The 288358-nt window shown below is 45.2% G+C and overlaps 2 protein-coding genes and 2 long non-coding RNA genes across 4 annotated transcripts; 2 read left to right on the top strand and 2 right to left on the bottom strand.

The window, feature by feature from the left end:
• The first annotated feature begins 117238 nt into the window (after nt 1-117238).
• Nucleotides 117239-255850, top strand: LOC136581620 (DNA topoisomerase I, mitochondrial-like). Its single transcript, XM_066582216.1, has 19 exons — nt 117239-117373; nt 143163-143397; nt 147058-147101; nt 147697-147807; nt 150005-150077; nt 157522-157649; nt 166665-166780; nt 175042-175163; nt 200416-200538; nt 205401-205588; nt 229860-230004; nt 235120-235263; nt 235708-235893; nt 238861-238929; nt 245076-245190; nt 247021-247148; nt 249997-250091; nt 254295-254444; nt 255634-255850. The coding sequence occupies exons 2-19, from the start codon at nt 143167-143169 to the stop codon at nt 255734-255736; spliced, it is 2271 nt and encodes a 756-aa protein (XP_066438313.1). The 5' UTR covers nt 117239-117373; nt 143163-143166; the 3' UTR covers nt 255737-255850.
• A 7060-nt stretch (nt 255851-262910) lies between these two features.
• Nucleotides 262911-278616, bottom strand: GPI (glucose-6-phosphate isomerase). Its single transcript, XM_066583481.1, has 18 exons — nt 278439-278616; nt 274554-274644; nt 273698-273766; nt 272587-272706; nt 272425-272508; nt 272199-272345; nt 270864-270935; nt 270166-270210; nt 269954-270007; nt 269420-269480; nt 268365-268408; nt 267502-267654; nt 267297-267426; nt 266891-266967; nt 265163-265291; nt 264577-264652; nt 264420-264486; nt 262911-263325 (listed from the first exon to the last, which is right to left on the bottom strand). Exons 1-18 carry the CDS (start codon nt 278555-278557, stop codon nt 263202-263204), a joined length of 1662 nt encoding a protein of 553 aa, XP_066439578.1. The 5' UTR covers nt 278558-278616; the 3' UTR covers nt 262911-263201.
• A 241-nt stretch (nt 278617-278857) lies between these two features.
• On the top strand, nt 278858-280503 carry LOC136581877 (uncharacterized). Its single transcript, XR_010787096.1, has 3 exons — nt 278858-279103; nt 279855-280000; nt 280227-280503. It is a non-coding gene; the product is annotated as an uncharacterized lncRNA (long non-coding RNA).
• Nucleotides 280504-284290: 3787 nt separating this feature from the next.
• LOC136581817 (uncharacterized) lies at nt 284291-287855 on the bottom strand. The gene is made up of 4 exons (XR_010787085.1): nt 287587-287855; nt 284953-285098; nt 284625-284723; nt 284291-284530 (listed from the first exon to the last, which is right to left on the bottom strand). It is a non-coding gene; the product is annotated as an uncharacterized lncRNA (long non-coding RNA).
• Nucleotides 287856-288358: the final 503 nt, after the last annotated feature.

The following is a 288358-nucleotide window of genomic DNA, read 5'->3' as shown; positions in this document are numbered from 1 at the left end:
ATTTACGCAACCGAAGTTCTTCTGAACATACTCTGAGGTCAGACCAGACACTCCACAGACATGTCCTATACACTGATGATCACTGCATTAGGATAACGCTCTGTGAGATCGAGCGCCAATCACTAGGGAGTGGGTGGAGGAAAGTGACGATGAATTCTCCGCAGTGCCTTGGCCCCAAAGCTCACCAGCCTGTAACCCCGCAGAACATGTTAGGAAAGGGCTGTTAAATCTGCTCTAACTTATCCGCAACATGGTCACCAACTGATGGAGCTGCTGTAGCGGGCATGGGGCGAATGGAATATTGGGGATGTTTGACAGCTTGTGGAATCGGTTCCCCGATGTCTGAAAGCTGTGATTGCTCAAAAAGGGGGACCAACTCATTATTGAGCAGGTATTCCTTATCAGTGATCATTCAGTGTAGTGATGACATAAGATGGCAAAAGACTCACTGGTATTAATACTGGGCGACGTGCATAGAGAGCTATTGGCACTTAATTGTTTTAGTCCATTGAGGGGATATGTGAATCCATGAGATGTGTCAGATCAGGTCATCAGTGTGGGTCTATGGACTGAGACCAGCAGCAATCATTAGAAAACAGTGACCTTAGGATGGGGTCACACGGGACAGAATTTCACGAAAATACCGCTGGAACAGCACAGCTTCCAATCCCGGAATGGAATTCCGCACCGCACGTCAGTATTCATGCTGCTTGGCCGCAGTGTGCGGACGAGATTTTTGCAAAATCCCGGGATTAGGAGCTGCGGTTGGAATTGCCATGCGGACTTTGTGCACGGAATTTAATCGGCAATTCAGTCCCATGTGAACCCAGCCTTATTCCTCATTCGGCTTCCCTAGGCTTCCCCTACAACTGTGTTATTTCTGAGCTCCCACTGACTTCTACGTGAATATCATCTGCTTTACGTGGGCCTATCTGAGGAAGCCGGAAGGGCTGTGCAGTATTAGCCAATGAGCATAATATCTATGATGCCATTACTAGTGGCTTTTCTTCTTTTCCAGACTACGGAATGCTAGATGACATCACAGAGAAGAAAGGGAAAGGAGACAAGTTTGTGGAATGTGAAAATCTCCAACCTGAGGCACAACACAGTAGAAGACATGGTGTCTGTAGTTTTCCCCCACTGCCCGGTAATCACTATGATTTGGTAGTCTGAGACACTTCACACCACTTTCGTATTGGCAAGCACTGCTCATGTATCAAGAGCAGCTTGTAGTGTCTTGGTCTACTGATGGATGACCAAAGCACAGTATGCATCGGGTAGTCAGAAAAGTGCTGCAGCCACCTTCAAAGCCTGAAGAGAGATCCCAGCAACCAGCACATCGGTGGCAAGTAATATCAGCCTCCTTTTACCCCGGTGGGTTGCTTTCCTTGCCCGATGCTCCCGGCCGTCTCTTCTGTTTTGGGCTGATCTTGTTTGTACTTTATCCCGGGGAATCCTGGGGGTAAGAAGGAGCTGGAGAACTGTGTTTTTCAGTGCAAAAAAACTGGGATCATGGTGAAGAAATCTGCTGAACTGCAGATGATGTACTGCGACTTGTATGGAGCAAAGGTAAAGGGAGGATGATGATGGTGATGGCCGTGTATTGTACTGTTATACTGTATATTGCTACCAGATGGCATTGGACATTTAACGGTTAATTTCTTTGTGACATAGTAAATGGTTAACAAACGTGTAAGGTGTAGAATCCAGCAGCACACACTTATGTTTCAAATCCCTATCAGGGTTAGGTGGGAAGATGCAGAGCTGTATATGGGACCATGAACCAAAAGTCCCCAGCAGAATCCAATATTTTACCAATAAACGGCAGCATAAACGGTAAATAAAAGCATCAAAAAGCTTTATTGTTCCATATTAATAAACATAGACAAACAACGTTTCAACCTTAATAGTCTTTCTTAAGCCTTGGCTTGAGAAAGTCCATTAAGGTCGAAACGATAAAGCTTTTTTGACGCTTTTTATTTACCGTTTATGTTGCCGTTTATTGGTAAAATAGTAAATGGTTGGATCTGTTCCTGCTGTATGATCATTCACCATGACCTCCTTTTGATCCAGGGCGCTGGGGTGGAGATCTATTCTGGAAGTAACTGCAGCCTGATTGACAACGGCATCCACCACTGCAGAGACGGAATCATTATCACGGTATTGTGACTTCGCACATGGAATCTGCTCACCGTATGCGGTTGGTCAGGACATCCCATCTTCACAATGATGCTGCTTTGGTAATTACTTCTGGTGGTATTCCAGGACTTTTACCCATTGTTCTGTTGGTGATCTATCCTGAGGATAGGTTCATCAAGTTAATTGGTGGAGTTCCACCAGTCAGGACCCCTGCTGATCAGCTAATCTCAGCCATCAAACTCATGGTAGCCAAGCCAGATGCTGAAGTGTAATAGAAGGCACAGCATGCATTGAAATCGGTGGCTCTGCTGCAATGAGTGCAGGGGCTGATATCAGCTGATCGACTGGGGTCCTGAGCAGTGGGAGCCCAGACGATCGATTATAGATTACCTATTTTCCTGGAAATAAACGAATGGGCCCTTTTTTGACCTTTTGTCTGCGAATGTGGTGGTGCATGGTCATCCTTTCAGGTGAATGAGTGCTCGTGTAATACTTGGTCACATGAGGGGAGTATGTTTAGTTTTTTACTACATTCAGCTAGAATCCTCTTGTTTTTCAGGACTTCATTGATGGAGGGGCACGATCTCCCCAAAATATCTGTTGGGATGAATGTCATCTATAACAACGAGAGCTATGCTGTAGTGCTGGTGAAGCCGGAGAATGAAGAGGATGAGGTGAGGCCAGAGACAAAGTAGGAAGGTGAGTTCTAGGCTAGGATTTGAGTGGTCCATTCTGCCGTTTTCCTGTATGATGACCCTTCTACCACACGGATGACATACTGCGGTGTATTTTATACTGCGGCACGTCTTACTGGTTGTGGATGAGCCATTACTGAACCATAGGGCTAAATATCAGCGTTTGTGCCATCCTGATTACACATTATCTGTAGGACCCTACTAAAGAGGGTGCATGGGACACATAGGCTTACATGGGTGGCAGATGGGCTTAAGCACTCGAGCTCTGGGCTCGGATTTGGAGTTTGCATGTTTTGCCTTGTTCACAGATGTGTTCTCTGTTTTATTCCTCTTATAATGCAACTCGCGGTCTATGAAACTGTCAGTGTGTGAGACCTTGAAGCTATTCTCTGGTTTTATGTAAACTAAGCTTAAAGGGTTGTCGGGGACTCTTACTAGTGATGACCTGTCCTCAGGATCGGTAATCAACAGTTGATTGGTGGGGGTTTGCAGTTTCGGGTCCCCACTGGACCTGCTGTCAATGCAGAGAGTGCTGGAAGCAGATAGCGCTACGCCCCAGTTTGGTACTACTGGCACAGTTCACAATTTAATGTATTACCAAACCAGACTGATGCAATACAGACAGCGCTACCTGCTTCTTGTAGTGTCCACACTGACTGCAGGCCTGGTGATCAGTTGATTGTCAGGCCTGCTGTCAGTGCAACTTTATCACTGGAAATATTGCGCTGTCAATATTGCAGTGGCCTGGTTTGGTACTACAGTCACAGCTCCCAATGGATTCAATGGGTGTTGTGCCTGTAACACTAAACCGGGCAGCTACAGTATGAAGAGGGCTATCTGCTTCCAGTGATATCAGCACGATTGGTGGACCTGATGGTCATCTGAAGGGTGGACCCCTACGATTATCTGTTGATAACCAATCCTCAGGATGGGTGATCAATGGAAAAGTCCTGAACAACTATTTTTAATTCTTGTACACATGACAAGTTCTTCAATTTTCTAATAGACTTTGTACCAAATCTTCACCATTTAAGATATTGCTTGCTGTCATTGAATGAGAACACCTTTTCCAATCACAGGCAGTAAACCTGTATATAGCTAGTCCTACTCTCAGCTGAGAAGTAGATACAATTGTATCTAGTGTAGACAATGCTCTGTGAGCTAAACAGCTCAGATCCCAGACTGATACATTGTAGCAAACTACCAATCAGTCTGGAGTACAGGCTGTTTAGCTCACAGAGCATTGTCTACACTGGATACAACTGTATGCACTTCTTAGATATGAGTAGGACTGTATTTTGCTCTCTACAGCTGTGTGTCCACTTCCATAGAGAGCAATATGTATTTTTGTGCACAGCAGAAAGTCAATTACCTGTGGCCTTACTGTTGGAACTACAACCCCCAGCATGATGTGAGAGTCATTGCAATACTGTTTATGGAAGCTAAGTGTGCAGATCCCATAGGAAACTAAAATGTTACTCTGATTACAGCAGATAAATGTTTGCAGGTCACTGACACACAAGGTCAGTAAATATCTTAAAACGCGGTCTTAAACAATCATTAGTGAAATAATCCCCCTAAACTGGATCGACATGTGTCTTTTTTCAGCCTACTATACTATGTTATGTTACTAATATACCCGCCACCTCTCTTCCTCTTATTTTAACCCTTTCTTGTACCATTTCCACGGTATGTGGGAGGATTGAAGACAAATTCTCTATAGATGTTAACATATATTTATTATTAATGCATGAAGATGTTATCATACATTGGATAGAAAGGAGCAGATGATGGTGATTCCGCTCTTCAAGCCTTGGCTTACTGTAGTGGTGTTTCTGGAGATGCAGGTGCAGATCACACATAGGTGACACTTCCCTGGATTCCTACAATCCATGTTCAGCCTTTGGGCCTTCTATTTGTCAAGTCCGGTGGGTGAAGCATACATTGGATAGAAAGGAGCAGATGATGGTGATTCCGCTCTTCAGGCCTTGGCTTACTGTAGTGGTGTTTTTGGAGATGCAGGTGCAGATCACACATAGGTGACAATTCCCTGGATTCCTACAATCCACGTTCAGCCTTTGGGCCTTCTATTTGTCAAGTCCAATGGGTGAAGCATACATTGGATAGAAAGGAGCAGATGATGGTGATTCCGCTCTTCAAGCCTTGGCTTACTGTAGTGGTGTTTTTGGAGATGCAGGTGCAGATCACACATAGGTGACAATTCCCTGGATTCCTACAATCCACGTTCAGCCTTTGGGCCTTCTATTTGTCAAGTCCGGTGGGTGAAGGAGCTACTTCCAATGTTAGTAGCTTCCTTCTGTCAAATCCAATAAATGAAGGAGCTGCTTTCTTCTTTAGCAGCTTCCTTTTGTCATCATCACCACATTGTAGATGAGATGTCCAGATGGTTACATAGCAAGTAAGGTTGAAAGAAGTCTTTCAATTTCAACCTGTAATACTTGCTATGTTGACCCAGAGGGAGGCGAAAAACCCCTGAGGACTTAATGTTGGTTTGTCCTCCTAAAGGGAAAAAATTCCTCCCTGATCCCAAATATGGCGATCGGAACAAATCCCTGGGTCGTTGAAGCTCAAATCTACATGGATGTTAAGTGGTGGATGTTTGGTGGGGTTGTCAAATCTGGTAAATATGGAAGTCCAGTTGATCGTATCATTCAGTTCTTTCTGATGTCTAGTAGGTAGTAGAAAGTTATAGATGGTGCATATGGATGAATTTCATTAGCTATGCTGTTTTGAGCTTCATCCACCAACTCAAAACAGTTTTCTTGAATGACCTGGTTTGGTCATTTAATATTCGATCTCGATGGCAGGATGATAGTGTTCAGACCACTCTGAACACACAAAGCTGAATCTTTCGAAGAGCTTCTGCTCTTCAGCTCTTATTCTATTTGGCTTTTCAGCATAGGGCAGAGGGTCGTTAAAACTCAGGTCAACAGACATTGTTGTCATGATTGCTGGTGGTGCCATTCTCCTGGCTTTCACATCTTCCCAATTTATGTTACGAAAATATAGATGTCTTTTGATGTCTGACACTATTCCATACCGCCGGCTCGGATTTTTACACAGCAGCCCTTCCATGACGTTCACCATGCCATAAGACAGGGTGTCTGGGTAGCATGGATCACGATGAAGGACAGCCTGCTCAATTTCTCTGCAATTTTGTCCAGGAAAGGGCCTCGAATATGTGGACAGTTCATACATAATCACGCCAATAGAAAAATAATCTACCGCTTTGCCATGGTTTTCACCCATCACCATTTCTGGGGCTGTGTATCCTGGTGTACCTCTACAGTAGCTTCTGGTCCACGGGAAAACAAGCGTTATAGCAAGGCCGAAGTCTGCTATTTTGATGTGTCCCTCTGTTGTCAGAAGGATGTTTGCTGGCTTAAGGTCCCGGTGTAGAATACCTCTTCTATGCAGGAACTCTGTGCCACAGATAATTTCTGCGATGATAAATGTTATTGTGTCAACGCAAAGAGGAAAGTTTGTGGGCTTGTACATAAAATCCCTGAGGGTGCCTCTGGTGGACAATTCCATCACTTGGTAGACACAGTTTGGGGTGTGGAAGGCGGCCAGGCCCTGAATCAGGTAAGGGCTCTTGTAAGATTGTTTTAGGATTTGGCGCTCTGTGAAACGGTATTTTCTTTCCACGAAATTCCGTTTGCCTGATACTTTAATGGCTACGCATTCATTGCGGATGAAATCTTTAGCCAAGTAGACTGTTCCAAAGGCTCCTTTTCCTAGTTTCTGATAGAAAGTAAAGCACTCTAGTGTTAGGGGAACTGTGCCAGATATTTCCTGGTTGGCTTCCTCAAAACACAAATCTTCAGTGCTGTGTTCCTCATCATGGCAGCTGTCACTCTGAAAGGTTTTGGTAGACTTGTAGAGTTCCTGTGGTGTCTCCTCTTCAAAAGAGGAGAAATCAGACGTGTCGTCACTACTGCCGCTATGAAAGCTTTTCATAGTGACGTAGATCTCCTCTGGTGTCTCTTCTAGAGAGGAGCTACTACTGCTGGACTCCTTAGAGCTGCAGTCTTTAATTTCTTCAGTTGTGTTAACTGCTGTCTTGTATTCCACTCCTTTAGATGAAACAAAATGATTGTGTTACTATATATATACAGTATCTAGATAAATATTGTTACCATTTTGTGCCTGCAGCTCTTGTGCAGAGCTATGGGTTTCTACGGTTACAGACTATCTCTGTTTAATGTAAAAAATTTTGGATGAACACTTCCAGTTACTTTCCAATTTCTTACCTCCGCTGCTGATGTGACTTGGCCCTGGGATTTCGCAAGAGGTTCTTTGGATATCTTTGGCGCTCTCTGCGTTCTCCAGTCCGTCCTCTCCTAAATCCCTGGTGTTTACATTTTTATTGTATACTGCTTTATTGTCCACTTTTTCATTGCATGGGACATACAGATCTTCTAAACTCTGGATCAGGCTGTGCATACGATCGTACGTTGCCAGTATTTCTTGGTGACTGGCATGGTACTCGATGCACAGTTCTTCCAGGCTGAGGGTCACGTTGTGTAGTTGTTGATATTCTGCTTGTATTTCTTCCACAACGCTGTCTATCTCCAGTTCTGGTTCTTGGTCGTCGGCCTTGAAGTTTTTGTTTTTTTCCAGAGTATCCGCCTCCTTTTCTTTCTCTAAAGATGACTCATTGACTGTAAAGAAAAAAAATGTATAGATATATCAATTTAGAACAAGAAGTCGCATCAGGAAACCTGAATGCTGTTTCATACATAACGAAGGAGAATGGAGATCTAACTAAGGAATGACGGGCCTAACCCAAGGACTTGTATTTCAAGGGGCTGCCTCATGAAAACAATCCCTGTCATTATGTACTATTAAGGCACATGGACATCATAGAGGGCAGTCACCCACAATAAGAACAGTTCATGCCCCAGCAGACCCAAATGTCCAAGAATTAGGTGGCTGGCCATAAGTTACATTTAAGTTTTGCAGTTTTTGTCAACAAAACCCGTAGTGACCCAATCTGAATGGAGTCATACTACTGGTGATGATTTACTGACTGAACAGCTAAATTGGTGACAGGTTATAAATTTTCATGGGAAATAAGCTGTATTGTGTATTCTGCACCCCCTACATTAACATCGCTTTCGAAGAAAACCATGCATCTGCATATTGGGGCTGTTATTATATAGCAAGGTCTATTAGTTTAGAACTCCCTGTCTGGTATTCCACATTCCATATTTACTATGATGTCACAGTTGAGATTAAGTAATGTTGGAAACTGCTACAAAGGAAGAATGGAGCAGTTCCCCATAGCAACCAATCAGATCACACTTATTGCTGAGATAAAAGCTGAAATCTTGTTGATTGCTCTGGGCAGGTCGTCAACTTTTCCTTTGCAGTAGCATATTGTACATTATAATATGAAGGTTAAAGACTTTAGCTTTCATGATGACTTGCAGAGAGTCCCAAGCACTTTTCTTACTGCACTTTCCAGCCCCAGATACCTCTATCAGTTAGTTCCTATATCTTTGAGATCATTTTGGCAGTTACATGGGGTGCTATAACTATAACCATAATCTTGCAGTTTATAGGATGTTTCTGGATGCCCTACCTTTTCTGTCCGCCATGTTGCTCTCACTTGGCTTTGGGAGTTTCTGCTCCATGCTAATGCCACTGGGCTCTAGGAGTTCCTCCTCCATGTTGATGATGCCACTGGGCTCTAGGAGCTCCTCTTCCCTGTGGACAATAACAATGCGCTCTAGGCGTTCCTCCTCCTTGTGGATGATGACACTGGGCTCTTGGAGTTCCTCCTCTATGTTAATGCCACTGGGCTCTTTAAATTCCTCCTCAATGTTGATCCAAGTGGGTTCTGGGAATTCTTCAGAACTCTCCTCATCCTGGATGGAGGTGCAGCACCTCATACATCCAGTAATTCTCTTCCAGGCTTTGCGCAGGCGCGCTAAGAACCCTTTCTTTTTGGGTTTCTTAGGCTCACTGCGCTTCCGCCGGATGATCTTCACTTCTTCTGATAGCTCCTCGATCTTATTTGCCTCCTCCTCTAAATATTTTCTCATCTCTTTTGCCTTCATTTTATCGCAAAGGTAAAAAGATATAGAAATTCGCGGTTGTAGCTCTCACTCGTACTCTGCTAGCTGCAGCAAGTGAATGCAATGGTTATTAGCCGTGCAAGAGAATATAAAGGCACCTGCCATTATGATGTCATAAGGCACATTGTGATGTCACAATTGCCATTGTGATGTCATCAACTGTCTTAAGGAACATGCCCCAACATGTCCAAATATGCAACATGCTCCAACATATACAGATGTTCTGGAATGTTCCTTAAGGCAGTTGATGACATCACAATGGTAGTACTTGAGGATCTTTTCACTATATTTTAGCTACAATATACAGGATTGCAATGGCTCTCACAGCATGCTGGGAGTTGTAGTTCCAGCAGCAGGGCTACAGGTAAATTGACTTTTGCCATATGGGATGCCCAAGGAAGCTTTCCATATTATATAGTCTTGTATTTCACATCTCTCACATGGAGTTATAATAAAGGCTGTATACAAGTTTATCCTCCAATTACATTCATAGACCTTTTTTTCTCATTAGAGTTTATTAATTTACAATTTTACTTAGTACAATAATAACTGAACAATAAGGGGAAAAATACATTAATAACATTGTATATCCATGCAAAATGCAGTGTAGGAAGGAAATATAAACAATTGATAAGTGCTTATTGAGCTTCATAACAGATAAGCAGATATATTTCTATTGTGTTTTATGTCTCTGACTCCATTATGCGGTTACCCATCAAATAATGGCCTGGTCAGGGCCCAGCTTGTAACTAATAATGGGATTAGGGAATGAAGGAAATAGAAGGGGGGGGTATGTCCCCTGAAGTCACGATGTAGAACACAAAGTGTTGTAAGTTTTTCAGTGCGGTAATTTTTAGGGACATGAATGATCTCTTTTGTGAAGGAAACCTATAATTTACCCATGATGTCCAGACTCTCAAATGCCGTGTGGCGGTTAAGAATTGTTGAAGTCAATTTTTCTCTTATTAAATACTAATTTAATTGCCCTTTCACTTCTGAAAACTTCTCTTCCTCCAAGACTTGGCGATTGTTTAGTAAGTGGGAAAAAAATCTGATTAGTCTTCGTGATTCCATAGAGATATTTGCATAAATTTAATAGGGGCTCCCATCTGACTTTTCAGATATTACAACCGGTAACCAAAACAATTGGGTATACCCCTATCCATAGTCATTTTACTTGGGACAGGACCACCTAATGTGTAACATGTTTCCAGGAGATTGACAAAAGCAACAAAAGCAATTCAAGTGGTATCCTGGTATAGCATGAGCATTTAGGTATGGACTAGATGCCATTAGAATAGTATGTTACATCTACCTGCAATTCCACATTAAACTCCGCAGCTGGAGCTGGCGGGATAATTCCACCCGTGTGATAGGTCCCTATGAGTATTACTGGCGGTAAACCAGGAATGGAACCTACAGAGCAAATATATAAGGGCTTAAGCAGACGGGCGAATATGATAATATACTCGCCGCTATGGAGCGTATTTGTGCATGAATCAGTTATTTTTATTTCTTCTTTGGCTATTAAAACTTCGCTGAAGTTTGAAAACAAGAAGCTAAGACTAACTTCACACGGGCCGTGATTCATGGCCCAATATCATGTTCGCCAACATGCGAATGTCTCGTGCATTTTTATGTCAAGACTGCCTCGCATCACAAGATAGGGTAGGACCTTTCTTCCTGTTTTGTTTTATTTACTGGCTCACAATAGTTCAAAATTTGAATAAGTTTAAAAAATAATAATTTTTTACCTGGTTTATGCTCTAATATGCTGCGTAGCGGCGAGCGCATTGGTGCATTTGGCTGTTTAAGTCCTAATGGAAACTATTGAAATTTTTCAGTATTTTTGACTTACAGCAAACGCTGATGCAAGAAAATAGCCGTACAATACTGCCGTATGGCCCAGTCATCCCGGATTTTGGGGGTTGTCTAGCATCCCGGTAAGTATGCCCGATCTCCCATTTAAGGGGGTTCTGTCAAAATCAACTTTTATCACATAACCATATCACACGGAGCAGCGCTCCATTCAACCTCTACATTACTACAGTCAGGAGAAGAGGGGGAGATGTTCTCGGGATTGGTGGGGGTCTCGGTGGAGATAACCAAAGGATAGGTAATAAAAAGTCAATTTAGGAAAACCCCATTTAAAGGGGTCACCCAGACATCACTCACCAGGATACTCCGGGTTTGGAGTGGAAGCGCCGCTCTGACCCCTGTATAGTGGCCAGCTCTTGTAATTGGAGACGCAGCTCTCACTGAAATCTATGGGACTTCAGACTGCAATTACAAGTGCAGCTCCTATTGATTTCAGTGAGGGCTGCGCTTAAAATTATGAGCGCCGGCCGCTGCATAAGAGCCACAGCAGTACTTCTGCTCTGACCCTGGTGTATCCTGGCCGACGCGGCCTGAATAACCCTTTTAACTCTGTCCAGCAGCAGCAGTAAAAGTAAAAGCGTCTTTATCATCTCACACTACAGATCCCTCCTTGAACCAGAATATAGTCGTGTGAGCGAGTCCTAAGGCCTCATGTCCACGGGCATGCACGGACTCCAAGTGCAGAAATCTGCAGCGGAATGCACCCGTGCCCGCAGCCATGGAAATAAAAAGGCAGTTTCTTACCCCTCTGGATCCAGCGTGGGTCTCCTCTGTGCTGACCGGATCTTCTTTCTTCAGCCTGGTGGTTGCGTCTGGCGCATGTGCAGTGCATTTTCTTTAATAAATCTCCTGCTTTCCCGCAGATCCATTGACTTTAACGGAAGCCATCCCTGCAGAAAAATGGAGCATGCCGCGTTTTTTCCTGCACGTGCAATATGGACACCAGGAAAAAAATTTTAATATCTGTGAATGCCCAATGATAGTCTATAGGCATATTGAACTGCAGATCCTCTGCGCAGGTGACCCACGTGGATTCCACAATTCAATTATGCCCGTGGACATGAGGCCTAAGGCTGGTTTTACGCATGTGATATAGGCTTCCAGCACACTTGTTTTTTTTTCATCCATGTGGGGTCCAATTAACAAAACAGAATCCACAAAGACAGAATACGGACCCATATTATTCAGGGCTTATTCGGACTACTGTATATATCGGCTGGGTTTTTACGCCTGGGGGAGGAGGCTGGAAGAGCCGAGAGGAGGCTGGAAGAGCTGGGAGCAGTGCACTGAGCTCCCACCCTCCGCCCCACGGCACTATTTGCAATGGGAGGGGTGAGATGGAGGCGGAGCTAAGTTCCTGGTCTTAGCTCCACCCCCTCCAATTGCAAATAGTGGCGAGGGGGGGGCAGTAACTCACTGCACTGCTCCCGACTCTTCCAGTCTCCTCCCCCTGCTGTGAAAACCCATCCGATATACAGTCGTCTGAAGCCCCCCTCAAAGTGACAACACGCACCACAGAGTATTTTCACACACACATGGACTGTGGCAAAACAATCACGCACACTATTCTAATCCCTTTAACAGGCGAAACTCACCCATTCAAGTCTATGGGGATGGAAAAAAATGGACAGTACTCAAATACCATCCATTATTTTTTAAGAAATTCAGAAAATAAGGAGCAAGCCTGGTACATTCTTTTTTGTTAATTGATAAAACTAATTAGGCTGAACGGCCTACTCATTGGAATGTCCCGCCTGTTCAAACAGATGTGAATAGGGCTGGCAAAAGGCAAAGAAAAGTAAAACGCATGGATCTGCTCGCCAGAGGACGGGATCGCGCTCCATTCAGTGCGCAATCACTTCCTCCTCTGGCGAGCGTGATGTCATGCCCATGTAAAGGAGGCCTAAGTAAATGGGATCACATAAATATTATATATGTGTATTCGCTGCGTATTCAAGCATGAAGACTGGAAAAATCAGTGGGATCTTTCTGTGTTTTTTTTGCGTGCGAAAACACAGCAAAAGCGCTATACACAAGCCGTAAATGCACTGCGTATTTACGCAACCGAAGTTCTTCTGAACATACTCTGAGGTCAGACCAGACACTCCACAGACATGTCCTATACACTGATGATCACTGCATTAGGATAACGCTCTGTGAGATCGAGCGCCAATCACTAGGGAGTGGGTGGAGGAAAGTGACGATGAATTCTCCGCACTGCCTTGGCCCCAAAGCTCACCAGCCTGTAACCCCGCAGAACATGTTAGGAAAGGGCTGTTAAATCTGCTCTAACTTATCCGCAACATGGTCACCAACTGATGGAGCTGCTGTAGCGGGCATGGGGCGAATGGAATATTGGGGATGTTTGACAGCTTGTGGAATCGGTTCCCCGATGTCTGAAAGCTGTGATTGCTCAAAAAGGGGGACCAACTCATTATTGAGCAGGTATTCCTTATCAGTGATCATTCAGTGTAGTGATGACATAAGATGGCAAAAGACTCACTGGTATTAATACTGGGCGACGTGCATAGAGAGCTATTGGCACTTAATTGTTTTAGTCCATTGAGGGGATATGTGAATCCATGAGATGTGTCAGATCAGGTCATCAGTGTGGGTCTATGGACTGAGACCAGCAGCAATCATTAGAAAACAGTGACCTTAGGATGGGGTCACACGGGACAGAATTTCACGAAAATACCGCTGGAACAGCACAGCTTCCAATCCCGGAATGGAATTCCGCACCGCACGTCAGTATTCATGCTGCTTGGCCGCAGTGTGCGGACGAGATTTTTGCAAAATCCCGGGATTAGGAGCTGCGGTTGGAATTGCCATGCGGACTTTGTGCACGGAATTTAATCGGCAATTCAGTCCCATGTGAACCCAGCCTTATTCCTCATTCGGCTTCCCTAGGCTTCCCCTACAACTGTGTTATTTCTGAGCTCCCACTGACTTCTACGTGAATATCATCTGCTTTACGTGGGCCTATCTGAGGAAGCCGGAAGGGCTGTGCAGTATTAGCCAATGAGCATAATATCTATGATGCCATTACTAGTGGCTTTTCTTCTTTTCCAGACTATGGAATGCTAGATGACATCACAGAGAAGAAAGGGAAAGGAGACAAGTTTGTGGAATGTGAAAATCTCCAACCTGAGGCACAACACAGTAGAAGACATGGTGTCTGTAGTTTTCCCCCACTGCCCGGTAATCACTATGATTTGGTAGTCTGAGACACTTCACACCACTTTCGTATTGGCAAGCACTGCTCATGTATCAAGAGCAGCTTGTAGTGTCTTGGTCTACTGATGGATGACCAAAGCACAGTATGCATCGGGTAGTCAGAAAAGTGCTGCAGCCACCTTCAAAGCCTGAAGAGAGATCCCAGCAACCAGCACATCGGTGGCAAGTAATATCAGCCTCCTTTTACCCCGGTGGGTTGCTTTCCTTGCCCGATGCTCCCGGCCGTCTCTTCTGTTTTGGGCTGATCTTGTTTGTACTTTATCCCGGGGAATCCTGGGGGTAAGAAGGAGCTGGAGAACTGTGTTTTTCAGTGCAAAAAAACTGGGATCATGGTGAAGAAATCTGCTGAACTGCAGATGATGTACTGCGACTTGTATGGAGCAAAGGTAAAGGGAGGATGATGATGGTGATGGCCGTGTATTGTACTGTTATACTGTATATTGCTACCAGATGGCATTGGACATTTAACGGTTAATTTCTTTGTGACATAGTAAATGGTTAACAAACGTGTAAGGTGTAGAATCCAGCAGCACACACTTATGTTTCAAATCCCTATCAGGGTTAGGTGGGAAGATGCAGAGCTGTATATGGGACCATGAACCAAAAGTCCCCAGCAGAATCCAATATTTTACCAATAAACGGCAGCATAAACGGTAAATAAAAGCATCAAAAAGCTTTATTGTTCCATATTAATAAACATAGACAAACAACGTTTCAACCTTAATAGTCTTTCTTAAGCCTTGGCTTGAGAAAGTCCATTAAGGTCGAAACGATAAAGCTTTTTTGACGCTTTTTATTTACCGTTTATGTTGCCGTTTATTGGTAAAATAGTAAATGGTTGGATCTGTTCCTGCTGTATGATCATTCACCATGACCTCCTTTTGATCCAGGGCGCTGGGGTGGAGATCTATTCTGGAAGTAACTGCAGCCTGATTGACAACGGCATCCACCACTGCAGAGACGGAATCATTATCACGGTATTGTGACTTCGCACATGGAATCTGCTCACCGTATGCGGTTGGTCAGGACATCCCATCTTCACAATGATGCTGCTTTGGTAATTACTTCTGGTGGTATTCCAGGACTTTTACCCATTGTTCTGTTGGTGATCTATCCTGAGGATAGGTTCATCAAGTTAATTGGTGGAGTTCCACCAGTCAGGACCCCTGCTGATCAGCTAATCTCAGCCATCAAACTCATGGTAGCCAAGCCAGATGCTGAAGTGTAATAGAAGGCACAGCATGCATTGAAATCGGTGGCTCTGCTGCAATGAGTGCAGGGGCTGATATCAGCTGATCGACTGGGGTCCTGAGCAGTGGGAGCCCAGACGATCGATTATAGATTACCTATTTTCCTGGAAATAAACGAATGGGCCCTTTTTTGACCTTTTGTCTGCGAATGTGGTGGTGCATGGTCATCCTTTCAGGTGAATGAGTGCTCGTGTAATACTTGGTCACATGAGGGGACTATGTTTAGTTTTTTACTACATTCAGCTAGAATCCTCTTGTTTTTCAGGACTTCATTGATGGAGGGGCACGATCTCCCCAAAATATCTGTTGGGATGAATGTCATCTATAACAACGAGAGCTATGCTGTAGTGCTGGTGAAGCCGGAGAATGAAGAGGATGAGGTGAGGCCAGAGACAAAGTAGGAAGGTGAGTTCTAGGCTAGGATTTGAGTGGTCCATTCTGCCGTTTTCCTGTATGATGACCCTTCTACCACACGGATGACATACTGCGGTGTATTTTATACTGCGGCACGTCTTACTGGTTGTGGCTGAGCCATTACTGAACCATAGGGCTAAATATCAGCGTTTGTGCCATCCTGATTACACATTATCTGTAGGACCCTACTAAAGAGGGTGCATGGGACACATAGGCTTACATGGGTGGCAGACGGGCTTAAGCACTCGAGCTCTGGGCTCGGATTTGGAGTTTGCATGTTTTGCCTTGTTCACAGATGTGTTCTCTGTTTTATTCCTCTTATAATGCAACTCGCGGTCTATGAAACTGTCAGTGTGTGAGACCTTGAAGCTATTCTCTGGTTTTATGTAAACTAAGCTTAAAGGGTTGTCGGGGACTCTTACTAGTGATGACCTGTCCTCAGGATCGGTAATCAACAGTTGATTGGTGGGGGTTTGCAGTTTCGGGTCCCCACTGGACCTGCTGTCAATGCAGAGAGTGCTGGAAGCAGATAGCGCTACGCCCCAGTTTGGTACTACTGGCACAGTTCACAATTTAATGTATTACCAAACCAGACTGATGCAATACAGACAGCGCTACCTGCTTCTTGTAGTGTCCACACTGACTGCAGGCCTGGTGATCAGTTGATTGTCAGGCCTGCTGTCAGTGCAACTTTATCACTGGAAATATTGCGCTGTCAATATTGCAGTGGCCTGGTTTGGTACTACAGTCACAGCTCCCAATGGATTCAATGGGTGTTGTGCCTGTAACACTAAACCGGGCAGCTACAGTATGAAGAGGGCTATCTGCTTCCAGTGATATCAGCACGATTGGTGGACCTGATGGTCATCTGAAGGGTGGACCCCTACGATTATCTGTTGATAACCAATCCTCAGGATGGGTGATCAATGGAAAAGTCCTGAACAACTATTTTTAATTCTTGTACACATGACAAGTTCTTCAATTTTCTAATAGACTTTGTACCAAATCTTCACCATTTAAGATATTGCTTGCTGTCATTGAATGAGAACACCTTTTCCAATCACAGGCAGTAAACCTGTATATAGCTAGTCCTACTCTCAGCTGAGAAGTAGATACAATTGTATCTAGTGTAGACAATGCTCTGTGAGCTAAACAGCTCAGATCCCAGACTGATACATTGTAGCAAACTACCAATCAGTCTGGAGTACAGGCTGTTTAGCTCACAGAGCATTGTCTACACTGGATACAACTGTATGCACTTCTTAGATATGAGTAGGACTGTATTTTGCTCTCTACAGCTGTGTGTCCACTTCCATAGAGAGCAATATGTATTTTTGTGCACAGCAGAAAGTCAATTACCTGTGGCCTTACTGTTGGAACTACAACCCCCAGCATGATGTGAGAGTCATTGCAATACTGTTTATGGAAGCTAAGTGTGCAGATCCCATAGGAAACTAAAATGTTACTCTGATTACAGCAGATAAATGTTTGCAGGTCACTGACACACAAGGTCAGTAAATATCTTAAAACGCGGTCTTAAACAATCATTAGTGAAATAATCCCCCTAAACTGGATCGACATGTGTCTTTTTTCAGCCTACTATACTATGTTATGTTACTAATATACCCGCCACCTCTCTTCCTCTTATTTTAACCCTTTCTTGTACCATTTCCACGGTATGTGGGAGGATTGAAGACAAATTCTCTATAGATGTTAACATATATTTATTATTAATGCATGAAGATGTTATCATACATTGGATAGAAAGGAGCGGATGATGGTGATTCCGCTCTTCAAGCCTTGGCTTACTGTAGTGGTGTTTCTGGAGATGCAGGTGCAGATCACACATAGGTGACACTTCCCTGGATTCCTACAATCCATGTTCAGCCTTTGGGCCTTCTATTTGTCAAGTCCGGTGGGTGAAGCATACATTGGATAGAAAGGAGCAGATGATGGTGATTCCGCTCTTCAGGCCTTGGCTTACTGTAGTGGTGTTTTTGGAGATGCAGGTGCAGATCACACATAGGTGACAATTCCCTGGATTCCTACAATCCACGTTCAGCCTTTGGACCTTCTATTTGTCAAGTCCAATGGGTGAAGCATACATTGGATAGAAAGGAGCAGATGATGGTGATTCCGCTCTTCAAGCCTTGGCTTACTGTAGTGGTGTTTTTGGAGATGCAGGTGCAGATCACACATAGGTGACAATTCCCTGGATTCCTACAATCCACGTTCAGCCTTTGGGCCTTCTATTTGTCAAGTCCGGTGGGTGAAGGAGCTACTTCCAATGTTAGTAGCTTCCTTCTGTCAAATCCAATAAATGAAGGAGCTGCTTTCTTCTTTAGCAGCTTCCTTTTGTCATCATCACCACATTGTAGATGAGATGTCCAGATGGTTACATAGCAAGTAAGGTTGAAAGAAGTCTTTCAATTTCAACCTGTAATACTTGCTATGTTGACCCAGAGGGAGGCGAAAAACCCCTGAGGACTTAATGTTGGTTTGTCCTCCTAAAGGGAAAAAATTCCTCCCTGATCCCAAATATGGCGATCGGAACAAATCCCTGGGTCGTTGAAGCTCAAATCTACATGGATGTTAAGTGGTGGATGTTTGGTGGGGTTGTCAAATCTGGTAAATATGGAAGTCCAGTTGATCGTATCATTCAGTTCTTTCTGATGTCTAGTAGGTAGTAGAAAGTTATAGATGGTGCATATGGATGAATTTCATTAGCTATGCTGTTTTGAGCTTCATCCACCAACTCAAAACAGTTTTCTTGAATGACCTGGTTTGGTCATTTAATATTCGATCTCGATGGCAGGATGATAGTGTTCAGACCACTCTGAACACACAAAGCTGAATCTTTCGAAGAGCTTCTGCTCTTCAGCTCTTATTCTATTTGGCTTTTCAGCATAGGGCAGAGGGTCGTTAAAACTCAGGTCAACAGACATTGTTGTCATGATTGCTGGTGGTGCCATTCTCCTGGCTTTCACATCTTCCCAATTTATGTTACGAAAATATAGATGTCTTTTGATGTCTGACACTATTCCATACCGCCGGCTCGGATTTTTACACAGCAGCCCTTCCATGACGTTCACCATACCATAAGACAGGGTGTCTGGGTAGCATGGATCACGATGAAGGACAGCCTGCTCAATTTGTGGGCATGCTTGATAAAGGCGTATATTGCGCCGAAACGCGTCGCATGTATTAGGATCCCGCAAGTATATTTTTTTATATATCAAACTGAGGAGGTTGTTACCTCATTTCTTTTACTCGTATAAAATAAAAAGTGTTTTGTTTGTCTCTTTTGGAAACATTGATTATTGAGACATGCACAATTGTTGTGTAGTTGTTGATATTCTGCTTGTATTTCTTCCACAACGCTGTCTATCTCCAGTTCTGGTTCTTGGTCGTCGGCCTTGAAGTTTTTGTTTTTTTCCAGAGTATCCGCCTCCTTTTCTTTCTCTAAAGATGACTCATTGACTGTAAAGAAAAAAAATGTATAGATATATCAATTTAGAACAAGAAGTCGCATCAGGAAACCTGAATGCTGTTTCATACATAACGAAGGAGAATGGAGATCTAACTAAGGAATGACGGGCCTAACCCAAGGACTTGTATTTCAAGGGGCTGCCTCATGAAAACAATCCCTGTCATTATGTACTATTAAGGCACATGGACATCATAGAGGGCAGTCACCCACAATAAGAACAGTTCATGCCCCAGCAGACCCAAATGTCCAAGAATTAGGTGGCTGGCCATAAGTTACATTTAAGTTTTGCAGTTTTTGTCAACAAAACCCGTAGTGACCCAATCTGAATGGAGTCATACTACTGGTGATGATTTACTGACTGAACAGCTAAATTGGTGACAGGTTATAAATTTTCATGGGAAATAAGCTGTATTGTGTATTCTGCACCCCCTACATTAACATCGCTTTCGAAGAAAACCATGCATCTGCATATTGGGGCTGTTATTATATAGCAAGGTCTATTAGTTTAGAACTCCCTGTCTGGTATTCCACATTCCATATTTACTATGATGTCACAGTTGAGATTAAGTAATGTTGGAAACTGCTACAAAGGAAGAATGGAGCAGTTCCCCATAGCAACCAATCAGATCACACTTATTGCTGAGATAAAAGCTGAAATCTTGTTGATTGCTCTGGGCAGGTCGTCAACTTTTCCTTTGCAGTAGCATATTGTACATTATAATATGAAGGTTAAAGACTTTAGCTTTCATGATGACTTGCAGAGAGTCCCAAGCACTTTTCTTACTGCACTTTCCAGCCCCAGATACCTCTATCAGTTAGTTCCTATATCTTTGAGATCATTTTGGCAGTTACATGGGGTGCTATAACTATAACCATAATCTTGCAGTTTATAGGATGTTTCTGGATGCCCTACCTTTTCTGTCCGCCATGTTGCTCTCACTTGGCTTTGGGAGTTTCTGCTCCATGCTAATGCCACTGGGCTCTAGGAGTTCCTCCTCCATGTTGATGATGCCACTGGGCTCTAGGAGCTCCTCTTCCCTGTGGACAATAACAATGTGCTCTAGGCGTTCCTCCTCCTTGTGGATGATGACACTGGGCTCTTGGAGTTCCTCCTCTATGTTAATGCCACTGGGCTCTTTAAATTCCTCCTCAATGTTGATCCAAGTGGGTTCTGGGAATTCTTCAGAACTCTCCTCATCCTGGATGGAGGTGCAGCACCTCATACATCCAGTAATTCTCTTCCAGGCTTTGCGCAGGCGCGCTAAGAACCCTTTCTTTTTGGGTTTCTTAGGCTCACTGCGCTTCCGCCGGATGATCTTCACTTCTTCTGATAGCTCCTCGATCTTATTTGCCTCCTCCTCTAAATATTTTCTCATCTCTTTTGCCTTCATTTTATCGCAAAGGTAAAAAGATATAGAAATTCGCGGTTGTAGCTCTCACTCGTACTCTGCTAGCTGCAGCAAGTGAATGCAATGGTTATTAGCCGTGCAAGAGAATATAAAGGCACCTGCCATTATGATGTCATAAGGCACATTGTGATGTCACAATTGCCATTGTGATGTCATCAACTGTCTTAAGGAACATGCCCCAACATGTCCAAATATGCAACATGCTCCAACATATACAGATGTTCTGGAATGTTCCTTAAGGCAGTTGATGACATCACAATGGTAGTACTTGAGGATCTTTTCACTATATTTTAGCTACAATATACAGGATTGCAATGGCTCTCACAGCATGCTGGGAGTTGTAGTTCCAGCAGCAGGGCTACAGGTAAATTGACTTTTGCCATATGGGATGCCCAAGGAAGCTTTCCATATTATATAGTCTTGTATTTCACATCTCTCACATGGAGTTATAATAAAGGCTGTATACAAGTTTATCCTCCAATTACATTCATAGACCTTTTTTTCTCATTAGAGTTTATTAATTTACAATTTTACTTAGTACAATAATAACTGAACAATAAGGGGAAAAATACATTAATAACATTGTATATCCATGCAAAATGCAGTGTAGGAAGGAAATATAAACAATTGATAAGTGCTTATTGAGCTTCATAACAGATAAGCAGATATATTTCTATTGTGTTTTATGTCTCTGACTCCATTATGCGGTTACCCATCAAATAATGGCCTGGTCAGGGCCCAGCTTGTAACTAATAATGGGATTAGGGAATGAAGGAAATAGAAGGGGGGGGTATGTCCCCTGAAGTCACGATGTAGAACACAAAGTGTTGTAAGTTTTTCAGTGCGGTAATTTTTAGGGACATGAATGATCTCTTTTGTGAAGGAAACCTATAATTTACCCATGATGTCCAGACTCTCAAATGCCGTGTGGCGGTTAAGAATTGTTGAAGTCAATTTTTCTCTTATTAAATACTAATTTAATTGCCCTTTCACTTCTGAAAACTTCTCTTCCTCCAAGACTTGGCGATTGTTTAGTAAGTGGGAAAAAAATCTGATTAGTCTTCGTGATTCCATAGAGATATTTGCATAAATTTAATAGGGGCTCCCATCTGACTTTTCAGATATTACAACCGGTAACCAAAACAATTGGGTATACCCCTATCCATAGTCATTTTACTTGGGACAGGACCACCTAATGTGTAACATGTTTCCAGGAGATTGACAAAAGCAACAAAAGCAATTCAAGTGGTATCCTGGTATAGCATGAGCATTTAGGTATGGACTAGATGCCATTAGAATAGTATGTTACATCTACCTGCAATTCCACATTAAACTCCGCAGCTGGAGCTGGCGGGATAATTCCACCCGTGTGATAGGTCCCTATGAGTATTACTGGCGGTAAACCAGGAATGGAACCTACAGAGCAAATATATAAGGGCTTAAGCAGACGGGCGAATATGATAATATACTCGCCGCTATGGAGCGTATTTGTGCATGAATCAGTTATTTTTATTTCTTCTTTGGCTATTAAAACTTCGCTGAAGTTTGAAAACAAGAAGCTAAGACTAACTTCACACGGGCCGTGATTCATGGCCCAATATCATGTTCGCCAACATGCGAATGTCTCGTGCATTTTTATGTCAAGACTGCCTCGCATCACAAGATAGGGTAGGACCTTTCTTCCTGTTTTGTTTTATTTACTGGCTCACAATAGTTCAAAATTTGAATAAGTTTAAAAAATAATAATTTTTTACCTGGTTTATGCTCTAATATGCTGCGTAGCGGCGAGCGCATTGGTGCATTTGGCTGTTTAAGTCCTAATGGAAACTATTGAAATTTTTCAGTATTTTTGACTTACAGCAAACGCTGATGCAAGAAAATAGCCGTACAATACTGCCGTATGGCCCAGTCATCCCGGATTTTGGGGGTTGTCTAGCATCCCGGTAAGTATGCCCGATCTCCCATTTAAGGGGGTTCTGTCAAAATCAACTTTTATCACATAACCATATCACACGGAGCAGCGCTCCATTCAACCTCTACATTACTACAGTCAGGAGAAGAGGGGGAGATGTTCTCGGGATTGGTGGGGGTCTCGGTGGAGATAACCAAAGGATAGGTAATAAAAAGTCAATTTAGGAAAACCCCATTTAAAGGGGTCACCCAGACATCACTCACCGGGATACTCCGGGTTTGGAGTGGAAGCGCCGCTCTGACCCCTGTATAGTGGCCAGCTCTTGTAATTGGAGACGCAGCTCTCACTGAAATCTATGGGACTTCAGACTGCAATTACAAGTGCAGCTCCTATTGATTTCAGTGAGGGCTGCGCTTAAAATTATGAGCGCCGGCCGCTGCATAAGAGCCACAGCAGTACTTCTGCTCTGACCCTGGTGTATCCTGGCCGACGCGGCCTGAATAACCCTTTTAACTCTGTCCAGCAGCAGCAGTAAAAGTAAAAGCGTCTTTATCATCTCACACTACAGATCCCTCCTTGAACCAGAATATAGTCGTGTGAGCGAGTCCTAAGGCCTCATGTCCACGGGCATGCACGGACTCCAAGTGCAGAAATCTGCAGCGGAATGCACCCGTGCCCGCAGCCATGGAAATAAAAAGGCAGTTTCTTACCCCTCTGGATCCAGCGTGGGTCTCCTCTGTGCTGACCGGATCTTCTTTCTTCAGCCTGGTGGTTGCGTCTGGCGCATGTGCAGTGCATTTTCTTTAATAAATCTCCTGCTTTCCCGCAGATCCATTGACTTTAACGGAAGCCATCCCTGCAGAAAAATGGAGCATGCCGCGTTTTTTCCTGCACGTGCAATATGGACACCAGGAAAAAAATTTTAATATCTGTGAATGCCCAATGATAGTCTATAGGCATATTGAACTGCAGATCCTCTGCGCAGGTGACCCACGTGGATTCCACAATTCAATTATGCCCGTGGACATGAGGCCTAAGGCTGGTTTTACGCATGTGATATAGGCTTCCAGCACACTTGTTTTTTTTTCATCCATGTGGGGTCCAATTAACAAAACAGAATCCACAAAGACAGAATACGGACCCATATTATTCAGGGCTTATTCGGACTACTGTATATATCGGCTGGGTTTTTACGCCTGGGGGAGGAGGCTGGAAGAGCCGAGAGGAGGCTGGAAGAGCTGGGAGCAGTGCACTGAGCTCCCACCCTCCGCCCCACGGCACTATTTGCAATGGGAGGGGTGAGATGGAGGCGGAGCTAAGTTCCTGGTCTTAGCTCCACCCCCTCCAATTGCAAATAGTGGCGAGGGGGGGGCAGTAACTCACTGCACTGCTCCCGACTCTTCCAGTCTCCTCCCCCTGCTGTGAAAACCCATCCGATATACAGTCGTCTGAAGCCCCCCTCAAAGTGACAACACGCACCACAGAGTATTTTCACACACACATGGACTGTGGCAAAACAATCACGCACACTATTCTAATCCCTTTAACAGGCGAAACTCACCCATTCAAGTCTATGGGGATGGAAAAAAATGGACAGTACTCAAATACCATCCATTATTTTTTAAGAAATTCAGAAAATAAGGAGCAAGCCTGGTACATTCTTTTTTGTTAATTGATAAAACTAATTAGGCTGAACGGCCTACTCATTGGAATGTCCCGCCTGTTCAAACAGATGTGAATAGGGCTGGCAAAAGGCAAAGAAAAGTAAAACGCATGGATCTGCTCGCCAGAGGACGGGATCGCGCTCCATTCAGTGCGCAATCACTTCCTCCTCTGGCGAGCGTGATGTCATGCCCATGTAAAGGAGGCCTAAGTAAATGGGATCACATAAATATTATATATGTGTATTCGCTGCGTATTCAAGCATGAAGACTGGAAAAATCAGTGGGATCTTTCTGTGTTTTTTTTGCGTGCGAAAACACAGCAAAAGCGCTATACACAAGCCGTAAATGCACTGCGTATTTACGCAACCGAAGTTCTTCTGAACATACTCTGAGGTCAGACCAGACACTCCACAGACATGTCCTATACACTGATGATCACTGCATTAGGATAACGCTCTGTGAGATCGAGCGCCAATCACTAGGGAGTGGGTGGAGGAAAGTGACGATGAATTCTCCGCACTGCCTTGGCCCCAAAGCTCACCAGCCTGTAACCCCGCAGAACATGTTAGGAAAGGGCTGTTAAATCTGCTCTAACTTATCCGCAACATGGTCACCAACTGATGGAGCTGCTGTAGCGGGCATGGGGCGAATGGAATATTGGGGATGTTTGACAGCTTGTGGAATCGGTTCCCCGATGTCTGAAAGCTGTGATTGCTCAAAAAGGGGGACCAACTCATTATTGAGCAGGTATTCCTTATCAGTGATCATTCAGTGTAGTGATGACATAAGATGGCAAAAGACTCACTGGTATTAATACTGGGCGACGTGCATAGAGAGCTATTGGCACTTAATTGTTTTAGTCCATTGAGGGGATATGTGAATCCATGAGATGTGTCAGATCAGGTCATCAGTGTGGGTCTATGGACTGAGACCAGCAGCAATCATTAGAAAACAGTGACCTTAGGATGGGGTCACACGGGACAGAATTTCACGAAAATACCGCTGGAACAGCACAGCTTCCAATCCCGGAATGGAATTCCGCACCGCACGTCAGTATTCATGCTGCTTGGCCGCAGTGTGCGGACGAGATTTTTGCAAAATCCCGGGATTAGGAGCTGCGGTTGGAATTGCCATGCGGACTTTGTGCACGGAATTTAATCGGCAATTCAGCCCCATGTGAACCCAGCCTTATTCCTCATTCGGCTTCCCTAGGCTTCCCCTACAACTGTGTTATTTCTGAGCTCCCACTGACTTCTACGTGAATATCATCTGCTTTACGTGGGCCTATCTGAGGAAGCCGGAAGGGCTGTGCAGTATTAGCCAATGAGCATAATATCTATGATGCCATTACTAGTGGCTTTTCTTCTTTTCCAGACTACGGAATGCTAGATGACATCACAGAGAAGAAAGGGAAAGGAGACAAGTTTGTGGAATGTGAAAATCTCCAACCTGAGGCACAACACAGTAAAAGACATGGTGTCTGTAGTTTTCCCCCACTGCCCGGTAATCACTATGATTTGGTAGTCTGAGACACTTCACACCACTTTCGTATTGGCAAGCACTGCTCATGTATCAAGAGCAGCTTGTAGTGTCTTGGTCTACTGATGGATGACCAAAGCACAGTATGCATCGGGTAGTCAGAAAAGTGCTGCAGCCACCTTCAAAGCCTGAAGAGAGATCCCAGCAACCAGCACATCGGTGGCAAGTAATATCAGCCTCCTTTTACCCCGGTGGGTTGCTTTCCTTGCCCGATGCTCCCGGCCGTCTCTTCTGTTTTGGGCTGATCTTGTTTGTACTTTATCCCGGGGAATCCTGGGGGTAAGAAGGAGCTGGAGAGCTGTGTTTTTCAGTGCAAAAAAACTGGGATCATGGTGAAGAAATCTGCTGAACTGCAGATGATGTACTGCGACTTGTATGGAGCAAAGGTAAAGGGAGGATGATGATGGTGATGGCCGTGTATTGTACTGTTATACTGTATATTGCTACCAGATGGCATTGGACATTTAACGGTTAATTTCTTTGTGACATAGTAAATGGTTAACAAACGTGTAAGGTGTAGAATCCAGCAGCACACACTTATGTTTCAAATCCCTATCAGGGTTAGGTGGGAAGATGCAGAGCTGTATATGGGACCATGAACCAAAAGTCCCCAGCAGAATCCAATATTTTACCAATAAACGGCAGCATAAACGGTAAATAAAAGCATCAAAAAGCTTTATTGTTCCATATTAATAAACATAGACAAACAATGTTTCAACCTTAATAGTCTTTCTTAAGCCTTGGCTTGAGAAAGTCCATTAAGGTCGAAACGATAAAGCTTTTTTGACGCTTTTTATTTACCGTTTATGTTGCCGTTTATTGGTAAAATAGTAAATGGTTGGATCTGTTCCTGCTGTATGATCATTCACCATGACCTCCTTTTGATCCAGGGCGCTGGGGTGGAGATCTATTCTGGAAGTAACTGCAGCCTGATTGACAACGGCATCCACCACTGCAGAGACGGAATCATTATCACGGTATTGTGACTTCGCACATGGAATCTGCTCACCGTATGCGGTTGGTCAGGACATCCCATCTTCACAATGATGCTGCTTTGGTAATTACTTCTGGTGGTATTCCAGGACTTTTACCCATTGTTCTGTTGGTGATCTATCCTGAGGATAGGTTCATCAAGTTAATTGGTGGAGTTCCACCAGTCAGGACCCCTGCTGATCAGCTAATCTCAGCCATCAAACTCATGGTAGCCAAGCCAGATGCTGAAGTGTAATAGAAAGCACAGCATGCATTGAAATCGGTGGCTCTGCTGCAATGAGTGCAGGGGCTGATATCAGCTGATCGACTGGGGTCCTGAGCAGTGGGAGCCCAGACGATCGATTATAGATTACCTATTTTCCTGGAAATAAACGAATGGGCCCTTTTTTGACCTTTTGTCTGCGAATGTGGTGGTGCATGGTCATCCTTTCAGGTGAATGAGTGCTCGTGTAATACTTGGTCACATGAGGGGACTATGTTTAGTTTTTTACTACATTCAGCTAGAATCCTCTTGTTTTTCAGGACTTCATTGATGGAGGGGCACGATCTCCCCAAAATATCTGTTGGGATGAATGTCATCTATAACAACGAGAGCTATGCTGTAGTGCTGGTGAAGCCGGAGAATGAAGAGGATGAGGTGAGGCCAGAGACAAAGTAGGAAGGTGAGTTCTAGGCTAGGATTTGAGTGGTCCATTCTGCCGTTTTCCTGTATGATGACCCTTCTACCACACGGATGACATACTGCGGTGTATTTTATACTGCGGCACGTCTTACTGGTTGTGGATGAGCCATTACTGAACCATAGGGCTAAATATCAGCGTTTGTGCCATCCTGATTACACATTATCTGTAGGACCCTACTAAAGAGGGTGCATGGGACACATAGGCTTACATGGGTGGCAGACGGGCTTAAGCACTCGAGCTCTGGGCTCGGATTTGGAGTTTGCATGTTTTGCCTTGTTCACAGATGTGTTCTCTGTTTTATTCCTCTTATAATGCAACTCGCGGTCTATGAAACTGTCAGTGTGTGAGACCTTGAAGCTATTCTCTGGTTTTATGTAAACTAAGCTTAAAGGGTTGTCGGGGACTCTTACTAGTGATGACCTGTCCTCAGGATCGGTAATCAACAGTTGATTGGTGGGGGTTTGCAGTTTCGGGTCCCCACTGGACCTGCTGTCAATGCAGAGAGTGCTGGAAGCAGATAGCGCTACGCCCCAGTTTGGTACTACTGGCACAGTTCACAATTTAATGTATTACCAAACCAGACTGATGCAATACAGACAGCGCTACCTGCTTCTTGTAGTGTCCACACTGACTGCAGGCCTGGTGATCAGTTGATTGTCAGGCCTGCTGTCAGTGCAACTTTATCACTGGAAATATTGCGCTGTCAATATTGCAGTGGCCTGGTTTGGTACTACAGTCACAGCTCCCAATGGATTCAATGGGTGTTGTGCCTGTAACACTAAACCGGGCAGCTACAGTATGAAGAGGGCTATCTGCTTCCAGTGATATCAGCACGATTGGTGGACCTGATGGTCATCTGAAGGGTGGACCCCTACGATTATCTGTTGATAACCAATCCTCAGGATGGGTGATCAATGGAAAAGTCCTGAACAACTATTTTTAATTCTTGTACACATGACAAGTTCTTCAATTTTCTAATAGACTTTGTACCAAATCTTCACCATTTAAGATATTGCTTGCTGTCATTGAATGAGAACACCTTTTCCAATCACAGGCAGTAAACCTGTATATAGCTAGTCCTACTCTCAGCTGAGAAGTAGATACAATTGTATCTAGTGTAGACAATGCTCTGTGAGCTAAACAGCTCAGATCCCAGACTGATACATTGTAGCAAACTACCAATCAGTCTGGAGTACAGGCTGTTTAGCTCACAGAGCATTGTCTACACTGGATACAACTGTATGCACTTCTTAGATATGAGTAGGACTGTATTTTGCTCTCTACAGCTGTGTGTCCACTTCCATAGAGAGCAATATGTATTTTTGTGCACAGCAGAAAGTCAATTACCTGTGGCCTTACTGTTGGAACTACAACCCCCAGCATGATGTGAGAGTCATTGCAATACTGTTTATGGAAGCTAAGTGTGCAGATCCCATAGGAAACTAAAATGTTACTCTGATTACAGCAGATAAATGTTTGCAGGTCACTGACACACAAGGTCAGTAAATATCTTAAAACGCGGTCTTAAACAATCATTAGTGAAATAATCCCCCTAAACTGGATCGACATGTGTCTTTTTTCAGCCTACTATACTATGTTATGTTACTAATATACCCGCCACCTCTCTTCCTCTTATTTTAACCCTTTCTTGTACCATTTCCACGGTATGTGGGAGGATTGAAGACAAATTCTCTATAGATGTTAACATATATTTATTATTAATGCATGAAGATGTTATCATACATTGGATAGAAAGGAGCAGATGATGGTGATTCCGCTCTTCAAGCCTTGGCTTACTGTAGTGGTGTTTCTGGAGATGCAGGTGCAGATCACACATAGGTGACACTTCCCTGGATTCCTACAATCCATGTTCAGCCTTTGGGCCTTCTATTTGTCAAGTCCGGTGGGTGAAGCATACATTGGATAGAAAGGAGCAGATGATGGTGATTCCGCTCTTCAGGCCTTGGCTTACTGTAGTGGTGTTTTTGGAGATGCAGGTGCAGATCACACATAGGTGACAATTCCCTGGATTCCTACAATCCACGTTCAGCCTTTGGGCCTTCTATTTGTCAAGTCCAATGGGTGAAGCATACATTGGATAGAAAGGAGCAGATGATGGTGATTCCGCTCTTCAAGCCTTGGCTTACTGTAGTGGTGTTTTTGGAGATGCAGGTGCAGATCACACATAGGTGACAATTCCCTGGATTCCTACAATCCACGTTCAGCCTTTGGGCCTTCTATTTGTCAAGTCCGGTGGGTGAAGGAGCTACTTCCAATGTTAGTAGCTTCCTTCTGTCAAATCCAATAAATGAAGGAGCTGCTTTCTTCTTTAGCAGCTTCCTTTTGTCATCATCACCACATTGTAGATGAGATGTCCAGATGGTTACATAGCAAGTAAGGTTGAAAGAAGTCTTTCAATTTCAACCTGTAATACTTGCTATGTTGACCCAGAGGGAGGCGAAAAACCCCTGAGGACTTAATGTTGGTTTGTCCTCCTAAAGGGAAAAAATTCCTCCCTGATCCCAAATATGGCGATCGGAACAAATCCCTGGGTCGTTGAAGCTCAAATCTACATGGATGTTAAGTGGTGGATGTTTGGTGGGGTTGTCAAATCTGGTAAATATGGAAGTCCAGTTGATCGTATCATTCAGTTCTTTCTGATGTCTAGTAGGTAGTAGAAAGTTATAGATGGTGCATATGGATGAATTTCATTAGCTATGCTGTTTTGAGCTTCATCCACCAACTCAAAACAGTTTTCTTGAATGACCTGGTTTGGTCATTTAATATTCGATCTCGATGGCAGGATGATAGTGTTCAGACCACTCTGAACACACAAAGCTGAATCTTTCGAAGAGCTTCTGCTCTTCAGCTCTTATTCTATTTGGCTTTTCAGCATAGGGCAGAGGGTCGTTAAAACTCAGGTCAACAGACATTGTTGTCATGATTGCTGGTGGTGCCATTCTCCTGGCTTTCACATCTTCCCAATTTATGTTACGAAAATATAGATGTCTTTTGATGTCTGACACTATTCCATACCGCCGGCTCGGATTTTTACACAGCAGCCCTTCCATGACGTTCACCATGCCATAAGACAGGGTGTCTGGGTAGCATGGATCACGATGAAGGACAGCCTGCTCAATTTCTCTGCAATTTTGTCCAGGAAAGGGCCTCGAATATGTGGACAGTTCATACATAATCACGCCAATAGAAAAATAATCTACCGCTTTGCCATGGTTTTCACCCATCACCATTTCTGGGGCTGTGTATCCTGGTGTACCTCTACAGTAGCTTCTGGTCCACGGGAAAACAAGCGTTATAGCAAGGCCGAAGTCTGCTATTTTGATGTGTCCCTCTGTTGTCAGAAGGATGTTTGCTGGCTTAAGGTCCCGGTGTAGAATACCTCTTCTATGCAGGAACTCTGTGCCACAGATAATTTCTGCGATGATAAATGTTATTGTGTCAACGCAAAGAGGAAAGTTTGTGGGCTTGTACATAAAATCCCTGAGGGTGCCTCTGGTGGACAATTCCATCACTTGGTAGACACAGTTTGGGGTGTGGAAGGCGGCCAGGCCCTGAATCAGGTAAGGGCTCTTGTAAGATTGTTTTAGGATTTGGCGCTCTGTGAAACGGTATTTTCTTTCCACGAAATTCCGTTTGCCTGATACTTTAATGGCTACGCATTCATTGCGGATGAAATCTTTAGCCAAGTAGACTGTTCCAAAGGCTCCTTTTCCTAGTTTCTGATAGAAAGTAAAGCACTCTAGTGTTAGGGGAACTGTGCCAGATATTTCCTGGTTGGCTTCCTCAAAACACAAATCTTCAGTGCTGTGTTCCTCATCATGGCAGCTGTCACTCTGAAAGGTTTTGGTAGACTTGTAGAGTTCCTGTGGTGTCTCCTCTTCAAAAGAGGAGAAATCAGACGTGTCGTCACTACTGCCGCTATGAAAGCTTTTCATAGTGACGTAGATCTCCTCTGGTGTCTCTTCTAGAGAGGAGCTACTACTGCTGGACTCCTTAGAGCTGCAGTCTTTAATTTCTTCAGTTGTGTTAACTGCTGTCTTGTATTCCACTCCTTTAGATGAAACAAAATGATTGTGTTACTATATATATACAGTATCTAGATAAATATTGTTACCATTTTGTGCCTGCAGCTCTTGTGCAGAGCTATGGGTTTCTACGGTTACAGACTATCTCTGTTTAATGTAAAAAACTTTGGATGAACACTTCCAGTTACTTTCCAATTTCTTACCTCCGCTGCTGATGTGACTTGGCCCTGGGATTTCGCAAGAGGTTCTTTGGATATCTTTGGCGCTCTCTGCGTTCTCCAGTCCGTCCTCTCCTAAATCCCTGGTGTTTACATTTTTATTGTATACTGCTTTATTGTCCACTTTTTCATTGCATGGGACATACAGATCTTCTAAACTCTGGATCAGGCTGTGCATACGATCGTACGTTGCCAGTATTTCTTGGTGACTGGCATGGTACTCGATGCACAGTTCTTCCAGGCTGAGGGTCACGTTGTGTAGTTGTTGATATTCTGCTTGTATTTCTTCCACAACGCTGTCTATCTCCAGTTCTGGTTCTTGGTCGTCGGCCTTGAAGTTTTTGTTTTTTTCCAGAGTATCCGCCTCCTTTTCTTTCTCTAAAGATGACTCATTGACTGTAAAGAAAAAAAATGTATAGATATATCAATTTAGAACAAGAAGTCGCATCAGGAAACCTGAATGCTGTTTCATACATAACGAAGGAGAATGGAGATCTAACTAAGGAATGGCGGGCCTAACCCAAGGACTTGTATTTCAAGGGGCTGCCTCATGAAAACAATCCCTGTCATTATGTACTATTAAGGCACATGGACATCATAGAGGGCAGTCACCCACAATAAGAACAGTTCATGCCCCAGCAGACCCAAATGTCCAAGAATTAGGTGGCTGGCCATAAGTTACATTTAAGTTTTGCAGTTTTTGTCAACAAAACCCGTAGTGACCCAATCTGAATGGAGTCATACTACTGGTGATGATTTACTGACTGAACAGCTAAATTGGTGACAGGTTATAAATTTTCATGGGAAATAAGCTGTATTGTGTATTCTGCACCCCCTACATTAACATCGCTTTCGAAGAAAACCATGCATCTGCATATTGGGGCTGTTATTATATAGCAAGGTCTATTAGTTTAGAACTCCCTGTCTGGTATTCCACATTCCATATTTACTATGATGTCACAGTTGAGATTAAGTAATGTTGGAAACTGCTACAAAGGAAGAATGGAGCAGTTCCCCATAGCAACCAATCAGATCACACTTATTGCTGAGATAAAAGCTGAAATCTTGTTGATTGCTCTGGGCAGGTCGTCAACTTTTCCTTTGCAGTAGCATATTGTACATTATAATATGAAGGTTAAAGACTTTAGCTTTCATGATGACTTGCAGAGAGTCCCAAGCACTTTTCTTACTGCACTTTCCAGCCCCAGATACCTCTATCAGTTAGTTCCTATATCTTTGAGATCATTTTGGCAGTTACATGGGGTGCTATAACTATAACCATAATCTTGCAGTTTATAGGATGTTTCTGGATGCCCTACCTTTTCTGTCCGCCATGTTGCTCTCACTTGGCTTTGGGAGTTTCTGCTCCATGCTAATGCCACTGGGCTCTAGGAGTTCCTCCTCCATGTTGATGATGCCACTGGGCTCTAGGAGCTCCTCTTCCCTGTGGACAATAACAATGTGCTCTAGGCGTTCCTCCTCCTTGTGGATGATGACACTGGGCTCTTGGAGTTCCTCCTCTATGTTAATGCCACTGGGCTCTTTAAATTCCTCCTCAATGTTGATCCAAGTGGGTTCTGGGAATTCTTCAGAACTCTCCTCATCCTGGATGGAGGTGCAGCACCTCATACATCCAGTAATTCTCTTCCAGGCTTTGCGCAGGCGCGCTAAGAACCCTTTCTTTTTGGGTTTCTTAGGCTCACTGCGCTTCCGCCGGATGATCTTCACTTCTTCTGATAGCTCCTCGATCTTATTTGCCTCCTCCTCTAAATATTTTCTCATCTCTTTTGCCTTCATTTTATCGCAAAGGTAAAAAGATATAGAAATTCGCGGTTGTAGCTCTCACTCGTACTCTGCTAGCTGCAGCAAGTGAATGCAATGGTTATTAGCCGTGCAAGAGAATATAAAGGCACCTGCCATTATGATGTCATAAGGCACATTGTGATGTCACAATTGCCATTGTGATGTCATCAACTGTCTTAAGGAACATGCCCCAACATGTCCAAATATGCAACATGCTCCAACATATACAGATGTTCTGGAATGTTCCTTAAGGCAGTTGATGACATCACAATGGTAGTACTTGAGGATCTTTTCACTATATTTTAGCTACAATATACAGGATTGCAATGGCTCTCACAGCATGCTGGGAGTTGTAGTTCCAGCAGCAGGGCTACAGGTAAATTGACTTTTGCCATATGGGATGCCCAAGGAAGCTTTCCATATTATATAGTCTTGTATTTCACATCTCTCACATGGAGTTATAATAAAGGCTGTATACAAGTTTATCCTCCAATTACATTAATAGACCTTTTTTTCTCATTAGAGTTTATTAATTTACAATTTTACTTAGTACAATAATAACTGAACAATAAGGGGAAAAATACATTAATAACATTGTATATCCATGCAAAATGCAGTGTAGGAAGGAAATATAAACAATTGATAAGTGCTTATTGAGCTTCATAACAGATAAGCAGATATATTTCTATTGTGTTTTATGTCTCTGACTCCATTATGCGGTTACCCATCAAATAATGGCCTGGTCAGGGCCCAGCTTGTAACTAATAATGGGATTAGGGAATGAAGGAAATAGAAGGGGGGGGTATGTCCCCTGAAGTCACGATGTAGAACACAAAGTGTTGTAAGTTTTTCAGTGCGGTAATTTTTAGGGACATGAATGATCTCTTTTGTGAAGGAAACCTATAATTTACCCATGATGTCCAGACTCTCAAATGCCGTGTGGCGGTTAAGAATTGTTGAAGTCAATTTTTCTCTTATTAAATACTAATTTAATTGCCCTTTCACTTCTGAAAACTTCTCTTCCTCCAAGACTTGGCGATTGTTTAGTAAGTGGGAAAAAAATCTGATTAGTCTTCGTGATTCCATAGAGATATTTGCATAAATTTAATAGGGGCTCCCATCTGACTTTTCAGATATTACAACCGGTAACCAAAACAATTGGGTATACCCCTATCCATAGTCATTTTACTTGGGACAGGACCACCTAATGTGTAACATGTTTCCAGGAGATTGACAAAAGCAACAAAAGCAATTCAAGTGGTATCCTGGTATAGCATGAGCATTTAGGTATGGACTAGATGCCATTAGAATAGTATGTTACATCTACCTGCAATTCCACATTAAACTCCGCAGCTGGAGCTGGCGGGATAATTCCACCCGTGTGATAGGTCCCTATGAGTATTACTGGCGGTAAACCAGGAATGGAACCTACAGAGCAAATATATAAGGGCTTAAGCAGACGGGCGAATATGATAATATACTCGCCGCTATGGAGCGTATTTGTGCATGAATCAGTTATTTTTATTTCTTCTTTGGCTATTAAAACTTCGCTGAAGTTTGAAAACAAGAAGCTAAGACTAACTTCACACGGGCCGTGATTCATGGCCCAATATCATGTTCGCCAACATGCGAATGTCTCGTGCATTTTTATGTCAAGACTGCCTCGCATCACAAGATAGGGTAGGACCTTTCTTCCTGTTTTGTTTTATTTACTGGCTCACAATAGTTCAAAATTTGAATAAGTTTAAAAAATAATAATTTTTTACCTGGTTTATGCTCTAATATGCTGCGTAGCGGCGAGCGCATTGGTGCATTTGGCTGTTTAAGTCCTAATGGAAACTATTGAAATTTTTCAGTATTTTTGACTTACAGCAAACGCTGATGCAAGAAAATAGCCGTACAATACTGCCGTATGGCCCAGTCATCCCGGATTTTGGGGGTTGTCTAGCATCCCGGTAAGTATGCCCGATCTCCCATTTAAGGGGGTTCTGTCAAAATCAACTTTTATCACATAACCATATCACACGGAGCAGCGCTCCATTCAACCTCTACATTACTACAGTCAGGAGAAGAGGGGGAGATGTTCTCGGGATTGGTGGGGGTCTCGGTGGAGATAACCAAAGGATAGGTAATAAAAAGTCAATTTAGGAAAACCCCATTTAAAGGGGTCACCCAGACATCACTCACCGGGATACTCCGGGTTTGGAGTGGAAGCGCCGCTCTGACCCCTGTATAGTGGCCAGCTCTTGTAATTGGAGACGCAGCTCTCACTGAAATCTATGGGACTTCAGACTGCAATTACAAGTGCAGCTCCTATTGATTTCAGTGAGGGCTGCGCTTAAAATTATGAGCGCCGGCCGCTGCATAAGAGCCACAGCAGTACTTCTGCTCTGACCCTGGTGTATCCTGGCCGACGCGGCCTGAATAACCCTTTTAACTCTGTCCAGCAGCAGCAGTAAAAGTAAAAGCGTCTTTATCATCTCACACTACAGATCCCTCCTTGAACCAGAATATAGTCGTGTGAGCGAGTCCTAAGGCCTCATGTCCACGGGCATGCACGGACTCCAAGTGCAGAAATCTGCAGCGGAATGCACCCGTGCCCGCAGCCATGGAAATAAAAAGGCAGTTTCTTACCCCTCTGGATCCAGCGTGGGTCTCCTCTGTGCTGACCGGATCTTCTTTCTTCAGCCTGGTGGTTGCGTCTGGCGCATGTGCAGTGCATTTTCTTTAATAAATCTCCTGCTTTCCCGCAGATCCATTGACTTTAACGGAAGCCATCCCTGCAGAAAAATGGAGCATGCCGCGTTTTTTCCTGCACGTGCAATATGGACACCAGGAAAAAAATTTTAATATCTGTGAATGCCCAATGATAGTCTATAGGCATATTGAACTGCAGATCCTCTGCGCAGGTGACCCACGTGGATTCCACAATTCAATTATGCCCGTGGACATGAGGCCTAAGGCTGGTTTTACGCATGTGATATAGGCTTCCAGCACACTTGTTTTTTTTTCATCCATGTGGGGTCCAATTAACAAAACAGAATCCACAAAGACAGAATACGGACCCATATTATTCAGGGCTTATTCGGACTACTGTATATATCGGCTGGGTTTTTACGCCTGGGGGAGGAGGCTGGAAGAGCCGAGAGGAGGCTGGAAGAGCTGGGAGCAGTGCACTGAGCTCCCACCCTCCGCCCCACGGCACTATTTGCAATGGGAGGGGTGAGATGGAGGCGGAGCTAAGTTCCTGGTCTTAGCTCCACCCCCTCCAATTGCAAATAGTGGCGAGGGGGGGGCAGTAACTCACTGCACTGCTCCCGACTCTTCCAGTCTCCTCCCCCTGCTGTGAAAACCCATCCGATATACAGTCGTCTGAAGCCCCCCTCAAAGTGACAACACGCACCACAGAGTATTTTCACACACACATGGACTGTGGCAAAACAATCACGCACACTATTCTAATCCCTTTAACAGGCGAAATTCACCCATTCAAGTCTATGGGGATGGAAAAAAATGGACAGTACTCAAATACCATCCATTATTTTTTAAGAAATTCAGAAAATAAGGAGCAAGCCTGGTACATTCTTTTTTGTTAATTGATAAAACTAATTAGGCTGAACGGCCTACTCATTGGAATGTCCCGCCTGTTCAAACAGATGTGAATAGGGCTGGCAAAAGGCAAAGAAAAGTAAAACGCATGGATCTGCTCGCCAGAGGACGGGATCGCGCTCCATTCAGTGCGCAATCACTTCCTCCTCTGGCGAGCGTGATGTCATGCCCATGTAAAGGAGGCCTAAGTAAATGGGATCACATAAATATTATATATGTGTATTCGCTGCGTATTCAAGCATGAAGACTGGAAAAATCAGTGGGATCTTTCTGTGTTTTTTTTGCGTGCGAAAACACAGCAAAAGCGCTATACACAAGCCGTAAATGCACTGCGTATTTACGCAACCGAAGTTCTTCTGAACATACTCTGAGGTCAGACCAGACACTCCACAGACATGTCCTATACACTGATGATCACTGCATTAGGATAACGCTCTGTGAGATCGAGCGCCAATCACTAGGGAGTGGGTGGAGGAAAGTGACGATGAATTCTCCGCACTGCCTTGGCCCCAAAGCTCACCAGCCTGTAACCCCGCAGAACATGTTAGGAAAGGGCTGTTAAATCTGCTCTAACTTATCCGCAACATGGTCACCAACTGATGGAGCTGCTGTAGCGGGCATGGGGCGAATGGAATATTGGGGATGTTTGACAGCTTGTGGAATCGGTTCCCCGATGTCTGAAAGCTGTGATTGCTCAAAAAGGGGGACCAACTCATTATTGAGCAGGTATTCCTTATCAGTGATCATTCAGTGTAGTGATGACATAAGATGGCAAAAGACTCACTGGTATTAATACTGGGCGACGTGCATAGAGAGCTATTGGCACTTAATTGTTTTAGTCCATTGAGGGGATATGTGAATCCATGAGATGTGTCAGATCAGGTCATCAGTGTGGGTCTATGGACTGAGACCAGCAGCAATCATTAGAAAACAGTGACCTTAGGATGGGGTCACACGGGACAGAATTTCACGAAAATACCGCTGGAACAGCACAGCTTCCAATCCCGGAATGGAATTCCGCACCGCACGTCAGTATTCATGCTGCTTGGCCGCAGTGTGCGGACGAGATTTTTGCAAAATCCCGGGATTAGGAGCTGCGGTTGGAATTGCCATGCGGACTTTGTGCACGGAATTTAATCGGCAATTCAGCCCCATGTGAACCCAGCCTTATTCCTCATTCGGCTTCCCTAGGCTTCCCCTACAACTGTGTTATTTCTGAGCTCCCACTGACTTCTACGTGAATATCATCTGCTTTACGTGGGCCTATCTGAGGAAGCCGGAAGGGCTGTGCAGTATTAGCCAATGAGCATAATATCTATGATGCCATTACTAGTGGCTTTTCTTCTTTTCCAGACTACGGAATGCTAGATGACATCACAGAGAAGAAAGGGAAAGGAGACAAGTTTGTGGAATGTGAAAATCTCCAACCTGAGGCACAACACAGTAAAAGACATGGTGTCTGTAGTTTTCCCCCACTGCCCGGTAATCACTATGATTTGGTAGTCTGAGACACTTCACACCACTTTCGTATTGGCAAGCACTGCTCATGTATCAAGAGCAGCTTGTAGTGTCTTGGTCTACTGATGGATGACCAAAGCACAGTATGCATCGGGTAGTCAGAAAAGTGCTGCAGCCACCTTCAAAGCCTGAAGAGAGATCCCAGCAACCAGCACATCGGTGGCAAGTAATATCAGCCTCCTTTTACCCCGGTGGGTTGCTTTCCTTGCCCGATGCTCCCGGCCGTCTCTTCTGTTTTGGGCTGATCTTGTTTGTACTTTATCCCGGGGAATCCTGGGGGTAAGAAGGAGCTGGAGAACTGTGTTTTTCAGTGCAAAAAAACTGGGATCATGGTGAAGAAATCTGCTGAACTGCAGATGATGTACTGCGACTTGTATGGAGCAAAGGTAAAGGGAGGATGATGATGGTGATGGCCGTGTATTGTACTGTTATACTGTATATTGCTACCAGATGGCATTGGACATTTAACGGTTAATTTCTTTGTGACATAGTAAATGGTTAACAAACGTGTAAGGTGTAGAATCCAGCAGCACACACTTATGTTTCAAATCCCTATCAGGGTTAGGTGGGAAGATGCAGAGCTGTATATGGGACCATGAACCAAAAGTCCCCAGCAGAATCCAATATTTTACCAATAAACGGCAGCATAAACGGTAAATAAAAGCATCAAAAAGCTTTATTGTTCCATATTAATAAACATAGACAAACAATGTTTCAACCTTAATAGTCTTTCTTAAGCCTTGGCTTGAGAAAGTCCATTAAGGTCGAAACGATAAAGCTTTTTTGACGCTTTTTATTTACCGTTTATGTTGCCGTTTATTGGTAAAATAGTAAATGGTTGGATCTGTTCCTGCTGTATGATCATTCACCATGACCTCCTTTTGATCCAGGGCGCTGGGGTGGAGATCTATTCTGGAAGTAACTGCAGCCTGATTGACAACGGCATCCACCACTGCAGAGACGGAATCATTATCACGGTATTGTGACTTCGCACATGGAATCTGCTCACCGTATGCGGTTGGTCAGGACATCCCATCTTCACAATGATGCTGCTTTGGTAATTACTTCTGGTGGTATTCCAGGACTTTTACCCATTGTTCTGTTGGTGATCTATCCTGAGGATAGGTTCATCAAGTTAATTGGTGGAGTTCCACCAGTCAGGACCCCTGCTGATCAGCTAATCTCAGCCATCAAACTCATGGTAGCCAAGCCAGATGCTGAAGTGTAATAGAAAGCACAGCATGCATTGAAATCGGTGGCTCTGCTGCAATGAGTGCAGGGGCTGATATCAGCTGATCGACTGGGGTCCTGAGCAGTGGGAGCCCAGACGATCGATTATAGATTACCTATTTTCCTGGAAATAAACGAATGGGCCCTTTTTTGACCTTTTGTCTGCGAATGTGGTGGTGCATGGTCATCCTTTCAGGTGAATGAGTGCTCGTGTAATACTTGGTCACATGAGGGGACTATGTTTAGTTTTTTACTACATTCAGCTAGAATCCTCTTGTTTTTCAGGACTTCATTGATGGAGGGGCACGATCTCCCCAAAATATCTGTTGGGATGAATGTCATCTATAACAACGAGAGCTATGCTGTAGTGCTGGTGAAGCCGGAGAATGAAGAGGATGAGGTGAGGCCAGAGACAAAGTAGGAAGGTGAGTTCTAGGCTAGGATTTGAGTGGTCCATTCTGCCGTTTTCCTGTATGATGACCCTTCTACCACACGGATGACATACTGCGGTGTATTTTATACTGCGGCACATCTTACTGGTTGTGGATGAGCCATTACTGAACCATAGGGCTAAATATCAGCGTTTGTGCCATCCTGATTACACATTATCTGTAGGACCCTACTAAAGAGGGTGCATGGGACACATAGGCTTACATGGGTGGCAGACGGGCTTAAGCACTCGAGCTCTGGGCTCGGATTTGGAGTTTGCATGTTTTGCCTTGTTCACAGATGTGTTCTCTGTTTTATTCCTCTTATAATGCAACTCGCGGTCTATGAAACTGTCAGTGTGTGAGACCTTGAAGCTATTCTCTGGTTTTATGTAAACTAAGCTTAAAGGGTTGTCGGGGACTCTTACTAGTGATGACCTGTCCTCAGGATCGGTAATCAACAGTTGATTGGTGGGGGTTTGCAGTTTCGGGTCCCCACTGGACCTGCTGTCAATGCAGAGAGTGCTGGAAGCAGATAGCGCTACGCCCCAGTTTGGTACTACTGGCACAGTTCACAATTTAATGTATTACCAAACCAGACTGATGCAATACAGACAGCGCTACCTGCTTCTTGTAGTGTCCACACTGACTGCAGGCCTGGTGATCAGTTGATTGTCAGGCCTGCTGTCAGTGCAACTTTATCACTGGAAATATTGCGCTGTCAATATTGCAGTGGCCTGGTTTGGTACTACAGTCACAGCTCCCAATGGATTCAATGGGTGTTGTGCCTGTAACACTAAACCGGGCAGCTACAGTATGAAGAGGGCTATCTGCTTCCAGTGATATCAGCACGATTGGTGGACCTGATGGTCATCTGAAGGGTGGACCCCTACGATTATCTGTTGATAACCAATCCTCAGGATGGGTGATCAATGGAAAAGTCCTGAACAACTATTTTTAATTCTTGTACACATGACAAGTTCTTCAATTTTCTAATAGACTTTGTACCAAATCTTCACCATTTAAGATATTGCTTGCTGTCATTGAATGAGAACACCTTTTCCAATCACAGGCAGTAAACCTGTATATAGCTAGTCCTACTCTCAGCTGAGAAGTAGATACAATTGTATCTAGTGTAGACAATGCTCTGTGAGCTAAACAGCTCAGATCCCAGACTGATACATTGTAGCAAACTACCAATCAGTCTGGAGTACAGGCTGTTTAGCTCACAGAGCATTGTCTACACTGGATACAACTGTATGCACTTCTTAGATATGAGTAGGACTGTATTTTGCTCTCTACAGCTGTGTGTCCACTTCCATAGAGAGCAATATGTATTTTTGTGCACAGCAGAAAGTCAATTACCTGTGGCCTTACTGTTGGAACTACAACCCCCAGCATGATGTGAGAGTCATTGCAATACTGTTTATGGAAGCTAAGTGTGCAGATCCCATAGGAAACTAAAATGTTACTCTGATTACAGCAGATAAATGTTTGCAGGTCACTGACACACAAGGTCAGTAAATATCTTAAAACGCGGTCTTAAACAATCATTAGTGAAATAATCCCCCTAAACTGGATCGACATGTGTCTTTTTTCAGCCTACTATACTATGTTATGTTACTAATATACCCGCCACCTCTCTTCCTCTTATTTTAACCCTTTCTTGTACCATTTCCACGGTATGTGGGAGGATTGAAGACAAATTCTCTATAGATGTTAACATATATTTATTATTAATGCATGAAGATGTTATCATACATTGGATAGAAAGGAGCAGATGATGGTGATTCCGCTCTTCAAGCCTTGGCTTACTGTAGTGGTGTTTCTGGAGATGCAGGTGCAGATCACACATAGGTGACACTTCCCTGGATTCCTACAATCCATGTTCAGCCTTTGGGCCTTCTATTTGTCAAGTCCGGTGGGTGAAGCATACATTGGATAGAAAGGAGCAGATGATGGTGATTCCGCTCTTCAGGCCTTGGCTTACTGTAGTGGTGTTTTTGGAGATGCAGGTGCAGATCACACATAGGTGACAATTCCCTGGATTCCTACAATCCACGTTCAGCCTTTGGGCCTTCTATTTGTCAAGTCCAATGGGTGAAGCATACATTGGATAGAAAGGAGCAGATGATGGTGATTCCGCTCTTCAAGCCTTGGCTTACTGTAGTGGTGTTTTTGGAGATGCAGGTGCAGATCACACATAGGTGACAATTCCCTGGATTCCTACAATCCACGTTCAGCCTTTGGGCCTTCTATTTGTCAAGTCCGGTGGGTGAAGGAGCTACTTCCAATGTTAGTAGCTTCCTTCTGTCAAATCCAATAAATGAAGGAGCTGCTTTCTTCTTTAGCAGCTTCCTTTTGTCATCATCACCACATTGTAGATGAGATGTCCAGATGGTTACATAGCAAGTAAGGTTGAAAGAAGTCTTTCAATTTCAACCTGTAATACTTGCTATGTTGACCCAGAGGGAGGCGAAAAACCCCTGAGGACTTAATGTTGGTTTGTCCTCCTAAAGGGAAAAAATTCCTCCCTGATCCCAAATATGGCGATCGGAACAAATCCCTGGGTCGTTGAAGCTCAAATCTACATGGATGTTAAGTGGTGGATGTTTGGTGGGGTTGTCAAATCTGGTAAATATGGAAGTCCAGTTGATCGTATCATTCAGTTCTTTCTGATGTCTAGTAGGTAGTAGAAAGTTATAGATGGTGCATATGGATGAATTTCATTAGCTATGCTGTTTTGAGCTTCATCCACCAACTCAAAACAGTTTTCTTGAATGACCTGGTTTGGTCATTTAATATTCGATCTCGATGGCAGGATGATAGTGTTCAGACCACTCTGAACACACAAAGCTGAATCTTTCGAAGAGCTTCTGCTCTTCAGCTCTTATTCTATTTGGCTTTTCAGCATAGGGCAGAGGGTCGTTAAAACTCAGGTCAACAGACATTGTTGTCATGATTGCTGGTGGTGCCATTCTCCTGGCTTTCACATCTTCCCAATTTATGTTACGAAAATATAGATGTTTTTTGATGTCTGACACTATTCCATACCGCCGGCTCGGATTTTTACACAGCAGCCCTTCCATGACGTTCACCATGCCATAAGACAGGGTGTCTGGGTAGCATGGATCACGATGAAGGACAGCCTGCTCAATTTCTCTGCAATTTTGTCCAGGAAAGGGCCTCGAATATGTGGACAGTTCATACATAATCACGCCAATAGAAAAATAATCTACCGCTTTGCCATGGTTTTCACCCATCACCATTTCTGGGGCTGTGTATCCTGGTGTACCTCTACAGTAGCTTCTGGTCCACGGGAAAACAAGCGTTATAGCAAGGCCGAAGTCTGCTATTTTGATGTGTCCCTCTGTTGTCAGAAGGATGTTTGCTGGCTTAAGGTCCCGGTGTAGAATACCTCTTCTATGCAGGAACTCTGTGCCACAGATAATTTCTGCGATGATAAATGTTATTGTGTCAACGCAAAGAGGAAAGTTTGTGGGCTTGTACATAAAATCCCTGAGGGTGCCTCTGGTGGACAATTCCATCACTTGGTAGACACAGTTTGGGGTGTGGAAGGCGGCCAGGCCCTGAATCAGGTAAGGGCTCTTGTAAGATTGTTTTAGGATTTGGCGCTCTGTGAAACGGTATTTTCTTTCCACGAAATTCCGTTTGCCTGATACTTTAATGGCTACGCATTCATTGCGGATGAAATCTTTAGCCAAGTAGACTGTTCCAAAGGCTCCTTTTCCTAGTTTCTGATAGAAAGTAAAGCACTCTAGTGTTAGGGGAACTGTGCCAGATATTTCCTGGTTGGCTTCCTCAAAACACAAATCTTCAGTGCTGTGTTCCTCATCATGGCAGCTGTCACTCTGAAAGGTTTTGGTAGACTTGTAGAGTTCCTGTGGTGTCTCCTCTTCAAAAGAGGAGAAATCAGACGTGTCGTCACTACTGCCGCTATGAAAGCTTTTCATAGTGACGTAGATCTCCTCTGGTGTCTCTTCTAGAGAGGAGCTACTACTGCTGGACTCCTTAGAGCTGCAGTCTTTAATTTCTTCAGTTGTGTTAACTGCTGTCTTGTATTCCACTCCTTTAGATGAAACAAAATGATTGTGTTACTATATATATACAGTATCTAGATAAATATTGTTACCATTTTGTGCCTGCAGCTCTTGTGCAGAGCTATGGGTTTCTACGGTTACAGACTATCTCTGTTTAATGTAAAAAACTTTGGATGAACACTTCCAGTTACTTTCCAATTTCTTACCTCCGCTGCTGATGTGACTTGGCCCTGGGATTTCGCAAGAGGTTCTTTGGATATCTTTGGCGCTCTCTGCGTTCTCCAGTCCGTCCTCTCCTAAATCCCTGGTGTTTACATTTTTATTGTATACTGCTTTATTGTCCACTTTTTCATTGCATGGGACATACAGATCTTCTAAACTCTGGATCAGGCTGTGCATACGATCGTACGTTGCCAGTATTTCTTGGTGACTGGCATGGTACTCGATGCACAGTTCTTCCAGGCTGAGGGTCACGTTGTGTAGTTGTTGATATTCTGCTTGTATTTCTTCCACAACGCTGTCTATCTCCAGTTCTGGTTCTTGGTCGTCGGCCTTGAAGTTTTTGTTTTTTTCCAGAGTATCCGCCTCCTTTTCTTTCTCTAAAGATGACTCATTGACTGTAAAGAAAAAAAATGTATAGATATATCAATTTAGAACAAGAAGTCGCATCAGGAAACCTGAATGCTGTTTCATACATAACGAAGGAGAATGGAGATCTAACTAAGGAATGACGGGCCTAACCCAAGGACTTGTATTTCAAGGGGCTGCCTCATGAAAACAATCCCTGTCATTATGTACTATTAAGGCACATGGACATCATAGAGGGCAGTCACCCACAATAAGAACAGTTCATGCCCCAGCAGACCCAAATGTCCAAGAATTAGGTGGCTGGCCATAAGTTACATTTAAGTTTTGCAGTTTTTGTCAACAAAACCCGTAGTGACCCAATCTGAATGGAGTCATACTACTGGTGATGATTTACTGACTGAACAGCTAAATTGGTGACAGGTTATAAATTTTCATGGGAAATAAGCTGTATTGTGTATTCTGCACCCCCTACATTAACATCGCTTTCGAAGAAAACCATGCACCTGCATATTGGGGCTGTTATTATATAGCAAGGTCTATTAGTTTAGAACTCCCTGTCTGGTATTCCACATTCCATATTTACTATGATGTCACAGTTGAGATTAAGTAATGTTGGAAACTGCTACAAAGGAAGAATGGAGCAGTTCCCCATAGCAACCAATCAGATCACACTTATTGCTGAGATAAAAGCTGAAATCTTGTTGATTGCTCTGGGCAGGTCGTCAACTTTTCCTTTGCAGTAGCATATTGTACATTATAATATGAAGGTTAAAGACTTTAGCTTTCATGATGACTTGCAGAGAGTCCCAAGCACTTTTCTTACTGCACTTTCCAGCCCCAGATACCTCTATCAGTTAGTTCCTATATCTTTGAGATCATTTTGGCAGTTACATGGGGTGCTATAACTATAACCATAATCTTGCAGTTTATAGGATGTTTCTGGATGCCCTACCTTTTCTGTCCGCCATGTTGCTCTCACTTGGCTTTGGGAGTTTCTGCTCCATGCTAATGCCACTGGGCTCTAGGAGTTCCTCCTCCATGTTGATGATGCCACTGGGCTCTAGGAGCTCCTCTTCCCTGTGGACAATAACAATGCGCTCTAGGCGTTCCTCCTCCTTGTGGATGATGACACTGGGCTCTTGGAGTTCCTCCTCTATGTTAATGCCACTGGGCTCTTTAAATTCCTCCTCAATGTTGATCCAAGTGGGTTCTGGGAATTCTTCAGAACTCTCCTCATCCTGGATGGAGGTGCAGCACCTCATACATCCAGTAATTCTCTTCCAGGCTTTGCGCAGGCGCGCTAAGAACCCTTTCTTTTTGGGTTTCTTAGGCTCACTGCGCTTCCGCCGGATGATCTTCACTTCTTCTGATAGCTCCTCGATCTTATTTGCCTCCTCCTCTAAATATTTTCTCATCTCTTTTGCCTTCATTTTATCGCAAAGGTAAAAAGATATAGAAATTCGCGGTTGTAGCTCTCACTCGTACTCTGCTAGCTGCAGCAAGTGAATGCAATGGTTATTAGCCGTGCAAGAGAATATAAAGGCACCTGCCATTATGATGTCATAAGGCACATTGTGATGTCACAATTGCCATTGTGATGTCATCAACTGTCTTAAGGAACATGCCCCAACATGTCCAAATATGCAACATGCTCCAACATATACAGATGTTCTGGAATGTTCCTTAAGGCAGTTGATGACATCACAATGGTAGTACTTGAGGATCTTTTCACTATATTTTAGCTACAATATACAGGATTGCAATGGCTCTCACAGCATGCTGGGAGTTGTAGTTCCAGCAGCAGGGCTACAGGTAAATTGACTTTTGCCATATGGGATGCCCAAGGAAGCTTTCCATATTATATAGTCTTGTATTTCACATCTCTCACATGGAGTTATAATAAAGGCTGTATACAAGTTTATCCTCCAATTACATTCATAGACCTTTTTTTCTCATTAGAGTTTATTAATTTACAATTTTACTTAGTACAATAATAACTGAACAATAAGGGGAAAAATACATTAATAACATTGTATATCCATGCAAAATGCAGTGTAGGAAGGAAATATAAACAATTGATAAGTGCTTATTGAGCTTCATAACAGATAAGCAGATATATTTCTATTGTGTTTTATGTCTCTGACTCCATTATGCGGTTACCCATCAAATAATGGCCTGGTCAGGGCCCAGCTTGTAACTAATAATGGGATTAGGGAATGAAGGAAATAGAAGGGGGGGGTATGTCCCCTGAAGTCACGATGTAGAACACAAAGTGTTGTAAATTTTTCAGTGCGGTAATTTTTAGGGACATGAATGATCTCTTTTGTGAAGGAAACCTATAATTTACCCATGATGTCCAGACTCTCAAATGCCGTGTGGCGGTTAAGAATTGTTGAAGTCAATTTTTCTCTTATTAAATACTAATTTAATTGCCCTTTCACTTCTGAAAACTTCTCTTCCTCCAAGACTTGGCGATTGTTTAGTAAGTGGGAAAAAAATCTGATTAGTCTTCGTGATTCCATAGAGATATTTGCATAAATTTAATAGGGGCTCCCATCTGACTTTTCAGATATTACAACCGGTAACCAAAACAATTGGGTATACCCCTATCCATAGTCATTTTACTTGGGACAGGACCACCTAATGTGTAACATGTTTCCAGGAGATTGACAAAAGCAACAAAAGCAATTCAAGTGGTATCCTGGTATAGCATGAGCATTTAGGTATGGACTAGATGCCATTAGAATAGTATGTTACATCTACCTGCAATTCCACATTAAACTCCGCAGCTGGAGCTGGCGGGATAATTCCACCCGTGTGATAGGTCCCTATGAGTATTACTGGCGGTAAACCAGGAATGGAACCTACAGAGCAAATATATAAGGGCTTAAGCAGACGGGCGAATATGATAATATACTCGCCGCTATGGAGCGTATTTGTGCATGAATCAGTTATTTTTATTTCTTCTTTGGCTATTAAAACTTCGCTGAAGTTTGAAAACAAGAAGCTAAGACTAACTTCACACGGGCCGTGATTCATGGCCCAATATCATGTTCGCCAACATGCGAATGTCTCGTGCATTTTTATGTCAAGACTGCCTCGCATCACAAGATAGGGTAGGACCTTTCTTCCTGTTTTGTTTTATTTACTGGCTCACAATAGTTCAAAATTTGAATAAGTTTAAAAAATAATAATTTTTTACCTGGTTTATGCTCTAATATGCTGCGTAGCGGCGAGCGCATTGGTGCATTTGGCTGTTTAAGTCCTAATGGAAACTATTGAAATTTTTCAGTATTTTTGACTTACAGCAAACGCTGATGCAAGAAAATAGCCGTACAATACTGCCGTATGGCCCAGTCATCCCGGATTTTGGGGGTTGTCTAGCATCCCGGTAAGTATGCCCGATCTCCCATTTAAGGGGGTTCTGTCAAAATCAACTTTTATCACATAACCATATCACACGGAGCAGCGCTCCATTCAACCTCTACATTACTACAGTCAGGAGAAGAGGGGGAGATGTTCTCGGGATTGGTGGGGGTCTCGGTGGAGATAACCAAAGGATAGGTAATAAAAAGTCAATTTAGGAAAACCCCATTTAAAGGGGTCACCCAGACATCACTCACCGGGATACTCCGGGTTTGGAGTGGAAGCGCCGCTCTGACCCCTGTATAGTGGCCAGCTCTTGTAATTGGAGACGCAGCTCTCACTGAAATCTATGGGACTTCAGACTGCAATTACAAGTGCAGCTCCTATTGATTTCAGTGAGGGCTGCGCTTAAAATTATGAGCGCCGGCCGCTGCATAAGAGCCACAGCAGTACTTCTGCTCTGACCCTGGTGTATCCTGGCCGACGCGGCCTGAATAACCCTTTTAACTCTGTCCAGCAGCAGCAGTAAAAGTAAAAGCGTCTTTATCATCTCACACTACAGATCCCTCCTTGAACCAGAATATAGTCGTGTGAGCGAGTCCTAAGGCCTCATGTCCACGGGCATGCACGGACTCCAAGTGCAGAAATCTGCAGCGGAATGCACCCGTGCCCGCAGCCATGGAAATAAAAAGGCAGTTTCTTACCCCTCTGGATCCAGCGTGGGTCTCCTCTGTGCTGACCGGATCTTCTTTCTTCAGCCTGGTGGTTGCGTCTGGCGCATGTGCAGTGCATTTTCTTTAATAAATCTCCTGCTTTCCCGCAGATCCATTGACTTTAACGGAAGCCATCCCTGCAGAAAAATGGAGCATGCCGCGTTTTTTCCTGCACGTGCAATATGGACACCAGGAAAAAAATTTTAATATCTGTGAATGCCCAATGATAGTCTATAGGCATATTGAACTGCAGATCCTCTGCGCAGGTGACCCACGTGGATTCCACAATTCAATTATGCCCGTGGACATGAGGCCTAAGGCTGGTTTTACGCATGTGATATAGGCTTCCAGCACACTTGTTTTTTTTTCATCCATGTGGGGTCCAATTAACAAAACAGAATCCACAAAGACAGAATACGGACCCATATTATTCAGGGCTTATTCGGACTACTGTATATATCGGCTGGGTTTTTACGCCTGGGGGAGGAGGCTGGAAGAGCCGAGAGGAGGCTGGAAGAGCTGGGAGCAGTGCACTGAGCTCCCACCCTCCGCCCCACGGCACTATTTGCAATGGGAGGGGTGAGATGGAGGCGGAGCTAAGTTCCTGGTCTTAGCTCCACCCCCTCCAATTGCAAATAGTGGCGAGGGGGGGGCAGTAACTCACTGCACTGCTCCCGACTCTTCCAGTCTCCTCCCCCTGCTGTGAAAACCCATCCGATATACAGTCGTCTGAAGCCCCCCTCAAAGTGACAACACGCACCACAGAGTATTTTCACACACACATGGACTGTGGCAAAACAATCACGCACACTATTCTAATCCCTTTAACAGGCGAAACTCACCCATTCAAGTCTATGGGGATGGAAAAAAATGGACAGTACTCAAATACCATCCATTATTTTTTAAGAAATTCAGAAAATAAGGAGCAAGCCTGGTACATTCTTTTTTGTTAATTGATAAAACTAATTAGGCTGAACGGCCTACTCATTGGAATGTCCCGCCTGTTCAAACAGATGTGAATAGGGCTGGCAAAAGGCAAAGAAAAGTAAAACGCATGGATCTGCTCGCCAGAGGACGGGATCGCGCTCCATTCAGTGCGCAATCACTTCCTCCTCTGGCGAGCGTGATGTCATGCCCATGTAAAGGAGGCCTAAGTAAATGGGATCACATAAATATTATATATGTGTATTCGCTGCGTATTCAAGCATGAAGACTGGAAAAATCAGTGGGATCTTTCTGTGTTTTTTTTGCGTGCGAAAACACAGCAAAAGCGCTATACACAAGCCGTAAATGCACTGCGTATTTACGCAACCGAAGTTCTTCTGAACATACTCTGAGGTCAGACCAGACACTCCACAGACATGTCCTATACACTGATGATCACTGCATTAGGATAACGCTCTGTGAGATCGAGCGCCAATCACTAGGGAGTGGGTGGAGGAAAGTGACGATGAATTCTCCGCACTGCCTTGGCCCCAAAGCTCACCAGCCTGTAACCCCGCAGAACATGTTAGGAAAGGGCTGTTAAATCTGCTCTAACTTATCCGCAACATGGTCACCAACTGATGGAGCTGCTGTAGCGGGCATGGGGCGAATGGAATATTGGGGATGTTTGACAGCTTGTGGAATCGGTTCCCCGATGTCTGAAAGCTGTGATTGCTCAAAAAGGGGGACCAACTCATTATTGAGCAGGTATTCCTTATCAGTGATCATTCAGTGTAGTGATGACATAAGATGGCAAAAGACTCACTGGTATTAATACTGGGCGACGTGCATAGAGAGCTATTGGCACTTAATTGTTTTAGTCCATTGAGGGGATATGTGAATCCATGAGATGTGTCAGATCAGGTCATCAGTGTGGGTCTATGGACTGAGACCAGCAGCAATCATTAGAAAACAGTGACCTTAGGATGGGGTCACACGGGACAGAATTTCACGAAAATACCGCTGGAACAGCACAGCTTCCAATCCCGGAATGGAATTCCGCACCGCACGTCAGTATTCATGCTGCTTGGCCGCAGTGTGCGGACGAGATTTTTGCAAAATCCCGGGATTAGGAGCTGCGGTTGGAATTGCCATGCGGACTTTGTGCACGGAATTTAATCGGCAATTCAGCCCCATGTGAACCCAGCCTTATTCCTCATTCGGCTTCCCTAGGCTTCCCCTACAACTGTGTTATTTCTGAGCTCCCACTGACTTCTACGTGAATATCATCTGCTTTACGTGGGCCTATCTGAGGAAGCCGGAAGGGCTGTGCAGTATTAGCCAATGAGCATAATATCTATGATGCCATTACTAGTGGCTTTTCTTCTTTTCCAGACTACGGAATGCTAGATGACATCACAGAGAAGAAAGGGAAAGGAGACAAGTTTGTGGAATGTGAAAATCTCCAACCTGAGGCACAACACAGTAGAAGACATGGTGTCTGTAGTTTTCCCCCACTGCCCAGTAATCACTATGATTTGGTAGTCTGAGACACTTCACACCACTTTCGTATTGGCAAGCACTGCTCATGTATCAAGAGCAGCTTGTAGTGTCTTGGTCTACTGATGGATGACCAAAGCACAGTATGCATCGGGTAGTCAGAAAAGTGCTGCAGCCACCTTCAAAGCCTGAAGAGTGATCCCAGCAACCAGCACATCGGTGGCAAGTAATATCAGCCTCCTTTTACCCCGGTGGGTTGCTTTCCTTGCCCGATGCTCCCAGCCGTCTCTTCTGTTTTGGGCTGATCTTGTTTGTACTTTATCCCGGGGAATCCTGGGGGTAAGAAGGAGCTGGAGAACTGTGTTTTTCAGTGCAAAAAAACTGGGATCATGGTGAAGAAATCTGCTGAACTGCAGATGATGTACTGCGACTTGTATGGAGCAAAGGTAAAGGGAGGATGATGATGGTGATGGCCGTGTATTGTACTGTTATACTGTATATTGCTACCAGATGGCATTGGACATTTAACGGTTAATTTCTTTGTGACATAGTAAATGGTTAACAAACGTGTAAGGTGTAGAATCCAGCAGCACACACTTATGTTTCAAATCCCTATCAGGGTTAGGTGGGAAGATGCAGAGCTGTATATGGGACCATGAACCAAAAGTCCCCAGCAGAATCCAATATTTTACCAATAAACGGCAGCATAAACGGTAAATAAAAGCATCAAAAAGCTTTATTGTTCCATATTAATAAACATAGACAAACAACGTTTCAACCTTAATAGTCTTTCTTAAGCCTTGGCTTGAGAAAGTCCATTAAGGTCGAAACGATAAAGCTTTTTTGACGCTTTTTATTTACCGTTTATGTTGCCGTTTATTGGTAAAATAGTAAATGGTTGGATCTGTTCCTGCTGTATGATCATTCACCATGACCTCCTTTTGATCCAGGGCGCTGGGGTGGAGATCTATTCTGGAAGTAACTGCAGCCTGATTGACAACGGCATCCACCACTGCAGAGACGGAATCATTATCACGGTATTGTGACTTCGCACATGGAATCTGCTCACCGTATGCGGTTGGTCAGGACATCCCATCTTCACAATGATGCTGCTTTGGTAATTACTTCTGGTGGTATTCCAGGACTTTTACCCATTGTTCTGTTGGTGATCTATCCTGAGGATAGGTTCATCAAGTTAATTGGTGGAGTTCCACCAGTCAGGACCCCTGCTGATCAGCTAATCTCAGCCATCAAACTCATGGTAGCCAAGCCAGATGCTGAAGTGTAATAGAAGGCACAGCATGCATTGAAATCGGTGGCTCTGCTGCAATGAGTGCAGGGGCTGATATCAGCTGATCGACTGGGGTCCTGAGCAGTGGGAGCCCAGACGATCGATTATAGATTACCTATTTTCCTGGAAATAAACGAATGGGCCCTTTTTTGACCTTTTGTCTGCGAATGTGGTGGTGCATGGTCATCCTTTCAGGTGAATGAGTGCTCGTGTAATACTTGGTCACATGAGGGGACTATGTTTAGTTTTTTACTACATTCAGCTAGAATCCTCTTGTTTTTCAGGACTTCATTGATGGAGGGGCACGATCTCCCCAAAATATCTGTTGGGATGAATGTCATCTATAACAACGAGAGCTATGCTGTAGTGCTGGTGAAGCCGGAGAATGAAGAGGATGAGGTGAGGCCAGAGACAAAGTAGGAAGGTGAGTTCTAGGCTAGGATTTGAGTGGTCCATTCTGCCGTTTTCCTGTATGATGACCCTTCTACCACACGGATGACATACTGCGGTGTATTTTATACTGCGGCACGTCTTACTGGTTGTGGATGAGCCATTACTGAACCATAGGGCTAAATATCAGCGTTTGTGCCATCCTGATTACACATTATCTGTAGGACCCTACTAAAGAGGGTGCATGGGACACATAGGCTTACATGGGTGGCAGACGGGCTTAAGCACTCGAGCTCTGGGCTCGGATTTGGAGTTTGCATGTTTTGCCTTGTTCACAGATGTGTTCTCTGTTTTATTCCTCTTATAATGCAACTCGCGGTCTATGAAACTGTCAGTGTGTGAGACCTTGAAGCTATTCTCTGGTTTTATGTAAACTAAGCTTAAAGGGTTGTCGGGGACTCTTACTAGTGATGACCTGTCCTCAGGATCGGTAATCAACAGTTGATTGGTGGGGGTTTGCAGTTTCGGGTCCCCACTGGACCTGCTGTCAATGCAGAGAGTGCTGGAAGCAGATAGCGCTACGCCCCAGTTTGGTACTACTGGCACAGTTCACAATTTAATGTATTACCAAACCAGACTGATGCAATACAGACAGCGCTACCTGCTTCTTGTAGTGTCCACACTGACTGCAGGCCTGGTGATCAGTTGATTGTCAGGCCTGCTGTCAGTGCAACTTTATCACTGGAAATATTGCGCTGTCAATATTGCAGTGGCCTGGTTTGGTACTACAGTCACAGCTCCCAATGGATTCAATGGGTGTTGTGCCTGTAACACTAAACCGGGCAGCTACAGTATGAAGAGGGCTATCTGCTTCCAGTGATATCAGCACGATTGGTGGACCTGATGGTCATCTGAAGGGTGGACCCCTACGATTATCTGTTGATAACCAATCCTCAGGATGGGTGATCAATGGAAAAGTCCTGAACAACTATTTTTAATTCTTGTACACATGACAAGTTCTTCAATTTTCTAATAGACTTTGTACCAAATCTTCACCATTTAAGATATTGCTTGCTGTCATTGAATGAGAACACCTTTTCCAATCACAGGCAGTAAACCTGTATATAGCTAGTCCTACTCTCAGCTGAGAAGTAGATACAATTGTATCTAGTGTAGACAATGCTCTGTGAGCTAAACAGCTCAGATCCCAGACTGATACATTGTAGCAAACTACCAATCAGTCTGGAGTACAGGCTGTTTAGCTCACAGAGCATTGTCTACACTGGATACAACTGTATGCACTTCTTAGATATGAGTAGGACTGTATTTTGCTCTCTACAGCTGTGTGTCCACTTCCATAGAGAGCAATATGTATTTTTGTGCACAGCAGAAAGTCAATTACCTGTGGCCTTACTGTTGGAACTACAACCCCCAGCATGATGTGAGAGTCATTGCAATACTGTTTATGGAAGCTAAGTGTGCAGATCCCATAGGAAACTAAAATGTTACTCTGATTACAGCAGATAAATGTTTGCAGGTCACTGACACACAAGGTCAGTAAATATCTTAAAACGCGGTCTTAAACAATCATTAGTGAAATAATCCCCCTAAACTGGATCGACATGTGTCTTTTTTCAGCCTACTATACTATGTTATGTTACTAATATACCCGCCACCTCTCTTCCTCTTATTTTAACCCTTTCTTGTACCATTTCCACGGTATGTGGGAGGATTGAAGACAAATTCTCTATAGATGTTAACATATATTTATTATTAATGCATGAAGATGTTATCATACATTGGATAGAAAGGAGCAGATGATGGTGATTCCGCTCTTCAAGCCTTGGCTTACTGTAGTGGTGTTTCTGGAGATGCAGGTGCAGATCACACATAGGTGACACTTCCCTGGATTCCTACAATCCATGTTCAGCCTTTGGGCCTTCTATTTGTCAAGTCCGGTGGGTGAAGCATACATTGGATAGAAAGGAGCAGATGATGGTGATTCCGCTCTTCAGGCCTTGGCTTACTGTAGTGGTGTTTTTGGAGATGCAGGTGCAGATCACACATAGGTGACAATTCCCTGGATTCCTACAATCCACGTTCAGCCTTTGGGCCTTCTATTTGTCAAGTCCAATGGGTGAAGCATACATTGGATAGAAAGGAGCAGATGATGGTGATTCCGCTCTTCAAGCCTTGGCTTACTGTAGTGGTGTTTTTGGAGATGCAGGTGCAGATCACACATAGGTGACAATTCCCTGGATTCCTACAATCCACGTTCAGCCTTTGGGCCTTCTATTTGTCAAGTCCGGTGGGTGAAGGAGCTACTTCCAATGTTAGTAGCTTCCTTCTGTCAAATCCAATAAATGAAGGAGCTGCTTTCTTCTTTAGCAGCTTCCTTTTGTCATCATCACCACATTGTAGATGAGATGTCCAGATGGTTACATAGCAAGTAAGGTTGAAAGAAGTCTTTCAATTTCAACCTGTAATACTTGCTATGTTGACCCAGAGGGAGGCGAAAAACCCCTGAGGACTTAATGTTGGTTTGTCCTCCTAAAGGGAAAAAATTCCTCCCTGATCCCAAATATGGCGATCGGAACAAATCCCTGGGTCGTTGAAGCTCAAATCTACATGGATGTTAAGTGGTGGATGTTTGGTGGGGTTGTCAAATCTGGTAAATATGGAAGTCCAGTTGATCGTATCATTCAGTTCTTTCTGATGTCTAGTAGGTAGTAGAAAGTTATAGATGGTGCATATGGATGAATTTCATTAGCTATGCTGTTTTGAGCTTCATCCACCAACTCAAAACAGTTTTCTTGAATGACCTGGTTTGGTCATTTAATATTCGATCTCGATGGCAGGATGATAGTGTTCAGACCACTCTGAACACACAAAGCTGAATCTTTCGAAGAGCTTCTGCTCTTCAGCTCTTATTCTATTTGGCTTTTCAGCATAGGGCAGAGGGTCGTTAAAACTCAGGTCAACAGACATTGTTGTCATGATTGCTGGTGGTGCCATTCTCCTGGCTTTCACATCTTCCCAATTTATGTTACGAAAATATAGATGTTTTTTGATGTCTGACACTATTCCATACCGCCGGCTCGGATTTTTACACAGCAGCCCTTCCATGACGTTCACCATGCCATAAGACAGGGTGTCTGGGTAGCATGGATCACGATGAAGGACAGCCTGCTCAATTTCTCTGCAATTTTGTCCAGGAAAGGGCCTCGAATATGTGGACAGTTCATACATAATCACGCCAATAGAAAAATAATCTACCGCTTTGCCATGGTTTTCACCCATCACCATTTCTGGGGCTGTGTATCCTGGTGTACCTCTACAGTAGCTTCTGGTCCACGGGAAAACAAGCGTTATAGCAAGGCCGAAGTCTGCTATTTTGATGTGTCCCTCTGTTGTCAGAAGGATGTTTGCTGGCTTAAGGTCCCGGTGTAGAATACCTCTTCTATGCAGGAACTCTGTGCCACAGATAATTTCTGCGATGATAAATGTTATTGTGTCAACGCAAAGAGGAAAGTTTGTGGGCTTGTACATAAAATCCCTGAGGGTGCCTCTGGTGGACAATTCCATCACTTGGTAGACACAGTTTGGGGTGTGGAAGGCGGCCAGGCCCTGAATCAGGTAAGGGCTCTTGTAAGATTGTTTTAGGATTTGGCGCTCTGTGAAACGGTATTTTCTTTCCACGAAATTCCGTTTGCCTGATACTTTAATGGCTACGCATTCATTGCGGATGAAATCTTTAGCCAAGTAGACTGTTCCAAAGGCTCCTTTTCCTAGTTTCTGATAGAAAGTAAAGCACTCTAGTGTTAGGGGAACTGTGCCAGATATTTCCTGGTTGGCTTCCTCAAAACACAAATCTTCAGTGCTGTGTTCCTCATCATGGCAGCTGTCACTCTGAAAGGTTTTGGTAGACTTGTAGAGTTCCTGTGGTGTCTCCTCTTCAAAAGAGGAGAAATCAGACGTGTCGTCACTACTGCCGCTATGAAAGCTTTTCATAGTGACGTAGATCTCCTCTGGTGTCTCTTCTAGAGAGGAGCTACTACTGCTGGACTCCTTAGAGCTGCAGTCTTTAATTTCTTCAGTTGTGTTAACTGCTGTCTTGTATTCCACTCCTTTAGATGAAACAAAATGATTGTGTTACTATATATATACAGTATCTAGATAAATATTGTTACCATTTTGTGCCTGCAGCTCTTGTGCAGAGCTATGGGTTTCTACGGTTACAGACTATCTCTGTTTAATGTAAAAAACTTTGGATGAACACTTCCAGTTACTTTCCAATTTCTTACCTCCGCTGCTGATGTGACTTGGCCCTGGGATTTCGCAAGAGGTTCTTTGGATATCTTTGGCGCTCTCTGCGTTCTCCAGTCCGTCCTCTCCTAAATCCCTGGTGTTTACATTTTTATTGTATACTGCTTTATTGTCCACTTTTTCATTGCATGGGACATACAGATCTTCTAAACTCTGGATCAGGCTGTGCATACGATCGTACGTTGCCAGTATTTCTTGGTGACTGGCATGGTACTCGATGCACAGTTCTTCCAGGCTGAGGGTCACGTTGTGTAGTTGTTGATATTCTGCTTGTATTTCTTCCACAACGCTGTCTATCTCCAGTTCTGGTTCTTGGTCGTCGGCCTTGAAGTTTTTGTTTTTTTCCAGAGTATCCGCCTCCTTTTCTTTCTCTAAAGATGACTCATTGACTGTAAAGAAAAAAAATGTATAGATATATCAATTTAGAACAAGAAGTCGCATCAGGAAACCTGAATGCTGTTTCATACATAACGAAGGAGAATGGAGATCTAACTAAGGAATGACGGGCCTAACCCAAGGACTTGTATTTCAAGGGGCTGCCTCATGAAAACAATCCCTGTCATTATGTACTATTAAGGCACATGGACATCATAGAGGGCAGTCACCCACAATAAGAACAGTTCATGCCCCAGCAGACCCAAATGTCCAAGAATTAGGTGGCTGGCCATAAGTTACATTTAAGTTTTGCAGTTTTTGTCAACAAAACCCGTAGTGACCCAATCTGAATGGAGTCATACTACTGGTGATGATTTACTGACTGAACAGCTAAATTGGTGACAGGTTATAAATTTTCATGGGAAATAAGCTGTATTGTGTATTCTGCACCCCCTACATTAACATCGCTTTCGAAGAAAACCATGCACCTGCATATTGGGGCTGTTATTATATAGCAAGGTCTATTAGTTTAGAACTCCCTGTCTGGTATTCCACATTCCATATTTACTATGATGTCACAGTTGAGATTAAGTAATGTTGGAAACTGCTACAAAGGAAGAATGGAGCAGTTCCCCATAGCAACCAATCAGATCACACTTATTGCTGAGATAAAAGCTGAAATCTTGTTGATTGCTCTGGGCAGGTCGTCAACTTTTCCTTTGCAGTAGCATATTGTACATTATAATATGAAGGTTAAAGACTTTAGCTTTCATGATGACTTGCAGAGAGTCCCAAGCACTTTTCTTACTGCACTTTCCAGCCCCAGATACCTCTATCAGTTAGTTCCTATATCTTTGAGATCATTTTGGCAGTTACATGGGGTGCTATAACTATAACCATAATCTTGCAGTTTATAGGATGTTTCTGGATGCCCTACCTTTTCTGTCCGCCATGTTGCTCTCACTTGGCTTTGGGAGTTTCTGCTCCATGCTAATGCCACTGGGCTCTAGGAGTTCCTCCTCCATGTTGATGATGCCACTGGGCTCTAGGAGCTCCTCTTCCCTGTGGACAATAACAATGCGCTCTAGGCGTTCCTCCTCCTTGTGGATGATGACACTGGGCTCTTGGAGTTCCTCCTCTATGTTAATGCCACTGGGCTCTTTAAATTCCTCCTCAATGTTGATCCAAGTGGGTTCTGGGAATTCTTCAGAACTCTCCTCATCCTGGATGGAGGTGCAGCACCTCATACATCCAGTAATTCTCTTCCAGGCTTTGCGCAGGCGCGCTAAGAACCCTTTCTTTTTGGGTTTCTTAGGCTCACTGCGCTTCCGCCGGATGATCTTCACTTCTTCTGATAGCTCCTCGATCTTATTTGCCTCCTCCTCTAAATATTTTCTCATCTCTTTTGCCTTCATTTTATCGCAAAGGTAAAAAGATATAGAAATTCGCGGTTGTAGCTCTCACTCGTACTCTGCTAGCTGCAGCAAGTGAATGCAATGGTTATTAGCCGTGCAAGAGAATATAAAGGCACCTGCCATTATGATGTCATAAGGCACATTGTGATGTCACAATTGCCATTGTGATGTCATCAACTGTCTTAAGGAACATGCCCCAACATGTCCAAATATGCAACATGCTCCAACATATACAGATGTTCTGGAATGTTCCTTAAGGCAGTTGATGACATCACAATGGTAGTACTTGAGGATCTTTTCACTATATTTTAGCTACAATATACAGGATTGCAATGGCTCTCACAGCATGCTGGGAGTTGTAGTTCCAGCAGCAGGGCTACAGGTAAATTGACTTTTGCCATATGGGATGCCCAAGGAAGCTTTCCATATTATATAGTCTTGTATTTCACATCTCTCACATGGAGTTATAATAAAGGCTGTATACAAGTTTATCCTCCAATTACATTCATAGACCTTTTTTTCTCATTAGAGTTTATTAATTTACAATTTTACTTAGTACAATAATAACTGAACAATAAGGGGAAAAATACATTAATAACATTGTATATCCATGCAAAATGCAGTGTAGGAAGGAAATATAAACAATTGATAAGTGCTTATTGAGCTTCATAACAGATAAGCAGATATATTTCTATTGTGTTTTATGTCTCTGACTCCATTATGCGGTTACCCATCAAATAATGGCCTGGTCAGGGCCCAGCTTGTAACTAATAATGGGATTAGGGAATGAAGGAAATAGAAGGGGGGGGTATGTCCCCTGAAGTCACGATGTAGAACACAAAGTGTTGTAAATTTTTCAGTGCGGTAATTTTTAGGGACATGAATGATCTCTTTTGTGAAGGAAACCTATAATTTACCCATGATGTCCAGACTCTCAAATGCCGTGTGGCGGTTAAGAATTGTTGAAGTCAATTTTTCTCTTATTAAATACTAATTTAATTGCCCTTTCACTTCTGAAAACTTCTCTTCCTCCAAGACTTGGCGATTGTTTAGTAAGTGGGAAAAAAATCTGATTAGTCTTCGTGATTCCATAGAGATATTTGCATAAATTTAATAGGGGCTCCCATCTGACTTTTCAGATATTACAACCGGTAACCAAAACAATTGGGTATACCCCTATCCATAGTCATTTTACTTGGGACAGGACCACCTAATGTGTAACATGTTTCCAGGAGATTGACAAAAGCAACAAAAGCAATTCAAGTGGTATCCTGGTATAGCATGAGCATTTAGGTATGGACTAGATGCCATTAGAATAGTATGTTACATCTACCTGCAATTCCACATTAAACTCCGCAGCTGGAGCTGGCGGGATAATTCCACCCGTGTGATAGGTCCCTATGAGTATTACTGGCGGTAAACCAGGAATGGAACCTACAGAGCAAATATATAAGGGCTTAAGCAGACGGGCGAATATGATAATATACTCGCCGCTATGGAGCGTATTTGTGCATGAATCAGTTATTTTTATTTCTTCTTTGGCTATTAAAACTTCGCTGAAGTTTGAAAACAAGAAGCTAAGACTAACTTCACACGGGCCGTGATTCATGGCCCAATATCATGTTCGCCAACATGCGAATGTCTCGTGCATTTTTATGTCAAGACTGCCTCGCATCACAAGATAGGGTAGGACCTTTCTTCCTGTTTTGTTTTATTTACTGGCTCACAATAGTTCAAAATTTGAATAAGTTTAAAAAATAATAATTTTTTACCTGGTTTATGCTCTAATATGCTGCGTAGCGGCGAGCGCATTGGTGCATTTGGCTGTTTAAGTCCTAATGGAAACTATTGAAATTTTTCAGTATTTTTGACTTACAGCAAACGCTGATGCAAGAAAATAGCCGTACAATACTGCCGTATGGCCCAGTCATCCCGGATTTTGGGGGTTGTCTAGCATCCCGGTAAGTATGCCCGATCTCCCATTTAAGGGGGTTCTGTCAAAATCAACTTTTATCACATAACCATATCACACGGAGCAGCGCTCCATTCAACCTCTACATTACTACAGTCAGGAGAAGAGGGGGAGATGTTCTCGGGATTGGTGGGGGTCTCGGTGGAGATAACCAAAGGATAGGTAATAAAAAGTCAATTTAGGAAAACCCCATTTAAAGGGGTCACCCAGACATCACTCACCGGGATACTCCGGGTTTGGAGTGGAAGCGCCGCTCTGACCCCTGTATAGTGGCCAGCTCTTGTAATTGGAGACGCAGCTCTCACTGAAATCTATGGGACTTCAGACTGCAATTACAAGTGCAGCTCCTATTGATTTCAGTGAGGGCTGCGCTTAAAATTATGAGCGCCGGCCGCTGCATAAGAGCCACAGCAGTACTTCTGCTCTGACCCTGGTGTATCCTGGCCGACGCGGCCTGAATAACCCTTTTAACTCTGTCCAGCAGCAGCAGTAAAAGTAAAAGCGTCTTTATCATCTCACACTACAGATCCCTCCTTGAACCAGAATATAGTCGTGTGAGCGAGTCCTAAGGCCTCATGTCCACGGGCATGCACGGACTCCAAGTGCAGAAATCTGCAGCGGAATGCACCCGTGCCCGCAGCCATGGAAATAAAAAGGCAGTTTCTTACCCCTCTGGATCCAGCGTGGGTCTCCTCTGTGCTGACCGGATCTTCTTTCTTCAGCCTGGTGGTTGCGTCTGGCGCATGTGCAGTGCATTTTCTTTAATAAATCTCCTGCTTTCCCGCAGATCCATTGACTTTAACGGAAGCCATCCCTGCAGAAAAATGGAGCATGCCGCGTTTTTTCCTGCACGTGCAATATGGACACCAGGAAAAAAATTTTAATATCTGTGAATGCCCAATGATAGTCTATAGGCATATTGAACTGCAGATCCTCTGCGCAGGTGACCCACGTGGATTCCACAATTCAATTATGCCCGTGGACATGAGGCCTAAGGCTGGTTTTACGCATGTGATATAGGCTTCCAGCACACTTGTTTTTTTTTCATCCATGTGGGGTCCAATTAACAAAACAGAATCCACAAAGACAGAATACGGACCCATATTATTCAGGGCTTATTCGGACTACTGTATATATCGGCTGGGTTTTTACGCCTGGGGGAGGAGGCTGGAAGAGCCGAGAGGAGGCTGGAAGAGCTGGGAGCAGTGCACTGAGCTCCCACCCTCCGCCCCACGGCACTATTTGCAATGGGAGGGGTGAGATGGAGGCGGAGCTAAGTTCCTGGTCTTAGCTCCACCCCCTCCAATTGCAAATAGTGGCGAGGGGGGGGCAGTAACTCACTGCACTGCTCCCGACTCTTCCAGTCTCCTCCCCCTGCTGTGAAAACCCATCCGATATACAGTCGTCTGAAGCCCCCCTCAAAGTGACAACACGCACCACAGAGTATTTTCACACACACATGGACTGTGGCAAAACAATCACGCACACTATTCTAATCCCTTTAACAGGCGAAACTCACCCATTCAAGTCTATGGGGATGGAAAAAAATGGACAGTACTCAAATACCATCCATTATTTTTTAAGAAATTCAGAAAATAAGGAGCAAGCCTGGTACATTCTTTTTTGTTAATTGATAAAACTAATTAGGCTGAACGGCCTACTCATTGGAATGTCCCGCCTGTTCAAACAGATGTGAATAGGGCTGGCAAAAGGCAAAGAAAAGTAAAACGCATGGATCTGCTCGCCAGAGGACGGGATCGCGCTCCATTCAGTGCGCAATCACTTCCTCCTCTGGCGAGCGTGATGTCATGCCCATGTAAAGGAGGCCTAAGTAAATGGGATCACATAAATATTATATATGTGTATTCGCTGCGTATTCAAGCATGAAGACTGGAAAAATCAGTGGGATCTTTCTGTGTTTTTTTTGCGTGCGAAAACACAGCAAAAGCGCTATACACAAGCCGTAAATGCACTGCGTATTTACGCAACCGAAGTTCTTCTGAACATACTCTGAGGTCAGACCAGACACTCCACAGACATGTCCTATACACTGATGATCACTGCATTAGGATAACGCTCTGTGAGATCGAGCGCCAATCACTAGGGAGTGGGTGGAGGAAAGTGACGATGAATTCTCCGCACTGCCTTGGCCCCAAAGCTCACCAGCCTGTAACCCCGCAGAACATGTTAGGAAAGGGCTGTTAAATCTGCTCTAACTTATCCGCAACATGGTCACCAACTGATGGAGCTGCTGTAGCGGGCATGGGGCGAATGGAATATTGGGGATGTTTGACAGCTTGTGGAATCGGTTCCCCGATGTCTGAAAGCTGTGATTGCTCAAAAAGGGGGACCAACTCATTATTGAGCAGGTATTCCTTATCAGTGATCATTCAGTGTAGTGATGACATAAGATGGCAAAAGACTCACTGGTATTAATACTGGGCGACGTGCATAGAGAGCTATTGGCACTTAATTGTTTTAGTCCATTGAGGGGATATGTGAATCCATGAGATGTGTCAGATCAGGTCATCAGTGTGGGTCTATGGACTGAGACCAGCAGCAATCATTAGAAAACAGTGACCTTAGGATGGGGTCACACGGGACAGAATTTCACGAAAATACCGCTGGAACAGCACAGCTTCCAATCCCGGAATGGAATTCCGCACTGCACGTCAGTATTCATGCTGCTTGGCCGCAGTGTGCGGACGAGATTTTTGCAAAATCCCGGGATTAGGAGCTGCGGTTGGAATTGCCATGCGGACTTTGTGCACGGAATTTAATCGGCAATTCAGCCCCATGTGAACCCAGCCTTATTCCTCATTCGGCTTCCCTAGGCTTCCCCTACAACTGTGTTATTTCTGAGCTCCCACTGACTTCTACGTGAATATCATCTGCTTTACGTGGGCCTATCTGAGGAAGCCGGAAGGGCTGTGCAGTATTAGCCAATGAGCATAATATCTATGATGCCATTACTAGTGGCTTTTCTTCTTTTCCAGACTACGGAATGCTAGATGACATCACAGAGAAGAAAGGGAAAGGAGACAAGTTTGTGGAATGTGAAAATCTCCAACCTGAGGCACAACACAGTAGAAGACATGGTGTCTGTAGTTTTCCCCCACTGCCCAGTAATCACTATGATTTGGTAGTCTGAGACACTTCACACCACTTTCGTATTGGCAAGCACTGCTCATGTATCAAGAGCAGCTTGTAGTGTCTTGGTCTACTGATGGATGACCAAAGCACAGTATGCATCGGGTAGTCAGAAAAGTGCTGCAGCCACCTTCAAAGCCTGAAGAGTGATCCCAGCAACCAGCACATCGGTGGCAAGTAATATCAGCCTCCTTTTACCCCGGTGGGTTGCTTTCCTTGCCCGATGCTCCCAGCCGTCTCTTCTGTTTTGGGCTGATCTTGTTTGTACTTTATCCCGGGGAATCCTGGGGGTAAGAAGGAGCTGGAGAACTGTGTTTTTCAGTGCAAAAAAACTGGGATCATGGTGAAGAAATCTGCTGAACTGCAGATGATGTACTGCGACTTGTATGGAGCAAAGGTAAAGGGAGGATGATGATGGTGATGGCCGTGTATTGTACTGTTATACTGTATATTGCTACCAGATGGCATTGGACATTTAACGGTTAATTTCTTTGTGACATAGTAAATGGTTAACAAACGTGTAAGGTGTAGAATCCAGCAGCACACACTTATGTTTCAAATCCCTATCAGGGTTAGGTGGGAAGATGCAGAGCTGTATATGGGACCATGAACCAAAAGTCCCCAGCAGAATCCAATATTTTACCAATAAACGGCAGCATAAACGGTAAATAAAAGCATCAAAAAGCTTTATTGTTCCATATTAATAAACATAGACAAACAACGTTTCAACCTTAATAGTCTTTCTTAAGCCTTGGCTTGAGAAAGTCCATTAAGGTCGAAACGATAAAGCTTTTTTGACGCTTTTTATTTACCGTTTATGTTGCCGTTTATTGGTAAAATAGTAAATGGTTGGATCTGTTCCTGCTGTATGATCATTCACCATGACCTCCTTTTGATCCAGGGCGCTGGGGTGGAGATCTATTCTGGAAGTAACTGCAGCCTGATTGACAACGGCATCCACCACTGCAGAGACGGAATCATTATCACGGTATTGTGACTTCGCACATGGAATCTGCTCACCGTATGCGGTTGGTCAGGACATCCCATCTTCACAATGATGCTGCTTTGGTAATTACTTCTGGTGGTATTCCAGGACTTTTACCCATTGTTCTGTTGGTGATCTATCCTGAGGATAGGTTCATCAAGTTAATTGGTGGAGTTCCACCAGTCAGGACCCCTGCTGATCAGCTAATCTCAGCCATCAAACTCATGGTAGCCAAGCCAGATGCTGAAGTGTAATAGAAGGCACAGCATGCATTGAAATCGGTGGCTCTGCTGCAATGAGTGCAGGGGCTGATATCAGCTGATCGACTGGGGTCCTGAGCAGTGGGAGCCCAGACGATCGATTATAGATTACCTATTTTCCTGGAAATAAACGAATGGGCCCTTTTTTGACCTTTTGTCTGCGAATGTGGTGGTGCATGGTCATCCTTTCAGGTGAATGAGTGCTCGTGTAATACTTGGTCACATGAGGGGACTATGTTTAGTTTTTTACTACATTCAGCTAGAATCCTCTTGTTTTTCAGGACTTCATTGATGGAGGGGCACGATCTCCCCAAAATATCTGTTGGGATGAATGTCATCTATAACAACGAGAGCTATGCTGTAGTGCTGGTGAAGCCGGAGAATGAAGAGGATGAGGTGAGGCCAGAGACAAAGTAGGAAGGTGAGTTCTAGGCTAGGATTTGAGTGGTCCATTCTGCCGTTTTCCTGTATGATGACCCTTCTACCACACGGATGACATACTGCGGTGTATTTTATACTGCGGCACGTCTTACTGGTTGTGGATGAGCCATTACTGAACCATAGGGCTAAATATCAGCGTTTGTGCCATCCTGATTACACATTATCTGTAGGACCCTACTAAAGAGGGTGCATGGGACACATAGGCTTACATGGGTGGCAGACGGGCTTAAGCACTCGAGCTCTGGGCTCGGATTTGGAGTTTGCATGTTTTGCCTTGTTCACAGATGTGTTCTCTGTTTTATTCCTCTTATAATGCAACTCGCGGTCTATGAAACTGTCAGTGTGTGAGACCTTGAAGCTATTCTCTGGTTTTATGTAAACTAAGCTTAAAGGGTTGTCGGGGACTCTTACTAGTGATGACCTGTCCTCAGGATCGGTAATCAACAGTTGATTGGTGGGGGTTTGCAGTTTCGGGTCCCCACTGGACCTGCTGTCAATGCAGAGAGTGCTGGAAGCAGATAGCGCTACGCCCCAGTTTGGTACTACTGGCACAGTTCACAATTTAATGTATTACCAAACCAGACTGATGCAATACAGACAGCGCTACCTGCTTCTTGTAGTGTCCACACTGACTGCAGGCCTGGTGATCAGTTGATTGTCAGGCCTGCTGTCAGTGCAACTTTATCACTGGAAATATTGCGCTGTCAATATTGCAGTGGCCTGGTTTGGTACTACAGTCACAGCTCCCAATGGATTCAATGGGTGTTGTGCCTGTAACACTAAACCGGGCAGCTACAGTATGAAGAGGGCTATCTGCTTCCAGTGATATCAGCACGATTGGTGGACCTGATGGTCATCTGAAGGGTGGACCCCTACGATTATCTGTTGATAACCAATCCTCAGGATGGGTGATCAATGGAAAAGTCCTGAACAACTATTTTTAATTCTTGTACACATGACAAGTTCTTCAATTTTCTAATAGACTTTGTACCAAATCTTCACCATTTAAGATATTGCTTGCTGTCATTGAATGAGAACACCTTTTCCAATCACAGGCAGTAAACCTGTATATAGCTAGTCCTACTCTCAGCTGAGAAGTAGATACAATTGTATCTAGTGTAGACAATGCTCTGTGAGCTAAACAGCTCAGATCCCAGACTGATACATTGTAGCAAACTACCAATCAGTCTGGAGTACAGGCTGTTTAGCTCACAGAGCATTGTCTACACTGGATACAACTGTATGCACTTCTTAGATATGAGTAGGACTGTATTTTGCTCTCTACAGCTGTGTGTCCACTTCCATAGAGAGCAATATGTATTTTTGTGCACAGCAGAAAGTCAATTACCTGTGGCCTTACTGTTGGAACTACAACCCCCAGCATGATGTGAGAGTCATTGCAATACTGTTTATGGAAGCTAAGTGTGCAGATCCCATAGGAAACTAAAATGTTACTCTGATTACAGCAGATAAATGTTTGCAGGTCACTGACACACAAGGTCAGTAAATATCTTAAAACGCGGTCTTAAACAATCATTAGTGAAATAATCCCCCTAAACTGGATCGACATGTGTCTTTTTTCAGCCTACTATACTATGTTATGTTACTAATATACCCGCCACCTCTCTTCCTCTTATTTTAACCCTTTCTTGTACCATTTCCACGGTATGTGGGAGGATTGAAGACAAATTCTCTATAGATGTTAACATATATTTATTATTAATGCATGAAGATGTTATCATACATTGGATAGAAAGGAGCAGATGATGGTGATTCCGCTCTTCAAGCCTTGGCTTACTGTAGTGGTGTTTCTGGAGATGCAGGTGCAGATCACACATAGGTGACACTTCCCTGGATTCCTACAATCCATGTTCAGCCTTTGGGCCTTCTATTTGTCAAGTCCGGTGGGTGAAGCATACATTGGATAGAAAGGAGCAGATGATGGTGATTCCGCTCTTCAGGCCTTGGCTTACTGTAGTGGTGTTTTTGGAGATGCAGGTGCAGATCACACATAGGTGACAATTCCCTGGATTCCTACAATCCACGTTCAGCCTTTGGACCTTCTATTTGTCAAGTCCAATGGGTGAAGCATACATTGGATAGAAAGGAGCAGATGATGGTGATTCCGCTCTTCAAGCCTTGGCTTACTGTAGTGGTGTTTTTGGAGATGCAGGTGCAGATCACACATAGGTGACAATTCCCTGGATTCCTACAATCCACGTTCAGCCTTTGGGCCTTCTATTTGTCAAGTCCGGTGGGTGAAGGAGCTACTTCCAATGTTAGTAGCTTCCTTCTGTCAAATCCAATAAATGAAGGAGCTGCTTTCTTCTTTAGCAGCTTCCTTTTGTCATCATCACCACATTGTAGATGAGATGTCCAGATGGTTACATAGCAAGTAAGGTTGAAAGAAGTCTTTCAATTTCAACCTGTAATACTTGCTATGTTGACCCAGAGGGAGGCGAAAAACCCCTGAGGACTTAATGTTGGTTTGTCCTCCTAAAGGGAAAAAATTCCTCCCTGATCCCAAATATGGCGATCGGAACAAATCCCTGGGTCGTTGAAGCTCAAATCTACATGGATGTTAAGTGGTGGATGTTTGGTGGGGTTGTCAAATCTGGTAAATATGGAAGTCCAGTTGATCGTATCATTCAGTTCTTTCTGATGTCTAGTAGGTAGTAGAAAGTTATAGATGGTGCATATGGATGAATTTCATTAGCTATGCTGTTTTGAGCTTCATCCACCAACTCAAAACAGTTTTCTTGAATGACCTGGTTTGGTCATTTAATATTCGATCTCGATGGCAGGATGATAGTGTTCAGACCACTCTGAACACACAAAGCTGAATCTTTCGAAGAGCTTCTGCTCTTCAGCTCTTATTCTATTTGGCTTTTCAGCATAGGGCAGAGGGTCGTTAAAACTCAGGTCAACAGACATTGTTGTCATGATTGCTGGTGGTGCCATTCTCCTGGCTTTCACATCTTCCCAATTTATGTTACGAAAATATAGATGTCTTTTGATGTCTGACACTATTCCATACCGCCGGCTCGGATTTTTACACAGCAGCCCTTCCATGACGTTCACCATGCCATAAGACAGGGTGTCTGGGTAGCATGGATCACGATGAAGGACAGCCTGCTCAATTTCTCTGCAATTTTGTCCAGGAAAGGGCCTCGAATATGTGGACAGTTCATACATAATCACGCCAATAGAAAAATAATCTACCGCTTTGCCATGGTTTTCACCCATCACCATTTCTGGGGCTGTGTATCCTGGTGTACCTCTACAGTAGCTTCTGGTCCACGGGAAAACAAGCGTTATAGCAAGGCCGAAGTCTGCTATTTTGATGTGTCCCTCTGTTGTCAGAAGGATGTTTGCTGGCTTAAGGTCCCGGTGTAGAATACCTCTTCTATGCAGGAACTCTGTGCCACAGATAATTTCTGCGATGATAAATGTTATTGTGTCAACGCAAAGAGGAAAGTTTGTGGGCTTGTACATAAAATCCCTGAGGGTGCCTCTGGTGGACAATTCCATCACTTGGTAGACACAGTTTGGGGTGTGGAAGGCGGCCAGGCCCTGAATCAGGTAAGGGCTCTTGTAAGATTGTTTTAGGATTTGGCGCTCTGTGAAACGGTATTTTCTTTCCACGAAATTCCGTTTGCCTGATACTTTAATGGCTACGCATTCATTGCGGATGAAATCTTTAGCCAAGTAGACTGTTCCAAAGGCTCCTTTTCCTAGTTTCTGATAGAAAGTAAAGCACTCTAGTGTTAGGGGAACTGTGCCAGATATTTCCTGGTTGGCTTCCTCAAAACACAAATCTTCAGTGCTGTGTTCCTCATCATGGCAGCTGTCACTCTGAAAGGTTTTGGTAGACTTGTAGAGTTCCTGTGGTGTCTCCTCTTCAAAAGAGGAGAAATCAGACGTGTCGTCACTACTGCCGCTATGAAAGCTTTTCATAGTGACGTAGATCTCCTCTGGTGTCTCTTCTAGAGAGGAGCTACTACTGCTGGACTCCTTAGAGCTGCAGTCTTTAATTTCTTCAGTTGTGTTAACTGCTGTCTTGTATTCCACTCCTTTAGATGAAACAAAATGATTGTGTTACTATATATATACAGTATCTAGATAAATATTGTTACCATTTTGTGCCTGCAGCTCTTGTGCAGAGCTATGGGTTTCTACGGTTACAGACTATCTCTGTTTAATGTAAAAAACTTTGGATGAACACTTCCAGTTACTTTCCAATTTCTTACCTCCGCTGCTGATGTGACTTGGCCCTGGGATTTCGCAAGAGGTTCTTTGGATATCTTTGGCGCTCTCTGCGTTCTCCAGTCCGTCCTCTCCTAAATCCCTGGTGTTTACATTTTTATTGTATACTGCTTTATTGTCCACTTTTTCATTGCATGGGACATACAGATCTTCTAAACTCTGGATCAGGCTGTGCATACGATCGTACGTTGCCAGTATTTCTTGGTGACTGGCATGGTACTCGATGCACAGTTCTTCCAGGCTGAGGGTCACGTTGTGTAGTTGTTGATATTCTGCTTGTATTTCTTCCACAACGCTGTCTATCTCCAGTTCTGGTTCTTGGTCGTCGGCCTTGAAGTTTTTGTTTTTTTCCAGAGTATCCGCCTCCTTTTCTTTCTCTAAAGATGACTCATTGACTGTAAAGAAAAAAAATGTATAGATATATCAATTTAGAACAAGAAGTCGCATCAGGAAACCTGAATGCTGTTTCATACATAACGAAGGAGAATGGAGATCTAACTAAGGAATGACGGGCCTAACCCAAGGACTTGTATTTCAAGGGGCTGCCTCATGAAAACAATCCCTGTCATTATGTACTATTAAGGCACATGGACATCATAGAGGGCAGTCACCCACAATAAGAACAGTTCATGCCCCAGCAGACCCAAATGTCCAAGAATTAGGTGGCTGGCCATAAGTTACATTTAAGTTTTGCAGTTTTTGTCAACAAAACCCGTAGTGACCCAATCTGAATGGAGTCATACTACTGGTGATGATTTACTGACTGAACAGCTAAATTGGTGACAGGTTATAAATTTTCATGGGAAATAAGCTGTATTGTGTATTCTGCACCCCCTACATTAACATCGCTTTCGAAGAAAACCATGCATCTGCATATTGGGGCTGTTATTATATAGCAAGGTCTATTAGTTTAGAACTCCCTGTCTGGTATTCCACATTCCATATTTACTATGATGTCACAGTTGAGATTAAGTAATGTTGGAAACTGCTACAAAGGAAGAATGGAGCAGTTCCCCATAGCAACCAATCAGATCACACTTATTGCTGAGATAAAAGCTGAAATCTTGTTGATTGCTCTGGGCAGGTCGTCAACTTTTCCTTTGCAGTAGCATATTGTACATTATAATATGAAGGTTAAAGACTTTAGCTTTCATGATGACTTGCAGAGAGTCCCAAGCACTTTTCTTACTGCACTTTCCAGCCCCAGATACCTCTATCAGTTAGTTCCTATATCTTTGAGATCATTTTGGCAGTTACATGGGGTGCTATAACTATAACCATAATCTTGCAGTTTATAGGATGTTTCTGGATGCCCTACCTTTTCTGTCCGCCATGTTGCTCTCACTTGGCTTTGGGAGTTTCTGCTCCATGCTAATGCCACTGGGCTCTAGGAGTTCCTCCTCCATGTTGATGATGCCACTGGGCTCTAGGAGCTCCTCTTCCCTGTGGACAATAACAATGTGCTCTAGGCGTTCCTCCTCCTTGTGGATGATGACACTGGGCTCTTGGAGTTCCTCCTCTATGTTAATGCCACTGGGCTCTTTAAATTCCTCCTCAATGTTGATCCAAGTGGGTTCTGGGAATTCTTCAGAACTCTCCTCATCCTGGATGGAGGTGCAGCACCTCATACATCCAGTAATTCTCTTCCAGGCTTTGCGCAGGCGCGCTAAGAACCCTTTCTTTTTGGGTTTCTTAGGCTCACTGCGCTTCCGCCGGATGATCTTCACTTCTTCTGATAGCTCCTCGATCTTATTTGCCTCCTCCTCTAAATATTTTCTCATCTCTTTTGCCTTCATTTTATCGCAAAGGTAAAAAGATATAGAAATTCGCGGTTGTAGCTCTCACTCGTACTCTGCTAGCTGCAGCAAGTGAATGCAATGGTTATTAGCCGTGCAAGAGAATATAAAGGCACCTGCCATTATGATGTCATAAGGCACATTGTGTGAATAGGGTGTGCATCAATGGTAGTACTTGAGGATCTTTTCACTATATTTTAGCTACAATATACAGGATTGCAATGGCTCTCACAGCATGCTGGGAGTTGTAGTTCCAGCAGCAGGGCTACAGGTAAATTGACTTTTGCCATATGGGATGCCCAAGGAAGCTTTCCATATTATATAGTCTTGTATTTCACATCTCTCACATGGAGTTATAATAAAGGCTGTATACAAGTTTATCCTCCAATTACATTCATAGACCTTTTTTTCTCATTAGAGTTTATTAATTTACAATTTTACTTAGTACAATAATAACTGAACAATAAGGGGAAAAATACATTAATAACATTGTATATCCATGCAAAATGCAGTGTAGGAAGGAAATATAAACAATTGATAAGTGCTTATTGAGCTTCATAACAGATAAGCAGATATATTTCTATTGTGTTTTATGTCTCTGACTCCATTATGCGGTTACCCATCAAATAATGGCCTGGTCAGGGCCCAGCTTGTAACTAATAATGGGATTAGGGAATGAAGGAAATAGAAGGGGGGGGGGTATGTCCCCTGAAGTCACGATGTAGAACACAAAGTGTTGTAAGTTTTTCAGTGCGGTAATTTTTAGGGACATGAATGATCTCTTTTGTGAAGGAAACCTATAATTTACCCATGATGTCCAGACTCTCAAATGCCGTGTGGCGGTTAAGAATTGTTGAAGTCAATTTTTCTCTTATTAAATACTAATTTAATTGCCCTTTCACTTCTGAAAACTTCTCTTCCTCCAAGACTTGGCGATTGTTTAGTAAGTGGGAAAAAAATCTGATTAGTCTTCGTGATTCCATAGAGATATTTGCATAAATTTAATAGGGGCTCCCATCTGACTTTTCAGATATTACAACCGGTAACCAAAACAATTGGGTATACCCCTATCCATAGTCATTTTACTTGGGACAGGACCACCTAATGTGTAACATGTTTCCAGGAGATTGACAAAAGCAACAAAAGCAATTCAAGTGGTATCCTGGTATAGCATGAGCATTTAGGTATGGACTAGATGCCATTAGAATAGTATGTTACATCTACCTGCAATTCCACATTAAACTCCGCAGCTGGAGCTGGCGGGATAATTCCACCCGTGTGATAGGTCCCTATGAGTATTACTGGCGGTAAACCAGGAATGGAACCTACAGAGCAAATATATAAGGGCTTAAGCAGACGGGCGAATATGATAATATACTCGCCGCTATGGAGCGTATTTGTGCATGAATCAGTTATTTTTATTTCTTCTTTGGCTATTAATACTTCGCTGAAGTTTGAAAACAAGAAGCTAAGACTAACTTCACACGGGCCGTGATTCATGGCCCAATATCATGTTCGCCAACATGCGAATGTCTCGTGCATTTTTATGTCAAGACTACCTCGCATCACAAGATAGGGTAGGACCTTTCTTCCTGTTTTGTTTTATTTACTGGCTCACAATAGTTCAAAATTTGAATAAGTTTAAAAAATAATAATTTTTTACCTGGTTTATGCTCTAATATGCTGCGTAGCGGCGAGCGCATTGGTGCATTTGGCTGTTTAAGTCCTAATGGAAACTATTGAAATTTTTCAGTATTTTTGACTTACAGCAAACGCTGATGCAAGAAAATAGCCGTACAATACTGCCGTATGGCCCAGTCATCCCGGATTTTGGGGGTTGTCTAGCATCCCGGTAAGTATGCCCGATCTCCCATTTAAGGGGGTTCTGTCAAAATCAACTTTTATCACATAACCATATCACACGGAGCAGCGCTCCATTCAACCTCTACATTACTACAGTCAGGAGAAGAGGGGGAGATGTTCTCGGGATTGGTGGGGGTCTCGGTGGAGATAACCAAAGGATAGGTAATAAAAAGTCAATTTAGGAAAACCCCATTTAAAGGGGTCACCCAGACATCACTCACCGGGATACTCCGGGTTTGGAGTGGAAGCGCCGCTCTGACCCCTGTATAGTGGCCAGCTCTTGTAATTGGAGACGCAGCTCTCACTGAAATCTATGGGACTTCAGACTGCAATTACAAGTGCAGCTCCTATTGATTTCAGTGAGGGCTGCGCTTAAAATTATGAGCGCCGGCCGCTGCATAAGAGCCACAGCAGTACTTCTGCTCTGACCCTGGTGTATCCTGGCCGACGCGGCCTGAATAACCCTTTTAACTCTGTCCAGCAGCAGCAGTAAAAGTAAAAGCGTCTTTATCATCTCACACTACAGATCCCTCCTTGAACCAGAATTTAGTCGTGTGAGCGAGTCCTAAGGCCTCATGTCCACGGGCATGCACGGACTCCAAGTGCAGAAATCTGCAGCGGAATGCACCCGTGCCCGCAGCCATGGAAATAAAAAGGCAGTTTCTTACCCCTCTGGATCCAGCGTGGGTCTCCTCTGTGCTGACCGGATCTTCTTTCTTCAGCCTGGTGGTTGCGTCTGGCGCATGTGCAGTGCATTTTCTTTAATAAATCTCCTGCTTTCCCGCAGATCCATTGACTTTAACGGAAGCCATCCCTGCAGAAAAATGGAGCATGCCGCGTTTTTTCCTGCACGTGCAATATGGACACCAGGAAAAAAATTTTAATATCTGTGAATGCCCAATGATAGTCTATAGGCATATTGAACTGCAGATCCTCTGCGCAGGTGACCCACGTGGATTCCACAATTCAATTATGCCCGTGGACATGAGGCCTAAGGCTGGTTTTACGCATGTGATATAGGCTTCCAGCACACTTGTTTTTTTTTCATCCATGTGGGGTCCAATTAACAAAACAGAATCCACAAAGACAGAATACGGACCCATATTATTCAGGGCTTATTCGGACTACTGTATATATCGGCTGGGTTTTTACGCCTGGGGGAGGAGGCTGGAAGAGCCGAGAGGAGGCTGGAAGAGCTGGGAGCAGTGCACTGAGCTCCCACCCTCCGCCCCACGGCACTATTTGCAATGGGAGGGGTGAGATGGAGGCGGAGCTAAGTTCCTGGTCTTAGCTCCACCCCCTCCAATTGCAAATAGTGGCGAGGGGGGGGCAGTAACTCACTGCACTGCTCCCGACTCTTCCAGTCTCCTCCCCCTGCTGTGAAAACCCATCCGATATACAGTCGTCTGAAGCCCCCCTCAAAGTGACAACACGCACCACAGAGTATTTTCACACACACATGGACTGTGGCAAAACAATCACGCACACTATTCTAATCCCTTTAACAGGCAAAACTCACCCATTCAAGTCTATGGGGATGGAAAAAAATGGACAGTACTCAAATACCATCCATTATTTTTTAAGAAATTCAGAAAATAAGGAGCAAGCCTGGTACATTCTTTTTTGTTAATTGATAAAACTAATTAGGCTGAACGGCCTACTCATTGGAATGTCCCGCCTGTTCAAACAGATGTGAATAGGGCTGGCAAAAGGCAAAGAAAAGTAAAACGCATGGATCTGCTCGCCAGAGGACGGGATCGCGCTCCATTCAGTGCGCAATCACTTCCTCCTCTGGCGAGCGTGATGTCATGCCCATGTAAAGGAGGCCTAAGTAAATGGGATCACATAAATATTATATATGTGTATTCGCTGCGTATTCAAGCATGAAGACTGGAAAAATCAGTGGGATCTTTCTGTGTTTTTTTTGCGTGCGAAAACACAGCAAAAGCGCTATACACAAGCCGTAAATGCACTGCGTATTTACGCAACCGAAGTTCTTCTGAACATACTCTGAGGTCAGACCAGACACTCCACAGACATGTCCTATACACTGATGATCACTGCATTAGGATAACGCTCTGTGAGATCGAGCGCCAATCACTAGGGAGTGGGTGGAGGAAAGTGACGATGAATTCTCCGCACTGCCTTGGCCCCAAAGCTCACCAGCCTGTAACCCCGCAGAACATGTTAGGAAAGGGCTGTTAAATCTGCTCTAACTTATCCGCAACATGGTCACCAACTGATGGAGCTGCTGTAGCGGGCATGGGGCGAATGGAATATTGGGGATGTTTGACAGCTTGTGGAATCGGTTCCCCGATGTCTGAAAGCTGTGATTGCTCAAAAAGGGGGACCAACTCATTATTGAGCAGGTATTCCTTATCAGTGATCATTCAGTGTAGTGATGACATAAGATGGCAAAAGACTCACTGGTATTAATACTGGGCGACGTGCATAGAGAGCTATTGGCACTTAATTGTTTTAGTCCATTGAGGGGATATGTGAATCCATGAGATGTGTCAGATCAGGTCATCAGTGTGGGTCTATGGACTGAGACCAGCAGCAATCATTAGAAAACAGTGACCTTAGGATGGGGTCACACGGGACAGAATTTTCACGAAAATACCGCTGGAACAGCACAGCTTCCAATCCCGGAATGGAATTCCGCACCGCACGTCAGTATTCATGCTGCTTGGCCGCAGTGTGCGGACGAGATTTTTGCAAAATCCCGGGATTAGGAGCTGCGGTTGGAATTGCCATGCGGACTTTGTGCACGGAATTTAATCGGCAATTCAGCCCCATGTGAACCCAGCCTTATTCCTCATTCGGCTTCCCTAGGCTTCCCCTACAACTGTGTTATTTCTGAGCTCCCACTGACTTCTACGTGAATATCATCTGCTTTACGTGGGCCTATCTGAGGAAGCCGGAAGGGCTGTGCAGTATTAGCCAATGAGCATAATATCTATGATGCCATTACTAGTGGCTTTTCTTCTTTTCCAGACTACGGAATGCTAGATGACATCACAGAGAAGAAAGGGAAAGGAGACAAGTTTGTGGAATGTGAAAATCTCCAACCTGAGGCACAACACAGTAGAAGACATGGTGTCTGTAGTTTTCCCCCACTGCCCGGTAATCACTATGATTTGGTAGTCTGAGACACTTCACACCACTTTCGTATTGGCAAGCACTGCTCATGTATCAAGAGCAGCTTGTAGTGTCTTGGTCTACTGATGGATGACCAAAGCACAGTATGCATCGGGTAGTCAGAAAAGTGCTGCAGCCACCTTCAAAGCCTGAAGAGAGATCCCAGCAACCAGCACATCGGTGGCAAGTAATATCAGCCTCCTTTTACCCCGGTGGGTTGCTTTCCTTGCCCGATGCTCCCGGCCGTCTCTTCTGTTTTGGGCTGATCTTGTTTGTACTTTATCCCGGGGAATCCTGGGGGTAAGAAGGAGCTGGAGAACTGTGTTTTTCAGTGCAAAAAAACTGGGATCATGGTGAAGAAATCTGCTGAACTGCAGATGATGTACTGCGACTTGTATGGAGCAAAGGTAAAGGGAGGATGATGATGGTGATGGCCGTGTATTGTACTGTTATACTGTATATTGCTACCAGATGGCATTGGACATTTAACGGTTAATTTCTTTGTGACATAGTAAATGGTTAACAAACGTGTAAGGTGTAGAATCCAGCAGCACACACTTATGTTTCAAATCCCTATCAGGGTTAGGTGGGAAGATGCAGAGCTGTATATGGGACCATGAACCAAAAGTCCCCAGCAGAATCCAATATTTTACCAATAAACGGCAGCATAAACGGTAAATAAAAGCATCAAAAAGCTTTATTGTTCCATATTAATAAACATAGACAAACAACGTTTCAACCTTAATAGTCTTTCTTAAGCCTTGGCTTGAGAAAGTCCATTAAGGTCGAAACGATAAAGCTTTTTTGACGCTTTTTATTTACCGTTTATGTTGCCGTTTATTGGTAAAATAGTAAATGGTTGGATCTGTTCCTGCTGTATGATCATTCACCATGACCTCCTTTTGATCCAGGGCGCTGGGGTGGAGATCTATTCTGGAAGTAACTGCAGCCTGATTGACAACGGCATCCACCACTGCAGAGACGGAATCATTATCACGGTATTGTGACTTCGCACATGGAATCTGCTCACCGTATGCGGTTGGTCAGGACATCCCATCTTCACAATGATGCTGCTTTGGTAATTACTTCTGGTGGTATTCCAGGACTTTTACCCATTGTTCTGTTGGTGATCTATCCTGAGGATAGGTTCATCAAGTTAATTGGTGGAGTTCCACCAGTCAGGACCCCTGCTGATCAGCTAATCTCAGCCATCAAACTCATGGTAGCCAAGCCAGATGCTGAAGTGTAATAGAAGGCACAGCATGCATTGAAATCGGTGGCTCTGCTGCAATGAGTGCAGGGGCTGATATCAGCTGATCGACTGGGGTCCTGAGCAGTGGGAGCCCAGACGATCGATTATAGATTACCTATTTTCCTGGAAATAAACGAATGGGCCCTTTTTTGACCTTTTGTCTGCGAATGTGGTGGTGCATGGTCATCCTTTCAGGTGAATGAGTGCTCGTGTAATACTTGGTCACATGAGGGGACTATGTTTAGTTTTTTACTACATTCAGCTAGAATCCTCTTGTTTTTCAGGACTTCATTGATGGAGGGGCACGATCTCCCCAAAATATCTGTTGGGATGAATGTCATCTATAACAACGAGAGCTATGCTGTAGTGCTGGTGAAGCCGGAGAATGAAGAGGATGAGGTGAGGCCAGAGACAAAGTAGGAAGGTGAGTTCTAGGCTAGGATTTGAGTGGTCCATTCTGCCGTTTTCCTGTATGATGACCCTTCTACCACACGGATGACATACTGCGGTGTATTTTATACTGCGGCACGTCTTACTGGTTGTGGATGAGCCATTACTGAACCATAGGGCTAAATATCAGCGTTTGTGCCATCCTGATTACACATTATCTGTAGGACCCTACTAAAGAGGGTGCATGGGACACATAGGCTTACATGGGTGGCAGACGAGCTTAAGCACTCGAGCTCTGGGCTCGGATTTGGAGTTTGCATGTTTTGCCTTGTTCACAGATGTGTTCTCTGTTTTATTCCTCTTATAATGCAACTCGCGGTCTATGAAACTGTCAGTGTGTGAGACCTTGAAGCTATTCTCTGGTTTTATGTAAACTAAGCTTAAAGGGTTGTCGGGGACTCTTACTAGTGATGACCTGTCCTCAGGATCGGTAATCAACAGTTGATTGGTGGGGGTTTGCAGTTTCGGGTCCCCACTGGACCTGCTGTCAATGCAGAGAGTGCTGGAAGCAGATAGCGCTACGCCCCAGTTTGGTACTACTGGCACAGTTCACAATTTAATGTATTACCAAACCAGACTGATGCAATACAGACAGCGCTACCTGCTTCTTGTAGTGTCCACACTGACTGCAGGCCTGGTGATCAGTTGATTGTCAGGCCTGCTGTCAGTGCAACTTTATCACTGGAAATATTGCGCTGTCAATATTGCAGTGGCCTGGTTTGGTACTACAGTCACAGCTCCCAATGGATTCAATGGGTGTTGTGCCTGTAACACTAAACCGGGCAGCTACAGTATGAAGAGGGCTATCTGCTTCCAGTGATATCAGCACGATTGGTGGACCTGATGGTCATCTGAAGGGTGGACCCCTACGATTATCTGTTGATAACCAATCCTCAGGATGGGTGATCAATGGAAAAGTCCTGAACAACTATTTTTAATTCTTGTACACATGACAAGTTCTTCAATTTTCTAATAGACTTTGTACCAAATCTTCACCATTTAAGATATTGCTTGCTGTCATTGAATGAGAACACCTTTTCCAATCACAGGCAGTAAACCTGTATATAGCTAGTCCTACTCTCAGCTGAGAAGTAGATACAATTGTATCTAGTGTAGACAATGCTCTGTGAGCTAAACAGCTCAGATCCCAGACTGATACATTGTAGCAAACTACCAATCAGTCTGGAGTACAGGCTGTTTAGCTCACAGAGCATTGTCTACACTGGATACAACTGTATGCACTTCTTAGATATGAGTAGGACTGTATTTTGCTCTCTACAGCTGTGTGTCCACTTCCATAGAGAGCAATATGTATTTTTGTGCACAGCAGAAAGTCAATTACCTGTGGCCTTACTGTTGGAACTACAACCCCCAGCATGATGTGAGAGTCATTGCAATACTGTTTATGGAAGCTAAGTGTGCAGATCCCATAGGAAACTAAAATGTTACTCTGATTACAGCAGATAAATGTTTGCAGGTCACTGACACACAAGGTCAGTAAATATCTTAAAACGCGGTCTTAAACAATCATTAGTGAAATAATCCCCCTAAACTGGATCGACATGTGTCTTTTTTCAGCCTACTATACTATGTTATGTTACTAATATACCCGCCACCTCTCTTCCTCTTATTTTAACCCTTTCTTGTACCATTTCCACGGTATGTGGGAGGATTGAAGACAAATTCTCTATAGATGTTAACATATATTTATTATTAATGCATGAAGATGTTATCATACATTGGATAGAAAGGAGCAGATGATGGTGATTCCGCTCTTCAAGCCTTGGCTTACTGTAGTGGTGTTTCTGGAGATGCAGGTGCAGATCACACATAGGTGACACTTCCCTGGATTCCTACAATCCATGTTCAGCCTTTGGGCCTTCTATTTGTCAAGTCCGGTGGGTGAAGCATACATTGGATAGAAAGGAGCAGATGATGGTGATTCCGCTCTTCAGGCCTTGGCTTACTGTAGTGGTGTTTTTGGAGATGCAGGTGCAGATCACACATAGGTGACAATTCCCTGGATTCCTACAATCCACGTTCAGCCTTTGGGCCTTCTATTTGTCAAGTCCAATGGGTGAAGCATACATTGGATAGAAAGGAGCAGATGATGGTGATTCCGCTCTTCAAGCCTTGGCTTACTGTAGTGGTGTTTTTGGAGATGCAGGTGCAGATCACACATAGGTGACAATTCCCTGGATTCCTACAATCCACGTTCAGCCTTTGGGCCTTCTATTTGTCAAGTCCGGTGGGTGAAGGAGCTACTTCCAATGTTAGTAGCTTCCTTCTGTCAAATCCAATAAATGAAGGAGCTGCTTTCTTCTTTAGCAGCTTCCTTTTGTCATCATCACCACATTGTAGATGAGATGTCCAGATGGTTACATAGCAAGTAAGGTTGAAAGAAGTCTTTCAATTTCAACCTGTAATACTTGCTATGTTGACCCAGAGGGAGGCGAAAAACCCCTGAGGACTTAATGTTGGTTTGTCCTCCTAAAGGGAAAAAATTCCTCCCTGATCCCAAATATGGCGATCGGAACAAATCCCTGGGTCGTTGAAGCTCAAATCTACATGGATGTTAAGTGGTGGATGTTTGGTGGGGTTGTCAAATCTGGTAAATATGGAAGTCCAGTTGATCGTATCATTCAGTTCTTTCTGATGTCTAGTAGGTAGTAGAAAGTTATAGATGGTGCATATGGATGAATTTCATTAGCTATGCTGTTTTGAGCTTCATCCACCAACTCAAAACAGTTTTCTTGAATGACCTGGTTTGGTCATTTAATATTCGATCTCGATGGCAGGATGATAGTGTTCAGACCACTCTGAACACACAAAGCTGAATCTTTCGAAGAGCTTCTGCTCTTCAGCTCTTATTCTATTTGGCTTTTCAGCATAGGGCAGAGGGTCGTTAAAACTCAGGTCAACAGACATTGTTGTCATGATTGCTGGTGGTGCCATTCTCCTGGCTTTCACATCTTCCCAATTTATGTTACGAAAATATAGATGTCTTTTGATGTCTGACACTATTCCATACCGCCGGCTCGGATTTTTACACAGCAGCCCTTCCATGACGTTCACCATGCCATAAGACAGGGTGTCTGGGTAGCATGGATCACGATGAAGGACAGCCTGCTCAATTTCTCTGCAATTTTGTCCAGGAAAGGGCCTCGAATATGTGGACAGTTCATACATAATCACGCCAATAGAAAAATAATCTACCGCTTTGCCATGGTTTTCACCCATCACCATTTCTGGGGCTGTGTATCCTGGTGTACCTCTACAGTAGCTTCTGGTCCACGGGAAAACAAGCGTTATAGCAAGGCCGAAGTCTGCTATTTTGATGTGTCCCTCTGTTGTCAGAAGGATGTTTGCTGGCTTAAGGTCCCGGTGTAGAATACCTCTTCTATGCAGGAACTCTGTGCCACAGATAATTTCTGCGATGATAAATGTTATTGTGTCAACGCAAAGAGGAAAGTTTGTGGGCTTGTACATAAAATCCCTGAGGGTGCCTCTGGTGGACAATTCCATCACTTGGTAGACACAGTTTGGGGTGTGGAAGGCGGCCAGGCCCTGAATCAGGTAAGGGCTCTTGTAAGATTGTTTTAGGATTTGGCGCTCTGTGAAACGGTATTTTCTTTCCACGAAATTCCGTTTGCCTGATACTTTAATGGCTACGCATTCATTGCGGATGAAATCTTTAGCCAAGTAGACTGTTCCAAAGGCTCCTTTTCCTAGTTTCTGATAGAAAGTAAAGCACTCTAGTGTTAGGGGAACTGTGCCAGATATTTCCTGGTTGGCTTCCTCAAAACACAAATCTTCAGTGCTGTGTTCCTCATCATGGCAGCTGTCACTCTGAAAGGTTTTGGTAGACTTGTAGAGTTCCTGTGGTGTCTCCTCTTCAAAAGAGGAGAAATCAGACGTGTCGTCACTACTGCCGCTATGAAAGCTTTTCATAGTGACGTAGATCTCCTCTGGTGTCTCTTCTAGAGAGGAGCTACTACTGCTGGACTCCTTAGAGCTGCAGTCTTTAATTTCTTCAGTTGTGTTAACTGCTGTCTTGTATTCCACTCCTTTAGATGAAACAAAATGATTGTGTTACTATATATATACAGTATCTAGATAAATATTGTTACCATTTTGTGCCTGCAGCTCTTGTGCAGAGCTATGGGTTTCTACGGTTACAGACTATCTCTGTTTAATGTAAAAAACTTTGGATGAACACTTCCAGTTACTTTCCAATTTCTTACCTCCGCTGCTGATGTGACTTGGCCCTGGGATTTCGCAAGAGGTTCTTTGGATATCTTTGGCGCTCTCTGCGTTCTCCAGTCCGTCCTCTCCTAAATCCCTGGTGTTTACATTTTTATTGTATACTGCTTTATTGTCCACTTTTTCATTGCATGGGACATACAGATCTTCTAAACTCTGGATCAGGCTGTGCATACGATCGTACGTTGCCAGTATTTCTTGGTGACTGGCATGGTACTCGATGCACAGTTCTTCCAGGCTGAGGGTCACGTTGTGTAGTTGTTGATATTCTGCTTGTATTTCTTCCACAACGCTGTCTATCTCCAGTTCTGGTTCTTGGTCGTCGGCCTTGAAGTTTTTGTTTTTTTCCAGAGTATCCGCCTCCTTTTCTTTCTCTAAAGATGACTCATTGACTGTAAAGAAAAAAAATGTATAGATATATCAATTTAGAACAAGAAGTCGCATCAGGAAACCTGAATGCTGTTTCATACATAACGAAGGAGAATGGAGATCTAACTAAGGAATGACGGGCCTAACCCAAGGACTTGTATTTCAAGGGGCTGCCTCATGAAAACAATCCCTGTCATTATGTACTATTAAGGCACATGGACATCATAGAGGGCAGTCACCCACAATAAGAACAGTTCATGCCCCAGCAGACCCAAATGTCCAAGAATTAGGTGGCTGGCCATAAGTTACATTTAAGTTTTGCAGTTTTTGTCAACAAAACCCGTAGTGACCCAATCTGAATGGAGTCATACTACTGGTGATGATTTACTGACTGAACAGCTAAATTGGTGACAGGTTATAAATTTTCATGGGAAATAAGCTGTATTGTGTATTCTGCACCCCCTACATTAACATCGCTTTCGAAGAAAACCATGCATCTGCATATTGGGGCTGTTATTATATAGCAAGGTCTATTAGTTTAGAACTCCCTGTCTGGTATTCCACATTCCATATTTACTATGATGTCACAGTTGAGATTAAGTAATGTTGGAAACTGCTACAAAGGAAGAATGGAGCAGTTCCCCATAGCAACCAATCAGATCACACTTATTGCTGAGATAAAAGCTGAAATCTTGTTGATTGCTCTGGGCAGGTCGTCAACTTTTCCTTTGCAGTAGCATATTGTACATTATAATATGAAGGTTAAAGACTTTAGCTTTCATGATGACTTGCAGAGAGTCCCAAGCACTTTTCTTACTGCACTTTCCAGCCCCAGATACCTCTATCAGTTAGTTCCTATATCTTTGAGATCATTTTGGCAGTTACATGGGGTGCTATAACTATAACCATAATCTTGCAGTTTATAGGATGTTTCTGGATGCCCTACCTTTTCTGTCCGCCATGTTGCTCTCACTTGGCTTTGGGAGTTTCTGCTCCATGCTAATGCCACTGGGCTCTAGGAGTTCCTCCTCCATGTTGATGATGCCACTGGGCTCTAGGAGCTCCTCTTCCCTGTGGACAATAACAATGTGCTCTAGGCGTTCCTCCTCCTTGTGGATGATGACACTGGGCTCTTGGAGTTCCTCCTCTATGTTAATGCCACTGGGCTCTTTAAATTCCTCCTCAATGTTGATCCAAGTGGGTTCTGGGAATTCTTCAGAACTCTCCTCATCCTGGATGGAGGTGCAGCACCTCATACATCCAGTAATTCTCTTCCAGGCTTTGCGCAGGCGCGCTAAGAACCCTTTCTTTTTGGGTTTCTTAGGCTCACTGCGCTTCCGCCGGATGATCTTCACTTCTTCTGATAGCTCCTCGATCTTATTTGCCTCCTCCTCTAAATATTTTCTCATCTCTTTTGCCTTCATTTTATCGCAAAGGTAAAAAGATATAGAAATTCGCGGTTGTAGCTCTCACTCGTACTCTGCTAGCTGCAGCAAGTGAATGCAATGGTTATTAGCCGTGCAAGAGAATATAAAGGCACCTGCCATTATGATGTCATAAGGCACATTGTGATGTCACAATTGCCATTGTGATGTCATCAACTGTCTTAAGGAACATGCCCCAACATGTCCAAATATGCAACATGCTCCAACATATACAGATGTTCTGGAATGTTCTTTAAGGCAGTTGATGACATCACAATGGTAGTACTTGAGGATCTTTTCACTATATTTTAGCTACAATATACAGGATTGCAATGGCTCTCACAGCATGCTGGGAGTTGTAGTTCCAGCAGCAGGGCTACAGGTAAATTGACTTTTGCCATATGGGATGCCCAAGGAAGCTTTCCATATTATATAGTCTTGTATTTCACATCTCTCACATGGAGTTATAATAAAGGCTGTATACAAGTTTATCCTCCAATTACATTCATAGACCTTTTTTTCTCATTAGAGTTTATTAATTTACAATTTTACTTAGTACAATAATAACTGAACAATAAGGGGAAAAATACATTAATAACATTGTATATCCATGCAAAATGCAGTGTAGGAAGGAAATATAAACAATTGATAAGTGCTTATTGAGCTTCATAACAGATAAGCAGATATATTTCTATTGTGTTTTATGTCTCTGACTCCATTATGCGGTTACCCATCAAATAATGGCCTGGTCAGGGCCCAGCTTGTAACTAATAATGGGATTAGGGAATGAAGGAAATAGAAGGGGGGGGGGTATGTCCCCTGAAGTCACGATGTAGAACACAAAGTGTTGTAAGTTTTTCAGTGCGGTAATTTTTAGGGACATGAATGATCTCTTTTGTGAAGGAAACCTATAATTTACCCATGATGTCCAGACTCTCAAATGCCGTGTGGCGGTTAAGAATTGTTGAAGTCAATTTTTCTCTTATTAAATACTAATTTAATTGCCCTTTCACTTCTGAAAACTTCTCTTCCTCCAAGACTTGGCGATTGTTTAGTAAGTGGGAAAAAAATCTGATTAGTCTTCGTGATTCCATAGAGATATTTGCATAAATTTAATAGGGGCTCCCATCTGACTTTTCAGATATTACAACCGGTAACCAAAACAATTGGGTATACCCCTATCCATAGTCATTTTACTTGGGACAGGACCACCTAATGTGTAACATGTTTCCAGGAGATTGACAAAAGCAACAAAAGCAATTCAAGTGGTATCCTGGTATAGCATGAGCATTTAGGTATGGACTAGATGCCATTAGAATAGTATGTTACATCTACCTGCAATTCCACATTAAACTCCGCAGCTGGAGCTGGCGGGATAATTCCACCCGTGTGATAGGTCCCTATGAGTATTACTGGCGGTAAACCAGGAATGGAACCTACAGAGCAAATATATAAGGGCTTAAGCAGACGGGCGAATATGATAATATACTCGCCGCTATGGAGCGTATTTGTGCATGAATCAGTTATTTTTATTTCTTCTTTGGCTATTAATACTTCGCTGAAGTTTGAAAACAAGAAGCTAAGACTAACTTCACACGGGCCGTGATTCATGGCCCAATATCATGTTCGCCAACATGCGAATGTCTCGTGCATTTTTATGTCAAGACTACCTCGCATCACAAGATAGGGTAGGACCTTTCTTCCTGTTTTGTTTTATTTACTGGCTCACAATAGTTCAAAATTTGAATAAGTTTAAAAAATAATAATTTTTTACCTGGTTTATGCTCTAATATGCTGCGTAGCGGCGAGCGCATTGGTGCATTTGGCTGTTTAAGTCCTAATGGAAACTATTGAAATTTTTCAGTATTTTTGACTTACAGCAAACGCTGATGCAAGAAAATAGCCGTACAATACTGCCGTATGGCCCAGTCATCCCGGATTTTGGGGGTTGTCTAGCATCCCGGTAAGTATGCCCGATCTCCCATTTAAGGGGGTTCTGTCAAAATCAACTTTTATCACATAACCATATCACACGGAGCAGCGCTCCATTCAACCTCTACATTACTACAGTCAGGAGAAGAGGGGGAGATGTTCTCGGGATTGGTGGGGGTCTCGGTGGAGATAACCAAAGGATAGGTAATAAAAAGTCAATTTAGGAAAACCCCATTTAAAGGGGTCACCCAGACATCACTCACCGGGATACTCCGGGTTTGGAGTGGAAGCGCCGCTCTGACCCCTGTATAGTGGCCAGCTCTTGTAATTGGAGACGCAGCTCTCACTGAAATCTATGGGACTTCAGACTGCAATTACAAGTGCAGCTCCTATTGATTTCAGTGAGGGCTGCGCTTAAAATTATGAGCGCCGGCCGCTGCATAAGAGCCACAGCAGTACTTCTGCTCTGACCCTGGTGTATCCTGGCCGACGCGGCCTGAATAACCCTTTTAACTCTGTCCAGCAGCAGCAGTAAAAGTAAAAGCGTCTTTATCATCTCACACTACAGATCCCTCCTTGAACCAGAATTTAGTCGTGTGAGCGAGTCCTAAGGCCTCATGTCCACGGGCATGCACGGACTCCAAGTGCAGAAATCTGCAGCGGAATGCACCCGTGCCCGCAGCCATGGAAATAAAAAGGCAGTTTCTTACCCCTCTGGATCCAGCGTGGGTCTCCTCTGTGCTGACCGGATCTTCTTTCTTCAGCCTGGTGGTTGCGTCTGGCGCATGTGCAGTGCATTTTCTTTAATAAATCTCCTGCTTTCCCGCAGATCCATTGACTTTAACGGAAGCCATCCCTGCAGAAAAATGGAGCATGCCGCGTTTTTTCCTGCACGTGCAATATGGACACCAGGAAAAAAATTTTAATATCTGTGAATGCCCAATGATAGTCTATAGGCATATTGAACTGCAGATCCTCTGCGCAGGTGACCCACGTGGATTCCACAATTCAATTATGCCCGTGGACATGAGGCCTAAGGCTGGTTTTACGCATGTGATATAGGCTTCCAGCACACTTGTTTTTTTTTCATCCATGTGGGGTCCAATTAACAAAACAGAATCCACAAAGACAGAATACGGACCCATATTATTCAGGGCTTATTCGGACTACTGTATATATCGGCTGGGTTTTTACGCCTGGGGGAGGAGGCTGGAAGAGCCGAGAGGAGGCTGGAAGAGCTGGGAGCAGTGCACTGAGCTCCCACCCTCCGCCCCACGGCACTATTTGCAATGGGAGGGGTGAGATGGAGGCGGAGCTAAGTTCCTGGTCTTAGCTCCACCCCCTCCAATTGCAAATAGTGGCGAGGGGGGGGCAGTAACTCACTGCACTGCTCCCGACTCTTCCAGTCTCCTCCCCCTGCTGTGAAAACCCATCCGATATACAGTCGTCTGAAGCCCCCCTCAAAGTGACAACACGCACCACAGAGTATTTTCACACACACATGGACTGTGGCAAAACAATCACGCACACTATTCTAATCCCTTTAACAGGCGAAACTCACCCATTCAAGTCTATGGGGATGGAAAAAAATGGACAGTACTCAAATACCATCCATTATTTTTTAAGAAATTCAGAAAATAAGGAGCAAGCCTGGTACATTCTTTTTTGTTAATTGATAAAACTAATTAGGCTGAACGGCCTACTCATTGGAATGTCCCGCCTGTTCAAACAGATGTGAATAGGGCTGGCAAAAGGCAAAGAAAAGTAAAACGCATGGATCTGCTCGCCAGAGGACGGGATCGCGCTCCATTCAGTGCGCAATCACTTCCTCCTCTGGCGAGCGTGATGTCATGCCCATGTAAAGGAGGCCTAAGTAAATGGGATCACATAAATATTATATATGTGTATTCGCTGCGTATTCAAGCATGAAGACTGGAAAAATCAGTGGGATCTTTCTGTGTTTTTTTTGCGTGCGAAAACACAGCAAAAGCGCTATACACAAGCCGTAAATGCACTGCGTATTTACGCAACCGAAGTTCTTCTGAACATACTCTGAGGTCAGACCAGACACTCCACAGACATGTCCTATACACTGATGATCACTGCATTAGGATAACGCTCTGTGAGATCGAGCGCCAATCACTAGGGAGTGGGTGGAGGAAAGTGACGATGAATTCTCCGCACTGCCTTGGCCCCAAAGCTCACCAGCCTGTAACCCCGCAGAACATGTTAGGAAAGGGCTGTTAAATCTGCTCTAACTTATCCGCAACATGGTCACCAACTGATGGAGCTGCTGTAGCGGGCATGGGGCGAATGGAATATTGGGGATGTTTGACAGCTTGTGGAATCGGTTCCCCGATGTCTGAAAGCTGTGATTGCTCAAAAAGGGGGACCAACTCATTATTGAGCAGGTATTCCTTATCAGTGATCATTCAGTGTAGTGATGACATAAGATGGCAAAAGACTCACTGGTATTAATACTGGGCGACGTGCATAGAGAGCTATTGGCACTTAATTGTTTTAGTCCATTGAGGGGATATGTGAATCCATGAGATGTGTCAGATCAGGTCATCAGTGTGGGTCTATGGACTGAGACCAGCAGCAATCATTAGAAAACAGTGACCTTAGGATGGGGTCACACGGGACAGAATTTCACGAAAATACCGCTGGAACAGCACAGCTTCCAATCCCGGAATGGAATTCCGCACCGCACGTCAGTATTCATGCTGCTTGGCCGCAGTGTGCGGACGAGATTTTTGCAAAATCCCGGGATTAGGAGCTGCGGTTGGAATTGCCATGCGGACTTTGTGCACGGAATTTAATCGGCAATTCAGCCCCATGTGAACCCAGCCTTATTCCTCATTCGGCTTCCCTAGGCTTCCCCTACAACTGTGTTATTTCTGAGCTCCCACTGACTTCTACGTGAATATCATCTGCTTTACGTGGGCCTATCTGAGGAAGCCGGAAGGGCTGTGCAGTATTAGCCAATGAGCATAATATCTATGATGCCATTACTAGTGGCTTTTCTTCTTTTCCAGACTACGGAATGCTAGATGACATCACAGAGAAGAAAGGGAAAGGAGACAAGTTTGTGGAATGTGAAAATCTCCAACCTGAGGCACAACACAGTAGAAGACATGGTGTCTGTAGTTTTCCCCCACTGCCCGGTAATCACTATGATTTGGTAGTCTGAGACACTTCACACCACTTTCGTATTGGCAAGCACTGCTCATGTATCAAGAGCAGCTTGTAGTGTCTTGGTCTACTGATGGATGACCAAAGCACAGTATGCATCGGGTAGTCAGAAAAGTGCTGCAGCCACCTTCAAAGCCTGAAGAGAGATCCCAGCAACCAGCACATCGGTGGCAAGTAATATCAGCCTCCTTTTACCCCGGTGGGTTGCTTTCCTTGCCCGATGCTCCCGGCCGTCTCTTCTGTTTTGGGCTGATCTTGTTTGTACTTTATCCCGGGGAATCCTGGGGGTAAGAAGGAGCTGGAGAACTGTGTTTTTCAGTGCAAAAAAACTGGGATCATGGTGAAGAAATCTGCTGAACTGCAGATGATGTACTGCGACTTGTATGGAGCAAAGGTAAAGGGAGGATGATGATGGTGATGGCCGTGTATTGTACTGTTATACTGTATATTGCTACCAGATGGCATTGGACATTTAACGGTTAATTTCTTTGTGACATAGTAAATGGTTAACAAACGTGTAAGGTGTAGAATCCAGCAGCACACACTTATGTTTCAAATCCCTATCAGGGTTAGGTGGGAAGATGCAGAGCTGTATATGGGACCATGAACCAAAAGTCCCCAGCAGAATCCAATATTTTACCAATAAACGGCAGCATAAACGGTAAATAAAAGCATCAAAAAGCTTTATTGTTCCATATTAATAAACATAGACAAACAACGTTTCAACCTTAATAGTCTTTCTTAAGCCTTGGCTTGAGAAAGTCCATTAAGGTCGAAACGATAAAGCTTTTTTGACGCTTTTTATTTACCGTTTATGTTGCCGTTTATTGGTAAAATAGTAAATGGTTGGATCTGTTCCTGCTGTATGATCATTCACCATGACCTCCTTTTGATCCAGGGCGCTGGGGTGGAGATCTATTCTGGAAGTAACTGCAGCCTGATTGACAACGGCATCCACCACTGCAGAGACGGAATCATTATCACGGTATTGTGACTTCGCACATGGAATCTGCTCACCGTATGCGGTTGGTCAGGACATCCCATCTTCACAATGATGCTGCTTTGGTAATTACTTCTGGTGGTATTCCAGGACTTTTACCCATTGTTCTGTTGGTGATCTATCCTGAGGATAGGTTCATCAAGTTAATTGGTGGAGTTCCACCAGTCAGGACCCCTGCTGATCAGCTAATCTCAGCCATCAAACTCATGGTAGCCAAGCCAGATGCTGAAGTGTAATAGAAGGCACAGCATGCATTGAAATCGGTGGCTCTGCTGCAATGAGTGCAGGGGCTGATATCAGCTGATCGACTGGGGTCCTGAGCAGTGGGAGCCCAGACGATCGATTATAGATTACCTATTTTCCTGGAAATAAACGAATGGGCCCTTTTTTGACCTTTTGTCTGCGAATGTGGTGGTGCATGGTCATCCTTTCAGGTGAATGAGTGCTCGTGTAATACTTGGTCACATGAGGGGACTATGTTTAGTTTTTTACTACATTCAGCTAGAATCCTCTTGTTTTTCAGGACTTCATTGATGGAGGGGCACGATCTCCCCAAAATATCTGTTGGGATGAATGTCATCTATAACAACGAGAGCTATGCTGTAGTGCTGGTGAAGCCGGAGAATGAAGAGGATGAGGTGAGGCCAGAGACAAAGTAGGAAGGTGAGTTCTAGGCTAGGATTTGAGTGGTCCATTCTGCCGTTTTCCTGTATGATGACCCTTCTACCACACGGATGACATACTGCGGTGTATTTTATACTGCGGCACGTCTTACTGGTTGTGGATGAGCCATTACTGAACCATAGGGCTAAATATCAGCGTTTGTGCCATCCTGATTACACATTATCTGTAGGACCCTACTAAAGAGGGTGCATGGGACACATAGGCTTACATGGGTGGCAGACGAGCTTAAGCACTCGAGCTCTGGGCTCGGATTTGGAGTTTGCATGTTTTGCCTTGTTCACAGATGTGTTCTCTGTTTTATTCCTCTTATAATGCAACTCGCGGTCTATGAAACTGTCAGTGTGTGAGACCTTGAAGCTATTCTCTGGTTTTATGTAAACTAAGCTTAAAGGGTTGTCGGGGACTCTTACTAGTGATGACCTGTCCTCAGGATCGGTAATCAACAGTTGATTGGTGGGGGTTTGCAGTTTCGGGTCCCCACTGGACCTGCTGTCAATGCAGAGAGTGCTGGAAGCAGATAGCGCTACGCCCCAGTTTGGTACTACTGGCACAGTTCACAATTTAATGTATTACCAAACCAGACTGATGCAATACAGACAGCGCTACCTGCTTCTTGTAGTGTCCACACTGACTGCAGGCCTGGTGATCAGTTGATTGTCAGGCCTGCTGTCAGTGCAACTTTATCACTGGAAATATTGCGCTGTCAATATTGCAGTGGCCTGGTTTGGTACTACAGTCACAGCTCCCAATGGATTCAATGGGTGTTGTGCCTGTAACACTAAACCGGGCAGCTACAGTATGAAGAGGGCTATCTGCTTCCAGTGATATCAGCACGATTGGTGGACCTGATGGTCATCTGAAGGGTGGACCCCTACGATTATCTGTTGATAACCAATCCTCAGGATGGGTGATCAATGGAAAAGTCCTGAACAACTATTTTTAATTCTTGTACACATGACAAGTTCTTCAATTTTCTAATAGACTTTGTACCAAATCTTCACCATTTAAGATATTGCTTGCTGTCATTGAATGAGAACACCTTTTCCAATCACAGGCAGTAAACCTGTATATAGCTAGTCCTACTCTCAGCTGAGAAGTAGATACAATTGTATCTAGTGTAGACAATGCTCTGTGAGCTAAACAGCTCAGATCCCAGACTGATACATTGTAGCAAACTACCAATCAGTCTGGAGTACAGGCTGTTTAGCTCACAGAGCATTGTCTACACTGGATACAACTGTATGCACTTCTTAGATATGAGTAGGACTGTATTTTGCTCTCTACAGCTGTGTGTCCACTTCCATAGAGAGCAATATGTATTTTTGTGCACAGCAGAAAGTCAATTACCTGTGGCCTTACTGTTGGAACTACAACCCCCAGCATGATGTGAGAGTCATTGCAATACTGTTTATGGAAGCTAAGTGTGCAGATCCCATAGGAAACTAAAATGTTACTCTGATTACAGCAGATAAATGTTTGCAGGTCACTGACACACAAGGTCAGTAAATATCTTAAAACGCGGTCTTAAACAATCATTAGTGAAATAATCCCCCTAAACTGGATCGACATGTGTCTTTTTTCAGCCTACTATACTATGTTATGTTACTAATATACCCGCCACCTCTCTTCCTCTTATTTTAACCCTTTCTTGTACCATTTCCACGGTATGTGGGAGGATTGAAGACAAATTCTCTATAGATGTTAACATATATTTATTATTAATGCATGAAGATGTTATCATACATTGGATAGAAAGGAGCAGATGATGGTGATTCCGCTCTTCAAGCCTTGGCTTACTGTAGTGGTGTTTCTGGAGATGCAGGTGCAGATCACACATAGGTGACACTTCCCTGGATTCCTACAATCCATGTTCAGCCTTTGGGCCTTCTATTTGTCAAGTCCGGTGGGTGAAGCATACATTGGATAGAAAGGAGCAGATGATGGTGATTCCGCTCTTCAGGCCTTGGCTTACTGTAGTGGTGTTTTTGGAGATGCAGGTGCAGATCACACATAGGTGACAATTCCCTGGATTCCTACAATCCACGTTCAGCCTTTGGGCCTTCTATTTGTCAAGTCCAATGGGTGAAGCATACATTGGATAGAAAGGAGCAGATGATGGTGATTCCGCTCTTCAAGCCTTGGCTTACTGTAGTGGTGTTTTTGGAGATGCAGGTGCAGATCACACATAGGTGACAATTCCCTGGATTCCTACAATCCACGTTCAGCCTTTGGGCCTTCTATTTGTCAAGTCCGGTGGGTGAAGGAGCTACTTCCAATGTTAGTAGCTTCCTTCTGTCAAATCCAATAAATGAAGGAGCTGCTTTCTTCTTTAGCAGCTTCCTTTTGTCATCATCACCACATTGTAGATGAGATGTCCAGATGGTTACATAGCAAGTAAGGTTGAAAGAAGTCTTTCAATTTCAACCTGTAATACTTGCTATGTTGACCCAGAGGGAGGCGAAAAACCCCTGAGGACTTAATGTTGGTTTGTCCTCCTAAAGGGAAAAAATTCCTCCCTGATCCCAAATATGGCGATCGGAACAAATCCCTGGGTCGTTGAAGCTCAAATCTACATGGATGTTAAGTGGTGGATGTTTGGTGGGGTTGTCAAATCTGGTAAATATGGAAGTCCAGTTGATCGTATCATTCAGTTCTTTCTGATGTCTAGTAGGTAGTAGAAAGTTATAGATGGTGCATATGGATGAATTTCATTAGCTATGCTGTTTTGAGCTTCATCCACCAACTCAAAACAGTTTTCTTGAATGACCTGGTTTGGTCATTTAATATTCGATCTCGATGGCAGGATGATAGTGTTCAGACCACTCTGAACACACAAAGCTGAATCTTTTGAAGAGCTTCTGCTCTTCAGCTCTTATTCTATTTGGCTTTTCAGCATAGGGCAGAGGGTCGTTAAAACTCAGGTCAACAGACATTGTTGTCATGATTGCTGGTGGTGCCATTCTCCTGGCTTTCACATCTTCCCAATTTATGTTACGAAAATATAGATGTCTTTTGATGTCTGACACTATTCCATACCGCCGGCTCGGATTTTTACACAGCAGCCCTTCCATGACGTTCACCATGCCATAAGACAGGGTGTCTGGGTAGCATGGATCACGATGAAGGACAGCCTGCTCAATTTCTCTGCAATTTTGTCCAGGAAAGGGCCTCGAATATGTGGACAGTTCATACATAATCACGCCAATAGAAAAATAATCTACCGCTTTGCCATGGTTTTCACCCATCACCATTTCTGGGGCTGTGTATCCTGGTGTACCTCTACAGTAGCTTCTGGTCCACGGGAAAACAAGCGTTATAGCAAGGCCGAAGTCTGCTATTTTGATGTGTCCCTCTGTTGTCAGAAGGATGTTTGCTGGCTTAAGGTCCCGGTGTAGAATACCTCTTCTATGCAGGAACTCTGTGCCACAGATAATTTCTGCGATGATAAATGTTATTGTGTCAACGCAAAGAGGAAAGTTTGTGGGCTTGTACATAAAATCCCTGAGGGTGCCTCTGGTGGACAATTCCATCACTTGGTAGACACAGTTTGGGGTGTGGAAGGCGGCCAGGCCCTGAATCAGGTAAGGGCTCTTGTAAGATTGTTTTAGGATTTGGCGCTCTGTGAAACGGTATTTTCTTTCCACGAAATTCCGTTTGCCTGATACTTTAATGGCTACGCATTCATTGCGGATGAAATCTTTAGCCAAGTAGACTGTTCCAAAGGCTCCTTTTCCTAGTTTCTGATAGAAAGTAAAGCACTCTAGTGTTAGGGGAACTGTGCCAGATATTTCCTGGTTGGCTTCCTCAAAACACAAATCTTCAGTGCTGTGTTCCTCATCATGGCAGCTGTCACTCTGAAAGGTTTTGGTAGACTTGTAGAGTTCCTGTGGTGTCTCCTCTTCAAAAGAGGAGAAATCAGACGTGTCGTCACTACTGCCGCTATGAAAGCTTTTCATAGTGACGTAGATCTCCTCTGGTGTCTCTTCTAGAGAGGAGCTACTACTGCTGGACTCCTTAGAGCTGCAGTCTTTAATTTCTTCAGTTGTGTTAACTGCTGTCTTGTATTCCACTCCTTTAGATGAAACAAAATGATTGTGTTACTATATATATACAGTATCTAGATAAATATTGTTACCATTTTGTGCCTGCAGCTCTTGTGCAGAGCTATGGGTTTCTACGGTTACAGACTATCTCTGTTTAATGTAAAAAACTTTGGATGAACACTTCCAGTTACTTTCCAATTTCTTACCTCCGCTGCTGATGTGACTTGGCCCTGGGATTTCGCAAGAGGTTCTTTGGATATCTTTGGCGCTCTCTGCGTTCTCCAGTCCGTCCTCTCCTAAATCCCTGGTGTTTACATTTTTATTGTATACTGCTTTATTGTCCACTTTTTCATTGCATGGGACATACAGATCTTCTAAACTCTGGATCAGGCTGTGCATACGATCGTACGTTGCCAGTATTTCTTGGTGACTGGCATGGTACTCGATGCACAGTTCTTCCAGGCTGAGGGTCACGTTGTGTAGTTGTTGATATTCTGCTTGTATTTCTTCCACAACGCTGTCTATCTCCAGTTCTGGTTCTTGGTCGTCGGCCTTGAAGTTTTTGTTTTTTTCCAGAGTATCCGCCTCCTTTTCTTTCTCTAAAGATGACTCATTGACTGTAAAGAAAAAAAATGTATAGATATATCAATTTAGAACAAGAAGTCGCATCAGGAAACCTGAATGCTGTTTCATACATAACGAAGGAGAATGGAGATCTAACTAAGGAATGACGGGCCTAACCCAAGGACTTGTATTTCAAGGGGCTGCCTCATGAAAACAATCCCTGTCATTATGTACTATTAAGGCACATGGACATCATAGAGGGCAGTCACCCACAATAAGAACAGTTCATGCCCCAGCAGACCCAAATGTCCAAGAATTAGGTGGCTGGCCATAAGTTACATTTAAGTTTTGCAGTTTTTGTCAACAAAACCCGTAGTGACCCAATCTGAATGGAGTCATACTACTGGTGATGATTTACTGACTGAACAGCTAAATTGGTGACAGGTTATAAATTTTCATGGGAAATAAGCTGTATTGTGTATTCTGCACCCCCTACATTAACATCGCTTTCGAAGAAAACCATGCATCTGCATATTGGGGCTGTTATTATATAGCAAGGTCTATTAGTTTAGAACTCCCTGTCTGGTATTCCACATTCCATATTTACTATGATGTCACAGTTGAGATTAAGTAATGTTGGAAACTGCTACAAAGGAAGAATGGAGCAGTTCCCCATAGCAACCAATCAGATCACACTTATTGCTGAGATAAAAGCTGAAATCTTGTTGATTGCTCTGGGCAGGTCGTCAACTTTTCCTTTGCAGTAGCATATTGTACATTATAATATGAAGGTTAAAGACTTTAGCTTTCATGATGACTTGCAGAGAGTCCCAAGCACTTTTCTTACTGCACTTTCCAGCCCCAGATACCTCTATCAGTTAGTTCCTATATCTTTGAGATCATTTTGGCAGTTACATGGGGTGCTATAACTATAACCATAATCTTGCAGTTTATAGGATGTTTCTGGATGCCCTACCTTTTCTGTCCGCCATGTTGCTCTCACTTGGCTTTGGGAGTTTCTGCTCCATGCTAATGCCACTGGGCTCTAGGAGTTCCTCCTCCATGTTGATGATGCCACTGGGCTCTAGGAGCTCCTCTTCCCTGTGGACAATAACAATGTGCTCTAGGCGTTCCTCCTCCTTGTGGATGATGACACTGGGCTCTTGGAGTTCCTCCTCTATGTTAATGCCACTGGGCTCTTTAAATTCCTCCTCAATGTTGATCCAAGTGGGTTCTGGGAATTCTTCAGAACTCTCCTCATCCTGGATGGAGGTGCAGCACCTCATACATCCAGTAATTCTCTTCCAGGCTTTGCGCAGGCGCGCTAAGAACCCTTTCTTTTTGGGTTTCTTAGGCTCACTGCGCTTCCGCCGGATGATCTTCACTTCTTCTGATAGCTCCTCGATCTTATTTGCCTCCTCCTCTAAATATTTTCTCATCTCTTTTGCCTTCATTTTATCGCAAAGGTAAAAAGATATAGAAATTCGCGGTTGTAGCTCTCACTCGTACTCTGCTAGCTGCAGCAAGTGAATGCAATGGTTATTAGCCGTGCAAGAGAATATAAAGGCACCTGCCATTATGATGTCATAAGGCACATTGTGATGTCACAATTGCCATTGTGATGTCATCAACTGTCTTAAGGAACATGCCCCAACATGTCCAAATATGCAACATGCTCCAACATATACAGATGTTCTGGAATGTTCCTTAAGGCAGTTGATGACATCACAATGGTAGTACTTGAGGATCTTTTCACTATATTTTAGCTACAATATACAGGATTGCAATGGCTCTCACAGCATGCTGGGAGTTGTAGTTCCAGCAGCAGGGCTACAGGTAAATTGACTTTTGCCATATGGGATGCCCAAGGAAGCTTTCCATATTATATAGTCTTGTATTTCACATCTCTCACATGGAGTTATAATAAAGGCTGTATACAAGTTTATCCTCCAATTACATTCATAGACCTTTTTTTCTCATTAGAGTTTATTAATTTACAATTTTACTTAGTACAATAATAACTGAACAATAAGGGGAAAAATACATTAATAACATTGTATATCCATGCAAAATGCAGTGTAGGAAGGAAATATAAACAATTGATAAGTGCTTATTGAGCTTCATAACAGATAAGCAGATATATTTCTATTGTGTTTTATGTCTCTGACTCCATTATGCGGTTACCCATCAAATAATGGCCTGGTCAGGGCCCAGCTTGTAACTAATAATGGGATTAGGGAATGAAGGAAATAGAAGGGGGGGGTATGTCCCCTGAAGTCACGATGTAGAACACAAAGTGTTGTAAGTTTTTCAGTGCGGTAATTTTTAGGGACATGAATGATCTCTTTTGTGAAGGAAACCTATAATTTACCCATGATGTCCAGACTCTCAAATGCCGTGTGGCGGTTAAGAATTGTTGAAGTCAATTTTTCTCTTATTAAATACTAATTTAATTGCCCTTTCACTTCTGAAAACTTCTCTTCCTCCAAGACTTGGCGATTGTTTAGTAAGTGGGAAAAAAATCTGATTAGTCTTCGTGATTCCATAGAGATATTTGCATAAATTTAATAGGGGCTCCCATCTGACTTTTCAGATATTACAACCGGTAACCAAAACAATTGGGTATACCCCTATCCATAGTCATTTTACTTGGGACAGGACCACCTAATGTGTAACATGTTTCCAGGAGATTGACAAAAGCAACAAAAGCAATTCAAGTGGTATCCTGGTATAGCATGAGCATTTAGGTATGGACTAGATGCCATTAGAATAGTATGTTACATCTACCTGCAATTCCACATTAAACTCCGCAGCTGGAGCTGGCGGGATAATTCCACCCGTGTGATAGGTCCCTATGAGTATTACTGGCGGTAAACCAGGAATGGAACCTACAGAGCAAATATATAAGGGCTTAAGCAGACGGGCGAATATGATAATATACTCGCCGCTATGGAGCTTATTTGTGCATGAATCAGTTATTTTTATTTCTTCTTTGGCTATTAAAACTTCGCTGAAGTTTGAAAACAAGAAGCTAAGACTAACTTCACACGGGCCGTGATTCATGGCCCAATATCATGTTCGCCAACATGCGAATGTCTCGTGCATTTTTATGTCAAGACTGCCTCGCATCACAAGATAGGGTAGGACCTTTCTTCCTGTTTTGTTTTATTTACTGGCTCACAATAGTTCAAAATTTGAATAAGTTTAAAAAATAATAATTTTTTACCTGGTTTATGCTCTAATATGCTGCGTAGCGGCGAGCGCATTGGTGCATTTGGCTGTTTAAGTCCTAATGGAAACTATTGAAATTTTTCAGTATTTTTGACTTACAGCAAACGCTGATGCAAGAAAATAGCCGTACAATACTGCCGTATGGCCCAGTCATCCCGGATTTTGGGGGTTGTCTAGCATCCCGGTAAGTATGCCCGATCTCCCATTTAAGGGGGTTCTGTCAAAATCAACTTTTATCACATAACCATATCACACGGAGCAGCGCTCCATTCAACCTCTACATTACTACAGTCAGGAGAAGAGGGGGAGATGTTCTCGGGATTGGTGGGGGTCTCGGTGGAGATAACCAAAGGATAGGTAATAAAAAGTCAATTTAGGAAAACCCCATTTAAAGGGGTCACCCAGACATCACTCACCGGGATACTCCGGGTTTGGAGTGGAAGCGCCGCTCTGACCCCTGTATAGTGGCCAGCTCTTGTAATTGGAGACGCAGCTCTCACTGAAATCTATGGGACTTCAGACTGCAATTACAAGTGCAGCTCCTATTGATTTCAGTGAGGGCTGCGCTTAAAATTATGAGCGCCGGCCGCTGCATAAGAGCCACAGCAGTACTTCTGCTCTGACCCTGGTGTATCCTGGCCGACGCGGCCTGAATAACCCTTTTAACTCTGTCCAGCAGCAGCAGTAAAAGTAAAAGCGTCTTTATCATCTCACACTACAGATCCCTCCTTGAACCAGAATATAGTCGTGTGAGCGAGTCCTAAGGCCTCATGTCCACGGGCATGCACGGACTCCAAGTGCAGAAATCTGCAGCGGAATGCACCCGTGCCCGCAGCCATGGAAATAAAAAGGCAGTTTCTTACCCCTCTGGATCCAGCGTGGGTCTCCTCTGTGCTGACCGGATCTTCTTTCTTCAGCCTGGTGGTTGCGTCTGGCGCATGTGCAGTGCATTTTCTTTAATAAATCTCCTGCTTTCCCGCAGATCCATTGACTTTAACGGAAGCCATCCCTGCAGAAAAATGGAGCATGCCGCGTTTTTTCCTGCACGTGCAATATGGACACCAGGAAAAAAATTTTAATATCTGTGAATGCCCAATGATAGTCTATAGGCATATTGAACTGCAGATCCTCTGCGCAGGTGACCCACGTGGATTCCACAATTCAATTATGCCCGTGGACATGAGGCCTAAGGCTGGTTTTACGCATGTGATATAGGCTTCCAGCACACTTGTTTTTTTTTCATCCATGTGGGGTCCAATTAACAAAACAGAATCCACAAAGACAGAATACGGACCCATATTATTCAGGGCTTATTCGGACTACTGTATATATCGGCTGGGTTTTTACGCCTGGGGGAGGAGGCTGGAAGAGCCGAGAGGAGGCTGGAAGAGCTGGGAGCAGTGCACTGAGCTCCCACCCTCCGCCCCACGGCACTATTTGCAATGGGAGGGGTGAGATGGAGGCGGAGCTAAGTTCCTGGTCTTAGCTCCACCCCCTCCAATTGCAAATAGTGGCGAGGGGGGGGCAGTAACTCACTGCACTGCTCCCGACTCTTCCAGTCTCCTCCCCCTGCTGTGAAAACCCATCCGATATACAGTCGTCTGAAGCCCCCCTCAAAGTGACAACACGCACCACAGAGTATTTTCACACACACATGGACTGTGGCAAAACAATCACGCACACTATTCTAATCCCTTTAACAGGCGAAACTCACCCATTCAAGTCTATGGGGATGGAAAAAAATGGACAGTACTCAAATACCATCCATTATTTTTTAAGAAATTCAGAAAATAAGGAGCAAGCCTGGTACATTCTTTTTTGTTAATTGATAAAACTAATTAGGCTGAACGGCCTACTCATTGGAATGTCCCGCCTGTTCAAACAGATGTGAATAGGGCTGGCAAAAGGCAAAGAAAAGTAAAACGCATGGATCTGCTCGCCAGAGGACGGGATCGCGCTCCATTCAGTGCGCAATCACTTCCTCCTCTGGCGAGCGTGATGTCATGCCCATGTAAAGGAGGCCTAAGTAAATGGGATCACATAAATATTATATATGTGTATTCGCTGCGTATTCAAGCATGAAGACTGGAAAAATCAGTGGGATCTTTCTGTGTTTTTTTTGCGTGCGAAAACACAGCAAAAGCGCTATACACAAGCCGTAAATGCACTGCGTATTTACGCAACCGAAGTTCTTCTGAACATACTCTGAGGTCAGACCAGACACTCCACAGACATGTCCTATACACTGATGATCACTGCATTAGGATAACGCTCTGTGAGATCGAGCGCCAATCACTAGGGAGTGGGTGGAGGAAAGTGACGATGAATTCTCCGCACTGCCTTGGCCCCAAAGCTCACCAGCCTGTAACCCCGCAGAACATGTTAGGAAAGGGCTGTTAAATCTGCTCTAACTTATCCGCAACATGGTCACCAACTGATGGAGCTGCTGTAGCGGGCATGGGGCGAATGGAATATTGGGGATGTTTGACAGCTTGTGGAATCGGTTCCCCGATGTCTGAAAGCTGTGATTGCTCAAAAAGGGGGACCAACTCATTATTGAGCAGGTATTCCTTATCAGTGATCATTCAGTGTAGTGATGACATAAGATGGCAAAAGACTCACTGGTATTAATAGTGGGCGACGTGCATAGAGAGCTATTGGCACTTAATTGTTTTAGTCCATTGAGGGGATATGTGAATCCATGAGATGTGTCAGATCAGGTCATCAGTGTGGGTCTATGGACTGAGACCAGCAGCAATCATTAGAAAACAGTGACCTTAGGATGGGGTCACACGGGACAGAATTTCACGAAAATACCGCTGGAACAGCACAGCTTCCAATCCCGGAATGGAATTCCGCACCGCACGTCAGTATTCATGCTACTTGGCCGCAGTGTGCGGACGAGATTTTTGCAAAATCCCGGGATTAGGAGCTGCGGTTGGAATTGCCATGCGGACTTTGTGCACGGAATTTAATCGGCAATTCAGCCCCATGTGAACCCAGCCTTATTCCTCATTCGGCTTCCCTAGGCTTCCCCTACAACTGTGTTATTTCTGAGCTCCCACTGACTTCTACGTGAATATCATCTGCTTTACGTGGGCCTATCTGAGGAAGCCGGAAGGGCTGTGCAGTATTAGCCAATGAGCATAATATCTATGATGCCATTACTAGTGGCTTTTCTTCTTTTCCAGACTACGGAATGCTAGATGACATCACAGAGAAGAAAGGGAAAGGAGACAAGTTTGTGGAATGTGAAAATCTCCAACCTGAGGCACAACACAGTAGAAGACATGGTGTCTGTAGTTTTCCCCCACTGCCCGGTAATCACTATGATTTGGTAGTCTGAGACACTTCACACCACTTTCGTATTGGCAAGCACTGCTCATGTATCAAGAGCAGCTTGTAGTGTCTTGGTCTACTGATGGATGACCAAAGCACAGTATGCATCGGGTAGTCAGAAAAGTGCTGCAGCCACCTTCAAAGCCTGAAGAGAGATCCCAGCAACCAGCACATCGGTGGCAAGTAATATCAGCCTCCTTTTACCCCGGTGGGTTGCTTTCCTTGCCCGATGCTCCCGGCCGTCTCTTCTGTTTTGGGCTGATCTTGTTTGTACTTTATCCCGGGGAATCCTGGGGGTAAGAAGGAGCTGGAGAACTGTGTTTTTCAGTGCAAAAAAACTGGGATCATGGTGAAGAAATCTGCTGAACTGCAGATGATGTACTGCGACTTGTATGGAGCAAAGGTAAAGGGAGGATGATGATGGTGATGGCCGTGTATTGTACTGTTATACTGTATATTGCTACCAGATGGCATTGGACATTTAACGGTTAATTTCTTTGTGACATAGTAAATGGTTAACAAACGTGTAAGGTGTAGAATCCAGCAGCACACACTTATGTTTCAAATCCCTATCAGGGTTAGGTGGGAAGATGCAGAGCTGTATATGGGACCATGAACCAAAAGTCCCCAGCAGAATCCAATATTTTACCAATAAACGGCAGCATAAACGGTAAATAAAAGCATCAAAAAGCTTTATTGTTCCATATTAATAAACATAGACAAACAACGTTTCAACCTTAATAGTCTTTCTTAAGCCTTGGCTTGAGAAAGTCCATTAAGGTCGAAACGATAAAGCTTTTTTGACGCTTTTTATTTACCGTTTATGTTGCCGTTTATTGGTAAAATAGTAAATGGTTGGATCTGTTCCTGCTGTATGATCATTCACCATGACCTCCTTTTGATCCAGGGCGCTGGGGTGGAGATCTATTCTGGAAGTAACTGCAGCCTGATTGACAACGGCATCCACCACTGCAGAGACGGAATCATTATCACGGTATTGTGACTTCGCACATGGAATCTGCTCACCGTATGCGGTTGGTCAGGACATCCCATCTTCACAATGATGCTGCTTTGGTAATTACTTCTGGTGGTATTCCAGGACTTTTACCCATTGTTCTGTTGGTGATCTATCCTGAGGATAGGTTCATCAAGTTAATTGGTGGAGTTCCACCAGTCAGGACCCCTGCTGATCAGCTAATCTCAGCCATCAAACTCATGGTAGCCAAGCCAGATGCTGAAGTGTAATAGAAGGCACAGCATGCATTGAAATCGGTGGCTCTGCTGCAATGAGTGCAGGGGCTGATATCAGCTGATCGACTGGGGTCCTGAGCAGTGGGAGCCCAGACGATCGATTATAGATTACCTATTTTCCTGGAAATAAACGAATGGGCCCTTTTTTGACCTTTTGTCTGCGAATGTGGTGGTGCATGGTCATCCTTTCAGGTGAATGAGTGCTCGTGTAATACTTGGTCACATGAGGGGACTATGTTTAGTTTTTTACTACATTCAGCTAGAATCCTCTTGTTTTTCAGGACTTCATTGATGGAGGGGCACGATCTCCCCAAAATATCTGTTGGGATGAATGTCATCTATAACAACGAGAGCTATGCTGTAGTGCTGGTGAAGCCGGAGAATGAAGAGGATGAGGTGAGGCCAGAGACAAAGTAGGAAGGTGAGTTCTAGGCTAGGATTTGAGTGGTCCATTCTGCCGTTTTCCTGTATGATGACCCTTCTACCACACGGATGACATACTGCGGTGTATTTTATACTGCGGCACGTCTTACTGGTTGTGGATGAGCCATTACTGAACCATAGGGCTAAATATCAGCGTTTGTGCCATCCTGATTACACATTATCTGTAGGACCCTACTAAAGAGGGTGCATGGGACACATAGGCTTACATGGGTGGCAGACGGGCTTAAGCACTCGAGCTCTGGGCTCGGATTTGGAGTTTGCATGTTTTGCCTTGTTCACAGATGTGTTCTCTGTTTTATTCCTCTTATAATGCAACTCGCGGTCTATGAAACTGTCAGTGTGTGAGACCTTGAAGCTATTCTCTGGTTTTATGTAAACTAAGCTTAAAGGGTTGTCGGGGACTCTTACTAGTGATGACCTGTCCTCAGGATCGGTAATCAACAGTTGATTGGTGGGGGTTTGCAGTTTCGGGTCCCCACTGGACCTGCTGTCAATGCAGAGAGTGCTGGAAGCAGATAGCGCTACGCCCCAGTTTGGTACTACTGGCACAGTTCACAATTTAATGTATTACCAAACCAGACTGATGCAATACAGACAGCGCTACCTGCTTCTTGTAGTGTCCACACTGACTGCAGGCCTGGTGATCAGTTGATTGTCAGGCCTGCTGTCAGTGCAACTTTATCACTGGAAATATTGCGCTGTCAATATTGCAGTGGCCTGGTTTGGTACTACAGTCACAGCTCCCAATGGATTCAATGGGTGTTGTGCCTGTAACACTAAACCGGGCAGCTACAGTATGAAGAGGGCTATCTGCTTCCAGTGATATCAGCACGATTGGTGGACCTGATGGTCATCTGAAGGGTGGACCCCTACGATTATCTGTTGATAACCAATCCTCAGGATGGGTGATCAATGGAAAAGTCCTGAACAACTATTTTTAATTCTTGTACACATGACAAGTTCTTCAATTTTCTAATAGACTTTGTACCAAATCTTCACCATTTAAGATATTGCTTGCTGTCATTGAATGAGAACACCTTTTCCAATCACAGGCAGTAAACCTGTATATAGCTAGTCCTACTCTCAGCTGAGAAGTAGATACAATTGTATCTAGTGTAGACAATGCTCTGTGAGCTAAACAGCTCAGATCCCAGACTGATACATTGTAGCAAACTACCAATCAGTCTGGAGTACAGGCTGTTTAGCTCACAGAGCATTGTCTACACTGGATACAACTGTATGCACTTCTTAGATATGAGTAGGACTGTATTTTGCTCTCTACAGCTGTGTGTCCACTTCCATAGAGAGCAATATGTATTTTTGTGCACAGCAGAAAGTCAATTACCTGTGGCCTTACTGTTGGAACTACAACCCCCAGCATGATGTGAGAGTCATTGCAATACTGTTTATGGAAGCTAAGTGTGCAGATCCCATAGGAAACTAAAATGTTACTCTGATTACAGCAGATAAATGTTTGCAGGTCACTGACACACAAGGTCAGTAAATATCTTAAAACGCGGTCTTAAACAATCATTAGTGAAATAATCCCCCTAAACTGGATCGACATGTGTCTTTTTTCAGCCTACTATACTATGTTATGTTACTAATATACCCGCCACCTCTCTTCCTCTTATTTTAACCCTTTCTTGTACCATTTCCACGGTATGTGGGAGGATTGAAGACAAATTCTCTATAGATGTTAACATATATTTATTATTAATGCATGAAGATGTTATCATACATTGGATAGAAAGGAGCAGATGATGGTGATTCCGCTCTTCAAGCCTTGGCTTACTGTAGTGGTGTTTCTGGAGATGCAGGTGCAGATCACACATAGGTGACACTTCCCTGGATTCCTACAATCCATGTTCAGCCTTTGGGCCTTCTATTTGTCAAGTCCGGTGGGTGAAGCATACATTGGATAGAAAGGAGCAGATGATGGTGATTCCGCTCTTCAGGCCTTGGCTTACTGTAGTGGTGTTTTTGGAGATGCAGGTGCAGATCACACATAGGTGACAATTCCCTGGATTCCTACAATCCACGTTCAGCCTTTGGGCCTTCTATTTGTCAAGTCCAATGGGTGAAGCATACATTGGATAGAAAGGAGCAGATGATGGTGATTCCGCTCTTCAAGCCTTGGCTTACTGTAGTGGTGTTTTTGGAGATGCAGGTGCAGATCACACATAGGTGACAATTCCCTGGATTCCTACAATCCACGTTCAGCCTTTGGGCCTTCTATTTGTCAAGTCCGGTGGGTGAAGGAGCTACTTCCAATGTTAGTAGCTTCCTTCTGTCAAATCCAATAAATGAAGGAGCTGCTTTCTTCTTTAGCAGCTTCCTTTTGTCATCATCACCACATTGTAGATGAGATGTCCAGATGGTTACATAGCAAGTAAGGTTGAAAGAAGTCTTTCAATTTCAACCTGTAATACTTGCTATGTTGACCCAGAGGGAGGCGAAAAACCCCTGAGGACTTAATGTTGGTTTGTCCTCCTAAAGGGAAAAAATTCCTCCCTGATCCCAAATATGGCGATCGGAACAAATCCCTGGGTCGTTGAAGCTCAAATCTACATGGATGTTAAGTGGTGGATGTTTGGTGGGGTTGTCAAATCTGGTAAATATGGAAGTCCAGTTGATCGTATCATTCAGTTCTTTCTGATGTCTAGTAGGTAGTAGAAAGTTATAGATGGTGCATATGGATGAATTTCATTAGCTATGCTGTTTTGAGCTTCATCCACCAACTCAAAACAGTTTTCTTGAATGACCTGGTTTGGTCATTTAATATTCGATCTCGATGGCAGGATGATAGTGTTCAGACCACTCTGAACACACAAAGCTGAATCTTTCGAAGAGCTTCTGCTCTTCAGCTCTTATTCTATTTGGCTTTTCAGCATAGGGCAGAGGGTCGTTAAAACTCAGGTCAACAGACATTGTTGTCATGATTGCTGGTGGTGCCATTCTCCTGGCTTTCACATCTTCCCAATTTATGTTACGAAAATATAGATGTCTTTTGATGTCTGACACTATTCCATACCGCCGGTTCGGATTTTTACACAGCAGCCCTTCCATGACGTTCACCATGCCATAAGACAGGGTGTCTGGGTAGCATGGATCACGATGAAGGACAGCCTGCTCAATTTCTCTGCAATTTTGTCCAGGAAAGGGCCTCGAATATGTGGACAGTTCATACATAATCACGCCAATAGAAAAATAATCTACCGCTTTGCCATGGTTTTCACCCATCACCATTTCTGGGGCTGTGTATCCTGGTGTACCTCTACAGTAGCTTCTGGTCCACGGGAAAACAAGCGTTATAGCAAGGCCGAAGTCTGCTATTTTGATGTGTCCCTCTGTTGTCAGAAGGATGTTTGCTGGCTTAAGGTCCCGGTGTAGAATACCTCTTCTATGCAGGAACTCTGTGCCACAGATAATTTCTGCGATGATAAATGTTATTGTGTCAACGCAAAGAGGAAAGTTTGTGGGCTTGTACATAAAATCCCTGAGGGTGCCTCTGGTGGACAATTCCATCACTTGGTAGACACAGTTTGGGGTGTGGAAGGCGGCCAGGCCCTGAATCAGGTAAGGGCTCTTGTAAGATTGTTTTAGGATTTGGCGCTCTGTGAAACGGTATTTTCTTTCCACGAAATTCCGTTTGCCTGATACTTTAATGGCTACGCATTCATTGCGGATGAAATCTTTAGCCAAGTAGACTGTTCCAAAGGCTCCTTTTCCTAGTTTCTGATAGAAAGTAAAGCACTCTAGTGTTAGGGGAACTGTGCCAGATATTTCCTGGTTGGCTTCCTCAAAACACAAATCTTCAGTGCTGTGTTCCTCATCATGGCAGCTGTCACTCTGAAAGGTTTTGGTAGACTTGTAGAGTTCCTGTGGTGTCTCCTCTTCAAAAGAGGAGAAATCAGACGTGTCGTCACTACTGCCGCTATGAAAGCTTTTCATAGTGACGTAGATCTCCTCTGGTGTCTCTTCTAGAGAGGAGCTACTACTGCTGGACTCCTTAGAGCTGCAGTCTTTAATTTCTTCAGTTGTGTTAACTGCTGTCTTGTATTCCACTCCTTTAGATGAAACAAAATGATTGTGTTACTATATATATACAGTATCTAGATAAATATTGTTACCATTTTGTGCCTGCAGCTCTTGTGCAGAGCTATGGGTTTCTACGGTTACAGACTATCTCTGTTTAATGTAAAAAACTTTGGATGAACACTTCCAGTTACTTTCCAATTTCTTACCTCCGCTGCTGATGTGACTTGGCCCTGGGATTTCGCAAGAGGTTCTTTGGATATCTTTGGCGCTCTCTGCGTTCTCCAGTCCGTCCTCTCCTAAATCCCTGGTGTTTACATTTTTATTGTATACTGCTTTATTGTCCACTTTTTCATTGCATGGGACATACAGATCTTCTAAACTCTGGATCAGGCTGTGCATACGATCGTACGTTGCCAGTATTTCTTGGTGACTGGCATGGTACTCGATGCACAGTTCTTCCAGGCTGAGGGTCACGTTGTGTAGTTGTTGATATTCTGCTTGTATTTCTTCCACAACGCTGTCTATCTCCAGTTCTGGTTCTTGGTCGTCGGCCTTGAAGTTTTTGTTTTTTTCCAGAGTATCCGCCTCCTTTTCTTTCTCTAAAGATGACTCATTGACTGTAAAGAAAAAAAATGTATAGATATATCAATTTAGAACAAGAAGTCGCATCAGGAAACCTGAATGCTGTTTCATACATAACGAAGGAGAATGGAGATCTAACTAAGGAATGACGGGCCTAACCCAAGGACTTGTATTTCAAGGGGCTGCCTCATGAAAACAATCCCTGTCATTATGTACTATTAAGGCACATGGACATCATAGAGGGCAGTCACCCACAATAAGAACAGTTCATGCCCCAGCAGACCCAAATGTCCAAGAATTAGGTGGCTGGCCATAAGTTACATTTAAGTTTTGCAGTTTTTGTCAACAAAACCCGTAGTGACCCAATCTGAATGGAGTCATACTACTGGTGATGATTTACTGACTGAACAGCTAAATTGGTGACAGGTTATAAATTTTCATGGGAAATAAGCTGTATTGTGTATTCTGCACCCCCTACATTAACATCGCTTTCGAAGAAAACCATGCATCTGCATATTGGGGCTGTTATTATATAGCAAGGTCTATTAGTTTAGAACTCCCTGTCTGGTATTCCACATTCCATATTTACTATGATGTCACAGTTGAGATTAAGTAATGTTGGAAACTGCTACAAAGGAAGAATGGAGCAGTTCCCCATAGCAACCAATCAGATCACACTTATTGCTGAGATAAAAGCTGAAATCTTGTTGATTGCTCTGGGCAGGTCGTCAACTTTTCCTTTGCAGTAGCATATTGTACATTATAATATGAAGGTTAAAGACTTTAGCTTTCATGATGACTTGCAGAGAGTCCCAAGCACTTTTCTTACTGCACTTTCCAGCCCCAGATACCTCTATCAGTTAGTTCCTATATCTTTGAGATCATTTTGGCAGTTACATGGGGTGCTATAACTATAACCATAATCTTGCAGTTTATAGGATGTTTCTGGATGCCCTACCTTTTCTGTCCGCCATGTTGCTCTCACTTGGCTTTGGGAGTTTCTGCTCCATGCTAATGCCACTGGGCTCTAGGAGTTCCTCTTCCATGTTGATGATGCCACTGGGCTCTAGGAGCTCCTCTTCCCTGTGGACAATAACAATGCGCTCTAGGCGTTCCTCCTCCTTGTGGATGATGACACTGGGCTCTTGGAGTTCCTCCTCTATGTTAATGCCACTGGGCTCTTTAAATTCCTCCTCAATGTTGATCCAAGTGGGTTCTGGGAATTCTTCAGAACTCTCCTCATCCTGGATGGAGGTGCAGCACCTCATACATCCAGTAATTCTCTTCCAGGCTTTGCGCAGGCGCGCTAAGAACCCTTTCTTTTTGGGTTTCTTAGGCTCACTGCGCTTCCGCCGGATGATCTTCACTTCTTCTGATAGCTCCTCGATCTTATTTGCCTCCTCCTCTAAATATTTTCTCATCTCTTTTGCCTTCATTTTATCGCAAAGGTAAAAAGATATAGAAATTCGCGGTTGTAGCTCTCACTCGTACTCTGCTAGCTGCAGCAAGTGAATGCAATGGTTATTAGCCGTGCAAGAGAATATAAAGGCACCTGCCATTATGATGTCATAAGGCACATTGTGATGTCACAATTGCCATTGTGATGTCATCAACTGTCTTAAGGAACATGCCCCAACATGTCCAAATATGCAACATGCTCCAACATATACAGATGTTCTGGAATGTTCCTTAAGGCAGTTGATGACATCACAATGATAGTAGTACTTGAGGATCTTTTCACTATATTTTAGCTACAATATACAGGATTGCAATGGCTCTCACAGCATGCTGGGAGTTGTAGTTCCAGCAGCAGGGCTACAGGTAAATTGACTTTTGCCATATGGGATGCCCAAGGAAGCTTTCCATATTATATAGTCTTGTATTTCACATCTCTCACATGGAGTTATAATAAAGGCTGTATACAAGTTTATCCTCCAATTACATTCATAGACCTTTTTTTCTCATTAGAGTTTATTAATTTACAATTTTACTTAGTACAATAATAACTGAACAATAAGGGGAAAAATACATTAATAACATTGTATATCCATGCAAAATGCAGTGTAGGAAGGAAATATAAACAATTGATAAGTGCTTATTGAGCTTCATAACAGATAAGCAGATATATTTCTATTGTGTTTTATGTCTCTGACTCCATTATGCGGTTACCCATCAAATAATGGCCTGGTCAGGGCCCAGCTTGTAACTAATAATGGGATTAGGGAATGAAGGAAATAGAAGGGGGGGGTATGTCCCCTGAAGTCACGATGTAGAACACAAAGTGTTGTAAGTTTTTCAGTGCGGTAATTTTTAGGGACATGAATGATCTCTTTTGTGAAGGAAACCTATAATTTACCCATGATGTCCAGACTCTCAAATGCCGTGTGGCGGTTAAGAATTGTTGAAGTCAATTTTTCTCTTATTAAATACTAATTTAATTGCCCTTTCACTTCTGAAAACTTCTCTTCCTCCAAGACTTGGCGATTGTTTAGTAAGTGGGAAAAAAATCTGATTAGTCTTCGTGATTCCATAGAGATATTTGCATAAATTTAATAGGGGCTCCCATCTGACTTTTCAGATATTACAACCGGTAACCAAAACAATTGGGTATACCCCTATCCATAGTCATTTTACTTGGGACAGGACCACCTAATGTGTAACATGTTTCCAGGAGATTGACAAAAGCAACAAAAGCAATTCAAGTGGTATCCTGGTATAGCATGAGCATTTAGGTATGGACTAGATGCCATTAGAATAGTATGTTACATCTACCTGCAATTCCACATTAAACTCCGCAGCTGGAGCTGGCGGGATAATTCCACCCGTGTGATAGGTCCCTATGAGTATTACTGGCGGTAAACCAGGAATGGAACCTACAGAGCAAATATATAAGGGCTTAAGCAGACGGGCGAATATGATAATATACTCGCCGCTATGGAGCTTATTTGTGCATGAATCAGTTATTTTTATTTCTTCTTTGGCTATTAAAACTTCGCTGAAGTTTGAAAACAAGAAGCTAAGACTAACTTCACACGGGCCGTGATTCATGGCCCAATATCATGTTCGCCAACATGCGAATGTCTCGTGCATTTTTATGTCAAGACTGCCTCGCATCACAAGATAGGGTAGGACCTTTCTTCCTGTTTTGTTTTATTTACTGGCTCACAATAGTTCAAAATTTGAATAAGTTTAAAAAATAATAATTTTTTACCTGGTTTATGCTCTAATATGCTGCGTAGCGGCGAGCGCATTGGTGCATTTGGCTGTTTAAGTCCTAATGGAAACTATTGAAATTTTTCAGTATTTTTGACTTACAGCAAACGCTGATGCAAGAAAATAGCCGTACAATACTGCCGTATGGCCCAGTCATCCCGGATTTTGGGAGTTGTCTAGCATCCCGGTAAGTATGCCCGATCTCCCATTTAAGGGGGTTCTGTCAAAATCAACTTTTATCACATAACCATATCACACGGAGCAGCGCTCCATTCAACCTCTACATTACTACAGTCAGGAGAAGAGGGGGAGATGTTCTCGGGATTGGTGGGGGTCTCGGTGGAGATAACCAAAGGATAGGTAATAAAAAGTCAATTTAGGAAAACCCCATTTAAAGGGGTCACCCAGACATCACTCACCGGGATACTCCGGGTTTGGAGTGGAAGCGCCGCTCTGACCCCTGTATAGTGGCCAGCTCTTGTAATTGGAGACGCAGCTCTCACTGAAATCTATGGGACTTCAGACTGCAATTACAAGTGCAGCTCCTATTGATTTCAGTGAGGGCTGCGCTTAAAATTATGAGCGCCGGCCGCTGCATAAGAGCCACAGCAGTACTTCTGCTCTGACCCTGGTGTATCCTGGCCGACGCGGCCTGAATAACCCTTTTAACTCTGTCCAGCAGCAGCAGTAAAAGTAAAAGCGTCTTTATCATCTCACACTACAGATCCCTCCTTGAACCAGAATATAGTCGTGTGAGCGAGTCCTAAGGCCTCATGTCCACGGGCATGCACGGACTCCAAGTGCAGAAATCTGCAGCGGAATGCACCCGTGCCCGCAGCCATGGAAATAAAAAGGCAGTTTCTTACCCCTCTGGATCCAGCGTGGGTCTCCTCTGTGCTGACCGGATCTTCTTTCTTCAGCCTGGTGGTTGCGTCTGGCGCATGTGCAGTGCATTTTCTTTAATAAATCTCCTGCTTTCCCGCAGATCCATTGACTTTAACGGAAGCCATCCCTGCAGAAAAATGGAGCATGCCGCGTTTTTTCCTGCACGTGCAATATGGACACCAGGAAAAAAATTTTAATATCTGTGAATGCCCAATGATAGTCTATAGGCATATTGAACTGCAGATCCTCTGCGCAGGTGACCCACGTGGATTCCACAATTCAATTATGCCCGTGGACATGAGGCCTAAGGCTGGTTTTACGCATGTGATATAGGCTTCCAGCACACTTGTTTTTTTTTCATCCATGTGGGGTCCAATTAACAAAACAGAATCCACAAAGACAGAATACGGACCCATATTATTCAGGGCTTATTCGGACTACTGTATATATCGGCTGGGTTTTTACGCCTGGGGGAGGAGGCTGGAAGAGCCGAGAGGAGGCTGGAAGAGCTGGGAGCAGTGCACTGAGCTCCCACCCTCCGCCCCACGGCACTATTTGCAATGGGAGGGGTGAGATGGAGGCGGAGCTAAGTTCCTGGTCTTAGCTCCACCCCCTCCAATTGCAAATAGTGGCGAGGGGGGGGCAGTAACTCACTGCACTGCTCCCGACTCTTCCAGTCTCCTCCCCCTGCTGTGAAAACCCATCCGATATACAGTCGTCTGAAGCCCCCCTCAAAGTGACAACACGCACCACAGAGTATTTTCACACACACATGGACTGTGGCAAAACAATCACGCACACTATTCTAATCCCTTTAACAGGCGAAACTCACCCATTCAAGTCTATGGGGATGGAAAAAAATGGACAGTACTCAAATACCATCCATTATTTTTTAAGAAATTCAGAAAATAAGGAGCAAGCCTGGTACATTCTTTTTTGTTAATTGATAAAACTAATTAGGCTGAACGGCCTACTCATTGGAATGTCCCGCCTGTTCAAACAGATGTGAATAGGGCTGGCAAAAGGCAAAGAAAAGTAAAACGCATGGATCTGCTCGCCAGAGGACGGGATCGCGCTCCATTCAGTGCGCAATCACTTCCTCCTCTGGCGAGCGTGATGTCATGCCCATGTAAAGGAGGCCTAAGTAAATGGGATCACATAAATATTATATATGTGTATTCGCTGCGTATTCAAGCATGAAGACTGGAAAAATCAGTGGGATCTTTCTGTGTTTTTTTTGCGTGCGAAAACACAGCAAAAGCGCTATACACAAGCCGTAAATGCACTGCGTATTTACGCAACCGAAGTTCTTCTGAACATACTCTGAGGTCAGACCAGACACTCCACAGACATGTCCTATACACTGATGATCACTGCATTAGGATAACGCTCTGTGAGATCGAGCGCCAATCACTAGGGAGTGGGTGGAGGAAAGTGACGATGAATTCTCCGCACTGCCTTGGCCCCAAAGCTCACCAGCCTGTAACCCCGCAGAACATGTTAGGAAAGGGCTGTTAAATCTGCTCTAACTTATCCGCAACATGGTCACCAACTGATGGAGCTGCTGTAGCGGGCATGGGGCGAATGGAATATTGGGGATGTTTGACAGCTTGTGGAATCGGTTCCCCGATGTCTGAAAGCTGTGATTGCTCAAAAAGGGGGACCAACTCATTATTGAGCAGGTATTCCTTATCAGTGATCATTCAGTGTAGTGATGACATAAGATGGCAAAAGACTCACTGGTATTAATAGTGGGCGACGTGCATAGAGAGCTATTGGCACTTAATTGTTTTAGTCCATTGAGGGGATATGTGAATCCATGAGATGTGTCAGATCAGGTCATCAGTGTGGGTCTATGGACTGAGACCAGCAGCAATCATTAGAAAACAGTGACCTTAGGATGGGGTCACACGGGACAGAATTTCACGAAAATACCGCTGGAACAGCACAGCTTCCAATCCCGGAATGGAATTCCGCACCGCACGTCAGTATTCATGCTACTTGGCCGCAGTGTGCGGACGAGATTTTTGCAAAATCCCGGGATTAGGAGCTGCGGTTGGAATTGCCATGCGGACTTTGTGCACGGAATTTAATCGGCAATTCAGCCCCATGTGAACCCAGCCTTATTCCTCATTCGGCTTCCCTAGGCTTCCCCTACAACTGTGTTATTTCTGAGCTCCCACTGACTTCTACGTGAATATCATCTGCTTTACGTGGGCCTATCTGAGGAAGCCGGAAGGGCTGTGCAGTATTAGCCAATGAGCATAATATCTATGATGCCATTACTAGTGGCTTTTCTTCTTTTCCAGACTACGGAATGCTAGATGACATCACAGAGAAGAAAGGGAAAGGAGACAAGTTTGTGGAATGTGAAAATCTCCAACCTGAGGCACAACACAGTAGAAGACATGGTGTCTGTAGTTTTCCCCCACTGCCCGGTAATCACTATGATTTGGTAGTCTGAGACACTTCACACCACTTTCGTATTGGCAAGCACTGCTCATGTATCAAGAGCAGCTTGTAGTGTCTTGGTCTACTGATGGATGACCAAAGCACAGTATGCATCGGGTAGTCAGAAAAGTGCTGCAGCCACCTTCAAAGCCTGAAGAGAGATCCCAGCAACCAGCACATCGGTGGCAAGTAATATCAGCCTCCTTTTACCCCGGTGGGTTGCTTTCCTTGCCCGATGCTCCCGGCCGTCTCTTCTGTTTTGGGCTGATCTTGTTTGTACTTTATCCCGGGGAATCCTGGGGGTAAGAAGGAGCTGGAGAACTGTGTTTTTCAGTGCAAAAAAACTGGGATCATGGTGAAGAAATCTGCTGAACTGCAGATGATGTACTGCGACTTGTATGGAGCAAAGGTAAAGGGAGGATGATGATGGTGATGGCCGTGTATTGTACTGTTATACTGTATATTGCTACCAGATGGCATTGGACATTTAACGGTTAATTTCTTTGTGACATAGTAAATGGTTAACAAACGTGTAAGGTGTAGAATCCAGCAGCACACACTTATGTTTCAAATCCCTATCAGGGTTAGGTGGGAAGATGCAGAGCTGTATATGGGACCATGAACCAAAAGTCCCCAGCAGAATCCAATATTTTACCAATAAACGGCAGCATAAACGGTAAATAAAAGCATCAAAAAGCTTTATTGTTCCATATTAATAAACATAGACAAACAACGTTTCAACCTTAATAGTCTTTCTTAAGCCTTGGCTTGAGAAAGTCCATTAAGGTCGAAACGATAAAGCTTTTTTGACGCTTTTTATTTACCGTTTATGTTGCCGTTTATTGGTAAAATAGTAAATGGTTGGATCTGTTCCTGCTGTATGATCATTCACCATGACCTCCTTTTGATCCAGGGCGCTGGGGTGGAGATCTATTCTGGAAGTAACTGCAGCCTGATTGACAACGGCATCCACCACTGCAGAGACGGAATCATTATCACGGTATTGTGACTTCGCACATGGAATCTGCTCACCGTATGCGGTTGGTCAGGACATCCCATCTTCACAATGATGCTGCTTTGGTAATTACTTCTGGTGGTATTCCAGGACTTTTACCCATTGTTCTGTTGGTGATCTATCCTGAGGATAGGTTCATCAAGTTAATTGGTGGAGTTCCACCAGTCAGGACCCCTGCTGATCAGCTAATCTCAGCCATCAAAGTCATGGTAGCCAAGCCAGATGCTGAAGTGTAATAGAAGGCACAGCATGCATTGAAATCGGTGGCTCTGCTGCAATGAGTGCAGGGGCTGATATCAGCTGATCGACTGGGGTCCTGAGCAGTGGGAGCCCAGACGATCGATTATAGATTACCTATTTTCCTGGAAATAAACGAATGGGCCCTTTTTTGACCTTTTGTCTGCGAATGTGGTGGTGCATGGTCATCCTTTCAGGTGAATGAGTGCTCGTGTAATACTTGGTCACATGAGGGGACTATGTTTAGTTTTTTACTACATTCAGCTAGAATCCTCTTGTTTTTCAGGACTTCATTGATGGAGGGGCACGATCTCCCCAAAATATCTGTTGGGATGAATGTCATCTATAACAACGAGAGCTATGCTGTAGTGCTGGTGAAGCCGGAGAATGAAGAGGATGAGGTGAGGCCAGAGACAAAGTAGGAAGGTGAGTTCTAGGCTAGGATTTGAGTGGTCCATTCTGCCGTTTTCCTGTATGATGACCCTTCTACCACACGGATGACATACTGCGGTGTATTTTATACTGCGGCACGTCTTACTGGTTGTGGATGAGCCATTACTGAACCATAGGGCTAAATATCAGCGTTTGTGCCATCCTGATTACACATTATCTGTAGGACCCTACTAAAGAGGGTGCATGGGACACATAGGCTTACATGGGTGGCAGACGGGCTTAAGCACTCGAGCTCTGGGCTCGGATTTGGAGTTTGCATGTTTTGCCTTGTTCACAGATGTGTTCTCTGTTTTATTCCTCTTATAATGCAACTCGCGGTCTATGAAACTGTCAGTGTGTGAGACCTTGAAGCTATTCTCTGGTTTTATGTAAACTAAGCTTAAAGGGTTGTCGGGGACTCTTACTAGTGATGACCTGTCCTCAGGATCGGTAATCAACAGTTGATTGGTGGGGGTTTGCAGTTTCGGGTCCCCACTGGACCTGCTGTCAATGCAGAGAGTGCTGGAAGCAGATAGCGCTACGCCCCAGTTTGGTACTACTGGCACAGTTCACAATTTAATGTATTACCAAACCAGACTGATGCAATACAGACAGCGCTACCTGCTTCTTGTAGTGTCCACACTGACTGCAGGCCTGGTGATCAGTTGATTGTCAGGCCTGCTGTCAGTGCAACTTTATCACTGGAAATATTGCGCTGTCAATATTGCAGTGGCCTGGTTTGGTACTACAGTCACAGCTCCCAATGGATTCAATGGGTGTTGTGCCTGTAACACTAAACCGGGCAGCTACAGTATGAAGAGGGCTATCTGCTTCCAGTGATATCAGCACGATTGGTGGACCTGATGGTCATCTGAAGGGTGGACCCCTACGATTATCTGTTGATAACCAATCCTCAGGATGGGTGATCAATGGAAAAGTCCTGAACAACTATTTTTAATTCTTGTACACATGACAAGTTCTTCAATTTTCTAATAGACTTTGTACCAAATCTTCACCATTTAAGATATTGCTTGCTGTCATTGAATGAGAACACCTTTTCCAATCACAGGCAGTAAACCTGTATATAGCTAGTCCTACTCTCAGCTGAGAAGTAGATACAATTGTATCTAGTGTAGACAATGCTCTGTGAGCTAAACAGCTCAGATCCCAGACTGATACATTGTAGCAAACTACCAATCAGTCTGGAGTACAGGCTGTTTAGCTCACAGAGCATTGTCTACACTGGATACAACTGTATGCACTTCTTAGATATGAGTAGGACTGTATTTTGCTCTCTACAGCTGTGTGTCCACTTCCATAGAGAGCAATATGTATTTTTGTGCACAGCAGAAAGTCAATTACCTGTGGCCTTACTGTTGGAACTACAACCCCCAGCATGATGTGAGAGTCATTGCAATACTGTTTATGGAAGCTAAGTGTGCAGATCCCATAGGAAACTAAAATGTTACTCTGATTACAGCAGATAAATGTTTGCAGGTCACTGACACACAAGGTCAGTAAATATCTTAAAACGCGGTCTTAAACAATCATTAGTGAAATAATCCCCCTAAACTGGATCGACATGTGTCTTTTTTCAGCCTACTATACTATGTTATGTTACTAATATACCCGCCACCTCTCTTCCTCTTATTTTAACCCTTTCTTGTACCATTTCCACGGTATGTGGGAGGATTGAAGACAAATTCTCTATAGATGTTAACATATATTTATTATTAATGCATGAAGATGTTATCATACATTGGATAGAAAGGAGCAGATGATGGTGATTCCGCTCTTCAAGCCTTGGCTTACTGTAGTGGTGTTTCTGGAGATGCAGGTGCAGATCACACATAGGTGACACTTCCCTGGATTCCTACAATCCATGTTCAGCCTTTGGGCCTTCTATTTGTCAAGTCCGGTGGGTGAAGCATACATTGGATAGAAAGGAGCAGATGATGGTGATTCCGCTCTTCAGGCCTTGGCTTACTGTAGTGGTGTTTTTGGAGATGCAGGTGCAGATCACACATAGGTGACAATTCCCTGGATTCCTACAATCCACGTTCAGCCTTTGGGCCTTCTATTTGTCAAGTCCAATGGGTGAAGCATACATTGGATAGAAAGGAGCAGATGATGGTGATTCCGCTCTTCAAGCCTTGGCTTACTGTAGTGGTGTTTTTGGAGATGCAGGTGCAGATCACACATAGGTGACAATTCCCTGGATTCCTACAATCCACGTTCAGCCTTTGGGCCTTCTATTTGTCAAGTCCGGTGGGTGAAGGAGCTACTTCCAATGTTAGTAGCTTCCTTCTGTCAAATCCAATAAATGAAGGAGCTGCTTTCTTCTTTAGCAGCTTCCTTTTGTCATCATCACCACATTGTAGATGAGATGTCCAGATGGTTACATAGCAAGTAAGGTTGAAAGAAGTCTTTCAATTTCAACCTGTAATACTTGCTATGTTGACCCAGAGGGAGGCGAAAAACCCCTGAGGACTTAATGTTGGTTTGTCCTCCTAAAGGGAAAAAATTCCTCCCTGATCCCAAATATGGCGATCGGAACAAATCCCTGGGTCGTTGAAGCTCAAATCTACATGGATGTTAAGTGGTGGATGTTTGGTGGGGTTGTCAAATCTGGTAAATATGGAAGTCCAGTTGATCGTATCATTCAGTTCTTTCTGATGTCTAGTAGGTAGTAGAAAGTTATAGATGGTGCATATGGATGAATTTCATTAGCTATGCTGTTTTGAGCTTCATCCACCAACTCAAAACAGTTTTCTTGAATGACCTGGTTTGGTCATTTAATATTCGATCTCGATGGCAGGATGATAGTGTTCAGACCACTCTGAACACACAAAGCTGAATCTTTCGAAGAGCTTCTGCTCTTCAGCTCTTATTCTATTTGGCTTTTCAGCATAGGGCAGAGGGTCGTTAAAACTCAGGTCAACAGACATTGTTGTCATGATTGCTGGTGGTGCCATTCTCCTGGCTTTCACATCTTCCCAATTTATGTTACGAAAATATAGATGTCTTTTGATGTCTGACACTATTCCATACCGCCGGCTCGGATTTTTACACAGCAGCCCTTCCATGACGTTCACCATGCCATAAGACAGGGTGTCTGGGTAGCATGGATCACGATGAAGGACAGCCTGCTCAATTTCTCTGCAATTTTGTCCAGGAAAGGGCCTCGAATATGTGGACAGTTCATACATAATCACGCCAATAGAAAAATAATCTACCGCTTTGCCATGGTTTTCACCCATCACCATTTCTGGGGCTGTGTATCCTGGTGTACCTCTACAGTAGCTTCTGGTCCACGGGAAAACAAGCGTTATAGCAAGGCCGAAGTCTGCTATTTTGATGTGTCCCTCTGTTGTCAGAAGGATGTTTGCTGGCTTAAGGTCCCGGTGTAGAATACCTCTTCTATGCAGGAACTCTGTGCCACAGATAATTTCTGCGATGATAAATGTTATTGTGTCAACGCAAAGAGGAAAGTTTGTGGGCTTGTACATAAAATCCCTGAGGGTGCCTCTGGTGGACAATTCCATCACTTGGTAGACACAGTTTGGGGTGTGGAAGGCGGCCAGGCCCTGAATCAGGTAAGGGCTCTTGTAAGATTGTTTTAGGATTTGGCGCTCTGTGAAACGGTATTTTCTTTCCACGAAATTCCGTTTGCCTGATACTTTAATGGCTACGCATTCATTGCGGATGAAATCTTTAGCCAAGTAGACTGTTCCAAAGGCTCCTTTTCCTAGTTTCTGATAGAAAGTAAAGCACTCTAGTGTTAGGGGAACTGTGCCAGATATTTCCTGGTTGGCTTCCTCAAAACACAAATCTTCAGTGCTGTGTTCCTCATCATGGCAGCTGTCACTCTGAAAGGTTTTGGTAGACTTGTAGAGTTCCTGTGGTGTCTCCTCTTCAAAAGAGGAGAAATCAGACGTGTCGTCACTACTGCCGCTATGAAAGCTTTTCATAGTGACGTAGATCTCCTCTGGTGTCTCTTCTAGAGAGGAGCTACTACTGCTGGACTCCTTAGAGCTGCAGTCTTTAATTTCTTCAGTTGTGTTAACTGCTGTCTTGTATTCCACTCCTTTAGATGAAACAAAATGATTGTGTTACTATATATATACAGTATCTAGATAAATATTGTTACCATTTTGTGCCTGCAGCTCTTGTGCAGAGCTATGGGTTTCTACGGTTACAGACTATCTCTGTTTAATGTAAAAAACTTTGGATGAACACTTCCAGTTACTTTCCAATTTCTTACCTCCGCTGCTGATGTGACTTGGCCCTGGGATTTCGCAAGAGGTTCTTTGGATATCTTTGGCGCTCTCTGCGTTCTCCAGTCCGTCCTCTCCTAAATCCCTGGTGTTTACATTTTTATTGTATACTGCTTTATTGTCCACTTTTTCATTGCATGGGACATACAGATCTTCTAAACTCTGGATCAGGCTGTGCATACGATCGTACGTTGCCAGTATTTCTTGGTGACTGGCATGGTACTCGATGCACAGTTCTTCCAGGCTGAGGGTCACGTTGTGTAGTTGTTGATATTCTGCTTGTATTTCTTCCACAACGCTGTCTATCTCCAGTTCTGGTTCTTGGTCGTCGGCCTTGAAGTTTTTGTTTTTTTCCAGAGTATCCGCCTCCTTTTCTTTCTCTAAAGATGACTCATTGACTGTAAAGAAAAAAAATGTATAGATATATCAATTTAGAACAAGAAGTCGCATCAGGAAACCTGAATGCTGTTTCATACATAACGAAGGAGAATGGAGATCTAACTAAGGAATGACGGGCCTAACCCAAGGACTTGTATTTCAAGGGGCTGCCTCATGAAAACAATCCCTGTCATTATGTACTATTAAGGCACATGGACATCATAGAGGGCAGTCACCCACAATAAGAACAGTTCATGCCCCAGCAGACCCAAATGTCCAAGAATTAGGTGGCTGGCCATAAGTTACATTTAAGTTTTGCAGTTTTTGTCAACAAAACCCGTAGTGACCCAATCTGAATGGAGTCATACTACTGGTGATGATTTACTGACTGAACAGCTAAATTGGTGACAGGTTATAAATTTTCATGGGAAATAAGCTGTATTGTGTATTCTGCACCCCCTACATTAACATCGCTTTCGAAGAAAACCATGCATCTGCATATTGGGGCTGTTATTATATAGCAAGGTCTATTAGTTTAGAACTCCCTGTCTGGTATTCCACATTCCATATTTACTATGATGTCACAGTTGAGATTAAGTAATGTTGGAAACTGCTACAAAGGAAGAATGGAGCAGTTCCCCATAGCAACCAATCAGATCACACTTATTGCTGAGATAAAAGCTGAAATCTTGTTGATTGCTCTGGGCAGGTCGTCAACTTTTCCTTTGCAGTAGCATATTGTACATTATAATATGAAGGTTAAAGACTTTAGCTTTCATGATGACTTGCAGAGAGTCCCAAGCACTTTTCTTACTGCACTTTCCAGCCCCAGATACCTCTATCAGTTAGTTCCTATATCTTTGAGATCATTTTGGCAGTTACATGGGGTGCTATAACTATAACCATAATCTTGCAGTTTATAGGATGTTTCTGGATGCCCTACCTTTTCTGTCCGCCATGTTGCTCTCACTTGGCTTTGGGAGTTTCTGCTCCATGCTAATGCCACTGGGCTCTAGGAGTTCCTCTTCCATGTTGATGATGCCACTGGGCTCTAGGAGCTCCTCTTCCCTGTGGACAATAACAATGCGCTCTAGGCGTTCCTCCTCCTTGTGGATGATGACACTGGGCTCTTGGAGTTCCTCCTCTATGTTAATGCCACTGGGCTCTTTAAATTCCTCCTCAATGTTGATCCAAGTGGGTTCTGGGAATTCTTCAGAACTCTCCTCATCCTGGATGGAGGTGCAGCACCTCATACATCCAGTAATTCTCTTCCAGGCTTTGCGCAGGCGCGCTAAGAACCCTTTCTTTTTGGGTTTCTTAGGCTCACTGCGCTTCCGCCGGATGATCTTCACTTCTTCTGATAGCTCCTCGATCTTATTTGCCTCCTCCTCTAAATATTTTCTCATCTCTTTTGCCTTCATTTTATCGCAAAGGTAAAAAGATATAGAAATTCGCGGTTGTAGCTCTCACTCGTACTCTGCTAGCTGCAGCAAGTGAATGCAATGGTTATTAGCCGTGCAAGAGAATATAAAGGCACCTGCCATTATGATGTCATAAGGCACATTGTGATGTCACAATTGCCATTGTGATGTCATCAACTGTCTTAAGGAACATGCCCCAACATGTCCAAATATGCAACATGCTCCAACATATACAGATGTTCTGGAATGTTCCTTAAGGCAGTTGATGACATCACAATGATAGTAGTACTTGAGGATCTTTTCACTATATTTTAGCTACAATATACAGGATTGCAATGGCTCTCACAGCATGCTGGGAGTTGTAGTTCCAGCAGCAGGGCTACAGGTAAATTGACTTTTGCCATATGGGATGCCCAAGGAAGCTTTCCATATTATATAGTCTTGTATTTCACATCTCTCACATGGAGTTATAATAAAGGCTGTATACAAGTTTATCCTCCAATTACATTCATAGACCTTTTTTTCTCATTAGAGTTTATTAATTTACAATTTTACTTAGTACAATAATAACTGAACAATAAGGGGAAAAATACATTAATAACATTGTATATCCATGCAAAATGCAGTGTAGGAAGGAAATATAAACAATTGATAAGTGCTTATTGGGCTTCATAACAGATAAGCAGATATATTTCTATTGTGTTTTATGTCTCTGACTCCATTATGCGGTTACCCATCAAATAAGGGCCTGGTCAGGGCCCAGCTTGTAACTAATAATGGGATTAGGGAATGAAGGAAATAGAAGGGGGGGTATGTCCCCTGAAGTCACGATGTAGAACACAAAGTGTTGTAAGTTTTTCAGTGCGGTAATTTTTAGGGACATGAATGATCTCTTTTGTGAAGGAAACCTATAATTTACCCATGATGTCCAGACTCTCAAATGCCGTGTGGCGGTTAAGAATTGTTGAAGTCAATTTTTCTCTTATTAAATACTAATTTAATTGCCCTTTCACTTCTGAAAACTTCTCTTCCTCCAAGACTTGGCGATTGTTTAGTAAGTGGGAAAAAAATCTGATTAGTCTTCGTGATTCCATAGAGATATTTGCATAAATTTAATAGGGGCTCCCATCTGACTTTTCAGATATTACAACCGGTAACCAAAACAATTGGGTATACCCCTATCCATAGTCATTTTACTTGGGACAGGACCACCTAATGTGTAACATGTCACCAGGAGATTGACAAAAGCAACAAAAGCAATTCAAGTGGTATCCTGGTATAGCATGAGCATTCAGATACGGACTAGATGCCATTAGAATAGTATGTTACATCTACCTGCAATTCCACATTAAACTCCGCAGCTGGAGCTGGCGGGATAATTCCACCCGTGTGATAGGTCCCTATGAGTATTACTGGCGGTAAACCAGGAATGGAACCTACAGAGCAAATATATAAGGGCTTAAGCAGACGGGCGAATATGATAATATACTCGCCGCTATGGAGCGTATTTGTGCATGAATCAGTTATTTTTATTTCTTCTTTGGCTATTAAAACTTCGCTGAAGTTTGAAAACAAGAAGCTAAGACTAACTTCACACGGGCCGTGATTCATGGCCCAATATCATGTTCGCCAACATGCGAATGTCTCGTGCATTTTTATGTCAAGACTGCCTCGCATCACAAGATAGGGTAGGACCTTTCTTCCTGTTTTGTTTTATTTACTGGCTCACAATAGTTCAAAATTTGAATAGGTTTAAAAAATAATAATTTTTTTACCTGGTTTATGCTCTAATATGCTGCGTAGCGGCAAGCGCATTGGTGCATTTGGCTGTTTAAGTCCTAATGGAAACTTTTGAAATTTTTCAGTATTTTTGACTTACAGCAAACGCTGATGCAAGAAAATAGCCGTACAATACTGCCGTATGGCCCAGTCATCCTGGATTTTGGGGGTTGTCTAGCATCCCGGTAAGTATGCCCGATCTCCCATTTAAGGGGGTTCTGTCAAAATCAACTTTTATCACATAACCATATCACACGGAGCAGCGCTCCATTCAACCTCTACATTACTACAGTCAGGAGAAGAGGGGGAGATGTTCTCGGGATTGGTGGGGGTCTCGGTGGAGATAACCAAAGGATAGGTAATAAAAAGTCAATTTAGGAAAACCCCATTTAAAGGGGTCACCCAGACATCACTCACCGGGATACTCCGGGTTTGGAGTGAAAGCGCCGCTCTGACCCCTGTATAGTGGCCAGCTCTTGTAATTGGAGACGCAGCTCTCACTGAAATCTATGGGACTTCAGACTGCAATTTCAAGTGTAGCTCTTATTGATTTCAGTGAGGGCTGCGCTTAAAATTATGAGCGCCGGCCGCTGCATAAGAGCCACAGCAGTACTTCTGCTCTGACCCTGGTATATCCTGGCGGACGCGGCCTGAATAGCCCTATTAACTCTGTCCAGCAGCAGCAGTAAAAGTAAAAGCGTCTTCATCCTCTCACACTACAGATCCCCCTCGTGTCTCGATGTTACAATATGGCCACATAAACCTCCCTGGATGCTATATTACAGCTTGTTTATCCTTGAACCAGAATATAGTCGTGTGAGCGAGTCCTAAGGCCTCATGTCCACGGGCATGCACGGACTCCAAGTGCAGAAATCTGCAGCGGAATGCACCCGTGCCCGCAGCCATGGAAATAAAAAGGCAGTTTCTTACCCCTCTGGATCCAGCGTGGGTCTCCTCTGTGCTGACCGGATCTTCTCACTTCAGCATGGTGGTTGCGTCCGGCGCATGTGCAGTGCATTTTTTTTTTAATCTCCTGCTTTCCCGCGGAACTATTGACTTTAACGGAAGCCATCCCTGCAGAAAAATGGAGCATGCTGCGTTTTTTCCCGCACGTGCAATGTGGACACCGGGGAAAAAATGACAATCGCTGGTATTTAAATCTCTGCGGATGCCCAATGATAGTCTATAGGCATATTGAACTGCAGATCCTCTGCACAGGTGACCCACGTGGATTCTACAATTCAATTATACCCGGGACATGAGACCTAAGGCTGGTTTTACGCATGTGATATAGGCTTCCAGCACACTATTGTCTTTTTTCATCCATGTGGGGTCCAATTAACAGAACAGAATCCACACAGACAGAATACCAATATTATTCAAGGCTTATTCAGACGACCGTATATTGGCTGGGTTTTTACGCCCGGCTGATATACAGCGTCCCTCTCTGCAGGTGGAGGAGGCTGGAAAAGCCGGGAGCAGTGCTCTGAGCTCCCACCCTCTGCCCCTCGGCACTATTTGCAATGGGAGGGGCTGGATCGGGGTAGAGCTAAGTTTCCGGACTTACCTCTACCCCCTCCCATAGCAAATAGTAGCAAGGGGGGGGCGGGAGCTCAGTGCACTGCTCCCGGCTCTTCCAGCCTCCTCCCCCTGCTGTGAAAACTCGTCCGATATACAGTTGTCTGAAGCCACCCTCAAAGTGACAACACGCGCCACAGAGTATTTTCACACACACATGGACTGTGGCAAAACAATCACGCACACTATTCTAATCCCTTTAACAGGCGAAACTCTCCCATTCAAGTCTATGGGGGTGGAAAAAAACGGACAGTACTCAGATACCATCCATTATTTTTTAAGAAATGCAGAAAAAAAGGAGCGAGCCTGGTACATTTCTTTTTTTGCAGATGGGAAAAACAGACCCATGGAGCTAATATGGAGGCCACACAAAACTGCCTATAGATGGCGAAATGTCCATTTGTTGAGGACGTAAAATAAATAAACACCTTTTGTTTAACGCAACTGCATGCCAAGCCATACAGGTACATGCCGTCTGTACGCTGCTGCTTCTGCTGAATCCTGGCTGCTACCTGGGACTGTCTCCATTACAATGGAAGCGTTATTGTAGCAATCTGAATATGTAATTATACGTCTACTGATGGAAGAAGCAGAACTTTGGTGTCACTCTGACTTCTAGGTACATATCCTTCATGCCACTGTGTTTGTATATAGTGATATAAGAAGGCGATGAATGGTTCAGTGAAAGGGTTAACAAGTAAATGACCAGCAGAAGGGGAGGTTATAATAGGAGACCCTCCCTTAATTACCCCAGTCAGCGGCTCCTGGAGGGCCAGTGCAGAGCTTGGATCTTGTAGGTAATTTTTTGCACTACTGCCATCATCCTGCCTATAATAGTCAGCATTACTAATGAATACAAGATCTAATCTATATTGAACATATATAAATCTATATACAGGCCGATGAGTGTATGATGGTTGGTGAAGACCCCATACATTATCATGTCCCCAACCGTATCAGAAATACTATCAGCACTCTTTTCCTATCATTGTGGGTCCTGTGTTTTTTTTTTTTTTTTTTTTTTTTAGTAGCGCCTTTGCTTTTGTTAAAGGGGTTGTCCCGCTACACACAATGTGTTAAATCACTTCAGGCGTGATGGTAAACTTTGTAACGCAAAGTCCTACCCGTTCCTGTGTAGTTCCAGCGATTTGTGAGGTGGTCACATGACTCTGTGTCCTGGTGGTTTTGGGACGTCCTCTGTCTCCCATTCAACTACTTTGTCCCGACCGGGGCAACATATGCCAATTGCTAATGGCGTCGTGTTCAATGCCTGGGTGGATGCACTGCTGGTGTACGAGGGGGTACCCAAAAAACAAATTTTGAACATTTTAGATTTAAATTTCACACTGCGGGTCCATTTAAACAGCGAACAGACAAGATTTAGAAAATCTCATCTACATTGGCGCTACTGTAAATGCTGTGGATTTTCCGTGTAGAGTCTGCACAGAAAATCCATCGCAAATCCATCCCGTATGAACATGGGGTTATGCTACAATTTATTTGCTAACGGCACAGTGTTAAATGTGCACCCTCCCATCTGGCTTTGTAACTCCGCCTACTACACCCAAAGTGGCTGCACAATCTGGCTTTGTAACTACGCCTACTACGCCCAAAATGGCTGCACAACTGTGCCATACATTGGGATAATCGGAGAAGTCAGTGTACATACGTGGATCGTGTGCGGTATTGCACTCATGGAGTTAAAGAAACAAGAGGTCACCCAAAGAAACAGGAATGAAAGTTGCACTCGTCTGGATACCTGAATGCAAATGAATGGTGATTCAGCATCGTATATTCTGTGTGTTAAAAATATGAACACGGTGCTACTACGCCCCTGTGAATAAGCCCTTAGATCAGTTTTCATGGCACAGAATTTTTCGATCGAGATTTGTACATTGCGAGATTCTTTTGAATGGGGTCATACACATTAACAATGTTGTTTGGCATCGCACTGCGATGCCATGTGGGGTAAGCCACGGCATCGCCCATTGTTTTCAGTAGGGCCGGCGGCAGCATCGCATGCTAGGTGCACGCAAGTGATGTGAGGTTCCCCATTTCCCGGAATGATGCAAAATGTTTTTGATACAAAAACCGCCTCGGATTCGCGGGCAAATTGCACGTTGGTGAGAGAGATATCTGGCAGAGATTCACGTCCGGATATTGCACTTGCCCCTGCGAAATTAATTTTAGGCCAGTTTCACACGGGCGATAAAATTGATTGATGAAACAGCGCATGAAAACGCAATTAGACCAATGTCCACCTGCACGCATGGATTCTGTGCAGGAAATCCCACACAGAATCTGCCCGTGCCCGCAGCCATGGACAGTTTTTTTTTTTTTTTACCTGTCAGGAGCCGATGCAGGTATACTCCTCCATCCACAGGCGGAACTTCTTTCTTGTGCACTGCGGATGCGCCCGGCCTGCCACGCGCATGCGCAGTACATCTATTTTTTATTTTTGTACTCCTGATTTCCCGCGGATCCGCGGTACATCCTCTGTGACAGCTCCGGGTGTGCCGCAGATTGGACAGCTTCCATTGACTTCAATGGAAGCTGTCCCTGAAGGATCTGCAGAAAAATGGAGCATGCTGCAATTTCTTCCCACGCATGCGATTCGTACCTTAGGAAAAAATGACATCTGCATGCTTTTTTACTGTCCTGCGGATACTAATGCATCCCTATGATTGGCTTGATTCGTGGATCTCCCGCGCGGGTGCTGCAGATCAAATCCACCCGTGGACATTGGGCCTTTTGAAACCCATACTTTTCAAAGGTTTCCTTCACATTTGCGAGGTTTACACTCGTGATGTGCGGGAAAAAAAAATCATTTTTTTTTTTTTTTTGTATCACCCATGTTTCTCTATGCAGCCTTCGTTTTATCGTAAAGCACGCACTTGCGATTTTCGTGCGATGCGTTTTTAGCATTCGAAAGTCCTATTATCTTTCTCGCGAGAAAATCGCAAGCGACAGCGATGCTTTTGCGGGGAAAAAGCAGCACTGACGCTCAGACATGTCACAAATTGCGATATTGCCGCGATTTTCTCGCGGTGAGATCGCGATCACCCATGTAAAACTACTTACTGAGGGAAGCATAATTTGTGTGTCAGCTCAGCATTGCCATTATTTTGCAGTTATGTGCTGGATTATCAAAATTCCAGCAATTATGTGATTCTGGATTATAGAAATTGCGCTGTCCATAAATAAAGCGTGCGCCTTACAGCCTTTCCTTTTCAAAATATATCGTGAATTTCTTGATTTTGCAGACTGAAATGCTTCAGCACATAATTCTGCAGACCGGTCATTTCAGCCGCATCTGTTCAGAAAATCCACTAACCTTACTGACCGAATATGGATTTAATGAGAAAAATAGATTTTCTGGGCACTTTGGGGATATTACCTGTAATCAAGCTGCAGGAACTATGTTCCTAAGATGATTGCTGTAAAGTTATACCATTTCTGTAATGCTATTTGTAGTTTTGCAGGTAGATCTGGGGTCATTGCTTTGAAAGGTTTGTGATTGGCGCTGAAAAAGAAAATAACGTATTTATATGAAAGGTTTAGTCTCTATTAAAAAAGTAACTGCTCTGAAAAGTCTTCAGTTACGACAACACTGACTACTAGGAGCCGTTGGCTTTCACTCATTGGGATGAGTACCGGGCTTGTTGTGCCCAGCTACACTAGTAAGTTGGCAGAATTCTAACCAAAATCCTGAGTGTTCCATCATGGATAGTCATTAAGTCATCTATATAGATCTATATAAATAGGTTTTGCCCATTGCTTGGTGACAGCTTCCACTTCTGTTGGGTAGGCCAGTGCACCTAGTTGCCATACTAAGGTACTTTTACACAAGCCAATTATCGTCAAGACTTTGAACGATAGACGTCGTTCGGTGTAAAAGTGGGACCTGACAAGCTGCTTGGCGAGTGCTTATTGGTCGCTTTCTTTTAGGTCCATGAAACAAAGCGACTAATGAGCGACTTTTCACTCTGTGTAAACAGGCTGTTCCCTGTGAATGAAGGCAAGGGGCCAGGAGAGATCTCTCTGCCTCCGTTCACTGAATGACGTTTCTGTATAGCGCTCATTGGTTAAAAAACACTTCTGCCTTCTTCAGAGTCCTTGGCTGTGACTAAGAGCCAAAGGCCTGACCTGCTACATTGCAGTAGAAGGCTTCGTTCACACGAACGGATATCGGTCAGTCGATATATGCTACTTTGGTGGTGAAAAAACTGGTGAATGGGCACACAAATCAAACGTTTGAGCGCCTGTCCATAGGGCCTGGTGAGGCCGGCGCAAACGCGCCAACCTCACCAGGCCATCTCCCATTTCCCCTCCTCTTCACCGTGCAGGCTCACCTCTCTTCCTCCCCCATAGTTCTGTGCAATGGGAAGGGGCTGGATGGGGGTGGAGCTAAGCACAGGTCTGCCCCGCCTCCTCCCATTTATGGCTATGGCCAAGGTGTGGGGAGAGGGTTGGCACTTAGCTTCGCCCATGTCTCGCCCCTCTTCCATAGCTATCAATGGGAGGAGGTGGGGTGGATCACTGCTTAGCTCTGCCCCCTGTCCCGCCCCTCCCATTGCACAGAATGAGCGGGGAGGAAGAGAGGTGAGCCTGCACGGGGATGGGGGGAGAACAGAGGGAGGGAGTTTAGCAGCCACACTGCTAAACTCCCTCCGCAGCGGCCGACGTATTTCGGCCCAAAACATAGTTCCAGGACTATGTTTTGGGACCGACGTAAAAACACCCGGTGCTATATTGGCTTTGCTGGGCGTTTACGTTTTGGAAATATGCCCATGTAATCTGATGCATTGGAATCCAATGCATCAGACCAAAGCGCATATCGGCTGGCCGTGAAAAAGGCCGGCCGATGTGCGCTCGTGTGAAAGAAGCCGAAGGAGTATTAATCCCTTGCTGTATTTTTACTGTCAAGTAAAGCCTAGGGCCAAGTACTGAAAATGTACTGTGCTTGGTCCTTAAGGGTTTAGAAGAATTGCTTTCAGGGCAGAATATGGTACCTTGTGTAGGCAACACACAATGCTTGGTTCGTGTCGGTCAGCCGCCTTCTAGCATGTTTTATTACGTGGACTTTGAGACATTCTACGTTCGCTGTGAAGAATACAAATCCTTAAATTGTAAATGCATTTTGTCTAGAAAAATGTAGTCTGACATGTTGTCTTGTATAAGAACATTGGCTGCTGCACAGCCGGCATTTACACCATAATGACTCGGCTTACTAAATGACAGTTCTGTATGCCGGAGCTGGGCACCCTGCCAGTTCTAGGTGACATGAGTAGGTTTGGTATTTGAATCCAGTTGCGCACATCCACTCTAGTAGAATAACACGTTCTTTGGGTCCTTTATTAATTAGCAAAATTAGTTCCAGCTAATTAACCCCTTAATGTCTGGCTCAGTTTTCATTCATTCTGGGTTCAGAACACAGGAACTTTTCATGCTCGGCTTTCTCTTATTTCGGACCTGTAAGTTTGCTTTTTACATGTGTCATTCTGATTCTGTTAATGAAGCCAATGTCAGGAGTGGATCGTAAAAGGATGGAAGCATATAGGAAAGAATCAACTTCTCCTACTCCTTGCTGTAGCTTCAATAACTGCATGAAAATGGCATTTCTGAAAGCATCCTTAAAGGGATTGTAAACTATTGATGGTCATTCTCAGGACAGGTCATCCATAGTAGATTGGCTCAGGTTTGTTGGCTGGTCGCATGTGTGCACTGAACTGATTTCTGCAGGAGACACAGCTCTGTTCTTATTTCAATGGCCAGGCTTGATATTGCAGGCCAAGTTCCCATTCATATTAATGGGAACATAGCCTGCAACACCAGGCCTGGCCACTGTTATAAGAATGGAGCTGTCTGCTATCTGCAGAAGTCAATTCGGTGCATGAGCACACTGGCCCAGAGAACAGCTGATTCAGAGTGAGGGACCCCTGCCAATAAGCTATTGATGAACTGTCCTGAGGATAGGCCACCAATAGTTTACAAACCCTTTTAAAGGACGACAGCAATGGCCATTTAAGTCTCATGCCTAGTAGGCAGACTCCACAAGGAAAAATTGTACTCCTCCGAACAGGGATTCAAAGAGGAGAATGTGTCTGTACAGTCCTAAAACAAGAGTCACTTTAAAAAAAAAGTCTGTCCCCACTCTTCTAGAAATAGCGCCACTCTTGTCCATATGCTTCTTCTGGTATTGCAACTCTGCATTAAAATCTATTGAGCTGAACGTCAGGCGTATTCTCCTCATCTCCTGCAACTCCTCTAAGATTTTGTATCCAGACCACTTCACTAGATCAACCGGCTACAATTGTGTCTGTAGAGCCCAATAACATTCTGTATTTCAAGAGGTTCCCTTAGGCTTCTTTCACAAAGGCGACAAAGTCGCACGATTTTCTCACGTTGCGACAATGCTACACATCACGTGTATGTGAAGCCCATACTTTCCTGTGGGCTCCTTCACATTTGCAATGTCTTATAGCATGCGACATTGCAAGTCAAAAACCTTGCAGGTTTCGTGATATGCACGAGACTGGCGAGGTTTTGTAGCCCATGCCCCCCTATGAGCCTTCCTTTCTGTTGCATCGCACGAAAACGTGGTTTTCGTCCGGTGCGATGCAACTTTGACAGGAGGAAATCCTACTGTAAAAGCCCTAAACTAAGCCCTGGCTGCAGGAAAAAATTAAAAAACATACATCACCTCTCCCATGCTGTCAGGCTCCACTGCATCTTCTTCCCAGTCCCCAGCACTGTTCTTCAGCATCTCTTTTGGCTGGGGATTGGAAAATCCCCGCTTCCAGGAGGCCCTGCCTCTGATTGGCTGACGGCCGTGGGCCTCAGCCAAATCAGAGCCAGCGCTCAATGAATCAATCACAGTCAATGGATGGCTGTGATTGGTAAATCAAGCGCTGGCACTGATTGGCTGACCGTCAGTGACCCATGTGAAGGAGGCCTTAGATTGTAAGACTGTTAAATGTAATCTAACAGCCGCGTTGGTTAATGCATTTTGCTACCAATGACCTGGTGATCCAGATATCTGTGGATGGCGGCTAATGAATTGTAAAGTCTTTTACTCTATTGACGATCTATAAATATAGATGATGAATTTCCTTTTAGCCTTCGCTGTCAGTTTATAAAAGTGACATTGGAAGCTTTTATTACGTTTCTGGTTAATTCGCCAGGAAGCGGATTCACCATTAACTTTATACACTGTTTATTCTATGTCCACTAATTGATTGAGCAAACAATCGTACCATGCTCTGCCAAGGTAATTAGATAATGCCACTGTACGCTTTTAGTCATTGTATAACAGAACTCAGTACAGCAGCTCAACCTGTGCTGGTCATTGGCATTTATCCCCCTCTTCCTGATTACATAAATGGGCTATACATGGTTTAGTGAGACATCTGTGAAATGGCCATGCAGAATTTTTATGGAAACTGGATTGTGGAGAGGGGTGGTCTCACAAAAAATTAAAAAATGTGGTGTAGAACAGAACTTCTCGAAGAGAGGGGAGGTTTTTACTGTATTTAAAGTATCCCCCTGCTGGGACCTTCAACAATCAATTGTAATTTGTGGGAAAACAGCATATTCCATTTTCCTGCAGCACCTCCAGAGGGGAAATTAAGTATTACAGTGCTTTTCAAATCAATGGACTCTCTCTGTAATGCAAGATAGATAGGTCTTCCAGAGTGCGAGATGCTCTCAATAATCGCATTCAGACTTGGACATTGGACATTGGACATTGGACATTGGACATTGGACATTGGACATTGGACATTGGACATTGGACATTGGACGAGACCTTCCTCTGTTAAAAGGGTTGTCCTGTTGCTGGATGATTTTTTTTATTTTTTTTTTAAACTTGAGCTTCAAATGCGTTAAAATTACCAAAGGTTACCCAGGGGTGCACAACTCCAGTCCTCAAAGCAGCCCAACAGGTCATGTTTTCTGGATTTCTGCAGTACTGCACAGGTGATGTAGTTATTGTCGGTGTCTCAGACATTGCCACAGAGGGTCTTACTATAGGATATCCTGAAAACATGACCTGTTGGGGTCCCTTGAGGACTGCAGTTGTGCACCCCTGAGCTTACTCTTCCTCTGCCCCGGTGATCTAGTGTTGAAGTCCCATGGTCCTACCGGTCTTTGTTGTAAAACGGATACCACCTGACCACTGCAGCCAATTAGATACCACAGCAGTCCGGTGCCCTCCTCCTGGCATCTTGGTTCCCAGCAACTGATAGTTGATGCCAAAGAAATGGCACGGACCACTGCAGCTGTCATATTGGCTGCAACAGTCAGGTGGTATCCATTTCGCCGTAAGGGGTTGTGTGACGCTCAGCGCTCTCCGTTGCCCTGACCACACTGTATGGCATTTGTAGTATTTATTGATACAGTGTACATTAAGAGGGGAGGAGCAGCTATGTGGGTACCAACAGGAAAAGGAAGTGCTCAGGGTCAGGCTGAAGGAAATTAAGCAGTGAAGAGACCATACCTGTGTGCTGTTCTCCTACGGGGAACGATTCCGTGGCCTGGCAACACCAGTAACTTTTTCTGAGAAACTGGTGGTAAGAGATGATAGCACCTGCCATCTGTCAGTATTAGTGAAGCTAAAATTCACCGGAATCCGGTGTCTCCTACAAGTTGAGGCGCTATACTCTATTTGCTGTGATTGCGCCTGTTGTGCATAAGGAGAGTTCATTTGCACGATTTGTTATAAAAGGGCCAGCGCCCTCAAAAACTCCAGAGAAGTTTTATGGGTGGTTAATAAAGTTTCAGTTCACCGCGATGCAATCCTTGTCTGTTCGGTATTTACCTGAGCCTGACCACATTATAGCTGAAGCCCATGCCTGCAGGGTCATGGACAATCCCGGGAGATGCAGCCAAGGCCTGTAGCTAACCAGAGAGCCGTTCCTTTGGTCGCCCAAGGGGCCATCATCCCTTCCATATATCCCGATGCAGAAGCGTCCGCTCCAGGAACACATCAGTTTTCATCACCACAAAGACCAGGAGGACCGTTGTGCTGGGTCATCAGAGCAGAGGACCACCAAATACCCCTGCTTTTATTGTTTAAACCCATTTGTGCCAATACTTAAAGGGGTTCTCCAGTTGATGAATGATTTTTTTTCTGGTTTTCTTAGTAGGGTGTATGAAGAAATGATTGAAAGACGTTTGGTCTAGAAAATATATGGTCTGATACTGTTCCTATATGGTCTGATACTGTACAATGTGAGTGTGCTGGGATGGCCCCGTCTGGTAACGCCCAGTTGATAACCTAAATTCTAGGAGATGCTATTATAAGAAATGATACCCCAGAACTGTTTTATGGGGAATACAAGTATTAAAAAGGGTTGTCCAGTTATGCGCTATTGATGGCCTATCAGGCTGGGCCATGAATAGCAATGGTGGACTCCCACTGATCAGCTGTTTGTCAGCCTATTGCAGTCGGGCACGGAGCACAGGAAGCAGACAGCTTTATTCCCACTGCAGTGGCCACTCTTGGTATTGCAGGCCAAGTTTCCATTCATTTGAATAGGAATTTGGCCGGCAATACAATGATGGGCCACTGCTGTGGAAACGCAGCTGTTCGATTCCTGCAAAAATAAACTGAATGCAGCAGCCCAGCAAACAGCTGATCGGTAGGGGTCCCAAGTGGAGGACACCCACCGATCTGCCATTGATGGAATAGCCTAATAGGCCATCAGTGGCTCATAACTGGGCAATCCCAGCAGCGGTGACGGATCTTTAAGAAATGCTTCCGAACACCTTAGTAATGGATTGGAAACTTGTGCATGGCATGTTTGCATTCATCTTCAGTTCTTCCTTCTTTGAAAAGATTCTTCTGTGAAGTCCGCAGGAATTGAAGTGATCGGATTCAGGCAGATCAAGATCAAACCTAGTACAGTTTGCCTAATGACTTAATTATTACGGGCAAATGAAAATCTTATGTACAAATGAAATGCGCTAGTCACATAACGGTAATAACAGAGCCTTCTATGTAGCATGAAGAATGTCAGTGATATGCTAATAAACACACAAGACTCCACCAAAAAAAGTCAAGAATCGCTGAGCTTTGATCTGAGAAATGCCACGGAGACGCGATCTGGGAACAAAGCCACAATTGGGAGATGAAAATAATAATAGATTGAGTTTAATGAGAGTATGACAGAGGAGCTGCGTCCGGATAGAAACCTTGAAACGCCTGACAATTTAATTAAAGTGCTTATAGGAGTGGGACAATTATGGAAATTAATTTTTATGGTTGCGGCTTGCAAAACAAGCTTTGTAATCACTCTAGAAAGTACGAGGAACACAAGTTTATAATGTACTTCTACTAGGCCTGTATGAATCTCTGTGGTTAAAGGGCCACTATGGTGATTTGTATTTCCTTCATTATATAGCTATCCCCCTAGTATATATAAGTGAGCTACTGCTACCTGGGTTAGTTACTTCTTTCTATCTGAAACTCCAGGCCTCTTCCACTTGCGATGGTCATGTGATCTCAATTCTGGCTACATCAGATCTACTTGGGGTTATGCTGTCTGAAACTAGTCAATTTCTCAGTCTGTTACATCGACCCTACCACAGAAACTGCCTAGAGGGAACATAGGCATTCCTGTCAGGTACTGATGCCGATGGTCACATAGTTACTGTCAAACGGTTATAGTAGAGGAGATCACAGCTTATCCTCCTGACTGGTCTGTAGCTTATAGAGGTGAATATAGAAGGCAATGATGATTAAATTGTTGCCCTGCAGGCAAAAATGGTATAGCCTATAGCAAAGTTTGTGCTAATGCATCATGGGATTGATGTGAAATGAAACAAATGTCACCTTCAAGACTCTGCCTGATAGGCATCAGACAGGAGGCTGCACTGCACGTAAGTGCCTGCAATACACAGAAGAGACCTCCAGAATGTGACGGGAAATCAGGTGAGAGGGTCAAGGATGGAGAAATGTTTGAACTTAAGGGGACACGCCAGCAAAAATACAAGTTAATGGTGTTGTCCAGTTATGAGCTACTGATGGCCTATCCTTAGGCTATCCATGTCTCTGTCATTTGGGACCTCTTATGATCAGTTGTTCGCTGGGCCACTACACTTTGTCATGGAGCTGATTTGTGCCTGAAGCAGACAGCTCCATTCCCACTGCAGTGGTCTAGCTTGGTACTGCAGTTGAAGTTCCTTATTGAATTGGAAGTTGGCCTAAAATACCAAATTTGGCCTCTGCAGTGGAAATGCAGTTGCCTGCTTCCGGCAGCTCCATGCATATAAACTCAAGGTATTGGTTAAAATTTTAGCCAAAATCCACACCAAGGGTCCTCGTTATCTTGTGATTTCCTTGCATTTACTGTTTTTTTGGTTTTTTTTAATAGTTGAACTTTAAAATGCTGGGGAAGTCTGGGGTGTCAGTACCCATGAGATAGAAGGCAGCCTGCTGGGTTTTATTGTATGGGGCATCATTAATGGGCTACATGGTGCACTACACATATCAGTGGGACTGGTACCCATTGCAAGTCTTATTGATTTGCAAGTATATTACTAAGCAGCCCCTCCTCCCAGTATGGGGTAGGAAGGGTTGTTCATCAGTATTTTGCAGCTGTGTAAGCTACTCCATATAGCAATTTGTCTGCATGCTGTTGGATGCAGGGTCTATACCTCTCCTTGTATCTTTCTATCAGTATATCCATAAATATGACCGCTGACAGTGATTTCTTGAATAGATTTGATTCCCTTCTCAGTCATTTGTTTGGAAACTGCATATGGTGATTGCATTCGATACTGGCTCAGCTCTATTCACTCTCTAGTAGTCGTGCTCCCTGGCATTACTCATCTGGTGGAACTCAGGCTTTCACTAGTAATGGCTCGGCACTTGACAGGGGTATCTCCACTTTTCCGCTTACATCTGCTCATACACTGATCCTCCCAGCAACGTTCTCCGCAGCATAACTTTCTGGGGGAGCCCACAGTTCAGCTTCACCTGGCACGCACCACACTGTGCAACCATGCTGGAGTCGTCAACAGACCTCCTTCTGTGCAGGAGCCCATTATTTAAGGCCCTATTTGCATGCACAGATATACCTCCGACATACACAGCCGCCCTGCTGTATTGTGTGAGTTGGTCAAGAGGTGTGGGTTGGGGGGGTCATCTATCTTCCGGAGGTCTGTGCCAATCTGGTTGAGCATTCGGGCACCTCCAGAAGTGAGAGGCCTAGCTCCTGCATTGTCATTGTTTCTCAGTCCACATATGTGGGTGGAGGCGCCAGGTTCTGCCCAAACTGGTTCAGGGCTAGGCTAGGTTTGGAAATAAGCTCGCAGGTGATAGGGAAAGCATCAGTATCCATCAAGCGCCATGATGCTGAAAAACCTTTATTAAATCGGAACAGAAGTGGAAAAAATGCACTGTATACAGTCCTTTTTCCCATTTCCAGGCAAAGTTTAACTTCCGTTTACCAGGCTTGTCAATGCAAAGCCCTTACCGGTGTATCAGGTTATCCAAATTCCGTTGTCCAGGATGGAGGTTTATGGCCAAAAGAAAGGAGCAAGTAACCAGCGGGCCTCTAGCTTGGAGTGTAGAAAGTCATCTTAAAATAGTTGTCTAGTTTAAAACTACTGATGGCTTATTCACAGGATAGGTTAGAAATAGGGTGTCCAGGGTTTGGGACCTCTGTCGATCAGCTGTTCCCGGGGCTGATGCACTTGTGCAGTGGCCTTATTTCCACAGGAAGCAGATTGCTCTGTTTTTACAGCAGTGGCCAAACTTGGTTATTGCAGGCCAAGTTTCCATTAATTTTAATGCCTGCAATACCAAGCCTGGCCACCTCAGCGAGAATGGAGTTGTCTGCTTCCTGCAAAAATCATGTCAGTGCCTGAGTGCTATGGTCCAGAGAACAGCTGATCAGCAGGGGCCCAGATCCCTGCTGATCTACTATGGATGACCTATCTTGAGGATTGGCAATCAGTAGTTTACAACTGGCCAACCCACTTAATGCTTTTCTTCATGCCCATAGGACAATGTGTTTTCCAACAGATATGGTGAAAGCTCTAAACGCTAAAGACTAAACACTCCTGAGGAGGTAATCTGCAGATCCTTACATCTACACTGCTAATGATATATAGGTGTTGCCTCCACATCTGCATGAAGAGGAAAAGAAATCTTTCCACCACTGTCCTCCAGGTTTTTTGGTTTGGACCAAACACGAAATGATAGACAAGCCAAACAATTCAAAAAGATTAAAGGGTGTCCATTAATGTTCTACTAGATAAAGCGCGGCTATAGCAGCATTGCTTGGCATCCTCCTAGACAACTACTTAACTGTATCAAGCGCCATCGACCTCGGGGACCCGATTCATTTTACTCCATCTATTAGAATGTAATTGCATTCCGAAACGCGATTGGTATCTAATGCGTGACCGGGCCAGCGAGGTTTGTTAATATGATCGCCCTGCTGCAGTGCCAAAATGACCATTCAACTAAATGGGTAGAAAATGAACACATTTTTACTGTAGAGGTTTAAGGTGTGAAAACAAAGCATTATGGGAAGTCTGTAAACTGGACAGCAACAAAGTAATTGGAGCTGAAAATTTGTATTGGTGCCAAGATATACACTATTAAAGCAGACAAATGCACAGAACGTCTCGTGGGTCACCCCTAGGAAATTGTATCGTAGTCTGGACTGCTTGCAGTTTTTATGCTGTGGCGATCAGCAGGAGCGCTGCCCATCTGCTGAGCGTCACCGGAGCAGCGGGTCTACTCACCTGTTTTTGTGGATTTTCAGCTGATGTGGGTATGGGATGAACCTAGACCTTAGGGCTGCATAGTAACTAATTAGTTGTGAAGCTTAGATTAGCAGTATATTTTGTTGCTAACTATGCAACCTCATCTAGCTTTTAAAGTCTATTCAAGGCCTCCAACACAGATTTGGACATAATATAATAATCTTTATTTGTATAGCGCCAACATATTCCGCAGCGCTTACATAGACGGGGAATACAGCGAGACAAAAATACAAAAAATTACAGAACCACGGTTACATAGTAATCAGTTGATGGAAACAATAGGGGTGAGGGTCCTGTTCCAACGAGGTTACATACTACAAGTAATGGTGTGATACAGAAAGTAAGGGGCTGGAGATGTGCACGGTATGGCGAGGTGGAGAGTGAGGGATGCTATACACAGACAATGGTCAGACATTTAGCCGTGTGACGGCAGAATCGGTATGACTGCAGGAGCGGTTTAAGACGGCTAGCAGGGATTGCAGTCAGTAGGTCAGGGAGCATGTTATCAGGCGGAGTACAGAGGGATTTGTTTAGGGTATGCCGTATTCCTCCCTGAAGAGGTGTGTTTTAGTGCAGACAGGATAATGGAAGCTGGACGCAGTGGACGAATCCTATTATAATCAATGGGGTCCATGGGGGGCCATTGTGTTCCATCATAGGACGGATTTGATCGGGTAGGCAGTTGGTTTTCCTGCTCCCATAATGGAGTTGAAAAAAAAACTGAACAGGGCCCCTTAATTCTGGAAGTTTGGAAAATCACCTGCGCATGCGCACAGGCCTGTCATCGTGCAGGAAATCCATCTATTGCACCTGTGAACTAGCTTAGAGGCCACAATGGGGGAGATGAAATCTTGTGGTAGGCTTGTAAAATTTGACATTCTGGGAGCCAAAAAAATTGGCAAGGGAAAACCCCTTTAAATTGTGTGATCGATATGGTAAGACCTCATTCAGTTGGAAGTATTAATACTTGTGTTGAAGTATCCATCTTCTAGATGTAATACTTGGATCCCCATTGTTCAATTGAACTTGGGATGGGGTCACGTATGTCTGGCACTCCAGCTTTTTTTTCCTCTTGGCATTGTAATGAATCGCTGCAGGGGAACGGATACTAGAACTGATCTCTGAGGCCTCATGTCCACAGGGAAAATCAGGCCCGCCGCGGATTCTTCATGTAGAATCCGCAGCGGGTCCCTCCTGCCCCGCGGACATGAGGCCTAAAAATCAGATAAACTCACCTGCTCCGGACGATGCGGATCTTCCTTCTTTCGCGGCCGGATCTTCTTTCTTCGGCCTGGCGGATGTGCTCGGCCCGCCGGCGGCATGCCGCGCACATCCGCTGGGCCAAAGAAAAAAGATCCAGCCGCGAAGAAGGGAAGAACCGCATCGTCCAGAGCAGGTGAGTCTAATTCTGGTACGGGTCTCCCGCGGATCCGGACAGCTTCCATAGGCTTCAATAGAAGCCTGCGGGAGCCGTCCCCGCGGGAGACCCGCACAAAAATGGAGCATGTCCATTTTTTTCCCGCACGCGGACCCGCGGCTGACGGAAAAAATGACATCCGCAGGTATTTAACTACCTGCGGGTGTCCAATGCATCCCTATGGGCCACGGATCCACGTGCGGGAGAAACGCTGCAGATTTTTAGCCCGTGAACATGAGGCCTTTGTTTTTTATCGGACCGTTCAAGGCATCCAGCACATCAGTTTTGATGCCGGATGCTTTTCAGCACCGGACGTAAACGTTGCATGCAGCATTGCTTTGTCTGGTGATGAAGCAGAAGGTTCATTGAAATAAAATCGGTTGTCTGGCTCACAGGAAAACAGTCTGGACACTATTAATGTGTTGTGGCGTGACACTGCTACTCATCTCCTAGGGTTGCAGTCTTACACCTCTGACTGTCACATGTTTCACAGCACTCCTCTGCCTCTGATTCTAAGACTTGCGAGCCCCCTCTCGTAAAGGGCCAACATGCACTCCCCAATCCCACCCTCCACCAATCAGCCGTCACCTGCTATATTAGGGTACCCCTATGGAGGATGCCTAAGCAATTAGTCTCATTGCCATTGTGACAAGGCTCCAGTTTGCGTCAGCAGCCACATTAACGAGACTATCTGTGTGAAATGGCTTGGGGACCCTACAGCAAAGCCGGTATCGCATTTGGAGGGGCTAAGTGTGAAAATCGGGGTTCCCTAAGTGCCGCCACTTCAGCCCACAGCCAATCCAGTGTGTGGCAAGGCAGTTCCCCATCAGTCTGCCTGGCAATAATGTATGTGAACCCAGGCTTACAGCAGCATAGATCCCTACTGGTTTTTAGGGCTAAACTCACTGCAGCCTTTCATATGAGGCTTACAGTTAGCTCATCCCTAACAACTAGTCTCGGTTTGCTCAAGGTCATATTAGGACAGAGCTGAGGAAATGTAACGAAGGGCTTTGGAAATGTTAAAACCTTTTTTTTTTCTCTCTCTTATTCACGCTTTTGTAAATCTACTGTTCAGCGGAGAATGTCTTTAGTTATTACATGCAGCCTTATATTAAAGTGTGTAACATTGTATCTTTTTACCATTATGTACCCAGAACAATGACACAAGACGTGACAATTGAAGATCTGGATTCCTTTAAGGAAGACTCTAAAAAGGCCAAAGACAAGAAGGAAAAGAAACCTGCTCGGGAGTCAGAGGGGAAGGCGGCCAAAGAGAATAAGAAAGGGAGAAAGGAAAAGAAACAAAAAGAGGAAGATTCAAACCATGAAACAAAGCATGGCACTGATAGTAAAGAGAAGACTGAGAAAGGCAAGAAGAAGAAAAACAAGGTCAGAAAACGGCTTAAACTCCTAAGAGGATCCAGGCATCACAGTCTAATTCAGGGAAACTGGGCTGAGATAAGAAGATGGTGTAGGCAGTCATGTACTGACCCTTTGGGGGGGGGCACAATTTGTAGATTTAAAGCTTAATGTAGCTTGGCACATTTGGAAATTCTGCCCTGGGCACCAAGAAAGATTACTAGGAAAGCTGGGTGACAACCACATGCGACTGTTTCGGCTTCTGAAAGGCAAACCTGTCTAGTTTTGCAGGGATATGCAAGAGGTAAGGGTGAACGTACCATAGACATAGACCATAGGTCTGTTATGCGGCTCTTGGAGAGAGAGCGCTGAGCTCTTGTTAATTCCATCTCATTTGCTACTGGGTGGCAAGCAGAAGCGTAACTTAGAGCTGCAGGGTCTCAATGTAACGTTTGTAACCGGGTCCCCAACTATAATGCTTAAAGGGGTGGTCTCGCGAAACAAAGTGGGGTTATACACTTCCGTATGGCCATATTAATGCACTTTGTAATATACATCGTGCATTAATTATGAGACATACAGAAGTTATTCCACTTACCTGCTCCGTTGCTAGCGTCCTCGTCTCCATGGTTCCATCTAAATTCGCCGGCAGCTTGCTTTTTTAGACGCGCTTGCGCAGTCCGGTCTTCTCCATTCAGCACGAGCCGCTTCAGTGTGCTCCCCGCTACAGCTCTTCTGCGCATGCGCAGACGAGCTGTCACTGCTCGGGAGCGCGCTGGAGCGGCCATTCTGTACCTTCCTCTGTTAGAGGAAGGTGCAGAGCTGCCGAGCTGTCCGGAGAAGCCGCCCAGCTGTCCCGCCGTCCAGCTGTCCTGGTAAGTGATGGGTCGGGGGGGCTGCCGCTGCGCCGGGCGCCGCTGGGCCGGGGGGGGCTGTCGCTAGGCCGGGGGGGGCTGTCGCTAGGCCGGGGGGGCTGTCGCTGCGCCGGGGGAACTAGCGCTGGGCCGGGGGGGGGCTGTCGCTGGGCCGGGGGGGGGCTGTCGCTGGGCCGGGGGGGGGCTGTCGCTGGGCCGGGGGGGGGCTGTCGCTGGGCCGGGGGGGGGCTGTCGCTGGGCCGGGGGGGGGCTGTCGCTGGGCCGGGGGGGGGCTGTCGCTGGGCCGGGGGGGGGCTGTCGCTGGGCCGGGGGGGGGCTGTCGCTGGGCCGGGGGGGGGCTGTCGCTGGGCCGGGGGGGGCTGTCGCTGGGCCGGGGGGGGCTGTCGCTGGGCCGGGGGAACTAGCGCTGGGCCGGGGGGGGCTGTCGCTAGGCCGGGGGGGCTGTCGCTAGGCCGGGGGGGCTGTCGCTGCGCCGGGGAAACTAGCGCTAGGTCGGGGGGGGGGGCTGTCGCTAGGTCGGGGGGGGGGCTGTCGCTAGGTCGGGGGGGGGCTGTCGCTAGGTCGGGGGGGGGGCTGTCGCTAGGTCGGGGGGGGGGCTGTCGCTAGGCCGGGGGGGAACTAGCGCTGGGCCGGGGGGGAACTAGCGCTGGGCCGGGGGGGAACTAGCGCTGGGCCGGGGGGGAACTAGCGCTGGGCCGGGGGAACTAGCGCTGGGCCGGGGGAACTAGCGCTGGGCCGGGGGGGGGGGGGCTGCGCCGGTTACCTTCTGCCTGGCGGTGGGTGACAGGTCGGCCATGTTCATTCCTGGGGTCCGGTCGGCGGCTGCGGGGCGTCTGGTTGCCATGGAGACACAGCTGGTAGCGTCTCGGGAGCGCGCACGTCGGGCTACAGCAAGCGATGCGAAAAGAGCCGGCGGCCATCTTGGGAAAAAGTTTTATAAGTTGCTGATACGCTGGAACGGTAAGTAGAAACCAGCTAGGAAAGTAATTTACAGGGGTAATTAGTAATGTATGTTTAATTAGGGGGACTGGGCAAAAAAAAAAATTCACTGCTTCCTCGAGACATCTCCTTTAATTTATACTAGTGGTCTCATATGGGGGGAAAGAAACCTTATGAGCCCCCTAATGCATCAAGGCCTGGATAAAACGGCATCCTCTGCACCCATTACAGTTAAGCAAATACGGTGGCAAGGACTTGCTTCTTCAGAGAACTGTATTGTTATCAAACAAGCATTGAGGAATTGTACCAAGGGTCCAAAAAATACCAGGTCCTTGTGCTCTGAGTCCCCTTTTGTGATTTTAACGAATGTTAGTATAATGACCCACAATAATTGAGGACCCGTGATGAGGGTTGTGGGCTTGCATATTTAGGCCAAAATATCAGCTAATACCTTACATTTATCAGTATTTATTTATAGCATGCAGTGCGGCTTTGAATGCTCAGGGAGCCCAGGGTGCCAATGCCGGTGTGGTTTGCCTTTGGGGTACAGTTTCAGATATGGTGTCGCTAATAGGTTGTAAGCCTGCATTGGTGCACTACATGTACCATGTGGCCTGACACCCTGTATCTACCTTTCTATGCAGAAATTAACACTAAGCAGCCAGCCCCCTCAGGATAAGGAAAGCTTGTGAGTGGCTGACCATCAGTGTCCTGCACATGTGTAAGCTGCTCCTCCATGTGGCCATGCACATACTGGCGCATCGGGGATGCGGTTGCACCAGGGTCCAGGAGCCTTAGGGGCCCCATAAGGCCTCTTCTCCATATAGAGAGCCCAGTACTATGAATAAAGCATTATAGTTGGGGGCCCTGTTACAGGTTTTGCATTGGGGCCCAGGAGCTTCAAGTTACGCCTCTGGTATATATGCCTGCCCTCTTGCATCAGTCTATCTGTATGTATATGGCTGCTTTCTGTGACTTACATAGAACTCATGGGACCCCATAAATATTAGAGACAGCATATTTGTAAAACATGCAAGTTAACTCGAGTGATCATAGGTGGCATGTTCTATGATTGGCGATGTCCATCTTCATTCTTTTTCTTTATCTGAGCCCAGACCGCCATGACATTTTCTTCCAGCCAAAACTTGTATTTGAACTCTCCCTATCCTACCATTACCCCAGAGAACCTTTCACTAACCCCAAAGTACTAGTCTCCCCTCTGTGGCCTCTAACGCTTTTAGTGGCCGCTCTGTCTTTCCCTTGAATGTCCGTCCAGCACAAAACAAGTCTCCCTGTAACTTTTGATCTAGCTGCATCAGACGCTGTTCTCTTAGTGCAGAGTATAGTACTAAGAGGAGTTGGCCTCTGCACTTAGAGCAGTGTTTGGACCAGATGGACTGTACCCTACAAGGAGACTTGTGCTCTTGGCCGTACATTTAGGGAATGAAGAGGTGAGTCAGTGGTGTGGTGGGGCTCCCCCGCCTATGTTGGTGGCACACCACTTTAGGGAGTGTCAAAAAGGCACAATAATAAGGGGCCAATTTTGATCTTTTCTGAGGCTATCTCTCTTAGTACGTCATTGAGTAAATGAATCACTAGAATTGCTGTACGCAGATTTACTATTCAGGTTCTGGGAAAATCAGGGCATCCCTTAATGTATCTTAGAAATAATTGTATGATCCGTATCGAGTCATTCTTCGGTTTCCATACCGTTCTAATCAGAATTCTTGAGTCTTGTCCTGCAATCCATAATGCAATGCTTGGTTATGAAGTATGTCATCAATAAAACATTGTTCGTCATTACACAGCGCTTCCTTCAGACTCTGTGACCTCGGCTTTTATTAAAAATCCTTAACTCTTCATATCTGATTTCTAGATAAAGCAGTCCGAGTCACCAAAGAATGACTATGGCCTCCCCAGGTACTGTGATCTTTTTGTATTTTACTAGCTCACTACATCAGTGCTAAGAGTCATGTCCTCTATACTACCGCTTATATGGCAGTGGGGCTTTATAGTCTACATCGCTAAAGCTACCTTTTGCCTCCATACAGAGTTTCTATTCTCGGGTTGTAAAAAAAGGGAAGTGTATTTTCAGGGGGTTTTTTTGTATCCGCTCCATGGGGTCATCCGGAATGGACAACCCCATCCAAAGACTGATTTGCAGGAACTTTCTAATATCCATGCCTTCACCATTGTATTCAATACACGTTCATTTCACGTTTGCTAGAGCTCTTTAAAGCGGCTAAGCAATCTAAATGATGTGTGGAGGAGAACGAGATTGGTTCCTGAGATGGACCCCTCATCCCCTTTGGTGTACATATGTTCTATAGGTATATATTAATATCCCTGGCACCATGGCCTCCACTGCTGATTTCCTTGGTGAGTCCATTCAAAGCATATATCATGTTTTCATTGCAACTCTGCTAAACTGGTGCCTGTCGGTGCAGTTCTAATGCTAGCTTGCCATTCCCCTCACACCTGCACATATGTGATACTTGTATTGTCTTCATTTTAGTTCCATTACTGTGAAAATGGAGTCTGAAGATGAGTTTGCGTCTGTAAAAAAGAGTAAACAAGGGAAAAAAAGGGCAAAGCAAGAAGAGGCTAATGAAGACCCTACCATCGAGTAAGTTTAATGTCTGGCACCCAGAAATGGGTATCTGGTATCCCAGAAGATACCCTGACCAAGAGTGCCTGTTACTATATTCTGCATTTCCAGGTGGTGGCTGCTGCTTTGATTAACTAGTATAGAGCATCGTGAGAGTTAACAGACTTGGCTTCCAATCAGAGTAAAGCAAGTGGGAGGAGGTAGTTAAACACCAAGTTAAAGGGAATCTATCACCAGGTTTGTGTTTGAGTTACAGGCAGCATGAACCGAGGGCAGGTATGGATAGTATCGTAGGCTCATGTATGTAGTATTGGGAAATGCTTGAGTATTTCAGAACAAACAATTTGTAGATGTCCAAAAAAGTTCTAAGTCATGGGCCTTGCCTGTTTCCCCATCCGCTCCATCCACCCACCCGCATTATCTAGAGGGACACCTCCTTCCCTATATACAAATAGGGAGGGAGCTGTCCCTCTAGGTGATCCATCCCCCACCACATCCTTCATGACTCTGAGCTTCATTTAGTCAACATCTTTGAAACTTTTTTGAACTTTTGGTAACTTTGAAACTCCACACCATTTCAGAATATGAGCCCACTGTACATACCTTTCCACGGGTTTATGTTGGCTGTGGTTCAGGCAACATGAACATGGAGTGACAGTTTCCCATTAGGTTCACAAAGTACCATCCTTTTTGTTCTCCAAGGTCTTAAAAGGGGCAGATGTGTGAGGCCCGCTATTGAGTGGAGGAAAATAAGGCCCAGTCTGAGCTAAAGTCTGTTACCTCCCTATCTCCATAGGGATTGAGATGACCCCAGGAAATGGTGCCTCTGGAGCAAGGGGCCCTAAGAAAAATACTTCAGGGCTATGAGGGCATCTCATAGTGCAGTACAGAGGACTGTAACTTAACAATATAAACTATACTAACCGAGGAGTAAGACAATATGGACCAAAATGTTTTACAAAATAGGTTGAGTAATCGCATCACCCTTATCTATTATAATGAATAATTGACCTTTCGGGCCTTTTTTGGCAGTACTAGTGGGCTGTAGACTTGATCAATGCAGTAGCTGCTGCAAAAGCAAATAGTCTTGGGGTGCATTAAGAGGTATTGGGGCGAGGGACGAGAACATTATTCTTCCACTATATAAGGCACTTGTCAGGCCCCCCATGGAATACTGTGTGCAGTTCTGGAAAACCAGTGCTCGGGTAAGGTGTTGCAGTGCTTGAGGTGGTACAAAGAAGGGCGACTAAACTAATAAATGGAATCTTCCATGCTATATTGCTATGGGCGGTGGAGCTCGTCCCGGAAAAGTTCCGGGCGTGCCACTCAAGTGGTTAAAGTGCCAGCAAACATGACTTTCAACTGTTCCTCTCCTGATTCTTTAGACTTTATTTGGGGTACGCTCTGCACCACAACATCTTTACCAGGTAACAGAGACCAGCCCATTGCAATTCACCATTATCACTCCATATAGTTTTAATTGTGTGCAACTGACCACATTGGGAATTGACACAAGTGTTTAGGCTTACCACCCATCATACAGTGAACCAATCAACCAGGTCTGATGATATCCCACTTCAACTGGGGTAACATTTTTGTTTAGTTCTGTTTATGTAGGTTCAGCAAAGTGGGGGAAAAGTTTTTTGCTCCTCCTTATAAAATCCGAACTACGGTCCATAGGCGCCATACTAGAGTCATAAACGCAGATCTGTAATGTGGCGATGAGAATGAGCCGGAGTTGCAGGAGAAGGCTGGGTTAATGTGTTATGCCTGCAAGGTTCATATCTGAAAGTTTGTGTCTGTGTCCCTTAAATCCACAATCTTAATGACAAAAAGGCAATTGTTGTGATTGATTGCAATAACCCGATATAAACACAGACTGGAATACCGCTCTAATAGCAGAAATATAATAATGTGAGATTGAAAAAGAAAGGAAACAAGTGTCACTGTACAATATACAGCAAATCAATTCTAATTTAACTTGGAAGTTCGGTTTTAGAGAAATTCTGTCGTCCAACATTGGAAAATGGTTGAAAGCAATTGAACATCACACTCTGATTGCAAATCACCCAATACATTCATCTTTTTAATTTAACAGTATTACGGCGCGGGTTTTTAATCCATTCCATACGCTCTGTTAAGACTATATTGAATATGAGAAGATATTACAAATTACTGCCACAAAGAAATAACACATATTAAATTTTCTCCGCAGGTCGAAGAAGAAAAAAATAAAGATTGAGAGAGATAAAGAGCAGCCGGCGGAGGAGAGCAAAGAAGACGGAAAGGTAGGAGGCGGCTTATTGCTGGAGTAGATTCAGTTTTATTGAAGATCTTAGAACTTGTCTTGAACTGTTTGAAGGTCGAGACCTTTAGCTGAAAATTCAATGTCAAGCAATGCCTCCACTATGGCACATGTAGAGCTGCCCTGTCAACGGTAATTGTAGCATCTATGACCAATTAGGAACCTATTTCTCCGAGAACAGGACTACCAAATCTGTAGCTAGTCGCTGGTTGATTAATTATCTTGTGTAAACAGATAATCGTTGTTGTCTTTTAATAACTACCCAACAACTGTGCATGGAGGTGAGAACTTGTTGGACATGTGCTTCCCATCAAATGCTGATTAGGTCCTGCCTCCCCACATCCCCTGCTTTTATTATTTTGCCCACCCACTTAACACTCATTGGTTCCCTAAAAACATAATATGTGAAAATGATCTCCGACTGAACAGTCTCTGCTGGTCTTCGAAAGAACACTCAAAGTTGCGGGCTCACTGGTTTGGCTTTCGATGAAACACTTGGTGCTGTGGTGCTTGCGCATATTTATCATAGAATGGTAGAGTTGGAAAGGACCTCCAGGGTCATCGGGTCCAACCCCCTGATCAATGCAGGATTCACTAAATCATCCCACACAGATATTTGTCCAGCCTTTGTTTGAACACTTCCATTAAAGGAGAACTTACCACCTCCCGTGGTAATCTGTTCCACTCATTGATCACCCTCGCTGTCTAATATCTAATCTGTGTCTCCTCCCTTTCAGTTTCATCCCATTGCTTCTAGTCTTTCCTTGTGCGGATGAGAATAGGGCTGATCCCTCTGCACTGTGACAGCCCTTCAGATATTTGTAGACCACTATTAAGTCTCCTCTCAGCCTTTTTTTGCAAGCTATACATTCCCAGATCCTTTAACCGTTCCTCATAGGACATGATTTGCAGACCGCTCACCATCTTGGCAACTCTTCTCTGAACTTGCTCCAGTTTGTCTGTATTTTAAAGTGGGGGGCTCAGAACTGGACACAGTGTTCCAGATGAGGTCTGACTAAGGAAGAGTAGAGGGGGATAATGACCTCACATGATCTAGACTCTATACTTCTCTTAATACATCCCAGAATTGTGTTTGCCTTTTTGGCTGCTGCATCACATTGTTGACTCATGTTCAGTCTATGATCTATTAGTATACCCAAGTCTTTTTAACATGTGCTGTGCTGCTGCTTAGCCCAATTCCTCCCACTCTGTATGTGCTGTTTTGTTTTTTGTTTTTTTCTTGCCCAGATGTAGGACTTTGCATTTCTCCTTGTTAAATGCCATTCTGTTAGTTGCCACTCACAGTTCAAGCTTTTCTAGATCTTTTTGAATAATCTCCCTCTCTTCTCTAGTGTTAGCTATCCCTCCTAGCTTTGTGTCATCAGCAAATTTGATCAGTTTCCCATCAATTCCCTTCTCCAGATCATTTATAAAAATGTTCTGGGCCCAGGACAGAGCCTTGTGGTACCCCACTTGATATACCGTATATTGCGGCGTATAAGATGACCTTTTAACCCCGAAAAACTGCTCTGTAGTCGGGGGGTCGTCTTATATGCCGGCTATACAAAAAGTGTCAAAAAAAAACAGTACTCGCCTCACCCGGTGTTCTGAAGCGCTGCTGCAGGCTGTCGCTCCCTCCTCGCCTCCAAAAGAGCATTGCTTTCTGGATGCGGGACTTGAAATCCCCGCCTCCAGACAGATAATGCTGTGATTGGCTAACTCAGTTATTCAATTACATCATTGAATGGCTGTGATTGGCTGATGGCGAGTGAGTTAGACAATCACAGCATTAGCTTTCTGGAGGTGGGGATTTCAAGCCCCGCCTCCAGAAAGCAATGCTCTGTTGGGGACAAGGAGGGAACGACAGCCTGCAGCAGCGCCACAGAATGCCGGAGGAGGCGAGTACTGCTTTTTGTTTTTTTACACTGTATTCCCGTCGTATAATGTGACAGTTGGGGGGTCGCCTTATACGCCAGAATATACGGTATTCTTCCACTTGGATGTACAGCCATTTATGACCACTCAGCCAGTTGTGAATCCACCTAGCAGTTGCCTTGTCAATCCCATATTTGGTCATTTTTTTCAATGAATATAGTACGAGATACTTTGTCAAATGCTTTACTAAGGTCAAGATATACTATATCCACCGCATTTCCCTGATCAACCCAGTTGAAGTGTTCAATGGCCTCAGCATCTATTGTGTGAGAGTGGGTCAAAATATCAAATGCACAGTCACTAAAGAACCTCACGTCCTCTAACTAGTCGATGAACGATATTTCGGCCCATCTAAATTTTCCTAACCATTCGTTCAGGGATCGTTAAATTGAAGTCCACAATTTCTCTATGTAAAGGCACACAGACTGTTGTTAATATGCTTAAGGGAGTATTTCAATTGACTATTCAGATAAGTTATCCATGTAAAGTAGCACTAAGCCTCTAGTTCTAGCGGAAGGAAACCTTAAAGGGGGGGTTCAAGCATACAGTCCCATTAGATCTGACATTAGCTGTGGAGAGAACAACTGTGCACTGAACAGGACGGTTATCAAGGCCACTATCTGACACCCATTTATTAGATCAAGGTAACCAACTGATGCCCTGCGCAATACCCATTTGCTGTCAGGCAATTGCCATGACAACTGTCCCGCCCAGCATGCTGTTTTCTCTCCATGGCCGATGTCAGATCGGGTGGGAGATTATGCCTGGACAACCTTCACTACTACTTTAATCAACAGCCAGACTCTAGAAAAGTATTTGCTTCCAGCAGTATGTCCAGTTTAGTCAAGCCTCTGTAAGCTGAAGACGTCTGCTCAATTCCCTGTCCTGCCTGTGTACTCGTATGCACCACACACTTATCAAATGGCTGGGAATGACTAAACCTGGAATACTAAAATTAAAGGGTTTATCAACTTTGAGCCCCATTTCCAACAAACTGCAGAGTTTTTTTCTTTTTCCTCACTGCTTGGACACTTTTTAGTCAGCTGTAATGTATCAAATTATTCTGCACTGCCTCCACAGGTGAATTGAAGTATTACACTATCCTCACTGAAATTAATGGCTTTTCCCACATTTATGAACATGCTTATTGCGCCAGGGAAAAAGACTTTTGTAGCCACTTACTGCTCCAGCTAATTGATGGGGGTCTCAAATGAGAAATGCCCCATTTTTAACTCCGAATATCAAAATAAGATATTAAATTGATTTTTCTAAATTAGTCAACCCCTTCCTATAAAGTATTTCAGCATTTACTCTAAGCATGAACTACACTATCCTACCCTACCAAAGTTTTTTATTGTGTCTTATTAGCATGTCACATGTCCTTAACCATGCTACATAAGATGCAGACCCTTGGAGGTGTCAGCCATAGTTTCACATCTGATTAACGTGCCTGAGTGTGGAAGACACCTGGAAACACCTTTTGCTTGAGTGTATTGTGCCAACAGTTAAGTATGGTGGCAAGTAATACTCTGGGAATGGTCAGCCATATTTCCAACAAGAGAACATGCATTGCCACAAATCCCTTCTGTTTTGCGTTGGCGTTGCATAAGTGGACTGGCTTGTACAAAGTTTCTACCTGAACCCTATTGAATATCTTTAGGACAAACCAACGTCGAGTCAAGAGATATGAACAGTGTTCTCCTTTGAAAGAACTGGCCAGACATTTGCAGGATGAATGGAGGGAAATATCAGCTAACGTGTATGAGATGTTACTAGAAAGTATGCCACAGAGATTACCCAATGTCCTTAGAGCTAAAGAAGGCCCGTCTAAGTATTAACATATGGAAATAAATACTACTTTTATTCTTGTTCAGGTCTTCAATTACTTCTGGTAGGTTAGTGTATTTCTGCACCATGGAAGAATACATTGAGAGGCGCTTTTTCTATTTACATCATCCCAAGCGCTGTATTTGTATGAGCATTCAATGAGCATTCCCCGCATAGCTAGTTTGAGCCGACAGCTCTTTTTAAATTTACAGCGCCATGTACGGAGATTGCCAATCTCGCCCTCTTCCTCAGTCTGCAACTCTTTTTAAAGCGGCGTTCTAATTGTGCCCGGGTAGAACAATGCACATTTCACTTTCTGAACGCTCAGTTAAATAGTGCATAAAAACATATTGTGTAAAGAAAAGGAAATGGTAAACTACCGCAGGTTAATGAAACCGAACAATAGGCAAACAGTCGCCGTTCGGATACAATTGTTTAGTGCCATCATGCGGAAAAAAGAAATACAAAGGAAGTGGAAAGAAAACAAAAAAAGGTAAAATCGGAATTTTGAAGTGTTGACAATTTACAAATCCTTCGCGAGCGGCAGAGATGTATTTGTGTTGATGGAGGAACACTTGTCTGTCCACTTCAGATTGCAGTGGTCACAAAGGCTTTTCATTCAGTCTCCGGGATACATAAATAGAGGCACAACAAACAGGTTACAAGTAATGTATTGTCAGAACGGCGGCTCCTTCCCACGACATCATGCCTGGCATTCATCGCTGCTCATTTCACACACCGCATATACAAGAGGGCTTTTTGTGTTTCGACCTAGCTTGCGTAAATTTTTTTTACATTTTTTTTTTTAACTTTGTTAAATGTTATGCTTCGAGTTCCCCCTCTGGAGGTCAACGCTTTCAACTAATGGCTATGTGTACGCAGGCATTAGTATAATGAATGGATGTTAGCTTGGACCGGCTGCTGTAGGGAGGCAATGTAAGGAAAAAAATAAATCACACTATTTATATACGGTAATGGAAAGAAGCATTTTTTTAATACTGTAGACCGGCTTTGCCATTTTTTTTTTTGCCCTTTAATGCACTTTAATACAGAGATTTCCAACTGTTCCGCTCTATAATGACTTATGCTGCAAGCTCTTAAGACCGATGCAGGAGTTTACCAGCAGTAAAGATGAATGTTTAAAGTCCTTGTATATTCCATTTAGGATTATTTTTGTAATTTTTGCAGCTGGGACTTCTAAAAAGAACATACAAAAATGGCTCCTGGACCTTGATGCAAAATCTATAAGGCTACTTTCAAACACTTTGCAAGAGTTAAGCTGTTAATCTGCACTAAAATTCCATGTCAAAAGTCACAACCAAATCTGAATATGGCTTTATTGTGGATACAGCCGAGGATTTCACGTGCTGTGAAACAAGTTGCAGGTGCGGAATAGGACGCCCATTATGGAGAGGCTTCACACCAGTTCAGTTAAACAATGCTTTACTGAATGTACAATTAAAGAATAATCAGTAACATACAGAATATTATTTGGATACAATGCAAATTGTTTACTTCTATTCGATTAACACTATAAATTAGTGTGTATCGTAAGAATAGGGTGTCCTTCAATATTGTGCGCGTAGTATAGAATGATCAGTCAATAAATGGTTTATTCTAGCCATGGGTAAATGGCTCCACAGATGCTGTTTTTGAAGTAACTTTGGCTACTAGGAGCTTGGCTTAACCAAATGGGCTAAATCTGCTTGCTGAAATATGCAGTCACTGTCTCCTGAAAAAAATTGTTAGCACAGGACCTTTAGGGAGGCTGTACAGTGAAGTCAAAATCCGTTTTACTTGTGAGGAGCCTGAGTGATGGTACTTGCAATTACACGCCACTGAAACTTGAAAGATTGACAGCCAGTATCTGGACAATCTGCTTTCACTGGTGGTCTCTCTTCCAGTGACAGCTAGGTGCTTGCAGTTAGTAATTGTAGCTGATGTTTCTGGGGACGACAGCAGACCTGCTTCTGGCATTTATGTCATTGCAGCAGCTGGGGAGTGCTACTACAGGAATCAGTGCTGTCCTCTTCCTCTGGCACAGAAAAGTCTAGTAGCACTGGGGCAGCTCACTCCTCACATGGCTCTCTGCAAAAACTATTGCACTTCCTTCCCAGGACAGGATATCTGTAACAGGAGCAGAAAGTTATATAGCACTGCAATGCTTCCATTGACAATATCCAATTGACAATAATAGTTGGTAGGCCGCGGTCTCGAGCCGCTGAGGCCTGTCAATCAACTACTATAGATCATCAGTTGAAAAGAACACAGACTAAATACCTTAAGGTATGTTCACATGTAGCAGATTTGTTTCAAAAATTTCTGTTTTGGTTTGGTGGCAAACGTGGATTTTTTTGCAAGCCATATTCAGATGAATGAGACAATCGCAGAAATGTTTTCAACAAAATTTTCGGATGTGAATGTACCCTTAGAGGATGAATATACTGTTCCTCTCAAGGGTGTACATACCATACAGGCAGCAATGCTATGGGCCAATTAGAGATGGTGTAATCACAGCTGGGTGCCTATCCCTTTTGCTACTGGGTAGTAAAAACCTATACAGAACCTTGCTCCAAAGAGGAGCTGCATTGTGAGCAACCGAGAGAGTGAAGAATTGGCCAAAAGGGTCCTTTTTAGAGGGAACCTGTCACCAGTATAAGCACCATAGACCAAGTTATGATGCTCACACGGCAGGTTCACTGCAGTTCAGGATGTATTTCTTATACTTACCCGGCCCCCTGGTCCAGCAATGCCACACTCGAAAGTCTGTGTGGACCATGCAGCCAGGCCACTGCCTGCATGCTGCGGGAATGCACACTCTTAGCAATCAGTGGGATTGCGTGCAGTCAGCAGTCCACCTACATGGTCTCTGCTGACTTTCCAGGGTGATAGCGCTGGATTGGGGAGCCAGGTAAGTATAATAACTACCTTGCCAGACTCCAAGGAACCTGCTATATGAGCACCATACCTGGTGGCAGGGTCCCTTTAAAGGATATGGAAGGGGAAAATCACAAGAGCCTGCTGGTAAAACCGGATGCCACAATGGGGGCCATTTACTGTTTTGTTATGGGGTCCCAACTCTTCCAGGTATGTCATTGGCCGCTCTGTATGTATCAGACTTAGCGATTTCTAATTCCGTATTGTAGAGGAAGCCCGTTGATTTCCAATAATGTCTGAGATTTTGGTACTATAACATGTTGGTCTTACAGTACCATCTTGTTACACTTCGGGAAGTAAGAAGTAAATATTAATTCCCCCCCCCCCAATGGTCCCCACACAGTCTGCTCATGTAATTGCTTATCGCTCCTTCGCCGCCTGTGTTCAGGGCTGTCAGTCTCCCATCCGGATCGTGAAGTTGCTTTTTCCTTCTGAATAGAGATTGATGCCTGTATTCTCCAGAGGCCGTACAGTAGCTGAGATCCTGAGATCCTTCGTTTTAACTAGTCACCTTCAATTTTCCACTTTTCATAGATAAGGCGACCTGGGGGTTTTTCTATTCCTACCTCTATAAAGAATTTATGTGGGATAGAGGAGGGGGGCTGAGAGTGACCAGATAACACAACCATTAAGATTTATCAGCCCGTAAAGTCTGCCGCCTCCATTTATTACACTCCTTATTCTTTTTAGATTTTCTGATTTTTTTTTTTTTTTGGCTTTGTAAACAGAAAAAAATAAAGAAAGAAGGGAAGAACGAGAGCGAGAAAAAGCCAAAGAAAACCAAAGAAGAAAAGGAAGCGGCCATCGCTCTTAAGGTGAAGAAGAAGGAAGAGGAGGAGCAGGCACGCTGGAGATGGTAAAGATGGCGTGCCGTAATCTGATGAGGAATGAAATTGCGTGTGACTTGTAAAAATTGCAATTTCAAATCTTTTAAAGGAGGATTAAGCCTGGAAATAAATGATAACCGTAAATGGGAGAGATTCTCACCCTTGCGGTTTCAGTCTTTAAGAAGGCTCTGCTAGGGGAACGTGCAGAAAACGCTGCAAACTGGGTTTATGCTGATCTGTTATGTTTTTGGATGGAGATCAGCTGATTGGCGATACGAGAGTATCTTTGTCCTGGTGTAGACGGGACAGAAGGGGAAGGTTCCTGCTGCAGCCAGTTATCATACGCCCAGAAACTGGAAAATAAGGAGGCTGGGGAGATTGCTGATTTTGTGGAAGGCAAAAAATACTCTTGCTGCGCCCCGGCTGGCCTCTAGCTGCGCCCCGGCTGGCCTCTTGCTGCGCCCCGGCTGGCCTCTTGCTGCGCCCCGGCTGGCCTCTTGCTGCGCCCCGGCTGGCCTCTTGCTGCGCCCCGGCTGGCCTCTTGCTGCGCCCTGTCCACAATGACATGTCCTACATCCACATGGCTGCTGTAGACAATCAATGACCTCAGCCGTTTTGTGCTGTACCCGAAAGCTTCACTGTGGAGACCTCTATTGCATGATATCACTGAAGGGAATGCTTTAAGTAATTGGAATTTTCTGTTATGAACTCTTACTATAAGCCCAATTTTGTTTAATCTTAGACAACTCCTTTAACCCTTTGCAATCCACTGTCTGACGTCTTAAGACATTATGATTTAAGGCTGTACAGCTCTGATGTTGGAAAACGTCCGTCTGGGTTCTCTTACTGTATATTGCAAGCCTCTCTGTTGTGGGAGCCTATGCAACATGTCACCTCATGCAGTACTGGCTTTAGCCAGCAGATAGCGCCGTTGTATAATGGCAGAAAAAGAGTAAGCACCCCTAGGAAAACCAGGATACAAATTAGATTGGAAAGGGTTAAAACACTTTGACTATAATTTGGGCCCTCTCAGGCTCCGGGGCCCATACATAACTGTAGCTTCTGCTGGTAGGTTCTCCTTTAAATGTTGCCATTACCAGTTATGTGCACAGTAAAATCTTCTTGCATGCACATAGACTTTGTAAAGCCAGGCAGAGAAAAAATAGCAATTGTTCCGGTTTCTCCCCTGGTGTTTCTCCTTTAACCTCTTTAATCAGATGATCCCCTGAGTACAGCGACTGATGCACAAGCAGCTGCCAGGTTGCCAGCATTGAAAATTGAACTGGCATTATCTGGCAAGTGAGTGGCACCCACATCCAGGTTGCAGAGATTTGTCTGGCACCAGTGGCTTTTATCTCAGCAGCTGAGTAAATCTCCGTAAAGCGATGACGGCCGCTCATGGACGTCTTGATGGTCGGTTCTTAAGGAATTCGTTCTGCTGATTATATGTTTTATTGATAAACTGGGAAGCGTTATGGTCAAGCTTTGCAAATTGCCTACTTGCCCCCTATACCAGGGAGGGTGGGCTTCTTGCTGATTACCTGATCTACAGTAGTAATGATGGGTTGGCCTATTTCATTACTAGTAGTTTATCCACGGGAGCATTAAAGAAAAAAAAAAGCGTATGCCAGAAAAGCTCCTGACATGGGTGCTAGACATATCTATAGGCTCCATTATTCAGACGGAGTGCCCATTTAGCCAGTGGGTATATAAAGGTATAGTGTAGTAGATCTGTTGAACTAATACCCTATTAGTCTTTAAGTGACAGATGGCATCCATTTAACGGATATGTCCTAAGCTCTTCTTTAGCTTTTAGTGAGGAATCTGTTGAACAGACGCCATTATAGCCTATGAGTGATCGATGTGTTAAACAGATGCCTAATAGTGGCATATGCCACCCATAGGCTATAACGGCATCCATTTAAGGGATGCATAATGAAAAAGATCAGTGTATCTGATCCCATATTAGTCCATGGGCATTGGTTGCTACGGTTAGGTTGGGTTTACACCTGCGCTATTACCCATCCTAGGAGCCAAGCAACAGTAATCCGGACGTGCTGGTGCTAGACAGACCCGATTCACTATAATGGAGCCCATCAGCTTCCGTCATTTTTTTGGTGTTTTACCAGACAAAATAAGGCAGCATGCTAGGCTCTTTTGTCCAGCGCCAAATAGAACCTCCAGCTTCAATATGGACCTAGTCTTAGGCATTCATCAAAGTCTACATTTAATGTATGTGCTAGCAGAGATATATATATTAATAATCAGCGTCCGCGTCAACGTCAACATCGTACAGCCTTAAATCATAATGTTAAGCCCGATCCCTGTCGTCCTAATGTAATAGTATAACATCTCGCAGTGAGACTCCACAACAAGAATCTATATTATATTTAATAATTGCCATATTTTTGTTTTTGAAGTGTTAACCCTTTCCAATCCACTGTATGACCTCTTAAGACATTATGATTTAAGGCTGTACAGCTCCGATGTTGGAAGACGTCCATCGGGGTTCTCTTACTGTATATTGCCAGCCTCTCTGCTGTCGGAGCTTATCCAACGTGTCACCTCATGCAGTACTGGCTTTAGCCAGCAGATAGCGCCGTTGTATAACGGCAGAAAAAGAGTAAGCCCCCTAGGAAAACCAGGATACAAATTGGATTGGAAAGGGTTAATTGAACTATAAGTGCCTTTTTACCCACTGTATAACGTGTTTTTACTGGTGGTGGCTTGGTTAACGTTTAGTATAGAAAGGGATAATCAGCCTAGATTGTAGTTACATACAGCACACCAGATCAGTGCTAGGCTAGCTGGTGGAGGTAAAGGTGTAACATTCGGCCTACATCTAGAAAGTTCAGTAGTTTATATTGGCTAGAGGTTGTTTGACCACAACAGGAACTATTTGCTGGACTCCCAGACTAGGAGTAGCAGACATGGAGTCCCACTGCAGAGGGGAGGACAGGCTTGTTATCCTGCCCCTGGATCACTGCATGTAGGATAAGGAATACTACAGGATTGGCTTCAGTGATGGAATGGCTTCCAATGGAAAGCTATAGACTCCAGGGCCATGAATACCCGACATTAGTGCAGTATGGAGGTTTGCAGACTCCAGGGCTGTGAGGAATTCACAGTAGCGCAGTACAGAGCGCCAAGCCCCTACCAGGATAGAAACTGCTGATTTTTAAGAAATCTGCTTTCATGTTCTGGATGTTGTACTGCTACCCTTTAAAGTGCAAGTAAATGTGGGTTATAACTGTTACACTCCTGACTTTCTGGGCTGTATTTGGGGTATGCACTCCCCCATCTACACCAGGGAGCAGAGACCAGCCACCACACCATTACGATACCCTGTTCATGTGTGCAACTGACCAGACTTGGGAGCGACACAATGTGGAAAATGTCTAGGTCTACCATCCTTCATGCAGTCAATCTTATCCCTGCCAGTCATATCATCACAATAGGACCGTGGTGGTGAACCTATGGCTCGCCAATGTCTGGTCACCCTAAAAGTGATTACCAGCTGGGTGCTGAGGCTTCCCGGTTGGTAATCACTCAGCGGCGCTGTTGCAGGTGCACAACTTGATGGCAGTGTGCGCATCTGGGATCCTCCTCACCTCTCCTCCTCCATGGCTCTGCAAGAGGGGAGGAGGAGTCTGGGCGCATACACTTCTGCCCGCAGCAACGCCGAGCAGAGTAGCAGTGGCGCTTTAAAGGCAAGGAGGAGGTAAGTATATCTGTCTCAGGGGGGCTACTGTGGGGGTCTTTACTACCGCTGGGGCTGATATAGGGGACACTATTACTATTGTGGTCAATGTGAAGGTCACTATTACAACTAGTGCTGATATAGGGAATACTGTTACTATTGTGGCCAATATAGGGGGCACTTACTACTGAGGCCACTGTGGGGGTCACTATTACTATTGGTGTTGATATAGGGGACACTGTTACTATTGTGGCCAATTAGGGGGCACTTACTGAGGCCACTGTGGGGGTCACTATTACTATTGGGGCTGATTTGGGGACACTGTTACCACTGAGGCCGCTCTGCATGTGGCAGCATACGTCAAATTGACTTGGGGTATGTTTACATGTGGCAGAAATGCTGCAGAATGTCCACAACGGAGGTTTCCGCAGCAAATTATGCAGCATTTCTGCATCCAAAAAACTGTCAATCTCTACCATTGTTGCAGATTTTAAGTGGATATCAGCCGTGAACCTGCAGCTGATTTTATACTGTGCGGCCTTCACCTTCTCCATAGGCTTCCCGCTGTCAGCGCTCCCCGGCTCCCAGCGATCCGGACAGGTGTGGTGCCACTGGTCAGGTGAGGAAACTACACATCGCTGGGAATCAGAAGCTGGGGAGCGCTGACAGCGGGAAGCCTACAGAAGAGGGGCAGCGCCACATAGTATGAAACCGGCTGCGGGTCCGCGGCTGATTTCCAGTCAAAATCTGCACCAATGGTTCCTCCCTGTCTATTTTGAAACAGCCCTGTCCTTTTTATAACGACGGCGCTAAATCATATGGTGTGCTCAGCGGGTTTTGGGTTGCAGTTTGGGCACTGGGTCTCTAAAAGGTTCACCATCACTGCTATAGGGCATATGAGCAGGGAATGTCCATTGGACAGGCCCTTTAATCACTGATACAGAGATCTGCACAGGGTAAACTATAAAAGGGATAACTCTGGCATCTGTGTCCTTTTTCTTTCTGAAGCAAAGAGTTAATTTGTAAGAGCGCAAGGAATGATTGGTTTCTGTGGCAGGGACTGCGCAATTTGGCAATTGTTTCCTTGAAGCATCTGTCCATTGTTTCTGGATTATAAAGCAATTGCATTATCTCAGCTGTTTTATACCGTGGCGGAGCAAGAGATAAAAAAAAACATTTCATACGGATCTAATATCAAGTCTGACGAGAGAATCAGACGGACATCTCGCAGATTGGGGAGGATGTATTTTACGTGTAAATAGGTTCTGTAATGGGGACGAACGACCGATTCACCAGGCGGAAACGTAAGCTTTCCAGCCAGAACGGAATAGTTATGAGAAGACCGAGGCCGAAAAATGTAATGTAAAAAAGAGGGCGAGGAACATTTGTACATTTGTACTTGCAGCTTGGCTGCATTTGTTTACAAAATCCAATTATACTGATGAGTTGATTATAACATTTTTGCAAGTAAGACTGTACACTTAATGAGTCCCTTCAATGCGGCACAAACAGATTTTCTTTTGAAGTGGAATGAAATTTGCAGAAATTAATTTTCTGCTAGAGACATCATCTTATCCGCTGCTACACAGCGCCCGGGCTTAAAGGGGTTATCCCAAGTAGTCGGCGGGCAGTTGGCTTCTTCCTGTTGCTCTAAGGGTCTCATGGTAACTTCCACTGTGGGAATAGTGCTGAAGATGCCATGATTCTGCAGCAAAATCTGCAAGTGTGACTTTGTGGCAGATCTTACTGCGGATTTGCCACAGAATCTACTCTACTAATTCCATACCCTACGTCGCGGATTGCACGCAGACCTTTTCTACAGCATGTGGATAGGATTTTTTTAAAAACCCCATCCATTAACCATCGCTGTGAGTTTTCCACAGTTATCACGCTTGGACGACGAGGGTCCGTAGCGCCGATCTAGAATGACCACGACTGAGAGCATTGTTCCATTCGGTGTTGATGTTGCCTATCTGTTGCACCCATGAGTGCCGCGGGCGACCAGGGGGCCTCCGCCATCCGGCAGGGGGTCGTCTCTCGATTTTCCACTGTGGACACCCAGTATGGGTGGGTCCGGAGGGTATAGGTGCACAAGTTGGATTCATTGGGGATTTTCCACCTAGGGTCAGTGCAGGTGGGCCAGGTTTGGGACGTGGGGCTGCCCTTGTCAGGGCAATCGCCCCACTGTAAGCAGGAGTTTTTTCTCTTCCGGCCATTAGGGTTTGATTTCCCTTTTTTTCCCTGTTGGTTGCTTAGTGGTTTTTATTATACTTACCAGAATTTTTTTCCTGTGTGAACACTGCCTCGTGTCCGTGTTAGGCGTGGTGTGTCAACGCTTAGCATGGATGTAACAATCGCCCACAGTCAACACAGACCTCCCCCACTTCTCAACCAATGACCTAGCAAGGGTGTGAAAACCTCGCGCTGAGCAGAAAGTAAGATGGGGAAGGGACTTGTTGTTTGTATAGCAACAACTTATTCTGCAGCGCTTACAGGTAATTTGTTAGCCAAAGACTGTGTGTTTTTCAAATGTATTAATGACAGTTTTGCAAGTAAATGGCTATTTTAGGCTGGAGTCATACGCTGTGGCTGTTAAAAGGAATCTCCGGTTTCAGGTCAATTTCTGTCCCGGGACCAGAGGGTGGAGTAGATTACCTGTTGCTGATCTCCTCTACCGTTGTCCCTCGAATCCGCTGGTTTAGGATCCGGTTTTCAGCTGTCCAAGATGATGGCAGCTGCAATTTTCTAACTGCCTAAAGCACACTGCTTTGCTTTCTAATTGGTCAGCACTGATCACGTGTGCAGTGCTGTCCAATCAGAGAGCAGGTATAGAGCATTGGTGGTCTAACACTACTGCAGTTAGGTAGTCTGAAGATTGCATTGGCCATTTTGGATGGCTGAAAACAGGTCTGAGGAGCGTCTGCACAGAAGACAACAAAAGGTAATAAAACTGCCTCCTTCAGTCCCAAGACAAGATTTTGTCCCGAAACCGGAGGGACGCTTTAAAACCTTCCTGGCCCAGGATGTAAATGTACGCCTTGGTTGGGAACTGGTTCCCACAAATGGACGTACATTTACGTCCTATGGATGATGCAGCCTCAGAAAATGAAACTGGGCCATCAGCAGCGGGTGCCGGCTGTGACTGACCCCAACTTCCTGCTGCGACAGTGGGGATCGGTGAGAACACTGATCCTCGCTATTAACACCTTACATGCCGCAATAGATGTTGATCACCACCTGTAAAGGGTTTGCAGAGAGAGTGCAACCTCTGTGGTCATCAGCCCTCCGCCATGTAATTGGTTGCCAACCAGATGCTAGACAACGCAGGTCTGCCAGGGCCTGTGAGCACAAGTGATAATGCATTGCTGTACAGAAGTACTGAATTGTATTGTAAGTGCGATTTAGCATCACAGGTTCAAGTCCACTACAGGGACATAAAAAATGAAAGTTAAGAAAAAAAAAAAGACTATTGCGCACTTTCCTTTGTTTAAAAAAATAAATAACTAAACCCACATGTTTGTCGCATCAATACTGAACCATACATGAAAGTGAAAACAAGTTTTATCCTGCAGAGAAAATATGTAAGTCTCCAAATGCTTTTTTTTTTTGTTTGTTTTGCATCCCATGAAAATGCAACAGGTGTTCGAAAAAGCCATTTTTACCCCAAAATGGTAGCAATAAAAAACTAGAGCCCTTCAAGCAAAAAAAAACAAGCCCTCAAAGAGATCCATCTATGGAAAAATAAGTTAGGGGACTTTGAATGCAGCGATGTAAAATAAAGGATTATGCAAAAGTGGAGAAACAAACAAATCTATAATTGTGGTAATTATACCGACCCGCCGAAAATATTTATCAAGTAATTTATGATGAACACGCTTTTGAAAAAAATGGCAGAATTGATGTGGTTTTTTTTTGTTTTTTTTTCCTGCTCTCCAAAACAAATTAAGTTATACAATGCATTCTATGTAACCCAAAAAATGGTACCAATTAAAACTATGGCTTGCCACACAAACAAGCCCTCATACGGCCATGTCGACGGAGAAGTAAAAAAAAAAGTTATGTTTTTTTTTGAAAAGTGGAGATGAAAATCCCCCAAAAAAGTCACGCCCTTAGGTCCAAAATAGGCTGTCACTAAAAGTCCTGGGTGTTACCAGTCCTGCTGTTGCCATTGGTTAGACAATACCAAAGAATCTAAGGGCATATCCGTTGACGTAGAGAATGATACCCAATTGTCCATTTTATATTTTTCCAGGAGGAGTAACAGAGTAATTGCACAATGCTGAAAATATTTTCCAACTTTATTTAATGGGGAATAAAATTCCTGCATCTTTTGTTCTAGAAGACGCACCGGACGTGGAAAATAGGGAAAAAATATATTGAACTCCCCTAGGGACAGCGCAGGGTGTAGTACCGAGCGACTGAGCAGAAGCCGCAGGAGTCTGAAAAACCGGAACTCCGTGTCACAGCAGCGCTTGTGTGTGGCAGGAGGAAGGGAAATGGCTGATTAGTGGAGGCGGGGAAGCAGCAGCAGTTCCCGCCGGCTCTTACCACCAATCAGCAGTACGTATGGGAGGCAGTGGGGAGGAGAGAAAACCGCTAACTGATCGCACTAACTAAATTGTGGACGCATGTTAAACTTGCGATCATGCAAACAAATGGCGATCATGGTGAATTTTAGCACATTCTCTCTATAGGCCGCAGCAACTTTTTTTCCTCCGCTTTGGAAAAAAAGTACGTCTTATAGAGCGAAAAATACGGTATTTACTAAAGCGGACATGTCAGAAGAGCGGATGGGTGCTCTTTTTAAATATGGCTGCCATCAGGCCTGTACTGTTGAGGGGGAGCAGAGGCCACTATATTATAAAGAGATATATATATACAGTATATTTGGAAGCTAGAGATAAATGTCTGACAAAACTAGGACGATATTCCTGTGTCGTATCCCTTACGCTGACGGTAAATTAAAAAAAAAAAACATGTCTGTGGATGTTCAGAGCTGAAATTCTTCTTCTGTCTGACACCGGAGCCCTGGGTAACGCATGGTTAATGGGCCGGCACCTGTATGAATTCTCTTTCGGGTAACATTTGGGAATTTTCGCAAAATAAATAAAAATGATATGTATATGTAGACTGCAGGAAAAAAAAGCTGCCACTCGCCACATCAAACCTGCCAACGATCTGCTGGGGAGCTGTAAAAATATCCCGCGGATGTGTCTGCAGAATGAAGGCTTTAGCACCGTCCAAATCTATCTAGTCTCTTTGTGAGAGGCTGTTTGTCTTCTAGATGGGTCCCAGCAGGGGTCTGGAAAAAGCAATAATGCTTCCCTCATATTATTCATTGCAGGTGGGAGGAAGACAAGTATGAAGACGGTATCAAATGGAAATTTCTGGAACATAAGGGCCCCGTGTTCGCGCCACCGTATGATCCGCTGCCAAGAGACGTGAAGCTCTACTATGACGGTACAAACTCCTATTCCTGCCTTTCCACGTTCATCGGGGGGCTCGTGTTCGCAGGAAAGGGTTCACGGGTTCAGTTGTTATATAGGTTTCTTGGTCCCAGCTCAAGTAACAAGTCGGAACGTTTAAGAAATTGATTTTTTTTTTCTTAAAGGAGGAAATTGAATTTTCACTCGGGAGCCATTTTTAAAAGATCTGGGATTGGTTAATGGTTGCAGTTCGCGGAGGTTAGGCATGGGCGGGTATCTCACTGGCGCTTATGGTTGTAAAGTTGGGTTTGGACTCCACAGAGAAGCAATAATTGCTATAATGCGCCTTTTTATAGAGGAAAGCGATTTGATCATTTTATCGTGCAAAGATCCCATATTGTAAAATCTTAAGCAAGAAGATTGTCTTGTTGGATTTCCTTAGGTGGCCAAGATATAGACAAGACTATGCAGCAATGGAGTATGTGCTAAATTCTCCAGCATGGGGGCACTACTGAGCAACACATAGTGGTACCATAGGTGTCACCCTGGGTCATAGCTATATATAGGGGGTGCCGTGGTAGCAGTTGCACCCAGGCTTCGGTGCCCAGGAGCTGGCTGGCAAATTTTAGCCTAAGGGGCAAGCACATACAACTGGCCGATGAGTAGAAGCCTGTACATAAGGGTTTTGTCACTACCGCAAAAAAATTTCTAACAGCTGGGTCTGGCATAAACAAAAATAGACTCTACTTGCCCATGTTCGAACACCCATTCCCCTGGGACACAGCTGAGCGGCTTCTGGAGTGTACATCCGGCAGAAGTCAAGTGTTTGCTGTAGCCAATCAGAGGCCACAGTGTCACTGTCTGAACTCCTGGTATCAACACTCACATCCTGGGTGTCATGATGCCAGGAGTTTGGGATGATGATGCTGCAGTGGTCACCTGACTTCCGCCAGATGTACACTCCGGGGACCGGAGCTGCTCAGTTGTGTCCAGTGGGGCTGAAGACAGGCGAGTATTTTCTATTCATTTATCTATTGATTTATTTATTTTTATTTTTATTTTACATCAGGCCCAGCTAGTACAAGTATTTTCGTGGTAATGACAAAACTCCTTTTAGGGCTAATGCCCACAGATTTCTGCCACGTTTCACGTGTCGGAAATCCACTGCGTTATCCCACAGCTGTTAGGTTTTGTTGAGCCTAATAGCTTTCTGCCTTTCATTGCTCATGCTGTGGAATTCTACCATAGAATTCCACAGCGTAAAAGAAATCGCTACATGTTCTAATTGCCGCGGAAAACACGTGGCCGGCTTCCATTGTAGTCAATGGAAGCCGTCCGTCATGCGATACTTACGCTGTGAGCACAGTGGAAGGATCGCGTGATTACTCGGCACCAACAATCACTGGCGCATCATGCGCCGCACTGCGCTCCGGCTTGCCGGACGGGACTTGCGTGGCAGATTCGGAGAGGTGATTATAGGTTCTTTAGGGGGAAATGCCTTATCTGACTCCGCTGGGATATTCCCCTGGTGAAGTCCGACGTGGCTGTGGGCATGAGGCCTTAATCTGTTTTCCTCTGCCTGTTGTAGCATAAATACAGCCCCAGATCCAAGCATGATCTGTTTATACCCAGGACTGCGATGGTAATAAGAGGGCATCCGCTACATCTAGAAGAAAGCGGGTTTAATCACCAACAAAGAAGGGGGTTCTTCACTGTAAGAGCAGTGAGACTGTGGAACTCTCTGCCTGAGGATGTAGTGATGGAAAAATCAATGGAGGAGTTTAAGAGGGGACTAGATGTCTTTCTAGAGCGCTATGATATTACAGGATATAGACATTAGGTGACCAGCGGCTTGTTATTCTGGGTCTTACAGTCAGCTAGGAACTATCAGAGGTTGATCCAGGGATTATTCTGACTGCCATTATGGAGTTGGGAAGGAATTTTTCCCCTGAATAGGCTAATTGGCTTGTGCCTTTTGGGGGTTTTACCTTCTTCTGGATCAACAAGGAGGTTAAAACAGGCTGAACTAGATGGACCTTGTCTTCATTCAGCCTAACATACTATGCATGTTACTATGTTAAGCTCGGTACATAAGTACAGCACCAGAACCAAGCTTAGTATTATAGTCAAATACCAGTTCTACAGTCATAGTCATTAGTGCAGTGACTTCCAGTGATGATGGATAACATCTTCTTATTGGCATCATCTGTTTTCTTCTCCCTGAGCCAAGACTGCCATGAAGTCCAGTTTCCTTCTGCCACTTTTTGTCTCTGCACTATCCCTATCCTGCTGCACACCCCCAATTCCCCTCTTGGTGCTCCCTGTAGCGCTATATGCTCATTGTATGCCCCTCAAAGTAATGGTTCCCCCATAATGGCCCCCAGTCGCCAACCTTATCTTGGTAAAAGAACACAAACTAACCCTGTGTAGTCTGATTCTGCAGCCATGTTATTCCCTTTGATCTGACTACTACTTGCTTAAACTAGAGAGTTGAAGGAGCAGGTGGAAGAAATTAACACAACACCAAGATCAGAATACTCGGGGTTTGTCACTGACAGCTGGCCTATGGCTGTAACAGATTCCTGCTGTTATTCCCTTGTATTAATGTTGATCGTGGCATATATGAGGTTAACAGGGGGAGGGCACACCCTCTGTGATGTCATCAGCCCTTCGTGATTACTGGCTAAAACAAGCCGTTGCAACCTAAGACTAGTCAATGGTGTCCTGGTCTGCCATGGCTTGTTTTAGCCAAGAATAGGAATAATATACTGCAGTGCACAAGTACTGCAATGTATTAACTGAGGGATTAAGTTTACAGATTCAAGTTCCCTAAAGGAACATTAAAAAAGGCAAAAAAATAAGAATGGTAAACAGTTACTTTTTTTGCGCACTTTCACTTTTTTTTTTTTTTGGTCAACAAAAAAAAATTGAAAAAAGCTTATGTACAATAAACTGAAAACCATAATTATCCTACATAGCAGATGCAATAAAAAAAATAAAATTTTTGTCACCTAAAAAACACAAGTGATCAGAAAAGTCATGAGTTTCCCAAAATTTAACCAATTGCGGGCTTATTTACACAACCAGGGGCAAGTAACACGCCCCCTCTCCGCCCCTTGTCCATAGCCAGCAATCGGAGTGGGCGGGACATAGCGGAGCTTAGCTCTGCCCCTGTCCCGCCCACTGCCATTGCAAACGCCGGAGTGGAGGAGAGAGGCAGAGAGCCAGTGAGGGGGAGGGAATGGGGGAACTGCTTAGATGGAAGCGTATATCGGCCTGCCGTGAAAACGCCGTCCTGTATACGCTGGTGTAAATAAGCCCTAAAAGAGTAGCTCATACAAAAAACAAGTCTTCAGAGAGCTCCATCCATGGAAAATAAAGAGGTTCTGGGACTTTAAATACAGCAATGCAAAGAAAATAAATTTTCTCATTTCCGTAACATACTTGCTTTAAAAATGTTGCTTTACCACTATAAATCATGTTTGAAGTGGCTGCCACTAGGGGTCTCTCTTCCAGCTTCTTTGTAATCCATTCTCTGTTAGGTACAGTTCTTCTGTAGTAACTAGGATGCTGATGTTTTCATAGCAACAGGGGGAGGAGCCATCTTCACAAGCAGCTCCTGTGCACTCAGAGGCTGCAGGCTAACAAGTCTGTAGACACTGTCTCCAGTCTCTGCTTCTCCTGCTATTATTGTGTGTGTGCACATTACACACACATTATAGTGGATTTACTAACTAACCAGAATATCACTGAATGCCTTAATCATCCTAGGGAAAGCAGAGAGGCGGGAATTCATATACAGTACCGTCTTCCTGCTAATTGGACCACAGACTGTACAAAAATGCAGCATGGGAAAAAAGGGCAGGGAAGTCAGGACAGTGAACTATTGTCAGAATGCTAGGCTTGCTACATGCCCCCTTCCTGAAAGTTGATTGTAAACAGCAGAACAGAAAAATGGGGAAGACCACCTGAAAATCAGAACTTAGACATGTAACCGGGTACAAACGGCAACAAAAATGTATCTAAAAAAACTTCACACACACTCTCAATGGCTCCTTAATCCCTCATTGGGTTGCATATCCAGATACATAAAGGGTCACTATACAAAACATTCTAAATGCTAGCCTGACTCCCTGCCGGATCTGCTGTCTGGCTTATGATGGGATCTTTCAGCTTTTGTCATACCGTCCAGTGTTTGAACGGGCATAATAGTGCTGCATGCCACGCTGTTCTGCCAGTCAAATATGGCAATCTGTGACGGAGGCTCCTGGTGCGGATCTAAACATGGCTTTAATTCTGCCAGTGATGAAATGGGGTCACATTCAACTGCATGAAATAAAACTCTTCTCAAAGGCCCCGGAGGAAATTGAGCCTGAGGTTTCAGCAATGAGGTGCAAAAAAGTCTTGATTTGTTGTTTTCCTTTCTGCGTAATTACTAGCCAGTGATCAGCGCAATTTAGAGCCTCATTAAACAGATTAATATAAATTGATGTCTTTAGGGACGATTGCAGCACCTCCATCACTTAAAATGCTGATTTATGCACTCGGCACTGAGACTGGAGCAACTTGAATTTTCAAAGCCGGAGGAATAGCTTCAAGTGAAAAAAAAAAAGTAGCACCCCTCCCACCCCCCCAAACCCCAACCATTATTTATACCACTCCTAGTTCGGTCTTGTGTATTAGAAGAGCCCTTTGGTCCCCAAGCACCAGAGACCCATGGCTACTGCACCCCCTATAGCGGTGTCACTGAATTTCCTTATAAATGATATCACTATCTTGGCAATGCTGCAACCATAGCCTAAAAGTATATGCATAGAACTTTGGGTATGCTTTATGAAATGGCAGTGGCGGTATTACTCCATACCTTGTCCTCCTTATGTGTATGTGCTTTGGAGTTCTTGATATTCATGAGCTGTCATATCTTACCCTCTTTTACCGACCACTGATTTACAGCTTTCTCCCTATGCACAGCAGTAGGGAGAAAGCAGTCAATCAGCTGCTGCAAGGCATGGGTTGCCTGACGCTTCAAAATGCAAAAACCCCTTGCTCCGCTTCTGCAGCACCTTATGGGTCCTACTAGGTCATATACATTAATGAGGTCTACCGGGGCTTTTACTACTGATGACCTATCCTTAGGATGGGTCATCAATACCTGATTAGTAAAAGTCTACAAACTCAGGGGTCCCAAGCTGCAGACTCCTGCCAATCAACTATTGATGACCTATCCTGATAGTAAACACATTTAAGACCAAGCAACATAAATATGTCGTTTGATCTTGGGCAATAATCCAACTGATTACTAAAAAAATGGCGTGGGAATAAAGCTCCCGCAATCTAGTAGGAGCCGATGGAGAAGATGGCAGTGTTTTTGTGTGTTTTTTTTTTTTTTAAACTGAGTCTGCCTTCTCTCCTGCAGGCTAAATAATAATAATAATCTTTATTTGTATAGCGCCAACTTATTCCGCAGCGCTATATAGTGCTTCAGCGTTATCCAGAGAACTGAGGTAGTAGTAGTACCATTTTCTCTTAGCCCTGCTGATCACGTGATTCAGTGTGCCCCCTGACAAAGGCAGAACTGCTGGGTCTTGGCAAACCAAAATCGGCCCTGGCAATGACTGTCACTATACGGGGATGATGTATTTTTTCCATTACTGGGGCTCTTATGGCTGCTCCAATAGATGCCACAGCTGCATTGGAAAACTGCAAGGTTTAAGAAAAATTTTTTTTAAATATGTCAATGTACCTCAGAGGTCTTACAGTATTTAACTTCACGGGGGACACCGATGTAAAAAAAAAAAAAAAAAAGTTACAAAAATTAGTTTAAAACATTGCTGAATGAAACGCAAATCTACATTTAAAAAAAAAAAACTAAACAAAGCACCACAGACACCAACCTAAACCGTTACCATAGCAGCTCTGTAATCTGAGGCTAGACAAATCATGTATCCCTGTTTGAAACAAACTGGGGAAGATATGACTGCTGGGTAACTTTTTTGTTTTTTTTTTTCTTTTAGTGCAAATTTTAAAAATAAAGAACTATAAATTTAAACTTTTTTTTTTTTTTAACTTTTTCTACATGAAAAAAGCAAAAGAACGGGAAAAAATGATGTGAAAAAAGGTATTAAAAAATAGCCCCATATGTCACAAAAAATGTAGCAAAAATATTTTTGACAAGCCAAGGAGAAACATTTTAATGGCTATCAAAAATGCATGATGTTACAGTGAGCTTTCGAACCTCCCAGGATTCTGCTTTAAGCCTGAAGAGCCCTGCGTCGGCTCGTAAGCTCGCTAGAACATCGCGTATTTTTGTTAGCCATTAAACGGTATCATATCTACAAGATGACTTGGTTTCTCTTGCTGCGAACAATCACGTTTTAATCCATGATGGACATCGGATGTGGAAACTACTCCGTGGGTTCACATTCAAATGATTTGGACATTTGGGGGGGCCCATGCGCAGTGTTTTGTTTTTTTTTGCAATGTGGTGCTTAAGCCTCATGCCCACGGCCAGGTTGGATTCCGCCTGCGAAATATCAAGGCGGAATCAGACCCGTCACCCCCCAGAGACCCTACAGTCACCTCTGTGAATCCGCTGCAAGTGTCTTACCCAGCAAGTCGGCGTGTAGTGCAGCGCATGATGCGCCAGCGGTGAGGCGGATTCCCGCGATACTTCTGCTGTGCCCACTGTGCACAATATCGCGGGACAGACGTCTTCCATTGACTGCAATAGAAGCCGTCTGCGCAATTTTCCGCACTGAATAGAACAGACTGTGATTCTCCCCTGCGAGCGGAAAATCGCAGTTGATTTCCACTTGTGGGCATGGAAAAATAGTTTACCACAGCACGTCTATGGATGGACATTGCTGCAGCATTCGAGGCGGGTGTCTGACCACGAATTCCACAGCAATAATCCGTCTGTGGGCATTGGCCCTTATGGACGGCGTGTCATGCACAGAGAAATTGAGCACGCTATGATAACAGCCATCATGGAACCTCAGCAGATAGAAAGTAGGCTTGTGTGTGAGAGAGGGAAAACACGCCACTTGTGTGGATGAGGATGTGAGGCATGGAGCTTTTATACAGGCTGGGCATGGAGAACTAGGCCGGCACTGCACTGTTGTGAAGGCTGTGTGACTGGAAATCTGTGGTGCCCCTAGCAACCAATCACAGCGCAGCTTTCGTTTTACCTCAGCAGTGTAAGAAATGAAAGCTGTGCTGTGATTGGTTGCTAGGGGCAACAAAAACTGATTTTTCTTTCAGACATCTTTCATAAGAGTGTGGTGCCGGCCTAGTTTTCTTTGGCCGACCCTGTAGATGCTTTGGTGATGTGAGGCACACATGTAGTTACGTAATGCATCAACATGAGGGCAGAGCTGTTTTGATAACAAACCGTAACACATCAGTCTTGTCAGTATCCGCATGGGCGATTTTTGTTGCGATGCGATTCTTAACTTTAGGCGTTTTTGGGTTTTTTTCTTAAATCGTGTGAGAAAATTGCGAGCAGCAGCGATGGGATGCTACATTTTTCCCAAGAAAAAAAGCATCTCTGGCGCTACCAAATCGTGTGTACATAGCGGCGATACCACAGCTATTTTGTAGCAGTGATACTGCTGTCGCCCGTGTGGATACAGCTTAATGCTAATTTCACATAGGTGGGGGTGATACTAGGCAGTGAAACTGGGCCCAATATCTCGCTCGCCAATGTGCGATGTCCCTGCGGATCCGAAGCGTCTTTGTGTTTATACCCTCCTCACATCACTTCAGAAAAGTATTGATTCGCCGCCACAGAGTGTTTTCCAGTTCTTGCAATGGGTAAACCTCACGTCGCACCGCACTTGTGTGCACCGCGCACTCTGTGCGATGCTGTGCTGACCCCATTGAAAACAATTGGCTATGCGATGCGAGGGAACACCCAAGGATAGGACATGCCATGTTTTTTTCCTGAGCCGCGATGAGGGAAAAGAATCACTCTTGTGTACGATGCTATTCAAAAGATTGGTTCCATATTCGTACAAGATTTGTGAGTCTCGCTCTATTCTCTCGTCCGTGGGAAAGCGGCTGCTATAACGTGACCGCTAGCACAACAATTGCCAGTTGGCACCTGTAAGCGCAGGTACTGCCCCGCAATTGTTGGGAAGACGCGAGTACTAGTGTCTGCAGCTAGCACTCGTGTCACCGCGCCCCAGGCAGGTGTCTGTGTGTAGAATGAATATATAGATTTATATTCCTTTTTTCTACTTTCCTGTTTGCACCTGACTTAATGATTCTATTTAACATCTCTTCATCACATCGCAGGAAAGTCTGTCCAGCTTGGGGCTCAGGCAGAAGAAGTGGCCGTGTTCTTTGCCGCCATGTTGGACCATGAATACACCACCTTGGACATCTTCCGGAACAACTTCTTCATAGATTGGAGAAAGGTATTAAGAAGAGGGATCTATGTGTAATCCTCGCAGAAGTGCAATATACGAAGTGTACTGGCCTGCCAAATCAGCCATAGATAGGATTGTTCTCGGTGGATCCCATCGATCAGGATCCAGTGACTGTTATGTCTATAAGGGAAAACTGGGTGCAGATGGCCTCACTGCCAAAGGGTTAGTTTAACTCCGGATTATCTAGTTGGCCACACTAAAGGGCCGTGGCTTCTGGAAACCTGCAACGAAGCTTTTTAGTTTTGAGTATTTAGAGGTAGGGCTAGAAATAAAAAAAATAAAAAATCTTGTCATTTATATAGCACCAGCTTATTCCACAGCACTTTCAGGTAATTTGTTTATTCCCCCCCCCCCCCCCACCAAGCTGGGTACTCATTTTACCGACCTCAGAAGGATGAAAGGCCTTGAGCTGGGTACCTGAACCATTCAGGGATTGAACCTACAACCTTCAGGTCTGCTGCCTCAGCACTCTGCCCCACACGAGGCTCTCATGTATGGGCAGGTTCGATTTATACCTTTCCTTCGCCTTGTTTCCCCATATATACATGGCTACACATAGACTGAACGGCCACTGTATAAGAGACCCCCATCTAGTAGCGTTGGACTTTCTTTGGCTTTTAGAACTATAGCAAATTTTTGGAGATGTAGATTCCTCTACCTCCCTTCTGTCATTGGCTCCCATAGGAGCTATCCAGGACTATCCCTGCGGGCCGGGGTGCAGGCGCTCAGTGCTATATTCGCCCAGCCAGGCGCTTTCACGCCGCAGGAATACGGCCATGTGATCTGATGCATTTGAATCCAATGCATCAGATCATAGCGTATATCGTCCGGCCGTGAAAACGGCAGCCGATTATGCGCTCATGTGAAGAGACCTGAAGCTGATCCATGGAAAACTTTGCACTTTGGGGTCACGGGGATAATTTCCATACGGGGAAGCTCCAATTGTGAAAGGGCTCTAATAAATGGGCCATTCATCGTATGTCAATTTGGGGAGTTAATCCAATAGCCAATTGAGACCTATTGAACAACCCACACTAGCGGTTTTTCCTGTGTGTGTAGTACACAAGAAAAATGCAGCACCCACAATGTTGGCGCATATTACACACGCTTACATGCCAAGATGCTGCGTGCCACCAATCCCCATGCACGAAGTACACATGTCACTGTGAACATGGTGCGTGGCGGCACGCCAGAGATTTGTGCGCAGCATGGCGAATGGAACAATGCTCTTGGTCGTGGTCATTCTAGATCGGCTCTACGGACCCTCGTCGTCCAAGCGTGATAACTAACTATGGCGGTGCTCATGATCACGTGAGCCCAGCCTTAAATCTATAGCCAATGAACAAGGTAGTGTTTGTTTTTTTGTTGTTGTTTTTTTTAACCTTTTATCAGGCCTGTAATGCAATTCTTGCAATACTATTCATGTAGAACATAAAAAATCTGGTTTCTGGTAAGTCGAGAGTTGTCTACAATTCTAAATACCTTTTCTAAATAGCATTCTAAAGTACTTGTGCACTCCATATGTGAAGCTTCATCGTACTTCGGAGAGACCTAAGCTGGTGAAGCAGCTGCGTGATTAATAATGAAATGGTAATTAGCTGAGGATGGCAGGAGCAAGCTGTTGTCTGTTTTGTGGTATGTAGTATTCTACCCCCTTAAAGGCCCAGCGAAGGCGCCACAACGTGTGACAGAGAGAAAGGGAGAACCGTTGGCTCTTGCACCCAGCAGGTATCTGCTCAGTACTTAGATTTGGGTTTTCGAAATACTTTTTTTTTTTTTTTTTTTAATCGCCTTCTCAGAGCTGAGTGATGTATACTACATGCTTGTTAAATAATCTCGGGTATTAGACTTGTGATACTGCTGCCCTTTGGTGTTTGAAAGGGGCTTGCATAGAAATATAGCAATGCCCGAAGTCTCTTATGTGCGGTTCAATTCATCCACAACCCGACCGCTGCCAAAACTTAGTTGACTACAAGGTTAGTTGAAGCCAACACTATCGCAGCAACAGATGTTTCTCATAAAATCAGTGGAAACTGACCAAAATTTCAATTGACTTCTAAAACTGTCTATACACATTAGGCTGACGGCTGTGTTCCCTGATAGTCATTAGATTGTCAGAGGATTGGGTGACGTCTACTGAAGCCATGGTTTATTGCAGATCTAAGGGTGCTTCTAATGGGCAGATCATCTGTGCACGATAACGAGCGCCAACCAGCGCTGAGCATGTCGCTCACTGCTCATTAATGTCTACACTTGCAAATGATCTGCTTTATGGGAATAAATGATTTTTTACTATGATCGTTCATCCCTATACAATTATCATTCGTCAGCTGTATATCTCCTTGTTTTAACAGGGAGCCATGCAACTGACCAACGAGCATAGTAATGCATACATAAGACTCAATCGGTCACTAGACAAACTATTGTCACTTACTTGCCCTGTCGGGTCTGGTGTTTACATTGGATGAACGTCACCTGTAATCCTTGAATTTAGCAATTTCTTGGGCGATTGTTGGCCAATGTAAAAGTACCCTAAGGTTCGGGTGAGTAAGACTCGACAAGGCCGCTACTGATGGCCCGTGCAAACTCTGCAAGCAAAGCTTCTGTATCTGAAATTGGAGGATAAAGAGTCTTGGCAATGGGTTCTCTTGGGAATAGAGGGTTCCTGGCAATGGGTTCTCCAAGGAATAGAGGGTTCCCACACAACTCTGCTCAATTTGTCTTCAGCCCACACTGCCCAGTCATGTTGACCACGGTTGGTACAGTTGACCACGGTTGGTACAGTTGACCACGGTTGGTACAGTTGACCACGGTTGGTACAGTTGACCACGGTTGGTACAGTTGACCACGGTTGGTACAGTTGACCACGGTTGGTACAGTTGGATTCAAAATGTGGTCTTGTGGCGGTTTCTAGAAGGCAGGTTACCAAATATTTCAGCAGACATCGGCCAGCCTTCACTACCAGTTTCTGACCTCCTTTCCCATTGATGACCCAGCTACCGGGAAGTATGTGAAGTCTTTCCCTAACCCATCAGAAGGGCATGAATCCTGTGAATGTGAGCCCCCAGTTCACTAAATTGCTGGGTTAATCGTGGGTAAACAAATGTTAGGGCAAATGTAAAGGGCCCTTAAGCTGAAGAGAGAGCTCTCAACTTCACAATAGACATGTATCATATCAACAGCTGATGCCAGACAGCTCAGGCGAGGGCGCACAATACACTTTACATCTTTCCCTTATGTCGGTGGACTAGGCCAACTTTTTACGTGTGTGGTCTTCATAAATGGCTTGTCCAAGATTATTAAAAACATGGCTACTTTCTTTCAGAAATAGTGCCTCATGTGTCCATGGGTAGTGGCTGGTATTGCAGCTCAGCCATTCAATTAACTCTTTCCAAGCCACTGACTAATGTCTAAAGACATGCTGATTGAAGGCTGTACAGCTTGCGATGTCTGAAGACATCTGGCAGGGTATTCTGGTATTCTTACTGTATATTACAGGCCGCTCTGCTGTCGGGCGCCTCTCCGGCATGTCACATACTGCAGTACTGGCGCTAGCCAGCAGATGGCGCCATTGTAAAATCGCAGAAAGAAAGCCCCCTAGGAAACTCTGAATCCAAAATTGGATTGCAAAGGGTTAAAGTGAATGGCTCAAAGTTGCAATACCAGATGGAACCCATGTATAAATGTGATGTGGTTGAAGGAGCTATTTATCTGATGTAGTCAGAGGACAGCTGTGCCAGCTCAGACACCAGATCACATGGTGTGGACCTCTCGTTGTCAAAAACGGGGGTGGGCTGACTGGCTAAGTTCAGTAACCAAAGCCAGCTCACTTCTGTGTCTGCATTGGTTGTTAAAGAGAAGGGGGCTGGCTTAGTTTTAAAATTAGTCAGCTAGCCCCCTCCAATCAAGTCACTTAAAGTAAAAGGTCCATACCACTTGACCCAATGTTGGATCGGGCTCGAAGTAGTAGAGGTGCCCACACTGTTGGGCTATGGCTATATAAGAGTAAGTATGTTTCCCTCCGACATCATGACAGCATACACCCGGAGGTTGCTCACCTGCTGACCTGAATGGACAGGAAGAAGCAGAACATAAAAGGCACCTCCCCTCCACCAAACACCAGTGCTTTTCCTGTCCCTCCAGGACAGCAGCGGCAGAGCTCCAGCGATGCTGTCCCATGCCGGAGGTTCCAGGACTTACCGGTGAGCAGCGGCATCTCTTCTGGCAGCCCCGGTTGCCCCAGTGGGAAGTACCTCATCTGGGAGCTAACCGGGGACTGCGTGGGCCTGGGTCCAAGGACGGGCTTTTTGGCATCACTGCGGCCGTCATTCAGGTGGCGGCCGCCATCTCTAAGATATCATCTTCTGGCAGCCCCGCTTGCCCCAGTGGGAAGTACCTCATCTGGGTGCGAACCGGGGACTACGTGGGCCTGGGTCCAAGGACGGACTTTCCGGCACCACCGCGGCCGTCAACCAGGCGGCGACCGCCATCTCTGGGTCCCGGCTGTAGCGGGCGAAACACAAGGAGTGTGACGCAAGACGCTCCGCAAGAGGGCGTGGCCTCGATGGAGCACACAAAGGGGGCGTGGCCTGGCGCGGCTTGGCGCCAGATTCAAAATTTAAAGCCCCTGCACCAGGCAGCCGGTGTTTTTTCTTTTCATGCTAGTAATCGATTCTAAGGACAGGAATGGATCCCACAAGTGCAGGATGTCGGCCAAGAGAGGACCCAGAGAATCTCCAAACTGTAAGTGGTCCTGTGGGCCAACCTACAGATACCTGCACTACACTTCCCTTACTAACAGAGCTCTCCCTTGTCATGTATGACAGGGATACTCAAAAACCTAGGTGGGCTAGGAGGAGAAGTAAAAAGCGTCCAGTATGCTTACAAAACTTGACGACTCCTATTCTAAAACATTATGTGCTTCCTGCTCAGCGAAAATTCTGCAGGAAGAAAAATCTTCCCCCATGTCTGAAATCCAGTCAGTTGTCCGGGAAGAAACAGTCCTACCTCTGGGACCTCCACCGGACCCTTAGGGGCCACAAGAAGGTCTGCTCCGGCAGTGTTAGAGTCCGACTCTGACATGGCAGAAGAATTCGATCTTGAAGATCTTGGGGAAGTGTCGCAGGGAGAGAAAAAATACCTAGTTTTCAAAAAAACGCTAACAGAGAAACCTTGCACTGTGCAGGACGTCATGTTGCGAGTCTGCTTCCACAACGTAAATCTACATTCCCTGTAAACGCCACACTTAAACCATTGATCCTTAATGATTGGAATTGTATGGATCAAGCTCTGTTAATTTCTAAAAGAATTTTAGGAGTGTCCTTTATTTGCAGACAATGAAGTGGCTATCCTTGAGGAGACGCCAAATGTTGACACAGCTATCTCTGTGGTGTCTAAAAGAACTGGACTACCATCTGAGGATACGTCCCACTTAAAGGACTCCATGGACAACAAAGTAGACATAACCATGCGTAAGGCTTGGTCCACGTCCAGTTTCTTTATAAAGCTAATACTGCGGCCACCTTGGTGGCTCGCTCTATGGCGGTTTGACTAGGTCAGCTTCTACGGTCCGCTTCGAAGCCCGCATGGCAGCCCTATCCAACACGGCCAGGGGTAAAGTAGTGGTCAGGAGACATAACCTCCAAAAATAGGTTGTGTACCCTACCCTTTCGGGGCGGCTAGTCATCAGACCCCGCAAAAAGCGCCTTCATTCCATGTCCCTCGTCTACAACATACGTGGGGAAAGGAAAGACCGGAGGAAGCGGTAAGGCTCTTACTGTTGTCCCTCAACCTGCATCTTCATGCCCAGTGAGCAGAAGATTAGTTCATTTGTGCACTAGTTGGAGAAACATAGCTACTGACGGTGCCTACCACACGCTAGGAAATGATCCTAATGACAGGAATCGATCCCACAAGCGCAGGCCTGGTGGCGGAGGGGTACAAGATTTGAGCTAGAACCCCGCCCTCCAAATAGATTCATTTTAACCTCGGGGGACTGTGTGGGCCTGGGTCCAAGTACGGGCTTCCGGTCCCACCGCGACCGTCATCCAGGCACCAACCCTAGAGCAGGCTCTACTTAAGGGTGAACAAATCGTGCTGGATATCGGTGCAGTTATCCCCATCCCTAAGACGGAATGGGGGAAAGGGTTTTACTCCCCTCTCTTTCTGGTTCCCAACCAGATGGCTCCCACCGATGGAGACTATCAGAACCGCAACCCCCCTGATTGGTAGGGATAACGTTATGGCTACGATTGACATAAAGGATGAGTATTATCACATCCCCAATTATGTCAACTCGCAAAAAGTTAGTAAAATTTGCACTGAGAATGGCGCCTTCCCTTTAAAATCTCCTCTGCTTCAGGGATCTTTTCCAAAGGGGTGATTGAAATGGTAGCCTTTCTGCACAATCGCGGGATTATCATCCCCCATCTGAAAGGGGGCATAGCTCAGTAGATGGTTTCCTGCTGGTGGCAGATCCCCTCACTATTCTGAGGTCACACTGGGGGTCCACGCTTCAGCTATCTAAGGGTCTGAGCTGGATCATTAATGATTTGAAATCCAACATGGATCCGGAAACCAGGAAAAAATTCCTAGGAGTCATTTTGGATTTTCGTCTTCAATGTTCGTCCCTTCCTCCTCTAAGGAAACAGCTCATTCTAGAGAATGTTCTGCTCTATATAAAAAATCTACAGTTTCAATAAGAGGCGATGCAGATCCTGGGGCTAATGACTTCATGCATTGGAGTGGTTCCCTGGGCCCAGTTCCACAGCTGTGATCTCCAGACACTTATCCTCCAGAATGGGGACAAGTCAGTCCTCACTTGACAGGACAATCCCTATTTCCACTAGGGCTAGATCCTCACTCCGCTGGCGGTTGTCCTCAGACAACCTTTTAATGGGGACCCCCGCGATAACTGATGCCAGCGCAAAAGGGGAGAGGGGTCACCTTTGAAGGTGGCCATATACAGGGTACATAGGACCCTCATGAGCGATCCAGGTTATCTAACGTTAGAGAACGTAATGAGGTTTGGGAAACCCGACGTAGCCTGCAAACTGTTTAGGGATGAAGCTTGTGAGGATTTTTTTCCGATAACATGATGGCAGTGCCACTCATTCGCCACCAGGAATCCTCTACTTCAGCATTTGGCGGGAAGGTTCCTTCAATGGGCGGAACTCACAACTAAGTAACTGTCGGCCTTCCGTATAAAAGGAGCCGAGAATTCAGTCGCGGGCTTTCTAAGCAGGAAGAAAGTGGACGCAGGAGAGTGGGGACTCCATCCCGAAGTGTTTAGCCTACTCGGGACAAATAGGGGGTACCCGAAATAGTTTTGTTTGCGTGAAGCGCAAATACCAATTGCCGTCTTCTCTTTTCCCGAGACTCGAAGAAACAAGCCTTACGCACGGGTGCCCCCTCTCACCCCTGGGTTTGGGACTTACGCTTTTTCCCCTTTACCCCTCATTCCGCTACTCCTAAGAAAATTACTGCGGCCAAGGCTGTCAGTAACGTTAGTAGCGCCTTATTGGCCCAAAAGACCTTGGTTTCCTCTCCTGAGATCTGTCAGTGGGAGAGCCTCTCCATCTTCTGTCAAGACTGGACCTATTGCTGCAGGGTCCTCTCCTCTACCCGGAGGTTCACAAGTTCAGGCTTACAGTCTGGATCTTGAACGGGTAAAATTCTTAGAAAAGGGTCTATCATCTAATGGGGTTTCCACTAATTGCGAGAGCCTTATGCCCTTGATGGAAAAGATTTATTCCAAAGTCGGGAAAAAAATTCTCAGAATGGATGGGTCAGGACATCCGATTAGACATTCGTAAAAATTTTAAATTTCGTCCAGGCAGGCCCGGATAAAGGGTTGAGTCCAGATTCCCTCAAAGCCCAAGTAGTGGCTTTGAGGGCATTCTTTGATCTCACGCTTGCTGAGCACAAGGGGATCAGGAAATTTCCTAGAAAGGCGAGTAGACTGCATCGATTCATAAGGCTGATGGTGCCCCCCCCCCCCCCTGGGATCTGACTATAGTCCTTCAGGCCTTCTGCGATTTTCCCCCGTTTGAACCTATTAGAAACCTATCCATCGCCTTGCTGACGTACAAGGTAGCCCACCTTGTGGCAGTTATGTCGGCTATGTGCGTGGGTGAAATTCAGGCCCTTTCGCAAAGGGCCCCATATATGACTATGCACCCTGATGAGATCGTATTCTTCTTAGACCCTTCCCTCCAACCCAAAGTCTTGTCAGACTTCCACGGAGGCCAGCCAATAGTCATTCCAGCCTTTGTCTAAATTTTAAAAACGAAAAGGAGCAGAGGCTCCATAATCTTGACGTTTAAAAGAGCTGCATTAGCGTACCTTGAGGCAACGGAAAGTTGCAGAAAGACTGACAAACTTTCATTCAATTTCAGGGGCAGGCCAAAGGGAAGGCCACTTCTAGAGATTCAATAGCCAGGTGGTTCAGAAGAGCCATCCAGGAGGCTTACAAGGCCAAGGGCATTCCTCCCCCAGAAGGTTTGAAAGCCCACTTCACTCGGGCGGTGGCATTTTCCTGGGCAGAAAGGGTGCACGCCTCAATCGAACAGATTTGTAACGCAGCCACGTGGACTTCTAGTCATACGTTTATTAAACCTTATAGGCTGGACATTAAAATCTAGTGAGGATGCAACCTTCGGGAGGAAGGTGCTTCAAGCAGTAATCCCTCCCTAAAAAGCCCATGCCAGTTATTTGGTATTCCTCTAGGTGTATGCTGTCATGGTGTCGGAGGGAAAACGGGAATTTTTCTTACCGATAATTCCCTTTCTTGAAGGCATCATGACGGCATACGGGCTTCCCCCCCCCCCCCTACCTTCTTTGTTTGACACATGAGGTAATGTGTATGCTTATGATTTCTTTGTCTAAGGTGTGTGGTGCCAATAAAACACACCTTCTGGTTAAGTATTCTGTCACTGTGGTTATTTGGAACGCACTGGTGTTTGGTGGAGGGGAGGTGCCTTTTATGTTCTGCCTCTTCCTGTCCCATCAGGTCAGCAGGTGAGCAACCTCCAGGTGTATGCTTTCATGATGCCTTCAAGAAAGGGAATTATCGGTAAGAAAAATTCCCGTTTTCTCTTTCTGGATAAATCCTTTAAGGACAGTTTCACAGAAGCCTCTTACATGTGATCCGGCCCGACCAAGGAGTTTACTAACCTGAACACTCAACATCGTAGATTATAGATGATGGTGGGAGTTGGGTGAGTAAGCCCTGCACATGTCCGTATTAGGGGGGCATAAATGCATTTGTATTAGTCATGAGAAACTTAAATTAACCTGCTTGGCCTGGACAAACGAAGATGGTCACGCCACTTCTGACTACCTGGTACACATTGTGTATTAGTATACATCGGTAGTTTAGGACCCGACATGCTACTCTGACTGGTCATTACTGCTCACCTGGGCACTGTTAGTCAATCAAAGTAGTGTGTAGTGTCTTGTACTAATGACTCATACTAATACAGTGTCCTTCAGGTAGTCGGAGAAGAGGTGCAGCCATCTTTGTCTGTCCTGGCCAGGAGGGTCACTTAGGGTGAAGAAAACAAAGGCATCACTCTGGGTACCACAGGAAGCAAGTAGCGGATTCTGTTGGGTTTAGTTGACAATAGACGCAAGATAATTGACAATATATGTGCAATTTATACAGAAAGAAGGCAGTAGACTAGTAAAACTGTTATTCCAGTCTATTTGTACAGATCGCTCGGAGACGGAGGGTTCGCTATTGAATTGGATAATTTGCTCCCTTCTGAGGTGGAAGGCATCTCTTTGATCTAAGCTTGAGGGACGGCTGGAATTGGCGAGCCCTCTCCCAACTGAGCTCTGATGAATGTCAAGATGCCATTTTCCTTTTGCAGCCGTGTAACATCTGGGCCTCAGTCTCCTGACCTATGCCAGAGTCCCTGTCTCTGCTGTTACAGTCGAGCTGATGCTTCTGTCAGCGCCGGGGCTGACTTTCACAGCACGCCCCTGGCCAGACATCTGCTTTGTTAAATCTTGCTCATGAAAAATGCATGTGCCGAGTTTCCTCGCTGTCTCTCCACTTCTGTACTCATATATTTTTTACATCTCCCCTTACATCTTAAAGGACGTAACACTTGCCAATTAGCTCCACCATCCGCCAAGCAGAAAGGATACGTGTAATGCAGAGCTTTTGAAGATTCAGAAAAGTCTTGCTGTAGCAACGTCTTGCTATCTGGTGGGGGGGACTTGGGAATCTTGCAGTTCCCACGGATGTAGGAAGAAGTTAGGCCATTCGTAAGAGATTCTTCGGATTACAAATCATCTTAGGGCTTTCCCTACAAAATAGGAAAGGAAGAGATTGTATTGTGCTGGAGCCTGTCAGACAACCCCACCTCTCTCCTAGACAGACAAAGTAGTTTCATATGAATATCCTCCTACATCTTCAGATTTTGCATTTTTCCATGGGGTGGTATTTTAGGGACATTTTTGTTGAGAGGGTGGAATATTCTAGTAAACTGTACAAGGATATCACTACTATAATACTACCTCCTATGTACAAGAATATAACTTCTATAATACTGCCCCCATGTACAAGAATATAACTTCTATAATACTGCCCCCATGTACAAGAATATAACTACTATAATACTGCCCCCATGTACAAGAATATAACTACTATAATACTACCTCCTATGTACAAGAATATAACTACTATAATACTGCCTCCTATGTACAAGAATATAACTACTATAATACTGCCTCCTATGTACAAGAATATAACTACTATAATACTGCCCCCTATGTACAAGAATATAACTACTATAATACTACCTCCTATGTACAAGAATATAACTTCTATAATACTGCCCCCATGTACAAGAATATAACTACTATAATACTGCCCCCATGTACAAGAATGTAACTACTATAATACTGCCCCCTATGTACAAGAATATAACTACTATAATACTGCTCCTATGTACAAGAATATAACTACTATAATACTGCCTCCTATGTACCAGAATATAACTACTATAATACTGCCTCCTATGTACCAGAATATAACTACTATAATACTGCCTCCTATGTACAAGAATATAACTACTATAATACTGCCCCCTATGTACAAGAATATAACTACTATATTACTGCCCCCCGATGTACAAGAATAGAACTACTAGAATACTGCCCCCCGATGTACAAGAATAGACCTACTAGAATACTGCCCCCCGATGTACAAGAATAGAACTACTAGAATACTGCCCCCCGATGTACAAGAATAGAACTACTAGAATACTGCCCCCCGATGTACAAGAATAGAACTACTAGAATACTGCCCCCCGATGTACAAGAATAGAACTACTAGAATACTGCCCCCCGATGTACAAGAATAGAACTACTAGAATACTGCCCCCCGATGTACAAGAATAGAACTACTAGAATACTGCCCCCCGATGTACAAGAATAGAACTACTAGAATACTGCCCCCCGATGTACAAGAATAGAACTACTAGAATACTGCCCCCCGATGTACAAGAATAGAACTACTATATTACTGCCCCCCGATGTACAAGAATAGAACTACTATATTACTGCCCCCCGATGTACAAGAATAGAACTACTAGAATACTGCTCCCTGTGTACAAGAATAGAACTACTATAATACTGCCCCCCGATGTACTATAGTGTTACACTAGTTATAGTCTTGTACGTAGGGGATAGTATTTTAGTAGTTATAGCTTGTACATAGGGGAGGGGGCAGTAGTGTATTAGTTAGTCTTGTATATAGGGGGGCAGTAGTGTGTAGTGGTTACAGTCTCAAACATAGGGGCAGTGGTAGTGTAGTGCTTAGTCTTGTACGTAGGGAGAGCAGTAGTGTAGTGGTTCTAATGTCGTATGTAGGGGGGCAGTAGTGTGTAGTCTTGTACGTAGGGGGGCAGTAGTGTAGTGGTTAGTCTCATACACGGGGGAGCAGTAGTGTAGGGTTGTAGTCTTGTACGTAGGGCGGAGGGGGCAGTATAATTTTACTAATGGTCACACAGACATAGAAACCTAAGCCAGCAGGAAAGCCACCTACAGTAGTAGTGTCATATCTAGTTCCCTTGGTGTCTGCTCTGGGGTCTAAAGGTAGACCCCAATCTAGTGTTCGTCTATAGTAGCTATTACCATCACTGTAGTAGTAGTAATATTTGGTCCTGGTATTGTAACAATCTTCATAATGCTTTGCCTCGGCTTCAGAAGTCTTTCCCTACCTGCATATCATATATATATATTCCTGTAGGGGGCAGCAGTGGGCACAGAAGAGTTCCTATAGGGCTATAAATAATGCAGTCTGCTCCTCCTGCGGTACGACGCCAGTGACTGCGCGAATAACACAAATGTACTTTTAATCTCGTCTCCCACCGGCGTTTACAAGCTTCATTTTAGCGATGACTTGTAGGCTTTAAATCGCAGTCTTTGTCCTCCAGTAATGAATGTGACAACGCGGCGGCGAGAGAAGGCGGTATATTTTAATGGGACGTTTACGGAATTGGACAATGTGCAAAGAATTAAACTCGTTCTGTTGGGCTTCCTTCAATTTATGAACGATTCTGGCAAATGTGGGCAAAATAATGGTGTATCTAATTGTATCCTGGCAGTGCAATGTATTGGTATAACAGATGCGCCGGCTCCTGGCCATGTGTTCCCGTGTGTCGGCGGAGTGTTAACCCGACAGGAGGCGATCACTGCTGAATACTGGCATGGTAATCAGAATGGAGAGGCGGCTCACACAGGGTGTTTGTGTGCTGCTCTCCAGCTGCTGCAAACTACAAATCCCAGCATGCCTTGACAACTTCCAGCTATTCAGGCCTGCTGCGAAGTTGGTTTGGTAGCAGATGGAGAGCAACAGAATAGAGACTACCGCTAGGAAGTAGGTGAGGTGCATGAAAAATCACGTTTCCAAGGACATTTGCTTGTTCTAGATGGGGGTCCCCCGCGTGTGATGCCCTCTTTAACCAGAGTGGGGAGCCACCACATAGAGCATTTCTTGCTGTAGTGGATTTGTATAGACTTACATGGGTCCTGTGTAATACATTTTCCATCCCATGCCATAAGGGATTCCAACCTAGAGACCCATGGTGGGTAGCTATAGGGAGTGCTGAGATGGCAGTTGCTTCTGGGCCCTCGATCATAAAGCAACCTAAAAGTCCCTCTGTCACATATGATGCTACTATAAATGGCATGATGGGTAGGGCTTGTCAAGGATAGGTCGTCAATAGCTGATAGGCTGGGACAGCCACTCTGGAATGCGGCTGATCAGCTGTATTTAGCGGAGGCAGATTGCTCCGACTCCTGTGTAGTGGTCGGCGCTGGTAATTGCAAGCATAGCTGTAAATAATTTTAATATTTTGGTGGTGGGAGAAGGGGAGAGGGGGGGGAAAGAACACATCAGCTCTATCATTGAATGCAGGGATGCAGGAAAAAGGCCAAAAACAAAGACCTAGGACTTATTTTTTTATTTTTCTGTGGACAAAGGGCCTAGTTTTTTTTTGCATGATGAGCTGTAGTTTTTATCGATGCTAGAGATGAGCGAGCACGCTTGGATAAGACAGTTACTCGAGCGAGCATCGCTCTTCTCGAGTAACTGCATTCTTGTCCGAGCAGGCTCGGGGGGATGGGTGGGGGTGAGCGGGGGGGCGGCGGGGGTTAGCAGGGGGAGAGTGAGATCTCTCTCACTCTCATCCCACCCCCCCACCCCCCTGCCGAGCCTGCTCGGACGAGAATGCAGTTATTTGCTCATCTCTAATCGATACCATTTTGGGGTTTTTTTTCACTTTTGTGTTTTTTGGTTTTTAAATCGAAATCAACAAAAAGCATTTTGGCTCTCTTGCGCTTTTTTTTTTTGTTTTAACATTTTTTTTGTGGGGGAACAAATGCGTAAAATGTTAGTTTAAAAATTATCCACATAAGAAAAACTTTTCACCTTTTTTTTTCCCTGCTCCTGTAGGGGGCTTTACCGTGAGATCCTATGATAGCTTGGATAATACACCTCAGTACTTCTGTACTGCAGTGTATTATCTTGTTTCTTTGCCAGTACTATGGCAGACCCTGAAACCCACTGTTAGGCCTCTGGTTATAATGGCAATCCATCGGCCCCCTGCGATTAGATGGCACTCCCTTCTGTAAACTCCTTACATGTCACAATCAACATTGATTGTGACATCTAAGCGGTTAACGGAAGAGACTGGTGTTCTCTCTGATCCCTGCCATTGTAGTAGCTGGCTCACATTGCAGGTAACAAGGGCTCAGGTTCTGAGCCTGCACCATCTAGATGCTATAAATGTACAGCATTTTGCATGAACCCCTTCCCTCCCAGGACGTATGTGTATGTCATGGGGCAGGATGGGGGTAAAATACTTTGTATTTGGACTCAGGAGTTTCACCTTATATCTGTTCAGATAGCCAGAAATTTAAGTGAGCCTCATATCCCAGGACAAACTTTGTCCAGGGACCAGAGGGTGGTGATATATTACCCCTTTTCCCGTTTTGGTCTCCAATCCACTTGTTCCTGGGGTCCCTCTTCATTCTTTCCTGATGGCCATGATGATTCCTAGACTACCCAATATATACTGAGCACTGGTGGTGCATCGGCAGCTTAAGATACTACACACTACTCTGATTGGTCAGTGCTACTCCTGTGATCAGCCAATCAGAAAACAGTATGCAGTGCATGACTACTAATGCACAGCGTGCATCACACAGTGACTGGAACGCTGCAGCCATGTTGGAAGAATGAAGAGAAGACCCAGGAAGAAGCGGAGCAGTGGCCAAGCTGGGAGAATGGACCGCACCAAATAGTAGCACTCCCCCTTGTGGTCCTTGAGCAAATATTGTCCCCGGACCAGAGGGTCACTTTACTACCTACTCTTGGATGCCGCCCATTAATGACATTTACATCTGCCATTCACTTGATTCTTTCTCTGTTCCTAGCAAGTAGCTTTTTATATTTTTGCAACTACAATCTGATAATCTGGAACATTTGATCGTCTGGCATTTATTGGGCCCCATTAATGCTGCATTTAAAGGAATTTTACCATATAGAGTGAGAATAAGGTCATGAGAAAAAGCCTTCTTTCCCACTGGTACTATACGTGAATGCTGACTACATTTCTGGAAGCCGTTTGGGGCGGAGTTGCTCTTTAAACCTGAAAGACACAATGAAGGCCGCTGTGAGGATAGGGGAGGAGAATTAATGATTCGTAAGATATGTAGCCCATTGTTTTGGCACTCGGGTACAGATCACTTATTGAAGCCCGCAGATGGAGTTGTCAGGATCGCTGCCACTTCTGGCTGTTTGCCATGTGCTGAGGCTTCGGGACGGCTGACCTGCCGGCATGCAGCAGATGTCTTTGGTATACTAATGCAGAGGTCGTTACAAATGGCGGTGACAATAAAACCTTGTCAGCTGTTTAGAACAATAACTGCGAGTGACAAAAGGACAGTCACAAAATATGGTGTTCTAGACAATGAAGGGGTCTCTGCGGGGTTTAGCTGGATCTCTTAGAAGGCGCAGGCAGAAATGAAGGATTGCCCATGCTGTAAGTTTTGAGTAAGTCTTTCATGTTGTGTGACTTCAGTGTCGTGCGCAAGCGGTGATGCCGTATACATAAAGAATCCTACAGCACGCTATATACCGGACTGCAGGTAAGCGGAACTACCCCCACTGTCATCCTGCCTCCCACTTACCATATAACACCTGAATTACACACATACAGACATACGTTTGCTGGTTGGGGTCTGGAACCGCTCGCTTTCATTATAAACTGCATAAAACTAACAAATGCTATAAGGCACAACTTCATTGGGGGTTTTTTTTGCCTTCCTCTGGATCAACATTGGGGGTTAATAGGCTGAGCTGGATGGACAGATGTCGTTTTTGGCCCTACATATATGATATAGATAAACAATATGGCTGCGGCAGGTCATGGTAGTGCGATGCGAGATACGATGCCGCAGATGGAGTAGCTAAAGTTTACGATATTTATTGGTAAACAGAAATAGAAATGACCCATAGTATAGTAGTAATGGTTGCGCAATTAACCCTTTCTACTTAGAATCACCAGTCGCTAACTAGATCCTAAGGAAGATGCTTTGTTCTTCCAGAATCCTTTCTTATTCTGCACAATGTCAAGAACATTCAACTATTAGCACAGTTTCATACTGTGTCCAGTTATGGAATATGTCACAACGACACGGCTTTCCCTTAAGGGTTAACACTATAATGCAGTCTCTTAGAAAAGCTGGTTCTTGTGTTTATATATAATGTACCTTTTAAATAACATATCCCATAACCCTGGTTCAAGCATCAGAAACCTGTATGATGTCAGTGTCCACAGTGTGAGCCCCATCTCTTATAGCAGGCCTGCTAACGCACTGTATTTAACCATTTCCTCAGTGTGCACATCTATTGTCAGTTTGAGGCTAGTCTCACTTACAATATGTTACATGAGAATACTCACTTTAACTGACCCAGGCTAGTCCAGAGTCAGGAGTGCTCCACCACAGTATCCATAGATCCTTGTCACTGTCCAAGTTGTTCCACGATCTGGAGACACAACTCGGTCTTTCTACTTCAGACACCATGCAGTCTCTGGTCTCTGTCCTCTTTTAGCAGCTCCGGCAGCTTCCGCTCACAGGCAGCATCTCCTCCAGCTCTCTGCTCAGCACTGTCTCAGCACAAAAAGATTTCTGGTCCTTGGCTTCTGAGGCCTCTTATTCCATTTTGGGGGCCACATCCTTGCACTAAGGACACATAACATCCTAGACGTAACACTACTGCTCGAGTTCTCACAAACTGTGTTTTAGTGTTCTCTCTTTTCACATTCAGTGTCTTGCTGCACTATAACCTCTCGTGCACCATGAGGGGTTACATGTCATGCATACGCTGGGGTTAAACATCACTCAAAAGTAACACTCTTGTGCCTTCATTACGATAACTCAGGAATACCTTTAGCAGGTCTACTAACTCACTAGTGTTCCGTTATGGTGTGAATATTGGTATTTAATGAGGCTGAGGCTCACTCAGCTGCCCTTGCAGCATGTGGTGTGTTCTTCTACTGCCCCACAAGTCCAGACAAACATTCTGCCATCAGGTCCACCACTTTGCTTATTGTTCCTTTGACCCCTGGTCATCAGGGTTCTTTTACCGTGCTCCTTCAGCCCTCTAGTCATCAGGGCCCTTGCACTGTCTCATCAAGCCCTCTTACTGTCTTAGTGTGGCTAAGATCAAGCTCACTGGCAATCTTTCCACATTTGCACTGCTCCCCAGCATGGGGACAGCGTAGCACTGCAGCCAGCTGCCTCGACCACTTCACCAGTCTCACTTGCTGGCCTGCTCTCTGAGCTGTATCACTCTGTCTGTAGCTCCCTGCAGAGAGAAACTGCAGCTGCTCCACAAGCTGCAAAAGGCTCTCTGACTCAGTCCCAAGACTGCTGCTGGCCATTCCCCAGTGTGTCACATGGCATCACACAACCAATTGGAGCCCTGTTTTGGGAAGTTTCAAGTATATCTCAATTGAATTCAATCAGCAGCCAGTTCTTTTGTGAGCTTGTGGCCATATTTAATAGCACAGCCTGAACAATTCTATAACCTGTCTTGGATGCCACGGAGTGGCTGGTGGCAGTGGCCTGGAATTTACTCCAAAGCTCAGTACATGGAAGCAGAACTACTGTGATCCATATGAGGAGGAACAGGGCACTGCTCACCCCTCTTACAATTCTACAGACATCTATAAGACGTTGATTGCCAAAGGGGCACAGTGCCTGGGTAAGCGTTGTGCCCCTTCATTTCAGCGATGAGTGCTGATTTAAGGACTTGGATCCCCACTGATTATAACTTGACATGATGCTCTTGCATGATTAAAGTTTTTTAAAAGTACAGTTACTCTTAAGTGCAGATGACTTGTTGCTGCGCATTATAACTTTGGGGTTATTTGAGAAATTGGCCTTATTGCTGTTTTTTTTCCTGCTGTTTCAGCCGCAGATACAGATTTCCGGTGTACGCCGTATTCTTGCTGTCCCCAGCTAAGAGTTTCATTCCTCTGTGAAGTTCTCTTCTCTGCGGCGTTCTTCAGGTGTTTTGCTGCCACAGTGATTCTCATTGTGGCGTAAATTCAAATTTGTGTCCAGGTATTGGCAAAACATTAATGACCTCTGGTCTGGCTGTCCAGAAGCCATCAGTCTTGTGGGTAATGTGGACAGCTGCATTCAGGAGAGTGTGATTGAGTTCGGGTCTACAGAGACCTTCGAGATGGACCTTCAGATGAGGTATCGGATCACCTCTGGCACAAAACTGGTGTTCAACACAAATATACAAACTTTTTTTTCTCCTCTTCTGTCAGCCGCAGGAATGTTCAGTACAAAGTGAAAGATTTGTAATTGCAGACTTAGCTGCACGCCTTTCCTTGGGAAATCATAAAATGGTGAGCAGAAGACGATTTATGCTGCTCATCTCAGCCAGGCCACCAGAGTCTCCATGTTCCTGCCTCTGAAAACATATATCTTGCTGCTTTGCCTTTTAAGTAATTATGAAGTTTCTTAACGCTGCAAGCAATCATTATAAAGGATGAACTGAACAGGTTGCATTATCACTTCTTTTATGGGAAAACATATGTCTGAATGTATTTCAGGGCATCAGGATGGAGGATGGGAAAATTAGACAAGAGCAAGAGAAATGAGAGGGATAAAATACCGGTCTTTTTTTTTTTTCCCTGCTGTCTCATGGTTCTTTCTCTCGTGCGTTTCTTCCCCTCACTTTTTCTCTCTCGATGGCAGGGGAAGTTATGCGTAAAATTATCAGTACCCGATGCTTCTGTGGTTTAAATCAATGGAACAGATATTTTATGGATGTATTCTGGCCTTAAAGGAAACCAGTACAGTTAAACATGGTGTACGGGGTATAGGCAGCAGCTTGTAGGGCGGGTGTGTAATGGTACTGGTGTTACGTAAGGGGTTAGTATACAGGGAGGCGCGAAGACACAACTTCTAGTATTTACTATTGAATACTAAATAGATTTGAAATAAACGGGTTTTAATAAGAAAAAATTAACCAGGTTACATAACAATGTGTTCTTGAACCAGAAATTCTGTCGCAACTAGAATCCGCCCCAGACGGATGCGAACGCTACAATCAATTACTTAGAATAACTTAATATTGCACTGTACATAACAGACTGTACAAGTTCTCTTTTAATAGTTCTGGGTCGTAATTAAAAAGGTTAACAAATCGGAGTTCTCTCAATCCTAAAACCCTATTTACCCGCAACGATTATCACAAAAAATTTGTTCAAACCATGTGTTTGAGCTATAATCGTTGCGTGTAAATGCTATCATCGTTTGATTTTCGGCCAAACAATGATTTTTAGTTGCGTTTTAAAATCCATTGTTCCCCAGAGAGCTGATAGCAGGAACCGCAGGCTGTGATTCTCCATGGGAGCGCTGATAACATTGTATTCAGCTGCAGTCCCGCGGGAGAACAAAGTGGTTGTATGCAGATAACTACTTGCGGCTTTATGCATAAGGCTCAGGGAGGCTTGTTTACATGCTAATAAGCTACTAATGGGCATAAGCTACTGTGTAATTGTGGCACTGTCAGCAGGCATACAATCAGCTGATTGGTCTGGGTCCTGAGCGGACCCCAGCCAATCAACTATTGATGGATAGCTCATCAATAGTATTCTTCCTGGAAAAACCCTTTTAAAGTTTACACTAAAGTGCACACTACACTCCTGTCTTAGAGACTGGTCCTTGTTAAGTTTGGCCACAGCTCAGTAATCAAAGTCTGCCAGTGTGTCACTTGAAGATTCCAGAGTGGTGTATGGTGTGGCTGCTTCCTTTCGCTATAGCAGCACTGATTTGTCCTCACAGGAGCCACTGATGATCCATTGTTATAAGTTCCTCACATTGGGTCATTATTTTGCACTTGGCATCTGTCTCTCAGCTGATGTGGCTACCTCTTTCTCTCTGTGGGGTTGACTTGGAGGGCCCACACTCACTTCCTCCACACCACAAATCTTCCTGCCTCACCACTCTTGCCTGAATGCACACTCTCAAATCTTGTGGGAAAGCAAACCAGAGGTGGGGGTATACAAAGTTACCATTAGATGCTACTGTAACATCAAATTTTACATTAACCTATATGGGTTTGCCAGCCACACTATTTGTAGATTTTTACACATTTCAGCAGGGTAGCCCCCTATAAGAGGAGCTAAACAGATTGATCGTGTGCATTGGTAGTCTGACAGTATAATCTGCTATGGCTGACCAGTATTGCTAATGTGGGCAACACTGGCAATCAAAGCAGGTGTAGTGTTTTGAGGCCCTTTTACACACTACGATTATAGCTCAAAATTCATTCAAACAGCCGAAAGTGAGTGATCGTTGCATGTAAACGCAGGCAGTCGTGCACTATCCATTCAATTGTCATTTAGCGCTGGGTTTTAATCCCACATAAAAACCATTGTTTGACTGCTCAAAAGACATTGCTTTTGAATAAAATTTGTTCAGTCTTTTGAGCGGCTTGCCTTCTTGAATGTGCTCATTGTTTGTTTTTGCATACACAATGAGTACATTGTTTACTGATGACAGGATAAGACAATGGAATCCTGACGACCAGATAATCCCTCGCATAAACACTCGCCTACCTGAGCAACAACTCATACTGAGTGTTTTTTAGTTAATGAGGTAATGAAGATGATTAAAAGCCATTATCTCGGTGTAATTTAATGCAAAAATGTTGTCTGTTCTTGCAGATGTGCGGCGGTTGAAGTGATAATCGTTGCGTTTAAAAGGGCTCTTAGATATTAATGATGCATACTAATGTGCAGTGTGCATCAGGTAGGCAGAGAAACTAGTGCTGCCATATTTGTTTCTCCAGACCAGGAGGGTCACTTTAACATAGTAACATAGTAACATAGTATGTAAGGCCGAAAGAAGACATTGTCCATCTAGTCCAGCCTGTCTATCCTACTGTGTTGATCCAGAGGAAGGCAAAAAAACCCCAAGGCCAGAAGTCAATTAGCCCTTTTGGGGAAAAAAATTCCCTCCCGACTCCCTAATGGCAATCAGACTGTTCCCTGGATCAACCCCTAATAGTTCCTACCTGCCTATATACCAGGATTGACACTTAACCTAATATTTATATCCTGTAATATCCTTCTTCTCCAGAAAGACATCAAGTCCCCTTTTAAACTCCTCTATGGATTTTGCCACCACCACTTCCTCCGGTAGAGAGTTCCACAGTCTAACTGCTCTTACAGTAAAGAACCCCTTTCTGTGTTGGTGATGAAACCTACTTTCCTCTAATCGTAGCGGATGTCCTCTTGTTACCGTCGTGGTCCTGGGTGTAAACAGATCGCGGGAGAGATCCATGTGTTGTCCCCTCATGTACTTATACATGGTTATTTGGTCGCCTCTTAACCTTCTTTTTTCTAGAGTAAATAGTCCCAATTTGGATAGCCTCTCTGGGTATTCCAGTCCCGTCATTCCATGTATTAGTTTAGTCGCTCTTCTTTGAACCCCCTCAAGCACTGTGACATCTTTCCTGAGCACCGGTGTCCAGAATTGTACGCAGTATTCCATGTGAGGTCTGACAAGTGCCTTATATAGTGGGAGGATAATGTTCTCGTCCTTCGCCCCTATTCCTCTTTTGATGCACCCCAAGACTTTATTTGCCTTTGCAGCGGCTGACTGGCATTGGTTACTCCAGTTTAGTCTATTATCCACTAATACCCCCAGATCCTTTTCCATATCACTTTTCCCTAGTGGTACCCCATTAAGTGAATATTCGTGACATCCGTTCCTCTTGCCCATGTGCATAGTCTTACATTTTTCAACATTGAACTTCATTTGCCATTTTTCTGCCCAAGCCCCCAGCTTATCCAGGTCCGTTTGTAGCCACATATTGTCCTCCGTTGCATTAATTACATTGTATAATTTTGTGTCATCTGCAAATATTGATATTTTGCTGTGCAGCCCCTCTATCAGGTCATTAATAAATATGTTGAACAGAGTGGGGCCTAATACTGAACCCTGTGGCACCCCGCTAGCGACTGTGGTCCAATCAGAGTACGAACCATTTATTACCACCCTCTGCTTTCTATCGTTGAGCCAATTTTTTACCCACTTACACACGTTTTCGCCCAGTCCGAGCTGCCTCATTTTGTATATTAGCCTATTATGTGGCACGGTGTCAAAGGCTTTAGAGAAGTCCAGATATACAAGATCAATAGATTCTCCCTGGTCCAGCTTAGAGCTTACTTCATCGTAGAAACTGATCAGATTTGTCTGACATGAGCGACCCTTCATGAATCCATGCTGGTGAGGAGTTATTCCCTTAATCTCCTTGAGGTACTCATCAATGGCGTCTCTCAGAATCCCCTCGAAAATTTTTCCCGTTACTGAAGTGAGACTTACTGGCCTGTAGTTACCAGGCTCACTTTTGCTCCCTTTTTTGTAGATTGGAACCACGTTGGCAATGCGCCAGTCCGATGGTACTACTCCGGTCTTGATAGTGTCTAGAAATATAAGGTATAGCGGCCTAGCTATCTCGTCACTTAGTTCCTTTAGTATCCTTGGGTGTAATCCATCAGGGCCCGGTGATTTATCAATTTTAGTTTTCTTTAGACGCTTCCGCACCTCCTCCTGCGTTAGGTATGAGATATTTTGTGAGGGGTTCGTTTTATTCCCCTGCTTCCTCCAGTGGTTCTTCTCATAATTCAAGGTCCTTTTTGTGATCTTTTTTTCCCTGCCCTGTGTGCACTCGCTGCCTTTCTTGACTTACTCTATGGAGTTCAGCATTGTCTCCAACTACTCTCAGGGCTCCGTACAAACGCTTAATCCCCAACTAAACCTTATTTACAGCCCAGCATGGGCACCGGCAAAACAGTTCTACGTCTTTATAGATAGAACTATTTAAAGACGACTGAAGAGCGATTGCCTAAACAGCGGGATTTCTTAAAAACGAAATCTTTTCAAAGATTAAAAAAAGCTAAATCATAGGAGATGGACATAATGGAAGAAAGTTTGGTCGGTACTTGGTGCAATCTACTTATCCGTTCTTGCTGCCCTCAGTAAAGCCTTTTAGCATGTATTAAAAATTCTCCCAAGAAATATCCCCCTCCAATGTATTTTTTGCAGCTTAGCGTCTTTTTTTTTTTTTTTTTTTTTTTTCCCTTTTTAAGCTTTTTTAGGCTTCCAGATCTGACAGTGGAGCAACAAATTAGACAGGAGCAGCCAACTAGACAAGAAACCCATTCAGACTAGACATGTAAGCAAAGTCCTCAATGAGGAGGCGCCAGAAAGCGCACTGATTGGCCAACTGGGATACATGCGTCCCAGGCAACCAGTCCATCCACACACCAGCACAGAAGCGCTTATGTCAGCATCCAATGACACGGAGTAGGAGTATGGATGGTGTGGACCAGGGCTCCAGCCATGATGTCACCCCAGTCCCAATCCAACATGGCCAGCGAGCCGGGACAGCTCCTCAATCACAAAGACCCTTTTAGAGGTTCTTTCGACTACCGCACTTGTCTGGAAAGCCACTGAATATTTCACTGCTGGAGAATTAATTGCGCACTCCATGACACTGACTAGTCGTGTAGGGCAGCCTCAGAATGTACCCTTGTGGCATTCAAGTGCTCCATTAATTCCTCTTGCACTCCTTCCCATTTCTTAATCAGTTGGCCCTAACAAGAGTCATTTACTCCCAGACAGAGGTATAATTTGAAATAAGTGGGATTGTGCGCCCTATAAAACCTTTTAGAGAGGATGAGACCTTTTAACTGCGAGTCTGATCTCACTTGGTGATTCTTAATTGTCCTGACTTTCTCGGGCTCTCTTGTATTTTGGCAGGTTTTTTTCTTCCTTACCAGTCGTTGATTGATTTCTTTTAATACCAATTAACGCAAATTTGTCACATCCAAGCCCTTTTCATTGAGTTATAATTTATGTATAACTGAGGAGATGTGATATGTTGGCACTTCAAAAGTCCATTGTTTATAGCTTTTTTTTGTAGGCACCATAAGTTGTCCAGGGGTTGCACCCAACCGTTTTTACGCCCTGTAATGGTATATCCTCCTCATAAGGTCACTTTTAGATGGACATATTTTTGCACCTGTATTAAGGCTGAGTATTCTGACCTGTTTGCGGGCTACAAATTCAAATTTACAGCATCATAGGGATCTTGGGTCGTGTCTGGAATTATAGCGCAGTCCCATTAAAGTGGTTGGGATAGAACTGATGCGGTTTCGGGAAAAGGTTTTTCTAATCTTGCACAGCACATTTAAAGGGGTTGGCGCACTTCTTGCTAGTTTCAGGATAGGTCATCAACCGCAGATTGGCAGGGATCTAGCACGTGGATGCTCAGCTCTCTCCCTTTGCTGGCTGATCATGGCAATAGAAGTTCCCATAGAAGCCTATGGGAGCTGCCGGCAAAGTGAGAGGGAGGGAGTTTAGCAGTGCTGTTAAAAGTCCCTTTGCCTTCCCTTGCCGGCAGCTCCCATAGGCTTCTACGGAATCATGGCCAGAAAAGAAAGGGCAAGACCTATCTTTTCTGGCCGCATGTGAAAGCGGCTGGACGGAATCCGCAGGGTATGTGCCAGAAAATCGTCCATCTGAACGAATGCATTAAAATCCAAAGCTTCAGATGGTTGCGATCTTCGGTCTGCATTTTAGCGCAACAAAATAGACGCAATAAAACGTTTATGCGGATATGGCCTTAGATTTCTTTTGGGCTACAGTAAGTCGCGTGTCTGTTTAAAGCTACACCTTGGCTGTTAAACAGCCAGATCGCAGGAAATGTGCTGTTGCATGCGACTTACATTGATGTCTGGGGTAGAAAAAGTTGCAAGTGACTTGTTGGCTTTTCTGTGACTATCATATCAGTCCTGTTAGGGTGCCGGTTGCATCATGCCAGCATTGACAATGATCAGACACTATGCCCCTGTGATCCACCTTAACGAGCGTTGTAACGAGCGTTGATTGACAAAGCATGTTGATCACATGAATGAAAACCTCACAAATGGGAATTAAACCATTGAAAATCATTGGATTCATAATTCTGCAAAAAACGCGCAATTTCCTTGCAAGTGTGAAGGCACCATAGGGCGTTTCATCCAGCCAACCAATATTCTGCTCTGAACTGATGGCAGACAAGAACCTTGAAACAACTGTCAGCGGTTTGATAGTTTTCTTCTTTCTGATTGTGTGTTATGTCTTGCAGGAAATGACCCTCGAGGAGCGGATGGTGATTACAGATCTGGCAAAGTGCGACTTCACTGAAATATTTAATTACCAAACAGGAAAAAAGGAGGAAAGGAAAAATCGCACCAAAGAGGAAAAACTGGTAAAATGCACTTAAAGTACAAGCAGCTACTTGTAAAACTACGTTACTCATCGAAATGGAACCTTTATATCTGTAATCATTGTACAGTACAAAGTTCTGCAACTTTTTAATATACCTTGTTTCAATTGCACACCAATGTCAGGATCTCTGCTTGCTGTTGGCAAACATTCATTTACATTGGACACTGAAAACAGATTCTCTCTAAACTCTTCGCATAGAATTTAATTCTTAATTGGCTACACACTTTTGTCAGTTTTGCATGATCAGGACAGGTTTTCAGCCCTTGGAAGTAAGCGAGAATGTTACCAAACACCCAAAGCAAGCAGAGATCCTGAAAATGAGGAATTGAAACAAAGTATATCAGAAAGGTATTATACAAAGAACTTCATTTAAAACTATAAGTCCCCTTATATGGTGTAATTGGTAACAGGGCTTTATACAGCTGCAATCAAAATTGTTCAAACAACCCTTCCATCCCCTTCATTGCATATTCTTTTTTTTTTCCTCCAAATTTACAAACTTTCAGTTGCTTGCAAGAACAAGAATCAAACAAGAACAATTTAAATAGCTCAACAGGACTGATATAAAGAGTGATTTCCCCAAATTCACCCAAAAATGTACATTTCATGACAACTGCAGTTTTAGAATTGCTAAAGCCCCTGAACTAAATCTCTCCTAAGACCAGACATTTGCAAATCAGCTGTTGTCTCAAGCACACCTGATGCAATTAATCAAAGGCTTCATTAGCTGCATCGGGTGTGTTTGAGATAAAACACACCAAATACCTGGACTGGCTAGACTTGTATTGACGGAGCCATATTTCTAACATGCAATCAAATGTCAAAACCAAGTAAGTGGTCCAAAAGGTTCAGCACTCCTAACCTTGTACAAACACGGAAAAGGATACAAAAAGATATTAAAGACCCGGAGTGTTCCTAGGGGTACAACTGTAAGCAGTTTGCAAGTTCAAAGTTAAAGCAGCACTGGCTACACTACCTGGATGTGGCAGAAAGAGGAGGCGATCACTGGCTGCCTCCCAAGGAGGCAGGTGATCAAAAACCCTCGAGTGACTGCAAAAGCCCTCCGGCAAGACTTGGTGGCAGTAGGCACTGAGGTTTCCATTTGCACAGTAAGGCGCACACACTAAACGCTGAAGGTCTTCATGCCCGAACTCCAAGACATACACCTCTACTGACCCAAAAAGTACAAGAAAAAATCGGCTCAAATATGCTAAAGTATCTCCATAACAGCTGTTCCTCCTGAACCATAAGTGTAAACATTCTGCTGAGAATGCATGTGTTCTCAATGGGGAAAGGAGGGTCAGCCGCTGCCAGACCCCCTAGTGGCGGCTTTATTCCCTTGTAAAGGGTTGGGTGTCTTCAATTCCAACATGACTCATTCTTCTTCCCCCCCCCCCCCCCCCAATATTTGCTGTCAGGGAGGAATTACAACATCCTAATACTCGTTGGTCATTGGGCTCAACCAGCATGGCCACTGATAAGCCAAGGAAGACGTGCCTAAGTGATCCCCCTTACCAATGTACCATCTTCCCGTAGAGTCAGATTATAGAAGAATGTCTTTCTGCGATTCTGAGCATCTGACATAAACGTACAGCAAAAAGTTGTGATTTATTTTTATTTCTCTTCCTGAAGATTAATGAGGCCTGCTGCTAAAGCGCCTGGATTTTGCGAATTTCACTTGGGATGATTAATTGCCTAGATCTCAGGCAGAGCAGATATCGGCAGCCTCTGTACACGTTCTAGCCAGCGTTGCTAAAACTTGATGAACAGTAGCACCTGTCACTTAATTCCTCTGCCTGTTCTTTGTACACGGCCATGAGTCTCAGATGGGGACAAATGTCTGCAGAGGACAGTTTCCAATGAAGCGAGGGTTATTAAAGAGCAGTGCCACCCATTTCTGTATATTGATCCTGCGCTATATGTGCATTGGGAGAGTGCATATTGTCTTGCTAAAGGGGTATTCCCAAGACTCAATTTTATCACCTATGTATAGGATAGGTGATAAACGTCTAATCCATGGGGTCTCACTGCGGAGTTCTGAGTCTCCCTCTACTTACTGCAGGCTGGCCGCACTCCCACAATGTGGTGGAGCCTGAATTGAGTATCAGTCATACATGATCAGTGCCCATCTGTTTTAATGGGACAGACGGAAATAGAGTACAAGCGCTCTATTATCTCCAGCACTCCTATTGAAAAGTAATGGAGTGGCACTACGCATGTGCGACTGATACTTCATTCAAGTTCCTCCTCACTGTAGGGGGTGCAGTGAGGGGAGAATGGGACCCGACCTCGTTCCTGCTGGGGGAATCACGGGAACAGTAACCGTGGTTACCTGTAGTCCAACTTGGCTCCGCCCCCGTTCCACCCCTCGCATTGCAAACAGTGGCGAGGGGCGGGAGCTCAGTGCACTGCTCCCTGCCCATTCTGCCTGCTCCTGGTGCAGAATGGGACACAGCGTATATTGTCTAAATTCAAAGAAAATGAAATGTTTTACAATACATTATATAAATGATATACTCCGTTTTAAGGACTCATTTGTGAACGCATGTCACAGCGTTTTACAGTTTAAGGCACCCCATCCCTGTGATGGGTGATGAGGCGCATTAAAAAACGTGAAAATAGAACAGACCGCGCTCGATAATTGTGGGGTTAGAAACAAGGCATGTGAGCGCATGCCTGCGAGGCCCTAATAAAATCAATGGCGGCGTTGTATTGCGGTTAGCGCGGCGCTCAGGATGAACGGTAAAAAGAGGCGCATGAAAATGGCCTTTATTCTAAAAAAGGTCAGCAGTGAGAGAGATGTAGAACGACAAATACACCAAAACAGCATGAAAATAAAAAGGGATAAAATAGGAAATCCCAGTATATGAAGTCCTGGGGCGAAGAGCAGCTAGAGGAGAAGAGGCTGTGTGTACCTGAAAAAAATCAATGTAAAATAACCTTAAATCTACATCAAACCTTCTACACTTTTTGTGAATTGTGGTATAAATCTAATAGCGGGGGGGGGGGGGGTCTGCTATTAAGGAGACACATGTTGCTTGTGGTACGTTGGCAATTTTCTGACTTGGTGGGAGCGAGTCTTCCTGATCTTGTATCCTTCTAATAAGAAACTCGCAGCAACTGAAGACAAAGCGAGGACAAAGAACAATTTTCGAGTTGATGCCCTGATGTGGTCTGGATAATCAGAAGCCCATTATGTTTGCACTCTATCAGGGGCTGATTGCAGTTTGTAGAGAGACACATCACTCCCACCCGCTGCTGAAGGTTCTGGACAATGCTGGAGCCCAGAAGACATGTGTTCTTTGGATGTGCACAATTTTCAATGGGTGCATATAATCACATGGTCGTGTATGGAGATTAGAGTTATGACCCCGGAGCATAAAATCACGTGACAAGTTCTCCGTGGATCAGTTTCAGTGTGTATCACATTGGATGGGGAAATTCAGCGATCTGAGCGACTTCCGAGGTTTGCTCATACCTCGGAAGTACTGCCGAGATACTGCCAACTGTGTAGGGCTCTCTCCGAGAGTAAACAGAGAAAGCACGATCGAGGAGAAACATCCAGCAAAAGCGGGTCCTGTAGGTGGAAACAAGTCATCGACGAAAGGGGTCAGAGGAGGATGTCAGGAATCCATTCTGAAGAACAGGCACTGCATGGTCAAGCAAACTGCAGCTGAATACAATGGGGTTATCCATCTAATGTTATCAAACACACAATCTGAACACTCTATAGCACGGATGGGCGAGGATAGCAGGTGACGACTAACCGCTCCCCATAGCTGTCCAATAGAAACAGGAAGATAAGACGCCAGGGGGCAAAAGAGAGCAAAAATTGTATCACTGAACAGCGAAAACACATCCCCTGGTCAGATGGATCCAGATTTCTGTTGCTCCGTGATGACGGGAGGTCAGAATGTGGTGCAACCAACTGTCGGGGGTAGGAGGTTTTGTTGCAAAAATAAGAGCGGTTATATTCTAGTAAGGGGGATATGTCGAAAAAGACTGACAAAATTTGAGGAAATTTGGTTAAGATTATCCAGGCTTGTGGAGGTTCAGTAGTGGTGTGAGGAATACTGTCTTGTCACACCCTGGATCCTCTGATACCTCGGAATTGACGCCATGATCAATTGCTGCAGTTCTGAAGTCCAAAGAATATCCAACCTACTTCTAGGTGGGGATCTAATCAAGTGGCCATCTATATTATACTATGTATGTGCAGAGGTTGCCAATACACCCAGGCCCTGGAGCATACTGCGACCCAGAAGACCCATCCGACCCGTATGAGGAGGCCAGGAGCCTCAGGTTACATATGTGTGTTTAATACCATATATACAGGGTGGACTGTAGAAAATGCTTATCGTAGGAATTGCCATTTATGCATAAATCTATACTACAGGGTGGCCACAGAAAAGTAGGCTGGCGGCACACGGTTATGGAAGTTATCTAAAAGAAAATCTATGTTGCCCATAGCAACCAATCACAGCGCAGCTTTCATGTCTTATACTGATAAGGTACGATGAAAGCTGCGCTGTGATTGGTTGCTTTGGGCTACAAAGATTGCTGCCGATTGATTAGAATGCAATCTGCTAATCCAGCTTGAAAGCTGCCGAGGTATTGGCCGTAGCCTGCAGCCTCCCTGTCAGCCAACCAGCAGGCAGTCTGTGAAGGACGAGGTTGTACTAATCGTTACATATTAGGGGCCGGATGTTTATGTGGCTCTGTGATATATTACTGGAGCCTTGCTGCAGATTGCTCAGATGCACGAGGGGGGGGGGGGGGGTTCTACTCGGATATTAAAGTTACAAATCTTTATCTTATCTGATTTCTTTCATCACTTGGCAGAAATTGAAGGAAGAGAATGCGAAGCTCGTGGAGGAATTTGGCTTCTGCATCATGGATCATCACAGGGAGCGGATTGGGAACTTTAAAATTGAGCCCCCCGGATTGTTCCGTGGGAGAGGAGACCACCCCAAGCAGGGCATGCTGAAGAAGCGAATTGTCCCAGAAGACGTGATCATCAACTGCAGCAAGTAGGTTCTGTGGAATGCATTCATTCATCACTCAGATTTAGTATTGTCATGTTATACGTTAGTACAATGATGGTTCCACCACATCTTCAAGTGTGGAGGCTACTCTTTCCAGATAGTCCTGATTGGTAAGCCCCCCTCTGTGGAACAAGGGTTGTCCGGGTGGGACGTAGATGTATCAGTAAATGTTAATGATATGACTGTGATTTGAAGTTGTGGGATACGCTTTAAAACCTCAAGTAGAAGCTTCTTCTGTAGTTGCGACTGTCTGGTAGAAAACCACTGCAGGTACAGGGGGTGGACAAAAATATGGAAACATCATACGAAATGCATGGGATTTTAATCATTAGCACTGAGCTGCCCATTTTTGTCCACCCCTGTAGGTCCCAAGTTACGCATCCTTTCACTCAATTCACAGAATGCTTTTTAGAGAGATTCTGTCATGGCCGATTCTCAGCAGGCACCATAACGCTCTGCGCCACAATTTAAAGAGATTTTTCTAAAAATTAGAAAATTTATCATTAAAAAACACTGTAAAAAAAACTCACTTGTATATTCTCCCGCCATGTATGCAAATCCACTTGCCTGAAGTCCGTACTACCTCCTCTCATGCCCCCTCTGCCGCCGCCTCTGATGTCAGTGCGAATGAAATCCTGCGCCTGCACTGTGCAGCCCTCCTTCATGTGGACTGAACTCATAGGGGGATATCTATGAAGAAAGTTGCAAAATTTTGCACAAGGGCCGCTTGCACAAAAATGTTGCAACTTTTCAGCCTTCGAAAAGTAGGTGGAGCTTCTGGCGTAAATTATTCCAGAAATGTATGCCCAGTCGGGACCAGGAATACTTTTCTGTCAATGGGCACGGAGCTGCCAGGGATGTGCTCAATACATGAGGAGGCGCATTGTGTTCTAGGGGAATATTATACTAAGCCCGGCATCAGAAATGCTAGGATTAGTAAATTAACCCGATAGTGCCTACACCTCTTCTTTAGTGGATCCTTGTGCATGCGCCGCAACATGGGTATTGCAGTGCATCACTCATTCTTATGATTGAATTCCTTTAGCATATTTGGACACTGAACATTTTAAATCGTAAGTGCATGGCTAATTCATCAGATAGGTAATAGCATTACAGCTAGTGGTCTACAACTCGGCCATACAATGGCATAACAGCATACAGGGATCTGTAGTCTAGTGGTCTGCACTGCTCTTGTAATACCACTGCTCTTCTCTACCTGTAATGTGTATCTGCTGCCACAATAATAGTTCTGTTAGTAATTAAAGCAACCCTCCAGTCCTGGACAAAGATGACCATGCCACTTCTCTGACCACTCGATGCAAACTGTGCATTAGCATGCATCATTAGTCTAAGGCACTACACTTGCTTTGAATGGCCAGTGCTGCCAACGTGAGCTGCACTGGTCATGGCAGCATGCAGTGTCTTAGACTACCGATGCATACTATTGCAGTGTCTGTCAGGCAGTCAGAATTGGTGCAGCCATCTTTACTTGTCCAGGATCAGAGGGTCACTTTAAATATTAACTCTTGCTGCTTGAACCTGTGGTGCCAATCCCTTTCAATCCAGCACCTTGGCACATGTTCTGCCAGCCAGGACCATTTTAACACCCTTTTGGGCCCAGTATTGAGGTTTCATGGTTGGGCCTTTTTCTTGAACGTTGTTAATTGTTTTATGATGTCCTTTATTCAGTTAAAGGTGTTATCCCATGAAAACCATTTATTACCTATCCATAGGATATGGGCCCCCTGTGATCATAAGAACCGCACACCCCGGGTGAATGGAACAGTGTTGCATTGGGTCTATGAAGATAGTCCTATTCAGTGCTTGGCTATCTCTGTCAGCCTCGTAGAGATGAATGGAGCTGTAGTCGCACATGGGAACATGTTGACCCATTCTCATGATCACAAAGGGATTCCCAGTGGTCGAGTCTTCAGGAATTGATCATTTATCACCTATTCTGTGGGTACGTGGTGATTTTTGTGAGATAATGCCTTTCAACATCATAAGAACCATTTGATCTATTTTAGAGGCAGTTTTTTTTACACACATTAATAGGGAAGGTTTGGAATAAAAGGTGATTACTTCATTTGTTGGAGGAGTCGGCTCTCCCTTTTTTCCTCTGTCTGACCCAGACCACTAGGATGACTTTTTCCACCTTCATCTTGGCCCTTTCCAATCCACTGTCTGACGTCTGAAGACATTCAGATTGAAGGCTATACAGCTCTGATGTCGGAAGACGTCCATCAGGGTATTCTTACTGTATGTTACTGGGCGCTCTGTCAGGAGCCTCTCCAGCATTTTCCATACCGCAGTACTTGCTCTAGCCAGCAGATGGTGCCATTGTATAATGGCAGAAAGAAAAAGCCCCCTAGGAAACCCTGAATCCAAAATTGGATTGCAAAGGGTTAATAGTTCCCATGAAAATCATAGTGCCAGACAGTGACTCACAGTAAAAGCCTGGATGGTAATTGTTAGGAACCAGGGGGCACGGAAGTCCCTACTCCAGCCCTCTCCCCTGTCCCTGCCTACTTGCCCCGATGGGCTAAACCCCAGGGTGACAACTGTGCAGCAGTCCCTACTCTGCACTAAGGGGAACTCCGTGACAGAAGGGACGGAGAAGACCAACTAACCAAAAACAAACTGACAAACAACCAAGTAATACGGAGCACAAAGGGTTAAACCAAACAGGATCGTCAGACTGAGGGAAAGGACAAGCCCAGAGTCCAGGAATAGCCGAGTCAAACAACTGGAGACAGAACTGCTGTAGCGGGTGTTAGCTGGACAGGACCAAAACAAACACTGGCACAGAGTTCCAGTCTAAGCCGAGCCAAGTACGCCTAGGGTGGGGCGTGATGATGCAGCAGCCGGTGATGCAATAAACCCGGATTCCCTCCAGCCACGCCTCCTAACAGGGGAACTCCGAGCTCGGTCGGCGCGGCAGGACCCGCACCGCCGACCAGCCCGAGTGCCCACCAGCACGGGGAACCCTGAGCAACGATGCCCCCACGACTGACGACAGCACCAGGAGGACCGGCATGCCCACGCGGGAACCAACGCCCCCAGCGGTGAGTCTCCTCCTAACGGTAATAGTACATGGCATAGTAAAGTTACTCCTGTTTTGTGTTTTACACAGTGAAAGTATCCCTGTTTGTACTCTGAACACTAATGGTGCCTTCTTTTTATTACGTTTTTACTTCCTGTGGCACTGTTAGATCGCACCCTTGCACCAGCAGTGCCCCAGGGTGTTTTTAGAATCTAGCAATGTTCCTGGGCCCATTATAAGCAGCATCATTGTGGTGGCAGCGTTGTCACCAATAGCAACCCTACTATTGTCATTATACTGCCACACATTATTGTATCATTAATCATTATGCAGCACCAACATATTACTCATGCTGCATGTTATATGACGGGTGACCCTACTGGGGACGGTTGTCTGTCTGCTTGCTGGAGTCACATCCAGAGAAAAGTACAAGTAAAACTCCTGCACCCAAGGCTGTAGAAACTGCTGTAGAGGAGATTGGGTGACAAGTAGTTCTGGCACTGTTGTGTGACTGGCAACCTGATGGCTATCCGGTGTCCGAGCATAGAGGGGTATACAGTGCCTGATTGCAGGGGTGTGGGTGCGCTGAATAGCTCATTGGCAAGGGATAGCATCTGGTAATTGGTCTGGTGGTTGAATGATCCTAAGTGGAGACCAAATGGTGAAAAATCTACTCTAAGTTACTTGATGCCCAGGAGTCAAGGAAAGCCAATGCACCACTACACCGCATGGTGCTCACCTACTCCTGTGCCTCGAGGGAAGGCTCTGTTGCTGGTTCCTGATTCCATTGGTTTCTACAGTACATGAGGCAGATTTGGGCTACACGGTCCTCGTTCCTTGCTCTTCTATTGCTTTCTCTGTCAGCTATCACTTCTTTTCTTCCTTGGCCAAACACTTCTCTCTCTCCTTGTTCTCACCACTGTGCCATACAGGCTTCATCCCCTCACTCTGGACATGGTCGGCCTTGGCTATGTGTAACCAATGTGGTCACACAGGGTGGCTGCCCCCAGCTTGTAGGGGGACACCAGACAGATGTAAGCTGGGGAAGATTGCCTTATTTTCGGTCCATCTGGCCAAAGTTTTTTTTTTTTTTTTCATCCCATGTGGCAGAGTCTTCTGGAGTTACATTATCCTTCTATTGGCTCCATCTCCTCCCCTCTGATGTTCCAAAATTCTGCTGCCAGTTAACACAGTTGCCTATTTCTGCTACTGTATTTGTTGTGAGCTTAGTTCTGGTATTGTATCTGTGTACTCAGGTTTGTTTGTGCTGTAATTGTTATGAGTTTGGTTCTTGTGCCGTATTCATGGTATGAGCTTGTTTCTGGTGCCGTACTTGCATTATAATCTTGGTTCTGGTGCTGCAGTTATGGTATGAGCTTGGTTCTGGTGCCGCATTTATGTACGAAGTTCTGGTATGGTGCAATCTTGCTGCTTTCTTCACATGCAGAATACAGGCAGACTGCCTCAGTGCAATGTATTTATATAGATATAGTTTGGGGTTTTTTTTTATGATATAGGGGATGCGAACAAAAAAATTCCATACAGGATGCCATCTAACCTATCGCCAGCACTGACTGTGGATGCAAGTCTCCTGCTTAGTGGCAACCAATGCCATTATAGGGAACGGTTGCCACCAAGCAGGATACATTATGGCAGGGCAAGGAGTCGATGGCTGCCTGCTTGGCTATAGTCTCCAACTGTATCTGTGCCCTGAGGATGTGGATAAGTTTGGAAGTGCTGCTGCCAGTGGGTCCAGCAAAGTTACAAAGTTTGCCCTATGGCTATAACGGTGCTGCCCCACACGAACACCCCTCCCATCTCTTGATGTTAAGACTAGATGCGCTGCAAATCTTGAGCGGAAAAGCTGTAACAAAACGGTCACACAGGCCTGATCAATATGCAAACACAAGTATGCAGCGGTCCACCGAGCAGCTAATAATCCTCTTGCTTTTAGAAGGTGCGGCGCTCTCCTGAGAACAATATTGACAAGAATTCACTTGGAATGAATCCCCCATGGCCGCCGGATGTACGGCGCCGCTTCTCAGGCACGCTCCATTTAAAGTCGGCTCTTTCAGACAAACTTTTCATAACGCGAATTATTTTTGTTAGTGCGGCTGAATGTCAGGTTTGCTTAGAAGAGAATTCTAAATAACAATTTTCATCAGCGGGTGGAAAGTCATAGCAGTCGTCCTGAAAATGTACAGTACTATTGAAATAGGCAGGGATTCAGTCATTTATCAGAGGGAGAGAAGAAAGTGCAATTAAATAACAGACTACAAAGAAACTTGAGTATGTGAGTGCAGGCAGCTACTGTTAAAGAGACTGGAAAGACCTCTGAATACTAAATCACAGCTGGGGACTTTTGAAATCCTGGAATTCACTTAAGTGGTTCAGTAATTATTGCCAATACTACTACAATAGCTGGGAAATTAGTCTCCACCCCCATAGGCCCGCAGAGCAGCGTTCAATGTCAGTATAATCCTCCAAAATGCTACGACCTGTCAAGGGAGAAAGGCTGGCCGCTTCAGAACCGAGGACAGCTCGCCGCTCATTACAGGAGATCTCTACCAGCCGTTTATGGAAAGCGCTTCGTCTATGGATACATGAAAAGCTTTACGACTCTCTCTAATAGGCCGTCTTCAATTCTTCACCGTTTTCCAGATGTTTGCCGTCAGTGGATGAAAGCCGTGCTCTGTGAGCTAAATACATGAGCAGCTGCATCTGCTCATTTGATACATTGTATCATTTGGGCTGTTGAGCTCACAGAGTATTGTCTACACTGGATACATTTGTATCTACTTCTCAGCAGAGAGCAGCACTGAACAATCAATGCTTTAGGAACAGCTACTCAATAACGGATTGGTCCACCTTTTTGGGGTGGTCACAGCTATCAGACGTCTGAGAACAGATTCCGCAAGGTGGCGTACGTCCTCCATACTCAACTCGACCTGTGCCATAGGATACATGATAAGTTGGGAGGGTAAGGGTCGCCCTCTCCTCCTCGCTGCACCCCCTTTCGCCGCAGTGAGGAGGAGATTGAATGGAGCAGCAGTTGCACATGCAATAGAGCTCCATTTATGTTCAATAGGACTGCTGGAGATGGCTAAGTGCTTGTACTCAGCTATTTCTATCAGCCCCATTGGAATGAATGGAGCAGCACTGTCTGCTGCTCCATTCAATCTCCCCATCACTGCAGGTGGGTGCATCAAGCCTGCAGTGAAAGAAGTCGTATGGGTGAGACCCCCACTGATTAGACTGATCATCTATTAACGGGATAGGTCATAAAACTTTAAAGGTATCATCAGGATTTGGCTACCGATAAGGTATCAGGATAGGTCATCAGTATCAGACTAGTGGGGGTCTGATTCCAGGCACCCCTGCACTCCACTGCGTGAAGAGGCTGTAGCATTTGGATGAGCACTGCAACCTCTTCGTTGTATACCAGGCACAGCGCTGTACATTTTGAAGCAGTTGTGTCAAGTATTGCAGCAAAATCTCCTTTACGTGACTAAGACTGAGCTGCAGACAGACCATGTGACCAATCAATGGGACATCACTAGCCAAGGACAAGGCTGCAGGACTGGGGCACCTACAAGGAGCAGATTGGCAGGGGTGTCAGTAGTCAGCCCCCCACTGATCTGATCAATATATTAGTTCTGGAAAACCCCTTTTAAACGTTTTTAGAGGATTTTTAAAGATGTACATTTTGGTTTCAGGGAATTTTTGATTAAATGGGAAATATCACGGCTTGGCTGCTACTTTTTTTCTTCTACGCTATTGTACCAACAGTAATTGGACACCTGAGCAAGAATCAAAAGTAAATTTATTTACATAGGTTATTACTTAGTGGGGCTTCTTTGGCTCTAATGACAGTTGATACTCTGTGGCATACTTTCTACTGTCTGATGCGCTTCAGCTGGTATTTCCCTCCATTCACCCTGTAAAAGTCTGTGGACTTCTCTCAAAGATAATGCATCAACCCATCTGCAATAGTGCAGGTGGAGGACACCCGGGAATGCCTTTTATTTCAGTGTTTTGTGCCAACCGTTAAATATAGCATAGGTTCTATTATGATCTCAAACTGTTGGTTGTAGCGACAAGAACCCTGAGGTGTACCTTGACATTCTAGACAATGTGCTGCTGACAATGTGACAACTCTGGGAATGGTCGGCCATACTTCCAACAAGGCAACGTACCTTGTAACAAATCCAATGCTGTTTTACATTGGTTATGGATGCTTCACAATCGGACTAGCCTGAACAGCCACCTGATCTCAGCTGATCATGTCTGGGATAAACTTTTGGGTCAGAAAATATATGAACAGTGTTCATCTTCTTTGGGAGAACTCGATGGACATTTGCAGGATGAATGGAGGGAAATACCAGCTGAAGTATCAGACTTTAGTAGACAGTATGCCAAAGAGTGTACCTGATGTAATTATGGCAAAAGATCCCAACTAAGTATTAACCTATGGAAATAAATACGATTTTGATTCTTGCTCAGGTGTCCAACTACTTTTGGTAGGATACTGCATTAGCATGGTGCCATCCCAGATGTTGCATCCTTAGATGGACTACTTGAAGGCTGGATTGGCACCGTGCACAACACACAATGGAGGCCTAGATGACTCCACTAATGGCCATTAGGTTTGTTGATTGCCAAGAATAAGTCCTAAACACGTCCAGATTGTTGCCTAACTGCAAAGTCAGAAATGATTTGAAGTCCATTTCAGACGGCTGCAACATCTGGACACCCCATGGTTCATCTGGACTAGACTTGGATGACTGCAGGGTTTTATGGTGATGAAAGTTGGGTGTATTAGATCATGGGGGCTCGAAGAATTTCAGAGGGAATCTCTTAACTTTTCCTGAGTGTCCCTCTAATACAAGATGATGCATAACGCCTAATAAGATGACATCTAGGACTTTGCTTTTTTTTAAGCCGTTGCAGTGACAGGGCATCCAGTAACCCACAAGGACGGAGTATGTGTGATTGTGGGTTTTATGCTGGCTGCGTTCTGCCTGCTGAGTACCGTCTTAAATGGGATTAGCGCTCGGCTTGTCTCTCTGACCCGGGATGTCAGGACATCACACAGAAGACGAGGCCGTTAGGCAAATTACGAAGATTCTGTTCCTTGCGGAGAGCAGCAGGAAGGTGTAGAAGCTGCAGACAAGGGGATTACACAGAGCAGCGAAGATGCAAGTATCCGCAGCAGGAATATAATCCAATTCAACCCTCCCACCAGGTTTAGCATGTTTGTTGGATGAAAGATTATTTTAAAAGGCGACTGATACACGATATTCGTATCATACGGCGATTTCAAAGCCTGCAGGTTAGTTATTCTCCATATGCTTCATTCACACAACCTGCTAAGGAGTCTTGACGATTGGCTTTTGAGCTCAAGTATTTTGGCCAAAATCCAACTAATGCCTTGCATTTATTATGTATTATACACATGCAGTGTGGCTTTAAACACCGGGGAGCCCAGGGTGACAGTACCAATGTGGTTCACTTTAAGGTGCAGGACAGCCTACCAAACTGTTATGGCATCATTAATAGGTTGCTTGTCTGCATGGTGCACTACATGTATCAGGATGGTCTGACACATTGTATGTACTCTGTGCAGGAGTATACACCAAGCAGCCACCCCCCTCTGTTAGGCGCTTGTGTTAGTGGCTGTTTCATCTGTGTCCTCCACAGGTGTAATTGGCGCCCTCATTTGGCAGTATGGCTGCCTGCATGCTGAGGTGGGGCACATGTTTGTTCTCCTGCATTAGTTCTGCTGTGCCAGCGCATCCCGGAAGTCATGTGACCGCTATCTCGCGTAGTGCAAGAAACACTTCCACTTTTTAGTGGAAGAAAGAAAAGTCTCAAAATTAAATTATAGAAATCACAGGATGGATAGACATGTTAATAAGATGACATCTAGGACTTTGCTTTTTTCCTTCAGACTCTTCTTGTAAGTATAAGCCGTTGCAGTGACAGGGCATCCAGTAACCCACAAGGACGGAGTATGTGTGATTGTGGGTTTTATGCTGGCTGCGTTCTGCCTGCTGAGTACCGTCTTAAATGGGATTAGCGCTCGGCTTGTCTCTCTGACCCGGGATGTCAGGACATCACACAGAAGACGAGGCCGTTAGGCAAATTACGAAGATTCTGTTCCTTGCGGAGAGCAGCAGGAAGGTGTAGAAGCTGCAGACAAGGGGATTACACAGAGCAGCGAAGATGCAAGTATCCGCAGCAGGAATATAATCCAATTCAACCCTCCCACCAGGTTTAGCATGTTTGTTGGATGAAAGATTATTTTAAAAGGCGACTGATACACGATATTCGTATCATACGGCGATTTCAAAGCCTGCAGGTTAGTTATTCTCCATATGCTTCATTCTCCTGCAGCAACTTCTTATGCCTGGATGTGATTCCTTAAAGGGGTTATATGAGATTAGGAAAAAATGGCTGCTTGCATCTAGGATCAGCACCACTCTTAAAGGGATATTCCCATTTGAGTCTGATAGATGTAGGTCCCATCACGAGGACCTATACCTATCTCTAGTTCTGGTCTGCATGGCCCCATCCCCAGCTGAATGGGTAGTCAACACTTATGGAAATAGTGAAGTGGGCTTCCTTAACGCCCATTGACTTCTCAAATGGGAATTCCCCTTTAATTTATAGACTGTGCTTGTGCTGCAGCTCAGCCCCATTTTACAGGGGTTAACAAGAAAAGGATCCGGTATCCATAAAATTACAGCTTTATTGAAATATGTTAAAATCCCAGCAGAAAGGATATACAATGGTGCGGTCACTGACGCGGTTCAAGCTGTGACGGTAGCTCTCAGTCCTAGCAGAAGAATATGGCGCACCTGCTCAGTTTAAAAAGAAACCTACAACCAATAAACACAATAGTAGTCATGTGACTAAACGGGGCAACTGGGAATGCTTCTGCGAATTGTTTCAACATGCATGCTGGCAATTTTTCATCTATGCATGCTGCAGGCATTGATCTGGTCAGTTGTCCTATTAGGAGAGGTGACCATTAAAAAAACATTGCTTTTGATTAAGATATCGGACCTGATTTTTCACTATAATCCCCCTTTCTCTCCTGTTTTAGGTTCAGCAACATGATTATGATTGTTTTATTGGTTGTATGTTTTCTTTTATGTATCACAGAAGGGGAAATATAAAAACAATCACTGAAAACGGCCATATACTTACTGCCACAGAAGGGCAAATGTGCCCCACCTCAGCATGCAGACAGCCATACTGCCAAATGAGGGAGCCAATTACACCTGTGGGGAACACCGATGAGACAGCCACTCACACAACCTCCACCACAGAGGGGGTAGGCTGCTTGGTGTATACTCCTGCACACAGTAGATACAAAGTGTCAGATAATCCTGATGTAGTGCACCATGCAAAAAAGCAACCTATTAATGACGCCATAATAGTTCAGTGGGCTGCCCTGCACCTTAAAAAGTGAACCACATTGGTACTGTCACCCCTGGGCTTCCCGGGCTTTTAAAGTCGCACTGCATGTGAATAATACACAATAAATGCGTGGTATTAGTTTGATTTTGGCCAAAATACTTGAGCTCACAAGCCAATTGTCAAGGCTCCTCATGTTTTGTGAGTCCCTACACTAATATAAATGTATCACAGTAGGGAAAATATAAAATCAATCAATAACTGAAAATGGCCATATACTTACTGACACAGGAGGGCAAACGTGCCCCACCTCGGCATACAGGCAACCATACTGCCAAATGAGGGAGCCAATTACACCTGTGGAGGACACGGATGAGACAGCCACTCACACAACCTGCTAAGGAGTCTTGACGATTGGCTTTTGAGCTCAAGTATTTTGGCCAAAATCCAACTAATGCCTTGCATTTATTATGTATTATACACATGCAGTGTGGCTTTAAACACCGGGGAGCCCAGGGTGACAGTACCAATGTGGTTCACTTTAAGGTGCAGGACAGCCTACCAAACTGTTATGGCATCATTAATAGGTTGCTTGTCTGCATGGTGCACTACATGTATCAGGATGGTCTGACACATTGTATGTACTCTGTGCAGGAGTATACACCAAGCAGCCACCCCCCTCTGTTAGGCGCTTGTGTTAGTGGCTGTTTCATCTGTGTCCTCCACAGGTGTAATTGGCGCCCTCATTTGGCAGTATGGCTGCCTGCATGCTGAGGTGGGGCACATGTTTGTTCTCCTGCATTAGTTCTGCTGTGCCAGCGCATCCCGGAAGTCATGTGACCGCTATCTCGCGTAGTGCAAGAAACACTTCCACTTTTTAGTGGAAGAAAGAAAAGTCTCAAAATTAAATTATAGAAATCACAGGATGGATAGACATGTTAATAATATGCAAATTCTGAAAAAATGGAAACAAAATTTTCAAAGCATCTCAATATATGTAGTACTGAGTACGAGCACCACACAGAAATACACGCAGTTACACACCTTGCTTCGCCATGACTGTGGTTTATTATTGGTTTATAAATCATCAAGATGACCTGCTGGCAGTTTCCTTTGCAATTGCCAACCAGATCTGCTCAACGCGAAACAAGTTCGGAGACCCTGCAGGCCGTGGTAGCATGTTTATGCCATGTTGGCTGCTTACAGTTGAACTAGCAACATGCAGCCTGGCATAGTCATGTTGAAAAACGGCTCCTAGGATATGTCAGAGAACTGTCCGCACCACTGGCACCACAACCAAATCAACACGACGATGAGTTGTTGGTGTACCTAGAATGAAGACTAGAGGGATCCGACTACTTTTCATTATGCCACCCCACATGAGAGTAGGACCAATGTGATGGTCCCTCGTGAAGGTCTCTTCATGGCGTTGCTCACGTGGTCTTCATACTAATCTCCGGCTATCATTGCACCCAAGATGAAAGACAAGACTCATCAGAGAAGAGGCTAGATGTCCATTACAGCTTTCATTGTCTTGTTCTGCACCATGATGGCCTTTTGAGGTTGATGACATGAGGTCAATGCAACATCCGACTGGCTCATAGCCCAATGTCATACAAGCTCCTCCTGGTGTTTGGAACCAAGGTCTCTCAGTCCAAGAATTCTGTCCCTCTTAGTTTGCAATAACTGGCACGTCGACTAATGGGAGACCTTGTACAATCACACCACAAGACGTCATCCGCTGTTTGAGGTTTCGTGTGGCTGAAAAAATTTTGCTTTCAATCTGGCTTTGATGCCCTTGAAGTCCCTCCCACATGCCACAGATTAGTACTAGGGGCTTGAAAAGTTGAACCTTTGCATATCTTGGCAACACCACCTACTTCCTTGATTTACATAGCCATACGGCTTATCCTCCTTGGTGTTGCAACTTCAATATTGAGGAATGTAATACGTTGAGTGATCGAAGTCCTTCTCTCCAGCACTGGACTCGGACTGCAATGGTCACCCTATAGTTCAGAGCTATTGTGTTTACACCACAGTTTCCCATAGCAAGAGCATCTCTCTGATCCCTGTTGTAGGACCCCAAGCCATCATATAGGGGTACATTTATTAATATGGATGTACCTGCTCTTTGGTATATCAGCCAGATTTAGCATTATCCACTGCACCAAATCAATCAAGTGAGATTTAAAGTACATTTAATTCTACTGCAGCGGCCTATGGATTCCTCACCTGTCCCTTCGCTTCCCCGATAAATCAGTCACGTAGGAATGCCCCTTGCTATAAAGCATTGTCATCCCCAATTTTAGGGATTGTATGAAGCGAAACCTGGGGCACATTTTGTAGTCGCACCTCTTCCTGGAAACCCTTTCTTGCTACTGGAGGAGGTGGTGGAAGTCATGACTTCTGATGACTGCTGCGGTGATGAAATGTTCCATCGACAGCAGCTGGATACGAGGCATCAGTTATAATTCTGTGATTCGGCTGCAGGAGAATTCCTCCCATCCAGACAGAATGCAGCATCATTACGGGTGCGAGGCGCTGACTCTGGAGAGGAGGACAGCCGCCGAGTAACTGTAGGAAAGTATTGATGGCAGAGATTAACCAGACAGCTACATCTGACAGCTTTCTATGCAGGTTTAATGCCTGCAGCCTGTGTGAATGGTAACATTAACCGCGGAGTGCGAGGGAGGATCAGGCAGACCTGTTGGTTACATTTTAATTGGGATTGCACTCTGTACTGTCCAAAAATGTAACTTGCCACTGCCGGATGCTGTGTGTGTATCTGTATTGTCAAGAGCTTGCAAAGATGGGTCTTAAAGGGGTTCTCCAGGACTTTTACTATTAATGACCAATCCTCAGGATTCCTCCGCTGACAGCCTTGCTGTCAGTGTGGACAGCACTGGAAGCAGATGGCACTCTCAGCATTACAGCAGCCCAATTTAGTAAAAAAAACACAGCTCCCGTTGAATTCTCAGGGTTGGGGAATTAGCTAATCATCTGATTGCTAAAAAACTGGGGTCATGTGCCTTTAATGGGAGTCTGTCAACTCGGACATGCCATCCAAACTGCAGGCAGCCTGTTATGGAGCAGGAGGAGCTGAGCAGATGGATATATAGTATCATGGAGAAAGGTTCGGTATAACTTGTATTATATTCATTTATATCTCTGTACGTTCTAAGCTGAACAGTCCAATGGGCGGAGCTATCAGTGATTGACAGATACTTGTGTATGACTGAACGGTTCTTGTGAGTTATCGGTTACCACTTTTTAAATAAATTTCACAAATGTTTCACATATAGATAAAAAAAACTCACTTCTCCAAAACCTACATATTTATAATATTCAGGCGCTATAAATGTGGCAAAAGGGGTGCCACAAGTACCAACTGAACATACATGGTAGGTTATCAACCACTGATGGGACTGCCCATTGGACTGTTCATATTGCCTAACCCTGTGATGTTGTATTTTTGCTACTGGAGGCTAGGATGCCAGAGGAAGTTAAGGCACACTGGCGCTCCCTTAACTGGGAAGCAAGTGCTGACCTAGATTCTGCCATAGGAGTGTAGCAACAGGAGTCTGTACTGGAGCCCTTCGTTAATAGACTCTGCCAAGTGTTAACCGGGAAGTGGAAGGCCTTGGAAATCGGTGATCCTCCTCTCACCTGTGCATGTGGCGTTGTGTAGCCAAGCCCGAACCTCCGAGACTCCAGCTACCTTCCGAGAGACTGAGTGGTCACAGTTGTGTGGGTCGCTCAGTTTCCCAGCTGTAAAATAACTATTTTCCATCTATCGATTGATTGCAGCCATAGGCCAGACAGTATATTTTAATGTTGAGGGACTAATTTTAAGGACTAAGTCATAAGTTCACGTTCCTTGGACTCTCCTGCCTGAGACCTGTGCTAGTTGTTGGAATATATTGTTCAAGTGCATTGGGTTCGAAAACTCGGATATTTGTTAGACCGTCTCCTGACAACCATTACAAAAAAAGTAGCAGCATAATGTCCGGTTCGACTCTATCGGCACTGATGCAGGCTTGTGACCGGGACTACTTCTATCGGCATGGACCAACATCTAAGGCCCACATTGTCATCCCTAAAACTTTTGCCCTGGGAGCAGAGCAGCCACTCTTCACTTCTGATGGTACCCACTAGCTCCCAGGAGGTGTCACAAGCCAAAGATTGTCCGCTATCCTCAAACCTATCCCAGGGTCCAAACTCCACCCAGTGGCCCCTTCCACCTTTATATTGGGGTCAGCTGGAGCTGTTAGTTTGACAGCAGAGATGGCAAGCGTATATCAGCCTGTTCATATGCCTCGGGCACGGCAGTCAACTAACTTTCTCCAGTATATAAAATTGCAGAATGCATCTTACTATATACCAAGCTCCTGTGAGATGACAGTTGGGACTCCCTGTAGTGTAAACCTCTTGCAAGGGTTCCTCCTATAGTAATAAATCACTGGTGTAGGGTTTGAATGATTTGAATATATTATATGCACCCGTAACCACCTGCTGTAGTGCATTTCTTCTCTGCGAAGGAAAGGCCTACTGATGTAGCAGCTTTTACATTAGCGCTTCTACAATATAAGTCACTATACAAGTTCCAATACCTGGTTATTCAATTCAGTTGACTCTGTATCACCACCTAGTGGCCAGGTGTGGCACTACAAGCTTATGCGACAGTTTAATTTTAAATCTTATTGAATTCCAAAGGCTTTACTCATAAAGTATATTAAATAGGTTCTCACCAAATATTTTGCATACGGTACATGAACTATAACCCTCAGTTACGGAAGTTCTACTTCTGCATTTCCATTTCTTTCTGCCTGAAATTGCAACCATCAGAATAGTAGAATCCTGCTCCACAATACAGCGCTAATAACAAACCGAGGAATTCATCACTGATCATTTTATATACAACAGCGCCCCCTGCAGGAAAACGTATATAGCAGAAAATGGCCATAAAGTCTAATACAACAGACCGAACCTTTTTTTATTCTCTTCTATAACTCATTTCTTACTCCTTCAACCAGATCGTGAACTTGTGACCCGCCAGGTAATTCACAATTCACTTGCTTCTCGGATTGAACTTCCGACACATTGCTCCGAGCTGCAAGGTTGAATTTGTTTGAAATTGCGGCTCTTGTGTTCGGTGGAGATTTAATAACCTGTGATACGATTGAAAGATTACATTATGGACTGTGAAGCATTGCTGCTGTTTCATTTAGATAAAGGGAATGTTTATCTTTACAGTTAAGGTGAACATTTGGCAAATTCTCTCAGCCGCCGGTGTATATTACATTTCCTGCGCGCTCAATGAGAGCGTTATGGAGAGACGTTTCAAGCAGAACACTAGATCAGACGTCAAACACCTTTTGACTCTCTGAATGCCTTAAAATAAAGATGGTAGAGCATGCTGGGACTTCTAGTTGCACTACAGCTGGTGTGCCTCATGCTTCTGTTAAAATCACCCCATAATACACTCGTTAAACTTTCAATATGTGACTGATATATGCGATTACAAGATCAGAGCGAACGGATAGTGTGGAAAACTGTACGATGCACAGAAGGCTCTAGTATCATGTTGTACCGCCTCTAGCTTGGATACAAGATGTGATACAGGCGGGCATGGAGGCTCTAGTACCCTGTTGTACCGCCTCTAGCTTGGATACAAGATGTGATACAGGCGGGCATGGAGGCTCTAGTACCCTGTTGTACCGCCTCTAGCTTGGATACAAGATGTGATACAGGCGGGCATGGAGGCTCTAGTACCCTGTTGTACCGCCTCTAGCTTGGATACAAGATGTAATACAGGGGGCATAGAGGCTCTAGTACCCTGTTGTACCGCCTCTAGTGCAGCGTCCAGTAGGGTGACCCCAGATACTGGTAATATGTTGAGGAGCTGAGTGGGCAAGATGGACACTGGTAACGGTGGCACTTACCACTCTCCCTCCGGGAGGGACACACACAGCCTCAGCCAGGGCAGTACTGGGCCTCTTCCGGGCACCCCTTGGAAAGGCATTCCCAATGACTTTGCAAACAGGTATAGGGGTTGTCATGGGTGACGCCACCGTTCCGTTACCCACCGGAAAGACCCTCGGCGGTAAATAATTGAGCCACAGACTGGAGTAACGTACCTCAGGTCCCTGGGAACGGTCAGGGCCTGGCAAAACTTTACTTAAAAATTTACATGAACAATGGGTGAAAGGCACAGTTTACACAAAACGGACATGCAGGCAAAGAACAATATTATATATAGTACCTCTACACCTTGATCCCTAAGCACAGGACGGCCATGTAGGAACAGCAGGATTAAAGTACCTCTGCACAGGGATTTGACCTTGACTTGCCACCAACATGCTCATGCTCACTCCTCCACGGTCACTGGCATACAGATGTTTAGGAACTGCTCTTCCTCCTCCATTCTTCACCACATGGGATTTGGAAGTACACTCATGTCGCTGGCACTCTTGCTCAGGAACCCAGAAGAAATGGAACTCTCTCTCTAACTCCCTACCACACCCAAAACACTCATATTTATAATTTCACTCCTACCACATAACAAGAGAAATTGATACATTGCAAGCATCTCTCAGGCTCATGCAAACACTTAACTTCTCAATTGCTGCTGTGCAATACACATAATAGAATTACAAAACACTTTTGCACAGCGCATCTACAAAAGACATAACGTATGATATTTTATGAAGGGGCCAGGAATATAGACTTCTGGCCACTACACTAGCTTGGATACAAGATGTGATACAGGTGGGCATGGAGGCTCTAGTACCCTGTTGTACCGCCTCTAGCTTGGATACAAGATGTGATACGGGCGGGCATGGAGGCTCTAGTACCCTGTTGTACTGCCTCTAGCTGGGATACAAGTTGTGATACAGGTAGGCATGGAGGCTCTAGTACCCTCTTGTACCGCCTTTAGCTTGGATACAAAATGTCATACAGGTGGGCATGGAGGCTCTAGTACCCTGTTGTACTGCCTCTAGCTTGGATACAAGATGTGATACGGGTGGGCATCGAGGCTCTAGTACCCTTGTTGCGCCTCTAGCTTGGATACAAGATGTGATACGGGTGGGCATGGAGGCTCTAGTACCCTGTTGTACTGCCTCTAGCTGGGATACAAGTTGTGATACAGGTAGGCATGGAGGCTCTAGTACCCCGTTGTACCGCCTTTAGCTTGGATACAAAATGTCATACAGGTGGGCATGGAGGCTCTAGTACCTTGTTGTACTGCCTCTAGCTTGGATACAAGATGTGATACGGGCGGGCATCGAGGCTCTAGTACCCTTGTTGCGCCTCTTGCTTGGATCCGAAATGTGATATGGGTGGGCATGGAGGCTCTAGTAACTTGTTGTACTGCCTCCTAGCTTGGATATAAGATGTGATACGGGCAGGCATGGAGGCTCCAATACCATGTTGTTCCACCTCTAGCTTTGATACAAGATGTGATAGGGGCAGGCGTGGAGGCTCTAGTACCCTTGTTGTTACGCTTCTATCTTGGATCCAAGATGCGCTATGGGTGGGCATGGAGGCTCTATTGTAGTGGCCCAGTTCAACGGGGCCCCTCCTCAATGGTGTGTATACTCCGTATTGTGTTGTCAGTGTCTATCATGTTGCAAGAATAGTGTGCATTGCATAGCTGCAGCACTGAATGAGATAAGTGTCCGGCATGTGAGCTGACTGCCTGGAAAATGTATCTTTTTTTTCTGTTACGTGATGATGCCTCATATATTTGTTTACGAGCGGTGAGGGGGGGGCGAGTCTGCTCTGAGTATGTTGTGGGCCTGTCAGAGAGAGGAATGCAAGGCAGCTGTCTGTGGGTACCTTCAACTCACAGACACAGAATAGAGGAGGCCGAGAGGATGGCCTAGTGAATGTTGGGGACTACTACTCTCCTGAAGTTCTGCAATGTGTTTCTGTCCATGAATGTGAACCGGTAGAGACGCAGAGAAAAAGTGTGGTACCGGGCCATACAGGTTCTGTATGGTATCCTGCAGCAGATATACCCACAGATATTGCAACTGGGCTGCTAGATCCTGCACACTCCTAAACTGCCTGAGCCAGCGAGTCTAAAAATGCTTGATCAGCTATTAAATCTGGTGACCGGGCAGCTATGGAAGTGTGACAATGTTGTGGGGGCTCCTGTGACCCCCCTTGTGTGTGCGGCCGAGCATTATCTTGCTGGAAGCCGCCATGAGAGGAACACATGGGGCTGCAGGATGTCCTGAACGTATCGCTGAGCTGTTATTGTACCTCGTACCACTAGGGGTGACCGACTGTCGTATGCGATGGCCCCCCCCCAGACATCACACCAGCAGGGGGCAGTGTGCCGCTCCACAACAAAGACCGGATTAAATTGCTTACCATGACCCTTCCATACTTTAACATGACTGTCGGCGGCTCCCAAATAGAACCTTAAATTGACGCTATGGACCGTTGCATTCCAAGTTCCTTGTTTATGACACCGCTGTAAACGAAGTTGATGGTGTTGTGGTGTTAATGGCAGGACATGGAACTGGTGCTGTGGCACCAAATTTCCTTCCACCAAGCACCTGGAAACTGTCCATATGATGACAGGGGTCTGTAATGAGGGTTCCACCCAGAGGCGTAACATGAAGCTCCCGGGCCCCGAAGCAAAACTTGTAACAGGGCCCTCAACTATAATGCTTTACTCATAGTACTGGGTTCCCTATATGGAGAAGAGAGGCCTTATCGGCCCCCTAAGGCTCCTGGGCCCGGGTGCAACCGCATCCCCTGCATCCTCTATAGTTACGTCCCTGGTTCCGCCTGTGTCAGGATGGCGGACAACAAAACTGTAGGATCTGCTTGTGCTTGTCAGAGAATCAAACACTCTTCAACTGGTGGTCTGTCTGCGCTGTCCGGAGCCTGTTCACTGTGTACAAGCCCTCAGGTAACCACTACACCCAACCCTCCTAACAGTTCAGTGAAAACAGACTAGCGGGCAGGTGATTTGTTGAAACGTCCATCCTGCTTCTCTCATTCTAATGATGCGCCCCTCAGTCTGCTAACTGGGCAAAATGTCTTTGAGGGCATCGTAAGGGCATCTCGTGGTCCACGACCTCTGAACAAGAGGTCCACAACACAAGTAGCCTCTGACAGCCTTCTTATAGGTCAACGATGGAAACACTTTTGGTAACAATACCCTGCATCTGAATCAGACCACAACTGTAAATCACTTACACAATTGTAAATCGCTTACATATCTGTCCGAGACATAACTGCAGGCCGAGATTTGCTGCAATACAGCATTTCTATCTGGGTACGTTATTTTCTGTCGCACTAATTTTGCAGTGTCCATATACCGTACACCGTATACCAGAATAGCCCCTGGTGCCAACATCAAACCTATGTAATTTAAATCACTGCATTTTTTTCACACGTGCAAAAAGGCAAGGCACAATTGATGTCTAAATTCCCCCACCCAGTTTCCCTATCGATATGCGAAAAAACAGTGACTACTCACGCCACTGCGCATTTGCTGTGTGTTTATGCAATCCGTAGACTTTAATGGGCAGTTCCAGTCCGTGATACAAATATAGAACTTGCTGCGGTTTTTTTTTTCCTGCATACAAAATACACGCCTTGATGCAAATCAATGGGGTTTATTTATCCCCTGTGGCGCACATAATACGGACAGAAAATACACCTGTGTGAATGAGTCCTTAGGCCTCGTCACACAGGCGCTTTTTTCCACGATTCCCGCAGCATTTTTAGCGTCTTTTGTAGAACGCTCCCATTGTTTTCAATGGAGCCTCTCAGACAGGTACTTAAACCATTTTTGAGCATGTTCTATTTTTTGGGGTTTAGCTCACCTCCTCAATGATGGGGAGTGCTAAAAGCCGGTGTCTGCCTCATTGCTGTGGCCGAAAACTAAAGTAAATCGCTGCAAAGCACCGCGATCAAAATCTTTTTAGTCGCGCCTATTGTTTGAACGAGCGAGAGAAGTCCTCACCAGCTTGTTCGCTCTCGTGCATATGCATCGTTAATATGATAAGGAAACAAGCTCACAATGATTTTTAAGCCTGCAGAAAATGAACGATAAACAAAAAGTGTACAATTGTTTCTTTTCGCCATTGGCTCGCAATTAGATTGACTGATTTTCGTTCAATTTTGCTCGTTTGAATGATTTTATTTGAACGATAATCGTTTTTCCTAAAAGCGTTCAGTTGGATTGAACGTACGTATGCTCAGAATGTAGAGGGGGGAAGCTGCTGCCTGACACTTCTGACTGTGGCTTATCTACTGAGAACTAAAGGATAGGGCAGCTGAAATCCAACTGAATAGCCTTTAGCCTTTATCTCCCCTGCCTCCAATTTATGGTGCTTATAGGATCACTGGTTCCCTTGTAACTTCCCCAACAGGCTCAGTCATTGTGTAAGTTCTGCTAGAAGTTACTAAAAGCCAATGGCTGTGTTCCATGCTAATTGCTAGTGTGTGTTCGTGGCGCCACAGCCTGGCACACAACTAGGACTGGGAGTAGCAGTGTAGCCTCTGAAGAGGTAGATGTTTCTCTTTGCTTTTGGGAAATACAGGCCTTCAGAGGAAAGTCCTGGGCTTAAAGGGGTTGTCCCGCGGCAGCAAGTGGGTCTATACACTTCTGTATGGCCATATTAATGCACTTTGTAATGTACATTGTGCATTAATTATGAGCCATACAGAAGTTATAAGAAGTTTTTCACTTACCTGCTCCGTTGCTGGCGTCCTCGTTTCCATGGAGCCCGCCTAATTTTCGGCGTCTAATGGCCAAATTAGACGCGCTTGCGCAGTCCGGGTCTTCTTGTTTTCTCAATGGGGCCGCTCATGCAGGATGCCGGCTCCGTGTAGCTCCGCCCCGTCACGTGCCGATTCCAGCCAATCAGGAGGCTGGAATCGGCAATGGACCGCACAGAAGCCCTGCGGTCCACCGAGGGAGAAGATCCCGGCGGCCATCTTCAGCAGGTAAGTAAGAAGTCACCGGAGCGCGGGGATTCAGGTAAGCGCTGTGCGGTGTTCTTTTTTAACCCCTGCATCGAGGTTGTCTCGCGCCGAACCCGGGGGGGCGGGGGTTGAAAAAAAACAAAAACGTTTCGGCGCGGGACAACCCCTTTAACTGCCAAGAAGTCAGACTTGGATAGCTGATGAGTCCCTGGCAGTTGTGAGGACTAGTGAAGTGGGCTAGCAAGCCAACTCCGCTGTACGCTTCATGTACATGGGTGGATTTTTGCTGTGGAATCCGGAAGCGGACGTCCCTGCATAGCATGCTATGGAAAAATGATTCTTCATGCACATGAGTGGAAACCAGTTGCGGTGTCGCTCGCGGATGAAAAATTGCAGCATGCTCCATTTTCCTGTGGTTCCCGCACATACTGCCTTCACTGAAGTCAATGGAAGCCATTCGACCCGCGGCCACGGATTCCACGGGAAAAGCAAGAGTTTAAAAAAAATTGTGCTGTGGATGGTCCAGAAGAAGACAGGTCCACGTGGATGCCGGCGAAGAAGGTACGCAGGGTCACCTGCCGCGGTCCGGGCCAGATTTCTTGTGGGATAGCGCAGGTGGAATCCAGACCTGCCATGTGCATAAGGTTGTGGTCTACAAGCTGTTATCTCAGAACGCGGAAGCCCAGGAACCTATCACTACTAGTGCCGTGAAGAGCCCGATAAGAGGTAAATCACCAGCAGAAAAAATGTTGCTATTGATAAAACAAAAAAAATTACCTGTTATAAGCACCTCCAGCCGGATAGCAACCATATCATTGAGTGCTATAACTCGCTCTGAAGTTTCCATCTCGATGGGATATCACTGCAGCACTCGGAGAAGATCCTCACTCCTCCCCTAGTGCTTGCGTTACTGCATGCACTACACAGCGCAGAAGATGGGGGGAGGAGTGAGAATCTTCTCTGAAGCTCCAGTTGGGATGCGACAGCTTGGGGGAAATCGGGGATGAGGGTGACACCAAGAGGAGGCACTGTTACTGCTGGGGCCGCCGAAGGGGCGCGCTGTTACTGCTGGGGCCGCCGAAGGGGCGCGCCGTTACTGCTGGGGCCGCCGAAGGGGCGCGCCGTTACTGCTGGGGCCGCCGAAGGGGCGCGCCGTTACTGCTGGGGCCGCCGAAGGGGCGCGCCGTTACTGCTGGGGCCGCCGAAGGGGCGCGCCGTTACTGCTGGGGCCGCCGAAGGGGCGCGCCGTTACTGCTGGGGCCGCCGAAGGGGCGCGCCGTTACTGCTGGGGCCGCCGAAGGGGCGCGCCGTTACTGCTGGGGCCGCCGAAGGGGCGCGCCGTTACTGCTGGGGCCGCCGAAGGGGCGCGCCGTTACTGTTTGGGCCATTGGACTAATGGAGGTAAAAACATAAGCCACACCCCCAAACCATGTGCCTTTTCATTTTAGTGAGTATTTTTTGGTGACAAGTGACTATCCGAGTGTGAGACAGAATTTTAAAAACGTAGCCAAATCTGTTAAAACAATAAAACCACTGATACTTACCCGTCGTCCTCCCCCATTGATCAGCACTGCAGCCCCACAGGCCTCTGATCTTTGTTGAACGGCTACCACCTGACCATTGTCGCCAGTTGAAGGCCGTGTTAGTCAGGGGATTGTTTTCCGGCATCATGGCTCCCAGCACAGTATGGCACATGGCCGTTGTGTCCTCTGGCTACAGCAGTCAGCTGGTAGCCATTCCTAAGCAAAGACTGTTAGGACCACGGGGCTGCACTGCTGGATCACCAGGGGGAACGGGTAAGTACCGCTGTATTCATGGTTTTAACAAATTTGGCTCCGTTTTCAAGAAGTCTCGCAGCTGAACAAGCCATAAAAACCTGAGGAATCTGCCTGAATACATGCTGTTGGCTAACCATTGTCTGCGCTGAAGGACCGTTTATGCTGCATACTGACAACTCGACTCCCCTGGCACCTGGTTCATCCCGCTCCAGGCTCCCTAACCCTTTGTACTGTGACAGCCGGGGAAATGTACCCTTTAAATACAGTATAGATTTCCTGGAAGCTGTCATCAAGTTGTTAGAATGCAATCCACGATAAACCTTTAACAGCGCTGCTAATGAGATTTCCTTATGGCTATTTGGTTCTGTAATCCGCGCCCCGGTGCCTTTACAACCTGCTTCTGAAATTTTCCCGCGCCGTATTCGAATGAGCTGAAAAGTCAGATTTTTCCTTAGCGCCACTCCAGACACGGCTCTGTTCTTGATTGGCAAGCATACGGATCTCTTTTCTTCTGTGTAATCCTGCGCAGGCGCCATAGCAAACCCTGCCTGCGCACCTCAGCTCTCTCTTACTGGCTGAGTCTCCAACGGCGTACTGCGCAGGCGCCAAAAGGATGATTACGCTCGGTCATCTGACCTCGGACGCAGTGGAAGTAACTATCCTCAAGGAGCATGCACAGCATACTTCGCCGCGGAACCTACAGCTAGGAGAGCTGCGGTCCGTAGGCAGGGCTTGCTTCGGCGCCTGCGCAGGATTACAACGAAGAGGAGAGATCAGTATGCATGCCAATCAAGAACAGGGGCGGCCTGGAGCAGCGCTGAGGAAAAAATCCGACTGTGGGAAAACTTCAAAAGCAGATTGTAAAGGTACCGGGGCACGGATTACGGAACCAAATAACCATAAGGAAATCTCATTAGCAGCGCTGTTAAAGGTTTATCGTTGATTGTATTGTGAGAACTTGATAATCGGTTCCCTTTTTAAGACCTGCTTACTCACTGCATAATCTTCATCTGTTCGTTGATTTTAGTTTTTTTTTCTCTTTTGTGCTCTTTTGATCCAGAGATTCAAAGATTCCTGTGCCCCCTAGTGGTCATAAATGGAAAGAGGTTCGTCATGATAACACTGTTACCTGGCTGGCTTCGTGGACTGAGAACGTGCAGGGAACAACAAAATATGTGATGCTGAATGCAAATTCCAAGTTAAAGGTACGGAACAAAGTTAACTGACATATCCCAAAATGACCCCTTCAACCGGGTAGTAAATGCCAGAATATCCAGCTTCATTTATTACCTTGGTTACCTGTGCTCTGTTTCTAATTAACATCCACGCTCTCATAAATCCATCCAGCCTGGGGAACTAATAAAAGTGCGGGGTGTGAGGAGAATGTTGTGCACTGCTGGAGAGGCATCAGGGAAGTTTAACATTAATGGGGTTGTGCCAAGATTTAAAGTTATCCACAGGACAGAGTATAATTTGCTGATCGGTGGGGGTCTCAGCGTGGAGGTCCTCGCCAGTCTCGAACAGCAACATCGGAATGAATGGAGGGCTGGCAGCGTGTGCATGGTTGATGTTAAATTCATGCATGGTTGGCGTTAAATTCATTTCAGTGCTGCTGACAAACACCTGACCACTTGCCGCTCAACAGTCCCATTGAACAACCCATCTTCCATTCAGTCTCCTCCCTGTGGGGGGTGCAGTGACCTTCCATAGAGGATGAGAGATGGACTTGGGGACCCCCATTCTTGAGATCTGCAGAGGTCTCGGCAGTGATGAGCAAATTACCCCCTATTCTGTGGATAAGGGGGATTACTTTAATGTATTTATCCACACATTGACATCCTGAAGCCTAAATGAGTGTACTTTCAATAAAATGAATCGGCAACCTCAAGAGCTGACACTTCTAGGATGCAATGCAGGTAGAATGCCAAGGAGGGACAATATCAAAATCTAATGTACTCATTTGTTAGTTTGACTCCGATAACGTCCCACAATAGGCAATCGGTGTGTGAATGGTGGGGATCTGACCCCTTGCAGACACGGCCTCCGCAGCATCATGTATATAATGTTGCAGGCTGGTACTGCCACTCCAGCCTATTCACATTCAGTAGCAAGCAGTGCCGGTCCTGTTTTGTATAGCGCTCGGCCTGGAAGAATCAAGGAAACTTGATCCTGTTGATGAATCCTGGGCCCCACTGACCTAACATCACCAGACCACCAATTAGGAAGAGCCCAAGAAACCCCTTTAATGCAGTTTTATAATGATTAATGCTCTGCAAGTCCTAGCATGCTCTGCAGATAAGGGCACCTCAATCAGGGCCCTTGCTGGAGATAAGTTCTAGACTACACCCAATCGCCCCGTTATTAAAGCAGCGTCCCTCTTATGATTGGAGCTCCCCTGTATGGAAATTCTCCCTGTGACCCCGGAATGCAGCATAAAATCACAAGACTAGTTTTCCATGAATCAGTTCCAGTGTGACACCATATTAGATGAGAAAATCCAGCGATCTGAGCGACTTCCAACGAGGCCGGGGTCATCGGCGCTAGACTATCCGGGGTCCCACTGCCACCGAGGGGGAGGGGAGTTGTATTAAAGTGTGGAGAGTATACAGAGAATAGAGTAATCAAGGAAAATCATCCAGCTTGAAAGAGGATCCTGTGAACAAACAAGTAGTCACCAAAAGGGGTCAGAGGAGGATGTTGGGAATCGTTCTGATGAACAGGTGCTGCACAGTCACGCGAATTGCAGCCAGATATAATGCTGGTGATCCAAGTAACATGTCTGAAAGTACAACTCATTGTCCGTTAGCACGGATGGGTTATAACAGCAGGCTGCATTGTGTCTTAAAAGTGAGACTCAAGCGGGTAAAAGAGCGCAAATATTGTATCACCGAGCAGCGAAAAACATCCCCTGGTCAGATGAATCCAGATTTCTGCTGCACTGTGCTGCTGGTAGATCAGAATCTGGCGCAAGCAGCGTGATCAATGACCTCTCATACCCGTGGCTGGATGCCATGACAAATTGCTACAGCTGTGAAGGCCAAAGAAGGTCTGTCCTGCTGTTAGATGGGGTCTCTAATAAAGTGGCCATTCGGCGTATGCTGGATAAAACTGCGGGGTGCGGGGGTGCAGCTCCTCCGTATGTAAGTAGTGCTGAAAACCGTGGCAAAGCGGGTATGAAATGTCTAGGGGAGGGAGGGGGTTGTCAGAGGCGTTATTAACTCTTACAGTACAATGGATATTATCCCAGGCGGAATACTCCTATTTATATCCCAGAAATGGGATTTTACTATCCAGGGCTTTGCTGCACCCTGCTCTACACTTTGGTGCCAGCAGAGGACGCTCTGTTCATTCCTATCCCCATTGGGGTCTATAGATTGGAAATGAAGTCCTATTTGCAATCTGCAGCCAAACGCTAACATTTGCTGAGAAGGGTTCACATATATCCCAGTCAAATAACCAAGAATGGTCTCGTCTGCAGGAGAGCAGGGGGTTCACGTGTGTGGGTCCTCCTTAACAGGTTTTTAAGGAGGTACGATATAATAAGAACCTGATTTAATGATTCGGGGGTCTCAACAGGTTCCATTCAGCCGCATAGCTAGAGGGCTTTGAGTCATAACCGCGCTCTTCCTCTTGGGGCCTCATAAGAGAGCGGCGAGGAGACGGTGAAGGTGCAATAACGTAATTACACAACGCTATAGCAACTAGATGAAGGCGCCTGAATGCGGCATTATGGGTATTGTACAGTGCAAGGGCCGGCAGATGGAGTAGTACAAGCTCTGGGCCCCGGGGCCACAGTACGATTTTTTTTTCTCCTAATGGTTTCTATTTTATATTGATGCAAATGAGTTCTCAGCAGATGTTTTGCTCAAAGGGCACTAAATCTGTTCACCCTCTGCATTTGGAAGCAGTTGATTGCTCCCTGTTAACCATTGAGACAGCGGAGAGGCGGGCAGACGCAGACCTATAGATCTTATATTGCATGTGCACAGAGATTCGTGTGCTGGACCTCCTCTGTACAGCCGGTTCCAGGGTTTAATGTGTGTTGGCATGCTGTAGCCGCTGCCCGTCCTCCGGTGGATACTTGATGAATGGCTTCGCCCTCTGTGTACGGGTGCAGGTGCCATACATCTGCACTTTACAGTAGTGGTGCAGCAGCAGATCAGAGCTGCCACGGCGGCAGCTGATGGGGATTGTGAGCGGTCCCCATCCGAGGTGCAATGTGTTGGCGTTTTTATTACCACTCACGAATGCCCATTGCTCATAATTAGAGTAAATCTCAGCAGGAGAAAAAGCAGCAAATTAAGTCCGGGAACGAGCGGAACTGGCTCCAGTCACTGGCAGCCTTGGATAAGCTTTGATTTTTGCTTTGCCACAGGTAATAAAAATGGAAAAACATTTGTGAACATCGTCCAGGACTGCATGTAAATGGCCATTTAAATGGGGAGTCAAAAGCAAGGGGGAAGGGGCGACCTAGATTCTAATTCCAGGACGTGGGTCATCATTGCAGAACGTCTTCATGCAGACATACTAGGTAATGAGTAGACTACAGAACATAACTTATTTTATAGATGCCATATAAGCTTGGCGCTGCACTTGCGGGCCCTATGAGCTAAAGGGCCCCACCTCCACACTTTAACATACTTGTGTCTTTAAAAAAATCAGAAGCTGCCCAGGTCTTTGTCAGCTGCTACTTTGCTACTGTTTGCACCCAGTTTGAGTTTCTATCAATTCAGTTTTCTATGTCGATTTTCCTATTTCTCTGATGCCCTGTTTGCAATTCACTGGGGGGTAATCTAAGCAGCCATCCTGCCAGTACTGTACAGTCCAGGACTTCTCCCCCCCCACACACACACACTTCCCATGCTATCTTGCAAGGAAGCATCTCCATGCCTACCCCTCTGCTGCATGTAGTAATTAGCAGTGTCCCCATGTTACAGTTACTAGAGCAGCTAAATGCCTAACGACAGTCAGTGGATTGCAAAGATGCTGAAAGGGAGACCTCTAGTGGCCAGTGCTTCACACTTGATTGTCAGAGGTAAAACAAAAAATTAAGTGAAAGCTTATTACAAGATTGATTGATACATACACGGGCTGTTAGATGAGCAGAGGTTGTGTGAATGGTTAGTGCCCACTTAATGTAGAGCTTTAGGTGAGAAAGTGATCCACTCCTGGAAGATGGCAGACACCTAGAAGAAGGGCAAAGGCTGGAGGATTGCATGTTTTAGGGAAGTATATAAGGGCACGGAGAGACTACGGGGGAAATTTATTAGGACCTACATTTGAAACTCTGGTCTTATTGATTCTCGCAGGTGCAAGATGCGCCTCCTAATGTAGCAAGAGACGCACGCCATCTTGGGCTGTCCATGAGCTGAAAAGAAATTTGTGCCAGCTAATGAGCAGGAGTAGATTTTCGGTATGATTTTTAGGTCCGCTTTTGGTGTAAACTATAAACCCATCAGGCTGGAGCAGCAATGACCTCTCCCAACAAGCCACACCCACTCTTAACACAATCATCTGGTTTTGGGACAAATGTACGTTTCGGGGTAACAGAATATATTACCTGTAGCGTTCTTGGTCGCCCCTTTGATCCACTGCTGTCAGGTTCTGTTTTCAGCCATTCAAGAAGGCTACAGCAATTTTCAAACTACCTAATGCACACTGTGGACTTCTCCTGAGTGCAGATCACATGAGTGGCCCTGGCCAATCGGAGAGCAGGTATAGTGCATTCTTAGTCTTACACTATCCATGCACTGTGGGCATTAAGTAGTCTGAAGATGGCATTGGCCATCTTGGAAAGACAAAAACAGGACCCAGAGCCAGCGGCTTGGAAGGGCAGCAGGAAAGAACTGCAGATAATGAACTCCCTGCCTCCTTCGATTTCCACAGGCCTGCAAAAAAAAAAAATACTTGTAGAAATGCATGAAAGACACTTAAAGGGAATCCATCACCTCCCTATAGCAACAACTAAGTTTTTGCACGGTCACCAACCGAAGATGATATATTGCATGGAAATCTGACTCTTCACATTGCTGTGCACACGCTCTCCCATACAAGTCTATGGGACAGCATAAACACTGCAATCTGAAAAGAGTCAGATTTCTGTGCGGCAAGGGATCAGAAGTGAGTATTAAAAAGGAAAGAAAAAGCACCCGTCTCCCTATCGCCACCATAACGTAGTTTATAGACCAGTGATGGGTTCCCTTTTAAGAAAACCGTTCATGAAACTGGCATCTACCAGGTACTTTAAAGATAATTTTGAGTTCTGGGCTTTGGAATAGCTGTGATATTGTTTGATCGCATGTGATCTCTCTTACTCGAAGGGCGAAAAAGACTGGGAGAAATACGAAGTGGCCAGAAAGCTGAGGAACCATGTTGAGAAGATTAGGAGAACATATCGGGAGGACTTCAAGTCTAAAGAGATGCGGATAAGACAGAGGGCGGTATCTCTATACTTCATTGACAAGGTACGGAAGCTAGATATTTGGGCCGGTTTGCTACATACTTTCAAGCATAACTTCACCTAGACGGCATTTGTAGTAGTAGAAAACCTCAAGCCTTTTACTCTAGAGGTTTCTCATCTCACCCTCCTTCTCCCAATCTATGGCCCCTGCCCTCCCAGATTGGAGTTTCAGGGCACCGTCTTGATCACTTTCTCTCATTGGTTGTCGAAAGGGCGTGAAATAACTACTGGTGACTATGGCTATTACATATATAGTGGGGTAACGAGTACAGGAAGTTCAAGAAGCAGGAGGCTTCAAATGAGCAGCTAGAAAATGCACAGAAATGTGGTGATTACATTGTAAACTTTGTAAGTAGTTTTGGATTAAGAATAACTGGAAGATAGACTGTTGACCAAATGGTGTCCCCTTTTAATTTCATCTTCATGGCTTTGCATTGTTACTCCACAGCTGGCTCTGAGAGCAGGTAATGAAAAGGAAGAAGGGGAGACGGCCGACACCGTAGGTTGCTGCTCATTGAGGGTCGAGCATATTAAACTTCACCCAGAACTTGATGGAGAGAAACACGTGGTCGAGTTCGACTTCCTGGGTAAAGACTCCATCCGGTATTACAATAAGGTTCCAGTGGAGAAAAAGGTAAATCTTGGCGTAGAGCGAAACATAAATGTAAGACATATGACAAATGTATCAAACATCAGCTAATTACCAGAACGGAGGTAGATGCAGAACCGGCATCTTCCTTGTCGCTGCTATTCTGCTAAATCTACAGGCTAGAATACAGCGTCTAATAAAGCGTAATCTTTATTAACCAAGCATGAAATATAGTAATCCTTTCAACACAAAGTGCCATAAACACACAATGCACAACAGATGCCTCACTGCGTTAGGAGAACTCGGACCACTTGAACAGAGATGTAGCTAAGGCTGCATCCGGAAAAAAGATTGTTTGGTGGCCCCCACAGTAATAGTGCTCCCCATGTGGCCCCCACAGTAATAGTGCTCCCCATGTGGCCCCCACAGTAATAGTGCTCCCCATGTGGCCCCCACAGTAATAGTGCTCCCCATGTGGCCCCCACAGTAATAGTGCTCCCCATGTGGCCCCCACAGTAATGGTGCTCCCCATGTGGCCCCCACAGTAATAGTGCTCCCCATGTGGCCCCCACAGTAATAGTGCTCCCCATGTGGCCCCCACAGTAATAGTGCTCCCCATGTGGCCCCCACAGTAATAGTGCTCCCCATGTGGCCCCCACAGTAATAGTGCTCCCCATGTGGCCCCCACAGTAATGGTGCTCCCCATGTGGCCCCCACAGTAATGGTGCTCCCCATGTGGCCCCCACAGTAATGGTGCTCCCCATGTGGCCCCCACAGTACTAGTGCTCTCCATGTGGCCCCCACAGTACTAGCGCTCTCCATGTGGCCCCCACAGTACTAGCGCTCCCCATGTGGCCGCCACAGTACTAGCGCTCCCCATGTGGCCGCCACAGTACTAGCGCTCCCCATGTGGCCCGCCACAGTACTAGCGCTCCCCATGTGGCCGCCACAGTACTAGCGCTCCCCATGTGGCCGCCACAGTACTAGCGCTCCCCATGTGGCCGCCACAGTACTAGCGCTCCCCATGTGGCCCGCCACAGTACTAGCGCTCCCCATGTGGCCCGCCACAGTACTAGCGCTCCCCATGTGGCCCGCCACAGTACTAGCGCTCCCCATGTGGCCCGCCACAGTACTAGCGCTCCCCATGTGGCCCGCCACAGTACTAGCGCTCCCCATGTGGCCCGCCACAGTACTAGCGCTCCCCATGTGGCCCGCCACAGTACTAGCGCTCCCCATGTGGCCCGCCACAGTACTAGCGCTCCCCATGTGGCCCGCCACAGTACTAGCGCTCCCCATGTGGCCCGCCACAGTACTAGCGCTCCCCATGTGGCCCGCCACAGTACTAGCGCTCCCCATGTGGCCCGCCACAGTACTAGCGCTCCCCATGTGGCCCGCCACAGTACTAGCGCTCCCCATGTGGCCCGCCACAGTACTAGCGCTCCCCATGTGGCCCGCCACAGTACTAGCGCTCCTCTCTCCTACTCTCTGGTAGACTCTGCCCACACTGTGAATTACATTAATGATGCTCTTACCTGGCACACAGAGCATCTGTCAAGTGAATGCTGTTTTATAGAGGCGCTGTGTGTGTTTGACGTGGTCCGCAGCAATCGACTAACTTCTAACTTGGTTAGGCACCTACACCCCCCCCCCCACCCCTTACCTCCAGATAACTGCACCCCAGCCCCCCTCTAGCTACACCCCTGCTCCTGAAAGGCAGTTTCACAAAACAGTAATAAGGAATGGTTTTGCCAGTTTTTTTTTTTTTTTTTTTTTTTTTTTTTTTAGTGATTGTCAATTCATTTCAGGGTAGCGTTGTAGGCCAATGTTGTAGGATACATGGGAGACATTGCAAATGTTATGCAGGGCATGTTACAACTGGGAGAGACTGGTCAAGTTCTTTCCCAGTAATTTGTAACTCTATTTTTTTTTCTCTAATGCAATCCCATGGTGGGTGAGCAATGAAATGCGTAGTGTAATCTTTCTGATATAAGTGTTTTTCCTGATTGGGGTTGCTCTTTTCAGGGTAGGAACCCCATTGGTTCTGCATCTGATAGGCAGATAAGAAATACTTGGGGTGCAGTATTGGGGGTTTCGATTGCTGTAGACTGGAGGACTGCTACTCAATCTTGATAATGTTGTGGTTTATTTAACTAACTGATTTGCTTGACTGCATTTTGATACTTAGCATCCCTCCTAGTGAGACCTCATTATGTGGTGTTTGTTTATGGCACTTTGTGTTGACATTGTACTGCTTATCATTTTATATGCTCTGTTAATAAAGATTAAGTTTTAATTAAATACCTGGTTGATGTTTGACATCAGACTAGAATATAATCACACTGCTAATCGAACAGCACACCAGTCCTACATACACACCCTTAGGCCAGCTTCACCACATTGGCTATACATCTTACATGACAGCGGACGACTATTTGGGAACGTTCCTTCAAAGAAAGATCTCTGCTGGATGAAACCTCTTAAGTCCAGCTAGCCGATGAAAACTTCTAATGCTGCTGACTTCTCTTTAGATGACTGTGTCTCATCGCTTGGCTGAAACTATCATTAATTCCAGTTTGACGGTCAATTGGTTGAAGTTATCCGTCTCCACCAACTTTAGTCTAATGGGTGTGAGCACCTTAACACAAGAGTGGCGTATGCAAGCCTCCACTACCCTGGACCATCAGCCCTAACTGTCCTAGAAAGAGGGACTTTATCATAAACCTTTTTGTATGGTCGTATTAGTTGGATGCTGTTTCTGGTATGCCAACAATGAATGGCAGTGTTGGGTGGGCAATGAATGGATGCATTGGGCAATATTTGGGTAAAATGTTGATCAATTTCGTTCATATAGAATTTTTTTATATTTTTCATCATGAGAACTGCCCACAAAGATGGCAGCCGGGTGACCCAATTTCTTCGTTCATCAAGGTCCTGTGTTGTATAAAGCTAGTGTGGCGTATCGTCCGCCTCCTGGGGCTCATGTAATGATTGCCTGCCTGTAATTTTTTTCAGGTGTTTAAAAACCTGCAGCTGTTTATGGAGAACAAGCAGGAAGGAGACGATCTTTTTGACAGACTAACCGTGAGTGTATTAACCCCTATAGACCCCTCTCTGAGGATACTGATTAACGGAGATCTATTAAGCCTGGCAGCTCTTGGCCGCCGTATTGTCACCAGCTGGTGGAGGCAGTCCCATAGAGATGGGAGCCGTCACCACCTTGTGCCATTCTGGAAGAATTAGTGGGCGCAGTGGGGGGGGGGGGCGCAGAAGCTTTGCCATGCCTATGATAAAAGCTAAAGTGGTTGCAAAATGGCATTCGCTGTATGTTTATGCCTCAGAGCTAGAATAACCCGAGACTTGTGTGATGAACAAGGAGCAGTGTCATCTCCGCTCAGCGATAATCACATGTGGCAGTCGTCCAAATCCAGGGAAATATGCTTCGTTCTGGAAATTAATTTAGTTGTCCTCCTGGTGTGCGAGAAATATACAACGGCACACAGATCGGAGACACGGATAAGTCGGTGTATGATGCGTAGAATGGACCTTTTTATCACGCCATTACTTTGTGCTTCGATAACTGCCTGGCTCCCCTGTGCGGACCAATCTCTCTTTTAAATGCTTGCAAACCAGAAATCCTTATGTTCCTGCACTAAGGAGGCTGAGACGAGAGGGGAAGGAGGGAGTGATAAAACAATTACAACAAGGGGATATGAAGGTGTTAGAGCAGTTGTCACCCACCTGTGGCGCTCTAGCTGTTGTAAATCTACTACTCCGGCAAGGATGCGGGCTGTCGGGCATGCTGGGAGTTGTAGTTTTGCAACAGGTTGAAGAGCCACAGGCTGCTTGTTGCTGATTACATCCCTGTATAAATACTGCACTCGAATATTGAAAGGTAGGTAAAAGGTAAAGTCCTGTGAATCCCCGGGTGACGTCACATCTTGACGTTTTCTTGGCAGACTGTTTTTATGCAGGGTGGTTTGCCATTACCTTCTCAGTCATCTTTACTGACCTCAGAAGGATGGGAGGCTGAGTCAACCTTGAGCTGCTACCTGAACCACATGGAGATTGAACCTACAACCTTCAGTAGTAGTAAAGTAGTGCTGTACAATCAGTACCAGGGCCCACCGGGCTTGAATGGCCCAATGGAGATGTGCATAGATATTGCGCTACTCTCTTTATACCGGGTTGGTTAAACCTAGTGCCCGAAGACCACATACACCTGGAGCCAATCCTCATTGCAATTGACCTCCAACCTTCATCCTAGCTCCGATGGGCATTTTCTTTGCTCTTTTTGGTTAAAAGGCCTAACCAGTAATGAGCAAAACAGTATAAAGAGTTGGGTCGTATTCACATGGGCGAATGTAATATCGGTCCAAGAAACTCAGACTGATATTCCACTTGTAGGCCTGCAATATTTTTCTGCGAATGTGATGAGTTTTGAAACGATCAGGCTCGCCAACGTGCGATGTCCCCGAGGATATGAGGCGTTTTTGCGTTTTATAGTCACTTCAGGGAAGTGGCGAGGATCGCGGGGTGTTCCCCCTGGTTTTCAATGGGTAAACCTCGCATCACACTTGCAAGCACCTCGCACATCGTGCGATGCTGTGACAGCCGCATTGAAAACAATGGGCGATGTGAGCTATTCCCAAGGAACTCTGAAGATGGGGCATGCCGAGAAAGACAATGGGTAATTTCGCATTCACAGAAAATGTAAGTCAGATCTGTTCTATGAAGATCATAATGGTGTCGGACAGACTTCACTGACTATAATGGGGTCTGTCCAACTTTCTTCATCCCCTCCGGCATTTTCCTGGATGTAATACTGCAGTGTGTGCTATTTTGTTTGGTATTTTTGGCCACCGCTGAACTGAGCCTCTGTCACAGATCTGAATAGTCTCAGGCTTGTCCAAGAATAGAAAAAGGGATTTTTCCCGAAACAGCGCCATATCTATCCATGGGCTGCGCCTGGTATTATAGTTCAGCTCCATTCACTTGAATGGGGATGAGATGCAATACCACACACAGCCCATGGACAGATGTGGCGCTGTTTCTGGAAAAAAGATTAGTTCCTTTTTATCACTTTTTGAACAAGCCTCTAAAGCAACCTTTGGGTTTGGGGAACAAAATGTGTCTGGCACTGGAGGGGGTCTAACACTACCAATGCACTGTGGGGATTAGGTAGTTTAAAGACTGCGTCTGCCATCATGGAGGGTCGAAGACTAAATCTGGAACTGTCACGTTAGAGGGATGGCGGAGAATTACCACCACAGGACAGAGTTTTGTCTCCAGTCGAGAGGATCTCTGTAATAGAGGTGTTCTGAGCTGATGATGGCTGTGTAGCTATGCCAGATACTATTGTCCCTTTAAGGTGTCCATAGTAATTTAGTAAGCTTTTAGTTTAGCCTCCTATTAGGCCAGCCATCAGCTTGCAGCAGTGTCCAGCGGCATTATACCCATGGGGTAGTATAACCTGGCAACATATACAGTACATAGAAATTATATGGGTGGTATTCGCTTCAGTCAATAAACCGACATATGTCAGTTCGTATTTATGAGCAGAACATGGAGGAACTGGATTCAGAACCCAAAATAGGGGAAATACTCGTGTGTGAGCAGTAAAAAAAAAACATGGGTGCTGTAGTGTCTCCAGCATCCCCATTAACAACCATCTCCCCATCTGCCTCCCAACTTCTAACCCTCACCTCCTCCCTTGGCCTATCACAATTCTCTGACTCCCCCACTCAGACTGTAACATTCTCAACCTAATCTTCCTCCACCTCTCCCTTTACTAACGCCCCCCTCCCACTCTCGGACCACAATCTCCTCTCCCTCTTCATTAGACACCCTAACATCTCCCCAGACCCGCCTCCCTCCATCTGTTGATCCTCCAGACCGTCCACACCAAACACTTCACCAAGAACCTACAGTTTTTCCTCTCCCTCATCTCTCTCCTTTCATGCCCCAACCTGGCTGTCGAACACTACTCCACCACCCTCAGATGCACCCTGGACGAAGCAGCAGACCACGACAACCGTGGCTCATGCCCCAAACGCGTTTCATCCGGCCGTGCTCCAGATGTGCTGAACGGCTTTGGCGGACTTCATCCACTTCAAATTTATGCTTAAGGCCCCCTGTCCACGGGTGTTGCGGTATCCCGCAGCGAAGCTCCGCTGCGGGAGCCGCTGACGAATCTCCGCTGGTCAGCCCTATCTGATAGATAGGCTGACCGCTGAGAATCGTGGCAATTCACAGCATGCTGCGAATTGCCCACCACAAACGGAGAATAGCAGATTCTCCGCTCGTGGACAGTGTGCCGGCATTTTCCATAGCAGTGCTATGGAAAGCTTCAAAGGGCGTGATTCGCCGGCGGTTTACAGCCTGTGAAATCGCACCCGTGGACAGCCACCCTAAAACCTACAATCTCTCCCTCCACCATGCCAAACAAGTTTATTTCACTTCCCTCATCTCCTCACTATTCAACAACCCCAGATAACTCTGCAACACTTTCTATTCCCTCCTTAGCCCCCCAAAAATGGCCCCCATGACAGACCTCAATGCTGGAGTGCTAGCCGCACATTTAAAAGAAATTGAAATTATCCTTAAAGAATTCCCCAAGCATTGCACAGCTGACCCCAACCTTTTCAACACTGCACCCATCACTCACTCATTATCTGTACTTGAACCAACGACAGAGAAAGAAGTCTCTAGACTGATTTCCGCTGCTCGCACCACCACCTGCTCCAGTCCCTCTCCCCGGCTGTCATCACCCACCTCACCACCATTTTCAATCTCTCCCTGTCCTCTGGCATTTTCCCCTCCTCTTTCAAACACTCATCATATCCCCACTGCTAAAGAAACCGACCCCCGACCCGACCGATGCCAACTACCAACCCATCCCTAACCTTCCCGTCATCTTCAAGCTACATTTATGCTTGGTCTATTCCCGCCTTACTTGCTTTCTCTCTGACAACTCTCTCCTAGACCTTCTCTGGTCCGGTTTCCGCCCCCCACACTCAACCGAAACCGCCCTCACAAAAGTGTCTAATGACCTGATAACGGCCAAGTCGAGGGGTGACTACTACCTACTGACCTCCTTGACCTGTCTGCTGCATTTAACACTGTTCACCATGACCACCTCCTTGCTATGCTTTGCTCTATCGGCCTAAAGGACACTGCTCTCTTGGTTCTCCTCCTATCTCTCTAACCACACTTTCAGTGTCTCCTTCGCTGGCTCTATCTCCTCTCCACTTCCTCTCGCTGTTGGGGTCCCCCAAGGCTTGGTCCTCGGCACCTCCTCTTTATTTACACAGCCCCAATTGGGCTAACCATTCGCAGATTTGGCCTCCCACATCATCTCTATGCGGACGACACTCAGTTATATACCTCTTCCCATCACATTTCTGCCCCCTTCCGATTGCCTGTCCATTGTCTCTAATACCATGTCCTTCCTTTTCCTCAAACTTGACCTCTCAAAAACTCACCACCTCGTTTTTCCACCCTCTACCAGCTGACCTACCCCCAACATTTCCATATCAAAATCTAGCACTACCGTATCCCCCAAACAGTACACCCACTGCCTAGGGGTCGCATTGGACTCGGACCTCTCCTTCACCCTCCACATCCAATCTCTGGCCCAAACATGCCACCTGCACCTCAGGAACATTGCAAAAATCCGGCCATTCCTGACTACGGACATACTAAAGACTCTCGTTGTTGCAGTCATTCATCCCAGACTCGATTACTGCAATTCCCTGCTAATTGGCCTTCCCTGCACCAGACACTACCCTCTCCAATCCATGGCAAAAGTAGCAGCTAGGCTCCTCTTCCTATCCAGCTGCTTCTCAGATGCCTCCGCAGTATGTCAGTCTCTGCACTGGCTGCTCATGTATCACAGAACTCAATTTAAACTCCTCACCCTCACCAACAAAGCTCTCTATGACGCCGCACCTCCGTACATTACCTCCCTCCTGTCAATACATCACCCTACCAGCGTGCTCCGCTCTGCCAACACAGTCAGACTAGATGTTCCCCTAATACGAACATCACATGCTCGACTCCAGGACTTCACTAGAGCAGCAGCAACCTTATGGAACGCTCTACCCCAAGACATCCGGACAATCCCCAACGCACAGAAGTTCAAGCGTGCCCTAAAGACTCACCTCTTCAAAGAAGCATTCCAATTCTCCTCACCTAGTCCTCCGCTCTGAGATTACTTCCATCATGTACACTCCCTGCCCCCCATACCTCCTGTACCACAACACCCCGTCCTGATTGAGCTCCCCATGCATCAAAAGCGCTACGGAATAAGTTGGTGCTATACAAATAAGACTATTATAGTAGTTCTCGCTGTTTCTACTTAGACATGGCACCCTAACGTCTCTTACCTACTGGCGGTAAACTTTCCTGCAATGCGAGAGTGAGTGAAAACGCATGATTATGAAACCAATGATTTTCAATGGTTTCATTCTTATTTGCAATGTGTTCACTCAAGGCTCACAGCGATAAGAAAACTCTGCGATATCGCCCATTGTACTCAAGTGAGCCGGCGGCAGCAGCACTGGTCCCATTGAAATCAATAGAAGATCGCAAAGCAGCCTAGGAATTCCCCATAAGAGAGAGGGGAAGGGGGAGGGAAGCAACAGAGTATTTCTTAATATCTCCCCATATTTGGAGAGAGAGGGTGTGGGGCTAGAGGGCTTTCCCAGGGCTTCCCCAGGGGCCGGGCTAGAGGGGTTATCATAGTGAGCCCTCTCTAGCCAAGTGCGGGGCTAGTGGATCTGCCCTCTAGCCCCACCCCTTCTTAGCTAGATTAAAATCACTGATACCCGCTCTAGCCTCGCCCCTGCTTTAGCGGGAGCCCTGGGAAAGCCCTCTAGCACCACCCTCTATCTCTCCAAATATGGGGAGATATGTAAAAGATCTCTATGGGGGATTCCTACACTGCTTCTCGATCTTCTCCTATTGATTTCAATGGGGCCAGCGCTGCTGTTGAGCGAAAAAGTGACAAAACAGGCGGGTTGACAAGATGTTAAGGGAGCGGGCACCTGTCACTTAGCCAGAAGTGGGCGGTTTGACGAGATATTTACACGCAGCACTACTAGCCTTATTCGTCGTATAATATGACTATGTGATATACTTTATCAGTTCCTCACCAACTCAAGATCTGTTTGTTGTCCGTGAATGGAAACCATTGTATAAGAAAACCAACCTCTCCTTTCTATTTGCAGACCCCAATGCTGAATAAATACTTGCAGTCCCTGATGGAAGGACTGACGGCAAAGGTTTTCAGGACCTACAACGCCTCGGTCACACTGCAAGAGCAGCTGCAGGAACTGACAGATCGTAAGACTCCATGGTTTGATCCGTAGCCCTGTGTGCGCCGTGCGGGGATGTTATACAACCTGCATCGGCTATGTATTAAAACCTTCTTATGCTAATGGCTAGTTGTTAAATAAAGTATTACTGTTTATAGATTTACATAAATTCCCGGATCGCGCGCTGCGTACAACGTCTGTGTTAACAGTATATTAAATTTAATGAGCAATTCTTTGCTTGTTGTGATATAAATTCTGCAAATTCCTCCGAGATACGGAAATAGAGATAAAGCTGCATTTCTACTTAAATATGGAGAGAATATGGCTGAAGTGTATATTAGAGTATATAAAGAGGATCTCGCCGGACTGGGCACCGCTCCCAATGGTGCAGCAAAGCCCCTAGGACCCGGGGTGGGCATGCTAACATGCCATGTGTGCACTGCAGGGACGCCCACAATAACCTTCAAAAGGAAATATTACTCCATACCGTATATTAGATTGCATACAGCTGATTGTCCTGATGGTTTATTGACACTTGAAAGGTTCAGGTGTAGAAAGCACTGCAGAGGTATTTTTCCATCTTTCCTATTTGCATAAATTACCCAGAGGAGCTAGCGTGGCCTTATAAGTCTTCTCACTCACCTTCTAGGTGTCCACACACCCCATTTGGGTGCTCTCCTTGGGGAGAGACTATACCATCCCCATATCCACTCACCCTCTAGGTGTCTCCACACACTTTTTGGGTGCTCTCCTTAAGGAGAAACGACATCCCTCCTGACCCAGGTTTAGAAAAACATGGCTGCTTTCTTCCAAGAACAGTGCCACACCTGTTCATAGGTTGTGTGTGACATTGCACCTTAGCCTTGTTCATGTAAGTGGAGTGGAGCTACAAGACCAGACACAGCCCATGGATGTTTAATCCCATACAACCCACTTGTTTAGTGGAACACTAGCGAGGGACTTTGTGGTCCTATATGACAGTGCCCTCATTATGTCAGCAGTTGGAAAGCCTATTCGGGAGAAATTTTGAAAACTGACTTACACAAGAAGCAAACAAAGTTTTGAGCAAATCACACTTGCAGAAAACTTTTTAGAGTTTTCTGCTGGCTGCAGCAGTTCTGCAAATATAGGAGGCGTGGGAGCGTGGCCGCCCATGGCTTTAAAAATTCACTATAATTTACACCTAACACTGGTATACATTATAGCAGAAATCGCGGAGCTTCAGGTCCTGCCCTATTGTGTAAGACTGACGAGCCGGATGTGTTACCACCCGCATCATCACATGGGCAAGCACTCTCTCCCACTCTGTGTGTGTGTGTAGTCGGAGCAGCCGATGCCGCTTGTCTCTTCGGTGGAGGAGTGGAAAAGCTCTTCCACCACTTTACATAAATAGTATAACTTGCTGTTTGCATAATTTCCACTCACTCCTATGGGAACCATGTAACATGGGGCTCTTGGCTGTTTCTTTAAAATCCAGCACCTCCAGGAACCTAAATGTGGAAGAGGCGAGACAGGATGGCTTTAGGGGTCCCTTACTCTACAGATGGATGTCCCACCAGTCGGATGCTGGAGACAGTCCTGCAGAAGCAGTTTCTGCTCACTCCCTTTTAATGATCAGTGTGTCCCCTCAACAAAATGCAGCTTGTAGTCCTCCCTGCTGGGTCCCGGGGGAAGCTTTCAATCACCCATCCCGGATTCCTGTATCTGTCTACTATACACGTGACTATATATGCGTATGACAACGGACAAGAACTTTCAGATAATCTTTTTTTTTTTTTTTCTTCTTCTTTTTCTTTTACTTCCTTTTTTTAATATATTCTAAATTCTTGTTAATTTCATTTTTTTTTTCTTCCCCCAGCGGAGGACACGGCCCCGGGAAAGATCCTGTCCTATAACAGAGCTAATAGGGCGGTTGCTATACTTTGCAACCATCAGCGGGCACCACCGAAAACATTCGATCAGTCCATGGCTAATCTGAGATCAAAGGTGGGCAGGAAATATAATGTCGTCACCAATAACCTGGTGTATCAGTGATCTGCAGCCGGCGGCTCTCCCGCTGCTCTGTAACAGCAGTGTGATGGGAGTTACATATCGCAGAACACTTTATGTAGCAGTTTAATATGTAACTCCCATCACACTGCTGTTACAGGACAGCTGGAGCGCCGCCGGCTGCAGATCACTGATCCACCATTGTGTAACGAGAGTTCTTCAACTTTGTGTTTTAATTCTTCTTTATGTCGGATTATCATTTTGTTGTCAGTGAAGTGGAACATTCTACTTTACATCCAAAGACTAAAAACCTGTACGAACCTAATACTTCCCACAGCTCAGTGTACGAACCTAATACTTCCCACAGCTGAGTGTATCCAGTCTGTGTGCTGAATGTCCACATCAGTCTATCTTCTGTGCTGATATTTTGTTACAATGTATCAGCTTGGAGTCCAGACTTGTATTCAGTGTAGACAATCCTCTGCAATCCAACTGTAGCATATCCTCAGCTGTCAGGCGTATTGGGTGTGCACAGGTTTCAGCCTTTGGTTTCCCATCACTTATCAGAATAATCAAGTGCAATTTACTTAACCTCTTAAGGGTTAACTTTTTTTTCCCCAATGTTCGGTGTTTCCTACTGACTTTTTAAAAAAAATCAGAACTTTTATGTATCCATCGCCTTCACTTGTTTCTTGGGGAACGAGTTGTATTTTTCAGTGGTACGATTTAATGTACCGTAGAATTTTTGAAAAGTTTTTCAGTACATTATAAGTGCGGTGAGATGGAAACAAAAAAATTAATTCCGCCATCTTTGGGTGCGTCCTGTTTCTACGGCGCACACACTGCAATAAAAATTACCTGATAACTTTATTCTATGGGTCAGTACAATTAATAGGATACCAAACTTAGGGCTTATTCAGACGACCGTATATCTGCTGCGTTTACATGCCGAGCCGATATACAGTGTCCTCGTCTGCAGGGGGAGGAGAATGGAAGAGCAAGGAGCAGGAACTGATCTCCCACCCCTTGCCATTATTTGCAATGGGAGGGGTGGGGCGGAGCTAAGTCCCCTCACGTCGCGCTTAGCTCCACCCCTGTCCCGCCCTCCCATTGCAAATAGTGGCAAGGGGCAGGAGCTCGGTTCCTGCTCCTGGCTCTTCCATCCACTCCCCACCCCACCTGCAGACAAGGACACCATAGATCGGCTCAGCGTGAAAACGCAGCCGATATACGGTCGTCTGAATAAGCCCTTATATAGTTTTTGTGGGGTTTTTTGCTGTAGTACTTTTATTTTCTTTCAACGAGATTTAATTTTTTTTACATTTTCCGTCACCATCTTCTAAACACAATCACTTTTTCATTTTTCCGTCGACATAGTTGTGCGAGGGCTCATTTTTTGCGCAGCATCCTCTAGTTTTGCGCTGGTACTATTTTTGTATACATACAACCTTTTGATCGCTTTTTATTACATTTTTTTTCTTGGAGACAGGGTGACCAAAAAAGCACAATAATGGCATGCTTGATTTATTTTTTTCTCATTATGTGCATCGTGCGGGGTAAATAATGTGAAGCTTTGCTAGATCAGACTTTTACGGAGGCGGCGATACCAAATGTGTTTTTTTTGTTTAGATTCTTTTATTATAAATATGGCTAAAGGTTTCTCAAACAATAAATGTCCACAGCGGCACCCGATAATGAGGCTAAAAAAAGCTGAGCATCAGGAACACAATTTCAAAAATGCCGCGCCTCACCTGGGGTCGGATCCAGACCCACAAATATATCCAGTAAGACGTGTAGAAAGAGGCAGCATCCACGGCAAAGATTTAAAAGGACACTTTATTCCTAATCATCATAATTATATTATCATCATGATGGAATAAAGTGTCCTCTTAAATCTTTGCCGTGGATGCTGCCTCTTTCTACACGTCTTATGGCTAAAGGTTTGTGTTTTTTTTTTTAAACCTTTATTACTTTACTTTTCTTTCTTTTTTTTTTTCTAACAACAACTTGCGATGCTTTAATTGGTTCTGCAGTACAATGTAATGCCATAGCATTACATCATACTGCAATCGGGCAGGCACTCTTATCAAGCCACCCCACGGGCATGACTTGATAGGCATTCTGCCATGACAGCCCTGGTGCCTTTCAGAGGGCCCCCGGCTGCCATGACACTCGCACGTCTCCCTGTGATCTCATCTCGAGGGCTGCATGGGACCCCGAAAATCAGCCGGGGGTTTAAATGCCCCTGTCATAATGAACAGCGGCATTTAAAGAGTTAAAAGTTTCGATGAGCAGTGCGGCTTATCGGAGCCGTTGCCGACGGGTGCTGGACGTAAGAAACAGCCGACGCCCGCGTTGTATCGAGGGAGATCGCCACACAATCTCTCTTCATTTATACCCTGACACTGTATGCCCTGCAGCGTTAAGGTGTGAAAGGGGCTTTCAGTTGTAAACTATTCATGGTCTGTCCTTAAGATAGGCCATTAATAGTAGATTGGTGGGACTCCAACTGATCACGGGCCTGTGCACTCCTGCACTTATGTGACTTTTGCAGGAAGCAGACAGCTTTGTTCCCTCTGCAGTGGTGAAGTTTGGTATTACAGGCCATTCACTTCACTGGGAACTTAGCCTGCACTATGAGGACGGGCCACTGCTGTGGGAATGGAGCTGTTGGCTTCTTGTAGAGATCAGCTAGTATACAAGCGTGCTGGCCCAGGGAACAGCAGAGTGGTGGAGGTCGAAAGCAGCAGGCCCCACTGATCTACTATTGATCGTCTATCCTAAGGACAGGTCATCAGTGGTTACCAGCTGGACAACCGCTTTGTCTTCTCTTTTATTTCTCCAGATTGAGGCCAAAAAAGAGCAGATTTCATTAGCAAAGAAAGAGCTGAAAGAAGCCAAGAAAGAAGCTAAAGAGAACGACTCGGAGAAGCTGGCAAAGTATGTAGGATTCCCCTAAATGTGATCGTAATAGGATTAGCATTGTGGTGTTCACCATGTAAATGAGCGTGCAGCTATTTCTGGGGGACTTTTTCCTTCCATATCTCCTTTTATATTATTCCTTAGGCCTCTCTCACACAAGGCATTTGCAGAAATGCAGCATTTTTTTGAACGCTGCGTTTACTGCAGATTCCACCCAGTTTCAGCAGTGCTGGAATTCTTTATGCCAGCGTTTGGCTGCAACGATGCTGGAAAAAAAAGCCATACCCACCTAGCCGCTGCCGTCTGGGTCGCGTCTGCTGGTCTCTGCCGCTGATCCGGGCTTCCCCTGCACTCACAAGTCTATTGCCGTAGGCCAGGTTTGAAAACCCCGCCTCCAGCAATAGATTGCTGTGATTGGTTCTCGGCGCTGGCTCAATGCCCATTCACAGCCCTACATTGACTGTCTAAGCCAATCAGAGTTTGCTAAAAACAAGCCGACCCTGGCGCCTCTTAAACAAGGTGTAAGATCTGGAGTGGACAAGTCTTCAGCGTTCTACACAATTACATCTAGCGGAACATCTACACGTCGGAGTATGCAAGGCAGAACCTTTAAACACAACTCACCCTTCGGTTGCTACTTAGAGCTTACCCATTAAATTGTACTCAGACTACTTTAAGACGTCACTTTCTATGAAAAGCATTAAATTATGACAGCGCGAGCTGAAGTGGTATGGCCAAACCACTGAAAACTGTTAGGTTGGACAGAATCCAAGATACACTAACATTGCTATGGGGCACTCTCAACTCTTCTTCCCATAACTAAGTCCCCCATAACTCTTCTCCCCAAAGACTACAGAAGAAATGCAACACACTGTAGCTAGACAAAGAATAGAGAAGGGTTGACTGGTGGGACTGAATACAGGACAAGTCGCATGATCATCACTTTCCTAGAAAATTAACTCATTGAGGGCAGTAACCTTAGGTAAATACTCCCAAGTGAGCTGACTAAAGAGAACGATGAATATTGTGGATGCCTCCCCTGGGACAGAACACACTGAAGTGGTGTAGTAGAACTTGCAAACAGAAACCACCTCCTAACTCATTTGCATACAATTACTGACAACAGGCACTCATTACCAATGCAAACAGTTTTATTAGTCAGACTTGCATTACCCTCCCGCACATTTTCTTGAACATATGAACTTCGCAATAACATCTTTAAAGAATAACAGTTTTTGCACAAACTATGCAAGGGAAAATAAACTTTAAAGTCTCTTTTGGGGCTTATTAAAAAAGGGGAAATAAAGTCCAGAAAAACAACGAACAGTCTCTTTGGCTCATAATTACGGGAGTCTCTTAACACCACGTAACTATCTGATGCGTAACAGCAGGCTCTTCAACTTCTGACTCCGTGGTAAAGCCTGTGGGAATTTTGCAGCTGCTCCACGAAGGTATGGCCACTGAAGAACAAAGACTGGCTCTGACACAAAAAAGCCTTTACCTCAGCGCCCTCAACTTGTTCTGAGTCCTGGAAAGAAGTAGCGATGGGCAGGGGTCCGCTGAGAGGACGACACAATTCGGTCAAAGGCGCCGGTTGTTTCCAAGCCTGGACATAGAGTTGAACCTTGGGGTCCTCAAAGTCCCATATATGGGGACGCGACCCAGAAGGAACAGCAGCTCTAGCTTTGGTGTTGTCACAATGAATGACAATCCAGGGCACGTGAAAAGGCTCCGCTTGCGGCTGAGAAGTTTCTGGACCTTGAGTAGACGTGGAAGGGGCATCCTCCTCCAAGGCGGTAGAAACTGGGAGAGACCTCTTCTGGGCAGGCTTCAGGTCTCGAGTGGACTCCCACCTGGACGGTTCCTGCAGGCGTCCCTCTAGCAGAGGGGGGGGGGGGGGGGCAGCAAAGGCACTGCCAACCCCTGTAACTCCGGCTCATCGCCCCAGTAGATTCTGGGCGGAGGTTGTGGATATCAGCTGGGACACCATGTAAAGTAGTATAGGTGGCCATGTCCTCATTTTCTGGAAGGTGCTGGTTGGTCTGCTGAGACAGTTGTAGTGGTTCGCTGAAGGCAGAGGAAGACTCCTCCTCTGAGCTGTTGCTCCACGGTGGGGACAACCCCTCTACTTTTTCCACAGCCTTGGCGGGAAATTTTCGTGGGCTGAAGATTCATTGAAGAACATGAGGGCTGGGCGCAATCTGCATACAGTCAAAGTCCACATTTACAATTGGTTGCTCACAATGTAACGCAGGCAATTCCACACGATCTAGCAAAACAACACAGTCTCTTTAGTTTGTAGAGCATCCTTGCCAGATACCAATTAAGGCTCTCCTTTTGCATCCCCTGGCAAACAACTTGGTCTTGCACCACTCTGGCAAATGTCCTTAGGCTCAGAGGACCCGCAATGTATTTTAAGAGTCGGAGGGATCTAGTCCTGGACATCTAGGAAAACTCAGAGAGCCTTTGTACCAGAAATTACGCTCTTTAACTTGTGCGCGAGCAAAAATCTTCCGCGACTTAAAAAATGGCGGGCAAGCGTTTCTTTTGCAGCTTTTTGAGAACAGGCACATAAGATTCATCCTGTTTGTGATGCCAAGATAAGCTCCACCCTGCAGCGTCCGAGGAGCGCGCCCCAGCCTAGGATACAGCGGGGTAGAGTTTGGGCCTTGTCATGGTGGCTTTACCATCTCCCACCCGGAGGGTAACCGATGACATGTCCAAGGGGCCAAGGGCAGGTTATTCAACAGGGGAACCCAATGATGGATTACCTTAGTCCTTTATGTCACACGTGACGCCACCGTTCCATCCTCTGCAGTAAGTCCTGTTGTTTGTAATGGAGTCCACACACAGGGAGTTAAGTTTCTGAGCCAAACTGGGAACGGTCGGTGAAGCTCGTTTACTTGGCACAACTTGCAAATACACGCCAGCAGGAAAACAGTGCAAACTTTAAAGTGGAGTGACAGGGAGAATTCACAGGTAAACAGGAGAAACCACAGTCCTGTTATCTGTGGGTCCTGGTCCCGACAACACTCTCTCTTCTCTTACACTCTCTACCCGTCAACATTCACATTTGGAAAAAGGGTGCGCTGCATGGCGGCTCCTCATTCTCTTAGCACTGAAGGGATATTTTCACATCTCTTGGGTACAGCAAGCCCAGGCCAGACTGTGGACTTCTTTCGCGCTCATCCATTCTGGGCCACACAGGCTGAAGGTGCCTGCGTTGTCCTCTTGCACCCTCCGACCTCTTCTTAAGGCTTCATGTCCACGAGGAAATTCGGGCCCACGCGGATTCTCCATGCAGAATCCCGCAGCGGGACCCTCCTTTCTCGTGGACATGAGGCCTGAAAAAAGATTTTACTCACCTGTCCGGACGCTGCGGGTTCCCGTCCGTCGTAGATGGATCTTCTTTCCCTCAGCCCGGCGGATGCGCTCGGCACGCCGGCAGCGTGCCGTGCACTTTTTTTACTTTTTGAACTCCTGCTCTCCCGCGCTCCCACGCCGGAGAGCAGAAATTCAGCTGCGGGTGTACTGCGGGACCAGACGGCTTCCACAGGCTTCTATGGAAGCCTGCAGGAGACCCGCAGAAAATGGAGCATGCTGCGTTTTTTTTCTCCCGCACGTGAGAAAACGCAAATCCATTAAAATGCCATCTGCGGGTGCAAATTTCAGTTTAATTGACCGCGGATGGCCAATGGATCCCTATGGGCAAAATTGAATGCGGAATCCGCAATTCAATTTTGCTAGTGGACATGAGGCCTTACTCCTTCTCTCTTGCAAGCCCAGAACAGAACTCCCTTGCAATCACATATATCAAGCATGGTCAGGTGACCACCAACTCACAACCTAAAACACTACATTTCCAGACAGACATCTCACGTACCACACAGTTAACCCTTTAAGTGCTGCAGCTATGCAATACACCAATCATGCAACACAGAAGACACTGACCTTACATAGACAAATGCATGCATATTGTTATAGAGGGGCCCCATCGTTCTGGGCCACTACAATAAATGTCCATTTTCTGCAGCAGAATTGAGTGAGGTAAATCTGCCGTGTGTCGCAGTACAAGCAATGCAGAAGATTTTAAAGAAATTTCTGCAACACCTTGTGGAAAATTTGCATCAGATCCATAACGTATGGCTTTACCCTAACAGAAGGAGAAGTCTTTCTCCTCTCCATATGTATGGGGTACATAATATCTTCCTTTCGTCTTAGAGTTGTGGAAAGCAAGAAGAAAGCAGTTATGAGAGCAGAAGAGCAGCTACTGAAATTGGAGGTGCAGGCAACTGACAGAGAGGAGAATAAACAGATTGCCTTGAGCACCTCCAAGCTGAACTATCTGGATCCCCGGATTTCAGTGGCTTGGTAAGTTCTTGAATTACTTGTGGAAAGTTTGCACAGTCTGCATACCTGCAACAGAATGATGTATTGCAAGCCTTTATGACTAAGGCTACAGCTGGCCTCCTGATGGATAGCAGTCCGCCAAATGGTTGTTTGGATGACAGCTATTCCTTTTGACACGTGGAGAAAGTGCTATGTTGAGATCCATCATGCCTGATCCCACTTACACATGACATCCCTGTACACATTAAATGGTAGGCTGTTCTCGCCATGTTCAGCTGATGTACATCTATGTATGGCCACACCACCTATGAGCTCAAGTCCTACTGCTCATAGGGCAGCTTCCGAGGGGTCCAGAAATGTAGTTATGATTACTTGGCTCCCCGTTCTGCACTGTCACCTGTGGAAGTCGGCATCGGCGGACTCATCTCGAACAGCTGTGTCTGCTTTCATAGAGAGCCATATGTATTTTCGTGCACCGCCTATGGAGAGGAGTCCACTGGTGCCAACTTCCACATGTGACAGTGTAGGAATGGAGAGTCGGGTGACTATACAAACTACATCCCTGCACTCCCCAGAACCTGCACTGGGAGCACTGTAATTTAGTTTATGGTGCTGACTGCTAAGGAACATTCACGTGGGGCAGTGCTAAGACCATTATGCATCCCACCATGCAGTTCACCATGTGGACATGAGTTCATATTATGGGAAATATCAGATCAGATATGTCTTTCCTGCCAAAAAATTACAATTTCAAGCAATTCGGAACGGATTTTCAGCTGAAGCAGGAAATATTCCAAAGCATCATTAAAGGGTTTTAGTTTATAAAATTCATTATCAAATACCCTATTAGGAAATTCAAGGCTGAGAGCAGAGAGTAGAGCGTCTCTGTGTAATGCCTAGACCTGTTGGGTCCTCCAGCCAGCAACTGATTTAATTGGAATTTTGAAATGGAGAGGATTCTTTTATGGAGCTGGCATTTCTTCAGTATCTTGTGATTTCTGACGTTTGACTCGCGGCTAGCCTGCGCACCTAGGAATCCTCTTCGCTATGGAAACATCCTATTTAAACCAGCAGAGAAGAGTGTTTCTGTGTATGCATTGGATGATGTGTGTAATACCTCAGTTTTCCTGTGGGGGCACTGTAGAAGGTGAACATGGCTAGAAATACTCATATATACAATTTTGCTCTTTTGTGGTTTTCGTCCCCATAGGTGTAAGAAATGGGACGTCAGTCTGGAGAAAATCTACAATAAGACCTATCGGGACAAGTTCACTTGGGCCATTCACATGACCGACACGGACTTTGTCTTTTAACCATCGTTCGTTTAGTTTTCTACTCTGCACTTAAATACTGATTTTAATAGCACTGATCACAACCACAGGACTCTTGTGGGAACTTTAGTGAGTCTTTTACATTTCCATTTTATCTTTGTGTACTTTATTAAAAATGTTAAAGTTTTTCTGCGCCGTCTGGAACGCGGTTTTATTATTGTGCGAAAACGCTTTACATGCCAAATTAGGCTCACTAATACTTTATACCACCTTTAGGGCGACTTCACACAAACGTAATTCACTGCGTGCAGACAGTTGTGTGGCGCTTAGCAAGTACTCAATGGCATTGCATATTTGCTGCTTGCCGCCAATTGTCATGCACTACCTTGGCATGTCTGCGTGCGTAATACATGCCAAGATAGAACATGCTGCGATCTTTTTTGCGTGTGTATTTCGCCCAATATGTGTGAGCAGCAACATGGGAGCCTATGGCAGATTGATAGTGTATTATGTGTTATAAGTATTTATAATACGGATGTCATCTTACGTGGCAGAAAAGCTTAGGACCCCCTGGGGTACCAGGACTTCAGTGTAACGGTTTCCTTTGCACCCCAATAACTACATCCCTGTTGGAGAACCTCCAATAGACTTAAGTGGACACCAGAATGTCACACTCGCTGATATTGAACAGCTTGATGCAACCAATCAACAGTAAAAGATGTTCTGCAGGTTTTAAACCCTATTCACACGGGATGGCTGTCGGGTAAACAATGCCCGATACTCGTCCCTGTGTGTACTCGCTCCTGTGCTGCACCGGAGCGAGTATCGCTGTCTCTCTGACAGAGCGGTCAGCAGAGGGCCAGGGCAGTTGGAAGAGATTGCTCTCCTCTCTCCGCCGCTCTTCTCCATTCACTCAACACAGCAGCCGTTCATTACTAAAGGCTGCTGTTTACACTGCTCAATGTTCAGGATTTTATGCAGCCTAAATGATAATCGTTCAGTGTAAACAGCAGCCGTTCAATGCTGAATGACCGCTGTGTTAGTGAATGGAGAGGCGCAGAGGAGTGAAATCTCCAGCTTGCCCCACTGCGATCCAACGATACTTGATCCTGAGCAACAGTTAGGGAGCGAGTACATGCAGGGACAAGTGTCAAGCATCATTTGCCTCAGTCATCCCGTGTAAATGGGGCTTTAGTATCGTTATTGTTATAGCTGTGTTAACGGTCCCAATCGGACCGTTGGAGGCTAGGCTGTTAGGCTGGTTTCACATGGGTGCCAAAATCGAGCAATGTGACAGTACTACAAATCACATATGTAGATCCCATGCTTTCCTATGGGCTCCTTCACATTAGTGATGTTTTGTAACCTATCACATTGCGAGAGGAAAAAATTGTCGGTTGCTAAATATCGCGATTTGCGATGTTTTGTAGACCTTGTTTTGTTGCCTGAAAACGCGATTTTTGTCCAGTGCAATGCAACTTTTACAGTAGGAAATTCTACTGTAAAAGCCCTAAAATAACCCCTAGCTACAGAAAAAAAATACATCACCTAAGGCGTGCTGTCAGCTCCGCCGCATCTCCTCTTAGGTCCCCTGCACTTGTCTGAGGGCCTCAATTCCTGGGCAGGGATTTGAAAATCCCCGCCTCCAGGAAGCGCTGCTCCCCAATTGGCTGAGCCACAGCGCTCGAGAGCCAATCACAGCCATTTATTGAATGTATCTTTTTTAGCTGAGCTGTGGTGCTTGAGAGCCAATCAGAGGCGGTGCTTACAGGAGGTGAGCTTATATTTCAAGCCCCTCTGAAAATCTGCAAAAGCACCATGTGCAACTTTGTAGCGACACAATCATATCATCGCTCGGAGCCCCGATGTGATATTGCTGCAATTTTCCTCACAGCGATCTCATCGCTCATGTGAAACCGGCCTTAAACTTTGGGTGGCTTGTGTCAGACATCACAGATTGGTTTTGGAGAGGAGTACAAATACTCACGAGCAGCAGTAAATATTAGTCAGCAGTGTCTTTTATTTGATGTGAGGTAGAGGAGCTATCTCCAAGTAGGGCTGTGGATAAAGGAAGCGATCTGCAGCCAGAGACAAAGCGAGGGACTGCCTGTCTATTAATCGCCAACCCTGTAAAACAAGGCGCAGTAACTGGACTGTATGGAGTGATTTAACCCAGTTCTTTATTCAATAATTTAAAAAAGGCCAATAAACGTTTCGGGTACACGGCCCCCTTCTTCAGGAACAGCAGTGAAAAAGTGCTATTTCTAAAAATGAAAGACAGGCAAAGTGCAAGAAAATGGTGAAATAGAGAAGAGAAACGTACATAGAAGGCAAGTGTCCTTGAACGTATTTGTATGTATAACATTGTATACATACAAATAGTAACATCGATAGATACAAAATATCTGGGGAAAGTTTTACATGGAACATCTATGCGTGACCGTGACGTTCATTGTAAAGGCCAGCTCACACAAGTGTAACCTCACCACGTGTGACGCGCTCATAATACGCGGTAAATGGAGTCAAAGTACATTGATCTTTGTTCACCAACTCACGGATTAAATTGCGTATAATCCGCAAGTAAAAACCAGCGCAGGATGTTTGACTTTACCACGTATCATGCGTAATAGAGCCCTGCTGTTCTCTATGGGCGCATAATAAAATGCTGGACATTTGTAATTACATTTCATAGGTGCAGCATTTATACGTGACGTCACTGAGGGCAGGAAGGGAAAAGCCAGTCAGCCTGGGCATGACAGCGTGCTATGCCAGCTCACAGTGGTAAAACACTGCATTATACACGCTGCATCTTATGCATGCGCTCCTGTGAGCCCGGCTGTAAGTCTGCATTATGCTCTAGAAGATTATATCAATTCTGCAGTAAGTAACATAAACAAACATAGGATAATAAAGTTCACACGAAACACTACTTGTTTGGGAATTAATGTGGCCATGCCCTCCGGTCACAAACACGAGGGGCCAGGAATCACCATGTTGCTGCTGATCGGGGTGTTTCCTTGGCCGGGTTATAGAGAATCAAAATTCAGACTCCATTATAAATAACGTGTTGCCTCTGTTCCCTCGTAGGTCGTTGCTTGGTGTTGGGGTGATTTCTCCACCCTCTTAGGTGGGACAGTAAATAAGTAGTTTAGAGGATCTGTGTGGCTGTCCCCAATAGCTGCAGGCGTGGGACGTAGCACCTTTGTCACATGTTGAAAATTAAACAGTTTGATCCTTCAGTCCTGAGATAAGCGGCATCAGATGTTTTTGGCAACTCCTTCTGTCCCCATTATTTGTGTATGGTTTATGGGGTTGGTGACTATTACTAGAAGATGATGTGCAGGTAGTGTTAGCAGAGATATTCTACCTTATGCTTAAAGGCACTTTCCCGTGCAGTGATAGCTCATCTGTGCATGCGCAGACGAGCTGTATCGCGCGGGCACGCTGGAGCGGCTCGTTCACAGCGGGGAGAGGACAGTCTGTGCAAGCGCGTCTAAAACAGACTGCTGAGGAAGAAATTAGACGGCACCATGGCGACGGGGACGCAGAGACAGCGTGACGGACGGGGACAAGTGAGTGAATAACGTCTCTATGGCTCATTTAATGCACAATGTATATTACAAAGTGCATTAATATGGCCATACAGAAATGCTGAACCCCACTTGCTTTCTCAGGACAACCCCTTTAAATAATCACATCAGGAGCCATCTGGCACTTATGTCCCTTATGCTTGGTTTCCCCATGTGTACAGCGGGGCGCCGGCCACAACTACATTTACCTTTAAAATTTCCAGGCAGAATTATATTTTTGGGAAGTGTTAGGCAATTTCCCACTAGGGCATTGTCTTGTACATTGGTTAGTGTCTGACCAACTGGTTATGCCAATCCTAGATGTTTGGGATCATTTTTCATCTGCCAAATTCTTGACCTGCTGTAACAAGTGCCGATCGGCCTTTGTTTTATACAGACTATCTCTGGTATGTAGATGATTAGTTTAATTGTTTGTCCTCACAGCCCATCTGTGTATTTCTCCGCTCACACAGGAAGACCTACGAATGACCAGGGAGCGATAATGCTTGCTGAAAGTCAATGATCAGCCAACCAATGAACACTTGGCTGATGGAATGTGACCCTGTGCCCAGCTGGCATCCAAACATACCCACTTTTTCTGTACTGCAGATGGGCCATTCAATGGGAGTCATCTGTGTGGGAACCACTTATAAAAGGGAGCATGGTGTGATTTATCATTCTTGAGCAGAAACTAATTGGTTTTCACTCGTGTGCATGAAGAATCTTTTCCATAGCATGCTATAGGGGCTTACAATTGCAGAAGCCACCTGTGGGCATGAGGCTTTAGGGCAGTGATGGCAGACCTTTTAGAGACAGTGCCCAAACCAACACAAAACACCCTTATCGCATAGTGCCAACAATGTAAGGGGGCTTATCACAACGTATGATTTTACCTGTTATAAAAGGACAAGGCTGTTTCAGGATAGATAACTTGCAGATTGACTGTTTTGGACATGGAAATACTGCAGAATTTGCCATGGTAATCTCTGCCACGTGTAAACATGCACCCCCGCCATAACAGCAGCTTCCCCATGGTGTGCCCCCAACAGTCATATTAACATCTCACAGCAGCCCCCAGTAGTAGTGACCCCCTGGAGGCCATATAGTTACCCCCACCTCCTTGTGGAAGTGCCGCTCATTCCGGGTGCACACAGACGTCAGTGTGTGCTGCTTGATGCTGCCTCCTGTGGAACCCAAGAGGAAACATGGGGGGGGGGTGAATCCTAGCTGTACACTGACCGTGTGTGCTGGGATCAGCGCAGCTGAGTAAATACCAGCAAGGGAGCCACGGCCCCTGCTGGTATTCACCAACATGGTGGCACGTGGCAGCAGGAGGAGCTCTGCATGCTGCCTCTGGCATGTGTGCCATAGGTTGCCATGGCCCACAAGGCTTCAAACCTTGATTTGTTTAGAGGCTATGGGTAGACAGCAGCATGGGTCACAAGGCATGTCAATTTGGTTATGACCAAAGATCACACTGTAACCCTTCCACCTCACACTGACATTAATGGCAATGGGGTTGCAGCACCACTCAAGTGCTTGCCACCTACAGCTCATAAAGATCCAGTGAAACTGGATTTTTGGGGAAATTGTTATACTATGCGGCGCTCCCCCTCCAAATGCTACCCAATGTCAGTGTTCCCCAGCTTCCAGTTCCCAGCAGCCCGTAGTGGTCTCACCTGACCAAGCCACTGGGGAGTGTGGACAGCAGGAAGCTTACAGAGGTGGTGAGAGGGACCCCTTCATAGCATGAAACCCACTATGGGTAATTGGCTGATTACCAGTCAAAATTACATAGTAACATAGTATGTTAGGCTGAATGAAGACAATTCCCATGTAGTTCAGCCTGTTCAACCTTGTTGATCCAGAGGAAGGCAAAAAAACCCAAGAGGCAGAAGCCAATTAGCCCTTTTGGGGGAAATTCCTTCCCGACTCCCTAGTGGCAATCAGACTAATCCCTGGATCAACCTCTTAGTTCCTACCTGTCTGTATACCCGGATCAACAAACTGCTGGTCACTTAAATTATATCCTGTAATATCCTTCCGCTCTAGAAAGATGTCTAGTCCCTCTTAAACTCCTATGGATTTTGCCATCACCATGTCCTCAGGCAGTTTCACACTCACTGCTCTTAGCACCAACGGTAAAGATTGACTGTGTTGGATACAGAAATGCTGCAGAATTTGCTTTGTCTTTTTTGACACAGCCATGTACATTTTATAACAGAGGTAAGCTTGTGTGTTGTGATAAGCCCTGCCCCCTGACCATACCTCTGTCCCAGAGAAAATCTGGTCACATTAGTTTTTGTCTTTAAAAGGGTTGAATAAGGGTCTGCCACTCAGGACCCAACCGATCAGCTGATTCCTAGACCCACTGTCAGTCCGACAATGCTGGAAGCGAATACTGCTGTCCATATTGCAGTGGCTTGGTTCGGTACTACAGGCACATCTCCCATTGACTTCAAATAGATGCTGTACCTGTAGTCCCAAACTGGGATGCTGCAATACAGACCGTACCATCTGGGCTTGGAGGAATCTTGAGCGGCGGATCCACACTGATCAACCATCGATAACCCATCCTCAGAAAAGGTCATCAATAGTAAAGGAGGACCAGACAGCTCATTTAAAGGATGCATTCACATGGGCGAGGGGGAAATCAGTCTGAACATCTACATGTGAGGGAGATTTTTTTTTAGCCGCTATATGAAATAAAGGGCAGATTCTGAAACGGATTTGCCTGAAAGTAGGACAGGCAGCAATTTTTGTGGGGAACACATTGAAAGCCATGAGTTTTGTTTCACATACAAAATCTGACCATATTGCAATTGGTCAGATATCTCACGTGGGGAGGGGATATCACCTGTGCAAATGTACCCTAATATTACAGTTTGTCAGAACATTCATATGCAGAACAAGACCATTCTGTCACCCACAGCTGCTGTCCGTTCTCAGTGGAAATTGCAGGCAGTCATATCTATGCAGCTTCGTAAAACAAGTTGTAACTTGGCAATGTTCTATGTGTCATAAGGTGAGAACATACTCAGTGACTCATTAGATTACCCCACTTAAGAGCTCAAGTGGGATCAAATGGAGGAGAAAAAAAAAAAAATCTTTTAGGAGGGGGGGGGGGGGAGGGGATTTAGCGGGGGTCTCACTGTAGTAAATGTGACGTGCACTTTATTCTGTGGGTTAGAATATGGCAATGCCAAGACTTATCAAGTCATGTTCTACTGCAGTATATTGTACGCTAAACCAGAAGCCAATTAAGCCAAACACAGCCATGACTTCATGGGCTGCAATACATGGCAGCGCTGGGAGCTTACACAAGGCCCCGCACCACCCAAAACCCAATGGAAGTCAAAGGGATACCCCTACCCTCCCTTGCAACACATGATTAATATATCCAGCATATGTGAAAGGGGTTGTCCTGCTTCTTAGCTGCAGTAAGCAGGCAGCTCTGTACACTGTGCAGTGGTCCAGATTAGTACTGCAGAACAAGTCCCATTCACTTCAATAGGACTATGCACAGTGGCCAGGGTTGGTACTGCAGGCTCTGTGCATAGCCATCTGCTTCCTGCAGACAAGTGAGAACGTTTAGTGGCACCTGAACACGCATTTAACCCAGAACATTGCCAGAGACACGGAACACCTGATTTGTGATTGTTTTTATTCTGTAAACCGTTATTTGCACAGGACAGTAAGGTGCAAAACAGATAAAGACCCAAGTGCCGGGGAGATGCAGGTCCACTACCCTGGGCTCCAGTGCAGTTACATCTATGTGGTGCACACCGGACATCCATTATCCCCCACTGACTACGTCCACACAACAAGGACATGAAATACACGGACAGACTACAGTCAGGAAAGTGCCTTTTGCTGAAAGCTGAGAACGGGACAAGGACATCGGAGGTGCAGCCGCTGGCTCAGTGCCGGCTCCAGGTTTAGCACCTGTGCTTCTTGTAGAAGCTAATGAGACCGTTTGTAGAAGAGTCGTGGGAGGAGACAGCCGCATCAGACTCCAGTTCAGGCTCAATGTTTTTCGCCAGCTGTTTCCCAAGTTCGACACTGCAGAGAAAACAGAAAGTTAGATCAGAGCATGACAGAGTTGCGGTTTACCCCTTAGTTGGCATCGACACTCAATAGTTATGGCTTAAATATACTAGACATTAACCATGCACTTATTACTGCAACAGTTGATCCCTTTTCTAATGGCCCTTTCAAAAAAGAAAAAAAAACAAAAAAAAAAAAACACATTATGGTTACATGACTGCTTGTTTTTTGCGAGACGAATTATGAATTGCGTACACAGTATAATGCAATACTGTAGTATTGCATCACACCATGTTCTGACAGGCAGTCATTTACAGGATGCCCCAGGCTCCTATGACAACCAAACAGCACCCCCTGGTTGCAGTGCAGAACCTCCGAATACCGATCCTGGTGTTTAAATGCCACTCAGGGCTCCTTCACACTAGGGCAAGGGCGATATCGGGCCCCGATTCATAGCCAGATGTCACACTCCACACCATGTGAAATCTCCAGTGATGCGAGGAGTTTATGTGAATACAGCCTTGCATCACTGAGGGCTGTGATGGCCGGCCCCATTAAAAACAATGGCCGATCGCGCAAAAAGATAGAACATGCTGCAATATTTTTTCCACGCATCGTGTGAGTGAAGATATCACAAATGAAACCATTTAAAATTCTTAGTTTTATTATAATTATGCGTTTTCACACAATCACAACCTTATTGGCAGTGTGAAGGCACCCTAAGAACTGATAAAGGCATTTCAACAGCTGCAGTTTGTGTGACCGCTAGTTGCAGCTGTCAATGGTGGGAGTCAGCTGTCAAAAACAGCCAACACTTGCAGTATATGTAGTGGGCTCGGCTGCTGAGCCCGTGCCATTCAGGCACCCAGCCTGCACTGTACTTGTATGGTGAACATCAGGAAGGGGTTAATTGGACTGGTTACCAGTTCTAGTTTTTACTGTGATTTGGGTTCTTCAAGGGGTTTAAGGAAACATGGCTGCACTTCTCTGTAGGTTATATATTGTATACCATCTCTTAAGGCAGAGATACAACACCACACATTGACAAAGGGGGGAGTTTTTGGAAGAAATAAGTTCCCCCATCTCCATGTCTCTAGTTCAATACTTACCCCCACTGGTCGTAACTGTTGATATCCCACACCACTCCTTGAACAAAGATTTTGTGCTCATACATGGCTAGAAGAGATGAGGCAACATGAAGGGTTAAGTCACAGGCAGGGAACACATCTTAAACCAAGAGCTCCGTGTCCAGTCCTATAGACTCACCAATTAAAGCGCCCAAGATGAAAGGAGAAAGTTTGCTGAATACGATAGAATTGGTTGGTCGGTTTCCTTCGAATACCTAAAGAGACAAAAAATATATATAAAGCCTGGAAACCATCAGCAAGCAGATGCTATACTGCTTATGGAACTTATCCAATGTTGTACAAGTAGTACAGCTTAGTTACTCCTACACAAAGGTGTTAGGCAGTGTGTTACAGAACAGACTTACAGTATCACCTAGCTACTGGATAGTCTGATCGGTGGAGGTTTCGCCCCATGCCACCCTTACTGCACCCTTCGTAGTCAGGTGATTGAGCACTGATACATTGTACGCTCCATTCATTTCAGAACTGGATCTTTTCTAGGAGTCTGTAGATACTCCATTATGCTACAGCTTACTGAACCCTAAAGTGATCCACATGACTGATGGATTAGCTGCAGCCACAGAGCCGATGTCTCCTAGTAAGGTCTGCAGCATCAGTCCATTCACTGAATGGCTATAAGACTTATGTTAATCAAGAAAATCCACAAGTCTGACTGGTGGCTAGAGATTTGTGTGGGAAAGCCAGGATATAGCGGAGGGACTTACCTTGTGGGGCAGCAGTTTCTCCAGCGCCTCTCCAGACAGTCCGGATGCCTGCAGCTCAGCCTTGGCCTCTTCTGTAGACTTCCCCTTCATGAGCGCCTCAGTCTGTGCCAGGAAGTTGGCCATAAGGATCTAGCACAGAAATGAGAATTGTTTCCTCACAGGCAAAAGGCTTTTATCTGGTTGATTGCAGCTCTAATTAGAATATTCAGATTAAAGGCCCATTTAGACAATGATTGCTTTAAATTCACTCAAAAGCAATCTTTTGAGAGATAACCATGGTGTGCATTTACACAGCAAGATGACAGTTCAAATGGCAGTTTGTGTGACAGTCGAGTGTTCACTTTGCATAAGCTCTTAAGGAGCCAATTAGCTACTCAAGAGCTTATTAGTGTGTAAAGAAAGGCTCCCGCTGTATACAGAAGACAGCTGGACCACTGTCGTCTGAATACTCCTGTGTTCACGGATCGCTCAGCTGGTATACAGCTGAGTACTTCAAGCGGGGTATGCAGAACACAGCTGGACCACTGTCTTCATACTCAGGTTGTGTTCTCCGAGCGGTATCCAGCTGAGAACACAGCATGCGGTCCTGATAAGGCTCAGTTCTTTCAGCTTGCTGAAAGACAATGATAAGCAAACTGCATGATGGCCATGCGTTTAAACACAACACTCAAAAGACTTGAGTGAATTTAAGCGATAATTGTGTCTAACCCCCACCTAAGACAGTTTGGGGGAATTGCCTTTGTAGCCATGGTCAGCCACCATGGAAGCTCTACTTGCATTTCCTAGCCAAGCAATCAAAAGAACAGATACTACAGTCTGTACCAAATCCTTTAAGTTTTAGTATACCTCTATAGAAGTCAGACCTACGAAATAGTGTCAGATGACTGGGAGATGTGCACACACAAAGTCAAGCTCCTGGCAGGTGTTGACTGGGGACAGCGCTGGAACGTGGCATTTGTGAGTATGAAAGAATCTGCTTCTTCACTTTTGAGCTCCAATACTTAGTTTATGGAGCTCAAAAGTTGATGACTCTTTAAAGCAAGTTACCAGGCCTGGGAAAAAATGGCAGCACAGTTTCTCCAACTGCATGATGTACGCTCTGCATTAGTCTAAGACACTACATGCTGCTTTGATTGGCCGTTCAGAGCAGCGTGTAGAGTCTTAGACTACTGATGCATACTAATACAAGGTACATCAGGTAGTCAGAAGTGGTGCAGCCATCTTTGTTTCTCCAGACCTGGAAGGTCACCAAGTCAACAGAACAACATTGAAGGCACCTGTAAACTGAATAGCACATCTGAGTTACTGCACTCTAGTTACTAGTGACCCCAGTAAAGCTTCGTTATATCCTGATTGAGACAAAAGGAAAGACTTGCCCTAAATGAAAACCTTATTGCTGAAGGCAACGTGGCCAAAACCCTCAGCGACCAGCTGTCCATTTCTGCCGCAGTAATGTGACAGTACACGGCCCTCAGTTCCTTGAGCACAATACATGGCTGCTCTGACTCCTCCAAAGCAAGGTGTTTTTTTTCGAGAGTCTCATTAGCCAATACAGAGTCTCCGTTTAGGTACCTCTACATTTGCTCGTCACTTGCAGAGCAGAACTGAGACGCCTGGGATATCGGCCATTACATGCTGGACTCTTGCAGACTGAATGTCATTAAAGTCTTCAATATTAACAGTTAAAAAAAGGATTTCCATATCCCTACATGTACATTAACTTCTTACCTTGTGGTGACGTCCTTTGCGGATTGGATTTTGGGTCTGAGCGGGTATTAGGAAGTCACAAGGGATCATGCGAGTGCCTGCAGTGAAGAGAATAGTTTGCATTGGGTTACATGTTAAGAGTTGTCATATTCCAAACATTTTTCCTGACCTGCAAGTCTCAGAAATACTTCAAATAGAAACTTATTGAATGCAATATTCAGTTCTGCCACTAGATGGCAATATCAAACACAAAAAGCACTGCTGCACTCAAACAGCTGCAATTCACTACTATACTGTAGGGGGCAGCAGCATTCAGTGTAACATGGCCACTCAGATGAATTGCTGCTAGTTTCAGACCCATGCTGCAGATACCGCAGACAGCAAGCAAGACGATCCCTTGTTTACTTTGCAAGGCTTTAGGACCTACCCTGGTGTATGAGCTGGTAGAAGGCATGCTGGCCATTGGTTCCGGGCTCCCCCCACACTATAGGTCCAGTGTTGTAGTTGACACGAGCTCCAGTCTTAGTGATGTATTTTCCATTGGACTCCATGTCTCCCTGCAAGGAAGAGAATGCAAGTGTTTAGTAGGACGAGGAGTGGTCAGCAAGAAGCAGAGGTAAGACCGTACAGACCTGCTGGAAATAGGCTGCAAAGCGGTGCATGTACTGGTCGTAGGGCAGCAGGGCCTGAGTCTCACTGCCGTAGAAGTTGATGTACCAGATGCCCAGCATGGCCAGAATGACTGGGATGTTGTTTTCCAGAGGAGTGTTCTGGAAGTGATTGTCCTGGAAGGCAAATTAAACTGTATTTTGGCATCAGAGTTGTCATTGGGACTAATTTATGGGGTTGCTTGGGGAGGGGGCATGGCACTGTACATGGCCATTAGCTCAGCTTTAATCAAGCTCCAATTTTCAGAGCAGAACATCTTTATTGTAGTTTAAGAAAGCAGACCCCTATTATTCAGGTGAGCTTTTCAGAAAGGGGAGACTTCTCAGCAGATATGCAGACAAGTTTTGTGGGATTTAACTATTGGGGACGTATCCTGAGGATCGTCATTATAGCTGATCGTCTGGGTTTGCTACCAATCAACTGTCTGAAGCGTCTTGTGGCACTCAAATGAAGATAGATCAATAAGCAAGTCCCAGAAAACCCCTTGGTCATATTGTAATACATCAGTAATAGGGATGTGCCACAGACATTACAGCTGTATGCAGGCGGTATTTGATCTGCATTTGACTTCATTGGTTTCATTTTCAAATAGACAATTACTGATCCATCCTTTTCCCAATAGAAAATAGAGGCAAAAGGTCATATATGGTGCATAAAAAAACCTGTGAAGAGATAGACTTACATTAGCCGTGTATTACGGTCTGCAAAACACAGACCTAAAACACACTTGTCTGAAAGTGGCCTTAATCTGAAGAGTCAGCAGCAATGGGAAAAGTGAATAAGTGAGATTAGTTTAACATTAAAAGAAATTCAAGACCGAACTCACCATCCAATGAGCGCCAGCAAGAAGCTTCTGGAAGTTGTCATAACCTTAAAAAAAATATATATATATATATGTTACACCACCACAGCCAAGATGGCCGAAGGCCCTAAGAAAAAAAAAAGACAAAAAAACTGAAACATGTGAGGAGGCCAAGACGATGCTGGGGGTACTGCTCTATTTGTGGGATGGAAATAGTCACAGGTTTTGGTGCATGTCATATTGGCAACTTCTCGGCACTTGCCACTTGTGATCAGTGGAGGGCGCTCAGTGCATGCATACACTTTCTGGCTTTAAAACAAGCCTAGAAGGCACCAAGTTTTTAAGGGTGTATGCCTTTTATCACGTTTGGTGCATTTCATAAAAACTTCAGTTTAACCTATCAAAGACCAAGCAATATAGCAGGAGCAGGTCGGGTCCTCGGAGATTAGTCACAGACGAAGACCCACTCAATAAGTGCCATCTAGCAACTAGAAAAGCAGAAGTGCCACTTCCACTATTTGACCAGATGATCACCGAGTGCCCACTGACACAGCAGAGCTGCAGGGCCATAGCGGAGCCAGAACAGCTCTGCCAGTGACTTGTCACTACAGGGATGTTTCCTCTGTAACTGGATGCGGCTCCTATGGACGTCCCAGCTACAGTGGAAAAGTGTGACAAAGAAAAATAAGTGACCCCAGAGGTGTTATAGGAGGTCTGGGGAATAGAGGGCGGGGGTGGGGACCCAGAACCCACCTCAGACACCAACCAAAAACTACTGCCGCGTATACATGCCGTACAAATTATATATCAAAACATCTGAAGCAAAGATGAGGAAATAACTGTACTTGGTGTAAACTTCAATTTTTATAAACTGAAAACATTTTTTAAGTGCAAAAGTGATCTAAAAAAAAAATCCCTGAGGCCATGGAAAAAAAGCTGAAAAATACACCAGCAGGTTAAATCCCTAAAGTGTGTCTGGTCCTTTTGGACTGAAACATCTTGGAACTTAAATGATCAGGACTGGTGTATGACACCCCAATATTAATAGCCTCCCCCTGTGTAACTGCATAGATTCTTACCAATATGGAGGGCAATGGAGAGCCCAATGGCAGACCAGAGAGAGTAGCGACCTCCGACCCACTAGAGGCAAGAAGAGACCATATATAACTGCACATCATTGTATACTGCCCCCTATAGGTTATGGTTTTGTATTTAGAAGCATTGTACGATCTGAGGTCAGCAGAGGGTACACTTTCCTGACATTGAACTAGTGAATGACCTTTCAGTGTACAGTAGAGCAGCCGCCTTACAAACTGCAAGAAAGGTCACCGGAAAGGCCAGACCCCAGAATAACCCAGTGGGGAAGCATCATGTTACCATCAGCTGTCTGCAGGGTTATGTACAGACACTGATCGCCCATCTCCCTCCATCACTGTATAGCCAGGACAGCGGGGACCACCAGTAATCTCTAGCTGCTGCAAACCTACAACTCCCTGCATGCTCTGAGGGAGGGATACTGGGAGTTGTGGTCTTCCAGCAGGGACAGGTTGGAGATCACCGCTGTATAACCTGTTCAATAGATTCAGTATAATCCCCCCCCATCAGATACTTACATCCCAGAACTCAAACATATTGGCCGTGTCAATTCCAAAATCTTTTACTTTTGGCTGTAGAGGAAACAGAACAAGGTCAATAAGTGCAGGGTTAATGTACTACGCCATACAACTACAACTCCCAGCATGCCCAGAGCTATTAGCCATTGATGCATGCTGGAAGTTGCAGTTATGGGAAGCAATGAAGTAGGAAATAAAATAAGGACACTCACTGCGTTGGTAGAGAGGGCAACAAAGTGCTTGGCCACTGCAGATGGCTGAAAGAAGAAGAAGTGTTAGTATGGAGTCACATCCACGACCATCATAGTCTGACCTGTCAGACATCCTACAGCCTATATAAAGAGATCCTACAACCTTTGAACTCATCAAGATCTGATGTTCGGGTCGTCTCATATTTGGTACTCATTAAACCAGGCTGATGTGGTCATCTGGTTTTGCTCACCCATCAGCTGTCAGGATGGGTGACGCCACCATCAATATCGCCACAAACTCCCAAATGCTGGCATAGATTGGTATGAGGTTGGATCAATACGAGTCATGGATGTCAGAAGACAACCAATACTGGGTTGTAGTTATCAGGTACAAGTCATTGGATCACCCTGGAAGGTACCCATCTATAAGCGACAAGCTCAGGGCACACCTGTAACATCTTAAGAGGTCTTTGCATTGATACTCCGAGCCAAGGCTCCCTAGATGCCAGCCTTTTGCTATGTCTATCAAGAGGACCGTTTCTAGATATGGCGCAACATAGTATGTAAGGCTGAATGAAGACCATGTCCATCTAGTTCAGCTCATTTTAACCCCCCCCCCCCCCCCCTGTTGGTGCAGAAGGAAAAAAACTGCGATTTAATCAGCTTCATCCAACACTGCGCCATTTATATGATGGCACGCACCATCTTCTCATACTCACATCTTTGGCAGAATTCAGTAACCACTCCTTGGCAGTTTCGGCATTGGTGATGGTTTCCTGGGTGGTAAAAGTCTGGAATAAAGATAAGTTAGGAGTTAAGAGATGAAGGCCGAACGGCTCTGCAGCACAGACTGATGGCATACAAGTGTTACACCCGAGATTCTTGGGCACATTGCCCGCAGCAGATGCACATCCGTGTGCTGGAAAAGCAGCAGGGGCACGTGAGTAGTCTAATTGGCTATAAGGGGTCCATGTAATACACTGACCGGATATCCAGCCGTCTGAATGCGGCCCTTACACTGCTGCAAGAGTTTTTGCAAGTACATCAAGTCAGAAACAAATTTTCCTAAACAGTCTGAGATCGAATGAAAATATCCTGCAGTCACAGGTGACAATATAGGGGAGCAGAGATACCCCACGCCCCGACCCTCTGCTACATAAGTGATCAGACAGCATACTGTAGGGAGGCCCACGGGGCAGAGACTCGATAGTGACTGGTGTGATGAGTGCGGTCTCTGTACATTGTCCAATAGGGCTATGAACTTGGGACAGCAGAGTGTAGTAAGTAACAGTTTTGCCTTTCCCCTGATCACACCCCATGCACTCACCCAAACAGCGGGACCCTGCAGGATGGATGAGTTATAGCACCGACTACTCAGGCAAACGAAGGTAAAGACTTGCAGTTCACAACCCAATTCCTCAGGTGAAACATTAGGCAATAGCAATGGTATGCTGTTACAAGAACCTGTTTGTTTTGAGGGGGTGTTCAATGCAAGCGGGGATCATCCTATACATACATTAATTTTAATGCATATTAATTAGTTGGCTTTTCAGCCTTTTATTTTATTTTTCTGGTGCCGACTTCTCTTGCTATTACTTCAAACTGAGATCAGATCCCAAAGTGTAAGACAGGCCGCAGGCTGAGGGAGTGCTTTACATCTGACCTATACAGGTCTTACATGTTAGAAGCACAAAGCAAGTAGATGCCACAATTAAAAAGGAGGCGGAGAAAACTCTGCTCCTCCATGAGGATGCTTCTGCCAAGAGCTCCACCCTGCTCTCTATAGAATCTGCAGAGTCATTACAGCTTTGCAAAATTTTTTTTCTGTATACTCAGGTGTTGGATCTGTTAAAAGTTAAACTGGTTCCTTTGTGTATAACCGCGTACCAACTACAGGGACGTGGAGTCTATAAGCTGCAAGTCAGAAGCTCGAGGCACATTCCTTGTTGCAGCGTTAAGTCAACTGCAATCATCAGGACACCAAACAGTAGAATCTACTTAGTCTGGTCATCTGGCACAAAGTCCAGATCCGCTGCCAGCAGGTTAATCGTTACCTTGGATGCAACGATGAAGAGCGTGGTCTCCGGGTTGAGCTCTGCCAGCGTTTTGGCCATGTGGGTCCCATCAATGTTAGATACAAACCAGACCCGGGGGCCGCCTTTGGAGTATGGCTTCAGCGCCTCAGTGACCATCAGTGGACCCTGGAAGAAGACCAGCAGACAGTCAGGTCTTCTACACCATCAACTTCCCAAGACTACAGAGCTATAGGGTAACCCTTACCAGATCAGAGCCTCCGATGCCAATATTCACCACATCGGTGATGGCCTTCCCAGTGTAACCCTTCCATTCTCCGCTGCGTACCCTCTGGAAAACAAGGTTGACATGTCACATCACCCAGTAATGGAGCAGCAATGACAGACGCCAACACCGCCGGCATGGTACCTGGCTAAACGCCTTCATCTTCGCCAAGACAGCATTGACTTCTGGCACCACATCTTTGCCGTCCACCAGGATAGGAGTGTTTGAACAATTGCGCAGGGCAATGTGCAGCACAGCACGGTTCTAGGGGTGCAAGGAGAGATAAGTGAGAACCATAGAGGCAAGAAAAACAGTCAGCCCCATAGAAGTGGTACAGCCAATCCCTACACAAACACAAAGTGTGCATGTAGAATGACTCGGCTGTATCCAATCTACTCCTTATCTGCTTCATCGCATGTTGAGGTCTGCTACAACTGATGAGAACGTGCCAATTACAACAAGCCAACCCGTCTCATACCAGAATTTCTTGCAGTTTGGCATTGATTGAAAGAAATTAAACGCCACACCTGGGGCGAGTCTGAACCCGGCCACATAAGGAAAATGCAACCTCAGGTGAACTTGCATCTCTCCTGCCAAACCAACCATCCAGTCCACACCCTACCAGGATTAGTGTCCCACTACCAAGCCCAATGAGGGGTAAATAGAGAGTCATACACATAGCATTTCAGGTAGAGTGGGGCATTAGTCTCTGTTCTAGCAATATCTTAAAGGGGTGGCCCAGGTAATGGACAAACTTTTCAATAGGACCTTCTGGGGTACAATAATAGACAGATACTGAGCCCTCTGAAGCCACCAGGACCCAGCACTGCAGCCTTAGAGATTTATGGCGATCATGTGACTGCTGCAGCCAATGAGGCTGCAGAATCACCACCCAGAATACCTGCAGGTTTCTGCTGCGGTATTACATGCGAATTCGGTGGAATCCAATGCAGATATCACTTTCAAAAACTGCAGTAAGAGCCGTGGCTACGCACATGGCTTCAGCTCTTTTCAGTGGGCAAATCTGCATATAGCATTCCCAACATGGAACCCACATCAAGAAGTGACGTGTCATTTCCATTATTCTGCATGCACATTTCAAATCGACATGTATAAAGAAAAACCTGCACCAGAGGCAGTCCCCATAGAAAGTAATAGGATGTGGAATTGGTGCAGATCATGACAAAATTCATAGCGTGTGTGTGTGGTCACAGTAGTATGCAGAATATGGCAGCGAAGGGGTTACAGCCAGTACCTCAGTAAAGTTTATCTTCTCGGCAGAGAACATGCGCTTTCTGGCTTCCTCAACCTTTCTTGACCGGGCCTGCAAGATGTAAAAATAGAGCATTAGTCGGAGCCAGATGTCACGAGACATGTCCCCCTCCCCACACAGAAGCTGATTAGCTCACCCACCAACCACCTCCCTCCTAACTAAGGTCAAGTATGTGATGCTCTACTACAGAATGCCCCACATGCACAAGGCAGACTGCCGGAATGTGGCGGGCATCCCCTTGGTTCTGCATTCTATCGCTGCTGCCCAGCCTAATGGTCAGCACTGCCATCAGTAACCATTCTGCTAGAGCAACATTAGCTAGTCTTACTACAGACAGGTGATCGCTGCAGCAGGGACGCCAACATTAAGTGTCCCAAAGGCCATGTCCTCTGGTCAGGTAGATTTACTAAGCCTAGAGAGGGAATGCACCCCCACTGGGAGTTGCAGCTTCTCAAGTGGAGCGTTGCAGAGGGATGAGATGCCATATATTGCATCAGTTTTTGGTTTTGCTGAAGGCTTCTGTTGAACACAAGAGGAATTTGTGGCTCTTTTGTAACATTCCTCTGTTGCACCATTAATTATTAAGTAAGGCACTTTGTCGCTTCCCTCAGCGATTGCATTAGAGACCAGAGATGATACAAGAGTGGAGCGCAGGGCAACAGCTACACAGCCATAAAGCCCATGATGGCCGGTCGGCACAGTGCCAATCAAGTCATAGCCATACGCAGGCAAGCCCATAATCAGGAATCAGAAGTCTATAACAGCAGCACAGAGCATGTCAGCTCAGGAACAGGCAGGCCACTGGCTGCACTCATCTATGACTACTAGGAAACCTTACCAGCTCTATGAGCATCTTGAGCACATCTTCATTGATTAGGTTCTTGGAGTAATCCACCAAGATGTCTCCTTCTCCGGTGGTGAGGACCTTGCTGCAACGACAAGACAGAGCGGCATTAATCCTCTGATCAGAGAGGTTATCTTACAAATGCAACAAGGAACATCAGCGACAATCATGAGGTTACAGGCCTAGCAAACAGTCAACATAAGTCAGAGGACGTTCTTATTACAGTCCATGTATACAAGGGCCTGGCAGATTATAGGTGCCCTTTGCCCAATGATTACAGCTCTTTGATGGGCTATGCCCATGGCAGCCCATGTTTTTCTCTTTTGAGAGAACTTACTAGACATTCGCAGGATGAGTGGAGGGAAACACCGGCTAAGGTGTATCAGATGTTTGTGGAAGGTATGCCATGGGGAGTATCAGATATCATTGGGGCCAAAGGAGCCCTGCTAAGTACTAAGATATGGACATAAACACTACTTTTGATTCTTGCTCAGGGGTCCAATTACTTCTTGCAGGATGGTGTAGATTACTAGGTCTGTATCAGTCCCCCACCTGAAGTAGTCAGCATCAGGGTTTAACTTTTGACACTGGAGTAGCATCACGACTCCCAAATTGAAGACTCCATTTTTGGGTGTATAATACTTAACCCCCTGTATGCTGTAGTCAAGCAAGTGACACAGGGTTAACATACATTAAAGGGCGATTCCCATGTCAGAGTGATAGAAAAGCCTAGTGGTGGTCTATCACCTCATGATCATCGGTGGTCCAACCAGTGGAACTCCCATGATGGAGAATGACACATCCTTACTTCTCTCTGCACCATCCATGCAGGTAAGCAGCCCAAATCACTGATTAGATCTGTGCTGCAGTCCCTTTAAATAACCAGCGCTGCGCCCCCTTCGATCGTAGGATCAGGGGTGATCCCAGAGGTTGGACCTGCACCAGTCAGAAAGTGATGCATATAGCAGTGATGCGCCATTGTTGAAGCAGTTTCACCATCTGATGATTCCGATCTCTCACATTCCTATCAAGGACATTACTGAAGACGCAGGGCGGCTCCGTGATGTAACTGGCATCTGCTGGCAGCCCGGACATCCCTCACGGGGTGGCACAGGCTGGTTACATGAGGCTGCTGCTTTCCAGACGAGCAAGTTATTTTTGACCAACGGCATGAAATATTCACCTTGTGAGTCGCTGCATCTGCCCGCATGTCTCAGCTTGGCACAGATCTCTTGCCGTCTATTACATAACGGCTAGAGTGTCGTATACCAATTACAGGACCATCCCCGCGGTCACAGGTTTAATGGTCCCTATTCAGATGTTACAGGGCGCACTGAAGTCTATGGGAGCCATACAGTCAGCAGCAACCGCAGCCCTGGATACAGCACTCCGCTCACTTGATGGCCCATTCTGTGACTCATCCCCATGCCAATGTGCTAGCCGTGCCCCCTCCACGGCCCAGAACAAGAAGTAGGACACCATGTTATACTGCAGAATTACAGCCAGGCCTCAACTTTGCAGACCTCCAGAGCTGCGCTCTCTGCCAACTCATCTCCGTCCACAGGCTGCAGGGCAACCGGGGGAGGAAGCCGCAAGGGTGAAGGTTATGCTAAATATAACCTCAGGAAAAACCTGTATACTGACAGCAGAACGTGAGACCAAGTGCGGCACACCGGGCACGGCCGCCCGCAAGAACGAGCCGCAGGGGCCAGACCGCCAGATACAGATTGTCTTGCTGGATATTTCTTGGCTCAGACCTGCCAGAGATCAGTCAGGATACAACTGCCTGCAGCGGGGGCCGCGCTCTTCTAGGAAGCCTCAGCGAGTGGCGCTATAAGTAGTCTTCTACGGGCAATTGCCCGACATCCGGAGATAAGCGTGCCAGGAAGGACAAGGTGATCGAGCAGAGAACCACTTTATTTAAAGCAACAGGCGTACTTATTAAGGAACCAGAGCGCCCCCTTACTTAACATGACAGCGGGGCACTCGGCCGACTAGCTGATGTGTACGGGGGTCATCTGAGGGTTCATGTATTTTCAGGGGAAGGAATAGATTGCCAACTACTGAAGGCGCACGGACATCGCAGTAAGACCGGCGTCACACGGATGTATCTGCCTGCGCAATACGCAGTGACTAGAGCCCACTGATGTCAAGGGGGTTTGTTCACATGCACAAAAATATCACATATTGAATAATTCACTAAATTGCCCGTTTTAATTAACAGAAGTGCGGCTGCATTTTCTTTTTTGCACACATGAAACTTCTGTGCAAAAACTGACTACGCCCCTTGGGCAAATATGTGGCACAAAGGCACTTACACCAGTGTGATACGGGCATAGCAGCTGCAACCACAACCCGGGCCTACAAGATCAGGCGTCACCCACCACTTTAACACGACCCTCGATGGCAAAGATGGCGGCACGGCTTCTCTAACTACCCGATATACTGTGTACTAGTACAAGACACTACACCCTCTGATTGGCCAGCAGGGGCAGCGTGTAGGGTCTTGTCATCCTACTGGGGGGCTCATGACATCAGCAGCCATTCTCTGGCAACATCCAAACATCCACTGTGAGGCTGCAACGCATCTTACAAAACCGGAATGCCAGAAGCGTTATGTAACGGGCAGCGCGGCGGCCGCACACGGGGAGGGCAGCGGTGGCACAACCAGCGGAAAGAAACTCCCTGCAGGCGTTAGTCAAGACGATTGCAAGAACTCCAACGCAACAGATATGTCAGCCTTGTTATTCTATTACAAAACCCAATAAAAAGTGAAATGATGATAATTGCAAGAACTTCCTGCCATCTTATAGCAATGATACAATGTATCCTCCTCTAGATGTGCGGCCCCAGGAGCTCACACTCTAACCCCCCACCGCATCCATAAGACGATACCTGCCCCAGGAGCTCACACTCTAACCCCCCCGAATCATGAGCCGCTACCGGCCCTTTAACGAAGGAGATGAATGACAAATGTGCAGTAAGGACTGGAGAGCTGTGCTCATCTTCAGACTGAGGGGGTTACAAACTACAAGTCCCAGCATGCAACATGCAGCAGCAGGACTACAAGGAGACAGCGGGCAGGATGTGACCGGCTGCACGTACCGACCACAAGGATGAACCAAGGACACGCAGAGCAAGTTAGGGTGCTGCACACGAGTCGTTTCTGGGGGGTCCTGCACCCCCTCCACACCCCTCTCCCCATTATGGCCAAGTCATACAGAAGTTACACGTTAACCCCTTCATTACCGCTGCAGATTCCTCCTGACAGCACAACCTTTAGGAGCTGTAGTCACTCAAGCCCTGATGCCTGCAGGGTCCTAAAGCCCCCCCACATAATAGGGCCACCACATGACAGTTGGGGCCCCAGCTTCAACTTCAGCAAGAGCTAAAAATTATATATATAGTGCAATGATTTTTTTTGTAAGTCATCGCTCTGCATGAATGCGCCCCAACCGGTCCGAGTCCTGGAGCAGCAGCGGTCATAGTCGGCGCCGCAGGCTGCAGGCGCATCAGTTAACCCCTTCTCTGACATGCAGGCAAACCAGGGGTTAAACAGGACTCCATTGCACAAGGAAAGTGAGGGTGACAGCAGTGTGACATGCAGAAAAGAGTCACCTTAACCCTTTAGCTGCTATAATGCACACCTCCTGCCATCAGGGAAGGGGTTAACTTACAGCTACATTGTATCAAACCCAACATTAACCCTTCAGCCTCCAGACAGGATGATTCCCTGCTGCAGGCCATTATTGCAGGACAGAAAACGATGCAATGTGCAAATTTTTTGCATTTCACCTTGCAGCACAGGAAGGGTTAATACCCTCCAATGACATAAGTGACATCATTAGCCGTTAGATGACGTCAGCAGCCGCCCTTCACCTGAACTTGTTGAACCTCTCCTTGTCCGCCTCGAACATCTTCCTCAGGTTGAAGCTGGCATGGTTGGCTTCGTAGCACTTGGCGAGCTTCTGGTAGACGGGGTCGCTGGTGAGAGCCATGGTGGAGAACTGGTGGAGCTGTGGAGCGCAGGGAGGACAGGCGGGCGCGGGGGGGGAGCAGCGCCTCTTATCAGCGCTCAGTGCTGAGGAGGGGGGGCACGCCCACCTGATGCGCCCCACGTGCTCCGCCAACAGCCAATAGGACGCCTACAAGAGCCAAGCCCGCTTGTCGCCTGTCACGTGACCTCTTCTTCATGGAGATGGTAGCGGCCGCCATGTTTGTGTAGACCAAGTCTGCTGTCTTCACCAATATGTCTCCTCTGGAGGCCGAGTAGATAGGAGCAGGGGGGGCATATTAGTAGTTTACACTGCGGTTATTCCTGCTGCCGATTCCAGCCAATGAGGTGGCTGGAATCGGCACCATGTGACCTCCCATTGTGCACGAGCAGTACAGTTCAGCTGCCGTGCACGATGAGAGCTGTGCCCGCGCCCACGTGACCGGTGACGTCACCGGTACTTGAATTTGCCCGCGAGGAAGAGGAAGCTGATGGTTGGAGCCTTTTATACTACTTTCAACGTGGGAGAGGAAGATTTCTGCGCTGTGTGGTGAGTACCTACCTGAGATTAATGTGCTGTGCTGCTACGTGTGGTGAGTACCTACCTGAGATTAATGCGCTGTGTGCTGAGTACCTACCTGAGATTAATGCGCTGTGTGCTGAGTACCTACCTGAGATTAATGCGCTGTGTGCTGAGTACCTACCTGAGATTAATGCGCTGTGTGCTGAGTACCTACCTGAGATTAATGCGCTGTGTGCTGAGTACCTACCTGAGATTAATGCGCTGTGTGCTGAGTACCTACCTGAGATTTATGCGCTGTGTGCTGAGTACCTACCTGAGATTTCTGCGCTACGTGTGGTGAGTACCTACCTGAGATTTCTGCGCTACGTGTGGTGAGTACCTACCTGAGATTAATGCGCTGTGTGGTGAGTACCTACCTGAGATTAATGCGCTGTGTGGTGAGTACCTACCTGAGATTAATGCGCTGTGCGCTACGTGTGGTGAGTACCTACCTGAGATTAATGCGCTACGTGTGGTGAGTACCTACCTGAGATTAATGCGCTGTGCTGCTACGTGTGGTGAGTACCTACCTGAGATTAATGCGCTGTGTGTGGCGAGTACCTACCTGAGATTAATGCGCTGTGCGCTACGTGTGGCGAGTACCTACCTGAGATTAATTCGCTGTGCGCTACGTCTGGCGAGTACCTACCTGAGATTAATTCGCTGTGCGCTACGTCTGGTGAGTACGTCACCTGAAATTTGCGCGACGCCACCTGACGCAACCTGTCTTTTTTTGCAGATTTGTGCGCTACGTGGGGAGACGCGGCCACCCGAGATTTGTGCGCTTTTTTTTGCAAACTTACGTATGGAGATGATCCTGACGTTTGGACGCGTTTTGAGAAGAATTTCGCTTCGCTTGCACACAAGCTGACATAACTCGTCGAGGTAAGCTGCTGCATCTGCTAAAATTTTCATTGCGTGCATCTGCTCATACGTGCTTATTTTGCGCATATTTGCAGGTTTTCGCACGCGCGTGTGTGTACGTATATATGATTCTTCTGACCAGGTTGGGGGAGTAGTGGTCAATGTAAGTGGGTGGAGCGGATCTAGGGATCAGTAATACTGGTGTGATGTGACTGTTAACCTGCTGATTTTTCGTTATTTCCTGCAGATCTGACGTCCTTGAGAATGGGAAGGCTGTCCGACAGTGAAGAGACCCTCGACGTTCAGCAATCTTGAAACCCTTCGTTTTATGGACTGCTTTTTGCCGGTGACTCACTTTTTTTTTTTTTTTATAAGCTTTTTGGAGTATCCTGAAAAACTGCGCAATATTTTACACCGATTGAGTAAACAGAAAAGATCCCCAAACACAGCAGCCTTTGGTTTATCAGGGCATGACACTTGGTGTAAAATCCAAATTTTTAATAAATAATAAAACGTGATTTGAATTTGTTTTTTTGTTTTACCTTATTTATGTTTTCAGGCTCCTGATTACCCACGCTGTAAAGCCGGCTGCGACGAGCTCCGCCATGGAATTCCGGGGCGGAGCCCATCACGGCAGCCCCAAGAGACCCCAATACCTACCTCTGGTTCCGGAGTCCCGCATGACGCCTCAGTGCGCATGGGTAATAGAGCGTGAGACGCACCGCAGCGGCATGTGACGCGGCTGGCGGTAGGCGTAGAGGCGGTTTCACGCTATTTTCCGCTGTGCTACAGCGGAAAATAGCGTGAATGGACGGCTTCCACAGACTGCAATGGAAGCCGTCCGCGCGTATACCCGCGGCATTTTACGGTGCGGAATTCCGCACCGTAAGCATTGAGCTATTAGGTTGAATACCGTGTTTCCCCGATAGTAAGACACCCCCCGATTGTAAGACGTTTCAGGGGGGGTCGGCCAATGTAAGCCGTACCCCGAAAGTAAGACATATGTCTTACTTTCGGGGAAACACGGGGGTATTGCCGCCTCCCTCTCATCTACGGTAGCTGCGCGCCGCCTCCTGCCCACTTCCGCGCCGCCCCCCCTCCATACGTCACCGCGTCTGCCGCCTTTGGCCTCATGTCCACGGGGAAAATCAGGCCCGCTACGGATTCTCCATGGAGAATCTGCAGCGGGTCCCTCCTGCCCCACGGACATGAGCGCTGAAAATAGGAATAAATCAGAATTAACTTACCTCTCACACGCTCCGGATACTTCCTTCGCTGCGGCGTCATCTTCTCTCGTCGCGGCCGGATCTTCTTTCTTCGGCTCGGCGGATGTGCATGATGACGTCGGTGACGTGCCCCGCACATGCGCCGGGCCGAAGCAAAATGATCCGGCCGCGACTGAGAGAAGATGGCGCCGCGGCGAAGAGAAGAACCAGAGCGTGTGAGTACAATTTGATTTTTGTGTCCCGGGAGACCCGCATGAAAATGGAGCATGGTCCAGATTTTTTCATGCTCCATTTTCCAATATAAGACATACCCCGAAAGTAAGACATAGTGGGGCTTTTGGGGATAAAAAGAAAGACACTGTCTTACTTTCGGGGAAACACGGTAGCTCCGTCTGTGGGAAGGAGCCCTAGGGCCTCATGTCCACTAGCAAAATGGAATTGCGGTTTCCGCAGCGGATTTGCCCCTAGGGAATCATTGGCCATCCCGTCCATTAAACTGATTTTTGCACCCGCGGATGGAATTTTAATAGAATTGCGTTTTTCATGCGTGGGAGAAAAAACCGCGGCATGCTCCATTTTACCGCGGATCGGCCACATTGCTATCACATTGACAGCAATGTGTGCGGATATCTGCATGAAAATTATACAATTGAAAGCTGATTCTACGCGGATTGTATTTTTCCAGTGGACATGAGGCCTAAGGCCGCCTGCAGACGGCCGTGTCGCATCCAGCTGCTCGCAACGGGACCCGACCTGAGCGCCTGCAGAGAGCAGTGCGGAACTCGCCCGCTCCCGCAGCTCTGACTCATGTGCCAGCAGACGGCACATGCGCAGAGCCGGCAGCCAGCGAGTGGCGTTTCTGTACGGGGCTCTGCGAACCCCGCACAGAATTAGAGCATGGCGCGGTTTGTTTTCTGCGCGTGATTTCGCGTAGACAAACCACGGCCTTCTGCATAGGATTGCGTATTGAAATGCAATCCTATGCAGGCGTGTACAGCCGGAAATGTACGGTGCTGCGTCTGGCATAGACTGAAGTGGCAGCGGTGCGCACTCGTCATCAGCTGATTGGCAGGGATTCTGGGAGGCAGATCACCACTTCACTGCGCATAGATCATCAGTACTGGAGTCCCAGGGAACCCTTTTAACCCCTTGCCACCGCAGCACGTGAATGTATGTATATGTTAGGAAGCAGCTTTCTGGAATGGACTTGCATCTACATCCTACAGATCTGAGCCCACACCATCTACTGCTGAAGACTGTTGCTAATGACAGTTGGCCTCCCGCAGCCACAGAGGGGATGGGTGAGACAACAGATTCCCGCTGTTAACCCTTTCCAGTCCAATGTCGGGCCTGCCCCGACATCATAATTTCCCTCCAATGTCGGGGCAGGCCCGACACTGCAGTGCAGGAGTGGATCTGCAACCGATCGTCAGGCACATCGGGTGCAGATGCACTCCTGCACTGGTCCTCATCGAAGACCCCCGAGGAGAAGGCAGAAAGGGATTTTAATCCTTTCTGCCTTCTCCTTTACACATTACTTAGCGCTATGTAATGCATAGATTCTGGCCGGCGATCATGTGACCGCCGGTGTTACCTGACCCCAGCAGTCACATGATCGCCGAACCGGGAGGCAGAAGGAGAGTACTGAAGACGCCGGACAGGTAAGCAGGTCCCTCCCTGCACCCTCCTGAACTCTGTCAGCTCAGGAGGGTGCAGGGAAAGTGTATTTTTTCTCACCCATTCTCCCCAGAACCAATTTATTTGGAGCTGGGGAGAATGGGTGAGAAAAAATAAGTGGATTGGAAAGGGTTAATGCTTTGCATGCAACGATTGCTCTTATTTCATTAGGTTTTTGTATGTAATCAGATATACTTCAGTCTAAGCCGACCTGAGTATAAGCCAAGGTACCAACTTTTACCCCAAAAACCTGGGGTCAATTATTGACTTGAGTATAAGGCAAGGGGTAATATTAGGTACCTCGGCTAACACTGGGATCGGCTATACTCGAGTATGCATTGTGGCTGCTGCTACAGGCCAAGTGGGCAGTATTGTCCGGGTCTCCTGGACTCATGGTTAGTGTAGGGACTAGCGGTATAACCAGGAGCTTAGAAGTTCGCCCGCTAGCTTCACGTTTTGTCTACAATGTCAAGTAATACCTGTTCTTTATAATCAGCCTATCTGTTAGTAGTGGTTGCATTTTTGGCTTCTGTATGCAGTGTTTTCTATCTCTGTGTATTCTGTTCCGTCTCTGTTATATGCCATGCGTGTGTCCTGTTCTGTGGCTCCTAGGATCAGCTATGGCCCAGTTCCGAAGACCGCTGGGCCGCCCTCTTATTTGGGGATGTATATGCTTAGGTTGGGCCACTGTCGACACACCCCCCCCCCCTCTTTAGCACAGGGTCAGTGGCATGGATTCCATGTGAATCTCCTGTGTGCATGTATACTACTAGACTACTACTCCTTTGGTCACGATGGTGTTGGCAGTCTGCTAAATCTGCCCACACGATCATAACAGTCTGTTCAGAAAGCCACATAGTACTGATTACATTTTGGGTCCCATTTGTGCATACTAACATAACATTAGGGCCACAATGGGTACATTTCTGAAAACAATACAAACAGGGGTATCCATTTTGGGGTGTCAGTGCACATGAAAATGAGGATTTTTGGTGGAAAAAAATTTAGAATAGCACATTAGCCGAAATAAAGCCTTATTATAATTTTTTTTAATCATAATTCCATTAATTCCTGAAAATGTGGGATCTAAATACTCCTCACACCACTCAGTGAACACATTAAGGGGTGTACTTTGTAAAATAGGGCCATTTTAGGGGGTATGTATTCTGACACCCACGAGCCTTTGCAATCTTGGCTCGGTGGAGGAAAAAGGATTTAGCAAAATGAGGAAAAATGAGGTTCAACTTGAATGTCTCCAAAATGGTTCCAAACAAAAGATGTTTTTGCAAATGTGCGTCCAGAATAAAGTGAACAGATGGAAATATATGTTGGCAAAGATTTGTAGAGTATGCGTGCACATATGAGATATAACATTTGCAAATGTTAAAAAATTACAAGTTATTCAAAATGTTGTCAATATTCTTAATTTTAATTAATATACACAACTTCTAACTGCCCATTTTTACCACTTAAACGAAGTACAACAAGGCACAGAAAAAACAATGTAAGAATCACGTCGATTTGCAAACATGCCCATCTTGAAAGCGTCCTACTGAGCCAACATCTAGGACCGTCAGTCTCTCTGCTGCTTCAACAATGATTGTGAGCAAACGCAGTGTGGTAATCCTGAAATAACTTATCAGCTCACCTGTAAAGAAGAAGGAAAAAAGTTTGCAAGAAAATTAATAAAAGCTTAGTCTATCCAAAAATACCAAAAAAAAAAAAAAAAAAAGGTGAGTCACCGGCAAAAAGCAGTCCATAAAACGAAGGGTTTCAAGATTGCTGAACGTCGAGGGTCTCTTCACTGTCGGACAGCCTTCCCATTCTCAAGGACGTCAGATCTGCAGGAAATAACGAAAAATCAGCAGGTTAACAGTCACATCACACCAGTATTACTGATCCCTAGATCCGCTCTACCCACTTACATTGACCACTACTCCCCCAACCTGGTCAGAAGAATCATATATTATATATACACGTACGCACACACGAAAACATGCAAATATGCGCAAAATAAGCACATATGAGCAGATGCACGCAATGAAAATTTTAGCAGATGCAGCAGCTTACCTCGACGAGTTATGTCAGCTTGTGTGCAAGCGAAGCGAAATTCTTCTCAAAACGCGTCCAAACGTCAGGATCATCTCCACACGTAAGTTTGCAAAAAAAAGCGCACAAATCTCGGGTGGCTGCGTCTCCCCACGTAGCGCACAAATCTGCAAAAAAAGACAGGTTGCGTCAGGTGGCGTCGCGGAAATTTCAGGTGACGTACTCACCAGACGTAGCGCACAGCGAATTAATCTCAGGTAGGTACTCGCCAGACGTAGCGCACAGCGAATTAATCTCAGGTAGGTACTCGCCACACGTAGCGCACAGCGCATTAATCTCAGGTAGGTACTCGCCACACACAGCGCATTAATCTCAGGTAGGTACTCACCACACGTAGCAGCACAGCGCATTAATCTCAGGTAGGTACTCACCACACAGCGCATTAATCTCAGGTAGGTACTCACCACACGTAGCGCATTAATCTCAGGTAGGTACTCACCACACGTAGCGCACAGCGCATTAATCTCAGGTAGGTACTCACCACACACAGCGCATTAATCTCAGGTAGGTACTCACCACACGTAGCACACAGCGCATTAATCTCAGGTAGGTACTCAGCACACAGCGCATTAATCTCAGGTAGGTACTCAGCACACAGCGCATTAATCTCAGGTAGGTACTCAGCACACAGCGCATTAATCTCAGGTAGGTACTCAGCACACAGCGCATTAATCTCAGGTAGGTACTCAGCACACAGCGCATTAATCTCAGGTAGGTACTCAGCACACAGCGCATTAATCTCAGGTAGGTACTCAGCACACAGCGCATTAATCTCAGGTAGGTACTCAGCACACAGCGCATTAATCTCAGGTAGGTACTCAGCACACAGCGCATTAATCTCAGGTAGGTACTCAGCACACAGCGCATTAATCTCAGGTAGGTACTCAGCACACAGCGCATTAATCTCAGGTAGGTACTCAGCACACAGCGCATTAATCTCAGGTAGGTACTCAGCACACAGCGCATTAATCTCAGGTAGGTACTCAGCACACAGCGCATTAATCTCAGGTAGGTACTCAGCACACAGCGCATTAATCTCAGGTAGGTACTCAGCACACAGCGCATTAATCTCAGGTAGGTACTCAGCACACAGCGCATTAATCTCAGGTAGGTACTCAGCACACAGCGCATTAATCTCAGGTAGGTACTCAGCACACAGCGCATTAATCTCAGGTAGGTACTCAGCACACAGCGCATTAATCTCAGGTAGGTACTCACCACACAGCGCATTAATCTCAGGTAGGTACTCACCACACAGCGCATTAATCTCAGGTAGGTACTCAGCACACAGCGCATTAATCTCAGGTAGGTACTCAGCACACAGCGCATTAATCTCAGGTAGGTACTCAGCACACAGCGCATTAATCTCAGGTAGGTACTCAGCACACAGCGCATTAATCTCAGGTAGGTACTCAGCACACAGCGCATTAATCTCAGGTAGGTACTCAGCACACAGCGCATTAATCTCAGGTAGGTACTCAGCACACAGCGCATTAATCTCAGGTAGGTACTCAGCACACAGCGCATTAATCTCAGGTAGGTACTCAGCACACAGCGCATTAATCTCAGGTAGGTACTCACCACACAGCGCATTAATCTCAGGTAGGTACTCACCACACGTAGCGCAGAAATCTCAGGTAGGTACTCACCACACGTAGCGCAGAAATCTCAGGTAGGTACTCAGCACACAGCGCATTAATCTCAGGTAGGTACTCAGCACACAGCGCATTAATCTCAGGTAGGTACTCAGCACACAGCGCATTAATCTCAGGTAGGTACTCAGCACACAGCGCATTAATCTCAGGTAGGTAGTCACCACACAGCGCATTAATCTCAGGTAGGTACTCAGCACACAGCGCATTAATCTCAGGTAGGTACTCAGCACACAGCGCATTAATCTCAGGTAGGTACTCAGCACACAGCGCATTAATCTCAGGTAGGTACTCACCACACATAGCGGCACAGCGCCTAAATCATAGGTAGGTACTCACCACACAGCGCATTAATCTCAGGTAGGTACTCAGCACACAGCGCATTAATCTCAGGTAGGTAGTCACCACACAGCGCATTAATCTCAGGTAGGTAGTCACCACACAGCGCATTAATCTCAGGTAGGTACTCACCACACAGCGCATTAATCTCAGGTAGGTACTCACCACACAGCGCATTAATCTCAGGTAGGTACTCACCACACAGCGCACTAATCTCAGGTAGGTACTCAGCACACAGCGCATTAATCTCAGGTAGGTACTCAGCACACAGCGCATTAATCTCAGGTAGGTACTCAGCACACAGCGCATTAATCTCAGGTAGGTACTCACCACACAGCGCATTAATCTCAGGTAGGTACTCACCACACAGCGCACTAATCTCAGGTAGGTACTCACCACACAGCGCATTAATCTCAGGTAGGTACTCAGCACACAGCGCATTAATCTCAGGTAGGTACTCACCACACAGCGCATTAATCTCAGGTAGGTACTCACCACACAGCGCATTAATCTCAGGTAGGTACTCAGCACACAGCGCATTAATCTCAGGTAGGTACTCACCACACGTAGCAGCACAGCACATTAATCTCAGGTAGGTACTCACCACACAGCGCAGAAATCTTCCTCTCCCACGTTGAAAGTAGTATAAAAGGCTCCAACCATCAGCTTCCTCTGTAGGCTCGGAATTCGCGGGCAAATTCAAGTACCGGTGACGTCACCGGTCACGTGGGCGCGGGCACAGCTCTCATCGTGCACGGCAGCTGAACTGTACTGCTCGTGCACAATGGGAGGTCACATGGTGCCGATTCCAGCCACCTCATTGGCTGGAATCGGCAGCAGGAATAACCGCAGTGTAAACTACTAATATGCGCAGGGGGGACAGGGAAATAGTATCAGCCATTTTATGGAATGAGTGCTGCGCTACCTGGTGCAAGTGAATGTATTTAGCACATACAGTGCAGCATTCTCAGAAATACCATAAGCCACGCCTCTAAGTTGTCACAGACACGCCCACAGTGTATTTATGCCCCTCACTTCCAGCTCTGATGGGCTCCTGCTCTCCTGTAAGGATGGCCAGTATATTAGAGACCCCATCCAGTACTGCGTTGGGGTCCTTTGGTCTTCAGAACCGCAGCAATTCATCGTGGCGTAGAATATCGGCCCCCGCGGACCGGAAGCTTCCTGTAGTTTCCGCAGATTAGGTGGAGGTGCTGACATGTTCTGACCAGCTGACAGGAAGGGGTCATCGATTCATGCTGCTTGCACCAAATTCTGACTCCCATCAGCACGGGGCAACCAGGAGATGTTTTTCTGCTGCTCCAATTTTTGTGCTCTCCCCCCCCCCTCCCCCTTCTTCCCGGAGTCTCGCCTTCCTG

The sequence above is a fragment of the Eleutherodactylus coqui genome, chromosome 11 (assembly GCF_035609145.1).
Source record: "Eleutherodactylus coqui strain aEleCoq1 chromosome 11, aEleCoq1.hap1, whole genome shotgun sequence".
Lineage (NCBI taxonomy): Eukaryota > Metazoa > Chordata > Amphibia > Anura > Eleutherodactylidae > Eleutherodactylus > Eleutherodactylus coqui.
This window is presented reverse-complemented; position numbering and strand designations above follow the sequence as displayed.

Excerpts from the sequence above, each read along its gene's own strand:
- LOC136581620 (XM_066582216.1), top strand. The coding sequence starts at position 143,167 with ATGACACAAGACGTGACAATTGAAGATCTGGATTCCTTTAAGGAAGAC. Across the intron at positions 235,264-235,707 it reads CTCTATACTTCATTGACAAG|CTGGCTCTGAGAGCAGGTAA; the intron begins GTACGGAAGCTA and ends GTTACTCCACAG. Across the intron at positions 245,191-247,020 it reads GCTGCAGGAACTGACAGATC|CGGAGGACACGGCCCCGGGA; the intron begins GTAAGACTCCAT and ends TTCTTCCCCCAG.
- GPI (XM_066583481.1), bottom strand. The coding sequence starts at position 278,557 with ATGGCTCTCACCAGCGACCCCGTCTACCAGAAGCTCGCCAAGTGCTAC. Across the intron at positions 272,707-273,697 it reads AGAAGATAAACTTTACTGAG|AACCGTGCTGTGCTGCACAT; the intron begins GTACTGGCTGTA and ends TTGCACCCCTAG. Across the intron at positions 272,509-272,586 it reads AGATGAAGGCGTTTAGCCAG|AGGGTACGCAGCGGAGAATG; the intron begins GTACCATGCCGG and ends CTTGTTTTCCAG.